Source organism: Sebastes umbrosus, chromosome 20, assembly GCF_015220745.1.
Source record: "Sebastes umbrosus isolate fSebUmb1 chromosome 20, fSebUmb1.pri, whole genome shotgun sequence".
Lineage (NCBI taxonomy): Eukaryota > Metazoa > Chordata > Actinopteri > Perciformes > Sebastidae > Sebastes > Sebastes umbrosus.
In genome coordinates, this window is record NC_051288.1 from 8,658,854 (window position 1) to 8,947,211 (window position 288,358).

Here is a 288,358-nt window from a genome sequence, read left to right on the forward strand (position 1 = left end):
CCACTGAGCAACTCTAGGAGGAATGAACGGGAGCACGCCTACAACGCTGTGTCCAGTTCTCTTTGAACTGAAACGTCTCCCGTGTGCCAAGCGTGTTGAAGAGGTATGGCGGCCGACACGAAAAACGCAAATGGCCCTCTATAGAGCCATTTGGAGCCAAGCCAGTGTGTAGAGTGTGTGTGTGTACGTAGGAAGTGAGTGGTGAAGCAAGAGAGAGAAAGCGGCGGCGACGGCAGCGAGTAACGTTATCGACTTTGGCCCAAGCAGGAAAAGTTAACAGAGTTTGGTTCGTCCGTTCTGGGCTACTGTAGAAACAATGGCAGTGCAACATGGCAGACTCCACCAGTTCCACACAATAAACAATAATCTTTTTACACATTTTAATGTTCCTAAACTTTTAAGACATTTCACATGTCGAGATTTATCGTATCAGTTCCACCATCAGTCTTTATCTCACAGAAGAATTCCATCTGTTCTTTTTATTTTTTGTCTAACATCTTGCATTATCAGCACCCTGTAGAGGCTCTTCCTTGCATCCTTGGTATGAGTCCCACTGTCCACACTGGCATCTCCTCAGTCCGTCCAACTGAGGTTGTTGGCTGCCTCCAGCTGACACAATTGTTTGACAATGAAAATGATCCTAACATGCTTTTTGTTTCGAGGTAAATCCTCAACTTCCATTGCATTGCTGATTCTGGCATAGATTAGCATAGCCTGTAAAGAATAGATGATATTACTAATACAGGCTGTACTAATTAAAGCCAGAACCATCATATCTCCTCCATAGAAAATGTCTTCAATCCGTGCCCTCAGCTCTGATGTATGATGTTGGAGAAGAAAAAGAGGCTATACATTCCTACACAAATAAATGAACACGTGATAAACAATATGGAACCCCAAAGTGTTCAATATTAAATAAATAGGGGACTTTATGAAATAAATAATCAAATTAATACATTGTGTAAAATATCTAAATGAACCAACAATTTGTGAATTGTTATTTAATCATTCATTTTGATAATAATATTTTAGCCTACTGGACAGGCTACCATTATTATTTCATAATGGCATTTTCCCAAAGACATCTAGACTTTTGAAAATGGGCATTTTGATTGACTATGATAAAAAATATATAATTGAATAATAATATATAATAATATATATACATTTCATAATAATAATTTGACTTAATGTCTTATTCAAATTAATATTGAACACTTCAGGGTTCCTTAACAATACGTATATAAAAATCTAAATATAAACAACAACAACAAAAAAGCAAATACACATTTAACAAATTAAATCAATCCCATGCAGTTTGTTATATTTCATTAACCCACCTTTCCGGTGGGTTAATGAAATATAACAAACTGCATGGGTTGTTCCGGGTGACTTTGAAAAACTGAACATTTCACTAATGGCAGTCATTAGCCTCCACACTAATGAAAAAACAAGTCATATTGATGTCCAACTCTTGACAGAAACCTTCTTACCAGAAACAATTGGTACATCATCTTAAAGGATAGGTCCATTTGTATCTTAAAACAATACTCACATTACATTCAAAGGGTTATTTATTGGTCGCTGCAATTGTTCCTCCTGTCCATACTGGCCGTGAAGAGATCCCTTCCTAAAGTGATGGGGGTCAAAATCCACAGCACCTCAGTGCCAAAATACCTTGTAAAGTTCAGCCCCAGCTAATACGTTGCTTCAGCAGTCTTTAACTGAACTTGAGAATGCATTTTTTGCACTGTAGATTTTTATCCCCCCCCATCTCCTACATCAAAATTGCTTTAAGAAGGCCTATAGGAAGGGAATCACTTCAGGGCCAATAAGGGCCGGAGAAATAATTCAACACAGTCTCACAGCAGTTTGTGAAATTGTCCCAAAATTGTATCTATTTGATTCGAATACATAGACATGAATTTCCCTTTTTTTTCTTGACACCAAGCACGACTTCCAACTACGTATTTTTTGTGTGATGCCAGCAGCATCTCACAACAAGAGTCAATACCAACAGGAGAATACACTGTTTACCATTGGCAGAGCATTTTGACAACTTTTTCCTGGGCGCTCCCCACATAATCAGCTGTGCTGCTCATCCCACAAATGCATGATCCTTACAAGTTGGATATCATTGTGAAGGTAAATAAACAGGCTTTCCAACGATGTAAAATACAATGCCATTTAGCATTGGAACAACAGAGAAATAATCCACCAAACACAAATTTCAAAACTTTTTTTTCCGAGTTTATATTTTGGAAGATTTCTATGTGGATCAAATCACAGACTTTTATTTTGAAGGATGCTAGGTAGCATTTAGGTTTTCCTAAGAATTGTTGATATTGCGTTAATATGTTATTATGAAATGCTATACATAAGTAAGTTGGGTCTCAGGTTAAGGTTAGACACCTTCCTATAAAGAGAAATATCGGGGGTTATCAGTGGAAGTATAGCGAGCATCTTATTTTACAAACAGCACTCTGCGCCTGGAAGGTAAGCATGTTCTCGGCTCTCTCTGTATTTTCACCGTTTATGTTGTAAATATGACGTTAAACTACTTAAAACACATTTTAAAGTCATTGTATTAGCATTGTTAAGCTTTAGAGTCGCCGTTTGTATGTCTTTTCATGCATTAACCCGCTAATTAGAGTTAATTAGAGCAGAAGTGTGTGGAGGCTCGTGTTGTGTGGCAGAGCTGCTGTGTAGCTCAGCTCACCAGAGGGCGCTGTTGAGTCTGTTTGCTGCATGCAGCTCTGAGTGACTTTACACCATGTTACACAGGTGCTGAGAGCATGGCTGCAAGAGAGACCCTGTTTTTGCACAACTACAGGTATGTGGTTTTATGCATGGCTATTTTTTGGTTATTTCTCTGATGGAAAATAATAATAATAATAATAATTTTATTTGTAGAGCACTTTTCAAGCCCAAAGCACAAAGTGCTTTCCAAGGAAATTCACATCATAGACAGCAGAATACAATGAAACATAAATAATTAAATAAAAAACAATAGAATGGGAAAATAAAGAAACAAGCATATACATATTCATACAACTACATATGCACATACATACACATCAGCACACAAGCATACAAAGGACTAAAAGTCAGCTGATTGGAAAAGACATTCTATAAAAGTGAGTTTTAAGACTGGATTTAAAAGTCGTGACAGATTCTGCTGATCTAATGCTCAGTGGAAGACTGTTCCAGAGTCGTGGAGCCAGTACTGCAAAAGCTCGATCACCTTTAGTTTTTAACCTGGTCTTTGGAACGTTTAAAAGACCCAGACTGGCAGACCTGAGGGGCCTGTTTGGAAAGATGCAGTATGTTAGATTAATTTAATTATAGAATTTGCAGTTTATTTAATCTTTTTTGACAATGTTGTTGGCTTTACTTCCTCTTTGCTCTGGGACTTTTACTGGGAAGTATGGGTGTAACGATTTTTACAACGATTCGATACGATACGATTTCCACGGTTCCGATACGATTCAAGGACGATATTTGGCTCGTCTAGACCAAGATACGATACGATTCAATGACTTCTTAAAGTCAGTGTGACTGTGAAATAAATAGCTGGATACTGGACAGTTGCAGGTCAGGATTCCTCAAAGTTTGTCAGTAACACTTCATTTTACAGGTCCGCAAATTTCATGGTAATTAGGTGATAATTAGCAAGTAACCTATTTAAAATTACTTTAGAATTACTGCCAAATTACCTCAGCCTCAGCCAGGACTCAATACTAAACAACTCAGTCCCTGTGTTTAATCTTACACCTTACTTTGAGTATCTAACCCACCCATATCACAAACCAGTTCACTGAAACGTCTTCATAGATAACATTTAGACTGCGTGTTCTCATCGTTGTTCTCATGTTGTTTTCAGATTTAGCTGATCTCTGAGATCTGGGAGCTGTCATGAAAGATTATGGGAATTATCAGCCAAAGGTATGTTACCGTGAAAACTTGATCCACACTATTCTTTCAAATACAAACCAAATATTGGCTCAAAATTGTGCCTGTCGACATCTTTAATATAAAAAAACCCTGAGAAATCCATTGGCACTAAAATCTTGCTAGTTTCGTATTTGTGTTGTATATAGTACTGCTGCAATTGACATCATATGAAACTAGAAAACCTGAGGAATCCATCGGTACCAACTGTGTCATACTAGCTTGTTGGGAAAGAGACTAAATAACGCTCCAAACGTACGCTTTAATTTTGGAGAGGAAAGACTATCATAGCCATTTTCAAAGGGGTTTCTTGACCTCTGACCTCAAGATATGTGAATGAAAATGGGTTCTATGGGTACCCATGAGTCTCCCGTTTACAGACATGCCCACTTTATGATAATCACATGCAGTTTGGGGCAAGTCATAGTCAAGTCAGCACACTGACACACTGACAGCTGTTGTTGCCTGTTGGGCTGCAGTTTGCCATGTTATGATTTGAGAATATTTTTTATGTTAAATGCAGTACCTGTGAGGGTTTCTGGACAATATCTGTCATTGTTTTGTGTTGTTAGTTGATATCCAATAATAAATATATACAAACATTTGCATAGAGCAGCATATTTACCCACTCCCATGTTGATAAGAGTATTAAATACTTGACAAATCTCCCTTTAAGGTACATTTTGAACGGATACAAAATGTGCGATTAATCGTGATTAACTATTTTAATCGATTGACAGCCCTAGTATATAGTAGTGCTACAATTGCAAAAAGGCTATACTGTAAAATAAATGATATTGAGATTTGTTTTTATCAACATAAGTATCTAAGACTACTCTTTAATTTTGAATGGTCTTTCATGCTTTTATATTGTAGAAAGTCTTCTTTACAAACGGATGTTATTTTTTTAGGATGGGTTTTGTACATGGAGAACAAAATGCTGTCCAAATGGTTCAACCGGACTGACAACTGAACAGGACAGAAAGAGACAAAGATCCCAACAGTTGAACAAGAGTAGAAGAAATCAGCTGTCATTGGTAAAAGAAATTGGAAGTTGAGCATCAAAATGTGTGCAGATTTAAACAGGAACTGCTTCCTGTTTCAGTGCCAAGGTCACAATAATGCAGCCTAGAACACGCTGGAAATAACAGCTGCAACTTGTTGCTTTAGCAAAGCTCTTCTAAAAATCTTCACAATAGAGATAGAAGGTTAGTCTATTAGTTAGCGCTACTGGAATGTCAGCTGAACATGATCACAGTTTAAACCTCTTCAATCTAACCACTGAGTAGACTGCAGAGGGACTAACTCCATATTTAGTGCCCAGTTGCACCGTTGTGGTTCAATAAGGACGCTTTTCTGGACAGGAAAACAGATTAAAAATTGATTTTCTGAACTATATGTGTATATATGTTCATTCTGATTATATATATTTAATATAATATAATATATTTGATTTGTTTTGCATGATACGTGTAAGCATAAAAAATGAGAAAATGTATATATTCCCATTTGTTGGAACAAGCGGATACACTTTACAATTATATATTTGATACTATCATAAAGTGTTTATTTTTTAATTTAGAGAATCTTAAATAGATAGATGAAAAAGATCAAAATAAAGAGTTTAAGAGGTTAATACATTTGATGTATTTTCCTAATTAGGTATGGATGTTTATTTTTAGTTAAAGCCCCTAACTGTCTGTCAGTCAGACTATGTGTGCCCCTGCAGCATTTATCATATTTAATAATTCAAGAAAGCAAAAAGCCAAATGGTGAGTTACTCTAATGAAATGCACTTACCAGTCCACTCGTGGTTCCCAGTATCCAATATGTTATCCTGCTGGGAAGCTCAGCTCTGCTCATGCAGCATGCTTCTGTCTGCTGATGCTCAGACTGTTCAGCTGGTGTGTGTGACTGGAACGTCCAGCTCCGCCTTTGACTACTGCTGTGCTACTGTCTGCAGTAGAACCTCTCACATCTGGGCTGGTACATGACATGAGTTGGACCATAGGGGATGTGACAAGCCTGAGTAGACTTTGACATGGCAGATCATTTGGTCAAAATACATATATACAAAAATTACAGTATATATACAGTATATATGTGTTTTATAGGAGCTGTGCTGCTTCAACGTAGGGCTGGTTTTGGTCTGAAGGCCCGCTAAGAGTTGCCGTAGTTCTTATTGTTCATATGTTTGGCAGTTAATAATACAAAAATAACAATATGGTGATTTTTGAAGCCATATTCATTTAAACCTGCAGTAGGCAGAATATTTTTGGTATCATTGGGCATAAATTCCATAATAACCTTTCAGCGTATTGTAATTCAAGTGTTTTGAGAGAAAACTAGACTTCTGCACCTCCTCATGGCTCTGTTTTCAGGCTTTAATAAATCTAGCCCGTGACGGGAGACTTTGACCAATCACAGGTCATTTCAGAGAGAGAGCGTTCCTATTGGCTGTTCATTCAACGGAGGCAGCTGTCAATCACTCGCAAACTCCGATCAAACGGTCAAACTAGGCAGCGCTGATCAAATATGAATCAATACTCTGTTATTGTAATGCCCATTTCGCACCTCAAATGTGTTCAGAGTCATCTTGTAGTACACTCTTTAGCTGTAAAATGAGAAAGGTTGCTCCGGCTGGTGGGAGGTGCTTGGTATTTCCTCAACTGGTCTCAACCAAGCCCCCAGTAAGAGCGCCGGTCGTTGATCCCAACTTTCGTAGTGGTCAAACGGCGGTACTACAACTTCACGTGATGCCATTGGGAACAAAAATACTTTTCCCCATAGACTTACATTGGGAAAGATAAGTCTGTAACTCAGCGGATATTTTTTTTTTGAGGTAAATAAACTTCCCAGTACGAACACTCTAATAGCCCTTATTTAAATCATTAGCTCCTAAAAGTTGTAAAATGCACTAATAGCCGAATCCAGAGGTATTTACATTCCTCCGTTCATTTGAATGAGACCCAGACCGAGGCTGGAGCACAAGTTGTGACGACAGCGTGACGTTGGGACCCCGTGACCGAGTCGTGTGACCGAGCGGACGATACTGCGCACGTTCAATGTGTCCAAGATCCGGGTACTTTTCCATGCGGAAGTCGAGCCATTTTGTCTTCATGCGCCACTGAGCAACTTTCATAGGAATGACCGGGACCCCGCCTCCAACACTGTATCCAGTTCTCTTAAGACATCCATGGTCTCAACATGGCTGCCGGGTCACAAACTTTCTCATTTTACAGCTAAACAGTACACTAGCAGATGTTTCTGAAAACATTTGAGGAGAGAAATAGGCATTACAGTAACAGAATATTGATTCATATTTGATCAGCGCTGCCTAGTTTGACCGTTTGATCGGAGTTCACGAGTGATTGACAGCTGCTCAGAGACGGCAAAGCTCCAGCTCGGCTCTGATTGGTTGTTTTCCTCCGGTCTGTGAAATCTTGCAGATGCCATTAGGAGCACCGGAGGACACAGAGGCACATGATTTTTTTCAGATTACCTGTCTCATGCTCTACTGTCACGATATAGTGACCGTTTTATAAAAATAGCTTTTTAAAATCACATTTGCTCCATTCTGCCTTCTGCTGCTTTAACACTTGCGATATCGGTGGTGTTGTAAAGGTTGAGGAGTAACTGGATGGTTAAGAGGTTAAGAGAGGGCAAACTAAGGCCAGCCATGTGTACTTTTGTCTCTTTCTGTTTCTTCCTCTCTGTCGTTCTCACACACGCACGCACGCACGCACGCACGCACGCACGCACGTACGCACACACACACACACCCGGTCCCTTCATTACCCTTCTTTTGGAGATTGACTCGTTGCTGGATGGATGGATGCTTGATGAATTCTTCAGGAGTTCTCCTGACCAAAGAAGGCCATATAATTGGCCACTCTCATACAGTGTGTGTGGAAACAAGCCAATGGCCAATCTCTCATGACCTCAAAACATACACGCATGCACGCACACCCACACACACCCACACACCCACACACACACACAGAACAGTGAGTGTCCAACAAGGAAGTTACGTCTCAGTTGTTGTCCTCTTCATAAGCACAGAGAATAGATTAAGGACTGAAGTGAAGGTCAAGTGCTTCGATGAAATCGCCAGATACATAATAGTAGTGCTGATTACACAAACAATAGAGAGGCGAAGTCTCTCCCTATTGCTTGATTATGCACCTTAGTTGCTCAAAATAAGTAAAGGGAAAACAGCAAAAGGCTAAGCTGCAGTGCTTGTGCTGCAAATATTTTTAAAATCCAATTTGTACACAGATTTTCATAGGGATTTTTCATCCACCTTTAAAAAATTGTGTTATTCAAAATAAACAGATCATTTCACACGTTTTTTTTATACTAGAGCTTAAAATAATGAGCCCCAAACGTAATGCAATCCAAGACAACAGCCCTGTATTAAAGCCTAGCAATAAAGCTATAATTATCTCCGCCAGATTATTATCTTCGTAGCCAGAGGAGATTATGTGTTCGGTTGTGTGTGTGTGCATGCGTGTGGGTGGGTGTGCCTGTCCACGGCGAATCTACTGCCCGACCCATCAGCCTAATGTTTTTGATGCTCATTATACCCCGCGACAACGTAGTCGGGCGTATATAGCGCTCCGCATGTCCGTCCGTCCATCCTTCCGTCCGTTCGCGTGTCACACTTCCGTTTCTGGAGTAGAACTCGAAAACTATTTAACTTAGGAACTTCAAATTTGGTATGATGGTTGACAATGTGGTCTAGCTGTGCCTTTTGGGAGTGCCCAAATGTGAGCCATGCTCACTTTTGCCTTGTTTATGACTGTATGGTCAAGGACCTCTCATGTTTGCGGTGATTCACCTTTTTTTAAAAAACTATTTTATTGACTGTTTTATACCGTGCTGACTCCTCACTATTCTTAACCAGCCAGTAAATGCAAATGTAAATGTAGAGGCTGTAAGTCATCAACAACTGCTTCAGTTTGGAATCTTGTTTTCGCTCAGGAGTAGGAATTGTTCCTCTCTTGATTTGCACGCAGAGGTAAGGTATAAAGGGAGGGTCTGAAATGAACTTTCTTCACTTCCTGCCACTGTGGCAGGCAAGTCGTTTTTTTTTTTCTCTCTACTTCAGCTTGTATTAAAGCTGAAGTAGGCGAGATTGGAGCAAATAAAACGGTCGCTATATCGTGACAGTAGTACATGAAACAAGTAACCTGAAAAAAATCATGTGCCTCTGTGTCCTCCAGTGTCCTCCGGTGCTCCTAACGGCATCTGCAAGATTTCACAGACTGGAGGAAAATAAGCAGTAAGAGCTGATCTGGGATCTGCTGTCCATCTGTTGTCTATGAGGGCCGGTTGTCAATCACTCGCGAACGCCGACCAAACGGTCAAACTAGGCAGTGCTGATCAAATATGAATCAATATTATGTTACTGTAATGCTTATTTCTCGCCTCAAATGTTTTCAGAATCATCTTGTAGTGTACTGTTTAGCTGTAAAATGAGAAAGTTTGTGACGCCTCCGCCATTAGATTTTTTAAAGCCAGCAAAACAGAGCCATGAGGAGGTGCAGAAGTCTAGTTTTCTCTCAGAATACTTGAATTACAATATGCTGAAATGATACCAAAAATATACTGCCTACTTCCACTTTAACCGCAGACCTTATTTCTGGCATCAAACTAAAAACCCATTCAAAAAACCCATTGACTTTGAGACGATGAAACCGGAAGTGCTAAAATGCTAACTCATTTCTGGGTTTTAGGACCATAGCCAGTGTGTTCTATATGGGAAGTAGTCACAAAGAATTGATAGACTTCAATTAAGAATATTCTACTCTTCACCAGTTAATAAATAAAGTTTTATTTTCAAAATCATGCAAATCCATTCATTACTCATAGACTCAGTCCCTCTTTATACATTTATCTCTCAGAAGTAGCAACAGCCTACTCAAAAAGTGCACTACTGTGTGGCAAACTAAACATGCCCCCTCTGTGGTAAATATGGAAAATGTTTATTTTTACATGAGCAACATACCACTAAGTAATGGCATTATTCAGTCTGATGTGGTATTACAATGAAAATAAAAATAAAATGTAAAAAATAGGCAGGACATCAGCATGGCATAATGAGCGCACTGCAATAGGCTATACAACTGGTTGCAACTGTAAAATTGTTTTATCATACTTGTATAGTCATGTGTGCTAAATGTAAATCGCACATGCATCCTCACTCAACATTAAAGGTGCAATCAGTAAAGATGGCTCTTTTGCGGCCTCTAGAGGCAGCATGTATTGGTAAGCAAATTCTATGATGGAATGATTTTTCTCAAATGTGTTGTTATTCAGTTTGTTCTCATACGCTGTTCATAGCTATACCCATGAAAAGTGATATACAACACTATAATTCGTATGCAATCCACATAATCATGAGTCAGGACAGGTGATGTAGCATAAAGAGCGACAAAGTCTGCGTATGGAAGAGGTCAGGGTGGACGGTTTGGTCTAAAAACACTGAACTTTCACTCGAGACGTTGTCAATGTTCGTGTCCTGTGTGAAACCAGAAGTCATCGTTGACTTATTTGTCACGTAATGTTTGTACTTAAGCAGACTTTGAACGCCTCATAATAACAACTGAATGGCACCTCCGTTAGTTTTGCTGCCTTGGGGCTTGCGCAGGCGCATTGATCGCCCGTATCGCTGGACATTCGTAGGAAAACGCAAGAAAAATAACAAAATAACTTTCCGTATATCATACGTACTGTTGTATGAGGATACGCTGAGTTATTAGCTGTGGTAAACTGACATTTGTCACGTAGCAAAAACAAACATTAGGTAGCTAGCATATATGGCTAACTGCGGCATACTGTAGGTCGCTTATTATGGACACCCAAAATGTAAAATATTTAATAAGACATGAAATAAATATACAGACAAAATGCTTGTTAAGTAACGTTATGTAAGAAAGTCGTTATTTATTTACGCTAGTTACGTTATTATTTAAACCAGGGCTGCCAAAGTTAACGTGATAATAACACATTAGCGCAAATTCATTTTAACACCACTAATTTCTTTAACGTAACTTACGATTTTTAGGTTGTAGCGGGCTTCGTTTTGAAGCTAGAGTGAAAATACTGGTATCACATGAAACCGGAAAAAACTTAGGAATTCATCGGTACCAACCATGTCATACTAGGTTGTCGCAAAGGAGGATCAATAACAAATCTATGCTAAGTTTTGGCGAGGAAAAACTCTCATTGCCATTTTCAAAGGGGTCCCTTGACCTCTGACCTCAAGATACGTGAATGAAAATGGGTTCTATGGGTACCCACGAGTCTCCCCTTTACAGACATGCCCACTTTATGATAATCACATGCAGTTTGGGGCAAGTCATAGTCAAGTCAGCACACTGACACACTGACAGCTGTTGTTGCCTGTTGGGCTGCAGTTTGCCATGTTATGATTTGAGCATATCTTTTATGCAAAATGTAGTACCTGTGAGGGTTTCTGGACAATATGTGTCATTGTTTGTGTTGTTAATTGATTTCCAAAAATAAATATATACATATAAAGCAGCATTTCTGTCCTCTCCCATGTTGATAAGAGTATTAAATACTTGACAAATCTCCCTTTAAGATACATTTTGAACAGATAAAATGGTTTTGTGCAAAGAGCCAACAAAATATCTGTATATTGCACATTTAAGATTAAGTGGTAAACTAATTTAACAGGACCTCAATTTTATTTCCTTACCATTATTTGTTAAGTAAATAAAATACATAGATAATAAATGAATAAATAATTTTATTTTAAATTGAGACAAAGTTAAGCAAGCATTTATTCGTTTTGCCTTTGTTTGCAATTTACAATGGTCAGTCACCTCCCATACACTCCCTGAAGGGCTATTGCTTGAGCTTAAAACCAAATGATACTTAAACAAACCTTTGACTCATAGTATATTAAAACAGAGATGGTTAAATGAGAGAAAAGCAGGAGCCACTTTTTTTTTCTGGGGGATGCACTTGTGGCAAATGACTGGAAGAGTTACAATGAAGCCCACAACACTTAAATACAATAATACAGAAATCTTAATTCATCTTAAATAATCCTATCAAACAATTTATGGGTGACACAGATTTAGTGTCTTTGTTATACTTGTTAATTAAACCCGCATAATAGACATGCAATGGCATTTTTTTTTCTGAGAGTGTCTATACAAAAAGAGTAATTCCCTTTGCTGTATTGCATAAGATCATCACCAAAAAAAAAAGAAACTTCAGATAAACAATCCCTATTTGAAAATGTTTCCAGGTTTGTTGAACATTTGTCAGCTCTGAGCATTCATTCAATCAACACACACTTCCTATCACTGAGGAATGAATCAGTAAAAACAAAATTAAACAAACGATACTGCAATAATAATTATGCTTTAAATAGATTATTTTGTTTGTGATATTATTATTTTCTGATATTATTCATTCGGCCCCTGTCTGTGCACCCAAATCCTACAAGCTCAAACTTTGTCATGAAATGTGTTTTATGGAAAGTTTAGACTTTTCTTCCGCTTTAAACACTGTCAGTTAATCTTCCTGATTTGCAGTGAGGGGTGTGACAATTAAAATACAGAGTAGAAAACAAAATCCTTGTACAATCCAACATATGCACCCGATTCGACTGTTATCAGGCCATTAAATAGGCGTCATCAGTCGCTATAGAGCATAGCACCATAGATGTGGGTCAGTAGGGGCCTACTACGCCTACTGCGTTGTAAAAGTTAAAGTGAAACTTAAATGCAACACGTTCTAACATGTTGTAAAACTGAATGAAACGTCACCTTTTGAATACAAACAAAAAGGCTTCTTTAAGTTTAGGCAAATAAAACTACAAATTCTTTAGGTTTAGGCAGCAAAACAGGTTCAGCCAATAAAACTACAACTTCTTTAGGTTTAGGCAGCAAAACAGGTTCAGCCAATAAAACTACAACTTCTTTAGGTTTAGGCAGCAAAACAGGTTTAGGCAATAAAACCACAACTGCTTTAGGTTTAGGCAATACACCTACAACTTCTTTAGATGTAGTCAACAAAACAGGTTTAGGCAATAAAATTACAACTTCTTTAGGTTTAGGCAAATAAATAGGTTTAGACAATAAAATTACAACTTCTTTAGGTTTAGGCAATAAAACTACAAATTCTTTAGGTTTAGCCAATAAAACTACAACTTCCTTAGGTTTAGGCAATAGAACTACAACTTATTTAGGTTTAGGCAATAAAACCATAACTTCTTTAGGTTTAGGCAATAAACCTACAACTTCTTTAGATGTAGGCAACAAAACAGGTTTAGGCAACAAAACTACAACTTCTTTAGGTTTAGGCAAAACAAATTATTAGTTAAGTATAAGGGAAAACATCATGTTTGGGGTTAAAATAACTACGAACACAAAGACAACTACACATTGTTGGTTTCACACGGGATGTAAACTCCGGTCTCCTGGGTGAAAACCCTGTGTTATACTATGGCGCCTGACTTCCATTTCTGCTCCTGTCATAATTATTACGGTTGCTAGAGGTCGCTGTTCTTTTATACCTTCTTTCGGTGATCTATCAAGTGAATAGATGATAAAAACCTACTAGTTGGTGTAGTAGGCCCCTACTGACCCACATCTATGGGGCTTATAGCGACTGATAACGCCTATTTAATAGCCTGACAACAGTCTAATCGGCTGACATATTGAAATGGATGATGGATTTCTGTCTCTCGGTGTTGACTCCTGTATTGCTTGAAACAGAATGTATGCAGTATGTGTGTCTGCAGCAGAGTGTGCTCTAAAACAAAGCTTCGCTAACATGATGAATCCATCATAAAAGTGGCAACAGACAACTCAACCCAACAAGGTTTCCAAGTGGTATTATTGTCAGATATAACAGAATATAGTAAGTTTTACCACTGCTATGAATCATAGCCAACATAGAAACAGACAGACAGAATTGCATAGTGAAAGCAAGGCTTATAGGGAACCAACCTAAACACAGATGGTGTCATTATTCTAAAGCCATTAGCCTACATTGTGCAATCAACATTTAATTCATAATTATTAGTTAAATAAATAATAAAAAACTTGTCTATTGCCACTTTAAAGTTGATGGTATGGCAGCATCATAACTGATGAAGTGTTATGGAAACGGTTCATGCTGTTGGAGCAGCCATCACACATGGAGCTTGTTCTGCAGTAGATTACACAAGTATTCAACATACTCAGTTGCCAGTTCATTTGGTTGACTTAGCTCAAACTAATGCAGTCTAATCTAACAACCCAGCTGTGAAAAAGTTTGGGAACCACTGCTATAGTCTATTGTTTGTCTGTTTATACTCATAAGTGTTTCTAATATTTTCACGAAATTTAATCTATTTGATTTGTGTGCATAGACATGAATTTCCCTTTTTTTTTTCGTGACGCTCAGCACGACTTTCAACAACGTATTTTTCGTGCATTTTCCTACAAATGTCCTGCAACATGGGACACGTGTCAATTGCCGCTCCAGTCTTTTCAAAATAAAACTACTTAGTTTGGTTTAGGAATAGATCGACTTGGTTAGGCTTAGGCAACAAAAGAACTTAGTTAGCTTTAGGAAAAGATCGTTGTTTGGGCTAAAATAACTTTGGAAGTGCCGTAACTTAAGTATGGAATTTACGTGACAAATAAATCAACTTTGACTTGTGGTTTCACACGGGACACAAACAGCGGTCTCCTGGGCGGAAGTCCTGTGTTTTTTGACTCAACCATCCACCCCGAACTCCTCCCTACGCGACGTTCTCCGCTCTCTGTAATTTTTGATTCACAATTACGTGGATTACATACGAATTGATTTCGTGCTGACCATCACTAAAAAAAGTTAAATTTGTGTCTGTGCACGCCAATCAATACATTAAATTTCGTGACTATTTCATGAACTGCTGTGCGACTGGGCTGCAATACTATACTCAGTTTAGGGGAGTTTCCTCTTATTGGAACACTACCAGTGCCACACTCCACACACTTGCTGTGGAAAGTCCCCACTCAATTTCCAGTCAAGATGAAGTGTGACCTCATTTGCTGCTGCTGTCACTTCAAACTGAAACCCCAGAACTTCAAAAGACAAAGTAAAGATCATCTGACAGTGCTGTATAATCAAACAGAATTGATTAAATCATATTAAATTGTACATTTTTTAATCTTTAACAACCCTTTTTGCGCTGCATAAAGCTATAAAGAAAGCGCAACTGAAATTTGAAATGTCAAATGTGATATTTCTACTCAAGTATGCACCAAAACTGTTCAAGGACCAGTGAGACATGACAGTCATTTTATATTTCCAATAAGTCCTGAGGGCTTTTCTCTCTCCGTCCATCTCCATACCTGTGGCATGTTTCTGACTTCACCCATCCTCGGTCTTTACATTGTATTTATGTGACATTCCTCTCTCCTCCTCCTCCAGCTTGCATAACTCCCCCCTGGCTTAGTAAGGCACTGTATCCTCCCGTCTCCCCTCCCTCTGCTTTCATCCATACATTGATCATCTGTCTTTGACTGATGGGTTGCTCCAGTCTGGCTGATTATTTATCTTTAGTTTTAAAAGCGCGCGCTAACTTTGTCCGCAGCTATAAAGTCTTACACAGACAAATCACTTTTTTTTGCTGCTTTTGGTATTGCTTTTCATGAAACTACATCATTTGATTAACAAATGTACGGAGCAAGCCCTAATTAAGTAACACTAATTGGAAAAAGACCCCCACTAGTGACACCTAGAGGCAGTGATGTTACTTACACACCACAATACTATTGGACAGAACAAACATGCCGACTATTTAGCAATTTTTTAGAGCCGTGACCATAGAAATATATATATACAAAGACGCAGCATTGACTTCTGGATCGTACGCCAACGCGGGCGCCATATTGGATAGGGCAAGACTGGCCTGTAACCCTATACGAGTGAACAGGGGAGCTGCCGTTTCTCTGGATAAAAAGCACTATAACGTCTACATTTCTCAACCGATTTCAAAGAGTCGTTTTATATTCAAATGTTTCTGATCTACAAGGAGTAACGTTAAGCTAACATTTTTTTCTTTTCCCACAGATTTTGGTGGAAAACGGCTCGATACGTTGACGTCACTGCTTCCGGTTCATGGATCACCGGTCTGTCCTTCGATACGGTGGGATTCAATCAAATAATAAGGTAATTATTAAAAACTAGTATTATTATTATAATTATGCTATAAGATTATTGCTTTTTATCCAGAGAAACGGCAGCTCCCCCGTTCACTTGTATAGGGTTACAGGCCAGTCTTGCCAGGTCCAATATGGCGCCCACGTTGACGTATCGCTGCAACGGGCTGAAGCGTCTAATGCGGCCTCTATGTATACATGTCTATGGCCGTGACCAGTAGTGAGACTAAAGGTTTGTCTGGATGGTGGCGTTAGGTTCATGTGCTCAGTAACATTCATGGCAATCTCTCTAGTAGTGGCCTACATATGTAGATCTGTACCAGAGTGTTGGACGAACAGACATGTCTATCCCAAGGCCATGCTGCTACTGGGGGCAAAAGATTGAATGAGAAAAAAAAAAAAAATCAGCTAACAAACATGTCAATAATGGATTCAACCCATTTTGCAAGCATAGTTTTGGGGACATTTATTTTTATATCTGTAGTCTTTCCAAAGAAAAAAAGAGATGTAGATAACTTGAAAGCTGATGGGAGGATTGTGATTTGTTGACGTCCGTACTTTGGCTGAGTTTCCAAGGTCACTCAGCTCCGCTGGAACAAAAATGGACCATGTTGCTAGCGATGTGAACACTTAGTTAAGGAGCCCTTCACACACAGTGTTGGCATGTACAGGGTGTGGACACAGTATTAACACCCGTAAACTATACTTTTAATTCGATCCAGTACTACGGCCCTATTTGTTCAGGATGTTCAGTTTTTGTCGACAGTGTCGCAGAGGTGTCGACTCGACTCTGTGGTAATTATGGACACTGTAGTTTGGTGGTGGTGTTAGATTATTATGTAGAGGCACCTTATATTTTCCCACTTGTGTCACAAACTACAAAAAAAGATACCTTAAGAGTTTAATCACCTCTTTGACAGTCTTAACAAAAGCTGACGCTTCTCTAAGGTCCGATTATTGCAGAGCTGTTGTGTTGGATTACAGCAGGGTTGTACAGGTGTTTCCTTTTTTGTGTCCACCCCCTGCACCTACATGCAACGTGCATTGTACACATGAAAAGTCGTAAACATCATCATACTAACATCTGCTCTTTGTGTATCGGATCATTGTCCTGAAAGTCCTTCAGGAAGCATTCGCTCTGAATTTTCCTTTCCACTCTCCATCTTGTCCTTCCTTTTGTTGCCTTGCTCCGTTATTCCTTTGTATATTTTTTGCTTGTTACTGTGAATGTAAAATAAGATGAAGCAAAGAAGTCATCATCTGAGCCAAAAACCTTTGACGTGCCACCAGTCACATATTGTACAGCATATACTCTGATATTTTTCTATGTACAAAGTCAGAGTTTCGAAGCATTCCAAACAAAGTGTGCTGGAAGTTGGGGCAGAGCCGGCGAGTCGAGTGCCTGGATGAGGAAGAGCTGGGAGAAAAGGCTTAGGGCGGGGCCTGCCGACGAGGCTGGAGATGTAGTTCCTCCCAGCCTGGGAGGTGGAGCCGAATGTTGAACCCGTTGTCTTCGGTAGAACGGGGACCCCCTTAGAGAGCAGTAAGAAAGGTTTGAGGGATAAGCAAAGGGAAGATGGCTGTAGAGGGCCTTGAACTGGTTACAGTATGAAAGAGTTCGCTGCTCCCAAGAATAGATCAGTTGAGCTGATCCTCGTACTGTTTCCGGAAACAGTCACCAGCAGGGAAAAACTCCCAGCAACGCTCCTGGTACATCTTCCATACGTAAGACTCCTTTAAGACACACAGAATGGGAGGAGGTAGGAAAGGGATTACATCACATATACAACATATTTTAGAGTCATCTACTGAGGTTAGCAACAGCAGTGTAAGCTTCAAACACGAGCCGTGTTTCCATTCAAATGTCAAGCGAATTTTTTAAGCAAACTTTGGAAATGTCGCAAAAAAGAAATGCGAATTATGCTTATTTCCATCAACTGGTTTGGAGCGAATAAACTAGGCTGCGTGAATGGAAACACGGCTACTGAGCCACTAAAGGCCTCGGTACGCTTCGAGCAAACTGTCGTAAGACCAGCGCAAAAGTGTTTTGAGTGGCCAAACTCAATGGCAAGGCAAAAAGCAGAGCTGTTATGATAACTGGTACCAGTATCGGAAATGCGTCTGATGCTGCCCAAAATTCAGGATCGGGTATCGGCGAGTACACCAGTCTATGCAGCGATTCGATACCGTAATTTATCAACTCAGAAAAAAAATCAACTTGTTTAACCAGAAATCAATTCTTCTTCGTCGCTCCCAAACTGTAGCCTTCACTGTGCTGTCGCCCTGGATGTATCATGGCTGCCACTGGCAACTACTGTTTTAGAGCAGTGAAGAAGAACTGATTGCAGTTTGTCGCAGCTATTAATAGAATTAATAATAATAATAACATAGATCACGCTGGTATCAAATTGGTACTCGGTATCAGCAGATACTGCAAGTTTAGGTATCTGAATCGGTATCGGGAAGGAAAAAATGGTATTGGAACATCCCTAGCGAAAAGCCTTCCATCATACAGATGGGCGAGATTCCACCATTTGAAAGGGGTTTCAGATGCTGTTAGAGGATCTGATAAAGCTCTTTGTTTGAAGCATACTGAGGCTTCAACAATGCAAGCAGCAAGGAAAGTTTGAAGCTGAGCTGTAGGCTACTAACCACATTACAATACCACAATACTACAATACTGTATGTACTAAGACCAAAGGAAGATGAGCTGGTTTACCTGGCCTGTGTGCTCTGTTTCATCTTTGTTGATGAGATACATCACAAAGAATCTGAAACACACACACACACACATTAGAAAAACATATCCACTGACAATAATATCACACATACACCCACATGCACAGCAACAGAGCCTGATGTTAAATAAAATCCAACCCTTACTACGTCTGAGTTGTACTTTCAACACAGAGCTCAACGCTGTGAAGCTGGTGGTAGCGCAGTATATTTCCATAAATTGGGCAAAACAAGAATTACACAAAATATAGATTTGGGGTGGATTATCACAATAAACCCAATCCTAGGCTGGGTATTGGTACTTGATACCTTTTAAGATATCGACTGAAATAATGGGTCAGCTCCCAGAATCTTGCATTCACTGAGTACAAGCAACCTCAAACAGCCACACTAGTGTTTACATGAAAAACCTCATTATAAATCACATAATTATAAAATATAGTTTGGTACTATGTTAGAGGTATAACTACAGACATACAAACACATAGAAACTCCAGATGTACTCACAAGTAGTTGGCTAGGTTGTGCTCCTGTAGCGTGTGCGTTTCAAAGCCATGTGGCACTGTGTCAAAGTAGTCATTACCTATTCCACAGATAAAACATTTGGTCTGGAAGACAAACATGGAAGGGTTAAATGATGTTGAAGTATCATTACACAAAACATGTACCTGCGACTGCAACCTGCATCTGGATGTAAAACAATCTGCCAGTTCATGTGTTGTATAATGAGTGGTAGAGAAGGTGTGAGTGTGTCTTTTCACCTCCATGTCTTCTTTCACTTGTTCCTGCTGGTCCCTCAGTTCTCCAAACGCATCAATGATCAACCCTACAAAGTTCAGACCACAGTTGGTGTAGAGATTAGCTAACTGGACCACAACCACATGAAAACTAGTCCTAGACCTGTTTGGACATTTCTGTGAAATTGACATATGAATTCTTGAGTTATGGCCAAAAACGTGTTTGGTGAGGTCGCAGTGACCTCTGACCACCAAAATCTAAATAGTTCATCCTCGAGTCCGAGTGAAGAAATTCCCTCCAGGCGTTCCTGAGGTATCGTGTTCACGAGAATGGGACGGACGGACGGACAACTTGAAAACATAACGCTGGGAGGCATGAAAATAATTATATTTTAGGTACGGTCAAGTGTCGAGGGAATAAAGCGCAACACTCTAATGCAGTTATGGAAAATAAGTTGCTCCACAGAGGCAAACCTCTTCATGGCTTGTTGATTTCCTAAAGTGTGTTACAAAATCTTTATTTACTGCTCATGTGCCATTTATTCATGGATATGAGGTGAGTGTTACTACAAAAAGATGGCAAATGTATAGGCAAAGGTGAACATTGTTAAAAAAGGAGCATCTTTTTATGTCTTTCAGCTTCAAACATCAAAGCTCACCGTTCAGCAGCCGACTCAACTCAAGCCCCAGATGTCAGACCCTCCTGATGAACTACTCCCATTCCATATGTTCTTCCCACCAACACCTGCGATAACAACTGCTAAGGCACGGCTGCAAGATGTGGATCTGACCCAGACTATGATGGAGGTGGGTCAGGACTAGTTTTTTATAATTATAACAAATCAGCAGAACAACAAACGGGAGTCATCTCCATGGGTTTGCACCCTTCTGTACAGTGTGTGTGTGTGTGTGTGTGTGTGTGTGAGTGAGTGTGTGAGTGAGTGTGTGATCTCTCACCCTGGATGATGGCCAGGAGGATAACGATGACAAAGAAGAAGAAGGTAATGTCAAAGATGATGCGATAGATCTCATACTCGTCACCCGCCGGGTCCTCAATCTGGTCACCGATCCCACCTCCTGCTCTCACACCGACGTACATGTGGAACATGTAGCACTGGGAGAGAGAGAGGGGCGAGAGACACACAGGAAGAGCAATTTAACATGCTGGATTCAAAATGGGAATTTATAGCAGCTTCACTGAAATATTGCAATAAAATGTGCAAACCCTTTTTTTGTTATTTTGCACTAAATAACAGTAATATTTAAAAAATTGCAGGTCAGGGGGACAAAGAAATGTGACCGTTTAAAGAGCTCATTGATAATTATGTATTTAGTTTCAGTAAAAGAAAAAAGAATCTCTTTGTCTGTGCAGTTAGCCGTTTAATAATCCAGTTTATTACTTCGGAGAAGCTCATGGTGTCAAAAGGCCAAAAATAATAAATCACTCAGAAATATACCTGAACCAAATTGGTCTGAATGGGATGTTTGAGTCATATGGTCTATGTCCTAGTACATTCAACATTAGAGCTGTCAATGGATTCAAATATCCAATCGCCATTAATCACATGATTGTCCATAGTTAAAGCAGCAGTGGGTAGAAATGGAGCAAATATGATTAAAAAAAGTTATTTTTATAAAACAGTCACTACATCAGACAGTAGAGCATGAGACAGGTAATCTGAAAAAAATTCTCGTGCCTTTGTGTCCTCCGGTGCGCCTAATGGCATCGGCAAGATTTCACAGACCGGAGGAAAACAACCAATCAGAGCCGAGCTCGAGCCGTGCTGTCTCTGAGCAGCTGTCAATAACTCGCAAACTCCGATCAAACGGTAGAAATAGGCATTACAGTAACAGAATATTGATTCGTATTTGATCAGCGCTGCCTAGTGTGACCATTTGATCGCAGTTCACGAGTGATTTGACAGCTGCCTCCATTGAATGAACAGCCAATAGGAACGCTCTCTCGCTCTGAAATGACCTGTGATTGGCCAATGTCTCCCGTCACGGGCTAGATTTTCTAAAGCCCGAAAACAAAGCCATGAGGAGTTGCAGAAATCTAGTTTTCTCTCAGAACACTTGAATTACAATATGCTGTGTACAATATGTTATTATGGAATTTTTGCCTAATGATGCAAATGTATATAATTATTTTTGTAATTCAATTAACAACACAAAACAATGACAAATATTGTCCAGAAACCCTCACAGGTACTGCATTTAGCATAAAAAATATGCTCAAATCATAACATGGCAAACTGCAGCCCAACAGGCAACAACAGCTGTCAGTGTGTCAGTGTGCTGACTTGACTATGACTTGCCCCAAACTGCATGTGATTATCATAAAGTGGGCATGTCTGTAAAGGGGAGACTCGTGGGTACCCATAGAACCCATTTTCATTCACATATCTGGAGGTCAAAGGTCTAATCTTGAGGTTATTCATGGACATGGTTGGTACCAACAGATTCCTTGTTTTCTAGTTTAATATGATTCCAGTATGTTCACTCTAACTGAGCCCGCTACAACCTAAAAATTACACAAGTTACATTAACCAAATTAGTGGCGTTAAAACTAATTTGTGTTAATGTGTTAATAATCGTGTTAACTTTGACAGCTCTTTCAACATTCAAATTTAAAAATGCTTCTGTTCTGTGTGCTTTTCCACAAAGAACATTCGTAGTATGACCAGTAACAAGAAGAAACCTAAGGTATAAGAAAGAGAATGATGAGTGAGTGTTAATGAGAAACCTCTGGAAAGAGAGAGAAAGACTTACAAGGTTAAACAGACTGTGTGTATATAAAGGGAACAAGATGCATAGAAGAACTGAGCAAAAGGAGAGAGAGAGAGGGACGAAGATGGGATCACCCAAGTGCAAAGAAAAATGAAGGCTAAGTGAGGAACGAGAAAAGAAGAGATCAGCTCAGATCATCTCACAGCGGTGTTATTGTAAGGGATTTATTCACATTAAGGGAGGAGAGGAAAGAGCAAAAAGCTGCCGGGGGCAGTGGCCCTTCATCAGTCCATCCCTCCATCCCACTAAGCCCCTGTCACCTTCCTGTACACCAGTTAGAGCTGCCACCCGAGGCCCCTTAATAGGAAACAGAAGAGCTTTATGGAATGCTATGGGTGACTGACTATAGGGGATTAGAGTGTGTGTGTACTGAAATTTCCGGGTGACAGAGGGCCCCCCCCTCCCACCCCCAGAAAACACACACCATAGAGTCCTTATATAGTATTTCTCTCAGATGGCTCGGTAGCAGGAAACAGCCTCATCACAGCAGTCAGTCACTCTGTCTCTACCTGAGACGCCACACATAACGACATGTTCTGTTAAATTTAACAGTTTTGTTCCTATAGTGTGTGGAGAGCAACGATTTGGCCAAAACAGCACACCACACACTAGCAGATTCATTCATGAACAACAAGAATCCAGACTTAAAATAATGGAAATCTCACAGAATCTCTCACAATCAAACGTGACTTTAGTGTGAACAAACAAGGTGAATGACGGGCAGGAAGAATTAGCGATGTTAGTTTTGGCACTTTGTTCTGAAAATTTACAAAGGATGGATGGATGAAGTCACGGAGACACGTGAAATAAACACTTGTGTTGTTGCCACTAATCAACAAGTTGGTCCTCCATTTCTGAGCTCCATCTTACTTTATGCTTCACGTTTAGCATTAGCTCATGCATTAGCCGCGGTTGTCCTTCCTTCTTCAGTCAGATGGTTCTTAATTGGCTATCGTTCTTTCCCCACACACAACATGATAACCGATCGTAAATATTGAACATATTTAATATTTACGATTTGAAATCGGTGCTGCCAGGATGGACTTCCGTGCCCGAACAGGGGACGTAAAAAAACTCTTTAGAACCATCAAAGAAATCGTCGGAAGGAGGGGAAACGGGCCGAAAATTGTCTTGATTCTCGTGTAGTGTGTACTTGGCATTAAAGACACACACCTTTGTGTAAATGTAGAGTTATACCACCAAAACTTGAAATGCATAATAAAACCTGCTATCACGTGAGATTAGTGGGTTTGAAAGATAACTAAATGTTTCTAGAGCTGCAACAGTAAATCACTATATAAACTCATCTAGAATGTCAATAAAATAAACAATATTCCTGAAGCTGATAAAGAATGAAGAACAGAGACATCAGTCAGTATCAGTCCTTCCTCCTGTCCTCCTGTCCTCCTGTCCTCTGCTGATGTGATTCACTGCTGCAGGTACCGCTGGTAGAGAGAGGAGGGGCTGCTTTGACTCAGCCAGAAGAATTCAAACATTTTAAGATACGTGGCAAACTAAGCTAAACAGTTCGACTACATATGGACTGCTTTTGTTTTAGCTTGTTTGTAACAATTCACTATTAGCCGAGCTAACGCGCTGTGCTGTCAGCCCGGACACAGATAGCAGAGGAGATGCATGCTGCAAATTACACCAAAACGTTCAAAAGTACCGATAAAAGAACCAATAACGTCAGCGCTTATTAATACTCTTAATACTGTAGCATCGATATCCGTTTAATACCAGGTTTCGGTACCCATCCCTACTGTTACTGTACACAAAGAGCCTTTAATTGAGCTTGCATCATGATAAACAGCCCAGGTTGGTAACCTAAAAATCCATCTTTCTGATCCTATTCCTAAAAAGCTAACAGATGCCTGGAAAAGAAACTGACAAAAAAAGAGAGCATGTAATCTTACAGCAGCTCAGCTGAACCGCATACAGAGCCCGAGGGTGAACACTGTCAGACTAAAAAGCTCGGACCCATGACTTTCTGTCCATAAATGGAGCTGGACCCTCTTTTACAGACAGACTCCTCAGGATACTTCCTACTTTCAATGAGACAGGCTTTACTGACATTAGCAGCCGGAACAGCAGTGAGTCACTGATGAGAGAGCGAGTCGAACCGTGCATACATAACATTTAACAACCATGCAGATGAGCAAAATGAGAGATTTTAACAAAAGTAATGTGCAGATTTTTACTTTCAGAATATTTGCTTGTAAAGTCACCGGGAATGACTGATGATGATGATCCACATCAGTGCTTTCTATCCAACACTACTGGTTGTCAGCCATTGCCCAGCGTCCATACATCTAAGTGCTACTTGCTGAAACGCAGCATACACCAACCCACTCTTCATCCATAAATTATCCATTTCAAGCTCATTTATTAAACATTAGTTAACCTCTTAGACTCCCATAGCACGCCGGCGTCCTTGGCTGACATTTCACTAGAGTAAAGATACTGGTATCACATGAAACTAGATGACCTAAGGTGTTCATTGGTACCAACCATGCCATCCAATGAGCCCAACTGTATTCATGTGTGATGATGTTAGTCCCCATAGTGGCCTTTTCATTGTATCGAGACCATTTTTTTTTTTTAAAACTTGACCTCACTGTATAAAATGACCCGTGGTGACCTCTAGGATAATCACAAGCTCATGAAACTTTACAGCCACAAACTACAGATCTAGAGCATTCAGAGAATGGATGTCTTTCCCAGCTAGATTGACAATAAGGGGGTTTCTGAGAACAGAAGTGGTCGCCATCCAATTGCCGCAAAATGCAGTTCTTGCAGTTCTTGCAAGTTTTTTGATCCCAAATCACAGCATGGCTTTTTCTATGGTGTTCCTCAAGGTCTTGGTGTCTTAATGTGATATTTTGGAGGGAGTTTTGATCATTTTTATCAATTCTCCAGTAGGAAAAAATTGTTAATTTTAGCACAAAATCTGTGTAACAAATGGTATCAACCCAAAAACTGCTGCAACAATTTATGAAATATATTAGAGCATAGTGATGGCCATCATATACTTCCATCATAATGTCCTAAGCCTTTATACACTCTAACCTCCCACATTTGAATAACAGCCTAACCAAAACACAATGTTTATTACAGATTTATGAGTGTTGAGCTGCATCTCAAATTAATCTTCAGCTTCACCAGTTTTCAGATGATGTACACCACTTCTATGTGACATCTACTGTTGACCTGCTATCTCCTCCTAAATACCCCCTGTACCCCCCCTAAAAAAGACTAAATGTGTCATGTCACATCAGGTATTTGTTCCAGTCAAATGTATTTTTCTCTTCTAGGAAAGCACAATACATTTAGAATGTGTCCGACTGCACTACACCTCTCGTACTCACTGTCAACATGTCGTCGCACTTCATGTCTGGCAGTTCTCCGTCTTCGCTCTTGTTGTAGAACTTCCTGAAGAAGTTGAAGGCCACTACTGTGTAGAGGTACACCACCACTGCTAACAGGCCGACGGTTAACACCAGCTGGAGGACAGGAGAGAAACACAAGGCTGCTGTGATGCACGACAACACTACATTGTTAACTCCAGTGGGGAAATATCAGTCAGCATTTTTTTGCATACTTTAAAGAAAATGTGAGATGGTCTGTAAAACACTGTATGAAATGTGTATAATGGTTGTATGTATTTAGTAGAATAGTGGCTTTAACAAGCACGCAGTTCATCACTTTTCTTTCCTTGGTGAAGTTTGGATTACAGAGAATGCTTCAGTTAAGCTAAATAAGACCCAACAGGGTGAGTAAATTGACCAGCTTCACATGTCGGCTGCAAATACTTTACATATTTGATTTGGTTCATTGTACAAAGAAATTGTAACACTGTATATTAAGATCCTTGTAATAAGCATTAGTTAATAGGTAATAAGGCCCTTATAAGATGCTTATTAACATTATTATGTGTTCATAAGACTATAAAAGTGTTAATAATAGCATCATAAACACGTTTATTGTTAGATTATAAGACATTTATAAGCACTTTTAAGAGTTATAGACTGCTTAAGAACGTTAATAAAAGCCTTATGAGTTTCCTATAATTGTTTATAATGGCATTACAAACATATTTACTGAGTTTAACTAACTTACCTTATGTCATTGTAAAACCATTTTTTGTTGCTTTATCAATATTAATACATACTTTATTATGCATTTATTAACAGTTAACTTTGCTTTTAGACGCTACCGGATCTAAAGCGAGAACAATGCCTTATTAAGGTTAATACATACTTTATCATGCACTTATTAACAGCTAACTCTGCTTTTGCAGCTAATGGACATTTTTTTATATGTAATCAAACAATAAACCTGTTTATGATATTATTATTAACACTTATATAGTCTTACTAACACATGCAGTAGTTGCTGGTAGGTATTTGAGTACAAGCGAGCAAATGCCTAGATATATGCACAGTTGTATTTCTGTTGACTATACTACAGCGGAGTATGTAGTCGTTTACCTGTTTGCCATTGTGTGTGACTGAGGACAGGATGGTACGGAGTGTCTTGAAGCCCATGGCGATGTCGAGCAGATGGGCGGCAAAGAAGAAGTTGTTGTAGTGACCCAGGATGGACATGGTCATATACCAGGCCAGATACAGGAAGGACTGCAGGGAGCGAGGGAGGGAGAGGTTAGTCAAGGTCGCGACTATTACAGATACATATGGAAAACTGTGGATATCACTGTTCAATTTGTGGCTTCATTTGCAGGTTAGTGTATCAGTTCGATGGAAATGTGATATGAAGTGACTGTTAATGATCCCAGAATTAGACATTAACTGGACCAAAACAGTGAAGACAGAAAAGCAGAAAGTAAGCCCTGCACTGAAGACATTTGGTAGGTTTTAACATATATTATTGATATGTTTCTTAAAATGTTTGTTCTTAAAGACATTATTTGTGTAAGTTTGAAAAAATTACATAATCGTTTATGTACACATCATTTTTAATCATAATTGTGCACATCGTCTTTATGTACTACAGAAGACGTTTCAAGATTTGGGGATTTTAGTTTCACTATTTGTTGCTGTCCGTACCCAGGTAATAAATACATTATTTACTAAATATTTCCACATCTGCTAGAAACCAAGTCACTGTGTGTGTGTGTGTGTATATATATATATATATATATATATATATATATATAGTGTAATGTAGTAATAGTGTAGTTTATTTGAATCAGAAAATGTCTGCAAAGATAGCAAATTAAGTCACAGTTTTACATTTCATTATCATCCATAAACAGTATTTTATTTATTTAATTTTTTATTTATGAACAACTTAAATTTCATTAATATATATATATCTATATATAGATATATATATAGATATATATATAGATATATCTATCGATCGATCGATCGATCGATCGATCGATAGATATCTATAGATATATATATATCTATAGATATATATATCTATATATCTATCTATCTATCTATATATATATATATAGATAGATAGATAGATATATATCTATATCTATATAGATATAGATATATATCTCTATCTATATATAGATAGAGATATATGTCTATATCTATATATATAGATATAGACATATATCTCTATCTATATAGATATAGATATATATATATATATCTATATATATATTACTGTGGACATCATTATAATATTCTAATAAATTCTTAAGTTTAGAAATCAGAAAATGTCTTCAAAGATAGCAAATTAAGCCACAGTTTTACATTTTTATCATCCATAAACAGTATGTTATTTATTTTATTTTTTATTAATGGACAACTTGAATTACTGTGGACATCATGATAATATCTAAATTCTTATGTTTAAAAATAAGAAAATGTTTTTGGAAAACCCTGTTATTTGCGAAACGGGTGACTCAGCAGTTCCACATGATGGAGCCAGACGTGCACGGCTGTGCCTCTACAGTACATACTCACATTGTCTGTGAATACAACCCCCAGCTTCCAGATCTGGTACTTGACATCAATGGAGTTCAGCCTGATGACAGAGGGAGAAGAGGCTCACAGAGGGGCGATCATGTGTGACACCATATGACCAGAAGCTGAGCCTCTGAAGGAGACCCTTCCTTTCAGGGTGAATAAACGCTGATACCATCAATTCCCATTTCAAGTGAGCACAGATCAGCCTGTTGGGGATTATTCATACCAAAGAAAAAACAGGCCTATCTGTTCTCAGACTAGAGCGTCCTCTTCATATTATATAACAGGTCGGTAACACTGCTTTTTATACCATAAAGCAGGGGATGCTTTAGGGCGTGGCTACCTTGTGATTGACAGGTGGTTACCACGGCGTTGTCTGGTCTTTGAGTTGTCCGTGTTTTTGTCTTAGAACTTTAATTCTTTCAGTGTGTTTTCAGTTCATGAAAGTTAATTACAACTTTTTTTGGTCACCTAAAAATGGCTTATTCAGCGTTGGCTTGTACTTAGCTCCGCCCTCTCGTGTCACTTCTGGTTGCAAAAAAAACAAGATGGTGACGGCCAAATACCAAACTCGAAGCTTCAAAACCACAGTCCACAAACCAGTAGGCGACTACGTCCACTTATATACAGTCTATGGCTTTGACTGGAGTCTGTCCTGGTAAGTATACGATGCTCATCATCAGCCCACCATGAAATGATCCAAAAGTTGTGCATTTCAATACTCACCTTCAATGTTTTTTATGCCTTCATAGGAGCACTCCCTAGATTAAACTGGTAGTTTAACGCATGCAGATGCAAAATACGGCAATACAGCTTTCATGTGTATAGAAAATAAAAAAATGATTAAAATGAATGAAATCACGGTGTTAATCGGGTTATTGGTTAATTGGCTAATTAATTAAAATCAAGCTCTTTAGTGTGCAGGAAATGTAATAATACATATTCATCTCCACATACACACTGAATACTCACACAGCAGCCAGTGAGCTGTCTCTCCTGGGCTTTCTCTTCTTGTGAGAGTCGCTGAAGTCCAGAGCAGCCTTGTCCATTCCCAGCAGCTCACTGATGCGGTCGTGGCCGTAGAACTCTCCGTATTTATCCATCACCTGAGGAAGAGGCAGGACTTCTTGGAGAAACACTTTTCGATAATTTTGTAATAGTGGTATGAATTCGTTTTTTTTTTTGTCCGGTGCTTTAAGAGCTGGTTTACAGGCTACAGCCTCGTCTAGCATCCTGCAAAATACATCGCTTTAACGGTTTCATACTACTGAGGAACGCAGTATACAGTACTGCGTTCGTCAGTAATATGTAGTAGGCGGTTTCGAATACAGCCATAGTCAAGTCAGGACACTGACACACTGACAGCTGTTGTTGCCTGTTGGGCTGCAGTTTGCCATGTTATGATTTGAGCATATTGTTTTATGCTAAATGCAGTACCTGTGAGGGTTTCTAGACAATATCTGTCATTGTTTTGTGTTGTTAATTGATTTCTAATAATAAGTATACACCATTTTGATAAGAGTATTAAATAATAGACAAATCTCCCTTTAAGGTACATTTTGAACAGATAAAAATGTGCAATTAATCGCGATTAACTATTTTATACGATTGACAGCCCTATATATAACATGTCTGACATAACTGTACAGACAGAGATAAGAGAGATGGAGCGAGAGAGACTGTGTGTGTGTGTGAGAGAGAGAGAGAGGGGAGTTAGAGTATGTCTGTCAGAGAGAAAGCTAAAAGTGGCACACAGCTCCCTTTGTCAAGATAAACTTATGTTCCATGTGATCATGTAGTGATGTAGTGTCTGATGTGCAATTATTTTGTAATCTTGTATGTTACTGATCGGAGAAGAAGAAAGTTTCTCCACATGGGTGTGATGCAACCTGCTGTTAATACTGGTCCAGATCTTATGACTTCTATTAGTCTAAACTCAACCTAAATGAATATAATATAAATCTAAAACACATCTTTCCCCGTAACCTGTCTTGAATCCGTAATAGCAAAGCCAAAAGTCGTCCCAGCCCCACAGCTAAAAGATGACTTGACGAATCTCCACTTTCAGAATTCACTTGGACCGGAGGAGATTGTCTGGGGCCGTATTCACAAAACATCCTAAGACTTAAAGTAGCTCAGAAATGGAGGAGAAACTGTCAGTCCTAACTTTAGGACTCCTAAGTTTTTGCCCTGCTAAAAGTAGCTCCTAAATCTGAGAAAGGTTGTCAAGAGGACTCCAAAGTCACTAAGGGGGCCAGTGTACTCCTTCAGAGCTGCTTGTCACACACAGCTTTCTGACTTCAGAGGGACGTTTCGACAGCTACACCGTGATTGGTCAGCTGTGTGGATGTGAGGACGCGCTCTCTTTTTTTCATTCTTGACTACTATTTCTGTCACTGGAGGAAGACTCCTGGTGGTACTGTAAGGTAAGATCATCTGTGAATATGGCCCCAGGTTTACAAAAAACAGTGACACCTACCTTCCTTTTCACAAACTTATCCCAGTAGTTGTTGGGGAAAGATCTGAAAATCACAGGACACACATAAAGGTGTATTATTATTATAAAAATGTAACTGTAAAGAAACTGCAACAAAAATCACAAGATAAAACCCCCATCTCATGTTCTTCCTCCTGCTTCTTCACATCATCTCAAAGTTCTTGCCGCTTGTCTTTTCAAGGGATTTTGTAGCATATACTGTATAGTGCAAACTACAAGCTCATGTATACACGCTGTCATTGTAGACTGTATATAAAGATGGACGACATGACAGCTCCCAAAAGTGAAGCCAAAACATCTGGACCGCCCCCTGGTGGCTGGCTGCAGTATAGGCCATAAACGCCACCTCCATGTTAGTGAATGGGACATGGGCCAAAATAAGATGAGTCAAATAATAATAGTATGAAGTATGTACTGTATACTGCGTTTGTCAGTAGTATGTAGTAGGCGGTTTCGAATACAGACTTTTACTCCAAATGATATTAAAAACTCAAGATCGCAGCTCCCGTATCCAGGATATTTTGGCTTCCCTTCTCTACAGAGACGTGTCATTCTTCTTTATATACAATACACACACACACACACACAGGGCCTACTCACTGTGTGTTGATTACCAGTCTGTCCCACTGTCCTTTGATGTCGTCCTCAGATGGCTGTTCTGTGATGTAAAGGCCATCAAATTCCAGCTTCCTGGCCACCTCCTTTTCACGCTTAAAGATCACCAGAGGCACCTACACACAAACAAACACACACACACACACACACACTAATTATTTGATTTCAGACAATTATAATCCTCAGAATTGAAATATTTGAAAATATCTCAGAAAAACATTAAACGGTGTACTGTAAGAACAAAATGATGTGTTAGGATCTAACTGTTATAGCTTTTAATGACAAATACCGGATACAGATTTCACTTTTTTTAGAATTGTTTCTGCTTATTAATAGTCAGTATCCTTGCCTTGAGACAGTAGTATCCAATGATGCAGAAGAAGGAGATGACAGTGTGCAGGACAGCCAGGATCCGTAACATGGGCTCCATGTATCCACTGCTCTCCTCCAGGACAAAACGCACAGTGACGGGCTTCAGGGGCTCCCCGGCCTCATCCACCACCTCCTCCTTCGTCGTCTCCATTGCTTCTCCTCCTCCCAGCGGATCCCAAATGACGCTGGTGTCCGGTTGGCTGCTGGCGAACACCACTTCCCTTTCCTCAACCACAGACGAGGATGTAGAGACCTGGTAGGGACGAGTTATTAGTCGTTTAAATGTGGAAATCAAGCTGTGAGAATCATGACAGTAAACACACGTCATTACCCTGATGATGTAGAACATAACAAAATCAGAGAAGGGTTCATTCCCTAAAGCCTTATAACATACAGGGAGTATATGTGAAGTAATGCAAAGTTACACAATGTGACCAACCCCTACTATTTTTGGAGGCAGCTGATCAAGCTGGAAGCGCAACATCTGACATATTATCATCGTATAAAATTGATATTTACTAGGGCTGTCAATCAATACAAATTTAAATAAATTATTATATTATTTGCCATAAATCGTGATTAATCAAGGACAATCATGCGATTAATTGCAAATTAATCACACATTTTTTATCTGTTCAAAATGTACCTTAAAGGGAGATTTATCAAGTATTTAATACTCTTATCAACATGGGAGTTTGCAAATATGCTGCTTTATGCAAATGTATGTATATATTTATTATTGGAAATCAATTAACAACACAAAACAAATATAAATATTGTCCAGAAACCCTCACAGGTACTGCATTTAGCATAAAAAGATATGATCAAATCATAACATGGCAAACTGCAGCCCAACAGACAACAACAGCTGTCAGTGTGTCAGTGTGCTGACTTGACTATGACTTGCCCCAAACTGCATGTGATTATCATAAAGTGGGCATGTCTGTAAAGGGGAGACTCGTGGGTACCCATAGAACCCATTTTCATTCACATATCTGGAGGTCAGAGGTCAAGGGACCCCTTTGAAAATGGCCATGCCAGTGTTTCCTCGCCAAAATTCTGCATAACGTTATTAAGCCTCATTCATAACAAGTTAGTAAGCTAGATTTAAAACTGAGCCCGCTACAACCTAAAAATTGCAAGTTGCATTAATGCATTATAAAAAATAGTGGCGTTAAAACAAATTTGCGATCACGTTAACTTTGACAGCCCTAATATTTACACAATAAAGACATACCAGGAACAGACATAGAGGAAAAGTATCATTCATTTAGAGTCGTGTTTCTGACCACACAAAGAAGTCCAATATCCACTCTCTCCTTTAGCTCTGGTTTGGTCTCTACTAGCTCCTGAGAGAAAAATCAGCAGTGGGTCTAAACCAGATCAGTAAAGTTTTGGCTGTAAAATGAAAACAATGAGCTGGAAGATACAAACACGCTCTGTAGAACTGAGGGGAACTGCAGAGTAGTCATTTGACTCACCAACACATTCTCACACCCAACTCGTCAAATACAATGGTCAATGGTCCTACGCTTGAAACTATGATACTCTAGGGACCCTTCTAGTGTCAGTTTTGGACATGTCAGGGACGGCGTGTCAGTTTCCGCTCATTACATGCATACAGTCTCAAAATAAACTTCCAACGTAGGTTTATTTACTGTAAAGGTTTACTTACGCAACAAAACTACTTAGTTAGGTTTAGGAAAGGATCATGGTTTGGGTTAAAATAAGTATGTTTGTTATGTAAAATAAGTATGTTTAAGTACGGAAGTTACAAAATCAATCAAATCAATCTTGACTTGGTTTCACACAGGACACGGACAGCGGCCTCCTGGGTGAAAGTCTGTGTTTGTCCATCTCTTACCTGATAACAACATCCCTATATACCATTATCCATTACCTGTATCTAATATATACCATTACCTTATAGAAGAGGAGGATGAAATTGATTGCAAAGGCAACAAACAGCGCCAGCATCCTCATGTTGTAGAAGTTCCTGGCAAAGTAGTTCTGCAGGGGGAGACAGTAAGAAGAGCTATTTACTGTACGTGTTGTCTGGATGTTCCAGACTGAGCACTTCATGTTGGGCTTCAGCCCAAACTCCTGAATCAATCAGCTGCTTCAACTGCATGTGAGTATTGTCTGTCAACAATAAGTGGTGGGCAACAAAATCCACAGTCCTCCTTCTGTGTAAAAATGACTTATTATGGGAGTTCAAAACCTACTAAGTAGAATCCCTACAATTATGTGGGTATCTTCCAAAGTTACAGACTTCTCTGTTTGACATTTCCCACTTAGCGTTCCTGTGCTGAGCTACAGTGGAGGGATGGTGAAACAAAGAGGCAATTTGGTCCTTAAGAAGCTGTAAAATCTGTCTAACTCAGACGGCTAATCCTCATATTAGTTTCAGCTGAACTCCAGAATGCATTTTTACACAGAACGGGGACAGTGGAATTTGTTCCCCACCAAATTGGAATTTCAGACCAAGTGCAAATAATTCATGCGAATAAATTGCGGCCGTGTCCAGATGGTAACCCACAAATTGCGAAAACTCTCGCCAGACTCGCTGCCCAACGACCCGTCCTAACCTTAACCATTCAAGGTCAAAGCTGAACCTTAACTATCTCACGCAATGGGCTACCTCCGGGTCTGAGAGGTCTGATTGTATAGAAGTCTATGAGAAAATGAGCCTACTACTCACGTGATTTATTACCTCAGTAAACATTGTAAACATGAGTTTATGGTCTCAATCGCTAGTTTCAAGTCTTATTCAATACAGCATGATGTTCATTTAGTAAATTATGGTCCCATTTAGAGTCAAATAGACCATAAAGTAGGGGATGCTTTATGGCGTGGCTTCCTTGTGATTGACAGGTCGCTACCCCAGTCTCCTCAAAATGTCTTATTCAGCGTTCAGTTGTACTTAGCTCCTCTAGTGTCACTTCTGGTTGCAAAAATCCAAGATGGCTACGTCAAAAACCAAGATGGCGATGGCCAAAATGCCGAACTCGAGGCTTCAAAACAGCAGTCCACAAACCAATGGATGATCTTGCGAGAGTTTCGCAAATTGTGGGGTACCATCTAGACACGACCATAAATCGCACTTCAATTTAAAACTCGAAACGATCTCTATGAGCCTATCCACACCGAATCCAAAACAATGACTTTTGCTCACGCGATCAATAGATTTTCTCTGACGTCATTATCATAATGATATAATAATAATAATCAACTGACCCATTTGGTCATGCAAACTGTCCACACTACTGTCCATAGCAACCAGCAGTTGCTGAAACTATGTGAATGTGTTTACAGTTGTAATGGAGAATACAGAGTTGACAGAGAGAGCGTTGAAACAAAAGGACAGAAAGGTTCCCTGTACCAGTAGTTTCCTCTGGTAGGCTATGATCTTCTTCAGGAAGGCAGACTCATGCAGATCCGGTTCATCAGACTTTGAGGTGTGATGCCTTCTCACTTTTGGCTTCATCTTCTCAGTCTTCTGTTGTTTCTCTTGTTTCTCTTGTTTCTCTATATGTCCACCCCTGAAATCACAAAACAAGTCACACTTGACACACACCTAACAATACAATACTGCTTCACTGTGGCTTCATTTGGAGGGCTAAGTGAATGGACAGGCCAAGTAATGATTTTAAAAATAATGGTCTATAAAACCATAATTTGAAAATATGTGTTCATTTTATATGTCACTACATTTTTAACTCAACGTATCCCATTGATTGCCATGTTTCCTTTGAATAGATAAGATCGTGGACAGATTAATGACCTGAGGCCTGTACTACGAAGTGAGTTCAACATACTCAGGGTATCTTCTCGTTATCTGGCTTCACTAACCCTAACAAATGTGATCCCGCTAAGACTAAATCCTACAGCGGTGGTTATCAACTCGGTAAATCAACCCAGGGTTTCTCAATCTGGATATGAGCGCGTTCACATGAAAGGGGCGGTGTTTGCTGCATATGACCAATCACAATCATGGACAAGTGTACTGACAGCAGAGCGGCACATTTTACAAAAGGAAGAGCAAACTATAATATTAGACAAATACGAAGAAGTTAAACACTTAATCCAGACTAAAAGTAACACGGTTGAAGCTGCCAAATGCAGGAAGAACAGCTGGAAAAAGAAACATTTGCAGATGTGTGAATGCGTAAATTAAAAGACTTATTCATTTAACGGAATACTCAAAAGTCAGATATAGTCGTCTAGATGGGGCAGTGATATATAAATAGCTTTCAAAATAGAATGGGTGAATAGATTATACATTATTATGCCCTTTGGTAATGATGTGGCATGTATGACTATTTCAGCCATCTTTCTGCTGCGTCCCCGTCTCCGGCGGTGTGGAACAGACTTGAGAGGAAGTAAAAAAAAAAATACATATAAAAACATAATTCAAAGCGGTAAGCACCGACAGCATACAGCCAGCTGTCCTTCCTGCATTTGTCAGTTTAAACTGTGTTGCTTTTAGCCTGGATTACGACTGTAACTTCTTCGTATTTGTGAAATATTATCATACGATCCACACACCGAGCTCCGATTGGTCGGTAGGCGGTGCTTTTATTGGAGTTGATCCGGAGCAGGTTAGGTGTTCAGCATCAGTTACCATGGCGATCTACCCCGGTAAGAAGTGGACCACCGTCGTAGGGACTGAAAACCCTGAAGAGTTAACCCTGAAGTTACCTCGCTAGCCCCAAATCCTGCTTCGTAGTACAGGCCTACAGGTTAGAGGCCACTGGGCCAGAGCCTGTGTTTGACATTACTTCTAACTGTTGGGAAGTCACAAACAAGACACAAAATGACAACAAAGAGATGCAAAATGACCAAAAAGAGACAAAAAACGACCACGAAGAGATTACATAACACAAATGTGTACATACTCTGATGTTTTCTCAGGTTCACATTCTGTCTCTGCTGTTGCTTCCTTCTCCTCTGAGGAAGAGCTCGTGGACTGAAACAGAAAATACAATCAGACAAACAAGCCAATTTGTGAATGAATATACGTATATTTTAGCCAAGCTAGCTGCTTGACTTAAAGGCCCTGAAAACCTATTTAGGTCTATTGTGGGTCTCAGCGGGTTAAGGGTTTAATGGGGATGGTTGGTGAGAATAACTTAAGACTCACCTGATGCCTCCGTCTGAGCTCAGGTGGGGGTGCTGTGGGTGGGGTCGGGGGGGTCGGGGATGGAACCGGGGAGTTGAGCAGTTCGGTCAGGCTGGCGTTGGGGTTGTGCGGGGTGATCTTGTACTGGCCCCCCTCTCGTCTCAAGTCTAGGCCAAAAATGTCTGACAGCAGCTCGGTCCCCTCGGTGTTGACCGCCAGGTCAGCCAGGTCCTCTTTAGCGCGGTCGGAGGGTCTCTTCTCTCTGTCCTCCCCTTCACCCCTCACCTCATCCTGGGTGGGGTCGGGCATGTTGGCCAGCAGCTCTGACACCTGGGGTGGAAGGCAGATTGTGTATTTAGGAACAGCTCTTAACTGTATTTACTTTTAATAACCTGTGAATACTTCTAATTCTTTTTAGTAACCTTTATGGTCTTGGCCCCCTCCACCAGATTGCCTCCCATGAAGGTGTTGTAGAAGATTCGGCAAAATCCTCGGGCCACACTGAACGCCACGTGGAGGAGGCCCAGCAACACCGACCAGTAGAAGGACACCAGGGTGGTCACCATGTCCTTCACTGTCATGTTCTTTATCTTCTTCACCTGCTTCTTCAAACTCTTCATGGACAGAACCTGGAAAGAGAGGGAAAAAGGAGAGGTGAACAGTCAGTTCAGTGGGACTTTACTGCTTACTGTTGAAGAATAACAAGGACCGTTCAATGCCCGACATTCACACATTGTCATGTGTCATTGGCAAACAACGTCAACAGTCATGTTTCCTTAAAGGTTCGACTCCATCTGCGTTCTTTTCCGAGTTTTTCAAATGGGAACGCAGACTCAGATGTTTGAAAAAAGCAGTGGCGTAGGTTACCAAAGTACGCTAATCAATAAGGCTAGGACTAACTGAGGCAACATTTTTGGAGTATTGGAAATAACTGAAAGGGTTAGTTTGGATTTTTTTAAGTGGGATTATTATGTATACTCCTGTGTTCTGTGAGGTAAAATTACTGCTTTTGTGAATGGAATGCACGTGATTGGTCCAAGTTTCGTGAGCCAGACGTCTCGCGCTTTTCAGGCTCATTTGCATAAAGGACTTTTCCCTGCCTTTTTATTTTGAAAGAGCAACATTCAACTATTCCTTTATATTTCTTTGTTATTTTGTAACATGGCTGTATGGAAATAAATAGTATTTTGAAGTAAAACTCACAGTAAACAGTCAATATGTAAACAATGAATATGACCAAAACATGGAGAGCGCCTGAGTATATCTTTATAAATTGTATCATAATCGTGTATTTCATCAAATTTACAGTCCCAGTTGTAGTAAAGAGTAGTACAATACATTCAGTTGCATCATTATCTATGAGATCTTTGTTATAATGTGATATAGTCTTTGAAATTCAGATTTGATACTAAATGAGGATTAAAAAAATCTTATTTTTTTATTGCTTCTCCATTGTAATATGTTAATGGTAATATAGTTTAGTTTACTTAACAATTATTCATATTCTTTAGCTTCTTACAATTCAAATCAGACCAGATATATTCATATAAACCTTATGGTTGAAGGGCTAGTCCTAATTCATTTTGGGTAGTCATTTTAGGCGTTTTTTCCGAGGGGTAGGCCTTGGGCTTAACAAGTTAAAATACTCCAAAACACACACTCACACACTTTGATTGTTATCTGTGTTTGGTTCCGTGCGTGCTCTCACCTTTATCAGCACCATGACGTTGTAGCGCAGAGCTAACAGAGCCATGCGGACAGTGGTTACAGAGAAGAAGCCCATCTCAGGGTTCTCCTCGTCGGGCTTCTCCCGCTCGCTCTCCTCTTTCATCGCCATGCGCTCGCCAGCGTCAGACATCTGAGCCGCCAGCTGCATTTCAAAGATGGTGTCCTCGCAGAAGTTCACAAACAGCTCCATCTTCTCCTTCTCCCCTCCTTCGTTCACCACATCAAAGATGAACTGACGCTTGGATTCTTTGACCTTTGACCAGAAAGTATATTAGTGAAAACAAGAACCTGGGAGCAAATTTGGGGGATTTGTTGTCACTACTCGACACTGTGACCAAATCAAGTGGTGTGACACGTGTTATATTAATTGACCCATATGCTGAAGCATCTTTACCTGAGGTTTCTCCCACTGTGTTCGACTGGACTCGCTGATCTCAAAGTAGACCCTTTCGATGCGCTTGGCACTGCCCATGATCTCGATGCGGCCCAGGTACGGTTGGAAGTAGTTGAGGACGCTGTCTGCCAGCTCCAGGAAGGTTTGCAGCCGCGTGTCGTGAGGCATGTGCTCCGACAGGTTGGTCAGCAGAACCGCCACATTGAAGCCAATGTCCTTTTGAATTACAGTATCAAAGTATTTATTTTTCTTTTGCAAAAAAGTTGCATAAAAGCCTTTTCCAGCATGTTCCCCACTATATAACTATGGCAGCGTATTAAGGCCATGGTAGGTAAAAAAAAATCAATAAACTACGGAGCCTGGGGAGGGGGGTAATATTCCTAGAAAAAACTCTGAATTTCCAAGATCAAAATCATAAATTTAGGCAAAAAAAACTTGGACATTCTCTGACGATAAAGTTTAAATAAATTTACGAGAAAAAAACTCACAAATTTACAAGAAAACCTTGAATATCCTCTAAGATTATAAAGTCATAAATTTGTGAGAAAAAATTCAGATATTCTCTGTAAATTTGTGAGTTTTTTCTCGTACATTTACCACGTTAATCTCAGAGAATATCCAAGTTATTTTCTTCTAAATTCATGACCCTATTCTCGGAAATGCTTTCATTCCCTCGGAATATGACCCCCCTACCCTGACTCCGTAATTATTATTATTTGTTTTTACCTACAGTGGCACTAATATGCCATAATATAACACTCAACCGCCAAAGTCCTGTAATAAATGAGGCCCGTAATGTAACAGAGTTGGTCCCTGTTCAGACCTGGTATTAACATGCGTCCTGAGTGATCCGATTACAAGTGGACAGCTTTAAGTACGTCTGTTCACACCTGGTATTAGAATGCGTCTCCACATGCGTCTCCAGTGGCCACTTGTGATCGGATGTCACTCTATATGCAAATAAACACGTAGTGAACACATGGCTGATATAGCAGACATTGTGACGTAATATGACATGAATGTCATCTGGCCAGTAACGGCTAATCTGCAGATGACGCATATACAGTACATCACACTTTCTCAAAAAAATTACTTGCTCCCGCACACACTTTTCTCTGTATGTACATCGCACTACCAACTAATCATAAAGCTTTTAATACTTTACATTCAGATGCATACTGTAGAGGCTGTTTCTAAGAACTTTTGATGTGAATCAAAGGAGTAAAAAGTATAAAAAACTTAACTCCTGCTATGTTGTTCATCTTTTCCTAATGAGTGCTGTCTCAGTTGAGCTTAGAAAGTAATTCAACACAAACTCCTTCTTATCCCACCTCACTCTAACTGAAGCAAGTGAGAGCCATTTTTATGCTCCAAAACCAACAAAACAAAGGGATTTATTAGTGTCTGACTGAACTGCCAATCAAGAAGCCCAAGAACAAATGTATGGAGGACGGAACCTGCCAAAAAAAAATAATAATAAATGACTCGATAAAAAATATATTATTAAATGTACAAAAATATTAAAAACAAATGTAGCCATTAATTAATTTATAAAATGTAAAATTGATATTTCTGTTTTAATTTGCTTCTTTATTTACTTATCTTTGTATTAATTCCCTTATTCGTTTACTGTTCTGTATAATTTGCCCTTTTATTTATTTATGTATTTATCTAATTTATTTTTACATTTATGTATTCATTTTTGCATTTATTTAGTATTTATTTATTTATTGCATATATTGGTTAATTATTTTATATTATTTTTAAATGCATGTATTTATTTATGTTTTTATGCATGTATTTATGTATTTATGCACATGTTCCCTTTGCATTTCACCCCTTATCTATTTACCCAAACATATTTATTTATGTATTATTTTTTTTATACATTTCTTTACACATATTTATTTATTTATCAAGTCATTTATATATTTATTCATATATTTTGGATTTTGGCAGGATCCGTCCTCCATACAAACGATGCCCCATGTTGGCTTCCACATATAGTGTGTGTGGCATATTAGTGAGAAATACAAAAAATACAATAAATTGTACCAAATTACCAATTATACTCTGATATTGCTAAAACATCTCCAACTCCTTTATCCAGTCCAACAAATGGAAAGTCAGAAGAAAAAAAGAAAACAAAGATGTGAATAGAAATAACAAGAGGGGTCTCTTACTAAACCCCCTTTGAGATGTTGAGACCATTCTCTAAGAATAGATTTTAATAACAGATTTTAAGGACTGAAGGGCTTACATTTGGACAATTTAAGGCCGTTTGAAGACTTTATAAAGATCTGTAAACATCGAGGCTGTTACCTTGGCTGGCTCATGAAAGCGCTCCACAAATTCTTCATAGTCCAGGAGTTCATTCTCATCAGTCTCAGCACAGGAGAGCAGGAACTCGGTCTCAGACTGGGTGTAGTGTTTGTGGCTCTCCATAGCCTTGTGGAAGTCCCTCTTGGAGATGACACCTGCGACAAAGAACGTATATCGATAAGAAGTGAAAGCCAATTGTTTGTTCCATTACAACATCAGCGCCCAGCAGCAAAGCTTTTATACTCTTTGCCTGCGAGTTCATTCATAAATCTAGAAATCACCAGCAGCTCAGGAAATCGTTGCACATTCTAATGATTCTGATTCTTCCCCTCTGATAAAATACGATGAAAGGAAATGTGTCTTTAGAGCCTTGCCTTTTCCGTCGGGGTCATACTCCTTGAAGGCGTCGGAGGAGGTCAGGTCTTTCAGTTTGAGGAACATGTCAAAAAACTTGAGGATCATCTCCACATTGTTGGAGGACTCCACCAACATGTCCACCATCTGCTTCCCAATGGTTCCATTCACCACGTTACCTGCCAAACAAGACACACGCATTTGAAATATAGGAAACCACAACAAAACATGACACATTTTCAGGCCTACCCAACGTACGAATTTCCAACTAGTCGAATATTCGGGTCCAGTCCTAGTAAACAGCGCAAATACCCTTGGGATAACCTTGTGGTTCTGTCAGCTTTTTCAGTAAGTAATATTGAATACAGGAGTACTCATGAAAGCAAACCTACCCTCCAGCATAGACAGCAGCATGACCACCATGTCTTTCTGAAGATCCATCAGTTCCTTCAGCAACTCAATCTGACTGGAGTCCTGAAGTGGAAAAAGAAACAGTTGTGTTAAGACTTTCCAAGCCATCTACACTTTGTTTAACCATCTCAGAGAGGAACTACCTCAGAAAGGTTTCTCACATTGATAATCGTCTATCTAAAATGAATAATATTTGATGTGAATGTGAGGGAATTAGGGGTCATAATGAAGGTCGGTTGCTTTAAATTCCAGGAAACATTGTTTATCATTCCCCGTCTTACATTCATCATTCACAACACTAAATTGTCATTTATAATTTAAGTAAAGTGGCTTCAAGGGTGGAAGTAACACAAAATTAATTGAAGAAAAGGGAAGTGATGAAAATGCTTACAAATACGCAATTTTTGATACTCAGCGAACCGCTCACTTCTCTTTCCTTCAAATACTTTTTGTTACTTCCACCCTTGAGGCCACTTTCCTTAAATAATAAATGGCAATTTTGTGTTGTGAATGATGAATGTAAGATGGAGAAAATGATGAAACATGACTCTGTTTTCATCATATCACAACTGTTTTAGTCAAATCTGCTTTAAATCAATAAAATCACTTTGTAATTTACCATTCACATCCATTTTTATGGCTTCATTTTTCAATTTACATGCATTTTCATCACCTATTCATTTTTGTTACTTCCACCCCTCATAGTGGTAAGGATGTGTGTTTGCTGCCTCTCTTTGGAGGCATCTACATTGACTTTAACTCACCTGAGACAATTTCATCTGCATATGTGCGAAGACATGCAGAAAGCCAACCACAGCGTCCCACAGTCGACTGTGGGCCAAACTTTGCTGGTTGCCGGTACACGGACCCTACAACATCATCAGTAACAATCACAATCAGGTTGACTACATTCAGATATGGGAGCATTTGCCACAGTTACAGCCAACAGATATCGTAGAATATCAATGTCATGTTGCTTTTCAAGCTTCTTTCAGATCACTGATTTCTTGTCATACCCCAAAACACACAATCCTTTTCTTATTATTATTACTGTGACTGTAATTATTTCCCCAAATGAATATGATCAGAAGTAAGGAATCTCTTTCTGTCTTACTTATTTTTAGCATCTGAATAAAGCGACAGCTCAGGACCTCTAATAATTCAACCAGGTCTCACGGGAAGGTGTACAAATAGTACGACATTACACGGACATTCCGCATGTCATGAGTACGCATTTTAGTGTTTTCGCGTGTCATTTGTACGCCACGCAAACGTCCGCAGTTAGGTTTAGGCAAGAAAACCACTAGCTTAGGTTCAGGCAAGAAAAAGACTTAGTTAGGTTAAGGGAAAACATCCCGGTTAGGCTTAAAATACGTAAAACACGTACGGAAACAACTACGTCACTAACGTCAACAAAAAACACCTGACAAACGTCACTGATGTAACTTAAAACACGGGAAACAGGTGTTTGTTGGGCCCATCCACCTCCCCACCCATCATTCTTGCTTTTTATACTATGTCAATAACTCTTACCGTATCATTTATACGCTGATGCATTTACATTGCAGTCAGTACAGGATACATGGCGTACAAAAGACACACAGAAATCAAGAAAGGTGTACTTATTGCACGCTAAACGCCTTGCACATTATCGTGACATTTATACGCCTTTTCGTGCAAACGGGCTGAATAATTACTACTGACTGATTATGACTGTTAAACGCCTTCAATTTCGATTATTTAAGACCTTTTCATCAACTTTTGAGAATACTCTGAGAACTGCAGGTGTCAGGTTCATCTTCAGGTTCATTCTATACAACAGTGACTTCAACAGTAATAATAGCAGTGTCTTCTCGTACCTGGATGTATTCTGTGAGTGTATTGAAAACCTGCTTGGCCACATTTATTGCCTTGGAGAAATTCCTCTGGCCCTGCTCGTCAATCACATCTTTCCCAGAATAATACCAATAGAAATCACTGATGGACTCCTGGGGGAGAGTCACAAGGGGAGAAGAAAAGAAGACATCGATGAGACAGATTAATTACAAGTAAATAAATTGAAGGTACAGTTTTAACAGTTTTGATTATTATTATTATCTCCGCCAGGCAATAATGTGTTCGGTCGTGTGTGTGTATCTGTCTGTCTGTCCACAGCTAACCTGGCATACTGCTGGACCCATCAGCCTAATATTTTTTTGTGCTCACTTATGACTATATGCTCAAGGACCTCTCAAGATTGCAGTGATTCACACTTCTTGAAAAAACACATTTTATTGACAGTTTCATATCGTCATTGACTGCTGACCCCTCACTCCTCTTAACCGGCCGGTAGGGGCTGCAAGTGATCAACAACTGCTTCAGTAGCAAAAGACATTTCCGACAGTCGGCTAGGTTAAAAACAAGCCTTAACTTCTCTGTTGCAGGCCACATTTTTATCTTTGTCGTGGCTCAAAAACTGACATCCATAAAAAAGTTTGGTCTCATTTTGATCCGGAGCATCTGCTGATTAATTCCATATCCGATATGTTATGATCCACTAAAGTTAGGCACGATACAAAATTAATCAATCCCCGTTTTTGTTATTTTCGCTGCCATCTTGACCGGGAGCCAGGAGGGACAACTGATGTGAACATACAGGCATGACTCATGTGCATGTGATTATCATGAAGTGTCTGTAAAGGGGAGACTCGTGGGTACCCATAGAACCCATTTTCATTCACATATCTTGGAAATCTAGCGTAAAATTGGAGCATTATTTAGCCTCCTTTGTGACAAGCTAGTATGACATGGTTGGTACGAATGGATTCCTAAGGCTTTCTACATTCATATCATGCCAGTATTTTCACTCTAGCTTTCTCTAGTGTTAAAGAAATTAGTGGTGTTAGTGGTGGCAAATTTGCGTTAACTTTGACGGCCCTAATGAAAGCAGATTTTAAAAGAGAAAATAAGAATTTCCTTTAAGACTAGACTTAAACTAGTAAAGGATAAAAGTGTTGGTTTTGTTGCTTAAGTTCACACTGAACTGTCCTTTAGAAACAACTAGTAAAATCCAAAATTCCACTTAACTGAATGGGTTTTATATGGTTTTTAGTCTCAGAGAACTGTATGATTCAGTGAAGACTCATTTCATTTCAGTTTCAACCTAGGAAAATACATCCATACGAAATATGTCTTTATGAACCAGCAGAAGTGAACGAAAGGAGCAAACCTGTACTCTGAGGAGGTAGTCAACAGTAGAGATAATGATGTTGACTGTTGTATTGTTCCCTGTTTGCGTCCTCAAGTAGTTCTGGAAGTCTGAAACAGGATATCGCAAAAGATTGCATTTTTTGCGCTTGTAAAATGTGTTCATATGAATAAATAAATGAGTGGTGACATTTCTGTAAAATATTGCATGACATGTTATGTAATGCCTTGGACATCAGAATGAAATCCACAGAGGAAAGCTTATAGAGTCAAAAATATAAGGAGTAAATCTGCATTAATCAGTGGGTTGATTAAAACATGGAAAAAAAGTTCTCTGACATTTGTTGAAGAAACAGACTTCTCATAAATTTTTCAAACGGCAATCACACACTGTGAGGAAATAGTAGTTAAATAAAATTGTCAGCTCAACAATTTAAATAAATGGAGTGCGGCTTGAGCTGGAAGCCAGTAGAATGTTTTCACAAAACAGCAGAGTCAGCATATTCTCACTCCCAACTCGTCAAATACCGCCGCTTTGAGACGCTCGTTACATGCATAGTGTCCTTTCAAAATAAACTAGGCCTAGGTTTAGGCAACACAACCACTTAGTTAGGGTTAGGAAATGGTCGCGGTTGACGTTAACTTCACCGACTAGTGACTCACATGACTCAAGGGACTGACGATACTAACGATTCATGTGATTAGAGACTCATGGGAATGGCGATACTAATGACTCACGGGACTGACGATACTAGCAACTCACGTGATTAGCGACTCACGAGACTGACGATACTAGTGACTCACCTGATTAGCGACTCACAGGACTGACGATACAAGCGACTCGTGATTAGCGACTCACAGGACTGACGATACTAGTGACTCGTGATTAGCGACTCACAGTACTGACGATACCAGCGACTCGTGATTAGCGACTCACAGGACTGACGATACTAGCGACTCACGTGATTAGCAACTCACGTGACTGATGAGACTAACAACTCACGTGAGTAGCGACGCACGGGACTGACGATACCGGTGAGTCACGTGACTAAAGACTGACGTGGCAAAACAAGTCAACGTTACTTTTAATTTCATACGCACTTGAAAGTCCGGTTCGTCACATACTGTTGCTAAAGGGTGCCCTCGGCATCGGGGCGCTGCTCAAGCGGGGGTATTTGACGAGTTGGGAGTGAGAACGGGTTGGCAGGGCCACTTTTCTATAATTTCATTGGCACAAAAATATTGTGCAATCAATATAATAAACACTATCTGACTGGTTAACACCTAAAAACACCCCCAGCAGTAATACATTTACTCCAAATTGAGATGCTCAGCCATATTCCTAGATCAAACCAGTAAGTACTAGAGAACACACACACCTGAGTTGTGTCCTTCACAGAGCAGCTGCAGGAAGCGGAAAAGGTCACAGGTGAACTCATCATCCTGCATGACCTTCTCACCTGGCCGGAGAGAAGAAACACACCCATACACATACATGCACACACACACGTACACAGACAGACACACATGCGGACGCACATATGCACGAGCACATATGCACAAACGTACACACGAGACCACGGCCATGTGCAAACACACACACATGAATGCGCACACACACATTCATAGGAACAGACACACGTACACATAAAGAAAGTCAGAGAACAGGGGAGACAAAAGCAGACAACATGTAGGAAAGGGATAGACAGACAAGAAGATGGAGAGTGAGGAAGTGTTAAAAAGAGATGGTGCTAATGTGAGGAAATCCCTCAGTGTTTTCTTTCAGTCAGTGAAAGGTGTTAAGGTCACAATACACCATTCTGACCTAACGCAAATGCACAAACACACACACACACACTCTTGGATGAGCAGTGGGCAGCCACAGCACTTGGTGGTAGACTGGTTGGTTTTTAAAGTGCAGCATTTTACAGTCAGCACTGGATTTAGGCTGTTTTCACGTTTTCTCAAAGCTGGTTTGTTTAAAGAAAAGGAGCTGGTTGCTGCTTGTCAATATAGATTCTGCATATATTACAAATACAATGAGGAAGTTGAGGACAGCTGACTCTGACTGTGCTAAAATGCTGCTTTGAACCAAGGAATGCAAAAGGAAAAGAAGGGTCAGAGAAAGGAAGATGAGACACTATACACTAACAGAAACATTGACAGAATACATCTATACAATATGACAACAAACTGGACTACTGGGCTGAGGGAGGAAAATCTGTACGTCTGAAACAAGACTGAAAGTGCAGTTTTCTTTTTCAATGGATGTGCAACATTTTCTATAGATCAGTCCCACCAGGATGTCAGAGGTTTAGTTTTACTACTGGCCCAAAACGACTTCATCTGTGCTGACTATTGCTGGTGTCCACTTAAATAGACGTGACTGCATCTGCTAACAAATATCAGAATTCAATTGTTATTATATGTTACTTTGTAGTTAAAATCAAACTGTGGTATTTGAGGTCAACCGAAAGTCCTTCTCTTTGGATCCGAATACAATTTTCTATAGAAATAGTGAGTAACCTCACATTGTATTTCTTATCAAAAAAGATAACTAATGTTTTTTTAATGACAATTAGTTTCTAAAATTGTAAGAATAAGCTGAAAAGACTATTTTTCGATTGTGTAAAGGCACTTTCAGGCTTATTCACAACACAGTGATAAACCAGATGAGGGGAATACAATTTTCACAGTTGAAAAAAATGATGAGACCATATAAACGTATTACTTTATTCCTAATATCTTAAAGAAAGATTATAAATAGGATTATAAAAAAATGACAAGCTATGGATTTGGTGTACAATAAATGTGCACAAAATTTCCTCTATCAAAAAATTATTGTAACACTACAGGCAGTATAACGCACAGCTACAACTATAACCAAATCATGAATTTAAATACAATACTGGGGTGAAAATAAGTCAAACATAAAATAATAACATAAGGACGGGTTAAATTAACTATTTTCACTGAAGCAAAAACAGTCATGAAGGACATGTACACTGACTACAGACCACAGCTCAGCCAGTAAACAGAGAGAAGAAGGGAGGAACGGAGGAAGGAGAAAAGGATCAGAGTTCACCCCCCCTCCACTCACAGAGTAGCGTGGCCTAAAAAAGCCACTTAAAATTCCAAAGTGCAACACTTACAGAGAAAAAGAGAGGTAGACCAAACAGAACAGATGAAAGGTGAGGGATGAGAAATAAACAGGGCTGCAACTACTGGCAAATTTCTGTTTTCTGAGTTCTCTTTTTTGCAGATGACTCCATACATTACACACTTAAGAATCTTTCATCGAGAATATACATTCTTTAACATTATACCAGCCTCGTATCACGCTTGCAGAAACATACAGTGCCACGCATTTAACGTAGTGAAACGATTGGTTAGGTTTAGGCAACAACACTACTTGGTTAAGGTTGGAAAAAACATCATAGTTTGGGTTTAAATAGTAACATAACTAGCGTCAATAAATACCAACCGCCTTTAGCAGACTTTCTTACATTATGTAACAAGCGTAAACTTACTCATACGTAAACTTATGTAACTTTCTGAACACTCGATATATTACAGCACTTGCTCTGCTCGTCACTCGTTGCACTACGTCATTTGCTTTGACCTTTTTTGAAGTTGCAGTCAGACCAGCTAATCTCTTAATGCGTCTGTCTGCTGTTTCCTGCTGAGCAGTTAGTGTACAGTGGGTTTATTCAACACAGTCTCAAGGCAGTTTGTGAAATAGTCACGAAATTTAATCTATTTGATTTGTGTATATATAGACACAAATTTGCTCAGCATGACTTTAAACGACGTATTTTTCGTGCGTTTTCCTACAATTGTCCAGCAACACATGGCACATGTGTCAATTTCTGCTCCTGTCTTTTCAAAATAAAACTACTTAAGTTTAGGAAAATGTTGACTTGGTTAGGCTTAGGCAACAAAACTATTAGTTAGGTTTAGGAAAAGATTGACTTGATTCGGCTTAGGTAACAAACTACTTTAGGAAATGATCGCGGTTTGGGTTAAAATAACTCCGGAAGTGCCGTAACTTAAGTAAGGAAGTTAGGTGACAAACAAATCAACTTTGACTTCTGGTTTCACACAGGACACAAACAGCGGTCTCCTGGGCAAAAGTCCTGTGTTTTTTGACCCAGCCATCCACTCCAACCTCCTTCCTAAGCGGCGTTCACCGCTCTTTAGACTTCCCTGTTCACAATTACGTGGATTACATACAAATTTGTGTATATGTACATGAATCAATACATGAAATTTCGTGACTATTTCACGAACAGCTGTGCGACTGGGCTGATTTATCCGAGCTTCTTCACTGAAAACAGCTGCCTGATGCAAACAGTGTTGATGAGAGCGCTGAGACTGAACCAAAACAGTTAAATTGTGGACTGCTAAAACCAAAACGATGAGCTGAAAGACGCTTAAATGCACATTACACATAGTCATTTGATTTTGATTAGAAGAATATTGATGAGTGTAGCTTTAATGGAGGCTTAATCTACCATGTCGGTTGGCTGATTGTGGTATTTTTGTATTCATTGCAGCCCTAAGAGAGTGAGTCAGAAAAGGACAGAGATAGAGGCTGAGATCACAGATGGGATTGTACACTTCACAACAGATAACAACCAGCACAATAACCATCTCCGTTACTGAGACAAAACAACCAGCTGACTTTAGGTTGACTACATGATGGATGGTAGGTATTAGTAATATTTAGAATGTGCCAGATACTGTACAAATCCTGAGAGGGAGGCATACATGGGTTGCGTTCTTCTGCCTGGACATGTCTGGATTTTTCAATCTTAACCTCTATACGGTACATTCCAAAAGAAATCATCGTAATCATCATCAGTTTGCTTATCGTGGAAGAGAAAGACGTGACACATTTGACGTCAAAATTCAGAAGTGGACTAAGACTTTAAACAGTATAAAAAAGACCAACTACAAAACCAACCAGAGAGCGAGTTATAATTGGCCTAGCAAAAAAAAAGAGATTAGAATGGTGAGGGTAAGGCAGAAAAGTAGCTACAAGCACAGAGCAGGTAAGGACGAGGTTTGAAGGTCTACACTCAGGACCTGGACAGAACTGACACAACAACTAACCAGAAAGAAAGAGAGAGAGAGAGAGAGAGAGGGAGAGAGAAAGAAAGACCAACCAACACACAAGGAAATGGCAGAAGGCATAATTACCACGCTCATGAGTGATGACTGAGGAAGGGAAGAAAGTGCAGTAAAACCAAAATGAGAAAAGGAAAACAGGGGGAAGAAAGAAAGAGAGAAAGAAAGTAAGAAACAAAGAAAGAAACAAAGAAAAAAGATTACATATAGGGAAAAGAGCTTTAAAAAATCCGAAAACACCAAACCAAGTGTTGACAGAAAACCTGTACAGCTCAGTAAAAAAAATAAGAGTCATCTAAAAGAAAATCCTATATATATATATATATATATATATATATATATATACATATACATATACATATACACATATACATATATATATATATATATATATATATATATATATATATATATATATATATAAATAACACCAAGACCTTTTCTTTTCATCTGATTGTGGACGTGCACTCACGGTGAACCTGTTTAGTTAATAGGGCCTTTTAAAAAGCTGGTTAGTGTGATTACTTTGTATTGTATTTTGAAGACAATGATGAGGAAATTATGAGTAGAAAGACATAATCAGCTGTGTCATGACTTTATGCTATAATAGGTGCAGCAATGATTAATACAGTCAGTTTTAGTAATTACTGGTATAGGAAGGGTTTTGTGTCATTCTGCACGTACAGCAGTGGTTCTCAAACTGTCATTCCCCCCTTTGGCACCAGATTGCTTTTTCAGTCTGTGTGCTTTTTCCAAAATAAAGAGAAAATAAATAACTGTAATATTTGCAATCTCTTTGCTGCAAAGATAACACAAAGTTGCTGACGGTATTCACCAAGTTTTCTCTGAAAGAACTCAACTTACTGACGTGACTGGAATGTAATGTTGTAAAGTGTCTTCTTCATTTTGTTGGGTCTCATACGAGTTTTCAGACCTAAAATCTACACTGGTCTCTCCTCATCTCCCACCGCATTCACTGTGAACCCAACAGCAAGATAGGCTTCGGCATTTTTTCTTCTCTACTGTTTGTTTTTGGTTGATTACCGTCAGCTGAGCACGCTGGCTTGTTCGTCTCGGAAGCGTCGCCTGTTTTTCTTTTCGTCCCTGTCAAATATCCATTTTCTGTCTGAACTTTCCAGACCCCTAGGTGCAAGCTAGTAAAAGTTAACCATGTACTTGTAAAGACCTCACAACCACATTTTCTGTGGACTGTGAGCAGGGCCACTGCTAGCCATTTGGGTGCCCTTGGCGTAATTGCTTTTGGTAACAAATGAAGGAATTCTGTCCACAGAAAAAAACGTTTGAGGGCTTTTATTTTGAAATAAAAGCAGGAGGTGTGGATAATCTTGCTGGTATGATGTCAATATACTGTCAAACTTTCACTGTCTGTTGTTGATGTGAACTGCGTGCGGCTCGCGTTAAAAATAGGCGTGACCTCGAATCTTTATAAGAAACGCAGCTGAGACGGGCTGTGTGGCTGCTCTAACCTGTTAACACGGACGCCGAAATAAAAAACAACAGGTGCAGCCGCCACGCGCTGCTCACACGGGCGGTCTGGACAAGCCAGGCTCAAGTTTGTTCGGCGCAATGGAACAAACCACAGGATGATAGAGGAGGGGGGCACCATAATTCCTTTTATTATTATGGGGTAAATATGTATATCTTTGTATTGCCTATAATGGTCTTATGATGCCAATTGTAGTTGTGCACTTGTGCTTCATCTTAAATTTAAATAATTCATCAATATGATGATGATCATAATTGTGGTGCCCCCTCCGGCAGTAATTAAAGAGTGGAAGGAGGTCATAAATGTCATCCTTTAACGGAATATCTACATTTACCTTTTCATAAAACCAGAAATTACTTAAAACAAACTCTGAAGTAATCGCTGCACCTACTGTAACATGATAATAGCTTATGCACCAAGTTATGCAATACCAATACCTCATAATAACCTAGTATTATCTGGTAGTTAGTACTCCAACATAGTAAAACAAACGAGAATTTTGATTTGAGAATGTGAGATTTGAATTCTTAAAAGTATCAGTATGCAATCTAAAGGAGAATTGTGACCATTCGTAACAAATGTATAGACACAGAAGATGTAACAGGCAAATCATAAGCACATACACATGTACACTAGTAATTCAAACTTGATAATGCATATGAAAAACAGGTAGTACTGCATTACCTCTTGATAAAAATAAACAAATCGCTCAACAAAAGTGATGACGGGATAAATGGGACAAAGCAAGATAAAGAATAATGATTTGACGAGGGTAAAAAAAACGCTTTTTAAAAATGGCAATGCTTTCAATCTCGTCTTGGGAAACATTGAGGTTTTCAACTGGAGGAAGAAAATGTTTTTCCTTCAGCTACCTTAGAATCTACCTTTTAGCATTCCTCTATGAAACCAGTGGTTTCAGCAAGCAGTGATTTTTTTATAGAGAGGTTTAAATGTACCATCCTTAGGTTAATAAAAATAATTTTACCTGTACCTGGTGAAGAAAAGCATTTTAATATCAACAAACTATGTTGTCAGAAAAAACACCAAACCCCAACTCCAGTAAACAGAATATTCAACGAACTTTTCTTTCTATTGTTACGACCATTCAAAAATATAAATCAATGAGGCGTAAACATACTGTAGGGAAGCTTACCTGATCCCTCCTCTGTCACCATTCCCAGTCCTTCTGCTTTGTTCTGCCTCTCAAATGCATTTAGATCCAGAACACTGAAACAAAGACGAAGGTGATGTGGATCTCTGTTATTTTGTGCTCTCTTCACTGACCTTCCTCCTCCCCCGGCAACCTTGGCCAGTGGCTGGCAGTGGAGTGGAGTACCACCTGAACATTGTAATCTTCTCAGACAAAATATTGAGGTAGTTCTGCAACAAATAGTCCAACGGTTCTCAAACTTTTTGGGGCCAAGGACCACCAAAAAGGAACCCATTAACCAACCCACCTGTGGTATCAATATCAGTATATTTGTTTCAGTCTGTAAAACAGGAAGCATTTGTGGATTTACCTGCACGACTGCATCAGACCAGCCAGGCCCTGAAAAAAGCCCACATCCTTTTTGTCTTTCAGATAATCCAACATTTTCTGTCAGAGAGACAGAGAAAGACCACAAAAGGACAACGGGACAGCGGTATTAATTTTAGAACCAAATTCTGCTTTAAAAAAAGAACAGGAGGTGGACACAATAATGTACAGTATGGTGTTAATGAAGGGTGAAATACCTGCTGTACAGTAGAGTTTCCTCCGTTGAGAATAGCTATGCCCAGCTTCAGAGTAGAGGCCACCATGGGACCCATCTCACCTGGTGGAAAGGAAGCGCACAGAGAAAACAACTGGATGTTAGTCCTTTATCTACCAAAACCCCCGTCTCACCTAAGAAAGAATAAATGCACTTTTAAATTGAATAACTAATACATAAGGATGTCACAAACATTTTAGACAACATGATGCAGGATAAAACAACAGGGCTTTCCCCTACCAATATAAGACTTGGGCATTGTGCAGACATTGCACATTTTAGTTAACAGAGTCCGAGAGTCCATTTTATTTATTGTTTTGGTTGTGTGATTTTATTTGTTTTATTTATGGGTATTTTATTATTTAATTTTATTTATTTATTTCTGAATATTCTTCAGAATTAAAAGTTAAATTCTCTCTGAAAGTGTGCACTTGGATTATTATGCTATTATATTTTCATTATATCAGTGGGCATAAAAAGGTCTTAAAATGACAATAATATTGTTTATCAAAATTATTTCTGGGACAATAATTCGTCCAACAAAAGTTGTTATCGTGAAAGGCGGGGTCTGAAATTAGCACCCCTCACCCTCCAAACGCGGGTAAATTGTCATCGGGCTATCCGCCACTTTGGCAGGCAGGGAAAACGCAGGGAAAACGCTAGGGATCTCAAAGGTTCCTGTTCCTAGTTGTCCAATTCCTTGGCATCTCATGCTTCCATGACTATTGATTCCTCTGATGCTTTCCGACAGTCATGCATGCACAATGACACAACGGCATACGCACACTGTGTCATGTTTCAGTTTTTTTGGGACCGGAGCGGACCGGAGCTATGGTGGAGAGCAAAAAAAAAGCGCTCAAAACCATGGTGCTACTACTACTAAACCCTGACACACCCTATTTTTCCCTGATAATGCGACACTGTGAACAACAAATCTGTGTTGAAATCAGCAGGAGGAGAGTTAGTAACGTTACTTGTTACTTGTAAGTCCTGCTTGACTAAATAACAGAGCTACTAACCTTAACATACTGTAGGTTCCACTGAGTTACATGATGTATTATGTGTAACTCATTATGGTGCGTTCAAGCTCTGTTCAGTTCAAAATGAGTATCGAGTGAAGGTACATCATGATGCGTTCAAATGTAATCTCGTAAAGTTAAGTTTTTGGCGAGAAACTTGAATAAATCCAGTTGTTTGAAGGAGATGTTTTCACAGCAATATAAAATAGATATTAGAGAGAGAATTATGACCTGTTTAACTTCCTACCACTAACTCTAAGCAGCTTATAATACATCATTAAAACTACTAATGCCAAAAACATTTTTTTAATCCAAGCAAATATTTAAATAAAGATACAATCATTAATTTCCTAATCATTTGAATTGTGTTTTTATGCAAAAAACCTCTATAGATGACAACAACAAAGTACAGTGCCCTCACTCCCCCGAAAAATACGGCTGCCCCGAAAGCTACGGTGTAATTCGAACGCTGAAATTTATCATGCATATGTTTTTTGTGTAAAATACATCGAACATCGAATGACATCAGATCTAAAATGTTATTCCTTCATTTAGCGCAAAGATTAGGGAGATCAAATTTCTGAGTGGCAGACAGTGAAAACAGTTCATTTCATACCCTGGTGACAGGCCTACCTCTAACTCCAGTTTTGAAAAACACGTGTTTGCTACCTTCAGCTTACACCTATAGCATAAACCTGGGCACTGAAGGTGATTATACAGCACATTCAATCAACTAGTGCTGCTACAGTCAGTATATTAGTTAGAGTGAGAGGCAGGACGTTCAGGAAGTGAAACCTACCTTTGCTAGCGCTGATGGTTTGCAGCACCATCTCAGCAGCTCCGCGGTCGTGCAGCCGAGCCTGCTGATACAACAGCTTCTGCTTCTCCATCTCTTTCTCCTGTTTATGTGAAACAAGAGCACACGTCAGCAGCATACCTGTTTTACAGCCAAGGCCATCATCAAGCACTGGAAGAGTGAGTGACTCATCACCTACTTCAAAACTCTTCACTTCCTCTCCATCCTCATCTTCTTCATCATGACAACTCTGAAGGAGTTAAGAGTGAAAAAAATGAGAATGGCGTGTGGAAAGCAGGGGGATAACATGATGAAAAAGGAGGAATTAACATCATCATCATCACTATCGTTATCCTGAGATAAGACAGCTTATTCACTTCTACGTAGGGCTGTCAAAGGTAACGCGATAATAACATGTTAACGCAAATTTGTTTTAACGCCACTAACTTAACACATTAATGCAACTTATAGCACTTTTAAAGCTAGAGTGAAGATACTGGTATCATATGAAACTAGAAAAAACCTCAGGGATCCATTGGTGCCAACCATGTCATACTAGCTTGTCAAGAAGGAGGTTGAATAATGCTCCAAACTTCTGCTAAATTTTGTCATGGCCATTTTCAAAGGGGTCCCTTGACCTCTGACCTCCAGATATGTGAATGAAAATGGGTTCTATGGGTACCCACGAGTCTCCCCTTTACAGACATGCCCACTTTATGATATTCACATACAGTTTGGGGCAAGTTATAGTCAAGTCAGCACACTGACAGCTGTTGTTTCCTGTTGGGCTGCAGTTTACCATGTTATGATTTGAGCATATTTTGTTATGCTAAATGCAGTACCTGTGAGGGTTTCTGGACAATATTTGTCATTGTTTTGTGTTGTTAATTGATTTCCAATAATAAATATATACATTCTTTTGCATAAAGCAGCATATTTGCCCACTCCCATGTTGATAAGAGTATTAAATACTTAACAAATCTCCCTTTAAGGTACATTTTGAACAGATAAAAAATGTGCGATTAATTTGTGATTAAATATTTTAATTGATTGACAGCCCTACTTCTAAGTAATGAAAACCTTTCTAGTACTGGTATTTAGTAGCTGGTACCTTAGCCATGATGTCAGCATAGGCCATGTAGAGAATATCCTCATCCAGTTTACTGAAACAGGAAACACACCCACACACACAAACACATTAGCACAAGTTGACTGACCACACAAATGACTGAAGCAGGAAAAATTAACACTAGGAGCAACATCGATTCATGGAGGGACCTTTGTCTGGTCAGCTAACATTACTGCCAAGCAGGTGAAATATAGAGTGATATTGTGGTTTTAGCTGACTAATGTTGCTAACGTTAATCAACATGATGCCTGTCAATCACGTTCAGTCTCGTGTGTGACGGCAGCACAAGCTCGAGCAACAGGACGCTGACTGTCGTTGACTTAACGGCCACAGGAGTCACTGTTAACAAGCAATTTATGATTTTTACATAGAGTCTCTCATAGAGTCTCTTTCAGCTTTTTTTTTTTTATTTTTATTCAAAACACTCTGGCTGGAAGCAAACCATGGGCAACCTCGCCCAAAAACTGTAGACTGTACCCGCAAAGAGCGGAGATAGATAACAGTCAGACAGATCAAGATTCTTATTTCAAGAGCTGATATATTGAGTTTGTCTGGCCAGATAGAAGACTGTCCTTTTTACTAGATGTGTTTGCTAACATATTACCTCTAACTTCTGTTGGAGCAGAAGCATTCGGTAGAGCCGTGTGTATCTTACAGTACATACAGTATACGTATGAGAACCCACCACTTCTCTGTGAGGGCTGTTCTGCTGAACAGCTGAATGAGCTGATGCAGCGGATCAATGTTTTTCATCCCCTCTTCTTCCTCAGCTGGCTCCTGGTCACCTGGTTTCTGAAATAAACACACATTCATAATTACAGGAGACCCGATGATACACACAACAACAGCCTTATAAAGCTAAACTATGCCTATTTTCAAAATTCATACATGTTATCCCTATGGTCTAAGACAGTCCAAAAATATTAGTAAATGTAAACAACTCTCTTCCAAATCCAAAAACTAGAGTGCTAAAACTCCTACTTGTGATGTTATAGGGTATAAATTGTGAGAGATGTTCTAAATGACACTGAGAGCACCCAGGGGAATGATCTGAGTAAATGGGAACATTTTCTGTTTCACAACTGACAACACTACAATAGAATAAAGATCATTTGGGTATAAACAAGAAAACAAACATTCTGTGAGTCTCCCATTCATCGTCTACGGAGCAGCTCCAGACTTTATACCCTATGACAAGTTTGAGACTTACTTCTCTGGTTTCTGGTTTTGAGAGAGAGGAGCTAATGTTCATTGATATTGATTGATATTTACTAGGCGTAAATAACATATTGGTTCATTTAAAAAAGTGAATTTAGTTGGTGTTCCCCTCAGAAGCCCAGAAACCGCTGGCAGGCTTTGAAAGGCGGGTTTTCTTTTTTTTTTGATCGCCAAATATACACCGTTTATCATATAAAGCTGAGAGTTCTCTGTTAGATAAAGAGAGACAGAGAAAAAGCTGAGATTTCTCTGTCCAACAGAGAAAATGTATATATAGATTCCATCTTTTTTTTTCCAATTTTTGTAAAATAAATTATTAAAGAAATTCAACTTACTTTTTAAATTTTTTTTAATGATTTATGGCATTATAACTGTGATATACAAAAGACATTTCTCCAAACTACTAGCCATGATTGTGCTGTTTCCATATAGGTGCAGGACTACAGGAGTAAAAAAAAAAAAACGCCCTTAAACTGTTTTTAAGGAGAAGAAAATAATTCCATTTGTTTTATATTCACATAGAAATGAACTTACAGCGAGGTCCTCGATGAGTTTATCTTCGAAGTAGTGTTCCTCTGCCTCAATCCAGGACTTCTCATAGCCCTGCAGGAACAGGTTGACAGCCCGGTGCCTGGTTCGGGGGAGATACGGTAGGAATAAAGGCTTTCTCACAAGACACACCAGATGTACAGTACACACACACATGCACACTCTGTATATATACTGTGTGTGGATGCATAACTTACCTGGGCAAGTTATAGAGCGGAGCCATCCTGAAGCAAGCAACCACTGCTCTCTTCCTCTGTTTGGACAGCAGTTTGTGCCACACGGCCTTCTTACTGCGCTGAGGGTGTTCAACCTAAACACACACACTGAACCAATCAGACTTTCTACCATCTGGAGGCCATATTGCCTACATCTCCAGGACAACTGGTTAGAGAAGTGAATTTGTAAACATCATTGTCTTTAAACAACAGACATGCTTGTGTCTATTTTTGCAGTTGCGGCAACTTTAACAACGGCCAATCAGCTCTTCTAAGAGGAGACTGCAGGCCAGCTTCTCTTCATACAGCTTCAGGAGCAGCAACCCAAATATGGTAATACATAACAGTGGCTATTATATGGTTAGTTCAACACACACCTGGTCTAGGTGGAAGAGGACATGAGCGATGTCCAGAACTCTCTCCACAGTCTTCTGTGGGTCCGAGGTGTCCTCATAGTGATTAGGGAGGTCTCTGTACAGAGCCATCTGCCAACGAATAGCTGGGTCCTCCAGCTGTACAAGACACACACACACAGTCACAAACACACTGAGGACATGCATTAAACTGCGTGTCGAGGCTGCGCACTGAGGTCAATTATTTGTGGTAGATTCGAGCTACATTTTGAACCAAATGTTGGAGCTGTTGCCATTCTACGACTGCGTATTAGGGCCATTTCAGGTTAAACAACATAATAATTATGGAGCCGGGGGAGGGGGGTAATATTCTAAGAAAAAACTCAGAATTTCCTAGATTAAAGTCGTAAATTTAGGAGAAAAGTGGTACATTTACAAGAAAAATACAGTTTTTTCCCCCCCAAGGAACCGCATCGCTTCACTTTGCAAGATTGGATCAACCTCATCACACTTCTGTAAAGTCAACCGTCACTCGCATCTCCGTGGTCAAATCAGCCAACGCTAAAATTGTAGTTTTATCTTTATCTTATACTGACATTTATGGTAAATGCATTCAAACGACCCATATTGAGCTGACGGGGAAAGCTAGCGACGGATGCACGTGTGACTACGTCCGGTTTTCAAAATAAGGTGTTAACAAAGGGAACTGTACATACAAAATACATAGATGGAAATAAGATTGATTGGATTATATTCACTGGAAGTATAAAACATTACATGTCCCTTATAAATTAAAAAGAAAATACCACTGATTTGTGAGGGAAATATCTTTATTCTGTGATTTTTGGGTTGCTGGAAAAAAATTATTAAATAATGCCTGACAATGACTGATATATTTAACTTCAGGACATCTCTGAAAACATACATGCTGAAAATCCAACATTTTTACGGTATTAATTTAGATATTTTCCAAAGTAAAAGTCCCTAGAAGTGTATGATTTAACTTTTTCCCATGGTCTAGTGTCGCAATAAATTGTAATATCAAATCGCACAATTTGTAGAATCGCAATACTTAAAAATCGCACCCAAGTATCGTGATAGTATCGAATGGGGAGATAGGTGTATCGTCCCAGCCGTACTAAATTTACGGCATAAATCTCGGAAAATGTACCTACAATGGCCCTGATACGCCTTTGTACCATTCAGACTATCCCCTCTAAAAAAAACGTTCTAATTTCTCTGTTGTGTAAATATAAAGCCTGACGTCATGTTCGGCATATCCCAAATATACTTGCAGTACACTGACTCAAAGTATTCTTACCTTTCCTTGTAAATGCAGATTGTTCTTGATGATCTCTCGAACCTCCTTCTCTGTATCTTTCTGTGAACAGAGTAAAAGCATGCTCCGCTGTGAGACAAAGGCAACCATGAAATGACCAATACAACAATTGCAATGATATCATAAGCAAAAAATATGTATGTAGCATTTTGGCTGCCATATTAAATCGTCACAATTCATGCACGAGGCGGTTTCAAAGCGCTTTACAGATGTTTCGATTTTAAAAGGAATTTGAAATAACTTGAAAAAAGATTGAATGAAAGAAAGTGAGAACATGTATATACCAACACACGAGCACGAGCACGAGCATGCCAGCATGCCAAATGTTGTTTTCCTACCTGGGTGAAGCGGTTCTTAGCCAGTGCAATGAGCTCTTGTTCTCCGGGGGCACAGATGTTGAGTCCAACAGGCAGCAGGCGCTTCAGAGTGGCAACGATGAGACTCGTCTGCATCGTGTATCGATCTCCCTTCCTCTTCAACTTCTTCCTCTCCTGGTCTGACATTATTCCCTGAGGCAAAGTCAAACATCAGAGGACAAGAACTGCACACACACACTACTGGGTCTAAGTGTCATGTTCTGTTCTTCCTTGTTTCTAAATGTGGACTGACACAAAAACACATGTATAACAAGCAATACACTTCTGATATGTAAACCTTGAGTCACTCCTTCCATCCATGAGTCCATACCTTTGCCATCTTACACTTGGTGTCAGTGATGAGGAAGGACATGTTGTTGATTTCATTCTGGACCACAAAGTTCTGCTCTTCTCTCTTGAAGTTCTGCAGAAAGATGACAACATGACACCGTCCATCACAGCACGGTCACACTTTTGTATGACCAACTGAGTACCCCTCCGATTAAGTGTGTTGGAAAGCTGTGAATGTCCCAAATACCAAATACTCACAAAACAAAGGACTTTCCCATCAGCCTCAGCTGTACTTTGTGTTTAGTGCTAATAAGGACATGTTAGCATGCAAACAAGCTAAACATGGAAAACATTGTACCTGCTAAACATCAGCATGTTGGCATTGTCAGAGCCGCTAGCACGGCTGTAGACTCGTAGTGGAAAAAATATGAACGGTAGTCAACGGCGAGAGACAAGTAGTTTTTTGGTCCCGTTTGAATTGCGCCATGAATCACACATATGATGTTTGTCAGTTGAAAAAATATTTGTTGTAAAACTGTTGAAGTATCAGACTCTTCCCGAGATGTAGTTCACTGAGCGGCTTCACACAAAACTAAATGATACTACGACAAACTGTGACTTTCTTGACTTGAAAAATGATCTTTTACTTTGACAAACATCATATGTGTGATTCATGGCGCAATTCAAACAGGATCCAAAAAATATTTGTCTCTCTCCGTTGACTACCGTACATATTTTTTCCGAAATAAGGTCCCGTGGGGTCCACCGGGAGGGGCGGGACTAATGTTTTTCTGGGCCCAGGTAGTAATCTGCAGGTCCACATCTGTCCAACGGGTCCATGGAGCGTGAAAGATTGGACTGGTGATTCTCAGTGGGATCAGCAGCACACCCAGTATCAGTATCTGATTCAGTATCAAAAATACCAATAAATTGAGTTTTAAGAAGCTGATAAAACTGACTTATCGCTCTGTTGCACTTACCATTACATCTTGTCTAGTGCTCTCTCGTCTACCTCTCATTGTGACATTTTAAATCAGCAGCATGTTATCCTCCTCAGTGATGTTTCTTACGTGAGACTTGGCCCAGAAGATGAAAACCTCGGCCACCATGCGGAACAGCTCCTCGGCCTCGTGGTTGGACTCTTTCAGCCATCTGGCCCTGTCGGCACATCAAGGACAGTTTAGTGATAGTGGCACTACTCAAAGATTCCCTGTGGAGTTTTAGACCTCTAGCAGAGTTATGAGGCTGTTTATCTATGAGTGGATCCCCGTTTGTTTATCTCGTGTACACGCACGAGGACGCACATGCAAACGCAGGTGACGCGATACACAGTAACATGCCGAGATATGCAGCAATGCACCGATAAAGGCAAGGAAGTAGAAGACTGCAAGCTAGTAAACATGGATGTAAACAAAGTTACTCAAAGGAACTTTCATTTTGTGTTGATTTTGGCGACCCCTGTGGACAAAAGCGGTAGTGTTTCCATGAGCATTACCGCCAGGCGTCGTAAAAATCTTTGTCCGGAGGCCCTGCTGGAGTCTGAGCTGAAGGAGTTTCTGGTGAACCTGCATGCTGTAAAAGTTCCTTGTAGTAACTATACTTCAATCACAAATGTTTAATGAGAAAGAACATACACTCGACATGTTTGTTGAGCTAAAGGATACACACATTGCGTTGTGGTGAGTAACACTGAATGTAACTTGTTTATTTATATATAAGAGTACTCCACAGGGCCCCTTTCAGCATAGAAAAACACTTATGTTGTAGACACTGACTATTGGTGTCCATGTGTATCATCCTTTCTCCAAAATACCGCAAATATGTTAGTTATACAGAGTGACAAGCACATACTGTAGGCAAGCATCACATTAATGTAATTCATTAGGATTCATTGGAACCATCCGATCAGCACAGCGTACCTGTTGTAGTCAACAAATCGTATGAGGAGAGGGTAGAAGGCGTACAGGTCTCTGACCAGTATGGTGAACTGGTCCATGATGAGGAGCTCTGTCTCTGACATCTCACCCCTCCCCTCTGCCTTGCTGTGCTCCTCATCCATCAGCACAACTGCTGCTTTCTGCAGGACACAGTAATACACCGCTTTCTCTTACTTTCAACACTAAATATATTGTGATCTTAGAAGTAGTACTATTATAATCCTACTTTGCAAAAACACTGCATTAAACTTACATACTTACTTATTTAACCCATTTGCACACCTCACGCATAGCTTAGGGCCGTATTACATGTATATATGTATGTACTGTATGTCCACCAATATTCTAATGAGCTACATGACAATCTACAATACATGATAAAATGACAAGACTCACTTTTTTGAGTTTATCCATCAAAGGCAGGAAGTGGGTCTTGAGCAGCTGGGCTTTGGCCTTGCTGATGATTGGCTGAGAGAAGACTGAAGCAGGGACAGAGGTAGGGTTCAATGATTATTTAGTTTTTATGCAGTGACAGTGTGAGAGAGAGAGAGTTGCCATGTTTACCAGCTAGTCTTTTCATCCAGGCCCCTTCATCTATTCCCAGATTGTTGTAGATGATCTTGAGGATGTTTCCCAGCAGAGTGTTCATGTGTTCTGAAGTCACAGAGGTGCAGCAGCTGTCGGCTTTGTCTTGGTTGCTCTCTGGTCCGTGTTCCCACCAGTGAGACATGTAGCTGCACAACATTGGCAACACCACCTACAGAAGAAAATTTAAAAAAAATGACATACTTCAGGTTAAACTATCATGAGATCACCCACTTCCCCATCCTGACATAATGCATTGTATCCAAGGATTTATTATTGCCATTATACGATACAGGATCGCACAATGAAATGTAGTTGTAGCCCACTCCACGTTACACAAACAGAAAATGTATAAACAGATATTCATGGCTAGTCAAGCGGTTACTTCTGTATCTCTTGCTAGCAGCAGGGTGAAGATGCTGTTGCTAGGGTGGGTGTTGTCTTTAATATCCTTTGTGCTCTGCGCAGGCACCTCACCTCGATTTAATCACCCGCTGCAGAGCCCTTCTGTCCTGGGCCGTGCTGATATACTGTGATGATACAGCCCAGTGGTCAGCTCGAAAAGAAACACAGGACGTTCGCCCTGGAGACCGGTGTTCGTGTCCCGTGTGACCACAAGTCAAAGTTGATTTATTTGTCACGTAACTTCCGTACTTAAGTTACGACACTTCCAGTGTTATTTTAACCCTAACCGCAATCTTTTCCTAAACCTAACTAAGTAGTTTTGTTGCCTTAACCTAACCAAGTCGATCTATTCCTAAACCTAACTAAGCAGTTTTATTTTGAAAAGACTGGAGCAGAAATTGACATGTGTCACGTGTTGCTGGACATTCGTAGGAAAACGCACGAAAAACATGTTGTTGAAAGTCGCGCTGAGCTTCACAAAAAAAAGGGAATTTGTGTCTATGTACACAAATCAAATAGATTACATTTTGTGACTATTTCAAGAACTGACATGAGACTGTGTTGGATGATGACCATGTCAGGTTCTCTGTGATGACCCCACACGGATACAAACTTTATATGAGCACTACTTGGGTTTAATCAATCAATAAAGGCTTAACATCTCTAATTTCAAATCAAAAATGTCTGGCTTTTTTAATCGGTCACCAGAGTAGTAGGAATGCAACGCCATAACATGATAACAGCATAGCTGTAGATACAGTGAATAAACTGTAACTTAAACCATAAATTGGTTTAAGTTGAGTTTTATTACTATAATCTCCATGGGGAAACCAATCCTCTGTGTTTAACCAATTTAACTATTTAGTAGTAGTGGGCAGCAAACAGCGCAGGGCTGGAGGACCATCTCCAGTGTGGATGCTTGGGTTAAGTGACAATGGAAAGAGTATTTCTAATACCTAACATGGATCATTTTGGGACGAGAAGAAAGCAGAGTACCCTGAAGAAAAGAAACCTGCATGGATACGGGTACAACACACCCAATGTTGATATGCATTTTTAAGTTAGTTAGTTATATATCCCACCTCCATGACATGGGGCATCTGAGTGTATCTCATGCCAGACTCTGCCAACTCCATGATCTCCTCCAGACACTTATCTAAGTTTGGGATGAGAGGACAAACCTCCCCCACCTGCCCTGGAAGACCTAGAGCTGAGAAAGAGAATGCACTTAAAAGATGGATAGAAACATGAATACATAGCTCAATAACATTTTTGTATACATATAAATGATATTAAGTTTGTATTACACACAGAAAGAAAAAGCTTGTTAGCCTGCCTGCTAACATTAACACCGACTTCCACTAGACATTATATATATACACAGTGAATATAACTCTCAGAGGAAACAATTACCTCAGGACCTGGTGTAATTCCACCCCCTCATGTTTGTATGATTCAAGTGCACAGAGTGGCTAAACATATACAATATAAACAAATATAAACCACATTCATTAGTACCCGCTCTGTCTTTAGTTCCTTTGCTGTTGTAGATGGAGAAGCTGTTGAACTTGTTGATGTGAGGCTCAAGGAACGCAACAGGAAAGGCTGCTGAGAAGGCAGCTAAACACTTTCCTAACGCTGGACGCTGTCTGGAGAGGAGAGGAGAGGAGAGGAGAGGAAAAGAGAGGAGAGGAGAGGAGAGGAGAGGAGAGGGAGAAGGAGAAGGAGAAGAGAGAATAAACAGGTAATTATTTCATTAATATTATTACATTCATTATCAATCATCTATTTCATTTTTCACACATCGATTCTTATTTTCAGGTGATTACACACTAAAGAAACAAATACTTATTAATATTATTTTCCATTTCTGCCAATAGTTCCCCCTAAATGTTACACAGTGGTTCTTTAAAGATAATTAAACGTGTTAATTGTGATGGTAGTCTTAAGAATAAAGAATAAGAAAATAAATGTGGAAATATAAAGGGGAATAAATAAATGACGGAAAAGCAAAAGCCTTAGGGAAAAGAATAGGGAAAAATAAAGGGATACAAATAAATAAAAAGTATATTTTTAAATATATGGAAAGAAAATTTGTGCTATATATGCAAAAATAAATAAGAATAGATAAATAAATACATACAAAAATAAACGAGCAAATACATATGAAAATGTTTACAATCATTATTTTATACTTTACCTATATATTTTTTTATATTACCACAGTTAATTTATTTATTCTTTTATATGTTCCTCTATATATTTCCACATTTATTTTCTCATTCTTTCACAGATTTATTTTTTATACCATGTGTACTGTGTGTAGAAAAAAATCTGATGATAATTTTGAGTTGTATTCAATGTTCTCTGTAAATTCAAATGATTTCACAGTAAATGTAAACCTACATACGGATGTGGAAGAAACCTAATTCTATAGCAGGTTTCTGTATCTTAAATGCATGTGTACTGTAGCCTATACTGTACCTCTCTACATAGATGCTTTTGTTGGTTCCCAGAAAGTAGAGACTGTTGAGGATTCTGTAGCAGGAAACCTGGACGTCATCCACTGGAAGAAGAGAGGCAACCAAAAAAAGAATGTTTTGCAGTTTACATTTCATGGAATTAAAGAAATTCATATTTTTTCCCCTGTAGATTACCAACTGGAAAACATTCAAAAACATGAATTGGCAAGATTTCACCGTTGATGTCTGAATCAAACAGCACCAAAAGTCAGTACGCACATATGAGGTCTTCCCCGAACATGTTCTGTCCGATGTGTTCGAACAGGGAGGAGAGGACGGGCAGCAGGGCGAAGGTGGTGTAGTTGATGATCTGAGTGACACCTCGCGGCTGCTCTCTGCTGTGGGTGAACTGGCCCAGCTTCAGGTTCTCCTGCGTCTTCTCCAGATCTTCTGCTGCGCTGTCGAAGTACAACCGCAGCGCTGCCTTCACTGACTCCAGACCAGTCTTCATCACTGTCCTGGATACATGGGGAGAGTTAGGTTTTACATTATCATCTTTAAAAGAGAGACTTCTTCCAACCACTTGTAGTTTGAGTTTGAGAGAGCAAGAACGTAACTATTAGTCAGACTAATTTAAACAAATGACATCCTCTAGAATAATAAAGGAGCAGAAAAGAAACAGAGAAACAGCTGAACTACATTACATCACAAGTGCATAGACTGTATATAAAGATGGACGACATGACAGTTCCCCAAAAGTGAAGCTAAAACATCTGGATCGCCCCCTGGTGGCTGGTTGCAGGTTGTTAGTGGATGGGACATGGACCAAACTAAAAAGTCAAAGTCAAATATTTTTTTCCAAAAGATGGTTTCTGCATTATAGGTAGTTCTTATCACGCTGATGTATGTTCAAGTGTTCTTTTTTCTGATAAGTTTGGTTTTAAGAAATGATTTGATGCTATAAAAAGGGGGTGAGACGTCATAATTGGCAGCTGTGAGTCTCTCTCGCTGACAAGCTGCGGCCGTGCTCGGCTCACGATTGGTTCGGGCGGGTGACCTTGATAATGCAGTTCCACCGCCCGATCACTACTGCACAGACTCTGGCTCCAGCTATATAGTCTAGAGAATAATTATAGATCCAAGATGAAACTGATGGACGGGCAGAAATCAAGAGAAAAAGTCGTAATTATAATCAGTCTGCTACTTCAGCACAATGGGCAGCGCTTGGAAATAGGACAGTGGCAGGTCTTGATGTGGCTACCACAATCGACCCAAGATATGCACCTTGACAGAGCCATTGTGTGGTGCTACAATGGGCATGGGTGTTTCGATGCCAAGTAGAGCATTGTCAGTATTTATCTTTAACACCATGGGACAACATGCATATTATGTGTCCTCCAACAACATATTTCCTTGTGTAATGACAAGCGGCACACACACACACACACACACACACACACACACACACACACACTCAGTCCATGTCTTTCCTTACCTTGCATCCAGGCTTTGTCCCAGTATCTGCAGACAGTTGACTATGGATATGGCATTGTTACCTGAAAAGCAGAGGATCACATAATAAACAGTAAATCCCGTGTACATACTGGGTAGGGCTGGAGGTTCCTATGTGTCAGGGATGTGAAGAGTCAAGCACTAGAGCACACTAAAACAACAGCCCTGTTCAAACCAATGGGAGCGGAAAACCCATCACAGAATCCCATCCATCATGTATGTGCTTTAGTAAATAACACAGCAGAGCATCAGATTCAAAGAAAAAAGATGTTCCTTTAAAATGAAAAGCTTCACGAGTCGGTACTGGAGAGCAAAACTAATAAATACCAATAATAAACATATTTTATGTGCCCAAATGTGTTTGTTTCCAGTTGTATCAGGTTTTAGTCAGCAAAGGTGGAACATCTTTTTACTTTGAAGCGATGACATGGTGGAACAAGTCGCAATACACACCACACAACACACAACACACACAGCTGCTGAGCAGAGGACGAGTATACACACACCTCATGCATGCATGCACACACACACCTGCACACACTATTTCAGGATGTTCTTGAGCTTTCTCGTGTTCATCCTCTATCTGTCTCAGTCCCATACAAACACGTTACAGTCAGTAACGTACAGTATGACCACACGGTTTTATATCAACAACTAGAAGTGCACTCGGAGAACGCAGACCTCCGCCAAGGCAGGTTTCATGCACGTCACTGCCCCGCCCTCCCCCCCTGGATCGCCGCCACCAAAATTTAATGGACTGTTCATTGTGCCACACCCCACCCCTCAAAAACATTTCATTTAGATCCATCGCAGACTTTTGGAGTAATCCTGCAAACGGACAAACCAACGCCAGTGAAAACATAACCTCCTTCCTGGGCCTTCGGCCTTGGCGGAGGTAATAACCGAAGCAAACCTCTATAGGATAACTTGTTCTATAATGTGTCTCAGATAGAAGACGTTGGTCCAGGAACAGCTAGAGGAAAGTTATTTATTGGTTTCATCACAAATTATAAAAATGATGGAGAGACTTCCCTATTTTGTCTCATGGGACACATCTGTGGTATAGACATTACTCCTGGGTCGACATAGCATGAAACCATTCATACTGCACTCATATTCACTCAGAACAACAGCAGAGAAGGAGCAGAAGTGGAAGCATTAGGCATGAACGTCCTTACCAAATAAGGATATCCTATGTCTGACAAGAACTCCCAGTTTGCAGAAAAGACTGAAAAGAGTCAATGAAAGGAGAGAGAGGAGGAGGTAGAAAGGGAAGCAGGGAAAGAGATAAAAGAGACAATCAACCCAGAGGAAGACAAAGAGAGAGCAGGAGAGATATAAAAGGCACACAGTCTGTCATACACATGTAGTCACATTACAAATAGTTGTCTCCAACAGAACTAAAGTCTTATTCATCAATAAAACATGAGCGCGAGTGGCATTGTTGGCTTTCTATCTGTCTATCTCACCTGGTCACCATCTCCTTCTCCTTGTTGGAGGCGTGGCCTCCGCTGCTGATTGGATGGATGGCTGTGGACAGGAAGTACATCCTGTGGTTTTTAAAGTATTGATCCACCAGTGGCAAGACGACCTGAGGGTTAAATGGCATAAACACACAGAGGAATTACTGTCCGGCTGTGTTTCGAAATCGCATACAAACGTACTGTGTACCACATACTCAATCTGTAGATGGACTGCATACTGCCTACTAAATGAACAATTAAAGAGTAACTTCTGTATTTTTCAACCTGGGGCCTCATTACAGAGAGATCACCTAACTGCTTGTCCTATCGTTTCAAAGATAGGATCTTTCCTATCATCCTATTACAGAAGCAACTCCAAAACTCATGGCTGTGTCCTATTCTATCTCAGGCCTCCTATCTTATCTCAACTTAAGAAATCCTAACTATAACTGTAAATTTGACTCGTCAATCTGCGCTCGACTTGTCATGCCTGTATCTATGTTTAGAATGTCCCAGTAGGCTTCTCGAGATGGACAGGCCATAATATCAACAGCTCTCACTTGTCACTAGCAAGCTAGCTATCACGGACAAAAACAAGACTGGTGTCGGTCGAAGAGAGGAAACCCCAACTTTTTAATTATATATATATATTAAATTATTTATATATCATTTTTAATGAATAGGCCTACATGGTCCGGGAAATACAAAGCATCATCATATGATTTGAGCAGCCTTTCAATCATTATATTTTGGTGTTCATGTCGTTCACCATCTTCATTGTCATCGCCATACAGTCCTAACGACAGTGCTGCTGCCATTTTTGGCAGATATTTTGATTTTAGGAGAGGGTCTACGCCATCCTAACTTAGGATTCCTAATGTGGGAAATCCCTAAGTTAGGTTAGGTTTCTGTAATAGCTGGATTTCTATCCTAAGATAAGATAGAAGTTTTTCCTAAATGCAGTTAGGAAACGTGTTTCTGTGATACCAAAAATCCTAAATGACCTCCTAAACTGAGATAAGAGAGGATTTCAGACTTAGGAAGTTTCTATAATGAGGCCCCTGGACCCCATCTTCCCAGGTTTTTGTGTCAAAGTGACTAATGGGGACAACATTTTTTGAAATTTGTTATGTCATTTATCCGTTTGTAAGATACAATAAGAATTAATGGCAGTTTTGGTAAACCCTGTGAAATGATTTGGATTACTAATGCAGACAGGCTTCATGATTACTGCTGAATAACATCATTTTTATATTGCACATTGTTAAAGGCAATGTTTTACTAAAAAAACAAACAAAAAAAGTTCAAAGTTAACACAACCAAATACCCAACTGATTGATGAATTAAATAAAATGATGAGTTCTGACCTTTCCAAAGAACTTAATCTGTTGTTCATGAGGAATCTTCTCCCCCTTCTGTCTCGTTCCCAGGTCTAAATGACGGCCAGAACACAATCAAAGACAACACATTTACATGGTGACATTCATCTGACACATTACCTCGGGTGGTTGATTTTTATCTCATTCCCTAAAATATATTTGCAGTTCATTTGTGGTGTAAAAGAGTCCATTGAAAATAGTATTCAGCATGGCAGCCAATAACTGACAGAATCCACTGTGTTCTTCAGTAGCCACCCACTCTGCACTTTATTATTTTGGTAACATGATTGCATCTTCCTCTCTGCACCAGCCGTATGAACCCAGACCAGAGTTCAGTTTCATACGGTATCATGAACATCGCATTACATTCATTTAAAAAAACTGTTTATTATTCACTGAGTAACAGAAAAGTCTCACCAAACTCCATCATGTGCTGGTGCGCCTGGTCGACGTATGTGATGAGCTGCTGGAGGAAGGTGTAGGCAAATCGTTTCTCTATAGCTGGAGTGTCCAGCTCCTGCGACTTCACACCTCTGGAAACAACAGACGCACTCTTAAAGGAATGAGCTGGCATTTTAGGAAATACACCAATTTTTCATATTACCCAGATTCACATCAGAGGATATGTATCCATTTCATATCTGTGCTGCTAAGCTAAGCTAAACCCTAGACCTATCGCTGTACTGGATGCACACAGACTGGAAGTAGGGGGAATACTGGATACTGCTTATCTCTGTCAAAAGGTGAAAATATACCTTCCAACAACTGTAAAGCTGTCTCATTAAACAGTTGTGTCTGGTTTATTTTACATGTTTAGATACTTGGAATTGTTCACACTTTATAATAACCATCATTTAATCGTTAATTAAACATAGTTAATAGTTATTTTACTGTTTACAAACAATGAAATGGTAATTAATATTGTTTACTAAATATTAGTAATGCAATCATTTGTTATTTTATCATTAGTTTGTGTACTATGAAATAATTAGTTAATAAATTCTATATTGTCTCATAGCTGATAAGAGATGAAAACAATTACATTCTGATTATATTAGTAAACTATTTATTAACAGTTTATTGTTGCACACATGATAACATTTTATATACTCTCTTAAGTATTTGTTAGTGATTACCAAATGATTTGTAAACCTTTAAGAAATCGTTTGTAAAACATCTATAAACATTACATAGATAGATGGACCAGAAACCAATTATTAAGCATTGACACAGTATTAACTATCTATCTAAATAATGTTTATAGATGCTTTGCAAAGTATTTAACCATTTAACAATGTCTTATAATCATCAGTTGGAACTTTATAACAGCCATCCAAATAATGTTTATATAGGGTTTACAAACCAATTATTAACCATTAATAATGTGTTACAAATATCTATCTATGTAATGTTTATGGATGTTTTACAAACCATTTCTTTAAGGTTTACAAATCATTTCATAATCAATAACAAATACTTATATAATACTTATTATCTATATAATGTATATATATATATATGTATAGTACATAAAATGTTATGTGTGCAACAGTAAACTGTTAAAATAACATACATTATAGCATTATTAATAACTAGCAAACATCATTAATCATGATCTAATTGTTTGTTAACAGTAAAATAACTATTAAGTTTAACTGACTATCAATTTACCCATCAATTTTATAAAAGATGGTTATTATAAAGTGTGACCCATTTTTATTTGATTAGTTAGGCTAGCAGTTTCCTTCTTCTCACACTCTCTGTGGTTTGTTAGTCTAAACACATCCCAAACCTTTCTACTGGACACATACAGAGGAAATCGATATGAGTCTGGGTGTTCCTTTAAGTGTGTGAAAACATACCCACTAGAGACACACACACACACACACTGGTAAGCAGCACACACTGTAGTGTGTCATCAGGCAAATCTCACAACTCCTACTTTAATTCAAACAATCAGACTCCTTCAAAATTCAGATGCTTTACAGTACCTCCACTCTGTGTGTAAAGTGTAGACCCTACTTCCTACCTGGACACAGTGTAGCCGTTGATCTGGAGGAACTTGAGGACGTCTTGTGCCTTTTCTCTGTCTCTGGATTTCTCTTTGGCGGTCAGCGTATCGTAGGGAACCAGCAGAGGATGGTTTCCTCCACCTGGAGACGACAGCAACACGGCAAGGATGGAAAACAAAGATTGTTATCGCCGGCGAGTATTTCGCATTTTCGCGTCATTTATTTGTCACGCAAATGCCTTGACACTCGCAAAATTCAGGCTATCATATCTCCACAAATTTAATGAAACCCTGATCCTTGCCTTTTTTTCCCCATCAAATAACAGAAACAAGATAAAGTTGGTGGTGATGGCAGAAAAGGAAACAAGTTTTGTGTGTATGTGTTGTGTTGTGTTGTATCCACCTTTGGCTTCCAGCTCCATTTTCTTTTTCCTGGCCCAGATATTATGATAATTCTCTGCAAGCAGCTCTGCCATTGACTGGAGAAACACAACGTTAAACATACAGTATGTGACTCTGTTACACTGCACATATCAATTCATCTATCAATACACAATATCTTCTAGTTTTTATACTGATATCAATATCCTTCCTTAGTGCCGAAGCTCAGGAATCAGGCAAGTTTCTCCTTTACATCTTTATATTGTTTTATCTTTGTGTGTCTACAGGAACCTACCTGCATGTCTCTAGACAGTGTAACATTGCTCATATCAATGGGCCTGGGGCTGAATGTTGGAGCTCCTTCAAAAGACTGCTGTGGAAGACAGGATATATATATTGATGTCACTTTCCTTTTTTTCTATATGAATACCCTCTATAACAATATGTGAAGCTAATTTGTATGTGCATGTATGTGTAATTGTGTGTGTGTGTGTGTACCTGGCTGGCCTGTGATATCCTCCTGGTCTTGTTGTGGATGCTGGCCGGGTCGCCCTCTCTGATCCTGTCGATGCTCCAGCCCCATGACAGCATGGTCTTCAGAGACTCTTTGACTGGCCAGCAATACGCCTCCTTATCCTGCAAGATTACAACCAAACATTAGACAAAACCAGACAGTGAGTCAGTACCTCTAGAAACACTTCACCTACAAAGCTGTAATAAACCACAAGATACTGTATCCTATCAAAATATAGGTGAGTGCAAAGTGTGCAAGATACAGTATTTCCTTCCCCATTATTCCAAAAAGATCATTCGCACTTTATACTAGGGGTGTAAATCACAAGTTTCATCAGGATATGATATTATATTGATCCTTTGGATGAGGATAATTGCTGATATCACAAAGTCTGCCATAATATATTTTACAATTCGATTCAATTCAGGGGCCTGCGATCGATATGAGACAATATCATGTGACCATTTAATACAATCAGTTTATTATCAACTCACAAAAGCAACTAAAATATGATTTGACAATTTGACTCTGTAGGAAGGAGGTACACTTGGACGGAAATGGTGACACAGACTTGCCATGGGAATTTCAAAATAAAGGCGTATTTTAAAGATGACGATATGTATCGATGTTTTCACTTTGCATCGATGATATTGGATCATTGAATCGATATATCGATTACTATTAGAGGTGATAAATGACTCAGGATTCCATGAACTGACACTGGCCCAAAGCTGGCACTCATAGAACCTATCCAGCCATATGTTGTTGGCCAGATCTTGCTCACATGTGGTGAAACTGTGCTGTGACACAGCTCAATGCACCAACGCTCACTACCTGGTTATGTTCAAAGTCAAAATATGGCATTTTTTTGCAAATTAATGACAACATGAAGGCAGACTCAGACAGCTGCGTGCAGACTACCTTCTCAGAGAGGCCTTTGTATTGTTTCAGTAAAGGGAGGCTCTTGGAGATTTCACACATCTGGTCCCCATATGACCAGCCATTGGAAAACTATAAAACAGACATGAGAGATATTTCAAAAATTCATTTAAATTTTTTTTGTATAATATAATTGAAATGTCGGTTTATTGCACCTTAAAACAAATCAGTAACCGGACTACCACAATTTCTATGTTTGACTTGAGAACATTATGTGACCTGTCGCCTCCTTACCTTTTCTATACACCACTTCTCATGGTTGTGCTCTGCATATCTGGTTATGAAATAGTCCAGTTTCTCTGGAACGGTCACACTGATGAAGACAGAAAAGAAGAAAAAACAAGACAACAATCCTTAGAATTTATTTTGATAACAGTAAATAATTGGATCCTTTTTTTTGGTGGGGGGGGACAAATTATCTACTGTATATTTAATACTTTATAAAAATCTGAATGAGGATCTGCACCAAAAATAACTTCAAAACATGAACTTTCTAATAAATATGTTGTATACTTGTTAGTGTCTGCAGGCTGTGGAGTGAAGTTTCCCTCTGAGTCCATGGACGACTGTTTCTCCATCATGGCCATGTAGTTGGACTCCATGTAGTCCGGAGGGAGAGCTCCAGCCACCGCGCTGAGACACGGTAACGCCAGCTTGAACAGCTCCTGGTCATACCGCTACATCACAAAAACACATACGCAGTACGCTGCTTTACACTGTACATCATAGGATACAGGACATCATAGCCTTTTATGGGTCACCTACATACCACCAGGCAGCACAACAAGCATGACTGTATACTTTAATAATTGAGTTAAATTAAGTTTGTCTGCCTGTGAAGACAGTATGTATAACATCATCAGTGTCTCTGGAGGAGTTTTGTCTGAGAAAATAACCCTGATGATGTCAGGGATGATGTAAATTTGAAATCAGACATATCAGCAATATTGTATTGATTTTTGCCGTTATGTTTCCGACTGAGGACTAACCTCTAACGTTAGCTGGCAACCAGCAACACGGTATTTATTAGAGAGCTGTCAGGGGTCTAATGTAGAGTTCACCTGCCTGAGCTCCTGTGTGACTGGTTGGACTAATAACAAGACTAAAATCCAAGTCTCCAGTTTTAAATTAATATTAAGTTATACCTGTTGAGGAATCGTTAAGGAAAAGTGTCTGGCGTCTGTCACGTAACTTGAACTCAAACCGGAGTGTCAACCAAACAGACCCTGGTCCCCAAAGTCAAATCACACTTGAGTCTGATCTAATGTCCATAACAAGTGATAATAATAAAACAAATCTCATACTAATACATCATATGATAATGGTATCTGGTGGTCGGACTCTGCAGGGGTCTAGTTTAGTCAAATAGAATGTACAAACAAGGAGAAATCTACCGTGATTTAAAACGGCTGCCAAAGCGGTTTTGCCCCCTGAATGCGCACGCACCCAGTAATGTTTGTATACAAGAATACCTTCTATTAAAAAAAAGTAATTTACAAACTGGAGGTTTGAAAGACGTGACCATTTACCAGGTAGGGAAGGTCTAACAAGAGATTCTACAGTATTGGTTGCGTGATGCAGTGGTCGTTGCAGGCACACCCGGCGGAGACCCGTACTCTACTGAGTGCACTTTCTAAATCGGTCCCTTGTGATGTATAGAAGTGCAACACAAAATTAGGTGTACCCCTTACAAATTCACTTATTTTACATACTGTTTCACCTATTTAATGTAATTTGCATTTAATGTTCTATTAAAAAAAATAGGCCTAAACTAGAGCCTTACCTTGCGTGACAGAGCATCGAATATTCCCCAGAACAGTTTCCTGGAGAGGTGAAGCTCTTCATCTGACGCAGCTCCAAAGCTGCCCCAGCCTCCAACCAGGCAGTAATACTTCCAACAGCGCTCATAGTGATTGGTCAACAGCTGGGTAAAGTCGAGAGGACATTCAACCATCAACTGTCTGCTGGCTTTAACAACCATTCTCAAATAAAACTAATTCACAGTGCAAGATCACTTCATCCGATATCAGAGATGCTGATGCAAAGGAAGTGCACTGACAACTGTATTAGAATAAATGTGTGTGTGTTGTCGAAGGTAACTTCTATTATAGACAATCAAATAAACTTCTCCTATATTACGATGACACATGATCACTATTTCATGTTGGAGTGGAGAGGAGGTTCTTTGTGAATGTTGTCTGAGCTGAGGTAATACAACACTGTTGAATTGGGCAGAGATATAAGCGGAATGTGCTTCTCACCTTCAGAGGCATCTTGGTGTGTTCATTAAGCAGAGGAACGTCAAACACCAGCCTCCTCAGCAGATGCTGCATCATGGAAGGCCTCAGCTTACTGCACATTATTAAGAAGACATACATTAGTTGGTTATTTCCACTGCCACACAGAAATAGTATAAAAACTGTGTAGACAGATCAGATCTTTAGACAAAACAAAACAAGAAAAACAGCCAAATGACAAACAGTGACATTATAATAAAACACAAAGAGGAAATGCTCCACAAAGATGCAGCAATGAAAATGAATAATGAATGAGTAGGGGAATCAAATAAATGAGAATATAGTGATTAGCAGTAATACCTAAATTGAAGCCAGAGCTTCATTAAAAGGTGCAATGTGTAAGATCTGGCTAGAGTTTTAGAATAAAACACTAAAAAAATGAACTAACATTATCAACAGAATGTGAAGAGGTTACAGTGTTGACATTATGTCAAAGAAGTCTATGTATTGTGTTGTGTTGTGCTGCTGAAATGAGCATGTTTAACCAGCTAGCTGTCTTGTAACCACTTTTACCTCGAGAGGCAATAGTGAGCCACTGTAGCGTCAGTCTGCCCTCATGAGAGGATGAAGAAGTAGAGCTGCAGCGAGGGCTTGCCAATAATAATACTCCGGGAGTTGCGTTTTGATAGTTTATTTATTGGATTAAATCCAAAGTGGCAAAGATGAGAAGACGACGAACACCTTATTCTCATCTTCCCTGCATCCAGGAGACCAACCTGCCGGGAGGAGAGCTGTCGGCACTAGGCAGCTCCCGGAGACAGACCCTCAGTCAGCTGCCGCAGCAACTTGAATTCAACTAGTACAAACCCCAGCACCGGGGGTCTGATCCCGGGGGACCGCCCACCCTTCAGACTGGATCAGCAAACTTTCTGTTGCTGCCGTTACACAGGTTAGACCTAGTGCTCCAACAGTCCGCTGTGACTCCCGGCATCGGGGGTTTGTGCTGGTTGAATTTGAGTTGCTACGTCCGCTGACTGGGGGTCTGTCTCTCGGAGCATGATCCTCACTCTCCTCCCGGCGGGGTGATCTCCTAGACACGCTACCTTTATAAAAAACTAAATATATTTTGGGGGGGTTCATCTCAACCCTTAAGAAAGCTATTTTATAATATTTAATAGTTTATTGATGTTGTGTGTATTTTTTGTTCTCAAGTATGGTTTATTATGAGATATTTGTATACTTGGCGACGGTTGTCTGGCACCTCAGGGATGCAATCCTAGTGTTTCTGTGTTCGGTTGATGTGTTTGCTTCCTAAAGAAGGGGATCAGCCCGTTTAAACAGCTAAATGTCAGCATTTAAAGAAAAAGAATTAGAGAGATATCATATATAAAGAACCTCAAAGAGGTTTAGTGATTTAACCGAGACGGAAGTGGGAGTCGTTTTTCTTGTTACTGCCACTTTGGATTTAATCCAATAATAAAACTATCAAAACGTACACGGACCGTACAGCCCCCCGGTTAGTGGCACAGTAAACACAAAGACGGCTAACTTAAACTATAGGCCGACGCCTCACACGAAGATTATAAGATAGCAGAGTTATTTTAACGGGCTCTCAGAGTTTCAGCAGTTTGGTCGGTTTGGTTCTTGCCCTGCTGTTTGTAAGTAGTTGGCTTTTAATAACTGATGACTGTTAATGTAGGTTGAGAGTGAACAAACTTGAAACGTTAAGAAATGGTGGTGATGCTCACAAAATATAGTTTAAATGACTGAAGTTCATGTGTGTGTAACTGAGTTCTAAACTGAATGTTAAATAATGATTATTTGGTCTTATTTTGTCAGTATTATTATTATTAGTTCACACCACTAGTCAGAATCTTACATTGCTTTCCAGACAACCCCTCCCACATGTTTTAAAATAATTTACACTGAGGGATTCCGCTGACTCTCACACATGCACGTCTGTTTTTCTTCTCTCCGTTTGAAGTGCAGTCTTACCCGCAAACAGCCAGCAGACACTCCTCTATGGCGTCCCTCTGGGCCTTGGTGAGGCAGCAGCCTTTGGACAGGCGGTAGACCGTGTGGAGGAGGGAGTCGATCAGCGAGGCGAACGGCTCCGTCCCCGCAAACAGTGGAGCGCATTTAGTCAGGAGAGGCAACACGGCCGTGCACAGATACCTGTTGAGGGCGAGTGCCATGTCTGTGGCACTGAGAGCGACCTGACACAAATACAGAGACAGAGGACAAGAGAAAAGATGATTATACTATAATGAAAACATAGTTATAAATATTATATTCCATTTCTGCTAATAGATCCCCCGAAATCCTACACACTGGCCCTATTGAAGGGCAACAAAGAAACAGCAGTTGCTCACTTACAGTGTCCAGAGAGGCAGCAGCTCTCAGGTCTGGTAAGAAGCCGACTTCCAGCAGGTGTAGCAGGAAATTTTGGTCTTCTATACCGTAGACCCTGTCCAGGAACAGGACCATGGCTGCTTTATGGTCCGGACAGAAACCAGCTGACATGTCTGGCTCCACCACCAACCCATCTATGCATCCAGAGGCAAACACATAACACACACAAAAACAAAATGTAACCATTAACCACGTCGCTGCTTTTAATTTCTGTTTACACATTTTCATCATTGGTCCCATACTGGGCCTGTTTCACATCAGGATTACTGTGTTATGCATGTCAGATAGGGTGGGTGCTAGAGGGGTTTGCTTACCTTTAGCCAGGCTGGGCATGAAGAATGGAATGCTGATGACTCCCACCAGGTCTTCAATGGGAATCAGAGACCTCAGGATGGCTCGGATACGGATCGCTTCACCTTTACCGGCATGGATTAACTGATATCAAATGGTTTAGGTTAGCGTGGGTAGCTACATGAGTCAGTCTGCAAGTGTGTGTATGTGTGTTGTGACTCACATGCATCTCTGGAGCACAGCGGCCCAGCAGGTCAATGAGAGCAGCATAGAAGGTCATGATGGCATTCCCCATGTGGATGGTATCATCTTCCTCTTCCTCCAGCATGTCACTGCTACACACACACACACACACACACAATAACATGTCACTGATGCTACTAAATAGTTCAGAACACTCAGTTTTGGACGTGTCAGGGACAGCATGTCAGATTCCACTCATTACATGCATAGTGTTTTTTCAAAATAAACTTCCATATTCACAGGAAACGTACAGTTTCCGCTCGTTACATTCATACAGTCTATTTTCAAAATAAATTTCCAATGTAAGTTTATTTAGTTAATTTGGTTTATTTATACAACAAAACTACTTGGTTAGGTTTAGGAAAAGATCGTAGTTGGGGTTAAAATAAGTACGTTTGTTTCGTAAAATAACTATACTCGTTATGTAACTGGCATCCAGAAGTTAGGTAACAAAAGCACGGTAAAACAAGTCAACGTTGACTTGGTTTCACACGGGACACAAACAGCGATCTCCTGGGTGAAAGTACTGTGTCTGACTCTTTATGCTACGTCAGTTGCTCTGACTGTCTAATATTGACGCAGATGGGCTAACATTGGAGTTAGCTGAAAGCCCGGTGCCTCCCATACAGACGCTAAAGGGTGCCTTGGTACCTTGGTCGAGGGGCACTCATTTTTTGATTTGACGAGTTAGGAGGGAGAACAGGTTGGAATTTGTCACTCAAGCAACACATGACGTACAGTCTGTGTACAACTGATTTCTCTCCAATCAGTGAATTTAAATACACAGACCTGGGATGGATAATATAAGTGTTTGGTTTGGAACAGACAGCATATGCGCCTTTTACAATAGCATTTCTACTGAATTGTAAATTACTTCTTAATATAGATTAATAACAAGACAGTGTAACTGTAAATACAGTTTTTCTAAAATCCCATTATCTAATACTATGAGAGCAAATGAATGAGAAGTGACGGTGTTGTCTTACAGTGTCTTGCTGCTCTCAGACGTAGGAGAGGGACCGTCTCTGGACAGATCCTGAGAGATCTTAATGGCTTCCTCAATCGCCGCCAACAACCCATCACCTCCTTCACCCCGGAGGGCCGGGCCAAAACACTCTGGTCGGCGAATCAGAAGCCTCACCACAACATTGGCGTTCTCCTCCACACTTTCACCTGGCCACAGAACAGTAGAGGTGTTCATGACAAACACAGTACATACACATACATACACTGACAAAGAGGGAAAGAACAGATTTGATTTGCCAATATAGTCGACTGTGAGAAAAGGGACTGTTCAAATTTTCACCGTTACAGAAGACGGCAAAGCGCAGGAAGTCGAGGTAGCGTTCACCCTCCACAGGGTTCCAGCCGATGTCGGGGTATCCGTTACGCACCAGCATCACACAGCTCTGCAGCCCACAGCCGGCCAGGTACTGAACCACCTGCACAGGCAGACAAGTGACAAGTTGGGTAGCACTTTCTATGACGCCCATGTCTATAATACATTACAAACATACTTATAACACGTTCTAATCTGCTTATAGCACTGTGTAATTATAATTATAAGCACTCATACATATTCATAAAGCTTTATAACAATACTCATAACACATAAAGCATTTTATAATGACTTAATACTCCATAATTGCAGGTCACTCACTGACATTTTTTGCAAGGATCATAGTGTATTATTATTCTCATGGTTTGTAAAACATTATAATATTTTTTAATGCATTATAAACACTGTAATAATGCATTATAATGTGATTATAAGTTACATTTTGTAATAACTTATATGCACTGTGGTTATATGTTATATTTTGCATGTCAAAATGCAAATATTTTTACATATTTCTTATATTCTTTTTTAATTTTCTGAATTACTTATATTTCTTTACAGATATTGTATTTATATTGTAGCATTATGTTCATAATTTACATGTTACATACTCCTTTATTTCTATTTTCTTACATTTCTTTATGTTTATTCGATGAAGCAACCCCTGAATTGCTGACATATTTTGACAACATGTTGACGTTCATGTTTTGTGAAGCTCACCTTCTCCAGGTCTGGCTCTCTTAGAGCCAGGGCCAATTCATTATTATCCATGACTGATGCTGCAGCCACATCCAGAGGAGTAGATCCTCGCATGGACGGAGACGCTGAGGAGAGGAGAGGAAGGGAGGGGAGCAGAGGAAAGGGAAAGGGAGAGGGAGAGGGGAGAGGACGGGAAGATATAATGAATATAAATACACCAATAAAACAACAGAGGTGTATCTGTTCCTGGATACAGCATTATTAGATACACAGCACTATTCCGAGAGCCAATGTTGTCTGTGAGTAATAAGGGATGAAGCTGTAAAAACAAATTAGGTTTCACAAAGTACCCAAAACCTCAGCACACAGCTTCTCCTTGTACACACATGAGCATGCTGGGAGAAAACAGCTCACAGCTTGTAAGCTGGTGGAAGCAGCAGGGAAGGAGTGAGCAGAGGATCTTCATTGTCAAACACTTCTTTCTTATTTCTTGTGCGTGTGTCGCATACTGTCGGCATTCATCTTCTTGTATCCAGTACCTGTAGCGGCTTCATGCCTCAGGATGGAAACACATCTGCTTTGGTCAAAGTGTCGTGATTTTCCTGCCAAATTGACTGCACGACTGACAACGTGTTCAGAATTACAAGAGCCCACTGTATCCGACTGGTCTTTACTCTTTTATTATGTTTCTTTACATTTTATATAGGAGACCACAAAGCTTTTCACTGTCGCCTCAAAGCAAGAGGGTCACAGGTTCAAACACGGCTTGTGGCCCTTCTGTGTGGAGTTTGCATGATCTCCCCGTGTTAGCGTGGGTTTTCTCCGGGTTCTCCGGTCTCCTCCCACAGTCCAAAGACATGCAGGTTAGGTTAATGGTTGACTCAAAATGTCCCGTAGGTGTGAATGTGAGTGTGAATGGTTGTCTGTGTCTATTTGTCAGCCCTGTGATAGTCTGGCGACCTGTCCAGGGTGTACCCCGCCTTCACCCAATGTCAGCTGGGATCGGCTGGGATCTGTTCAAAATGTATAAAGTGAGATTTGTTATCAACATGGGAGTAAAGCTGTCTCATTTAACAGTTGTGTCTTGTGTAGTTAACATGTTTAGATATTTGAAACTGTTTCTTGACCAACAGCACCAAAGTGCACACAAAATCTCAAAAGTCCTCGTTGTGGGTGGCTGGTTAGCTCAGTCGGTAGAGCGAGCGCCCATGTAAATGCCAAGGCTCAGTCCTAGCAGCGGTGGACCCGAGTTCGAATCCGGCCTGTGGTCCTTTCCGCATGTCATTTCTCTCTCTCTCCCCCTTTCCAACACTCTATCCACTGTCCTATCAATAAAATGCTTAAAAATCACCCCAAAAAATAACTTAAAAAAAAAAAAAAAAAAGTCCTCGTTGCTATCTGTCATGATTAGGGCTGTCAATCAATTAAAATATTTAATCGCGCTTAATCGAAAATTTATGACACATTTTTTATCTGTTCAAAATGTACGTTAAAGTGGATGAAGTCTGCTCAGTTGTCATGGAGATGGCTCTGTTTTGTAACTTTGTATGGAACTTTGGTACTTGGGCTCCATACTCCTGCTGCATGACAACAACTGAGCAAACTCCATCTGCTGATGAAGACCACGGCTGGGTCCGAAATCCCTCTCTGTTCACTTGATTTACTGTCTGCTGTTTTATTTCCAAATTCTGATTTACCACCATATAGTGCCCTCCAAAAATTCCACAATGTAATGAAAAAAGTATTTTCCCTGACATGTACTCTTCACTGCATATATTATAGATATGAATCACACATAGACACATACTCACCGAGGCCAACGCTGCTGTTCTCCAGCAGGTAGCTGAGATGGTCGAACATGGCTTTCTGGTTCTGACGGCTGATTCGACAGAAGTAGCAGAGGAAACGACAACAGTTGGCCACCATCTTAGGAAAGGTGATCTCCTGCAAAAACACACACACACACTTCATGTCAGACAAAATCCATGCAGCAAGATAATCTTCTCATTAGAAATGTTGTATAGTCCATAAAGTTTTATTATCACTTTATGCATTTATTTTAATATTTATTCAAATGTACAAGTATCAAAAAATGACCCTGATGAAGGCCACAAGCCGGAACACGTTGGTCTCACGATACAGTTGTTCATTATACTACAAGCATTGCTGGAGTTGGCTGTGACACTCGTTTATTAACAGTATGCAAATAGATGAAATCTCTTCCCATCCAGACATCTCTGTTTAGACAAGGCTGTTTCTAAATGACAATAACAAGAAATAAACCACATCTACATGCACACAAAACTTGATGTTGCAATTCAGTAAAGCTGTTCCTGACCCTGGTTTCTGTCGACATCCTGGTCCTGCTTCAGTACTTACAGGGTAACTTCAACCTGAACCCTATTTTTCCATGTTTCTGTATGACTAATGGGGACACAAATTTCTGAAATTGGTCCAGTATTGAGGAATGCAATGCAACGCTGCAGACGACATCCGCTAAACGGGCTGCAATGTAATCGTTCGGGGCATCTCTTCACCGTCAACGTAACGTTACGTCCACTAAAAGTGTTTGTTTTTGCCTCCGACAGGCTCTGATTGTTATTTTAAGTGTCTGACAACATTATGGAAAGAGATCCTACAGAGAAATAAAACCTATTTCTTACATTTCGCTTTGTTATTGTGTCATGTGACTTGTTGCAGGAAGACAACGGTGGAAACGTGAAGAGTGGAGTGAGGAATGACAGTGTTGTCAGAGTTCGTTGTGTTGTAGTACAGAAAGCGTAGCTTAGTGTTATCTAAGAGATGTTCAATGTTATAGCTGAATATTTCAATGATTTTTACAATGCGGATGAAACGTGAGATTTCAGAATGAGACTTCTCGGAGCGAACAGACAGACATTTGGCACTTTTAGTGACGGTGAGTTGCCCCGAGCGATTACTGTACATTGCAGCTTGTTTAGCAGCTGCTGTCTACAGCTCTCCCTCAATACTGGACACATTTCAAAAAGTGTTGTCCCCATTAGTCACTTAGACACAAAAACATGGGAGAATAAGGTCCAGGTTGAGAAATAGAGAAGTTACTCTTTTAAGCCTATTGTGTAGCTCTGCAGCTATACATTCTCCATACCTTGGAGTCTCCTCCACTGAGTACGTTGACCATGACCTCCATGACAGTCTCATGCATCCCCAGAGCTCTCATCAGGTTAGGATGTTGGTAGAACACCTTGTTGTTCATGATATCACTGCGGAGGAAGAGGGGTGAGTTAGAAGCTTAGTGGTTAGAGCCCTAATGATGAAAGCATCATTAGGGCTCTAACCAGGTTTATAGTTTAAGCATTGACTGAACATGTTATTCACTGTATAACAGTTGCCCAGTGCCCTAACAAATGGAAATTCACTGGAAAATGACTTTTAACAAGACAACAGAGGACCAAAGGATATCAGAATAAGATGAGTGTGTTCTCACCCCAGCCCTCTGATCATCAGTTTCTCCTCCTCTCTTCCCATACGGACACTCAGCAGAGATCTGATCTGACCCAGAGCGGCCAACAGGTTGATGGTGTCCTCGATCGATACAGAGTTTATAGTGTAGGTCTTAGGAAGGGCCCGCACCTGGACACGTGAGGACAGATTCATATCTTTGAAAACTTGCGGCCGAGGTCCACACACTTCCTTCACTGTCAGAGACTTTATATTGCTGTGAGAAGCTGTACAAACTGCAGACTGAGCGGGACAGTCTGTTACTAGTTATCATATGTTAAGAGAGACAATGTAATAGAGGGAATTATTCTCCTTTAATCATTTATACTGTTCCTTTAAAGTCTCATGTTAGTGTTACACTGTTGTTGAGGGCATTTCTTTAATGATGTCCTCGCATCTTTATTTTGTATATGTTATTACACATACTGTACATCAGCAGACGTTGAAGCATCTTTATTTATTTAACAACTGTTACACTTGTGTGTAATTGAATGAAACTGTGTTTCCACAACAAACAGTTGATTATTATATTCTAATGTAACGCTGTAAACAGGGTCTCAAGTGTCACGGCGTCTCTATTAAAAGGAACACACACAGGCACAGACCTACCTGTCCTCCAATGCCGTCATACTGGCGGTGGAGCAGGACAAACATGGCTCTGACCAGCTCTGGATCCTCAATAACTGACTCCTGAGCCCAGCGGACCATCGTATCTGAAATCAACTGCTGTAACGTACCTGCAGACACAGAGGGAGAGAGAGAGACACAGAGAGAGAGGGAGGGGGAGAGAGAGAGTTATGACGAACAATTGACTTATTATTTTTAGGGCTGTCAATCGATTAAAATATTTAATCGCGATTAATCGCAAATTAATTATACGTTTTTTATCCATTCAATATGTACCATAGGGACCCTTTTGAAAATAGCAATGCCAGTTTTTCCTCTCCAAAATTTAGTGTAAGTTTGGAGGGTTATTTAGCCTCCTTTGCGACAAGCTAGTATGACAAGGTCGGTGCCAATGGATTTTTTAGGCTTTATAGTTTTATACGATATCAGTATCTTCACTCTAGATTTAAAACTGAGCCTACTACAACTTCAAAATCACAAATTTGCGTTAACACGTTATTATCGCGTTAACTTTGACAGCCCTAACTATTTTACAAAAAGGACGTGGACATTGTATTGATAAATTACAGAACCCTCGTTCATGTGAAAGTCCTGTAGGTAATGCTAGAACAAAGGGCATGGGGTCGTTCAAATTAAAAGAATTCTTCCATCAGGGACCTGAATGTGCTCTACGCATTTCATAGAAATATGAAGATTCAATTATGAGACATTTTCTGTGTGATGAAAGTATTTTTCCAGAACCTAAATAATAAATATTTAGGGTGACGAATTGTCAAATGTCCACATGTACCCCACTGCTGTCTGTCTGTGTATCAGCTGGTGCGGAAGACTTACTGGGCTTCTTTTCTTTCTTCTCCTTCGGCAGGTTTCCCATCTTGTTCTTCAGGTAAGCCACTTTCTCCACCAATGACATGAGTCGACCTCGGATGGTGAAGTCACTGTCGCCATCAATCCCTTGCTCCTCCTCCAACTCTATACCTGACGGGATGGAGAAATCACTACACAGTACATACTGGATGTTTGCAGCCAATGAATATACAGATATTACTGATCCATGTTCTTATTATTATTGTCACATCACTATTGATCTGTGAACTGTAAACTGGATATTCTAGTTCATTTGAATGTTTGGTTGGTTGTGTAGGTGAAGCTGACCACAGTGCCTCATCAGATCCTCGTGGAAGTCGAGCAGCTGTTCTCGGATGTATTCGGGACACGGACACTCCTGCTTCTCATCCTTAAAGTTCAGCAGCGTGTTGATCTGAGCAGAGACACATTCATTAAATACTTCCACAACAATCACTGGGATGACATCACCGAAATCCGACATACATTTGTTCATAGGTTTGGATGTTGGGAGCGTGTTCCCACAAGTGTATTGGAAAGATGCTATGTGACTCCGGGGTCTGCAATGCATTCAAGTAATCAGGGTTTCCAGCAACGGTAACGGTGTGCAGCATTGAGAGGCTTCAGCTGACTAGGAGTATTTAGGTGATACACAATATGTTCCTGATCTCAATTCCTTTATTCAAAGTGACTCAGCTCTCATTTTGCTCCTGATATTGATGATGTATTTGTGACTTTGCCCTGACTGCGATAACGCTGCTACCCTCAACTCGGACTGAAACCAAAATGAAAAATGTTATACAGTTAAGCAGATTAGCTCATGTCTGTGTTCTTTCCTTCAACATCGTGGATGTAACCTTCAATCCAGTTGCTGTATCCCTGTGTTTGGATTCTTTTGGGGATCTTTACAGACATACCTGCCCACGTTGACATTGTTTCAACACTTAGTTGAGGTACACATGTCAAATATTTGTACCCCTTCAACCATAGCTACTGTATATAGCAGTCTGACTAGTTTCCGGGAGATTAATTCCCACCCTGAGCGTGACGTAAGAGCAAAACGGCCATGTGAATATGGTGAACTGTCTGCTGTTCTTCTCTTAATACACTTCCTGTTATTCTTCTTCACTGCACTATTCTTCTCCAGTCTGCTCTACTCTTGTATAACCTTTTTCCTTTGTACTGTTCTGTCCTCCAGCCCAGACCCCTCTCTTCTTCGGTGGTGTTCCTACCTGTTCCTGTGGAGGAGATCTAAACTCTTTGGTCTTCTTGGCAGTGAGGGCTGCAGACATGTTGAGCGCCAGCATCACCTCATTGTAGCGGAACCGCTGGTTGTCTTGGAGACAGGCCACAAAGTCGTCAGAGAAGGCCACCACCGCCTCGATACGGTGACGCACCTGGCAGTCACACAGGTACTGCAGCACGTGGCACATCTACACATACACACAGAGATCAGACACAGATGTTGGGTCAACTACATATTATGATGAAAAAGGTGTAACATGTTTGTAGAATACAGTGCGTATATATGTCATCAAGCTTTGGGGTCACTGTCATTGCAGATTTAAAAAGTACAGCTTTGAAATCGCTCAAACTTGAAGAGAAAATTGACATATTACTTGGCCTCAAAGCAGCGACTATCACAGGAAAAATGTGTACATTTTGCAAAGTTTTCATTATACAACTTCCAATTTGATAATTCTAAGAAGAAAAAAAGGAAATTTGTGTGCCCAACAGGCAAGAACAGCTGTCAGTGTGTCAGTATGATGACTTGACTATGACTTGCCCCAATCTGCATGTGATTATCATAAAGTGGGCATGTCTATAAAGGGGAGACTCGTGGGTACCCAGAGAACCCATTTTCATTCACATATCTGGAGGTCAGAGGTCAAGGGACCTCTTATTGCCTGTTGGGCTTGAGTTTGCCATGTTATGATTTGAGCATATTTTTTATGCTAAATGCAGTACCTGTGAGGGTTTCTGGACAATATTTGTCAATGTTTTGTGTTGTTAATTTCCAATAATAAATAATACATTTGCATAAAGCAGCATATTTGTCCACTCCCATGTTGATAAGGGTATTAAATACTTGACAAATCTCCCTTTAAGGTACATTTTGAACAGATAGAAATTGTGTGTTTTATTTGCGGTTAATCACGATTAACTATGGACAATCATGCAATTAATATTAAATATTTTAATCAATTGACAGCCCTCATTGCAATGTGATGAAAAACTCGCTGTTACATTGAAAATATTTTTTTTTAAAAGCACTATGGCTGTAAATATACCATTAATATGATATAGTAAACAAATGTAACTGCATTTTACAAAGTGAGAGGGTTTCACCTGGAGTTTTACAGGCTCCGGTAGCTTCATCTGTAACAGTCCTTCTTTAGGCATGTTCCTCCCTCCGTCCTCTCCATCCTTCACCACCTCCAGCTCCGTGTGTGCGTCCTCCTGCCCTTCCCCTCTTTCAGAGAACACAGACGGTTCAATCAGCCTGAGGATGTTCTTCAGATCTCCACTCTGAAACACTCCCATGATGAGCAGGGTGTAGAACAGCTTGATGAGGGGGACGAAGAGAAACTCAGTGCTGCCTCCTATTGGATCCCGTACGTGCATGCTTCCCTCCCGCACCGCCTCCGTTAGCATCTCGATGGTTTTCATTTTCAGTATATCTAAGGGGAACTCGGGGCTGTACTGGAAACAGTCTCCCGATCCGTTGTTGCCGTTGTTACGAGACGACGGTCCGGTCCCGCAGACAAAACTCGGGGACGAGAAGTGCATTCTGGGTCTCAGGGACGTGCTGAGGCCGATGCCCGGCAGGCCGTGTTTCTTCTTCTCATCTGGAAACAGGGTGATGCTCTTGGTTTCGTCCGTCATGGGAACAATGTACTCGTTGTTCATCATGAGGCGAGCCGTGGTGTAGCTGCTCAGGTGGATGTCGATGAGGAGGTCGTAGTAGCCCGCACGAAGCAAACCTGTGGGTGAGAGACACCCAGAAGAGTACTTTTACTTTAGATGCTTTATTTATATTTTTGCTAATAATGCTTCTGTACTTTCACTTAAAGACTTACTTTGATACGAAACTTTGAATCCGACTCAAGTTTTTTGAGGGGAATCAGTCAAATAGCTCCACTTGAGCCACTTTTTATGTGTTATGTGTGTGTATGACATAGATGTGGAATCAGCATTCCCACAACAATGGGAACCTTAACCTTTAAGCACCTTTTCATTTCATTCATTAAAACAGAGCTTGTAGTGTAGTATCTTTACATTGTAGTATTACCAATTCTACTAAAGGATCTGACTACTTCCAGCCCTTCCTACAGTTATGCCACACTGCATCATGCAATTATGATCAAGTGTCTCAAATCTAAATTGTCTTCTTACTATAGGAAGAAACTATCGAGAGCTTGTAGGGAATAGTGAATGAGGGAGAGAGGTTGGAAACAGTCGTGAGCTATTAGATGGCATCAACTTTAGCTTTAAGAGCAGGCTCTGACTATTACCTGACCTCTACTTATTTCTCAGGGACAGGCTGTAACCTTGCATGCAGTTATTCTTTCTACGTGCTGTGTGTGTTACCTGGCATGTACTTATTCTCTATAGCCTGCAGGAGCTGTGCCTCGTCGACGTGGGAGCAGAGGGCGTGTGCCACCCGGTTGTTTCCCAGAGCACAGATTGCCGAGTACAGTCTGAGGGTATGGTAGTGAAACTTTAATAAGTCCCTCTGCTCTGACAGCTCCAGGACATCCACCGACCTGGACAATACACAGAGAGATACTGCATGAGAAATGAGAGCACGGGAAAATGAAAAGGTGTGTGTGTGTGTGTGTGTGTGTGTGTGTGTGTGTGTGTTCTTGAGATTACTTATAAAACGGTGCTAAAACACTCGTGTGTACGGAGATCGTTAAACGTATTAGTGTGGATGTAGAGAAAGATAGAGGGGTGTGTGTGTGTGTGTGTGTGTGTGTGTGTGTGTGTTTGTGTGTGGGGGTACTTTACTTGTTCTCCTCAGGTATGTGCAGAGACATGAACTGCAGAGGTTCGTTACACTGGACCAGCCAGCCGTGTCTGTCATTCACTCTGGATGCTGACACCTGAAAAAAAACAGACGGCATACATTACATTTCATGTTGCTGTCCACCCGCTGTGCAGCACAGCATACTGCCCATACGCAGCACAGTATGGGGGAGTCATAAGACTAACCCAGCAGCTGATACAGCTGAAGCTCAGCATCATTTCAATACTCTCTTTATAGAGACAAGCATCAGTTGGGCTTTCACTGTAAATTAGAAAAATATCCACAAATCTATTTTCCTGTTCAAAAACAGTTGATTCACTAATATATATCCAGATTTATTATTTTTTTTACAATTTTGAAAATGATTTTTTATATTCACTAGAAGTATAAAACATTACATGTCCCTCATAAATTATAAAAGAAAATACCTCTAATTTGTGAGGGAAATGTCTTTATTCTTTGTTTTTTGGGTTGCTGGGAAAAATGTAATAAATAATGCCTGACAATGACATTATGATATATCTGACTTCAGGACATCTCTGACTACATACATGCTGAAAATCAAACATTTTCACTGGATTAATTTAGATATTTTCCAAAGTAAAAGTCCCTAGAAGTGTATGATTCAACTTTTTCCCATGGTCTAGTGTTAAAAATGGTTAACAAAAATCACAATAAATCATAACATCGAACCGCAATACTTAAAAATCGCAATACATATCGAATCGGTACCCAAGTATCGTGAAAGCATCGAATCGGGAGATGTTTCGTCCCAGCCTTACAAATTGTTAATACATTCTTTACATTTCTTTTCAGAACTGTCAGCCTTTACATCCCTTTGTTCTATACATTGCACAATTAGTGATTTGCACATTGTGCCAAAAAGCAGTGTCTACATTTCTCTCTTTTATATCAGCCAAAACAAAACCACAAAAAAGCAAGAAACCGCAGACCTGCTGTACTATAAATAGGTAGGAGTTGTTACTGTACCTTGAGGAAGTGGTTGGGAACACGACTCCATAATACAGGGGTGAGAAACTGGACATGAAGCCGTGGAGGACACTGAGGAACTGGGTTCTTCCTCTCACTCTTAAACAGACCAGCTGACAGAGGCATCACATTCTGACAGGAGACAGACATGTTGACAATGAAACATCACATAAGACAACGCTGGACAGAACAAAGAGGATGCTGTGGACATATACACACTCAAGTTGGTTTTCATATTAGTGCTCATTAATCTGGTTATGTATAAGACATCATTTCATCCCAAACTGACACGACATTAGAGACTTTAGGGTGTGGTCATAAGTAAAAGGATTGTTTAAGAAATGTTCTGTTTCAAATATAAATGATTAATATATGAATTAATAAATGTCATCAAATGTAGCAAAAATAAGACTAAAAATAAATGTAGCCAATAATCAATTGATAAAATGACACCCCAGGACACATGTTGAGTGACAGCCCCCTCGTTTGCTTAATGAGGCAGAAATGCATAAAGAAATGAAATAAGAAATGTGTAAAGAAAAGAATATAGAACTAAATAAGTATGAGGAAATAAATAAGGGGTGAATGCAAAGGGAAAATTGTGCAAAAATAAATATACAAAATAAAGTATAAATAAATAAATAAATATATACATTTAAAAATAAATAAAAAAAATAAGTAAATAAAAATAAATGCAAAAAGTAAATAAATAAATACATTTCAAATGTTATAAAAATAAATAAAAAAAATAAATAAAAGGGAAAATTAAACAGAAGAGTAAATATATAAGGGAATTAATACAAAGATAAATAAATAAAGAAGCAAAGTGTGTGTTTGTGTGTGTGGGGGGTCCTTCTCACCTTAATACGCCCCAGTTCGAACTGGAAGACATTGGGGCTGGTGGCCTTGGCAAAGACTGCTGGGAACAGCTTAGTACTGGGCTCCACCTGTAGGGATGAGAGAGTGCTTAGCTAGTCATTTAAGTCCAACTGAAACCACAATTAGTCATTCCTTATTTGCAGTCCAAAATCAGTTTAAAATATTGTTTTAATCTAATGTAATTGTTTTTGGTTATTGTAAGGAATAAAAACTGCAGCCCAACAGGCAACAACAGCTGTCAGTGTGTCAGTGTGCTGACTTGACTATGACTTGCCCCAAACTGCATGTGATCATCATAAAGTGGGCATGTCTGTAATGGGGAAACTCGTGGGTACCCATAGAACCCATTTTCATTCACATATGGATTCCTTATGTTTTCTAGTTTCATATGATGCCAGTATCTTCACTCTAGCTTTAAAAGTGAGCCCGGTAGAACCTAAAAATTGCAAGTTAAAGAAATGAGTGGCATTAAAACAAATTTGCATTAACGCGTTATTATCGTGTTAACTTTGACAGCCCTACTAGAAAGCTAATGTGGGTTGTTGTTCAAAGTCTGTGGCTCTTTGTGTTATGTCTCAGCCTGCAGCCAGACTGTTAATTAGTGTCACTGTCAGCCGATAACAGATCGGTGATGTTGGTGCTTTATACATGTTAAAATGAAATGATTTGATTGGCTACATGAACAGAAGTTCTGTGTATACGTATACAGAGAGCCAGCGGCATTCCGACTGGATAATGCAAATATAGGGAGTTACATCATGAAACCAAAGAAACAAAGATTTAGTTTTTAGTTTACAGAGCATACAATATGTACTGTATGCTGGAGCATAACAAACATGTAGTTTGGTTTCAGTTGGACTAACAAATATTGTCGAAAAGGAGAATGTGGATTAAATATAGCTGGTGCCAGACTGTTGTAGTGAGAGGGATGTTAGAAGAAGGCAAACAGAATACATGAGGATAAAGAGAAGAAACAAGGCAGGAAGGAAGGAGGCACATTATGATGTGTAAAGCAATATGACAGGAATTACAAAGAGAATCAGGAAGAAAGAAGAAGAAGGAAGCAAGAGGTGAATATCAAATATTCACCTGGTAGTATGTGCTGAGTTCTTTGCCATTGGCTGTGAATGTCAGCAATCCGTTTGTTGTGTCGACCAGACAGCCGATCTCTAAGCCGTTGTTGTTCCTCCCCTGACCGGGACTGCTGCTCTCTCCGGCCCACACCATGTAACAGTTACTGCGCTTTATACTGAAGCAACAGAATTACAGCCGACATTATTATAAATATTTGTAATTATTATACAAATTCAATAATTTCCACTAAGACATGGGTTAGCTGCAACTTGACTAACCTCTCATGAACTTTGCCCTTCTCGTCTCCCAGGGTAACAGTGACAGTTCGGACGTTGTGCAGCTCAAAGCCCGGGTCGTACTGGTGGAAGTCAGAGGTCACCCAGCCCACCCAAACGCTGCTGGGCTCCTGACCAGGGAAGATCCGCACAGAGTAGTAGTGCTGCACAGAAAGAGAGGAGCGATTAAGTCAAGTTTAACTGCATTGCCCCTTGAGCACAGTCACTTTCCTCAAGGGCTTCACAACACCCATATTATAAGACATTAAATTGATGCATTGAAAGAGCACCTCTTTAATAACATCATTTTCTAAAAGCCAGAGCAAATAAATTCTAATTTAATATTATGTAACAAATGTAATGAGTGAACTGTAACACTGTATGTAATATATTTATAATTTATTCATTTCAAAACCATCTTGTGCATCTTTATCCATACTTAATTAAGGTAATGATTTATCCCCTTCTGACAGGTATTTCCCGTAATTCCCAGATCTGGCCTGTTCTGGTCTAATAATAGAAACAAGATATCTCAGGATCAAAGTCTAATGTCACGATGGCTGTTCCTGCACTTTCTAGATGTCAGGTCACAAAGGCAGTGTCAGAATGGTTTGACATTACCCCTTCTATGCCAGCAAATTGTACTGCAGTTATATATGTATCTTAATGATTAAAATAGGCCTGCAGCATTTTTCCACCACACTTGCTCTCCTGGAGAGGGGAGTTACTCGTCATCCGTAACATGTAAAGTAGAGGTGGGCGATATATCGAATATACTCGATGTATTACGGCTCGTTCTACGTGGGATGTTGTAAATGACTATATTGCGAACATCGAGTACAAATATCAATTGTAATTTTTTTAAGCCGCTGGCATCTCGCTTTGGCGTTTCGCTTTTCCCGCGGCTCTCTCCCTCCCACAGACACACTCGAGTATGCGTGGCGTATGAGCATGGATGTGCGTATGGGGCGTGTGTGCTTGTATCTTGAGGAGAAGCAAGGAAAGAGCCTGGAGAGAGTGAAAGAGGTGAAGCGCCAAAGCGAGTTTATATGTGTTAAGGTTGGAAACGTTGATGGAAGATGCCAGCCTCCACTTCGAAAAAAGACCTGTCAAACCTTCCCCCACGTTGTTTTGCGGTACGTGTATATACTAGACATTACGGTATTGGTACATGTCCACGGGGACGTTTTTTATCGCAAGGGATCGCCTTGCTTCCCAGCATTGGATGCTTGATGGGCTCCGGCTAGACACGAGGCACCTGATTGGATGAACGCTTTCCCCCGTGGGCTGCTGCTCCCAGCTTTCAAACCGGAACCGACATGGCGGCTCGTTTGGAAACTTTCTTCTCTTATATCACGAAAATAGTTCACTGTATGTTTCTGAAAACATTTTATGCGAGAAATAAGTCATGCAGTTGCTGAATCTGTCTTCATCTTAAATCCTCGGGCGTTCTATGATACCAGTATCTTCACTCTAGCTTTAGAACTGTGCGAGTTATTATCGCATTAACTTTGACAGCCCTATTTATAAGCCTTATCGCCCAGCCCTAGTAACATGTATATTGCATGTGAGTGTTTTTGTGAATTGTATTTTGTGTATTGTCTTACAGTAGAGGCTTGCATGAGGAATTCATATTCATCTCTGTCATCAGCCATCACCTCCTCTGACAGACGAGCAGATGATGGACAGCTGTTGTCTGGCTTGTTTCTCTTCAACATGAACCTGGTAGATCAGACGGTTAGTTTAGGTTCGTAAAGTTTAAAAATAGTGACTGCAAAAGTTGGATGTAGATATCAGATTTCATTTTTAAAACTGTTGATTTACCGCTGCTTGAGTTTGGAGGGCTTCTCCTGGTTATAATCTTTGTGGTTGTTGAATTCGTCTCTGTCCGGTCCATTGGGACCGTTGTGACCATGAGAAGACTTCATCAGGACCTCAAAGTCTGACACAGTTTCAAAGTCCTCCAGCTCCTGCAGAAACAGACAGTGAACACAGCACACATATTCTCAATCATATACCCAACCCTATTGTTTAATCCGGCAGGTAAATGTGAGCAGTGAGTGGTGACGTGATGAGCTTTCCTTTAATAGTTCAACAACTATTGAACAATGAGATGTACAGTAAGCAGTTCACTAGAGAAATTCAAGATAATGTGCAGCAGCAGAATCTACAATAAATTCTACTTGGGCAGTGGTGGAAACTGCTACACAACAGATGGATTGCATTTGAGTGTGTGTTGTACATGCCAGTGTGTTTGTGGTACTGTTACCCTCTTTGGTGAGAAGAGGCTGTCGCTGGTTGAGGATCTGGAGAAGGACTCTGAACACTCTATGGGCATGCTCAATCTGTAGAAGGTAATGTCAGTGTAACTGTTCTGGGAACCAAATGACCTCTGGGTGACCTTTAGGCAAGGACACGACTCCACTGTCCCATCTATCCTTGTCACCTGAAAAAGGAAGCAAAATTAAAAACTTTAGTTCTGTCTGTACTGTCAATTTTTCAACTCGGCTTGATTTTTCAGTAGTTTATTGAACAGTTTTGGGGGAAAAACATATAAGATAAAAACATGTTTAGAAATGTCTTAAATGTGATTACGCTTCAGTCCAGATCTCAGGCTAATGCCATTGAAAGTTCTAACAAAAACCTACAGCAGATTCTACCAGGTGCTAGCTATGTGGATCTGTATTGCAGGTGGCTCCCCTCACCTCCATGTGTTGGTGGTTGGGGGGGACGGGAACGAACTGAGGCAGCCTCTTGCTGAGCCACATGGTGACGTCCCGGTTCATGTTGACAGCAAACGGTTCGTAGCCTTCCTGCAGGCCGCAGATGGTGAAGTACTTCAGAGTGCTGACGTCTTTACCGAAGTTCATTCTGCCCGCCTGACACACACCCAGACTGGACACTGGGATAAAACCTGGGGATAGACAGAAGAAAGTAGGGGTGGGAAGAAAAAAAAACCGATTCACCTATTGAGATTTTTTTTTTTTTTTTTTTTTACAATTTTGAAATAAAATGTTTTAATGCCAGAATTGATATAATATCTTCATTTGAGTCTATGCGGAGGTAGAAGGAAGTTACCGCTTTTATTGTTGTAGTCTGAGTAACATGACGTCATATCCGTTCCGTATCCGTCAACCAAAACAAACCGCAGCGAGCCGAAACGAGAAAGTAGAAAACGGCGAAGGGTCTGCATGGATACGACCTGCACCCTCACATGTTAAATCCAAGGTGGTAAACACTACACATCCAGTAAAGTATGGAAACACTTTGGGTTTCACACATTAACAGGAAAAGCAGAGCTAGACGTTACGGCTAAAGCTGCATGCTACCTCTGTCACGGACGGGAAACGTTATCGTATCGCGGTAACGTGCGGTCAAGCCAGCCGTCACTCGCATCTCCTTTGTCAAATGGGCTGACACTACAACTGTAGAGCACCCATATACTGACATTTATGTTAAATGCATTCATTTCAAAATAAGGTGTTAACAAAGTTTATATACAAATACATATATGGAAATAAGATTGATTGGATTATATTCACCAGAAGTATAAAACATTTAATGTCCCTTATAAATTAAAAAGAAAATATCACTAACTTGTGAGGGAAATGTCTTTATTCTTTGATTTTTGGGGTTGTTGGAAAAAATGTAATACATAATTCCTGACAATGATTGATATATTTGACTTCAGGACATCTCTGACTACATACATGCTGAAAATCAAACATGTTTACTGGATTCATTTAGATATTTTCCAAAGTAAAATTCCCTAGAAGTGTAGGATTTTGCTTTTTCCCATGTTCTAGTGTCAGCACTGACCTTCACCAACTTCAAAGTCCTTGAAGGCCAGCTCCGATCCAGAGTCATCCAGCAGCACTTCTCCATTAAGTGTGAACATCATGGTGTGTTCATTCAGATCCACCATGCAGCCCACCACGTCGCCTGTCTGCCACGCACGCCCAAAGTGCTCATTACCCTGGTTCCATCGCTGGACCTAAGAAAAGAAAAACCCATCTACCCATTTATGCCTAATTTGGACATTTAAAAAAAAGAAATTGTTCCACTTTAGTGCCAAAAAACTGAACAAATGGAATGTGTAGAGCGAAGAAAAATGCAGCCACCTTGAATCCATCAAAGACAAAGGCCTGGTCATCAGATCCCAGCTCCTGGTCTGGAAGGCATCCTGGCCTAGCCCAGCCCACCCTCATCTCTCCTGCTGTTAATACCTGGAGGACAAGCAGGAACCGGGTAATATTCACTTCAGGAAAAAACAATAAAAGCTCAGTGTGATAACTTGACAATAGCTGTTGGAGTTTAGGAGACATTGGGGGGAAGATATCAAGTATTTTCAAGTCAAAAGACTCAAGTCCAAGTGAAGTCATGAGTCACTGATGTTGAGTTGCAAGTCTTTTCTGACTTTGTCAAGTTGAGTTTACAGTCATCAAATTTGTGACTCAAGTCTAACTCAAGTCCAAGACATGTGACTCGATTCCACATCTCTGCTACCCAGTACACTTTAGTTCAGAATAGGGCATCGTGAAGGGTCTTAGATAAGCTAAAAAACGTTGTTACATCCTAATAGTAAATATCCTCAGAGCAATACTATCATATCCTGTGTCATCTTCTTACCTCCAGCTCAAAGTACCACTTCCCTGCATTAACACAGTAGGTTTTCTCTGCTCTGAAAATGCGGAACCTCTCAGCAGATACGTTGCTGGGGTCAGATTGAGCTGCTGGAAGAGAAGAAGGGAAAACAATAACATGTTATTATCATATGTTGTAATTTTGCATAATCAAGGTAGTCAATTTTCCTCCAAAAAAAATATTATACTAAACATACAAATATTCCTAAAAATGCCAAGGGATACAATGAAGGGTAGGTACTGTACCATGGTCCTGGTCAGGAGCTTCCAGGTTGTAGCCATATCCCAGCAGAGTCCTGACGGCCTCTCTCAGACTGTCTTTGTTGGACTTCTTGGTTCTCTCATCCAGCAGAACGTAGGGGACCAGTCGAGGGTTTCTACGATTCTTCACATCCTGAGGAGCATACAAGAATAGACCAGAAGAATGGAAAGTAAATACTTTATAGTTTTCTTTGTGCATGGAGGCAACCATTTAGTCAGCCAACTGGGTGAATTGTGAAAAGTGAAAGTGTTCTATCTTCAGTGTTATCCACGAGCTACTCACACCAAGTGGTGATATTGCCTCTGAAGGAAAAATGAGCAAACCTACGTGTATATTCTGGGTTTCTTGTTTAAAGATGCAGCTGTCATTGTCATCTTACAACTGATGTGCCATTCTTCTATTGGTACTGGTCTTATATCTTCAATTGAGGGAAATTAAAGATACCTTGAACTGGAATTCTGACTAGTCAGAATTAAATGGTGGATATCTGAAACTGGAATTACGACTAGTCATGATTCAGTTGCGGATATCTGCAATGTGAATTACTGATATCTGCAACTGAATTGTAGATATCTGTGCCTAGTCAGAATAGAATTAGGGATATCTTGAATTAGAGTTTTCATTAGGCAAAATGACATTGCAGATATCTCTAATGAATATCCTCTCTAGCTATTAAATGCTAAAACGGCTTGCCATAAGTGCACCTCAATTTGACTAGTAACATTCAGGATTGCTCCGCACTGAGATGGCATAAGCTGTGGTTGGCCCAGTACAGTAGCTGTATGTAGGTGTGCCCTCTGTGAATTACCATCAGAGATTGGCACTCAAGCTGCCAACTTGTACTAAACTCACATTTATACTATTGGATTGTTTTAAAAAATCAAAATGAGGAGAGAGAGGAGGAGGCTGGTGGTGGGGAGGGAGAGACAACGAGGGGTTCCGGCTCAGATGCCACGGATGATGAAAGTGCAGGCAGGGTATGCAAATTAGGGCAACTATTCATCATCTTTCATAAAACCCTGCTGTTACCAAAAGAAGGGTGCAGCCAAATCAAGTGCTGGTGCGACTAACTGAGACAGTTGGTAGCAGTGGAAAAGTTAGTCTGGAGCGCTGCAATCACACAGGTCATCCAACTGGAAAACTCAATAAGTGACATTCAGAGATACCTGAAACACAATTGTTCTCAGTCTCAACACATAACCAAACCCACACACGGCGCTTGCGTTTAACAATATGCGTTATAGTGTCCTACCTGTTGGATGCCATAGGTCCAGCCCTGGCGGATGCGATCTCTTGCCCAGACGTTGTGCGCGTTCTCAGCCAGTTTGTCCACCATGGCTTCCTGGGTGGAGGTCAGTTTGATGTGACTCAGGTCCAGAGGAGCAGGTTTATAACCACCGGACAACTCATAGCTGCACAGATAAGAGTTGAATCACTGAATCGTTAGCTAGCCAGCTGCTCAACAACCTTCATGTACTGAAGTCTAAGCCCCCAGACACACCAGGAATGTCAGGAGCGCGTGACGGCTGTGTGGCGTGGCGGCTGCGTGGCGTGGCGTGGCGGCTGCGTTTCTGCTGCTGCAGCTGCTGCTGTCAGCCCTTTCTTTCTACATAGAGTTTGCCTTTCATAATGGCCATTTAATTTCATTATAAATATAATTTATATTTATTTTAGACAGAAAGGTTCGGAAACGTGTGGTAATTTGTAAATAATAGTAATAATCCACAATTAAAACTCTGTACTATATTCATTCATGGAGCTCTCCAAGTCACTTCGTGTTCTACAGCATTGTCCGGCACATACAGTATTTCAGAATAAAAGCCTCATGTTAACAAATGAAGGAATTCTGTCTACAGATTGAGAGCTTTTATTTCAAAATGAAAGCAAGAAGTGTTGATTTAAACCCTATACTTTATCAATTCATGGAGCTCTCCAAGTCACTGCAAGTTCCACAGCACTGACTGCTCATAATTCAGAATAAAAGCCTTGTGTTAACAAATGAAGGAATTCTGTTCATAGAAAAAACGCTTGAGGGCTTTTATTTTTAAATGAAAGCAAGAAGTGTTGATTTAAAAATAAGTCTTTACTTTTTTTCATCTCCATAACAGATAGACCACAGAACTGTAGTAATCTTGCTGGTATGATGTCAATATACAGTCAATAGATCACTTTCACTGTCTGTTGTTATTGTGAGACGCGCGCGACATGTGTAAAAAATAGGCGAGACCTCTATTCTCTAGAAGAGACGCAGCTGAGGGACGCGCGTCTCACGCGGGCAGTGTGGCTTTCCTAACCTGTTAACAGAGACGCTGAAATAAAAAGCAACAGGTAATGCAGCCGCCACGCGCTCCTGACGTTCCCTGTGTGTCCGGGCTATAAGAGCCTCTGGCGCTCTCTTCATCTAAATACCGGTTTTGTTTTGCCCTATTAATCATCTCATGAAATGTCCCATCAGTGTGTCATTGAGGTGACTTACGTTGATGACAGTTTCATGCTCTTGACTTTCTCTACAGCGTGTTCATCTGCTAGGCCAACATGGCAACCCAAGGCCAGGAGAGTTCTGTAACACACATACACACACACACATATGATCAAACACGTAATTTGATATTGACCCAAACACGTTACCATCACCAATACTCCCACATACAGCATGGAGACTTTCTTAGGTAGAATCTTATGTATGAAACACGTTGTGTGTCATCGGGGCTTAATAGTGTCACAGTTAAATATTTGGTCTAAATGTCATATGTGATGTTGCTCACTGCACTGATGCATTACTTGAGAGTCTCCAGAGACATCTGTAAGTTGTAGCTCCGCTCTTGCTCGGGAAGCTTGGAGAACTCCACCAGACAGGGATGTTGCCGCTTGTTATCATCTCGCACCTGAAACACACAGAAGACACATAGAAAACTAGAATTACTAACTCGCGCTTGTATGTCTACGCCAAAGCAGTTTCAGCTTACATCCATGTCTGTGCAAACATGTCATCACCTCATCATTATACATTTTTGAGTTATTGCCAAGAATGTGTTTTGTGAGGTCACAGTGACCTTGAACTTTAACCACCAAATTCTAATTCAGTTCGTCCTTGAGTTCTAGCAGACGTAGCAGTCGCCGCTGCGGAGGCATGAGAAGCAAACATTAGGACAGTAACAACATCAGGACAGTTTACATCAGGAACGATACGGCGCAAAGCACATTTCTCCACGCCGGTCAACAAGAGATTCTGCTCCTCTGCTGTTTGTTATAGAGCTCTCTCTCTGTCTGTCTCCTTGTGTGTGTCTTTGTATGTGTGTGTGTGTGTGTGTGTGTGTGTGTGAGTTGTATGTGTAGTGCGTCTGCTCCTCTCTCGCTCTCTGTTTAGACACAACTGACAAAATATGTGGAATAAGTACATCATTTAAAACCCATTGTCTCAAACAGCAGTGACACGAGGCTGTCTCTAATAAATTTTGAAAAGTGATTGGGGGGAGGGACTGGGAGGACAGCAGGGAGAGAGGGGAGGGAAGTCAAAGCGTTCATGGGCATATTTTATCATCTTATCAGAATCAGATCATTTATATCATATATAATATATCATTTATATTGTTTATAGTAGATCATCAGTGTGTTTGCTTGCCAGATTCGTTCGCGGCACGCAAAGAAAATAGACCAGATGCCGAAACTATCTCTGAGGATTGCAAGCCGCCCGCGGTGCTCCGTGTGCTGTGTTAACAGCTCAATTGATTTACAGTACATGGGCGCCGAAAGGACACAGGCAGCGCTTTTCTGAAAATCGCGGCGCTTCCATTCCTGATGTGAACCCGGTGTTAAGGGAGCCTGTTGCTTGGCACCCTTTGACCTCAGGACACGGAGAACCATTGGACACCTGGGCACATAAAGTTATAGAACTGGAGTGACATCCACGTTGGCTTCAGCCTTGAATGTTTTCTCAAAAGACCCAAATCTTTTAGGTTTTTAAAATAGCTTCAAATTAGTGTCATTTCCCCCTCAGTCTCTCTGACTGGACCGCCAAATCAGCGGAGCAAAAGTTCTATTACTGGGAAACTACTGACATCTGTAGGTCCGCCCTGACATTGTCATGGGGGGGTTGCTGCCTTGTGTGTGTTGTGTTTCATTCCGTCGTGTCACCTTAGTGAGCGAGCTAGCTTTTAGACTAGTCTTTTCCAGGGATGAATGAGTGGAACTGTGAGAAGTTAACAAGAAAAGTGGAGGAATGGAGAACAGAGTGACCAGGAGTAGATCAATTAAGCACTGTAAAATAATAATATATGCCCACGTTGTTTATCCTACTACGCTATTCCCTTGAGAAATCTACTATAAATGAGTAAATGTTCTTTTGTCTTCTTCTGAACTCTGCTCCAGCTTAAAATAGCTTTCAAGCATAAAATAGCTTTCAAGTTTAGTAATGCTGTTAATGCAAAATTCCTACCCCACCTATGTTATGTAACTTAATAATAGTAACATCAGACAATTTTTTGCCTCTATTTAAGTGGCTGGAGTGAAAATGAGTCATCCTCAACATCTGCGGTTTCAGAATGATGAAGACAGCTGGAGAACAGTTAGATACGAAATAGGATGGAGGCTCTAAAGGGATGATTTTTTTTCCTTGGCAATGATCACGTTTTTCCCAAATGGTGCACAGATTTTTGGGCATTCTATCATCTCAAAAAAGTGAGTGCACATAGCTGTCTTAGATGGGAAAAAAAATCTCCTCACAACGTTTGGCTCCAAGTCTGGGTCTGACGGTGATCAAGCATTCAATGACAAGACTTTAAGTCGGACTTATTTAAGTTCTATTTGATAACATGCTGTATGTAAAGTGTTTTCCTTAAAGCTCCCATATTATGCTCATTTTCAGATTCATACTAGTATTTTGTGTTTCTACTAGAACATGCTGCAATGTTAAAAAAAAAGTTTATTTTTCTCATACTGTCTACCTGAATGTGCCTGTATTCACGCTATGTCTGAAACGCTCCGGTTTAGCACATTTCAATTGAATTGCGACTGAATTATAACAGAATTGTGTTGCTAGGCAACAGCTTGGGTCCATGTCTACTTCCTGTCAGCTGATATCATTCACATACACTGCAACCGGAAAAAAACTGGGACACATTTAGAATGTTTACCTTTAAAACTGTGATACTGGTCTATATATATTGTACAGTTGTGACATCACAAATGGACAGAAATCCTGACGGCTCGTTTAAAGACACATTTTCTGAATTCGGGCTGTGTGTATTTATCCGTGGATTGAGCTTTTCAATATTTTCACAGTATTTATACTGCACTTAAACCTGCTTTATAATAAAAGAAAAAATCGCCCTTTTTACAATACAGGACCTTTAATATTCATTTATTCATTCACGAAGTTGGCATAAAAGTCTATAATATAAGGAGGGAGACAGCTGCTCTGATTATTTCTGTGGTTGTACTCTTTTTTTTTTATACTGCGAACATGGTGAACGGGAAAAAAGGATTTACATAGGCTGATCTGACATGAAATGAATCTCACTAATTAGCACATTCATTTATTCATAGTTTGAACTTATCTTAATTTCTTTGATCGTAGGAGATGACACTTATATGTGACATTAATAATGGCTCTTAATCAGTGGAACAAGACCTCTCTCTGCATGTTTACCCTTGCGCAGCCTTTACATTAAACTGACAGTTCAGTTCAGGCTTGTGTCGTGTTGAAAGTGACCTGCTAAGCTGTAAGGACTCTTATTACTTATTCAAACATGAGTCCAACATGTTAAATTGCCATGAGATTCATGTAAAGAGGAACATGTCTGAAAGGGGCTTACTGTATAGTCAGCGTTTCACATACAATATTGAGCTGTTTGTCTGATACTCACTGCCCCGAAGGTCCAGCCCAGTTCTATCTTGTTCATCACCCACAGTTCATGGATGTTTTCTGCGAGTTTCTCCCTGATCCTCTCCAAGTGAGGTGGCAGCACAATCTACACACACACACACACACACACACACAAAGTGTGAAGTTATTCATATATGAATATATGACAGACTTACACAACACATTTTCTTACATGATGCACATAAACATTTACAATACTCCCACTAACAAAAACAACTAAATACTGTACCACATCAAAATGTCTAATGTCTGTTTCATGTGTTTTTGGTTAATATCTGTATATTTTGTTACACCTTTGTCTGTCTAATTTGTCACCTGTATGTAATATGTCACACTGACAAAATAAAAACATTGGCATGAAAGAAAACATTCACTGGGAACAGTGGCATTATAACATATTTTGGAACATTTTGAAATAAGAAGCGCTGGAATTAAATAAAAAAAAATACCATAAATGAGCTCATGAAGTAGGATAAAATAAAATGTCATAATAAAGAAATATTTAAAAATGGATTGATATATTTCACTACTTCATCGTTATATTAAAGTATATATTGTGTCTGTATCTATTCATAAGCTGATTTATTTCATAATGTCTTATCTATCTAATATAGCACACTTCTCTAAGCTGGTGACAACCCTGGCAGAGGTCTGTACCTGGCTGGTGTCCACAGGTGTGGGCGTGAATGCTGCCTGGCTCATGGTGACGGTGGGTCCCAGCAGGTCTTTGGCTTCGGTCTGGTCCTGACTGGTCTCCAGCTTCAGCTTCTCCCTGGGCAACACCGCCTCAAAGCAAGGAGCGTAACCTGGAGGAGGGAGGAACTTAAACTCCCCGTGACGACCCCCGAGGAGGAAACGCACCCTGCAGTGGGACAGGAGGAGGAGAGATTATGGTTTAGAGGGTATGATTTCAACATGGAGAAAATACATTTATTTACTTTCCCAAACGTCAAAGGTAACAGTATGCACAACCACCAGACAATGACTGCATTTTCACTGACTTGACTCCTGCAGAGAAGCTGGCCACGGGGAAGAAGAGGCCGTCAGAGTTGAAGTTCTCGAACATGCCTTGGACCGGCTGGCCGTTGATCCTGAAGGAGATACTGGGCACACTGAGGTCCAGGCAGCAACTCACCACATCCTCTGCTCTCAGAAGATGCTGATTGGGTGAGCTAACAGTCCGCTCGATGCAGCCTGCACAGGGAAGACAGAGTTTAACTTTTAGTCTGCAACATGGGAGCATATGAATTTTGAATCTGCCATATGCAACAATCTGACTCCATATTCATCATCAAGGTCATTTCATCTGAGTTCTTCTAGTTTGTTTGTGTAAATCAATAACATGAAAGCATATGCAGTGAATTATTTTCATGGTATGTTGTCTTACTATTTGAAAATGTGTAGAGTAGCTTGTCCTAACTTATTGCTATGCAGAAAGATATACACATATTATTTAGCTGATTATTTATATAGTATAGTACCAGTCATACCTAGTTATATTACCATCACCAAAAAATGTTGGCATTAGTAGTTCTAATTATATATTATTAACTGCTTAGAGCTAGTGTTAGGAAGGTAAACAAGTCATAATTTCCTTTCTAATATCTATTCTATATTGCTTTGGAAACATCTCCTTCTAACAACTGGATTTATTAAAGTTTCTTGACCAAAAACTTCATTTTACAAGATTACATTTGAATGCATCATGATAACGTTATGATTTACCTTCTGTCAATAGTCATTTTACTGAACGCACCATAATGTAATTCAATGGAACCTCCGTTATGCTGTTGGCAGACGAGCCGGTCACTATGATTACCCTGAGCAGCATCATGGGAATGAATTCTAATTATAAATTATATAATATAATTGTCTGATTAAGTTAGTTGTTCCAAATGTTTTTAAAGTTGTTCCTCAACGGCTTATTTCGGAGCTTTATGTCTTCTTCACTCACACTGAAGAACTTCCACACCGACGAAATGTTGTATGTGTGTGATGTAACTGACTGTGCCGCTGTGTGCCGACGTAAAACCATCATTTGGCGGCTGCACATTTGTGTGTCGCCGGCAAAAAACTCGGATATATGAGCCTGCTGAAAACCATCCGACTTCGTTGCTGATCGACGGTGCATCTCAAGCTGTTAGTTTAGGAAATGCTTGACTTAGGTAGCTTGATTTCTATGAGCGGAGCACGTGTTTTAAACGTCGATATCATAGTCGATCATGTTCATTTAATTGATGCAAGCCAAAATCGTGATCGTGATTAATATTTGGTTAATTGTGCAGCCCTACCTGAACCTTAAAACCAAGTCTTAACCCTAAGGCCTTTGCAGAAGTGAGGACCAGCCAAAATGTCCTCACTTTCCAAAAACATCCACACTCTGTTGGTTAAAAACTTGTTTCGGTCCTCACTATGTAGTACAAGAACACACACACACACACACACACCTCACCTGACCAGAGGTGGAGTCCATCAAAGCCGTAGGAGTAGAGGTCATCACCCACCCCATTGCCACCCCACCCCTCTCCCCCGCTGGGGTAGGGTGCGTAGCCACTGGTGTTGGCCCAGCCCACCCTGAGGTGAGAGGCCTCCGCTGTGACGAACGGCAGCGCCTGATCCACGATCAGCTCGTAGTACCACTTCCTGTACTGAGCAGAGCCGTCACTGACTCCCAGGAAGATGTTGGGACGCATGCTGTTGGGAAGATGAAGCAGAAGAGAGGCTGTCAATGACCCAAAATCTGAAAATGACCTTCCAACAATGGGTTAGAATGACAACTTCTGTGTATTCAATGTAATTTTTTCCATTTTTCAAACACCATAAATGAAATGAAATGAAATGCGTGTGTGTATACCTGCTTACGTGGTTGATCAGGCGGGTCTGCAGTAACAGATCTCTTCCTGGCAGCAGGTTGTCACAGATCAGGTGCTGGTTGGAGCGCACTGCCACGCCGTGACACACACACAGTGAACACAACACATCTAGAACCTAGACGGTAGCACACATTGCAGATAATATGTCAGTGTTTTAAATATATTATATTATTGTTACAGTGTGAACATACATAATACTGACACAAAGACTGAACTGCAGGATTCTTTATAGATTTGATTGGACAGGATACAGGCATAGATGGACTGTGGGAACGGGCCTACCGGGCACAGGCTCAAAATGAGCTCAAAAAAACATAAAACAACTAAAAAGAGACTCAAAGAGACCACAAAAAGACCAAAACAACTACAAAGAGATGCAAAATAGCTGCAGTGAGACACAGAGAGACTTACACTTGACTATGAAAAGGGGCAAAACAACCACAGAGACACAAATTGACTACAAAGAGACTCACAACAACCACCAAGAGATACAAAATGACTACACAGAGACTCAAAACAACCACAAAGAGACTCAAAACAACCACAAAGACATACAAAATGAGTACAAAGAGACAAAATGACTACAAAGAGACTCAAAACAACCAAAAAGAGACACAAAATGACTACAAAGAGACTCAAAACAACCAAAAAGAGACACAAAATGACTACAAAGAGACTCAAAACAACCACAAAGAGAGACAAAATTACTGCAGAGACTCAAATGACTACAAAGAGACTCAAAATGACTATAAAGAGACACAAAATTACTAAAGAGAATCAAAACGACCACAAAGAGACTCAAAATTATTACAAAGAGACTCAAAATGGCTACAAAGAGACTCAAAACAACCACAAAGAGACACAAAATTACAAAAAAGAGACTCAAAATGACTACAAAGAGACACAAAATGATTACAGAGACATAAAACAACTACAAAGAGACAGAAACAACTAAAAAGAGATGCAAAACAGCTGTAAAGAGACACAAAGAGACACAAAGCAACTACAAAGAGACTCAAAACAACCAAAAAGAGACACAAAATCACTACAAAGAGACTCAAAACAACCAAAAAGAGACACAAAATGACTACAAAGAGACTCAAAACAACCACAAAGAGACACAATATGACTACAAAGAGACTCAAAACAACCAAAAAGAGACACAAAATGACTACAAAGAGACTCAAAACAACCACAAAGAGAGACAAAATTACTGCAGAGATTCAAATGACTACAAAATGAGACTCAAAATTACTATAAAGAGACACAAAATTACTAAAGAGAATCAAAACGACCACAAAGAGACTCAAAATTATTACAAAGAGACTCAAAACAACCACAAAGAGACACAAAATTACAAAAAAGAGACTCAAAATGACTACAAAGAGACACAAAATGATTACAGAGACATAAAACAACTACAAAGAGACAGAAACAACTAAAAAGAGATGCAAAACAGCTGTAAAGAGACACAAAGAGACACAAAGCAACTACAAAGAGACTCAAAATGACCTCAAAAAGACGCAAAACGACAAAAAAAAGGGGAAAACAACCACAGACAAAAAATAACTACAAAAAGACAAAAACAACTACCAAGAAAGACAAAACCACAAAGAGATACGTATCGACAACAAAGAGACACAAAACAACGATAAAAAGAGGCTAAACTATGAAGTCTGTGTGTCTTTCGTATGTAGGAGAGGTGATGGGGCCTTTTGCATGTCTGTGCCCAGGAGCCCTTTGTCTCATAATCCTCCCATGGCTACAGCTCTGTTTCTTTGCCTTGAGAAATGTCTTGTGGTTATCTCACCCTGCTCAGTTGAGTGCCTCCAGGAATTTATTACAATGTATTCCATTCGAGGGATTTCATACAAAGATAAGTTGAGACATATGCCTACATTTTTGAATCACTGCTACTGGCTGGCTTGTTTCATCCAGCACTGTGCCCTCAGCTGCCTCAGGTTCTGCACACACATTCCTGGAAGCCTTTTCACTCCACATACAATTATCCATGTGGATTATTTGCACATTTAGCTGATTTTAAAGGTGTATAATGGAAGCTTGTGCACGTGTGTGAAACTCTTATTTTATTTGAAGATACACTGCACGTGTCTATGTTTATCTATAAGAATAAAAGTAAGTGCCTCTACCTTGTAGTTGCGTCCATGCTTGTCCAGCAGAGATATAATGGATTTGATGTGTCCCTCTTTGATTATGTTCAGTGCCTCAGGACTCTCCACCAGCACACAGTGAAGCACCTCTAGTATACCTAGAAATACAAAATAGGAATAGTAAGAATGACTGCATATACACAGAAAGCATTCAAGAGCAGGGGTCGTATTCACAAATCATCCTAAGGCTAAAAGACAAAATGACTCCTGAGTCACTGAGACCTGCTCACAATCAGTCAGGTGTACGCTTCATTGTGTTGGCATTTGGAAAAATACAATGATATTTACGGAAGCCCTGAGTGGCAAGGTGATTTTTTTTTTTGCGGGCATTGTTGGCACAAAGTTGATCTTGTCCGTACGAGATTTATGTACAAATATCATGTCATTATTATTATTATTATTATAATAATGGCATTCTTCCCTGGTTATATTCCAAATCAACCAGGGGAAAGAGGTTGTGAAACATTAGGAGGAAAGGCCGACTGATTACAGCTGATGAATCTTTCTAATTACAGGGATTGTGTGTATTTTCAGAGCAAGTTTGCCTTTGCCAAATAAACGCAAAGACTCTCATTGATTTAGTTCAGGCTAAAAAAAAGTTTATCTCATACGTATAACATAATAACTCGTATATATGAGATAATAACTCGTACGTATGAGATAATAATTCGTAAGTATGAGATAATAACTTGTACGTATGACATAACTTGTACGTAGATATAACTTGTACCTGAGATGATGACTCGTACGTATGACATAATAATGCGTACGCGTAACATAAGAACTCGTACATGAGATAACTCGTACGTATGAGATAACTCATACGTATGAAATAAAAACTTGTATGTATGAGATAATAACTCATATGTATGAGATAATAACATGTACGCATGAGATAATAACTCGTACGCATGAGATAATAACTCGTAGGCATGAGATAATAACTCGTACGTATGAGATAATAACTCATAAATATGAGATAATAACTCGTACGTATGAGATAATAACTCATAAATATGAGATAATAACTCGGACGTATGATATAATAATTCTTACATATGTTATAATAACTCGTAAGTATGACATAACTCGTACGTGTGAGATAAACAATGCCGCGCAAAAAAAACAAAAACACTTTGCCGCTCAGGGCTTCCGTAGATAATGGACTTATAAAGCAGGCATTTGAAGGAGAACAAGTAGATAAGGATCCAATCAGCTAACCAAAAAAAAAAAAAGAAAGAAAGAAATCCAATAACAGCAGAGATGAAGATTTGCCAACTCTGCACTTCTGTGACTGGAAAATTACAGTTTACACTACTGATGAACATGGATTATCTCAACTTTTCTTCATCAGAATTATAAAAACTAATCAAGAAAGATTTGGTTTGGATTTCTTTTGAAAATATTCAAACTAATGACCAGAGTTCTTTCACCTGCTGCTGCGTCTTGAGAAAACAGAAATTGGACCGTCGGACTTCAACATGATCACTTTCTGATGATCAACTGCATATTGTGACTATCCCGTTAAAGACGAGCTGACCTACCAGAAGAGGCCTCCAGTCTCTCCAGTCTGCTAATCAGCCAGTCCAATGAACCGGAAAACTGAGCACAGTTCTTCCTGTTCCCTCTGATCAGTGCAGCTGGGAGGAGACAGAAGAGGAGAGACGTGACTTCAGAGGTGCTACTTTTATGTAATAATGGTAACCCACAATACTGTAGACACAGCTTTTCTTACTATTTCTACATACGTGTTGATCTCTGTCCTCTGATTGCAACATTTGTGTTTTTGTAACATAATATTTCCACCGAGGCAATTTTCATCTCTTTAAACAATATCAATTTAATTTAATTTGATTACTTTCCGTAATGCCCTTTGTACAATCTGCTTTACGATAATAGAATTTGTTGTAATCATATATAGTAACTAGTATGTGTGCGTGTGTATACCCAGTAGTTGGTAGAGGGAGTTGAGGATGGAGCTCCAGGCCTCTCCTGCCTCCCTTCCTACTGCCTCAGCAAAATGAGCTGCACTGCTGTAGACGTGAAGACGATCAATACACTCCAACACCAGGCTGATCATTCCCTACAGACACAGAGGTGTTGGTTTCACTAGTTTATTCAGCTGGATTCAGATCATTATATTGAAATGAGGTGGACGAGAGAGACAGATGGTGCATAGCAGTAGGCTTTAACTGTTAACACTGCGAAGGCCAAATTGTTGCAGTCTTGAAGAAGTCCAAATTAAACAGTGAGACATTTTTATTATTTTTTATTTTAACAATAAATGGAGCAAATTATATTGCTTACTAGAGGCAGTGCTGGAATGTAACTAAGTACATTTACTCAAGCACTGTGCTTAAGTACTATTTCACAGTACTTTACTTGAGTATTTCCATTTTCTGCTACTTTATATTTATACTCCACTACATCACAGAGGCAAATAGTTTACTTTTTACTCCATTACATTTATCTGACAGCTTAAGTTATTAGTTACTTTGTAGATTCACATTAATAATCAATATGAATACATAAAAATCAACTAATACATCACTATATATTATTATAGATTAAGCTACCCAGCAGTATATAAAGTAATGAAAATTAGCCACACCTTTACCAGCTGCAACATTAAACTGATGAACACATTAATGCATCAATAATTATAATCTAGTAATATAATGTGTTATTCTGAAATGGACCATTCTGCAAAATTAGTACTTTCGATGCTAATATTTTTGTACTTTTATTTAAGTAGGACTTTTACTTGCAACCGAGTATTTTACACTGTGGTATTACTTTTACTTAAGTAAAAGATCTGAGTACTTCTTCCGCTGCTGCTTAGAGGTAGCATGTACACATACATGGATCCAAGAGTTAAATCTAACCAATGACTGTAATGACACAGGTGAATAGCCATCTTATGTGACTTTACCCTTAAATGTCCATAAGGGACTTATGTTGGCACAATCCTTTAATTTGAGATTTTACTTTGAGTGTATTACAGTGAAATGTTCATTTGTAACATTATGAAACAGATTTTGAAATCCCCCCTTCATACTAATTCATGGCTATTTAGGTAAACAATAACACACACACACACGCCCCTACCTCTTCCTGAAAGAGGTTCTGCCGGTTCTTCAGAGCTCTCAGGCGGTTCTGCTTGTCTTCATGTTCCAGGTGATCTCCGGGTGGTTGGAAGTAGCCGATCAGATCCTGCAGACTCAGACTGACTGAATCTATTGGGAGTTCGAGAGTGGAGCTCTTCCCCTTTTTCCTTAGAGTGTCCAGACCCCTGGAGCATATAGAGTAGAGGACGTCAATCACTGTCTTTATAACGTGATACGTTCTCACTGTTACTCTTCTGATCTATGCTGCTGTAGTGCTGTTGTTTACTGCATGATATAAGCTGCAAGTATTGAGTGCCAAGAGAGTTCAACACATCTTAATGCACAGACAAAGACAAAGACATGTATGCTCTGTGTCCTCTTCACATAGGTGAATTGATTATTTTTCCCACCCCTACTGACTGGGCTTGCAAATGCAAAAATGCTTGTTCCTAACAAGAGCTGATACTGTGCTGAGACTTCAAGCAGGAACACAGCTGCTTGCAGCTTTACATAAATAAGGCACACAGTGAAAAATTCTTCCCTTGTATCAAGCTACTCTGCAGGATCCTGCCACATTTTCACTGAAGGAGCCAGTTCCAGTTCTCTCTTCATATTAAAGAGGACATTAAATCAGAATGCAGCATGCTTGCTGCCTCACATATACTGGGTACATTAAGTGCAGGATATTTGCTTTCAATTAGATGGCTATCAGTATCTTGCCTCGTGTTCACTCCAGAGGAGACATCTTTTCCCCTGAGCTGCAATTTTGCTACCATTCGAGGGAAACAAAAAGCAAAAAGCTTGTTTCTTCACAGGTACAGTCACATTATGTTGCAACATGATCACTGAGTTAACATAGCATGCAAGGGGATTTGCAGCATGCTTGTTGCTTGCATATAATTCATGTGCACACAGGACAGTGGTGTAAACTGACCAGTTGTGTTAGTGGGTTTCATCAAGGTGATTTCAAGAATCATCGTGTTCCTGTTGAATTTCTCACAGCTGCTTGGATTCATTGTGGAGAACGCTCATGTGCAAATAAGCCCTTTTCAGAAGTGCATCACTACTTGCTGCGATAAATCCCTGGCAATCTCAAACTGTCACATTCATTTTTCAGATTATTATGCTGCTGCTGGTGTTTAATCCAACCTGATACACACTGCAGCCCCCTCCTCTGCAAGTGTCTTATTACCTTCCTTTGCTATGGTATCTCTTGCCTTCTTATGTGGTGTGTATTACATATCTAAGTGTGTGTGTGTGTGTGTGTGTGTGTGTGTGTGTGTGTCTGTGGTAATCCACCTGATGAAGAGGTTGAACAAAAACACAGTACTGCGGATGACTCTGGCAGTGCGACTCTCCTCATGTTGTGACCGAGACAGCGTCAGCCCGTCGTCCATGTGACCCTCATGGTGCATGATGGCCTGAAATAAGAAGTAAGGTTTTGAAAAACACTAATCCAATTACGCCAGAGATCACAGGGGGTGCGCAAGGATTTGTCTGCTCTAAGGTTGTCAAAATTAGATTTGCTCATGTATAACTAAAATCATGATAATAACCCATTTACTGGATAATTTATACAAAAGTCTGGATATAAAACTATTTAAAAAAATATGTTTTTTGCTACTTAGAAGCAAAATCTAACTAAATATTCTGCTTCAGTCCATATTTGTTGGCGTTTAGCCTTTCAAAAACAACATTTGCTCCTCTGCTTGATGCACACAAAGGGAGACGAGGACCTGTATTAACAACAATCTAATCTAATCTATATAGCAGAAATCTAACAACACCATAAATTACATTTATTTAACCACAATAACAAATTGACCATTATAGTAAATTAATTAAGTCATAACAAAAAGATCATATTATGTATCTGTATTCGCTCGGCAAATCCATCAAGATGTCACTTTAGTTATGTAAATGACGAGCTACAGTATATTAAAGAAAGTTGATTTAATATAAAAAGACTAACTCATTTGGTACACTCAATCACTTTATTCAAACTGAGGATTTTGTTCGAGATCCGCCTTTGACCTGCCGTCTGAGCTCTGGCGGGAGGTTGAGAGTTAACTGCTCCGGCGGTCCCCATTGGGAAACAACACCACGCTGCTGGAGGCCCAGGCCAGGCCCACTAGAGGGAAGGGAGGCACGGGGGAACCAGAACCAGGACAAAGCCGGACAGACTGTCAGACCCTGCTGCAGTAAAATGAGAGGTTTTCTAAAGGGAGCCTGGTGCTCGGAAACACTACTGCTTTTGTCCACAGGGACCGCCAAAATCAACACAAAAGTAATGTTCCTCGTAGTAGCTTCAATCAGTCCGTCTAAAATGCACAGTCATGCTTTATTTCACCTTTGGCATGACTGAAATTCTACATTTAACAGATGTGAGCTGCTTCATTGTTCGCTCAGGTGGGTCTTCCTCCTTTAACTTCCTGACATTAGCTCCATTCAGATGTTTGGGCCTTCTTCTTTGTTTCTTTACCATATAACAGGTGCACCTAAAGTTTACCCTAATGTTAACACTAGAGCTTATGACCCGTTATTAACTTCTTGTCAACTCCTTGGTAAACAGCAACCTCAACACGGACTTTAGTTACAAGAAAAGAGAGACAGGTGAGAAAACTTTTTAAAAAAGGTGTAGAATAGTTTAATGCAGCAAGCTACCTTTCTCTGTACTCCACCCATGCGTGCACACTTGGCATCAATAGTCTGGTACGTGAGCCACAGGTAGGTGTCAACATGTTGGATGTAACACACAGAGTCGCCATACTTAATGTCAGGAACACCCATCCCATCCACCTCCTTCCTCACGCCAGGGTCCAACTTTTCCTGAAGGAGAGAGATAGGAAGGGAAAAAAAAAACTGAATACTGTAATCAATACATGACAATGTTACATGACAGGCACAGGACTGCTTTAAAGGATCATTTCATGGTTTAAGATTCTAGTTATTTTAAACCAGGACCATGTTTTTCTAGGTCATGCCATCAAGTCAAACAACTGTGCAGAATTTGTAAAACATTCTCTCGTGCTAAATTTCTGGTCCCTTGACCTCTGACCTCAAGATATGTGAATGAAAATGGGTTCTATGGGTACCCATGAGTCTCCCCTTTACAGACATGCACACTTTATGATAATCACATGCAGTTTTGGGCAAGTCATAGTCAAGTCAGCACACTGACACACTGACAGCTGTTGTTGCCTGTTGGCCTGCAGTTTGCCATGTTATGATTTGACAATTTGAGCATATTTTGTTCTATATTTCTGGACAAAATTTGTCATTGTTTTGAGTTGTTAATTGATTTCCAATAATAAATATATACATATATTTGCATAAAGCAAGCATATTTGAGTATCAGATACTTGACAAATCTCCCTTTAAGGTACATTTTGGTACAAATGCGCGATTAATTTGAAATTAATCATGATTATGGACGATTATACGATTAATAAAGATTAAATATTTTATTGACAGCCCTAGTTGTTTTGTCTGTTTTGTTCTTTATGGTTTTACTGTAATTGTTCTGGTCTTGTCTCAACATTTCAGCATATCTTATTTTGTTATTTCACTTTGTTTTTTCACTCTGTATAGCACTTTGTAACTGTGTTAATAAAAGTGCTTTGTGATTATTGAAGGTATTCTCATTCTGATCATTACTGCGAGTGAGTGAACTCAATCTCAATCTATCAAGAGCAGACAGGCAGACAATGAGCAGTTATAAATACATCACAGCCAGACCACAATCTGCATTCATTATGGTTACAGAGAGAACCATGATGTTGATATTGTAACGCCTCATAACCTTCTATGCAAAATGGTGTTTGATTGTACTTGGAACTTGTGAGGCATTTCCTTCCATTATGAAGCTATTCACAGACAGTGAATGTTGTTGTCTCTGTACCTTGGAGGACCTGAAGCAGAAGGCTGTGGACTTGACATCAGCTTTCTCTTTGTCCATCAGCAGCAGAGATTTGTCTTCAATCAGACTCAGATACTTCCCTGTGGTCACGTGTCTCAGTCTGAACGGCTGACCCCAGCGGATATGACTCCCACTCCACCTGGACACAAACACAGTCAGACACATCAGTACTAAAAGTACACATAGACACGAAGAATCCTAAATAAAAACATATAAGGGTAAAAAAATCAGGCAGGACAGGGTTAAAAGATGTGTTGCAGAAGCTAAATTAGAAGCCTGAAGGCTAATGTTCCTTCATCCCAGCACACAGTCCTTCTGGGCAGTCAAGTCACTGATGTGTTCACAGCACAGATGCAGCAAAGCAGCCAGACTTCACCTTGTTGAAGTAAAAGTATAAAATATTTCTTCCACAACTAGAAGCAGGGGGCAACTACCTACACCTCTAAAGCTCTCCAATTACCACCTTGCATCCTGTTTCTTTATTCCATACACAATCAGAAATGTAAGAGCAATGTTAAAGACAACAGTTATAGCATGTTCAGGTATAGCATGTGTCGCCAGACACATTTGGTGAGCACAGGTTTTGGTTTCTGTACAGGTACAATGGTACCAAACCTGGCAACCTCACTGTGATGAGAAGACTCAAGGAAGCTTTGCACAGTCCGACTGATGTCCACCAAGAAATCGTACAGCATGTAACTCATCTTAAATGTGTTGGCAGGTGTATTTTGAGTTTTTGATAAAGCCAACATAGATGTTTGCCCCTGTGTCCGGGTAACCAACTCTGCAGGACGTGGCTAGTCTATGATTACCTTTTTATGATTTTGTTTTATTTTGGTGAACTGGCTTCTTTGTATGTTGTGACCCCCCCCCCCCCCTGTGCTGCAACTATTATTCAACTCTCACTGAACAATAGCTACAAGATTGGTTTTGCTAACTTTAAAAGGTCCCATATTATAGAAAGTGAGATTTCCATGTCTTTTTTTATTATAAAGCAGGTCTACTTGCTATATAAATTAGGGCTTCAATCGATTAAAATATTGAATTGTGTTTAATCACATGATTGTCCATAGTTAATCACAATTAATCACAAATTAATCACACATAATTTAACTGTTCAAAATGTACCTTAAAAGGGAGATTTGTCAAGTATTTAATACTCTTATCAACATGGGAGTGGGCAAATATGCTGCTTTATGCAAATGTATGTATATATTTATTATTGGAAATTAATTAACAACACAAAACAATGACAAATATTGTCCAGAAACCCTCACAGGTACTGCATTTAGCATACAAAATATGCTCAAATCATAACATGGCAAACTGCAGCCCAACAGGCAACAACAGCTGTCAGTGTGTCAGTGTGCTGACTTGACTATGACTTGTCTATCCTTGTTAGTTCTATCTTGACTAATCAGTGAAGCTGAGCCTATTGCTTTTAGTGAAATCCACTTTATGTTAACAATGTTTATATGTCAGACAGAAAACCAAATGTTGTTATGTCACACATGTTTTACCAATTTTCAATATCACTTTTCATCTGGAGTATAATTACAGGAGAGCATTATCACTCCAGATTTACCTGAAATGGTTCAAATATGGCAACCATTCGGTCAACTTGGGCAACCAGGGAGCTGCTGCCTGGTTACAGTACCAACCTGGTTACCATGTCGAAAACTTACTGTCAGCTCCTGATTCTGCTGTTACTTAGCAACTATTGAAGCCACTTAAAGGCTGTTGATGCACACGGTGTGAGTAAAAGTTGTAATATTTTTAACATGTTCCACTCAGCTGCCCACAGCAGGCCTACGGTAAGTGCTATCCCAACCCATGCTAGACTCTTTGAGGAATCCCCAGCAGTGACTGCAAGCAGCTTGACAGAAGACAAAAAACTGACCACACATGTGAGATCTATTCACAATCTTTATCAATCATTATGTGTGTGGTGGAGGTGCGTGTCAGTCTGCTGGTGTACTGTATACTGTATATATGAATCCACATGTTTCTTGTTTGTGTGGACAGTGTGTGTGTTTTACTTACACAACCCGCAATGTCTCAAGCCTCCACAGGGACCTGGCATGACTGGACACTGCTCCCCCCTCATAGTGCACTGTCCTGTGGGGTAAAAATGACACAATCACACCATCAAACTAATTATATATCCACTCCACATACTGTATAAACCCAGTATGCAACTCCAGTTGTATATGGCTCTGTATGCCTACTATAGATATGCTAAACTACCCCGATGACTCAGAAACAAATCTCAGCAGACAGTCGGGAAGAGAAGACAGTCCCTCTCATCGGCTCTGTTTAACAACATGGCTGTCCCCTTTGGGAACCTCTTAAAACTATAATTATTAATAGTCCTCCCTGTCTCAGTCACAGCAGAGAGCTCAATCTGTAATGAGAGTTGCTACTTACTCTCCCTGAAGGCCATGGTGATTTCCATAAAAAAAAAAAAAAACTGTATGGTCTAAACTCGAGGGTGAGGAAGAGTCAATCTTGAAGCAGAGGTGACTTTGACATTAAATTTAGAACTGTGCAGGTAAACTACTTCCAGTTACAGTTTTGTTAAATAAGTGACTTTCTTGGGCCCATATATCAGTCCCACATTACCTCCTCTGCTCGTCCCCATGCTCCCCAGACGGAACGGTCAGACACTCGTCCATGTGACCGTGAAGGAGGCGCAGGACGTCCCCTCCAATAAGGTAACCTGCAGAGAGAACGCAAAAAGGGAGAACAGGGAGGGATGACATTGGAGAAAGAGAAAATGAAGGACAGACAGAACGGACTGTGGGACTCAACACATTAGTCATACTACAGAGAAAGTTGCATAAAAGCAACAGAATAAGTACATAAGCTACTATTGCCTACGAATTTAGAAACTCTTTTGAGCATTCTGATGAACCTGACTTTGCTGATGTGGGAGGAGGGCAGCAGGGATAGATTATGGTAGCAATTATGACATGGATTAGCACTTCTGAAACCCACCTGTTCAGATATATAAAGACCAGCAGAGCGGACTGCCCACATGAAGACCAAATGTAGTGGTCGATACCAATACTAGTGCAATTCCACAATTCTCTATAATAATACGTGGTATTGAATAACAATTCAATACCACGGTAAAAAACAACAAAAGGAAAAAATGACCAATGTATTTCAACATCCACTCCTTTATTACTGTTTGCATACTGCTTTTTTTTGTTAGGAAGTTGCACAGGTCATAATTCCCTCTCTATTATCTATTTTATATTGCTGTGAAAACATCTGTATTTATTCAGGTTTCTCGCAAAAAAATTTTTTTTTTACAAGATTACATTTGAACACATAATGTTAGAATTAACCTTCACCCAACACTCATTTTACTGAATAGAGCCTGAATGCATCATAATGTAAATGAATGGCACCTCCCGTTAACTCACTCTCCTGCTGATTTCAACACAGATTTGTTGTTTACAATGTGGCATTAACTGGCAAAAATTTAGAGAGTTTACTGCATCCCAGTTTACCTACGGTACTGTCACGTATCCACATGTATAATAGTAGTTTAATGTAATATGTGTGTGTTGCCACTGTGTGGTCAAGTGACAGAGAGAGAGATGCGCTCAGAGCAGATCAGCTGTTTGGCGATCATCAGAGCAGAGAAGAAATTAGCGGTAAAGTTGCCTCGTGTTTTTAAATTTTTGCCCTTCCTGCTTCCCACCGATGATGTCGGACTGAGCTGGGCCTTTCAGGGCCCGGGGATAGGTGTAACGGGTACTGCAGCATGTTTCTTGATGTAAAAACAATCAACAGTTGTCTTCATTTTGAATTACCGGTAAGTTTTATGGTTGTGATGTCCCAGGAGGAGTACAGGATGCGGTTTCACACATACAAAGACAGACCTGCTAAATGTCAGACGCACCAGTGCACCTAAATGTTTAGTCGCACTGGACAGATTTTTGGTCGAACTCTCGAGCCATACGCAGGTATTGACTCTGTAGTGTGTTCACACTGGAAATGTGACTAAATTAAATATTCTAATATGCAGCACTCAACACTACTGTCCCACAATTCATTACACAAAAGGAAAACGAGGAGCTGCTCACATCTGCAAAACATTGGATTAAAACTGTGAATGGCGGTGAAAAAGCTCCAGAATGATTAGCATATAGTATATACTGTTTACAAGATGATTCACAGTACTACTGTTAGTTCTAACTTCACATGAAAACACTACTGGATCAACAGTTGTCTTTCAAAAACCATTACTTCCTGTGTAAACAGTCCAATGTGTCCAGAAATTTGAATACAACTTCACAAGTACTGTAAATGTGTGCAAAAACAAGAAGCTGCGATAAAAGAATGTACAAAAGCAAGAAGGTAAGATAGCAAAGAAAACACAATACAAGTAGCAAGCAAGAAAGAGAGAACGATGGAAAAAAAAGAAAAACGAGAGAAACAAAGTGACATATAGACAGACAGGTGTACCTTGTGCTACTTCACTGCCAGAACAGATGGGAGCCACACTCCATAGTGTCTGCTGGAAGGCTGCATCTACATGGAGACTGCCGTTACCGTAGGACAGATGCTGCAGGGAGAGAGACACGAGAGCCAAATACAAATAAATAAATTACTGACACACTAGACTGAAATACACACAAACACTAAAGATGGTCCTGTATTTAGCAATTCAGAAGGCAGGCCTGGTCTAGCCATGAAAAACACCAGAGCTCCCAGTGCATCAGACCACGCAATTGGTCTGACACTTTCAGTCAGTATGTGGTCAGCAGTGCTTACAGTCTTCTACTGTTTTGCATTCTACACAGCAAGTGATCGAAAGATGGACAGTCAGGAAAAAGAAATGGAGGAAGCCACATATACAGAAACTGTATGTAGCTAAACTGCGTGAGGTGTTTCCAGGTCTTAGAGAACTGATAAATTGCATAATTAAACGTAACATTTCAGTAAACTTCAGGAATTTTCATGGTGTTATCTATTAATTAAATGTTAACCCTATTCACCTAGAGTGTCTCCTCTTAAGAACATATTTCAATTAGATGAGTGTGTCCGAAACACCAGCAGCAGCCAGTAGTATGTTCACATATATGTGGCTATAGTTTAGTATATGACCATATGGTTTTAGACCAATCAAATCCCTGAACTGTTAGAGAGGAAAAGCATGTGTCTTATGATTGATTTCGTCCATAAATAGAAGGTCTGTGGAGAGGTACCCATATATGGAGGATGAAACCTGCCAAAATAATTAAAAAAAATGAATAACTAAATAAATGACTCGATAAATAAATAAATAAATGTCATTAAATGTAGCAAAAATAATATTAAAAATAAATGTATCCGTTAATTAATTGACAAAATGTGACATAAATTGATATTTCTGTTTTAATTTGCTTCTTTAAAATGTAAGAAGAAATGTGTAAAGAAATGTATAAAGAAAAGAATACAGATAAATGAGTTTGGGGAAATCAAAAAGGGGTGAAATGCAAAGGGAAAAGTGTGCATAAATAAATACATATTTAAATGCATAAATAAATACGCACTTTTAAAAACAAATATAAAATAAATTAAAAATAAAAGCAAAAATAAATTAATTAATTTAAACATTAATAAAAATAAATACATAAATAAATAAAAGGAAAAATGAAACAAAAGAGTAAATAAATAAGGGAATTAATACAAAGATAAGTATATAAAAAAGCAATTTAAACAGAATATCAATTTATGTGACATTTTATCAATTAATTGATGATTACATTTTTTATTTTTGCTATATTTAATGACAATTATTTATTTATTGAGTCATTTATTCATTTATTTTTGGCAAGTTCTGTCCTCCATACCCATATAGAGAAGGCTCTAATGTGTCTCTTGACTGTGGCATAGTCCATAGTTCATTCATATTCATGTGAAGAGCCCATGAGCTGCTGTGTACGTGTATGCATATGATTAGTTGTCTTTAACTTTCTTCTTTAGTAAGTTTTGTTCATTTTTGTTCATGGTGAGACGGTCTTACTAAGAAGGAATGAAGGTTAAGAAGCGAAGGAAAGAAACAGTAAAAAGGAAAGAAAAAAGAATGAAGGAAAGAGGGAGGAAATAAAGAAAGTGAAAGTGGTAGTAAGATTTGAGACCCCCTCTCCTCACACAGCTGCTACTGACCAAGTATCTCTCAGAGGAGACGCTGACCAGGATGAGATCATCTCCCACTCTGACCTTCTCACCCTCCGACCGCTGCTTTGATGCTGGATGGATGGTCCACCAGCATGCCTCGCCTACACACAAACACACACACAAAGTAAGAAAACACACACCAAAGCAAATAATAGGTCTGAAAAGATAGCAAAAATGTGTCCATGACTCACAGACTCTCGTAGCAACATAATGTCTTGTAACACTACCAATCACCTCAGCCTGTGTACCACTTCAGCAGCCTACATTTGTCTTGCAGCTGTTCTGCTTGTACTGTAATTTGCACAGAAGCAGGTCAAGAACAAAAACAGGGCAGACTGTGTACTTTGTGGGGGCTTATTGTTCTGACTTTGTTCCAAAGTGAATTTTTTTTCTTCCATTAGATAAAGTATAACATAGGGATGATCTCAAAAGGAGGACAAATGAGCTCAAGGCTGCGCCGGTAGATTGACACTGTGTTTCAAAGCGGGACTGTCTGACCTAACACCGCATGGATGGCCACTCTAAGAGCTACCCAGTGGGGCACAATCATGGATGTAGAAAGAGAACGGGCACAACAGAGAGACTCACATACACTAAGAGAAAGAGTGACTTCATTCTCTGCTAAGGTAGACATTACTCCAATATATCTTTACATAGTAAATAGTTGTTAGCTGCTATATTAATGCTCTGAATCCCGTATATAGAACATTTAAAATACAGTTCAGCAAATTTGGCTACACAGCAGTAGGGCTAGGACGATACATCTATCTCTCGATTCGATACTATCATGATACTTGGATGCCGATTCGATACGTATTGCAATTTGTATGTATTATGATTCTACAAGTATTGCGATTCAATATTACGATTTATTGCAATGTTTGTTAACTTTTTTAACACTGGACCATGGGAAAAAGTTGAATCATTAGCCATGATGTCTAGCTCTGTTTTTGCTGGTAATGTGTGAAACCCAAAGTGTTTCCATACTTTACTGTATGTGTAGTGTTTACCACGTAGGATTTAAAATGTGAGGGTGCAGGTCATATCAACATGGACCCTCCACCGTTTTCTACTTTCTTGTTTCGGCTCGCTGCGGCCGGCTGCAGTTTGTTTTGGTTGACAGATACAGAATGGATATAATGTCATGTTACTCAGACTACAACAATAAAAGCGGTAACTTCCTTCTACCTCCACATAGACTCAAATGAAACAAGTTTGATTGATTCCAATCGATTCTGGTATCAAAAAATCTATTTAAAAATCATAAAAACAAAGGGAACAGTGCGGAACTATGTGATAATAGAAAGCCACGCCAATGAAAAACATGTGTTTGACTCCTACCTGTGGTGTCTTCCTGCAGTCCAACATCAAAAGCCAGTTTGTCTGTGGATGAGCGGGAGGTGGACAGGCAGCACAGGTACTAAACAGAGAAACACAATTCATTCCATTAATCCATCTGATCAACTAGATCACCTGCCAACTCCAAAACAATAGTTCTATAATGCATAACTCGATGGGGTTGATTTCTCTTGGCTGGAGAGTGTATGTGTGTCATTCCCTACCCCTACCAGAGTAATAATTACATCCTCAGTTACATACTCTTTTTCAGCTCAGTCATTGGCTCAGTTTTGGAATGCATAACTATGGTAATCAAAAGGCATATCTGGCAGTTTTCGTTGTAGTGTCTGCAGTGTGTGTATGTGTGTTCACTGACCATTCCACTGTAGGAGTGTCGCAGCAGGACAGCGTGTCCGTACAGTAAGGTGCGATGGCCGCCACCCTGGGCCGTCTGACAGAAAGACATTGACAAGAGGGAGAGAGAGAAAAATGCAGAGTTACGGAAGTCAGAAAACCACTGAGAGAGAAAAATAGTGAGAAACAGCTGAACAGAGATATCAATAAACAGTACAGACAGAAAGATCAACAAACAGATGCAGACAGGAAGAGAGAGGGAGAGGCCAGCTGTATCAATCCATCCTACAAGAATGTTTTTCTGTCAAGTTGTAGGAAACATGTGACCTGAGAGTCTACACACTACAATTAAAAAAAAAACTATGTAAGCTTAACTGTGATGTCATCCATCCATCACGTCATCATCGTAGTTTTTAAAGGCACTCTCTATAGAAGTTCAAACGTCAATCTATCACTGTCATATTAACACCCCTAGCTGAGAGTATAATTACCATCATCTAATGAAATAACAATGAGGATTATGATTATATATATAGATATTTAAAAAATATATAAAATAAATAAAAATAAATGCAAAAATAAATAAATAAATGCAAAAAGTAATAAAAACAAATACATAAATAAACAAAAGGGAAAATTAAACAGAAGAGTAAATAAATAAGGGAATTAATGCAATAAAGAAAGAAAGAAAGAAGCAAATTAAAACAGAAATATCAATTGATGTCACATTTTATAAAATTAATGGCTACATTTATTTTTAATATTATTTTTGCTACATTTAATGACATATTTATTTATTTATTGAGTGAGTGATTGATTCGTTTATTTTTTTTATTTTGGCAGGCTCCGTCCTCCATAGCTCTGTTCAATGAACTACACAATGCCAGTAAGAAAGTGAACCAGCGTGCTAGTGTTCCTCAAAATAAGACCACATTGTCTATAAATCCTGTCTCTTTGTCCCTGCTCCTCTCTGCAGCATGTCTCAGGACTCTATGGTGCTGCAACGCTACACAGCGACACTACAGTGTTTGATTGCAGCAGGACTCTGCACCACTAGGACACTGTGCCATGGAACTGGAGTCTTGCTTTCTGACTGACATTTGTCTTCATAGCATAGAAAGTGTTCCGCTTCCTACACAACCAAAATATGCCTGTACCGTTCTCCTGCTGCACTGCAGTCATTCTGCCTTGCTCCTAGTCTCATACACACTGTGTATACAGGCCTCACAGAGCAGAGCTGCCTCAGGTCCACACACATATTAATGATTGTGTGTAAACAGCAGTTATGGGATGCAGACTAGCTTGCAGAGTTGAAGCCTGCGGGTTGCTTGTGTGTGAAGTTTTGACACCCCAGTGTCTGATATAGTAGTTCTGGTGGAAAACTCACCTTTTTCTAACAGTATTTATTTGTAAAACTGTTTTACATTTGTTCAAATTGGTTGGTATTCGTGGTATCACGCATTTGACACCAATATTGAGACTAATTCCTCTCCATAATCTTGCCCTAGGCGTAGTCGGACGACACGTCATGCAACTTAGTTTGTTTAAAGCGTACTGAGGCCTTTTATGTCTCTGTTGTGCTAAGACACAAGCAGTTCCTATGGTTGGCCTTTCAAGGATCATCCTACAAGTATGTAACCCCAAACTTTGGTCTGGCATTCAGAGCTGAGATACAGACGGGTTTCTTGTATACAAACATTACTGGGTGTGTGAGCATTCAGGGGGCAAAACCGCTTTGGCAGCCGGTCACAAGATTGTAGTCAACCGCATAGGCGCCAGAAGTAAATAACTGTATCAGCTGCATGTAACCGCAACCTGGACTGAAGCTTTTTTTTCGACTTGAAAACGCGAGGTTGATGCCCAACAAAAAAGCACTGAATAATATATTTATCCACATAGAGGCAGGCGTGTGTGCAGCAGAGTGTGCTGTGGATCTTTCTCCAATCATAATCAACCATTGTGTAGCCTAATTCAAATGAAATTTAAAGTGATGTGACATCCAGCCCTCTACAGTTTAATAATGAATTGAAAATATTTTGACACTTCTCAACTGGTGGGCTGGCATCTCGCTAGGCGCATCGTCCGGTGCACCGTGACAGATGTCTGCTTGGATAGGCCCAACAGTGAGTTTTACAGCACCCCTCGCCCGGACCTCGTCGCTGCCCGGGGAATTTGAGTTCTCGCTGCGCAGTGCATCCTCTCTCCCTGTGGGGAGGGACAAAATTCCCGGCGCGACTGTTGGACGGTCCTCAGTGCGAGGGGTCAGCGGCGATGCCGGCACCCTGTCTCGTTTACCATGCTTATGATGTGTGACTTTTTGCCATCAGCATTCATAACCAGACAACCTTTATGATTAAATCGTTTACAAGTTCTTCACAGATCTAGCCTCGTAATTTTGCTCTCAAGTGCTCCAGATTGATTAATTTAACTTTAAAATGTTCAAAATTCTCTTCAGGGGGGAGCACCACACCACAGTCTCCCTCAGTATAAAGCCAGCGCAATGACAATTTTACTGTTGCAAACCCACTAATCAGCAGCTCATAGTGTAGTTCAGCTGGAATGCTGCACACATCAAACACGTGAAGAGATTTGTTTTCATTTCATAGTTTGTCTTCAATTTCTGTTTGTCTTCCTATTCAATCATGCATGGTATTTATCCCTAATGACTACCCCCACCAGATGTCATTGAAGACACAGATGTTTATTTCTTCATCTTAAACTTGTTAGATTGATGGTGGGCCTGATGTTAGTGTAGCTTTGTTAACAGCGTCATGTCAACCATGCATTTGGAGTTTGTTGATGAGGGAAGAGATGGATCTGTTTGCCTCATGGCAGAATTCCGACTGGCTGCTGTGGTTCTGTCTGCCACTCCGAAAGCGAGCGTCCATGGGAGAGCAGCTCGGTTTTTGGCCATCCTCTACTGGAACCTTTCCTACAGAGGAATCGTCTGATGATATAATCCTCTGGCTCTCAGTGGGGACTGCCTTTGGTTCTGGCCTCATAGCAGAATGATGACACTGTGGGTAACTTTAAAGAAATAGCAAACTTTTTCGAACTCCTCCTAGAGGGCTTATCGGATTTGTTTCATATTTGGATAGTATAACCCTCCGGCTAACGTGACGCTAAACTGAGAAGGAATAGTTGATACCTCGAACGATGATGTCGTAGGTCATGTGAAAATATGGCATTTTAGGCACTTTACAGATATGGAGCTTTTTCGAAACCCCTCTTAGATGATTCAACAGATCCATCTCAAACTTGGTCAGCAGAATCTCAAGACCTTCACAATGCTAAATTGCGGAGCTTTTGGGTTTTTGTGGAACGGCGTTGCCATGGCGAATGGGCAATTTGCATGTTTCACCATGACAAAGGAAGCTGTTGTAATCTGCCCCAAATTTCACATGCCGGATAAGAGTCCAGGCCTGAAGACATCTACACGCCCATATTGAGTTATAGTCATAGCGCCACCTACTGACAACAGGAAGTCCGCCATATGTGACAAAGACCATCCAATTTACATGAAATTTACATGGTGTGGTCTACACATGATATACAGCAACATGTATAATCAGTGTGTGTGTTCTCTAGCAGCACATAGTGGACACAGGAAGTGGTACAAAATTTGCAATAAGTAATTTCCAGCACCACGCACAATCATAAGGAAACCAGCGTCCTGACAGGTACCCCCGACGCGCCGTTTGTTATGGCTGCCAACGTTTTCTTATGGCTGTGGAAATGCTGAAAGTGTTTGCAAAAGCAAAATAACAGAGACTTAATAAAGGTATCTGTGTGTGTGTGTGTATGTCTGTGTGTGTGTTTGTGTGGAAGAGACAGAGAGAGTAAATGTAGACTATAGAGTGCCTGCCTCTATATCAGCTTGCATATCTTTCAATAAAGAGGTCGGTAAGGTCATATCTAAACTCTCCATTACCTCCAACAGGCTGACACTAGAGATAGATAACAAAAACACAAATGTGTATGACAACTCTGCCAGTGCTCATAGTGTTGATGCTCATGACAGTGACTGTAATAACCAACATAAGGACGGTGACAACCATGACAAACACAGACATCGAGTGGAGGCACACCTACCCATATTTCCACCACTACATGCTGTGTGGAAATGAGAGAGAGGAGGGAAAAGTAAGTTGCCGTAGTCATTTTACAGACGACACATAGAAACACACATCGATCCAACAGATAAGACTGTTGGATGAGGAGGTGATGACAGCTTAGTGAATATAAGGTCTTGTACTTTAATTCCCCTCCATATTGAGATTTGGTAAGGTTGGCACTTGCTTTTTCAGAGTGAGATGAGAAGATTAATATCAATTTCATCTCTAGGTGTTAAGTATACAGCTGGAGTCACGACATAGTTAGCCCAGCTTAGCATGAAGACTTGAAGCAGCAACCCGTTCTCACTCCCAACTCGTCAAATACCGCCGATTGGGAAGCGCCTTTCGGCATTGGAAACCAAAGCACGGAGGCACCCTTTAGCAACAGTATGTGACGAACCGGGCTTTAAACTAATGTAAACCCACCTCTTGTAAATAGACACAAATTTAAAAATTTTTTCGTGATGGTCAGCACGAAATCAATTCGTATGTAATCCACGAAATTGTGAACTGGGAAGTAAAAAGAGCGGCATAATTCATAATGGCCATTCCATTTCATTATAAATGTCATTTATATTTATTTTAGACAGAAAAAAGTTAAGAACCGTGTGGTAATTTGTAAATAATAGTAATAATCCACAATTAAAACACAGTGCTTTATTCATTCATGGAGCCCTGCAAGTCACTGCATGTTCTACAACACTGTCCTGTACATATTTCAGAATAAAAGCTTTGTGTTAACAAATCAAGGAATTCTGTCCACAGAAAAAAAATCCATTTTTGAAATCTTTTGAAAGCAGGAAGTGTTGATTTAAAAATAAATCTTTGCTTTTTTTCATGTCCGTGACATATTCTACAGATACAGACATTGAAACTGTAGTAATGTTGCTGATATGATGTCAATATACTGTCAATAGATCACTTTCACCGTCTGTTGCTGCTGTGAACCGTGCGCTGTAAAAATATCCCGGTAATAAAAATAGGCGAGACCTCGAATCTCTAGAAGAGACGCAGCTGACACGCATGTGAGCCGCGCATGAGCGACACGCTGCTGTCGTTTTCTGTGTGGCCCGGGCTTAAGTAGTTTGTTGCCTTAGCCTAACCAAGTCGATCTATTCCTAAACCTAACTAAGTAGTTTTATTTTGAAAAGACTGGAGCAGAAATTGACACGTGCATCACCTGTTGCTGGACATTCGTAGGAAAACGCACAAAAAATACCTTGTTGAAAGTCGTGCTGAGCGTCACGAAAAAAAAGGAAATTTGTGTCTATGTACACGAATCAAATAGATTACATTTTGTGACTATTTCACGAACTGCTGTGAGACTATGTTGCAGCGTCATGACGGGGAGAGCTCTGCGATTAAAGGGGCTGAAAGTAGTGAATGAGATTGGCCATGATTGTGAATTTAATGCACAAAATGCCTTCTTTCTTATCCCAACTCATGCTCCAGTGTGCCACAGGTGCCCCGCCTGGCAACGAAATTACTAAAAGTGCATTTGGCACGCTCCCGACACACCTGGCAGGGCACACTTGACTGCGATCTGGCCACGCTGATGGGTTCACAAGCCCATTGTGTCGTCTTGTGACACAAAACAGCAACTAACCATCAACTTGTGGAGGTGAAGTATAAATAAAATTGACCTGACTTGACTGTAATGACGGGTTTAACCCTCTGAGACCTGCGGGATTTCTTGAGACCTAGGGTATTCAGAGGATGGAAGGCTTTCCTAGCTAGATTGACAATAAGGGGGTTTCTGAGCAGTTTACACAACAGAAGTGCTCGCCATCCAATCGCTGAAAAATGCAATTCTTGCAGAAATCTCTTAATGTCAAAAGCTTTTGATACCAAATCACAGCATGGCTTTTTCTATGGTGTCCATCTCAAATTAATCAGGTAAATTGGTGCTGCAAAGAGTCAGCACTGAAATAAATTATAAAGTAAAATCTGAATGCTGACTGAGCTGATTATGGATCCATCCACCACCCTGACCGCTTTACTTTTAATTCATATTGCGACCTGAACATCACATAATGTACTCCGATAGTACCAATAGTCTGGTCAGCATTATGTTTGCTCACATCTTAAATCACAACGCAGAATAGTGGCATTGATTGTCTGTCAGCTGAGAATCAAGCAGCCGCAGGTGGTAGAGATTCTGTGGTTCATCTTTTTTAGACTTTAACAGAGGCATTAGAGTACTTACTTAATTGGATTCAGCCACTAGAAGTCATGTGACAAAGGTGTTTATTAGTCCGTAACATTTACGATGCTGCTGGTTAATGTAGTATCTTGTTTACTTGCCGCACAGAGCGGTCAATTTCAAGCTGGCATAAGGTGACATTTTGTGTACCGAATGAAAATTTGGAGTGGAAACCACTCCCCAGCCGGCTCAAACCAGCACTGTGTCGGTCGGGCTTTGGATGTCTATGTGTATGATGAATGCAAGACACTTGGAGTATGCCCGGCTTACTAATGAACTACAAAACACACCACCACCTGAACTGTATGTGTGTGTGTGTCAATATGTCTCATGGCTCTGGTGTTGATGTCTGCTGACAGTGAGAAAGGACAAATTAATAACCATCCCCTCACTTCATTAAAAAAAAAAACTGCAAGTCATGATGAAATTTGACATGACTCCCATCTCTATTAGATCCTCCTCCTCCACAACACTACATCTGCACTGCGGCTCTGCGTAGGTTTTCTTAAACCTGCACATGATTGAAGCAGCTCATTTGAACAACACAGATACATGATTTCAATAAATGTTTTAGATCCCATTTTTTAAGTTGAAGTATAGATGTGAAATCAATTGAATTTTACCCTTTACAATTCTTCTATTTACACAAGAAACAAAAGGGAAACTACAGTATAAACCTTATTAGCCTCAGTATTAAATTAGCATTGCTCAGCTCATTATTATCTAATTTGATCACATAATCAGGGTTATTTTCACAGACTTGAAAGAGCCGCAGAAGACATTGTACAATTGTTTTCGCAGGCTGAGTAGTGCCATGACGAATAAACTAATCTTCATGTGTGAAATAGGCAGAGTGCTCCTTAGCAGGGAGGTTATGAAATTAGGAGGCAAACATGATTTTTCAATGCTTACAAAAAGGTGATCATCAGTGCAGTTATTGCGACAGTTGAGGAGTGTGTAAAGTTACGCAAAGCTGGGAAGCAAAGCATTTCATGTAGCGAATCGGTATATTGAAGGGTCGGTTTTGAAACGTGTTGAGTTTTTTCCATGAGCTGATTTCAGCTCTGCTCTCTGGTTTTGACAGTTTACATGGATTTAATGACGCTCTTCAAAAATCAAACCTCGGGCTTTGGCTTTGCTTTAATTTTTGGTAAGTTTGAGAGTTGTTGTTTTTAAATGTTTGGCTTATCCTTCCTCACAGAAGCACTGTCACTGCAAAAACTAATTTTGGCAAACTGGCATAAACTAGCATTTTCTATGTCCACTCACTGAGAGCCTTTTCGCAGTGTTTGTTGGTTCTTTTATTTTCTTTTTTAAGTAGAGCACAGTGTTGACAGTGATTCAGTTTCAAGCTCTTTACTATTTAGGCAGCAGTAGATGGCAGACATGTTGTTTCCCTAACAAACTGCCACACTAATAAAACATATTTGAATAGAATAATCAGAGTTTGCAATATGCTTCATATCGCACAAAAACAAACAGATAAAATACAATATATCAGGCCCTTTATGAATTGGCCAAGAAGGAGCTGTAGAACCTCCCCCTAGAATAGGGGAAACCGGGGTCCTCTCCATGAGCTAGACCTGGGAGGGAGGCTCGCCGGCGAGTGTCTGGTGGCCAGGCCCCATGGGCCAAGAACTACGGAAAGAACTACATGGACCACCATCCACAGGGATAGGCGTTAGGGTTGCAAGCACTGTCAGCCGGGTGGCAGGCAAAGACCGGGACCTGTCATCGCAGACTGGTTCTAGGGAAATGGAACAGCGGGGAAGGAACCAGAGCTAGTGCGGGAGGTGGAGCGGTACCAACTGTAGGTTCTAGTTATAATTGGGCTAACCTCTACACATGGCACTGGATTTGGAACCAAACTCATGGAGAGGGCTAAACTCTCTCCTTTTCTGGAGTTGCTCTGACTGTTGTAGGGACCTGCCATTTCTGGTGGCAGACACAGTGAGCTGCCCTACACTGTTGTTTGTGCCAATGCACTGAACAGCAGTAGTAGTGGACAACCTGTAGTGGGGTGATTGGAAGGGATGGCCTGCCCTATCTGAAACTGAGTGTTGTTTTCCTGGACCGCCCTGGTAAACCCAAACCTGTAGTGTGGGTGAACTAGGAACTGTCCGTGAGGCCTTTAACTTCTGCCTCCTGAAGAATTTCTCATGCATCCCAAGTGAGGTTGGGGGACATGGAATGCAAGTATGCAAATTCACACCTGATGGGAATCGTACCCGAGTACACATGAACCGTACTCCAGGCCACCTTTTCAAGCGGACTCGAGTACGGATTGATGAACCGTGCCCGAGTACAGTGCGGAGCGTTCACACTAATCAAACGAACTGGACTTTGGGGACAAGTGTACTCGGATCCGGGCCCGGGTCCCTGATGTGAAAGCACCCTTAGAGAGAGGGGAAGAAACTCAGACTCTCTTGAGATCTCGGAGTAGAGACGCTGCTCCCAGTTTAAGTGGTTGAGCATCTGATCGGGACGCCTCCAGGGCGCCTTCCTTTGGAGGTTTTTCGTGCACAACCATCTGGTAGGAGATTATATATCTCATCTGGCTTGAGAACGCTTCTGGACACCCCAGGAGGAGCCTGGAAAACATGGATATGGACGTCTGGACTACCTTGCTTTGCCTACTGCCACTGGGACCCGACCTCCGGATAAGCGGCAGAAAATGGGTCGATGGATTAAGAAAAATATAGTAAAACAAAAAGTAAAGAAAAAAACATGTAATAGTTGATGTGCAGTTACATGTACATTCAACTTACATGTAGGATAAAAACTAATATGACTGCTGCAAAGATCATTCCAGATATGGCTTTAATGTAAAAATGCTGAAATATAATCACTTGTATCACATGTATAACAGCACTGATAGAGTATGATGATGTGTTCTTCTTGTTTGGGAGGATAGATAACTGATTACAGTCAAACAGAATCACATTTGCATAATCAAAGGACAGCAGCTGCACAAAGCTGATCAGACCAGCAGATGGATATCACTGTTGAGGAACTGTTTGGAACCGCAACGTTGATACTGTGTAATGGAATCTTATGCTTGTTGGAAAGTGATCAGCAGCCTCCTTCTCGCTGCTTTGAACTGTTGCATTAGTGCCAGCAAGGAGCCACCTGACATAAGGAAGAGTGTAGATGACTTTAGCCAAGCATGAACAGATCAGTAAGCAGACTCGCTCTCTCTGTTTCCGTGTCAACCACCTCCTCCTCTGTGTTGTCACCAGGTTGGTGTCTCAGCCTGCCAGTCTCACCTGAGGAAAGCCCTGATCTTAGAACAACCTACTGTGCATTCATGTACATGTGACATGTGTGTCTTTTCACACTCACCCCCTCAGCCTTGTCCTCGGTGTTGGCCAGCATCTCCTGAAGGGCTCGTACTGACAGCGACTGCTCCAACACGAAAGTGCAGATTGACAGATCTGGAGGCACATTCTGAAACAGGAACACACCTTTTAGATGATTTATTAATTCAATTTTACACTTTTACACAGGGCAGTCAATTCCTTTTTTAGCAACACTCTGCAGGATATCTGACCATTAGGATTGGTAAATGTTTGGTTAGAAACTTGTCACTTTTCTTAACATAGTGGTTTCTACAGGCTTTTCTGAATGTTCCAACTCAATGACAGTTTCATGATTTTGACATAACCAAGACTGTCTTCCTGTGATAATGATATATCACATAAAGAAATCTCTTTTATATAGTTATATCACCGTTCACATCTGACATCAGCAGATAACAGTAATTATAACTACTTACTGCAGCAGTAACCCTGGGAAAAGCCCTTTAATATCCCTCTGCTCCTATGGGCACCAACCTGTAGCTGTCAAGGATGAATTCAGCCTATAGTGACCAAATGATATTACTGTAATATTCCTATAATAACACCGCAGGGACTAATAGTGCTTTCTGCTTCATGTCTGTCAGTCAGAGATGTCAAGCAGTGCTGACAATTAGTTGTGATGGCTAGACGACTGGGTCAGAGTATCTCCAAAACTGCAGCTCTTGTGGGATGTTCCCGGTCTGCAGTGGTCAGGATTTACCAAAAGTGGTCCAAAGAAGGAAAACCGGTGAACCGGCAACAGGGTAAGACCCGAGGCTCATTGATGCACGTGGGGAGAGAAGGCTGGCCCGTGTCGTCCGATCCAATAGAAGAGCTACTGGAGCTCAAATTGCTGAAAAAGTTAATTCTGGTTCCGATAGAAAGGTGTCAGAACACACAGTGCATCGCAGTTTGTTGCGTATGGGGCTGCGTAGCCGCAGACCGGTCAGGGTGCTCCATGCTGTCATAATGTTATGGCTGATCGGTGTATATGGACAGTGACCGATGATAGGGGGCGGCTGTGGCTCAGAGGTCGTCCGCCAATCGGAAAGTCTGCGACTTGATCCCTGGCTCCTCCAGCCCACATGTGGATGTGTCATTGGGCAACGTACTTAACCCCAAGTTGCCCCCAAAGGCATCGGTGTGTGAATGAGTATTTAGATTAAATCCTGATGGGCAGGTTGGCATCTTGCATGGCAGCCTCTGCCATCTGTGAATGGGTGAATGCTGACATGTCGTGTAAAGCGCTTTGAGTGGTCGGAAGAATAGAAAGGCGCCATATAAATGCAAAGTCTACAAGTCTATTTTTCTACATATTACAAAAATTGTGAATTAAAGGTATAATATGCAAGAATTTCGGTGGTGTCTGTATCTGCAGAGACCCTGCAGCCCTGCCTGGATTTTCTCTATTCTTATTTTGCTTTACTTGGGACGCTTCTGAGCGTCTGCAAACAGCCTTTGGTGTAACCCCTAGCCAATATCAGCACGCAGGGTGTGCAGCCCGTTCAGGTGGTCTAAAGGGCCCTTCGCCTTCTGATACGGACTCACAAGTACCCATTTACTCTGTTAGATACAAAGCGGCCATACAGTATTTCACAGATGGGAACGGGTTGTGTTATGTTCATGTGTTCCAGTGATCCCCCTGCTCCTCTCTGTGCAGTGAGTGCAGCTATGATTGGTGTGTGTTTAATGCGAGCAGCGCTGAGCCACAGCCAGCTGACAGGACGCTGCATTCATTCAAAATCCAGCAACTTGGCACCTTCCCGCAGAGCTGTGCGGAGTTAGTTGTGTTTTAGAACGTAACCGACAGGAAACAATCAGAACATTTTATTTCTCTGATCCACTGCTTTGCTCTCACTAACGCCGCTCCCTCTCTTCAGTCACTCCATAGCTTGCTCTCAGTTTATGTTGGGGATTGGAGGGTCTGCAGTGATGCTTCCTGCCTGTTTCCTAACTCTGGAGATGTATAAGTCCTGAATGGAATTTGTTTAATGAGTATGAAATGATACAGCCTCATCTTTCAACAACCTTAAGTCAGGGTTTTCCTTTCATTTGTCACCCAACTGGCATTCTCACACCATCATCCTGTATGCCGCAGTGTTCACAGGAGTGTATTAGAGCTTGTGTCAGTACCTTGGAGTTGGAGATGGATTCAAGGAAGCAGAGTCTGTTTCCGAAGCCTTCAGCAGCCAGACAGAGTTTCTGTTGTTCCTTATGGATTGTGGCTGAGCACTGTAGGACCACCTCATCATCCTAAACACACACAAACACAAACAAACAAAGGTATAATTACAAATCAAGACACATTTAAGCAGTTTCCAGGGGTGAAAGTAGGCCGGTACGGTCTGGTACTCTTTTAGTACCACTAAAAGATTCAGTGCCGGTACACAGTCCAAGGAAGAGGGGACAGCAGCTGCCTGCCAAAAAAACAACAAATAACCCGTCACTCACAATTGCATTTCCAACAAGAAAACACATCTGCTGACATTCTCGCTTTTCAAGCGATCTACCGATCCGATACCAGTGTCTCATTAAAAAGCTGTATGCTTTACTGTGTTGAAGTGACTGGGATCATTCTTTTATGTGTAAGGCAACATCGGGCTTGACTTAAATATTGCTTACCTAACAAATAAATACATAGATATACATTAACTGAATTGTTATTAATTAATCGTACATCAACAACTTGGTAAAAAATATACAAAATTAACAGGAATTACAATTTAAATGTAAACCTTTTTTAAAATTCCAGTAAAAACATTCCAGTATAAAATGTATATACAGCAGTATATATACATTGAATTGAATTGAATAGATCGGCCCCATTGTCACTGATACCCGATCCAGCTATTTGTGTCAATGTCAGCCCGATATCCGATCTGTAATCGGTATCGATGTATCCGTAGTATCAAATGTCCCTAACCACAGCTCCATTTGTTGACAGATGTGGCAATGCTGTTTCACTTTCATTGACATTGCCAGATAGGGCATTTGTGCTGCATTCATGTGGTGTCGGAATAATTGGAAATACAAGTTCCCGACTAATAAAATTCACGTGAATGTCCTCAGTCGGAACAACAACTCTTAAAAACTTAAATTGTTCTGCAGCACTTAAAATAAATAATTTGATATACATGATGTCAAGTGTTTCAAATTTCTTCCTACACCATACAGCCGTTGAATGGTGTGTTCAGGGATGCTGCATGAAACTAGGGTTGGGAGGGGAACAATATCAAACGATGACGGTTGGGGTAGCCTAGTAGTACCGGCAAGAACTTCAATCTACTTTCACCCCTGCCAATTTCCCATTTTCTACAAAGACGATGACAGTTGTCTTTCTGTGGTGTTGCACCTCTACTAGATAAAAACCAGATACAGTAACATCAAATAAACAGACAGCCTGTGCAGCCTAGATGAAGCAGATATCATCGCTTCAACTCATGCTTTTTAATCAGGAGTTAGATTGACAGAGACGAGCACACAGTGGCATTACAGCACAACGTATACGCTCTCTCTCTGTCACCGACTCACTCTTGCGGCTCTGATAAGCGTCCTATCAGACAGTCAGACAGTAACAGCACTACAACATGTCCTGCATCTGAATGTTACAAGCAATTAAAAATCTGTCTGCCCACATTTCACAGCAGCTAATCCTGCTGTAACTGAGATCTAATCAGCATACATCTGTTTTTTCTGCCTAACGTCTGTTTACCCATGCATGGCTGTGTGTACTAAAATCACACCACTGTTAACATTATTTGTCTGTGTGCCATCAGTCATGGTTGGACAAAGGAAGTGGTCTCATACTTGATATGTACCCCCATCTATCCCAGCCTCCTCCAGATCAGACCTGCTGCACCTCCCTCTCTGTATCCTCCTCCTCACTGATGACTATGTCTGCTCTGTGTAGGAGGGTTCTAGACATCTGTTAAAGGCTCCTAGACACCTGCTTTAATGTGAAGGTTAACAAGAGCAGAAAGCAACACTCGAAGTGGGCCGATACTCTTCATTTTACTCCTTGGCGTAACATGACTTTTTCTTGCGTACCGGCACTTCTCACAAGCTGCCGGTACTCTTTCCTGCCCTCTCCATATCAGGTTCTCTGGGAGATTCATAATGGCAATTCATACCGGTGCAGCGCCAGCGTATTTGCGCCGCGCCTCATAAGCCATAAACAACATAAACTGAACATAAAAACTATGTGGGGAGCGTCTGATCTGGACGACCTGACGCACGGCACTGGGGGATGAAAACGAGGGTGCAGTAATTTATCGATAAAATGTTCACATTCTTTTTGTAAAATAATTTGTGAACTGTTCGTTATAATGTTTTTATTTGTGAACAAATATTATTAATGTAACATTATTTAAAAGGTTTCTGAATCTGCTCTTTTGATTTGTGTAATAATACGATTTTACAGGGCAAACATTTCCTGAAGAATTAAATGTTCAGACGAAGGCTGTGATAGATTGTAAAATAACCATTTAATAATAATAATAATAATAATAATAATAATAATAATAATGGTCTAAAATGATATAAAATTACATAGTTTTGAGTCAAAAAGCTTCAAATTTTCTTGGGGGCCCAATATCTCCTAGTGTCTTCTATACATTAAATTCAGAATGTGTCTCTTTATCCTGCTGCATAATATGTAGGAGCATCCTGACTGGTACCTGAATGATCCCCTGCAACAGGCTACAAATAACATAGGAAAGCACTTAACACTAAACACACCACCTTAACCCTAGAATGTTCCAGTTGGAGTATTACAGACCTATTATAGAAGATGCATAGTCCAAGTATAATAATAGCATTACAATCACAGCTGATTAAGACTGACACAGTATACCATGCTTAAATAAATAATGAATACATAGGAATAAGATACAAGAGATTGCTGATAGCAATCACACGCCAACATGTGAATAAGAGAGTACGGGCACTTCTTTTTCTCCACTTCAAGCACTGACCACATCCAACAACAGTGATGTCATTTCTGCAGGTCTCGCTTGTCACCATTTTTCTGTTGCCATGTAGTAAGATGACTTTGCCATTCTTAATCCCACCTACTAATCTCTTATTAACAACTGTCAACTGTTTCTCCAGCTGGTGTAAACAGCAGTCGATTAGCACAAGATGTGGGCGCTCATTCAGAGGTCTGATGCCAGGCTAGCTCAAAACTCCATATCCATTCATAATGCCTCATACAGTCATTAAGTATAGGTGCAACCTGTGGGAAATTGCAAAGTTGCAAAGTCTAATAAATCTACATAAATTAGGATGAATTAGGGCTGTCAAAGTTAACGCGATAATAACGTGCGAGCACAAATTCATTTTAACGCCACTAATTTCTTTAATGCATTAACTCAAATCGCGACTGTTAGGTTGTATCGGGCTCAATTTTAAAGCTAGAGTGATACTGGTACCATATAAAAACTTGAGGAATCCATTGGTACCAACCATGTCATACTAGCTTGTTACTAAGGAGGGTAAATAACGCTCCAAATTTATGATAAATTTTGGCAGGGAAAGGGGTCCCTTGACCTCTGACCTCAAGATATGTGAATGAAAATGGGTTCTATGGGTACCCACGAGTCTCCCCTTTACAGGCATGCCAACTTTATGATAATCACGTGCAGTTTGGGGCAAGTCATAGTCAAGTCAGCACACTGACACACTGACAGCTGTTGTTGCCGGTTGGGCTGCAGTTTGCCATGTTATGATTTGACCATATTTTTTATGCTAAATGCAGTACCTGTGAGGGTTTCTGGACAATATTTGTCATTGTTTTGTGTTGTTAATTGATTTACAATTATAAATATATACGTACGTTTGCATAAAGCAGCATATTTGCCCACTCCCATGTTGATAAGAGTTTTAAATACTTGACAAAACTCTCTTTAAAAAGGTACATTTTGAACAGATAAAAAATGTGAGATTAATTTGCAATTAACTATTTCAATCGATTGACAGCCCTACTCCATATACATTCATCAAGTAGGTGGAACGCGCTGAAAAACCAGGTCATAATGCCTCATTCGGCCATCAAGTATAGGTGCAACCCATGGGAAATGGCAAGGTTGCAAAGTCTAATAAATCAACATACATTAGGATGAATTAGGGCTTCCTTTGTTGTTTCATCATTGATGAGAGCTCTCTACCTCTAGAAGTGCAAACAGACTCTGGAAAATTGCCACAGAGTGAAAGTCTCTCCCGGGGGGACAATTCTGGTGAATTGTCTACTGCAGTGTTTCTCTCAGGCTGCAGCTTGATGATGTTGGTGAATAGCAGGGGATGGGCAGGCTTCTGGCCACTACACCATACAAGCAGGGCGCATTTTTATAGATACAGCTGGAAATAAGTGAATCTAATAGAGCTCCGTTGGGAAACATTGTAGTTGTCATAAGCTGCCTCTGGAATTCATCAGTCACTGTGGTTCTGCTTAATTATCTAGACACGTGGGCTGAGGGAATACCATCATACACACACACACACACACACACACACACACACGGCCAAGTAAGGTTTGTTGGAAACTGGCATAATGTCTTAATGACTCTTAGAATGTCTGGCACATGCGATCCCTCCTGCCCACACCCACATACATGCACACGCAACGAACTGGGAGGCAGCTGAGATATCCATTATGGCTATCATTAACTTGAATAATGCCTTAGTAACATTTATAATGGCTGACACACACAAACACAGACACTGTTCCCTACATGAAGATGTCTGGTGTCTGTCAGCAGTAGTTAGCATTCTAGCCTTCTATGGAGAGAGAGAGAGAAAATGGAAAAGAGACAGACACAGAGGGACGGATAGAAGATCAACGGCAGTAGTTCTGAGCCACATGTAGTCACTGCAAATCGGTAGCGAGAGTGTGTGTTTAAGTGTGTAGTCCAGTCACTTTAACTCCAGGGAAAACCGTTAGAGAATTTGGTTTTGCCAGATTAGATACAGCACCACTTTATTTGGAGGTAAAGATTGAGTGAGCACACCTGTAAAGCTGCTAATAATCCCTCATACATCGGACCGGCACATACGGGTATACTTCACAAAAAGGGGGATAGAAAACTGAAGATCTCATAGACTTCAATGCTTATCTGATGCATGTTTGGATTATAATTTTGACAAGTTCGTATGCATTCATCTCTTGTTATACAAACGTTTGTTTTACATACATGTCTAATAATTATTTTGCAACCCTGTCTGAACCTGAGCGTTAGCGAAACCGTTATCAGCTGTAACCCCCCATATGAGTGCAGAGCAGCAGCCGTGAGCCAGTGGGGCACGCCCACATGCACTAACATACACTAAAAGCATGCACGTCCGGCGTGGCTATGTCAACAAAGCACTCGGAAACTCGGGTTACAACACACACAGAGGGAGAGTGACTTCATTCTCTGCTCAGGTAGACATTACTCCTCTATATCTTTAAATAGACAATAGCTGTTTGCTGCTATATTAATGCTCTGAATATCGTAAAGAGCACCTTTAAGATCAGGGAACAATTGTGGTCATTAAAGTGGCAGTAGGCAGAATATTTTTGGCATCATTGGGTAAAAATTCCATAATAACCTTTTAGCATATTGTAACTCAAGTGTTCTGAGAGAAAACTAGACTTCTGCACCTCCTCATGGCTCTGTTTTTCAAGCCCGTGACGGGAGACTTTAGCCAATCACAGGTCATTTCAGAGAGAGAACGTTCCTATTGGCTGTTCATTCAAAGGAGGCAGCCGTCAATCACTCGCAAACTCTGATCAAACGGTCAAACTAGGCAGCGCTGATCAAATATGAATCAATATTATGTTTCTGTAATGCCTATTTCTCTCCTCAAATGTTTTCAGAATCATCTTGTAGTGTACCGTTTAGATGTAAAATGAGAAAGTTTGCTCCAGCTGGTGGGCGGTGCTTGGTATTTCCTCAACTGATCTCAACATGGATGCTGGGTCACAAACTTTCTCTTTTTACAGTTAAACAGTACACCACAAGATGTTTCCTCACCCTTTATTTATAGCAGTAAAAAGCAGTATGAGTTAGACAAAAAATGATTGCATTTACCACATTTTTGTGGGAGTATAAATGATTTGGGACCTGTCAGCACACTTTGTTTGGTGGAACAGTACACTGGTTTCTGCATGTGTGTGTGCACATGCACAACAGCAGGTCATACATACATGTTATTAATTATGATGTTATTTCTACTGTGTTCCACTCTCGGCCAGCAGAGGGTGCTGCAGGAAACCTCAGCCTCCTCACGTCCCAAACCAAAAATTCGGATTAATGTCACGCAAACAGTGTTATATTGGATGCCTTTCTCTTTATCATTGCCAAGGAGGAATGGACTTCATTACAGAAACGTGAAAGGAGAGCAGGTCAGAAAGTTGTGCTCTGGAAAAAGCCTGAAAAGACATTCGGGAAGTGGATGAATGGACTGCTCATCCATTTACTGTGAAAAAAAGGGATGTGGACTTTTGAAAGATGCAGGGTTTTTTGTATGAAGTTTCAAAACACAAAGCACGGACTATCTCGGGTTACACTATAAAAGGATTTTAAAAAAAAGTTATAAGTGTGCAGTGTGTGTGTGTGTATGTGTGTGTGTAGCGACAGAATGGCTTCCCTTGCTCGAGAAAAACACTCTCTAAGGCTGCATCTGCCCTCCTCCCACACACACCGAAATAGACTGACATAAATTAGCATGTCTTCTATAGTCTACACAGTCATACACACTCACTCATACACAACTGTGTGCACAAGCATAAAAACAACCTGGAAAAAAATAGAATAAAAAATGTGCGCACACGCGCACAAAAGCCCATTAGAGTGCATGGTCAGTGCTCATCGGGGCTACACTCAAAAGCAGCACAGAGTTGGATACACACAGTCTTACACAACAGCTTATTCAACAGTGGCAGTCAGTGGAAACATTAAATACGACCTTCCTGAAACACGGTGCAGGATTGGAGAGAGAGAGAGAGAGAGAAAGAGAGAGAGTGCTGCCACAGATCCCGGTTTATAGTCTAAAGGTAGACGAGCAGGATCACCAAAAGACAACATAACATGATTAATCCTCTTTTGACACAAGAGAGAGAGACAAAGAGATTTAGAGTGAGAGAACTACATATTGGGAAAGTATAAACCACTGTTAACATCTTTAATCCCATCCGCTCCATCAGTCCCAAGGCCGATGATACCACATGAGTATATCAGGATGAACGTAGGGGGAACTCTATAAAATGACACTTGAGATTAAAGGCACAGTTCAACAGGCTGGTTTGCTTTCTGTCAAAGAGAGATCTCGTATATGTACATTAAAGGACAAAGTGTTATTCTTGATTTTTCTTACTGTCAATAAATCCCATGAAAAGACTAAAACCAACAAGACTCGGTCAAAACCGAGAATATGTCTGGACCGTGTACTGTCAGTCTGTGAATTTGTGGTTAAATTGTTACACAAATTGTCGTGGTGATGTCTATAATGTTGACTCCACTAATGGTACATGTCCACAGCCTCCGCCTTTTCCACGCTTCTCATCCATGGTCTATGTAAGGAGCCATGCAATGCATTCGTCACGTTGGCCGCTCCTCATTTGCATAAAGATGAGGTCTATTCTACTTAACCGGCGCGACTCGCTGAAACTCCCTAGAAACTTTTATACTAACCGTTGTCGATCCAAAAATAAAGAGAGATTTAGCAACTGCATGCCTTATTTCTCACATAACATGTTTTCAGAAACACAAATCTTGAAATTCGCTTCTGCGTTGCCATTTTCTTGTGCTGTTGTGGGCCCGTTTGTGTGCGGTCACATCACGTTAACACCAAGTCATTTTAACACCACTAATTTCTTTAACACATTGACGCAACTTGTGATTTTTTAGGTTGTAGTTGGCTCAGTTTTAAAGCTAGAGTGAAGATACTGGTATCATAAGAAACTAAAAAAACATGTCATACTAGCTTGTTACAAAGGAGGGTAAATAACGCTCCAAATTTATGTTAAATTTTGGCGAAGAAATGGGTCCCTTGACCTCTGACCTCCAGATATGTGAATGAAAATGGGTTCTATGGGTACCCACGAGTCTCCCCTTTACAGGTCAACAGTCCACTTTATGATAATCACATGCAGTTTGGGGCAAGACATAGTCAAGTCAGAACACTGACACACTGACAGCTGTTGTTGTCTGTTGGGCTGCAGTTTGCCATGTTATGATTTGAGAATATTTTTTATGCTAAATGCAGTACCTGTGAGGGTTTCGGGACAATAATTGTCATTGTTTTGAGTTGTTAATTGATTTCAAATAATAAATATATACATACATTTGAATAAAACAGCATATTTGTCCACTCCCATGTTGAAAAGAGTATTAAATACTTTACCAATCTCCCTTTAAGGTACATTTTTAACAGACAAAATGTGCGATTAATCGTGATTAAATATTCTAATCGATTGACAGCCCTAATATTTAGTCATGTATTAATGTGTTGATGAACTATGCATCCCTGTCTGTTTGCATGTCTCTGCAATTAACATTATTTAGGTGTCGCAGCCCCAAAAAAATCCTGTATTATAACAAAATCTAACAGAATGGTTTGAGCAGCTTCTGCTACATTGCTGCTCTACTGTATGTGCCAGATCAGCCTGCTGTGTCTCAGTATGTACTGTAGTATTGTGTATGTATGGTGTTTGTGTGAGTTGTATTCCAAGTATCCAGTGTTGCAGAGCATCAGGGATTTGGAGGAGACACACACACACACACACACACTGACAGTGGGCAGGTCAGCGGAGGAGGGTTTAAAAGCTTGGCACAGAGAGAGAGAGTGAATGTGGAGGAGGGGAAAGCGTCAATGATGTAATCTGAGAAAAGCAGAGGGAAGAGGAAAGCAGAGAGGGAGACACTTCACTCTGATCAGATACTGCTGTACACTGAATAAACACTGATAATCACACAGTTAGTTATTGTCATTTACATTTACATTTTACATTAAGTTATAGATGACTAGCTTACTGTTTAGTAACCATATGATGCATCTTATATTCATTTCTAATAGAACATGGGCTGATTGCTATATCACTTTTAATTACCACATTTACCTCTGTAACAATAATATCTTTTCAAAAACATCTGTGCACAAGATTATCCACCCTCACATTTATTAACTCATTGTACTGAATAATAAAATAGAACCAAACTAGAAACCATCTTGCGATGGGATCACACCAGCCGCGATGCCAAATCTGACCAGGGGCGTAAAGAGGAGGGGACCAATGGCCCCTCCCTACTTCCTACCGCCTACCAAAGAGTAGAAGCAAAGAGACAAAACTCCGCTGCTTTTTTGACAACAGTCGCTACCAATCAGCGACGGTCATCCCTGCAAACTCCATCTCGAAAAGTTCCAGTACTTTCAGAAAGTACTACCCCTAAACCAGGTCCTTTTTGGGGGTAAAAAGGCCCCATAAAATGTCCCCGGAACTTAATTTAGACCCTGGTCCCTTCATTCAAAAGGTTCTTAGTTCCGGGGGAAAGTTCCTGCGGTGGAAACTGGGCTTTAGTGGGTGACACCCTGTCGCCGGTTAGTCATGTATTGTGAAAACCGCAACAACTTCCAGACAAGACAGCAAGTTGTGTGTGAACAGAACAGCGATGTGACGACTTTGAAAGTGGTGTAGTGTGAACTTGGCTTCAGCTGCTGAGCCCGAAGGTTAATTTGGTCTGAAACGATGCAGTTGAGTGTATAAAGACCCCCTGAAGCTTTGTTTATACTCGCCCGAGACACCGTGGCGCTGGCCTCCGCAGATGGCTCGCGCGCTACAAGCATGCACATGACATGGATGTATTAAGAGAGCTGGATACAGCGTTGGAGGCGGGGCCCCGTTCATTCTTATGAAAGTTGCTCAGTGGCGCATTAAGCCCAGAGTACCCAGATCTTCCGCATCTATTGGGGCCCATGAAGCAGGCGCAGTAGCGTCTGATCGGTAACATGGCTCAGTCACAGGGTCACAGCCGCCACGCTGTCATCACGGCTTGCTAACTCCGCCTCCCAGCCCTCGCTTCAGCCTCGGTCTGGGTCTCATTCACATGAACGAAGGAAGGTAAATAACTCTGGATTCAGCTATTAGTACACTTTATAACTTTTAGGACCTTATGATTCAAGTGTTCGTGCTGGGAATTGATTTACCTAAAAGAAGATTATCCTCTGATTTACAGACGTCTCTTTCCCAATGTAAGTCTATGGGAAAAAGTCTTATGGCCCCGATGGCATCACGTGACGGACACAGAAGTTGTAGTACCGCCGTTTGGCCACCACGAAAATTGTCCGGCGCTCTTCCTCGGGGCTCGGTTTATGCTCAAGGCATTGTGTGCTGCAATATGCTTCGAAACGCCAGGAGGCGTACGAACAAAATATTCTGTGGATACCGCCAAACATTGCATTTGTGTACTGTAATTATTACTGTCGCTTACCTCCAAGTCTAAATCATTTTCCGTCTCTCGGTGCTTCCCCTCGGGTCGCCACTCTTTTCATGAGACCTTTTTTTTTTTTTTTAGCTTCTACAAAATGATCTCTCATATTCTTTCACACCTTCAGCAGAAAGCCTGTTCTTTCCCCAGTGTGTTGCCTGTTTCTTTTCAAGTATTAAATGTCATGCAACTGTTCCTGTGGTCTCTCAATGAACAGTCGTAGAGGTGTGGGTGCAGTGGGTGCATAGTTGCAAAAGTTCAGAGGTGCACAACCAAGCGCCGCGACAACTTGCAATGCCTTCGCGCACCACACGAAAGTCGCGATGACGTAATTTTCTGGCACACGCAACTCGCACCGGCTTCACTATGGCGACCATAAACCGAGCTTGACTTTGCAGCACCTGAGTTTGATCAACCTTTTACACAGTCTGTTGACCTTAATGAGTGGGTTCCCTTCTCATTCAGCCATGTGCTTTTTTAAAGAAATTGAACATGTGTTTTCTATTCGACTGAAAGGACAGCTTGTTCTTGTATCTGTCCCCCTGAATCATTTTGAACTCTTCTTACTCACCAACTACACTCCCCACTGACTGAAGCCCTCATGCTCATTAGCGTGGATTAGAGCGTTGGATGTTGTTCTTCTTGTTCTGTTCTGTCTCGAGGTCATGCGTATCACGGGCAAGGACAACATTGTTGCTGAGTTATATCTTTGTATGTGAAAAATGTTCCATTATGTTCTCATTATTCACCATTTGTCACTTTGTGGGCTTGTGGCTATAAAAGGCAGCATGTGGAGAGGCAGAGCACTGTGTTCCGTTTGGTGAGCTGATACCTTATTGTCCTTATTTATCAGTTTGGTTGAAGGCCTCTGGTAATAATGTTTTCCATTTCATATTCGGGCCTAGTGCAGCAGAACAGCTGTTCTGAAAGTCGGTTTTCCTGGTAATCTTTTGTTGTGGCATGTTAATATGTTATGCTCCCTGGGTATGCCATAACAGAAAAGCACTAAAACAATAACTGCAAATTGCTCCAGTACAAACTGCTGAGATTGTACACAACCCCCCTTTTAACTTCATTTGAAGCAAATTCTCCAATACTATAATATATTTGTATCAAATGCTCAGATGAGTGTCGTATTATAATTCTAGTCATTGTTATTTTCCTTGTCAGTGCATATGAAGGTAGGTCGGAGTGCATGCATGTGGTTGGGTAGATCATACATGAGTTCTCAGCCAGTGTGGTGTCATGATTATCTGTTCAGCATAGCTCACTACCTCCTTCACTTTGTGATAATAATGAGAAGAATAGCCTAATGTGCTGAGGGCAACAGATATGCAATGCATTAGAAGCCCTGTTCAGACCTGGCATTTGCATGCGTCTTGGGTGATCCAATCACTTGTGGACAGCTCTAAGTACGTCTTTTCACACCTTGCATTAGAATGCATCTCCACGTGCGTCTCCAGTGACCACTTATGATCGGATCTCACTTCCCCACTCTATAAACATGTAGTAAACACATGGCTAATACAGCAGACGTTGTGACGAACACACAGGCTGAAGTACAAGATATTCCTGTTTCAAAATTTGTGCATGTAAAGCCAGGTTTCCACCAACAGTTCCCAGGACTTTTAGTAGTTCCAGGGACTAAAATGTTCCTTCAGCCCACTGTTGTCTGTGTTTCCATCGCAGTCTAAAGACCTGCGAAGATTAGGTAAATTAGTCCACTGCAATCAGCAGTGGACTAATCGTTTTTTTGTCATTTGATGCGTAATAATGGCAAATGCAATACGAATTAAGAGCCCCTGCAGCTTCGCTAATCAGCTTTTAGCCTCCTTTAGCTCATTGTTTTGGTTCTCAGGTTGCACATAGACTGCATGGTAAGCTCATGGCTCTCTTGACCCCCAGATAAAACCGTAGGCCTTTTCTAGCAATTTAAATTCAGACAGGCCGAGTGTGTCCTAACTGCTCAACATAAGCAACACCTTCTAACTCCCAACTCGTCAAATACCGCCACTTGGTCAGTGCGTCGGCATTGGAGACCGACGCACAGGGATACCCCTCTTGCGTCGGACGGACCATGGACGGCGTGTCAATATACGCTTGTTACATGCACAGTGTCCTTTCAAAATAAACATCCGTTTTCACAGAAAGTTAGGTTTAGGCAACACAACCACTTAGTTAGGGTTAGGGAACGTGGTTGACGATAACTTCACTGACTAAAGACTGACGTGACAAAATAAGTCAACGTTACTTTTAGTTTCACACGAGACATGAACACCATATTTCACTGTTGCAGCAGTTTAGCAAGTAAAGACAAATCTAATATCCAAAAAGCTGTACCATGCTTATCAATACAACTTGGCAATATACAACTACCACAAAGAAGAGGAAATGCAGCCACATCAAAGACTGGGAAACTACTTATAACTGGGTGAAGCTGGTGGAAGGCGATACTCAGAGTTTTTTGAGAAATCTGCCAGAGTTATTTTTTTATTTCACACAGGACGGGGTGAAGCGACACAGTATAGATGTGACTCTTACAAGAAACGTGGCTCAAAAAGTGCCCATGATGGATAAATTCCTATACTCAAAGATATTAGCCGGACAGACGAGGTAACAGCAGCTAAAATAACGAGCATTTACCACACTGTGCACTCCCAATTTTTTAAGATTTCAGCAAAATTGTAGACTACCTCTCAGCATTCTCCCACACAAATATAGTCTTTATCCCACAATAGGTTTGTTGGGATCTGGTCACCCTACATCAGAGAGAAGTAGTTGTGTACAAATACAGAAATGTTTCAAGAAGAGAGTGTGAGTTTTTTCTTTGGTTTTGACAATAGTCAGATTCTTTTGTTAGAAGTCACATCCCACTCATTTGATTTCCTGAATCAGCACTCTACTACATTCTCCGACACAATCCCATCCAGCTGGCCCCAGAATGACCATGCTAACTCACAATTGCCAGCAGGATTTGTAGGGTTTTGACTTCATACAACAGCTGCCAACATTTCTCTGACAGCAATAATACGGGCATACACACACTGGACTGGTCAGAGACATTCCTGGCATAATCCCAAATGTCTCTGTAATTACAACAACAGAGCAGCAGCGCCTGCCTCACACTAAGCCTGGTCTACAAGGAGGATATTGATACTGGGAGAACAAGTGATGCTGGCAGAAAAAAGTAAGAGACAACAGATTAACTAGTGCACATTAAGATGTGGAGGGGTTAAAGCAGGGAGGTGCAGCCAGCTGTTATGTAAGTCATGTCTTTATGTGGGAGTGAAGGCATATGGCTGAGCTGAGAACTAACAGAGGAAACCATCGCACTGAAAACATCCTACACCCCCAACAAGAAGGCATCTACGAGGTTATTGGTTCCTGCAGGGATGACGTATTTTTTTAGGCTAACCAGGAAGTTAGCATCGCCCTGGTTCCCTCGACAAAAAGCCAATAGGATTTCTCCATTGGGTTTTTCGGATTAGTGCAAATAATCTCTAATACTTACATGTTTTGTTCAGGAAGATAATCTTCACAAATGAACACCATTTTGATGATTTTTTAAGTATGAATGCAATCGCCAAAAGTAAAAAGGTAACGTTAGGGTATAAACGAACTACACCACGATCGCATGAATGCGAGTATACACAACGAGGCTGTAAAGGCGGACGAGTCGGCGTGATGACGTTTAGTAGTCCCGTTTAGCCACTTGTTGGCAACCGCCTTTTTAAGATACGTAAAGGCTTCAAAATTCACGAGTGGGGTATTTACTGACGTATTTTATATCGTAGAAAAATCTCTTAAGCTTGTGTTAACCATAGACGTTATTTCAGGCCTCTAACTAAAAACTAGGGCTGTCAAAGTTAACGCGCTAACGCAAATTTGTTTTAACGGCACTAATTTCTTTAACACATTAACGCAACTTGCGATTTTTAGGTTGTAACAGGCTCAGTTCTAAAGCTAGAGCCAAGATAGTGGCGTCATATGAAACTAGAAAAACCTTGAGAATCCATAGGTACCAACTATGTCATACTAGCTTGTCAGGAAGGAGGTCAAGCGCTCCAAACTTGCAAACAATTTTGGTAAGGAAAAACTGGCATGGCCATTTTCAAAGGGGTCCCTTGACCTCTGACCTGAAGATATGAAAATGAAAATGGGTTCTATGGGTACCCACGAGTCTCCCCTTTACAGACATGCCCACTTTATGATAATCACATGCCGTTTGGGGCAAGTCATAGTCAAGTCAGCACACTGACACACTGACAGCTGTTGTTACCTGTTGGGCTGCAGTTTGCCATGTTATGATTTGAGCATATTTTTTATGCTAAATGCAGTACCTGTGAGGGTTTCTGGACAATATTTGTCATTGTTTTGTGTTGTTAATTGATTTCCGATAATAAATATAAACATACATTTGCATAAAGCAGCATATTTGCCCACTCCCATGTTGATAAGAGTATTAAATATTTGATAAATCTCCATTTAAGGTACATTTTCAACAGATAAAAAATGTGTATCAATCTGCATTAATCGTGATTAAATATTTGAATCGATTGACAACCCTTTCAATTTGTAACAGTTTGCATGGCCAATTATTTATACCTTTCCACCCCCAACACCCCTTCTACAGTAAGGTCCTTATCCCTTATAAAGGTGGGGGTGTCAGGCTGCATCATAGTTATATATCTGGTTTTATGAGCACTGGCTTAAAAAAGACTAACACTTGTAATGCTCTCATTTTAGTTTCACTTTCTGCCTCTCTAAACCAGCACTCACAGCTCATCCTGCCAAAGGCTGGTGGGAGTACACATGGTGCTCTCACACAGAGCCATGAGTGGCCCCTCAGTCCTGCGACCTCTGAAGCCATGTTACATTTTATCAGTTTGTTTTTTCTGTCAGGGAATTTAAACAGAAAATTCAACTTATTAGAATAAGAGAATTTACCGTTTGTCACTGCTTCTCACTTCCTCAACCACCACCAGTGTACTATGTGTGTATGTGTGTGTCTGTTGTGCGTTATGCAAATACAGTTGATAGATCAATAGACTACAATCACACACAGTCCAGACACCTCCTACTGCTGGAAACTTGACCCCTGGAGCTGAAGCAAGGGAGAGGACAATAGATTTCATAAAGACACTAATGTTTCAGCAGCTGTTAATCATTCTCTACGTTTTTCAGCTACTCTGCACACAAAAACACCACAAGCAGGATCACGTTTCATGTCTTGTATGCTGTATGTGTCTTTTTCTTTGTGAACATCTTTCATCACAACAAGCCTAACATGCACTGCTGAACTGCAGTAGAAATGCATTGAACTCAGTAGCATCGTGCATTTGACAGACTATGCCAACTTAGAGAGTGTGGAGGACGGAAACTGCCAAAATAAAAAAAAATGATAGAATGAATAAATAAATGTCTCAATAAATAAATATGTCATTAAATGTATAAAAAATAATATTAAAAATAAATGTAGCCATTAATTAATTGATCAAATGTGACATAAATTGATATTTCTGTTTTAATTTGCGTCTTTATTTATTTCTATTTGTATTAATTCCCTTATTTATTTAATTTTCGGTTTAATTTGACCTTTTGTTTATCTATGTATTTATTTGTATTATTTTTTAAATGTATTTATTTATTTTTGCATTAATCATTTATTTATTTTGCATTCATCATTTATTTATCTATTTTGCATTTTTTTTTTTTTAATTTATTTTATTTATATTTTAAATATATGTATTTATTTATTATATATACATAAATAAAGACACATTTAATTATGAATATAAAATAAAAACATAATGCAAAAATAAATAAATAGATTTACAAATTCATAAAAATAAATACATAAATAGATAAAAGGGTAAATTAAACAGAAGAGCAAATAAACAAGGGAATTGTTATAAAGATTAAATTCATATTATAAAGTAAATAAAGAAGCAAATTAAAACTGAAATATCAATTTCTATTATTATAATACATTTTTGCTTCATTTAATGGCATATTTATTTATTTATCGAGTCATTTATTTATTTATTTATTCATTTATTTTTTATTTTGGTAGGTTCCGTCCACCATAAGAGAGAGTATTGCAGTAAACATTAGTAGTGAAATACAAAGTCCTGACTATATATTTTTTCTATGCCACAGTGCAAGGAACTCCTTGATTCCCATTCATCCACATGTTGTTTGTCTAAACACTTTTCTTCTGGGATACTCCCAACATAACATACTGTAGTTGACCAATGATTGTGAAATTGGAAACGACCAATCACAGTAAGTTCATGAGTCACACATCAATCAATTTAACCACTTGCGGCTCCATTTATGTTGATTAGTGTTGGATGTTTTATGAGACTGCGGTATTTGTGATGCTCTATAAGGACAACACATCCCTCTGTCTTCTAATAGACATCAGGTCAGCAGCTATCGCTCTCTCTATACTCACCACATAAGCCTGTCTGTGTCTAAACCTCTCTATTCATCACACCATCCCATCTATCCACACACACACACTAACATTTGGCCAATTCTACTCTTCATTTTGCTGTTTGTGCAGTGTCAGCAGAAAGAGCCAATTAAGCTGTTGTCTGTGATGCAATAAAACATTAATAACTATGAGGAATGTCTGCAGAGAGATTCACTGAGCTCACACAGCTCACACAGGCTGCTATCTGTGTCTAGACTCAGAGCTAGTGTGCTGCTGCTGTACTGCTCATTGGCACTACAGAAGGGAGATGCAGGGGAGATTGCATGACTTAACACATTTGCTATTCTAGATAGAATTGATTATTATAGTACTGCACGGACCATCATTAGTTTAAGTTCAATCTCCTGCCATCATGTTGATTATTTAAAGGACCAATAGGTAATATTTGTACTGTAATAAATCATAAAATGACCATGATATGTCAACAGAGGGAAAGGAAACATGGTGGATTGAAATCCTGGCTTATTTGACGACAATACTACAGCCAGTATGTTCTCCTTTGAAATTTCCATTCCGGTCCGGAACGTCTGTTTTTGTTTTGGCCGGTGTGATCCCGTCCACTGACCATTTCAACACCCTGTTACCACATATGAAACAAACTGGCATACAAACACAGCCTTCTGCAGCCATGGAAGCAAGCAAACCAACTGGATCAACAGAGATAACACAACATTAGATTCTACTAGGGCTGGGATGATACACCTATATCCCGATTCAATACTATCACGATACTTACCGATTCGATATGTATTGCGATTTTTAAATATTGCGATTCTACAAGAATTGCAATTTGATTTATTATATTTGTTAACTTTTTAACATTAGACCATGGGAAAAAGTTAAATCATACACTTCTAGGGACTTTTATTTTGAAAAATATAAAAATGAATACGGTAAAAATGCTTGATTCTCAGCGTGTATGTAGTCAGAGATGTCCTGATGTCAAATATATCATACATTGTCAGGAATTATTTATTACATTGTTTTCGAAGAATAAAGACATTTCCCTCACAAATTAGTTGCATTTTTTAATCTATAAAGGGACATGTAATGTTTTATACTTCTGATGAATATAATACAATTAATCTTATTTCCATATATGTATTTTGGATATACAGTTCCCTTTGTTAACACCTTATTTTGAAATCAAGACGTAGTCACACGTGTATACTTCCTCTAACTTCGCCAAGTCCGTTGCTAGCTCTCCCGTCAGCTCCGTTCTCTTTATACATCCATGGTCAGCTCCATCGGGGCATTTAACATAAATGTCAGAATATGGGTGCTCTACAGTTGTCGCATCGGCCCATTTGACCACGGAGATGACGGTCGGCTTGACCGCACGTTACCGCAATACAATAACATTTCCTGTTCGTGACAGAATTAGCATACAGCTTTAGCTATGAAGTCTAGCTCTGCTTTTCCTGTCAATGTGTGAAACCCAAAGTGTTTCCATACTTTACTGTATGTGTAGTGTTTACCACTTTGGATTAAACATGTGAGGGTCCAGGTTGTATCCACGCCGACCCTCCGCCGTTTTCTACTTTCTCGTTTTGGCTCGCTGCGGTTTGTTTTAGTTGAAGGATACAGAACGGATATGACGTCACGTTACTCAGACTACAACAATAAAAGCGGTAACTTCCTTTTGCCTCCACATAGACTCAAATGAAGCAAATACATTGGTTCTGCCATTAAAAAATCAAAAAAAAAAAAAGAAAAATCACGATACATACGGTAGGTGAATCGATTTTTCTTCCCACCCCTAGATTCTACCCGACCTGAAAAGCCTCGGCACATCTCTCTGTGGGCGTGTGCAGCTGGGTTATCAAAGCAGCGAGTATTTGAGACACACAGCCCGTGAAGTGATTCAGACTACTGCTGCTGGCCAGAGGCTAACGCAGTCATAAGTGAATAAGTGAATACAGGTCAGTCACACTGGAGGAGCGGATGGGTCACGGCTCCAGTGTTTTGAATTTGAACTGTTGTTACCCATTTTAACTGCAAGCTGTCACTACTACATATTGCTCCTTTAACGCCAGTGAAAAACATACAACTGTCTCAACACTTAAGACTGAACTGTACTAATAGTACTACTACTAACAACAACAACCAATGCACTTCAATTTATTTACTTAAGTTTTTCTATTTTTCAATATCTAAAAAGGTTAATTCTATATCATTTCTCTCAGCTATAGACTGCAGTAAGAAGGAGAAAGTCGATCAGACCTTTGGAAAACACAAAACCCGCTCTACCATGTGAGCTACCAGGGCGTCCAAAGCTGTCGTATTATTAAGAAGTTGATTGAAAATCGATACAGCATACAAAACATAATGTCGTGATACTCATGTGTAAAACATAATGTCGGGATTCTCATGTATCGTTGTTTTCTTACACCTCTACTCGCTACATAACATACTGTAGCTGACATCATCAGCCAATGATTGTGAAACTGGAAACGACCAATCACATTAAGTTCATAAGACACAAAACCATCAATTTAACCACTTGTTGCTCCATTTATGTTGATTAGTGTTGAATGTTTCATGAGACTGCGGTATTTGTGATGCTCTTTCAGGACAACACATCCCTCTGTCTTCTAATGGACATCAGTAGATGGACATCTACTCATAACACAAGTCTGTCTGTGTTTAAAACCTCTCCACCCCTGTGTATTGGCAACCTGCCACAATTATCATCACAGGTCCATGGCCAACTGGGTAGACCTTGCAAATGAGCTGACATCAGCAAGAGTTGAGTGAGTGTGTGTGTGTGTGTGTGTGTGTGTGTGTGTGTGTGTGTGTGTGTGTGTGTGTGTGTGTGTGTGTGTGGAGTCTGCTATTCTCAGCTCTCATGTCATAGTTACAGTTCAGTCTACAGTGAATACATGTAAAGTGAATCAAATCAACTTCACTTAGGCAAAGACAAAATCAATCATATTTATGTATGTACGTATGTATGTGTGTGTGTGTGTGTGTGTGTGTATATATATATATATACACACACACACACACATATATATATACACATATATATATATATGTATGTATATATACACACATATATATATATACACACACACATATATATATATATATACATACATATATATATATACTGTATATATACAGTATATATATACATATATATACTGTTTATATACTGTATGTCACGGGTTAGCCCGTGCCCTATAAAGTAAGATGCAACGCACACACACTGTAACGCCATCTCCATCATATATTATATTGAGCCGGCTTGGAGGTGTCTCTGTTAAGTGTTACCTAGGCATCAGTACTTCTCAAATGTCGGGAGACCTGCCGACAAAGTAATACAGTTCTTAATGGGGGTCATAGTGTAACAAAGCATAAATGTATTTATGAATTACACACAGGCATAAGTATTGATATTGAACATTTCCATTTATTGTAAAATGTCTATTCAGTAAATTGTTTGTCACCCTTTCTTCTCTGCTGTAGATGCGCTCCTTGGTTTAGACCTGGACTGCCGAAACCGAACAGGAGCGTACCAATAGCTTATGTAAGGGGGGTTCCCAGAGAAGGTATCAAGTACGGTAGAGTTGGAGGGGTGTGTTGGGGGGTTGACAATAGGCAATGTAATTTTAATTAGTTTGAATAATTACTTGCCTCAAAATGTTATATTAAATGTTTTATAATTTAACTATGAATTATGTCCTATTTTTTGGACTAGATATTATTATGCTGTTGTTTGATTGATTATTAATTATTATCAATATTACTTAGTAGGATCCAGCTTCATAAAAGAGGAGGCTGGAATACCTGGAGGTGGTTCAGTGGAGAGCAAGCCTTTGATTAGAGACAAGCCAGATTGGAGAGCTGCAAGGGCATTGGCAGAGCATTTTGGCAAATTTTTCTTGGGCGCTACCCACATAATCAGCTGTGCTGCTCGTCCCACAAATGCATGATCCTTACAAGTTGGACATCATTGTGAGGGTGAATAAACAGGCTTTCCAACGATGTAAAATACAATCCCAATTAGCATTGTAACAACAGAAAAATAATCCACCAAACACAAGTTTCCGAACTTTTTTTTCTCCAGTTTATATATAGAGTTGAGGCTGATCCATAGAGGCAGAGGAGGTTGCTCCTCCTCTATTTTTTGAGAGGAAAGAGGGAGATCAAACTATAAAAGAGTAATTGGTTGAAATAAACCATTACCAAACCACAAGTGTTTGTGAGCATCGTGGGGGGTAGGGGAGGACAAGCACCCTCTGTCCTGGGCGGGACCTCTCCTATCAACTCAATGCATTTCATTTTTTTCATGCTTGTCTGGGATTGGCCAAAACACGTCAAATGACGCTTCAAGGGAGGTCATCCTCCCTTAGCTGGTTACAAATCAACAACCAGCAGAGTACATGATTGACAGCGGGTTGGTCCAATCATGATGTCCAAATGTCATCTTCAGTCTCTACCGCTGTATGTACGTGATGAACTGGCAGTAAACTATCAGACAGCAGCTCATCAGGAAATAAATTATAATGTGTAAATTGTGAACTACTTTTAAATACATAGCTAAAGTAGAAGTGCACTCGGAGAGCGCAGACCTCCGCCACGGCAGGTTTCATGTATGTCGCTGCCCCTCTGTGGTTAATGGTGTTAATGCTCAGGCTGAGCGGAGTTATTAAAAAACATTCCCGAAGCCGGATCCTGACCTGGATCACCACCAAAATCGAATAGATTGTTCATTGTGTCACACCTCACCCCTCCAAAAAACTTCATTCAAATCCATCGCTGACTTTTGGAGTAATCCTCCAAACGGATAAACGGACAAACCAACAAACTAACGCCGGTGAAAACATAACCTCCTTCCTAGGCCTTCAGCCTTGGCGGAGGTAACAAAATCCTTTTTATTTAGGCCTGTTTATTGAGCTGTAGCTAGCTAATAGAGTTAGCTAATTACTAACACTATACTAGTGTTAGTGCCAGGTTCAGGCAAGGTTGCAAAATAATGTTTAGACACGTCTCTAAAACAAAGGTTTGTTTAATAAGAAATAACTGCATACAAACTACAAATCACAATTGCATTAACATCTACAGGGTGGGTTAAAGGAGCGCGGCCTAGACGTTTCCTGTATGTGCCTCATCTTCAGCACTCAATCCGGTTGTTTAACCTGATCTCCAAGCTAACTGGTCAGACATCATATCATCCTATACTATTTCTATAAGAGAGTGCAGAAGTTACAAGTTACAGAGAGCAGTTTGCAAAAAACGAATTTCCTTGATATCTGATCAGACCAGCAGTCTTTGAATTAAACAACAAAATGCTTTGCCCTTGTCCTCGTGTGAGGACATTGAGAGGGTAAATACTTGGGAAAGTTTTTCTTTTAATTTTTTTATTGATGGGTAGCCTACATACAGTATGTGTATGCCCTATTGTTGCATTGAGAGGTTTGTTTCTGCTGTTCCATTGGACCTTTTCAGACTATAGTGAATGATGATGATCAGCTTATTTAATTAGCCCTCTTTATAAATGAATCATTCAGTTTTCGCTAACAATATAAGTGTAATTAATATTTAATTAACTAAGGAGAAAGTTAATTAAGAAGTCACAGACAGTGCCACCCACTAAATAAATGCATTGTGAAGGAGAGCTGAAAAGGTGCAGTTCAGTGATAGCAGTTTTGTCTGAGATCAGAGACTTTAAATTGAACTTATAATAGTGATGCTGCATCGATATGCTCATTAGTACGGCTGCAATTTATTACCACATGATTTTCTATTGCTAATAGCTATAACCTAAAACACTAATTTTCTAAAACTCGTGAAATAGGTTAGAGATAGATAGACACCATTACAATGACAAGTGACAGACAAACTGCCCTCAGGTTGATGTAAATGACACAAAAGCAGGTGTAGAATATGTCTGAAAAGAGTTTATTAAATCAAAAGCTGTATTCACAAAGCCTTCTAATGCTAATAGCTGACCCAGGTGGTAAAATGTTATTATCGTTATATTTCCCTCAAATATTAAAGCTATTCAAGAGGCCCTCCATGAAGCGCAGTGTCCCTGGTCCGACAGCAGCAGCAGTTACCACTGCAGAGCCCTGCTGCTGTTTCCTCTGAGCTCTATTATTTCATATATGGGACACTTCACATGAAGTTAGACTTTACAGAGTTTCCCGGTGTCTTTGAGAGGCTGCGGCCGGCCTCTGGGACCGGAGCAGAATACAGCACTGCAGCAGCAACCTGTCAGTGTGTGTTGGTCCCATGCCATAGGTAGGTCTCCTAGAAATAGGCTGCCCATTCAGCCCGCCATCCATCCACACCACACATCAGCCATGATGTATGAGACGCTACACAGAGCCCATTATTCAAACTCTCTGCGCGCTCTGCAGAGAGCATTACACACACACACACACACACGCTCACCTGCTCAACTCACAGTATGTAGGTTGCTGCGACAACTGCTAAGGGTCACAGCACAGACAAAAGAAAGTCTTTATCCTACTTTCCCCTGTTTTAAGAAGCAGGACAACAAGAAGCAGTGTGTAGAGCAGGCTACACTTTATACCGGCTTAGATTGATCCTATAGTTTCATTTTATCATGGTTAGCATCTTTATTCCATTAAAGTATTTCGGGGGATCTATTAGCAGAAATGGAATATACAATTCATAACTATGTTTTCATTAGCGCATAATCACCTGGAACTAAGAATTGTTGTGTTTTCGTTACCTTAGAATGAGCTGTTTATATCTACATAGGGAGCGGGTCTTCTTCACAGAGTCCGCCGTGTTGCACCGCCATGTTTATACAGTAGCCCAGAGCGGACCGTGGTACCATCGGTTGCTGTCTGATTTAGGTTGCTCCTCAAATAGTGTGGCAGGGTTTTTCCTGCATAGAGATTATGAGGCGCGATTTTTTTTCTTTAAATCTATTTTTTACTGCCAAAATCGATATATTTGCTTAATTTGAGTCTATGTGGAGGTAGAAGGAAGTTACCGCTTTTATTGTTGTAGTCTTGAGTAATGTGACATCATATATTCGTCATGGCCCGATGGAGCTGACCACCATGGATATATAGAGAGAACGAAGCTGACAGGAAAGCTAGCGATGGACTTGGCAAAGTTAGCGGAAGTATACACGTGTCCTTGGTACGTCAATAAATAACGCCTGACAATGACTGATATATGTGACTTCAGGACATCTCTGACTACATACATGCTGCAAATCAAACATTTTAAAGTATTAAGTTAGATATTTTCAAAATAAAAGTCCATAGAAGTGTATGAGTCAACTTTTTCCCATGGTCTAGTGTTAAAAAAAGTTAACAAAAATCGCAATAAATCGTAATATCGAATCACAATACTTGTAGAATCGCAATACATATTGAATTGGAACTCAAGTATTGTGATAGTATCTAATTGGGAGACAGGTGTATCGTCCCAGCCCTAGAGGCTGCCTGCGTCAAATTTCATCCTGTCTGCAGCTTTCGACAAATCTCTGACGGGTGTCTTAAAAGAAAACACAAAGCGTTGCACTTGGTGGATTTCTGTAATTTGTAACGGCAGCGGCATTATGCTGATGTGGTGGCGCCGTATCCTAATCAGCATAGTGTGTTATGTTCACTACCTTTAGTCTAGAAGTTCCTTTTGTTTCCTATGTTTCCCTGTCCTTTTGTCTCTTGTGTGTTTTCCCCTGGTTTGTCTAGTTTGTCAGTGTGTCGGGAGGTGTGGCCTTCCTTCTCCTCCTCCTCCTCCTCTGGGCGGGCTCGGCTGGAGCAGCTGCCACCAATCAGCACACCTGCAATATATATACCCCGGGTTTCATGCTACTCTTCGCCAGATCGTTCCGTCGCCTTCAGTGGTATTTAACTAAATCAGGCTCACTAATATTTTTTGCTCTCGTCTTTGCTCTTGCTGTCGTTTTGGATATTTTGGACTTATCTCGTGTTTTTGTTTGCTCTGTGCTCAGGTCTGTCACCTGCCAGCTGTGGCTGCTTCAACCTGCCTGCTCACTCCTGAACTCGGCTCCTTGATCTACCGGGAACCCTTTTTGTTAAAATAAATATTCTTTTTGTTCCACCTTTAAAACTCTCGTTTGGTGTGCTGCATTTGAGTCCACGTTTTTGGGAACTATACATAACAGAGTGAGCCGGGAAAGGCTCTGCCAATACTGTCAAAAAGGAAGAAAAGAGCCGTATAGTTTTGGCTGGACCGCTGTAAAGAGGGAGCCACCCTTATAAATGCGAAAGTCTGTCACTGACTGACTGAGGCAGTGATGAAATTACACCATCGGTTATTGCTTTTTCAAAATTCATAGGCGCCACAGTGTTTCCGCTGGCAACGTCTTTGACACCACAGCAAAAAAAAAAAAAAACACTCCACGATCAATCATAAACACGCCGACCTGGCGTTCCAAGTTTTAATTTAGTTTTATATCGCCAGCTGGCATTTCTGAACATGTGTGCCTGAACGCCGTCTTACAACGCCAGTGTGCGTCTGTTTTACTCAGGTGAAATGCAAGGAAAGAAAACAGTTTATCTTTTACATTTAATCAACTTAATTTAACATCTGTAAAACATGATAAAAGCAAATCATTTAAATTAGAAAGTAAATATATATACATGTATATAAAAAAAATTTATAGACTGTCTCATAAAAGTGTCTTGTAAAAGTATGTGAGGATTCACATTTTTAATAAAATACAGATACGTGAACTCCTAAAATACATTGCATGTAAAAGGTGTTTGCTAGAGACAGTTGAAGGCTTGGTACACATGCACCAAGATGGTACCACCTCCGCCTCATTTTGACACAGCTAGATAGCTCAGTCCGTGGGGATTTGGCTTGGGAACTGGAGGGTTGTCGGTTCAAGTCCGCGCGGACCAAGAACGGATTGTGGACTAGTTCCTGAAGAGGTGCCAGTGAGCAAGGCATCGACCCTCTAAAACTGCTCCCCGGGCACTGTATGGTAGCTGCCCACTGCTCATAATATATTAGGATGGGTTATATGCAGTAGCTAATTGGCCATGGCCATTTTCAAAGGGGTCCCTTGACCTCTGACCTCAAGATATGTGTTTTCAAGCCACTATGAATGATTGTGCGATCATAACATCTTCCAAATGATTCTGATGGCCTAAAAAAAAGAAAAATCCCATCGAAAATGCAGTCCATGTGGCCGTTCATTCTGTGTCCTCAGAGTGGATATCAGAGTCTACAAGTGGATATTCTGCCCTGAGGGTGGTGCTAGAGGGAGGAGTGTTTAATATGGAAATAATTCTGCTGAATAGTTGCATGTGAACGTGATTGTTAAGAGACAGGAATGGAGACTGGGTAGCTCTTCAGACAACAAGAAGAGTCATTAGAATTGTTAATGCTTTAGGGACTTGCATCATTTAGTAACTACAGTGAGAGGTGACGATTCCATGACATGGCTCCTGCAGTCACAGAGCCTCTAATCCTCTCATCTGCCCTGTGCGTTCATCTCATTTCATCTTCACCCCCCTCCTCTCCCCACTTCTCCACAGCCTCGTTCCTCTCCTCTCCTCTCCTCTCCTCTCCTCTCCTCTTCTCTCCTTTCTTCCCATCCACTCTGCACTGGAACATTCCGCTATGATCAATCAGATTACATAAGAGCACTGCAGTGAGAAGCAGCGAGGAAGAGAGAGAAACAGACTACAGAGAAGTGAGAGATGCCATGCCATCTCACTTTCCCTCTTTTACACTACTACTATCTCTCTTTCTCTCCCCCTCCCCCCAACCCTCACCCCATACTCTTACATCATCACCTGATCCTATCTGCTGCAAGTGTCCACACTGCAGTGAGGGTCACGCAGAGGTGGGTTCTTCAACTGTAAAAAAGTGAATTTGGCAGCTTGAAGAAAGAGAAAAGCGAGATTTCATTCTGCTCCAGAGCACGGAAAGGCTATCAAATATCCGGAGGGGTTGATGGAGCTGTTGCTGAATACCAATTACTCAACAGCAGTGTTGAGCTAGTTACTGGAAAATTACCGTTAGTAATTACTAGAGACGTTCCGATACCGATTCCAATACCTCAACTTGCGATGCCGAGTACCAAGACCTGTCCGCTATTTTCATGCATGTCCAAACATATCCACGTGTGAACTAACTAGCAGCGTTGAAAGATTAGATTTCAATTTCAGTAAAACAAACTAAAAGTCGCTGAGAGGCTGAGGTCAAGCCTGGTTTACTGTGTCTGCCGCGTCACCAAAAAGATTAACTGAGATCCAAAATACAACAGGATAAACTTATTATAACGTGCACAAAATTATGATTAGAATAATCACAGCGATGAAAAAGAAAGTGGCGGTCAACACAAAATACGTCCGCCCAATACGTCATGATCACGCGATAATACATGACGATATCACAAACACTAACGAATACCAATAGCAAAATATAAACCTCATTAACATTACTAAAAACATTCACTCCTTTCTGAATGCATTCACGGCTCCTACAACACACACACACCCACCCAGCCCGTTATGAGAGCCAGACCTGCTTGCAAACCACCAGCTTTATAGTAGCACCATTGTCGGGACTGGGGACTGAGATGAGGACAGAGACAAGGACTGAGCACCGCGGCGCTCTCCGAGGTGCTGATCCTGCTGCTGGGAGCAGCTGTCCACAGTGTGTGTGTGTGTGTGTGTGTGCTAGAGAGAGAGAGAGAGAGAGAGAGAGAGAGAGAGGGGAAGAGAAGGAGGACTATTTCACACAATTTTTCTGTAAGTTATTAATAGCTTACTCAGAACGCTGCTTTGTCACTTTTTGACCTTCCCACCCGAACCCGCCAGAACCCTGGGTCGATCACTACTGGCTACATAAAAAAATAACTAAGTAATGATCCTTTCACAAACGGTAGGTTAGTTAATTAATTTTGAAAATACTGCGTTAAGAGTACTAGTTACTGCCAGTTACTGTAACACATTAGTCCCAGTGGATGTGAAGCCAATGCAGTGTCTTAAACCTGCATTATATCTAAGGTCCAGCAGGGGGCGACTCCTCTGGTTGCTGAAAGAAGTCTGATTTTATAGAAGTCTATGAGAAAATGAGCCTACTTCTCACTTCATTTATTACCTCAGTAAACATTATAAACATGAGTTTATAGTCTCAATGGCTAGTTTCAAGTCTTCTTCAATACAGCATGATGTTCATTTAGTAAATGATGGTCCCATTTAGAGTCAAAGAGACCATAAAGCAGGGGATGCTTTAGGGCGTGGCTACCTTGTGATTAACAGGTCACTACCAAGGTGATGTCTGTGCTTTTGTCTTAGAACTTTAACCCTTTCACAGTGTGTGTTCACGAAATGCCTAGAAATGTCTTATTCAGCGTTCAGTTGTACTTAGCTCCACCCGCGTGTCACTTGTAGTTGCAAAGAAACCAAGATGGTGACGGCCAAAATGCCAAACTCAAGGCTTCAAAATGGCAGTCTAGCTTCTTGTATACAGTCTATAGTTAGTCCCAACACTGCTCAACAGTTACCATTCCAAGACATTTCTACACATGGCAATCGCACCGCCCTCAACGCTATAGAGGGTAGTGAAAACTGCAGAGCACTTCACCAGGACAGCGCTGCCATCCATCCGCTACACCCAGCGGTGCAGGAAGGGTCAACAGGATCACCAGAGACCCCAACCACCCCAACCACAAACTGTTCTGCCTGCTGCCGTCCGGCAGAAGGTCCAGCAGCATCTACTACTCCACCTGTTTACTGACCTGGTTACTTACTGTTTACATCTCAGTATATATATGCATATCATATTTGCAATAACGCGTTAACGCAAATTCGTTCAAACGCCACAAATTACTTTAACGCAACTTGTGACTCATTAATATATGACTAAATATTAGGGCTGTCAATCGATTAAAGTATTTAAATCGCGACTAATAGCACATTTTTTGTCTGCTCAAAATGTACCTTAAAGGGAGATTAATATTAGTACTTAATATACTTAATATTCTTATCAACATGGGAGTGGGCAAATATGCTGCTTTATGCAAATGTATGTATATATTTATTATTGGAAATCAATTAACAACACAAAACAATGACAAATATTGTCCAGAAACCCTCACAGGTACTGCATTTTGCATAAAAAATATGCTCAAATCATAACATGGCAAACTGCAGCCCAACAGGCAACAACAGCTGTCAGTGTGTCAGTGTGCTGACTTGACTAAACTGCATGTGATTATCATAAAGTGGGCATGTCTTGTAAAGAGGAGACTCATGGGTACCCATAGAACCCATTTCCATTCACATATCTGGAGGTCAGAGGTCAAGGGACCCCTTTAAAAATGGCCATGTTTCGTATGTTTTGTCTTTTGTACATTTGAAATGTGAGATATTATGTTATATTGTTAACTAAATTCTGGCAATAAAATTAACAAAAAAAAAAACAAGGAAAAGCAACACTGAACTTGAACCATTAGCCTAAAGTGTGCTTAAAAAACTCTTTGGCTTTGGTAAGAAAAGTGACTTCAGTCAGTAAGAGCATCTTATCAGAGCTCATGCAGTGTTACCACAGGCAAACGCTGCTCAGCCACTGAGGCTAATTAATTCCAGGTGTACAGAATCATTACGCGAATGCACACAGCACTTAAAAGCAGCGACACAGCAGATCTTCAGCGTCAACATGGCAGAGAAAAGAGTGACGTGTTTCGGAGCAATGGCTGTTGGTTCAGTCGTGTGAGGAATACAAACAAGAGGGCAATACAAGGGAAGCAGACGGATGACACTGAGGTGAACGTGTGAAGGGATGGAACTTGCTGGAACACAAGATTACTTTAAAGCCAAATATTTAGACTGTACACCTGATAAATGACTGGCAAGACGATTTAGAATAAGCAGATTTTTTTCAGATGACAAGCCTATGGGAGCAGTTCCTAGCAGCAGTAAAAGAGCATGGCAGCGAGACGGAACAGGAGCAAAAAGCAAGATAAAACATAAAACTAGAGCTGGGCTTATCTATCAGCCTATATTAGCTTATTACAGATACATCAGTATCGGTGTATATTATGTCCAATAAGTAACAAGAAACTGCGGCACAGAAATTCTAAATAGTTTTGAGGTCAACAGTGACACCGTTACATAAGGGATCCGTACACGCCAAAGTCTTGTGGAAAGCCTTCCCAGAAGAGCAGCAGCTGTTATAGCCGCAAAGGGGGTTCCAACTCCATATTAATGCCCATGGTTTTAGAAAGGGATGCCCAACTAGCTCATACAGGTGTCCACTGACTTTTGTATCTTCACCGTGTAAATATATATAAATGGATGCTATAATCACATTTGTACAAACCAGGTAGCATAATTCAACTGATGGAGAACTTCCAGCCCAATCGCCAGGAAACATTTTTGGCACTGTACTAAAAATTTGTTTTAAAGACCAATAATATCTTTAACGCATTAACGTAACTTGTGAGGTGTAGTGGGCTCAGTTTTATAGCATGAAGTGAGTGAAGATACTGGCATCATATGAAACTAGAAAACCTAAGGAATCCATCGGTACCAACCATGTCATACTAGCTTATCGTGAAGGAGGCTAAAGTTACGACCAAAGTAATGCTAGATTTAGCGAAGAAAAACTGGCATGGCCATTTTCAAAGGGGTCCCTTTACCTCGGACCTCAAGATATGAAAATGAAAAGGGGTTCTATGGGTACCCACGAGTCTCCCCTTTACAGACTTTATGATAATCACATGCAGTTTGGGGCAAGTCATAGTCAAGTCAGCACACTGACACACTGACAGCTGATGTTACCTGTTGGGCTGCAGTTTGCCATGTTATGATTTGAGCATATTTTTTAATGCTAAATGCAGTACCTGTGAGGGTTTCTGGACAATATTTGTCATTGTTTTGTGTTGTTAATTGATTTCCAATAATAAATATATACATACATTTGCATAAAGCAGCATATCTGTCCACACCCATGTTGATAAGAGTATTAAATACTTGACAAATCTCCCTTTAAGGTAAAATTTGAACATATACAAAAATGTGTGATTAATTTGCGATTACCTATGGACAATCATGTGATTAATCATGATTAAATATTTTAAACGATTGACAGCCTTACATTGTACATTTCTGCAAACCGCGGGATAAGTTGAATGCGGACGTGTTTGCATTCGGTCAGGGCAAGTGAGTATTAGCAGTATATCAAGCAACTGTTATGTGGTATAGTCAAAGGTGCTCTATAAATCATCTCTGGTTGAATAACTAAGTATAACAAGCTAGAAAGTCCTCTAAGGACGGAAGGGTAAAACAAACAGCTTGTTTCGCTATGTTACGTAAGAAAGCCCGCTAATGGCGGCTGTTATTTATTTACGCGAGCTACGGTTGTTATGATTGTTGCATTACATTGTTACGTTATTATTTTAACTCAAACCATGATCTTTTTTCGAACCTTAACCAAGTAGTCATTGTACGTTTCTGGAAGCGTGATACGAGGCTGCTATGAAATGTATTTTTGGTTCAGAAACGTCCACATCCAACGTACCCATTCATTTGCAGAAACATACAATGCCAACATTTTTTTCTGGCGACTGGGTCGAGAACTTCCTAGAAAAAGGAAATGATGTTTCTGTTATGTAGCCTACCCTCATTGATATAAATGGGATGGACAAAATAATAGAAATAGCTGTCATTATAAGAATGCAAAATTCAAAAAATACATCCTGCTAAATAATCAGTTGAATCAACACCTCTCTGTCAGCATCCTAATCTTCATTAAGGGAAGATGTATTACAGGCCTGGTGGATTAGACCGGGTTAGTTTTAGCTAGGTGGATCTAATAGACTGAGTCTGAGTCTCAGTGTATATTTCAGTCCATTTGGAAGCAAATATTGAGATTGACATACAGCAGGTGTGAGCTCCACGCATTATGTTGGCAATAACTGCAGGCTACAGTCTGTCAAATAGTGATAAAGTTGATATGAGCTGCGTTTAGACATATACTTCTGTTTGCTGTACATCAGTACTGAGAGACTCTGGGGAGGAGATGTGGAGAAAGCTCCTGTGTTTCAGTCTGGCAGATTGATTGGAACACTGGCCTTGAGGTATAGAGTTAGGTCTGATAACCAGCCTGGGACCAGGCTAGTCTGGAGGCATCAGTTTCCATGGTAACTGAGGTCAGACCCAAAGAGTATAGAAGCAAAGAGACGAAACTCTGGTGCTTTTTTTGACAACAGCCGCTAGATGGCGCTGCGGTAGCACTGCCGCCATTTTGGACTGAAAACACTAATGAGTCTTTGCCCGTGGATGTATAAAGAGACGTCTGTAAATCAGAAGATAATGTTGTTGTTTTTTTACGCAAATCAACTTCCCAGTACAAACACTTAAATAGCCCTCATTTAAACCATTATGTCCTAAAAGTTGTAAAAGGAACTAACAGCTGAATACAGAGTTATTTTCCTCGGCATAATGAACCTGCATCAGATCCACGGGACTGCTCCGCCCTGCACGCTCATATGACATAACCGGTTCTGCCAGCTTCCTGCTAGCTGTATGTGGCTGTAATAACGGTTATATTGGCTGTAATTCATCACTTTTATTATCTTATAATACACCCATGGGCTGTATTTTGTACGGTACATTGTAGGTGGACGTTTTACTGGTGTCCGGTAGTCGCTTTCAGTCCAAAATGGCGGAAGCATAGCTTTGCTGCTGGGCACTGACCAACCAATTGACTTCTTACCAAAATACGTTCTTTGTCAGCCCTATTTAAACCTACTTTATGTAACAGGGTTTCTTAACACTAAGCCTGGTTTACGGAAATAAGCCTGGCTTAACTGAAAGCTTTACTGCACACCTCTCTGTTCATGTATGTATATTCTAACAATCATGTCACTGCTGAGTAAAAAAGGGAAACCTTCATCCCCTGCTGAAATTCTGACTCATGTCTCATCTTCTTTCACTCTGTTCATCCTTTGAACCCGTTAAAGGTCACCTTCAAAGCATGTTTCACTTTTAAAGCACATGCCCCTCCGCACAAACACGGTCCTCTCTACCTGGGGCAGCACTGCTGTCTCTCACCGTCTGACCCTTTAATCACCCTGTTCTCCCCCCCGTCTTTCTCCCTTCCTTTCACCTTTACTTGCATGAAGATTCACAAACAACTTCACCAAAGCATCAGGATTAGGGCTGTCAATCGATTAAAATAGTTAATCGTGATTAATCGCAAATTATTCGCAGATTTTTTTATCTGTTCAAAATGTACCTTAAAGTGAGATTTGTCAAGTATTTAATACTCTTATCAACATGGGAGTGGACAAATATGTTTGTTTTATGCAGGTAAATCAATTACCAACACAAAACAATGACAAATATTGTCCAGAAACCCTCACAGGTACTGCATTTTTTATTTTTTTATTTTAATCACAAACAAAAAAAAGTTACATCTAACCATGAAACTATGTTTTCATTAATACAAAGTTATGCAAAAGGCACACTCAGCTGTTGACCTGCAAGCATGCACACACAGTAATAACCCACACACACACACACACACACAGGCTTTAAATCACAGCAGTGTATTGACCAATATGTTGTCTAACATTAATTATGAATCCACCAATCAGCCTCACCACTGCTTTTGAATTATTCAGCAGTGGTATACAATGTTTAAATGAGCCTGACCAGACCTGAAGAAGAGCAGTCAACCACTCTGGTGATTGATATAGGTGATATTGATGTAGGCCACTCAGGAAGTTAGCAACACCCTGGGTTCCTTTGACAAATAAGCAGATGGGATTTTTCCATTGGGTTTTGGATTATTGCAGAAAATAAGCTCTGTGGCAAACAAACGTTTATGATACCTACAGGTTTTGTTCAGAAACATAATCTTCACAAATGAACACCACTTGTTGCCTTTTTTAAGACACATAAAGGCTTCAAAATTCATGAGTGGGATATTTATTGATGTATTTTATGTTGTATAACAAAACGTTAAAATCTCTTCAGCTTGTGTTAACCACAGACCTTATTTCAGGCAACTAACTAAAAACCCATTCAGAAAACCCATTGACTCCCAGACGAGGGAACCGGAAGTGCTAAAATACTAACTCATTTCTGGGTTTTAGGACTCATTCCTGTAGCTTTCTATATGCTGATCTCTTATACCGTCTCTTTCTTAACAACACTTTGGCCTCTAGTTTGAGTGCAGTGCACCAGAGCATTCAGCAACACATCACTGTAGTGGTGGTACACACAACTAGCCTACAGCATCTACACCACAGGGAATCACAGGTAACTCACCATGCTATATATTTACAAGATGTTCCCCATTATAACAACACACAGGCGATGCTGTGATGCACAATATCATCTACAATACGTGATCTGTGTACCTGAGGAGGGAAACATGACCAGAAATAGCTAGAGAAGTTATTTTCTGCTCTTCAAAGGCATAAATTAATCAGAGCTTGTGTTTGTTCGCTGCCTTTTGAAGGGAACTTCACTTTCAGACAGCTGACAGTGCACAAGCCTGAGTTTCTCTCCTACACTACGCCACAGATAGACATAGACACACCCTTGTTCATCTTTTGCACATCAGTACATCTGACTGCCCTGCCAGCGTTTAGACCTGTCAATTGAAAGATGGGGGATGAGAGCAGTGGTCCTTCACCATTACACACAGCTGTGGCTTTATAGAGCTCCTGCATCATTAATTCATCACATGTACCTGTGCACCACCACTGGCAGTGACATCATCGGCATGAAAGGTAATCAATGATTTAGTTAATAGCACTCATATTGAAACAGACTTCACAAAGTGCACTAAAATAAAGATTAAACTGAAAATAATTTAAAAGAAATTACTCAAATAGCATCAACGTTGCATCAAATTATGCGTCCAATGTAAATAAAAAGGATAATAAAATAAAGTGCAGAAAAGTAATTAAGTTTATAAATGCGCCTTTTATTGGCAGATTATAGATTAATTTGAAAACAAAACATGACTTAACACTTAAACCATCTGTGTTTTATTGTTGTTTTACCCAATTTGTTCCACTTCACCATAGTACACTGGGCTCAACATGTAAACTAGGGCTGTCAATCGATTAAAATGTTTAATTGTGATTAATTGCATAATTAAACACACATTTTTTATCTGTTCAAAATGTACCTTAAAAGGGAGACTTGTCAAGTATTTAATACTCTTATCAACATGGGAGTGGACAAATATGCTGCTTTATGCAAACATATGTATATATTTATTATTGGAAATCAATTAACAACACAAAACAATGACAGATATTGTCCAGAAACCCTCACAAGTACTGCATATTTAGCATAAAAATATGCTCAAATCATAACATGGCAAACTGCAGCCCAACAGGCAACAACAGCTGTCAGTGTGTCAGTGTGCTGACTTGACTATGACTTGCCCCAAACTGCATGTGATTATCATAAAGTGGGCATGTCTGTAAAGGGGAGACTCGTGGGTACTCATAGAACCCATTTTCATTCACATATCTTGAGGTCAGAGGTCAAGGGACCCCTTTGAAAATGGCCATGACAGTTTTTCCTCGCCAAGATTTAGCTTCCTTCCCAACAAGCTAGAATGACATGGTTGGTACCAATGGATTCCTTAGCTTTAAAACTGAGCCAGCTACAACCTCCAAAAGATTGATTGCGTTAATGCGTTAAAGAAATTAGTGGTGCTAAAACAATTTTGTGATAATGCATTATCATTGCATTAACGCTGACAGCCCTAATGTAAACCTAATCTGAAATATGGTGATAACATTCTGTTATTATAAATACAGTTTATTGTGTGGCAAACGGCTTTGTGGTAGGTATCGTTTCATCAGTGTACGTCAAGAGTGTATGTTTTGTTTAACTTCTGATCATCAGTATATAAAATAATGAAGTGGTCAGCATTTTTGTACCATAATGCGTGCAGGCCAATTACAAAATACAATTAAGTGAAATGACCTCAAAAGCCACTGTTTTCTGCTGGAAGTTCTGCTTCAGAGTGCAGAAAAGTGCAGATTTTAGCTTTAGCAAAATGACTGATGTGTTTGACAAAAGGTCGTTGGTTTAATTAGGCTTTTTTTAACAAAGCAGTCTGTGTTTGTTGAAATTTTCCTTTAAATCCAAACAGAAGAATATACAGGGACTTGCGGTGGACTCGGTATAGAAGTGGTCCTGTGTGGTGCAGTGTGGGGCGAGGGGGTGTTGCATTAGTGGGAGGAATGGCAGCGGAAAAAGCAATAGTCCTCCATCAGCTGTCAGTGCAGCACGCACACAAAGAAACTGATGAGCCCCGTTTTCTCAATATGAAAGTTTAATGACTTCCTTCCTAGTTTCATAAATGTTATGACCTCTCTCTGAGCCACACAATTCCCTCACTATCTATCAACCAATCACTGCATTCCAGATCAGCTCAAACCCACCCACACAGTGTAGATCAAGGCTCAGTGCACCATCCTTTTGGCTTTAAGGTCGATCATACCATATCAGTAAAAGAAGCATCAATCAGTCAAATCGATGGCTGTATTCAAAACCGCCTATTACATACTACTGAGGAACGCAGTATACGGTACATACTGCGTTCCTCAGTAGTATTTAGTATGAAACAGTTAAAGCGATGTACCCATACCGATACTGTATGTAGCGATGTAAACTCGTACCACTATTGCAATATTATGGAAAAAGCAAGCTATGCCCGCGGGCGATTGTGGAGCTTTTCAACTCCAAAAAGACAGATAAACACAGGTTCCTGTTAATTTATAATGGACATTTATGTTGTAATATTTAAACAAACTATCCGTCAACAAGGAAATAAAAGCCCCTCTTGTCTACAGACCGGTCTCTAGAGGGCTCCAGCCAGCTCATAGTGGTCTGTGAGCGTGACCGCCCAGCTGGCGAGGTAGCTGTCACGGCAGTTTGAGGAGCTTCTAAACTCAAAAATTGTTGGAAGAAATGTTCGATTCGCCATCTAATATCGTAAAACTGTCAATATTCAAAATCTACACACTTGATTTCTCGCCTCAAAAATGTTCAGAAGTGAATTTAGTGATGAAATAGCTACAAAAAACGTAAATAACTGGTTTTGACTGCTGTTGTTGTTTTTTAACCTGCAGTTTATACCGTTCCCGCGCTTTGCATTGTGGGATAGTCGGCGAGGTAGACTGGTCTGATGCAGACTGGAGATTTTTTTCCAAATCAGTACGTCATACGGGTATTTTTGGCATACTGGAGATTTTGCTTTTGTTTGCATATTGAATACTACATGCTTCATTTTGGCCAAATCAGTATGTAATACTAGTATAGTATGAGGTTTCGAATACAGCCACGCTACAATGGCCCAAAACATTTCCTTTGGTACGAACCGTGCTGCAGCTTCAGAAACGATGTCAATTCAAAAGCACATGTGAACATTCAAAACAAATACAACGGTAACGTGCTACGAATAAAAAAGAAAACGTGCTGCAGAAAGACGAAACAAATAGATTAAAAACCAACACGCCGCATGTACGATGCAAAGTCAAAAACACACAAACCCCGAAAAATGCTGCGTATCCAGTCAACACAACGGAAGTTCTCCGGGTCTCTAGGGGGAGCGCTAAGTGGAACAGAGGGGGAGAGAGACCGGACTTGACTGGTATCAATATACTTGACTGGTATCAGCACGAATACTAACTAAAATACTAAATTAAAACATTAAGTGGATTGATCCCAGGATATCTGCTACATGTTTTCATGTTTCAAAGTCTCCTTTCCTCAACATGTCCTGTCTTTCTTTAGCTCCTCTTCTTTAAACAACAGTTGTTTTCATACTTTTCATTTACTGGGTCAGCAGTGTATGTTAATAAAAACTTGTTTTGCTCCACAGGCCGGTCAGCATGTCCTTACATGGGGAACTGAGCTCCCTTGATGAATTTAGGACAGTGCTGAACTGGCAGAATGGGTACAGTATCTTTTATACTAACACAAACAAGCTCTGCATGGCTGCTCCTAAACACAGCTCCTCACTCTCACAGATCTATGCACTGCTCCGACCTATTCCACATAATACCAGCGAATATAAGACTGGCGCTGGTTTCAGACACTTGCTTCCAACGGTAACTTTGGTTATTAGGTGAGTGCTTGTGGATGACAGACCCAGGACAGGATGAAAGCACCTGTAGTTATGAGACTGTCCTCCCAGCATGATAGCTGTTAGTTCAACGCCTCATACAACCTGTATCCCCCAACAAGGACCTCTCACAGCCATTTATATTATAGACAATGTTACAGATCTATCAGTATCGGTGTATAATGTCGGCTAATAAGCAACAAGACACTGCAGTAAAGAGATGTCAAACTTGGTTTGATGTCATTTAGAAACGGTGCCACTGTTACGTAGGTTCAACTGTAAAATGTCCCAATCAGTATGTAAAAATTAAAATTATCTCAGGGATCTGTCTCAAGATTATGTGTTTATGTTAGGGCTGTCAATCGATTAACATATTTAATCATGATTAATCACATGATTGTCAATAGTTAATCATGATTAATCGCAAATTAATCACACATTTTTTGTCTGTTAAAATGTACCTTAAAGGGAGATTTGTCAAGTGTTTAATACTCTTATCAACATGGGAGTGGGCAAATATGCTGCTTTATGCAAACGTATGTATATATTTATTATTGGAAATCAATTAACAACACAAAACAATGACAGATATTTTCCAGAAACCCTCACAGGTACTGCATTTAGCATAAAAAATAAGCTCATCAATCAAATCATAACATGGCAAACTGCAGCCCGACAGGCAACAACAGCTGTCAGTGTGTCAGTGTGCTGACTTGACTATGACTTGCCCCAAACTGCATGTGATTATCATAAAGTGGGCATGTCTGTAAAGGGGAGACTCGTGGGTACCCATAGAACTCATTTTCATTCACATATCTTGAGGTCAGAGGTCAAGGAACCCCTTTTGAAAATGGCCATCACAGTTTTTCGAGAAGGAGGTTAAATAATGCTCCAAACTTATGCTGAAGTTTGGCGAGAAAAAACTGTCATGGCCATTTTCAAATTTCTAATAATAAATATATACATTCATTTGCATAAAGCAGCATATTTGCCCACTCCCATGTTGATAAGAGTATTAAATACTTGACAAATCTCCCTTTAAGGTACATTTGGAACTGATGAAAAATGTGGGATTAAGAAGAAGCCCAAGAATAAATACTAAAAAATATATATAAAACACGAAATTGTGAAATAATCCAATAAACTGTTGAAAGTCATCTTATTTTATTTCAGGTCATTTGTATTTAAGGCCTACAGGAGCTGAATATTTGATCGTCAAAAGATAGATCACAGGCGGAATGTCCCTTTAATTGACCTGCAGTGGCTATCCATTGGAATTCTCTGCTCGGTCTGCAAACACAGACATTTCTCTGTAACAGAGATTAAATGAACACAAACACACGGCTGCTGCCATGCTGGTTGCTTTGTGCTGAGACATCAGCAGTCACCAGTAACCATGTATTGATCTGCATTCAAAGTGCACTTAGCAGGGAGTGCTGCAGGATTAGAGGGAGGGGAGGGGATGGAGGAGGAGGATGAAAGGTAGGAACAGGAGGAGAGGAGAGGACGAGGCAGACGGGAGGAAGAAGGGGGAAAACAAAAAGCCTGGATGAAAATGTACTATTGCTATTAGAAAACTCAGCGTATTTAATACAAAAAAAAACACATTTCACTCTAAAAGGGAGATAGAGGCAGTAGAGCTAAACATTATCGACAGGAGCAAACGGTTGTTACCAGACAGTTATTGGTAAAGCCAGCGGTGATGTAGTGAGAAGGTCGGGCTAATCAAAAATAATGAGCTGCATGGGTTGCTCACGTACCATATGATACTACTGATAATCAGGAACCTTTATCACAGTTTAACTTAGTATTGATTGTGATCAGTAAGGAGTCTGTTTTCATTTAGATCCACCTGGATAAAACATATTAAAAGGTGCAGTGTGTAGGATCTGGCGGTATCTAGCGGCGAGGTGAGGAGAATGCAACCAACTGAAGCCTCTCCCGTGTGCAAAGCGTGTTGGAGAGCTACAGTGATTCATATTTGATCAGCGCCAGCCTAGTTTGACCGTTTGATCGGAGTTCACGAGTGATTGACAGCTGCTCAGAGACGGCAAGGCTCCAGCTCGGCTCTGATTGGTTGTTTTCCTCCGGTCTGTGAAATCTTGAAGATGCCTTTAGCAGCACCCGAGGACACCGGAGGAGGACACTGGAGGAGGACACCGGAGGACACAGAGGCACATCATTTTTTTCAGGTAACCTGTCTCATGTACTACTGTCAGGATATCGTGACCGTTTTTTTAATCATATTTGCTGCCTACTCCAGCTTTAATGAGGGTTTTTCAGTTTTTCTGGAGAGGATCATCTTCATAGGATTTCAGTAGTTTTTCCTGTCTGTGCTGCCACTCTGTATTGTACTGTCTTGTTGAATGAGTGTTGCTACGCTACTGCCTTTTTGCTCCGGTCTCTGCCAAATACCATTTGACTCTGATGAAGATGCAGTGCACGTCCAGACGTTAGTCACTTTCGCCTAATGAAGTATTAAATGAGTGCTCCGGTGCCTTCCCTGGGTTCACTCCCTATGAAGTGGCCCTCTCATTCTCCCCGTCCTCTGAGCGCTGCTCCACTAGAGCGTCAAGATGTTCTGAGGTGGATAGATGCACCTCACTATCAGTGCCACTCTCACCAATATACCACACTGTGTATACTGACTGCTCTAATACTGTAACTAAGCACAGTAAATCATCTACAGCAACCACAATCACACTGACTGAACTGGAATGAATTCATTATGAATATTACAATCTCATCTGATGTGGATAAATGAGGTAGCAAGACGTTGGTGTTGTAGTGATAGTTTGAAAGTGGTTGAGACAGTCCTAAACCGGGCTGGTCTACTTAATTGTTTGGTGGTGTACTGTATATTGTTAACTAAGCCTGGACTGGGAAATACCCAACAAGGTCTCACGGGAAGGCGTACAAATATCGCAAGATTACATGGACATTCCACTTGTCATGAGTAAAGCAATATTTAAGTCTGATGTTGCCTTATACATAAAATAATGATCCCAGTCACATCCACACAATGAGGCATACAGCTTATTAATTACACGCTCGTATCGTATCAGTACTCTGTATCGGCCAATACCCAAAAGCCCAGGTATCGCTATCAGTATCGGGACTTAAAAAGTTGGATCGATGCATCCCTAAAAATAAGTAAGTGAACTAAATAAAACACGTACGTAAACTACGGGAAACACGTCATGAACGTCAACAAAAAACAATCATCACGTGACAAACGTCACAAACGTAACTTACGAAACAAAACACCGGTCAACAACGGTCTTGAACACGGGTCACCTGGTTAAAAGTCCGGTCAAATAGTATAGAAGCAAAGAGACGAAACTCCGGTGTTTTCTTGACCACACCCGCTCCCGCCATTTTGGACTGAAAACGTTTATTATATTTATAATATTTTACTGTTCAACACAGGCCCCCACACGCCCACAATAAGTGGTCTTTCTCGCTTTTTATACTACGTCATTAACGCTTACCGTAGCATTTATACACGGATGCGTTTACATTGCAGTCAGTGCAGAATACATGGCGTACTCTAGAAACATGGAAATCAAGAAAGGCGTACTTATTGCATGCTAAATGCCTTGCGCAATAGTGTGCCATATATACACCTTTTATAATATTAATAATAAACGGTCTCACAATACCCCGATACTCAGATCTCTCCATTTGCTCCAAGTGGCGTATAGAATCCATTTTAAAATTCTCCCTCTCACCTTCAGAGCGCTGCACGATCAGACTCCTGCATATGTTGCTGAACTACTTTGCACCCTACTCATCAGCTCGCTCTCTGAGGTCAAACAGCCAAAACCTGTTGTCGGTACCACGCACTCGCCTTAAGACTCGCGGTGGTCGTGCTTTCGCGGCCGTAGCACCTAAGCTATGGAACGCTCTGCCCGCGCCTTTACGGTCGGCTGACTCAATGGATTCATTTAAAAGTCAGTTAAAGACTCACCTGTTCAGACAGGCGTCCGAGTAGCCTGTATGTACCGGGCTTGCATTTATGTATTTACTGTGCATTGTGTTTTAATTAGTCATTTATTAATCACGTGGATCATGTGGTCACCACATTTTTATATAACATTATTCTTGTATGTTTTTTATAAAGCACTTTGTGATGTTATGTCTGTGAAAAGCACTATATAAATACATTTTACTTACATTTTGTGCGAACGGGCTGAAATACCACACACACTCACTTTATCACCTGAAGCATCACCATCCAATAAAGCACACAGAGTGCAAGCACACAACCTCACACACCAGAAATCTGACCCATCCCCCGGAACGAGCATCTATGCACTGAGAGAACCACCTCCACCCCCCCCCCCCCGCATCAAACCGTAACATTACCATCTGCTTCGTGGAAAATTAAGGATACAAGCTGTTGAACATAACTGGTCCTCAATGGGTGTTCCCATTCTCCTCATTTCGAGAATACATATCTAACTCTGTGAAATTGCTTCTTTTTATGTATGTATTTGAGGGGTGCAATCATTATTTTTTTCATTATCAATTAATCTACAGATTATTATCTTGATTTATTGTTTGGTCTATATAAAATAGTGAAAAATGCCAGTCACTGTTTTCCTTTGTCTGAAAAACAGCTCATGCTGCTGCTCCAAAAAATTGACTCCACTGATTGATTAACAAAATTGTTGCCAATTAATTTTCTGACAATCAACAAATCAACTAATCGGTTAATTGTTTCAGCTCTGATGTAATTACTATTGCCATGATAAGTAAGTTCATCCTGTTCTGCTCTAATTATTTTAGAAAACCAAACAAAATATTCTTAAATGGTGGCCTGTTGGCAGCCACTCTGTATAGTAATCACATATACCTCCACTGCAGTAGTCCTATCCTCACCACAAAGTCATGTCATTTGGATATCAATTCAATAAATGCGTTATTGAAAACACTGATCTATGTTATCTGGGTCTGGATCCTGAAGGCAGCAGACTAAACATGCTTTTCCACAGCCACATTACCGGCTCTTTCCTGGGGGAAAACCAAGAAGCTCCAAGGCTGGGCTACATATTTAAACCCTCCAGTATGTTCTGTTCCTCCCAGTCGGACATACCCAGGGGGGGGGGAGGCGTCTCAGAGGCATCCAGATGAAACCAAACTACATCAACTAATGCAAAATGTTCTACTCTGAGATTCCTCTGAATGTCTGAGCACAGACACCCTATGAAGGAAACTTTTGGGGCTGCTTGTATCAAAGATCTCTTTACTCCAGTCACTACCCAGAGCTACAAGTTCTGGAACGTAAATTGGGATCTTTGGTTTTAGGCTCAGCTGCACTACAACAATCATAGTCTTTATTTCCATATATTCAAACATGACATTTACCATTTCTATTGAGAAAATTGTATTTTGACATGACTGCCTTCTTTTCATAATGGATTCATCTGTCATATGTTGTTGTGAATCGCAAATTAATCACACTTTTTTTTTTATCTCTGGGAGATTTGTCAAGTATTTAATACTCTTATCAACATGGGAGTGGACAAATATGCTGCTTTATGCAAATGTATGTATATATTTATTATTGGAAATCAATTAACAACACAAAACAATGTCAAATATTGTCCAGAAACCCTCACAGGTACTGCATTTAGCATAAAAGAATATGCTCAAATCATAACATGGCAAACTGCAGCCCAACAGACAACAACAGCTGTCAGTGTGTCAGTGTGCTGACTTGACTATGACTTGCCCCAAACGGCATGTGATTATCATAAAGTGGGCATGTCTGTAAAGGGGAGACTCGTGGGTACCCATAGAACCCATTTTCATTCACATATCTGGAGGTCAGAGGTCAAGGGACCCCTTTGAAAATGGCCATGCAAGTATGACATGGTTGGTACCAATGGATTCCTTAGGTTTTTCTAGTTTCATATGATGCTAGTATCTTCACTCTAACTTTAAAACTGAGCCTGCTACGACCTAAAAATTGCAAGTTGCCTTAATGCATTAAATAAATTCAGTCAAGTCTGATGTTGCCTTACACATAAGAGAATGACACTGTCACTTCCATACAGTGAGGCATACAGCTGATTAATAAAACACTAGTGTTGGATCGGTACTCGGTATCGGCCGATACTCAAAGCCCAGGTATCGTGTCGGTGCATCCCTATTGAAGTGCAACTGCACATTTAAACATGTTTTAATCAATAAAGATATGACTGAACTGTGATGAACATCGATGCTGGTGTTAATATTGACATATTTTACCAAATTTATAAATATCGGCATTTCATGGTTGAAATGGCTCAACACTCCACCTACTGTTTTAAATCAGCCCTAATCTTGCAGGGTCAATTCTGAGATTCTGAGTCGACCGTTTGGGACTAATCTAAATCATAAAATTGTTTTTTTGGTCTTTTTCAGGGCACCACTTCACAAGATGCTGAAAATCACACATTTGACATATTTGCCTTTAAGACCCAGACACACCAAACCGACATCAAAGAACTAGCGGCAACTATGTCTTGGACAAAAAGTTGCACTCGGACACACCGCAAAGACTACAACCTACGGACAACTACCACATACGTTCTGCACCTGCGTGAGAGGAAATAACTCTCCACACCAGCAGGTGGCGGTAGTCTGTATTCGTCATTCACAAAGGGAAACAGGAAGACCGAGGACAGCGGATATACAAGCCGTTGTTATAATACGTACATGAAATAAAGCGCTGTTTGCCGACCATTTTCACACCACTCTCACTCAACACTTAGCTTCATTCCAGATGGCCATGTTATAAAATAATCCGTGTATTGAATGATCAGATGAGAGTCATAGACTGCACGGTATAGCTTGCACAGTATAGTGATCGGGCAGTGGAGGCTATGCCTATGAGGCTATGCGGAGGTAAAAGGAAGTTACTGCTTTTATTGTTGTAGTCTGAGTAACTTGACGTCAGATCCGTTCCGTATCCGTCAGCCAAAACAAACTGCAGCCGGTTGCACCGAGGGTAGAAAATGGCGGTTGCTGGAAAAAATGTAATAAATAATGACAATGACTGATATATTTGACTTTAGGACATTTCTGACTACATTAATGCTGAAAATCAAACATTTTTACTGTATTAATTTAGATATTTTCCAAAAGTAAAAGTCCCTAGAAGTGTATGATTCAACTTTTTCCCATGGTTTAGTGTTAAAAAAGTGAATAAAAAAATTCGTCATCGAATCGCAATACTTGTAGAATTGCAATACATATTGAATCGGCACCCAAGTATCGTGATAGTATCGAATCGGGAGATAGGTGTATCGTCCCAACCCTACTTTTTATGGTATCAAACAACTAATTAAAACCAAACTTATCAGAAAAATTAACACATCAGTGTGATAAGAACTACCTAAAATGACAGAAACTAAATATTGTTGTGTACTTTGACTTTTGACCTATGCTGCAACCAGCCACCAGGGGGTGATCAAGATCATTTGGCTTCACTTTTTTGGGGAGCTGTCATGTCGTCCATCTTTATACACAGTCTATGGTCAGGGCTTTTATAGGCTCATACAGCTCAATTATTCATGAGGAGTGGAGCTTGAGTGTTCACCTGATAAATGTGAGTCCAATATTCACTCTCTTTTAGCTCTATGTGGCTCTTTAACCTGCTAAATGCTCCACTGTGTTCAACAGCTATAGTCTAACTTTCGTTCCCATTTGGCAACTGTGGGTTTTATCTGAGCCTTTTCACTAAAAACACCAGCCTACTATTGCTAGTAGACAAAGGGTTGAGGTTGAGAGCAAGTGAGGCTGAACCAAAGCAGTTCAGCTGTGTCCATAAAACCAAAACAATGAACTGAAAGATACCAAAGCGCCCTGTATAGAGCTGAGAGGAACTGCAGGGTTAGTGATGAATTCTCTGTGGGGTTGTCACTACGAGCGACTCCTCTCACATTACACATCGATATATGACCCAATATACTCTGCATTTAAAAACAAGCCGTAATGGATTTCTGTCCATTCGTGATGTCACGAATATACAATATTTAGACCCTTGACACAACGTAAACATTCTAAATGTGTCCCAGTTTATTTCCTGTTTGCAAAAAAAACAGCTTTAAATGCATCCTGAATACCACCTAATTCCAACATCTCCTTCCAGTGGAATAGTTTCATCTTGTTTCTCGAAGGATTTTTTATAGCAGTGGCATCTTAATAGCATTGCAGCAACCTTCCTCTTGCAGTCATGATACTGATGCTGCTGCACAGTGGTAACAATGGAACCATCTCAGCTCTCTGGCAGAAAAAAATGCTACAATTATAGGCTTTGATTTATTTGAAATTATATGTACATACATATTTATATACATATTAAGACTTTTTTTTGTGTAGACCCACCCCCCCCCCATTCCCTTCCCTTTAAAAATGAATACTCAGGTGCAGTGAATTCACATTCCTCTCATGTCCAATAAGACTTCATTATAGAACACAAATGACCACACACACACACACACACAGACACAGGGGAAGTGTGACATTCAGCTTCAGCTTAAATTGAAGTGAAGTGAAGCAGATGCAGCAGACTTCATGCTGCCAGTCTGCACCGCACTGCGCACACACACACACACACACACACACACACACATACCACCAGTAGCACCAGCAGCAGCAGCAGCAGCAGCTACACACACAGTCTGCATGCTGCCTGCCTCTTCAACTCCTCTCCTCTCTACAGGACAACCATGACAGCAGCTCCACCGGCTAACAAACACCTTCCTCCATGTCTTACTGTGTCAGTCATTATGTTTTCACACCTCTCTTTTGAGTCCTCTGTCTGTCAGCATGATGCAGACTCACTGACCAATGACTAGTATCTGGAGGAGCTGTCATCCTTAATGCGGTAAACTCCCCACTGCCCACACACACACACACACACACACACAGAGAGAGAGAGAGAGAGCAGAAAGACGCAGTGACACCCAGTAGCAGCACGCAGCAGCCGGTACTGAAGGCTGCAGAGCAACATTAGATAAAAAAACTTACAGTCCGCAGGAACTGGATTTCGTCCTCGCCTTCTCCTCCCTCGGCCATGGTTAAGCTTTCACGCGGAGATGCTCGTGCTCTGTATGTGGACTACCAGGCTGTGTGTGTGTGCGTGTGTGGCGGCGTATGCGTGTTTGAGACGGAGGAAGCCAACAACGCACTGTGTGGATGGCGTCTCTCATTGGATGGCGCGCGCTCACCGAGGGAGGAGCTGCACAGGTGTGAGCGAGTGTGAGTGTGTGTGTGCGCGAGCAGTTTGCTTTCCTCCCTGCCCGCCCCCAATCTCTCTCTCTCTCTCTCTGTGTGTGTGCCGGTTAGGTATGGAAGCTCATTTCTGCCATGAAAATTCAACCACCAAGTAATGAGTCCTTAATGCCTTAATGAAATTGTATCTTTTTTTTCTATTTTATTTATTTAAAGGTCCCATATTATAAAAAAGGTATGGATATATTATAAAGGTATGGAAGCTCATTTCCGCCATGAACGTTTAAAATTCAATCACAAAGTAATGAGTCCTTAATGCCTTAATGAAATTGTATCTTTTTTTCTATTTTATTTATTTAAAGGTCCCATATTATAAAAAAGGTATGGATATATTATAAAGGTATGGAAGCTCATTTCCGCCATGAACGTTTAAAATTCAATCACAAAGTAATGAGTCCTTAATGCCTTAATGCAATTGTATCTTTTTTTCTATTTTATTTATTTAAAGGTCCCATATTATAAAAAAGGTATGGATATATTATAAAGGTATGGAAGCTCATTTCCGCCATGAACGTTTAAAATTCAATCACCAAGTAATGAGTCCTTAATGCCTTAATGAAATTGTATCTTTTTTTCTATTTTATTTATTTAAAGGTCCCATATTATAAAAAAGGTATGGATATATTATAAAGGTATGGAAGCTCATTTCTGCCATGAACGTTTAAAATTCAATCACCAAGTATTGAGTCCTTAATTCCTTAATGCAATTGTATATAATTGTAGATTTTGTTTTCTATTTTATTTATTTAAAGGTCCCATATTATAAAAAAGGGAGATTTTCATGTTTTTTATTATTATAAAGCAGGCTTAAGTCCTATATAAATACTGTGAAAGTATCGAAACGCTCAATCCACAGGGAAATACACACAGCCCGTATTCAGAAACTCTGCATTTGAAACAAGCTGTCAGGATTTCTGCCCATTCGTGATGTCACAAATATACAATATTTAGACCCTTGACACAATTTTAAACGTAAACATTCTAAATGTGTCCCAGTTTATTTCCTGGTTGCAGTCAAGGCTTATTGAAGGAGGCTGGGACACGCATCATATCTTTTGGGGTATGACACATGCGCAGTAAAATCTGGCCTGCACTCGCCGAAATTGAGCCAATCGCAACACACGACTGCAGCTTCAGTTACACTGCGCATGTGTTATACCCCACACCCTAAGACCGATGTCCGCCCGTGACCCAGCCTCCTTTCCATAGGCCTTGGTTGCAGTGTATGTGAATGACATCAGCTGACAGGAAGTACACATGGACCCAAGCTGTTGCCTAGCAACGCAATTCCGTCAAAATGCACTAAAACGGAGCGTTTCAGACAGAGGGTAAATACAGGCATATTCAGGCCGGCAGTGTGAGGAAAATAAAGTTTTTTTTTTAACATTACAGCATGTAAACATGTTCTTGTAGAAAGAAAAAATAAGTATGAACCTGAAAATGAGCATAATATGGGACCTTTAAAGGTGCTCAATAGAGAGGTGAAGTCCCGCCCCTTCCTGTGGACCACCATGGGGCCTTATTTTGGAGAAAATATGTACGTTATAGTCAATAAGTAGAGACAAATATTTTTTGTTCCCGTTTGAATTGCGCCATGAATCACACATAAGATGTTTGTCAATTTAAAAGATAATTTTTCAAGTCAAGAAAGTCGCAGTTTGTCGTAGTATCATTTAGCTCAGTGAACTACATCTCTCGTCTCGCACAACACTATCCAGCTACGTTACTACACGACTTTTGGGTGTGTCGTCTTTCTAATTACGTTTTTTCACAGTCAATTGTTTTACAACAAACTGTGACTTTCTTGACTTGCAAAATTATGTTTTAAATTGACAAACATCATACTAAAAAAAGCTTCATGGCGGAATTCAAACAGGATAAAAAAAATATTCTCGCCGTTGACTACCGTACTTATTTTTTTCCGGAACTTCACCTCTCGATGGGCGAAGCTCCAAAAACGCTGGCTATGTTCCAAATTCTCTCACTTTTTCTTTGAACTTTTTGTACATACTGCAGCTGCCCTTACAAAGTACTTACTGTTGCATGCAATATGCATACAATTGGGACATACTACTTCGTCATAACATCTCGCCTTGAACTTTGACCTTCTTGGTCATATATACGCTGCGCAGAGGATTGTGGGTCAGAACAGCCGGAAAAGCATGCTGGCTTCCAAACTGCAAAAAATGTGACCGGATGCAGTAGGACATCCTGGTATTTTTGGAATACTGCATTGCATATTGGGACATACTAAATATTTTTCTGGTATATTAAATAGTATGGTAGTATGGATATGTGTCCTACACTTCACATAATGCAACCACTAGCTTTGTTCGGCCCTTCCTGTCTGGTAAATGCCCACATATTTTAATCTCCATGGCCCCCATTTGAGAAATAGGATTTCTATTAAATTTGCAGTCTTAAAGCCCAAGCTGAGATAACCTCAGATGACATCACTATGACATCATTAGGGGGGATTTTTTTCTGACTTGACAAAGATCTTCCAGAGCCACAGAAGACATTAATTAGACAACAGTTTAGTGCCTCTAAATAACATCAAAATATGTTTTTCTTTAAGGTAGACCGGAGATGTAAACTCAAAGAAAGACAAACAGAAAAATGTGTTGAAATTATTTATTTTCAAAAACAAAAAAAAACAACAACACCGTTCTACATGTTTTACAGTGTTTGCAATGCCACCATCATTTATCCACAGCTTCTTTTTTTTCAATGTAAGAAAATAAAACTGATTAAGAAAAAGTTTCATACAAACTGAGAGCAGCCACTGCAGCACATGAGGGCTTTTAAGACACATGTGAAATGCACTCAGCCAGCATCTTAGAAGATTTTAAGAGATTTTTCAGGATCATGGAATGAGCAGATGTGTTGTATACTACACACACAATACAACACTGACAATACCTGGTAATGTGGATGTTGAGAGAGAACTGTAGTCGTACCTCAGTGCATGAAAAGCTGGCTTTTTTTATTGCTGGATAACAGGACACTGGGAGTTCATTAAAAATGCTGATAACCACAGATGTTGCGAAGGGTTAACCCAGTTTACCAATTTAATCATTTGAAGATGAGACTTTATAACACTGCTTGGTTCACTTTAGTCTTTACAACTGAGCTTAAAGCACCGTATTTCATTATAAATTATGCAATTACATTGAGTAGAATAACATAAAACATCTTTGCTTGTAAATGATTATTATTTCTGTTTTTATCACACACATGAACCTCAAACAAATAGCTGTTCGATTTCTTATTTACTCAGAAATGGGGTTTTTTGTAACATTTTGACTGTTTAGTTGTCCGGACAAGGTAGAAAAAGTATGTGATTGAATGCTTTTGAAACAGTTGAATATGCATACTGCTTAATCAAAAAATAATTAATATTTATAGATACATTTGTCCTACTTTACAGATCCTCTGCATTCTTAAGTCACTACAGTGATATTTGGAAGACAAGCATTTATCAACACGTTTGTCCAGGGTTTAATGTATAGTTATAGTGTAGTTAATTTGCTTTTATACATATTAGATTTGGTTTGAATTAAAGATTCTATCCTTTAACATACATCTAATATACTTTGGGATGTTTTCCTCAATACTTTTTGAGTGCAAGCAAATTGCTCCGTATGACCAAGTATAAAACTGTAACTGAAAACTGTCATGTATTGACAGTTGCCACTTAATGTAAGAATAAATTCTTATTTTTACTGATTTTCTGATCAGATATTTCCTGATGATAATCATAATCATTTGTTTTTTTCCCCTGAATCAAATTTCTTCTAAAACTGTTTGCATTAAAGGAATAGTTCAACATTTTGAGAAATACACTTATTCACTTTCTTTGCATGAGTGACATGGAAAGATTGATATCAATCATGTCGGTGTGTTAAAGTACAGAGCTGGAGTCAGGATGTGGTTAGCTTAGCTTAGCATAAAGACTGGAAGCAGGGGGAAACATCTAGCCTGGTTCTGTTCAAAGATCAAAACTACACCTACCAACACCTCTCAAGCTCACTAACAAATACAAAGTCACAGGCAGGTGCACTGTTGTCACAGTGAGGTTGCCAAGTTTGGTACCATTGTGCCTTTACAGAGACCAAAACCAAAACAGGTGTTCACCGATTGTGCTATAGGAAGATTGAAATGTTCATCAACATTTATGTACAAATAAAAAAAAGAAAAAAACGGATACAGCATGTTAATCAGTGAGATTTAGAGGTGTTGGTAAGTGTGTTTTTGGCTGGACCACAGCGGGCAAACCCTACAGTACAAACGCAAAAGGTCGGCCGAGTGTTGGAGTTTCCTCATTGGCTGTTGCTTTTTTAAAATGAAGAGGCGGGAACAGTCGTTTGTTTACGTTTTTCAGAGGGGCGTGTCAGCCGTTCCATTTCCACTAGATCCGGTGACGGAGGGCGCCTCAACGCTTTCCATTAATTTCCTATGCAGGATGACAAACGCTCAATCTGTCTTAATCTTTGCTAAGGTGCTGGAAAAATCAATGAGTCCAAATGATGATAGAAAAGATATCCGCACACTTAGATCTATGCAGTGTTCCACTTTACTCTAAGCTTTCGGTCTGTCAGACCTTCATCAGAGCGTACGTATGAGCGACCGAATAGCTTAGAATAAACTGGAATACTGCATAGGTCTAAGTGTGCGGATATCTTTTCTATCATCATTCATTTCCTATGGAAAGCAAGAGAGGCAGTCGCCCAGTGCATGATGGGAGTGTTGCGTCTGTATTTGCATTAAGTTGAAAAATCTAAAATTTATGCAAATGAGCCCGTCCAGCACGACGCATCTGGCTCACGAAACTTGGACCAAGCTGTGAAACTAGGCGATCTAGTTCTAAAATGAAACCAGATTCAGCAGTAGCATCGTCTGTTTCTCGCTTAAATGTTTTCAGAAGTCGATTTTTGGTGGACTGTTTAGACGGAATAACAGAAAGTTTACAAGCAGGCCGCCGTGTTGTTTCCTGTTTGAGGGACCAATCAGGTGCTTTCCACGATAGGGTACATCACATTAAATGAGGGTCCGTGACCTAATGTTTATCAATTTAGGGGTACTTGACACCAAAAAGGTTGAGAACTACTGCCCTAGTGTCCTCGCTGGACCTGGTGGACATGTACTGCTGGATTTAACACTATAGACACAACCACTGACTATTGGTGTAACAACTTAGCCACAAATTCACAAACTGACTGTACATGGTCCAGACATATACTCGGTTTGGACCGAGTCTTGTTTCACTACGGCTGAGCCAGGCTAACTGTTCCCCTTGCAGCCAGTCTTTATGCTAAGCTAGGCTAACCACGTCCAGACTCCAGCTCCGTACTTAAAAACACAGACTTGAGATTGATATTAATCTTCTTAATTTCACTCTCAGAAAGAAAGCAAATCAGCTCATTTTCACAAAACGCTGAACTATTCCTTTAAGATAACGTAACTATAAACGCTGATGTATCGCCCCTTTAAAAATCTTTTAAACATGTTTTTATAATCGGCAAATTAAAGTTTCAGTAACGGTCAGTAATCATGTTGGCACAAGTATTGACTGACTTTGACAGATCGCACAGCCCAGCCCAGTGGATGAGTGCTAAAATAATAATGATCTCAACATAGAGCAACATAACTGTACTTCTATTAAAGAAGTTCTTCTACTAAAGAAGACACGTGTGACTGTGATGTAACACTCCATTAATAAACATGGAATGCATTTTATCATTACATACAATGTATGTATGTGCTTAGTGTTTAACGGTAGTAGTTTGGTTGGCACAGAGGACTGAAATGTTCTGAATTGTACGGTAAAAATGTTGAGTAACAGTTGTGTGTTTTCACAGGTAAGTGAAATACTATGAGATGTCAGTGAATCCCTGTGTAAGTAGCCACAGGGAGAACCCGTGTGAGCTACAGTGGAATGGTTGGACCGTCAACCTGATTTCTGTGTTAGTTCCAGTTTCTCTGTGGTCCAGTTTCTCTGCTGGAGTGGTCCCACTCTACGCCTCGCTGTCATAACCCAGTATGGGAGCCAGCCATCTCTCCGCCTCCTCTACGCACGTCTCTTTCCTCCTGGCGTAGTCCTCCACCTGGAGACAAGAGCAGGAGACAACACAAGTTCAGCCTGATGTTGTGTCCCGAGTCCTCGCTGTTGCAAATCCGTCATCAAAATTTTTGTTAGAACTTCAACTGAAATTCCAGTTTGGATCACAGTTTTACTTTTAGTACTTTTTGTAGACGGAACCACTGGCATGTTCTTATTTATAAGGCTATTTTTCTCTGCTTTCGTCTTACCTACGGACCTACATACTTCAAAAAAGTACAGGAAGTTACGGTCTTCGCTCACAGGACTTAATCCTACTAACAGTCCCCAAAGTCCGTACTGAACTGGGAAAAAGAGCGTTCCAGTATGCTGCTCCCTCATCTTGGAATCAGCTACAAAATAACCTGAAACTTGGGAGAGCTGGTCTCACTGAATGTCTTTAAAATGCTTCTAAGAGATCTGTAAACAAGCACATCTGGCTGTAGATGTTTCGAATGCTGATGAATGTTTTTTCATACATTCTGTAATTTGCTCTTTTGTCCTCGTTTTCAATTGTTATGTTTGTTTTATGTCTGCAACCGTGTAACTGTGCTGCTGCCTGTCTATCTTGGCCAGGACACTCTTGGAAAAGAGATTTTTAATCTCAACGAGTTTTTACTCCTGATTAAATAAAAGGTTTAATAAATGTTACATTAATATTATAATATTGTCCGCCTGGCTTTAATGTGTTTTAAATCTGTAAAATTAGTAGTTAAAGAGGAAGAGATCTGTTATCTGTTAATCAAACTTGCTCAATGTCAGCAAAACAGCAACATCTAGAACACCCAATGTGATGGTATAGTATTAGTGAATATCTCGTTAACATTAATAACATGTCCTCTCGTTATTTATAGCAGTTAAAGATGTGGATGGTTAGCTGGACCTGCTCCTTGGTGATCTTTCCCACGGCGAAGTATGAGGCCTGAGGGTTGGAGAAGTAAAGTCCAGACACGGCGGCAGCAGGCAGCATGGCCAGGGACTCTGTCAGAGCAATACCTACACACACACACACACACACAAAACACACACATGCAGTTATTACACATGCATACAGCCATGAAAAAAAATACACATGTGATAACACACACACACACACACGATGTCAAAGTGCACACATGTACGCAGCAAAATGAGATAAAAGCAGAAGGTCAGTGTTTCATTTTCCCACTTGTAAAATCTGAATAATCTTGATTTTTATTAGCCTGAATAGAAAAAGTCTTTAAGTCTATCTGAGAACGTTTATGAGCCTTTTGTACTCTCATTTTTATTAAATCCGTTTTAAATGAATCGTCTCTTTTCGTAACGAGTTTCCACAAAATGATTGTTGGGGTCTTATTAACTTTGGTGTCTTATTATATTAGCCTAACCTTCTTAATGTAAAACATGACATGAACTAATTGTAACTTTATTTCCAATACATATGGATAACATCCGGATCCTGAGGACCTGATTTTGATCCTCCCACGGCTTAGGGGTTAAGATGCCAAACAGGACCCACAACGTCTCCGGTTCAAATCTGACTCGTGACTTCAGTTGGATCTCGCTCTCCATTGTTTGTTGTCATCTCTCCACTTTCGCTAATAAAATAAAATTAGGGCTGTTAAATTTAACTCGATCATAACGCGTTAACGCAAATTCATTTTAACGCCACTAATTTCTTTAACGCATTAACGCAATCAATCTTTCAGAGGTTGTAACGGGCTCATGGGAAGATACTGGCATCACATGAAACTAGAAAACCTGAGGAATCCATTGGTACCAACCATGTCCTACTAGTTTGCCGTGAAGGAGGCTAAATAACACTCCAAACTTAACGCTAAATTTTGGCGAGGAAAAATTGGCATGGCCATTTTCAAAGGGGTCCCTTGACCTCTGACCTCCAGATATGTGAATGAAAATGGGTTCTATGGGTACCCACAAGTCTCCCCTTTACAGAATGCCCACTTTATGATAATCACATGCAGTTTGGGGCAAGTCATAGTCAAGTCAGCACACTGACACACTGACAGCTGTTGTTGCCTGTTGGGCTGCAGTTTGCCATGTTATGATTTGAGCATATTCTTTTATGCTAAATGCAGTACCTGTGAGGGTTTCTGGACAATATTTGTCATTGTTTTGTGTTGCTAATTGATTTCTAATAATAAATATATACATGCATAAAAAGCTCCAGCTTTTAAGCTCCCCCCCACCCTCCTGTCTGCAAATGTTCAAATTGGAATTTCTCAATGTCGTGATGATCACTTGAGACAATATGATGAGTTTGGCAGCAGCTGGGCTGAGTCAGCATGAGACGTTCAAAGGATTCTGAGAAAACTTTCGACCTGCGTCTCGTGATAGAACAAGACAACTGCATTGGGAGCCATTCAGCTGCTGTTATGACTGAAATGAAATGGTTGGTGCTCTCACCAGTCTTCTCCTGGATCCCAGCCAGGCTCCACATGGTGGTCTTCTCCGTGTGGTCCGGCTGGCTGGGGTAGCCAGCTGCAGGTCTGATGCCCTGGTATCGAATCCTGTGGAGGTCTGCGGCCTGCAGAGCCTCGTCGGTACTGTAGCCCCACAGCTCCTTACGCACACGGGCATGGAGCTCCTCGGCGAAGGCCTGGAGGACGGACAGCAGGTTGGAGCAGAGACCAAAAAACACGCCGCGGCAGCAACAGTTAATACCAGCAGGGATGGTGTCCATACTGTACCTCGGCCAGCCGGTCAGCCAGGGCTTTGACCATGATGCTGCTGTAGTCGTCTCCCTGAGCCTGGAACTGCTGACTCAGCTCCTCAGCTCCAAACACAGCCACAGCAAACACACCGATGTAGTCCGCCACCCCGCTGTCTACGGGGGCAACGAAGTCAGACACACACAGGTAGGGCTCTGAACTGGAGCGGTCCTTCTCCGCCTGCAGCACACACACACACACACACACACACACACACACAGAAATGTGTTAATGTTACTTTGTATTAAACTCCTATTCTGGCTCCAACCTGCTTCAATAATTCAAAGTACTACTAAACACCACACATCAGCTGACTGATGCCTCCCTGTGGTAGAGCAGCAGAATGCTTTCTTTATGCTACATGTGTCCACGCCTCAATCTTTTTAGACTTAAACTACAAGATGAGCTCTCAGTAGGCCAAGGGTAGTGTACAATTATACAGGAAATGTCACATAATTGTTAAAACTGTTTTTGTTAGTTTCTGTTTATTATCCTTTGTGTCTGTGGTAACTGTCAGAAAAATACACCCACAGTAAGATACATTACTGTTAAAGACAGACATTTAAAGGTCGACTACATCTGCATTTTTCTACGGGTTTTACAAATGGAAACGGCAACTCAGCTGTTAGCAGAAAGCAGTGACGTATGAATAATGTGAATGCCAGCACTACCTCAGTCAACGTTAGCTGTGCTAAGTTTGGAAATAACTTAAAAGGGTTAGTTCGGATTTTTTTGTGGGGTTGTATGTATACTCCTGTGTTCTGTGAGGTCAAATATCTGTTTTTGTCAATGGAGTCTGGTGGCTTTGAATAGAGCGATATAACAACTTCAGTTCATCATGCAGGAACCTACGTCAGGTCACATGGAAAAAAGTTTTTAGAAGGGTTTGGGACAATATTATTATGACGCTACAACACACGTACTTTGACCAAAAAACAGCCCTAGTAAAAACCTAAAAAAAAATATGGACCCGCCCTTTAACAGCAGAGTGCTCCACAACATCATCAGCAACAATCAAAGCTGCTGCTATGAGGTGGATGAATGAAATGAAATATACTGCAACTGTTTGTGAAACTCACCTGTTGCCGTAAGCCACAGAATGCGGCAATGGGCTTGGTGTCTCTGCGTACAGTGACATCATCTTTGTACACATTGATGTCATCGCCGTCACTCTGGGCGGGCCAGAACCCCACCAGGCCCCGCCCCTCCAGACTGCCGTTGTCAATCATCCGGTGGAGCAGCCGCTGGGCGTCATCAAAGACTCGCCGAGCCTCCGAACCTGCAGGAAGACGGTATTACTAGAGATCAGACATGGTTTCACTTCTGTTACACGGCTGGAAGTCATTTCATGACAATGGTTTTGTGTTCTTGTAGTTGTTTACTTATTTTAGCTTTCAAGATGTTGTCACTGAAGATTTCACAGCACTAATCAACAGAAACTGTACAATAGTCACTTGCATCAAACCTGCATTCACAATACATACAATTTTTTTCATAACTTACACTGTATTGTACCAGCGTAGCTTAGTTAACATCCAGTAACATGTTACAGTAACATCTATTTTATAATGTTAATCCAATAGGTTAGTGTTTTATCTTTATATTTTTGTGAATAATGATATGAATATTTAAATATGAGCCAAATAAATAATCAACTTATCATGGTTAAAAATAAGATTATTTTGTTCCAATAAATTAGAAGAAAAGATGATAAACTACAGTATTGAATTATCTTGAAAAACAGAAGTTTTCTACTTGCTAATTTATTAGGGCTGTCAATCAATCAAAATATATAATCGAGATTAATGATTGTCCATAGTTAATCGCAATTAATCGCACATTTTTATCTGTTCAAAATGTACCTTAAAGGGAGATTTGTCAAGTATTTAATACTCTTATCAACATGGGAGTGGACAAATATGCTGCTTTATGTAAATGTATGTATATATTTATTATTGGAAATCAATTAACAACACAAAACAATGACAGATATTGTCCAGAAACCCCCACAGGTACTGCATTTAGCATAAACAATATGATCAAATCATAAAATGAAGAACTGCAGCCCAACAGGCAACAACAGCTGTCAGTGTGTCAGCGTGTTGACTTGACTATGACTTGCCCTAAACTGCATGTGATTATCATAAAGTGGGCATGTCTGTAAAGCAGAGACTTGTGGGTACCCATAGAACCCATTTACATTCACATATCTGGAGGTCAGAGGTCAAGGGATCCCTTTGAAAATGGCTATGACAGTTTTTCCTCGCCAAAATTTAGCGCAAGTTTTGAGCGTTATTTAGTATGACATGGTTGGTACCAATGGATTCCTTAGGTTTTCTAGTTCCATATGATGCCAGTATCTTCACTTTACGCTAAAATCATAAAATCGCAAGTTGAGTTAATGCATTAAAGAAATTAGTGGAATTAAAACAAACTTGCGTTAACGCGTTGACAGCCCTATAATTTATATTTATAAAACTGAATGTTGACATCGATTAACGAAAGTAAAATGCATGTGCGTCATTTGAGTAGCATATCACGTAGCAGGATAGATGTGAGTGGTATGACTTATGATTTATGTAGAACCCTGACAGAGGTGGAGCTCGTACCGACAGTCTTGTCCTTGAAGATCTTGGGGTAACCTCTGTTGGGGTATTTCCCTCTCAGCTGCCACACGTCAAAGAAAGGCTTCCAGTCGATGAAGTCCAGCAGACTGTTCAGGTCGTACCAGTCAAACACACGGGTGCCCAGGAACTGAGGACGCACTGCAGCACAAAGACAGAGAGAGAGAAACACTTGGGTTTTTAAGGTCCATGCAGAAAATTAACAACATTTTCCACAATGTACCAAAGTATCACATATTCTCTGCTTGTTCCAACACCTCATTGAAGCTATATGATAGTTGTTGTCATGACAGATACTGTATCGGTGTATCTCTGGTAGAGTTTTGCTGTAACTTACCCGGTGTGGGCAGAGAGAGCCAGTCTATATGTAAAGCCTTCTCTCTGGCCTGGGACAGAGACAGATACCGACGATCCTGAGGTAACACAGATGGAGACGGAGGATGAAGACGAAGGCAAGGTAATTTCATTCAGATTACACTTTTCATTTACAAGTAAACTCAATATGCTTAACATTAAAACGCATGCACAAACACACATCCACCCGACCGTGAAAAAAAATCATTAATAGCAGCTTGTTTCTAGGACTAGGACGGAAAGATTATCAGAGGAGAGGAAAAGGCACAGTGTGAATGTGTGATCCATAAAAGAATGATTGGATACACAGTTGTGGTCGCTGGTCTGGAACACTTACAGTAGGTCATGGCAGTTTGGAAATTTCTATTATTTCTGCAAACTGCTCTTTTTCTGTGACAGGATGATTGGTAAATGTTCTTTTTTTTGTTACAAAAACAAACTAACTTCTTCAAAAATGATGGGTCAAAAATAAACAGCAAGCTACAACAGACTTTAGACCAGCTTTTTGTTGGTCAAAGGAGCAATCACTTTCTGTGGACTCAAGATAGCAATGTGCCAACTAAGTGCCTGACCACCTCATTGTAAGAGCAACACGCCCACGGGCGCACGGATGGGCGCAAGTACATTTGCTACTTGCACAACGTGGGCGCTGGGCGTGAAAATGACTACTGCGTCGGTCAAAAACTAGACCGTTGCTCCGCTTTGCGCCGGGTGTAAGATAGGGCCCTGTGTACTGACTTTGATGAATACCGCCAACTTCAAATTTAACCACTTGACAAAAAGCTGGCAAATATATTATTTCAAGAATCTGAATGATTATATAAACATATGACTACCAATTTCACTCTAGACCAGGCTTTCTACTTGTTTATTACTCGTTATTATAATAATAAAGACATAATAAAAAGAAATAATTCTATTTTAAATGCTTAGTTATCTGGTGTCGGACTTTTATTTTGACACACATGCGTGAAAGACGTGCAGTAGGCTAGCTGTTGCCATGGTAACGACAACATTTGATTGAAAGGTGACAAAGCCTTACCTCATTGTTCGTAGGCAAAATGGCGCAAATATGATCCAGAGTAGGGGTGTGAATCTTTATCGGTATGTCACGATTCGATTTTGATTCTTTGGGTCACCATTTGATTCAAAAACGATTCCCGATTCAGCACATAGGGGTGCTAAATGTTCTGCAGTACGCTGTGCGCTAATAAAGGCGGTGTGGCAAATTATGGCATGAAAGCAGAGTAAAATGTGGACACAAATAATGCACTTGCACAGTATTTCTCAATTCTCAGTGACTTGAAGAATAACAAGTTCAAGTTATACAAAAAATAAAAAATGCTGCATGTTATATAAATAAAATTGGTTGCAGCATTTTTTTCTGAGTAACTTGACAATTTCCAAAAACTATTTTAGACAAAATAACCATGTAAAACTGGTATTTTGTGTGATTTTTATCACACGTATTATGTCCTAACTGGCCGTGAGTGATGCAACATTGGTGCGCCGTTTTGAGCTGAACTTTTTGCCGGACGCCCTGTTTCTGTTTATTCCCGTCGCTCCCTTTGAAAGCACCGCAACGGACGAGGAGCGGCTGTTTCATGAAGTTGAAATGAGGAGTTATCTATACGATACCTCCTCCTCCTGCTATATAAGCTGGCTGGAGGGAGATCACCCGAAAGTTTTGTACTTGTTGTTGTTTCTATATTCTAAGTCATTTCCAGTAAATAAGCCTGTCACAATATCAAACGTGTGTTTTCTGTTTAAAAAGTACAAATGTCAGAAGATAGTAAGTACTAATCACCCATCTTTTAAGTGGTCGCGTCTCCAGTCTGATCTCACAGCTGATAGGTACGTGGTTTGTTTACATGACGTAACGTAACGCCTGCTGCTAGGACACAATGTCGCTCGCTCTGCGTCAGAGTTCTCTGCCATCATTCCAGTTGTTGTTGAGTTATTCCTCGTTCAGCTTGACCTAATGTTACATTTCATTTTCAGTTACTGAAAGTGACGTTGTGTGACTCTCGTCATGTGTTGCATGAGTGCGTGAGGCAGACAACTGCAGTAGTGATGCTTTTTTTCCCTTTCACAATCGATTATTCATTTTCATATTTGAATATCTGTTTTATTTTTACAACTCAAATACATATCTGAATTTACAATATTCATTGACAGCCCTAGTGTGTAGGATTACTGTCCATCAGTAGCAAGATCTACGTTCTTCTGTGCAAAATAACATTTTTAAAAATCTATTTTTTTGGTGTTGCAAATCGATTCAGAAACTTAGAAAGTAAGAATCTTACATTTTTTTCCTGCACCCCTATTCCAGAGTATGGAAAATATGGATGTACGTGCATTGAAGATAAAGAAGCACTGAAACCCCAGTGTGTTATATGTAGCAAAGTGCTCGCTCAAGAGCGCATGAAACCATCAAATATTTAAACGTCATTTAGAATTGAAACATGCAAAGAGGAACCGGTGGATTTTTCCCTCCTGCAGCTGTGTGTAGGGGCTCAGGTGTGTTTTAATTTTTGTCTGGAGGCTGCTGAACTCTTACAGCCAGTATTTAGAGATAAAAGTTCAAGACACGTGGATGCAGTGCTGACCTCAAAGACGATTGCCTATGTGTGTCACTGGACCCAGAGGTGTAAAACCCCCTCTAGTGCCTGCCTTATTGGTTGTTCCTACCAGCCATTCTTACCTTCAGGGAGTCGTAGTGCTCCTGTCTGATCTCCTCATACTCCTCTTTCAGGTCCTCAAAGTACTCCTCCCTCATTGCCTCATCCAGGAGCTGCGAGCACTGACAGATAGAAAAAAAACACTCAGGTTTGGAATAATCCAACTGGAGCGACTCAAACATCTAGATTAATGACCCCCAAGGAGGGGGTGCAATGTGGTGCCTTGTTAATATTTTACTAAAACGCCACTAATTCCTTTAAAACATTAACGCAACTTGGAATTTTTAGGTTTTTATGTTCAGCTTTAAAGCTAGAGTGAAGATACTGGCATCATATGAAACTACATGGCAAACTGCAGCCCAACAGACAACAACAGCTGTCAGTGTGTCAGTTTGCTGACTTGACAATGACTTGCCCCAAACTTTACATATCTTGAGGTCAGAGGTCAAGGAACCCCTTTAAAAATGGCCGTGACAGTTTTTCCTCGCCAAAATTTAGCCCACCTTTGGAGCGTTATTTATCCTCCTTCGCAACAAGCTATTATAACATGGTTGGTACCAATGGATTCTTTAGGTTTTCTAGCTTCATATAATACCAGTATCTTCTCTCACTGTATTCACATAAAGCAGCATATTTGTCCACTCCACACACACCATGTTGGTAAGAGTATTAAATACTTGACAAATCTCCCTTTAAGGTGCATTTTGAACAGATACAAAATGTGTGATTAATTTGCGATAACTGTTTTTATAATTTATTTTAAAGGAAAATGATAATATAATTTTTTAGATTTACAGCCCTGGTTTTTGGACATTTTTGGACTGACACTGTCCCATGATTGTCTACCTATTTGTATTTAGATGCTGGTTGGAAATTAGCACCAGCTACCAGCCAAATGCTGGTAAAATATGCAAGTGCCTGATAGATTTTCTTCACTCACCAGCCAAAAAAAACAATGGCAATCTACTGAGTGGCTGGTACATTTTGGAATCATTTCCAACCCTGATCCCAACAAGCACAGACAGGCATAGAAAACTATCAGCACTTAAAAGCAGTCAGGGTATTTTAAGAGAGCCAAATCTGCTTTAAAAAAAACATGTTTTTACTTTGTTTCAATGGGATATTTGTGTAGCCCGTTTCTAAATATAAAATGAATGCTATGGGTGTTTCCTTTAGGCCAGAGGCCTTAGAAAAGCTCCAATGATGTCTTACCACCACCACACTCCTGGAGGCGTCCAGAACATGGATAGCAGGAGAACTGTAGCGAGGGGCGATCTTCACGGCTGTATGTGTCCTATCAAACACAAAACAAACAAATTACCCAACAGCACACTGCAAAATTCCAACATGTTCTGGTGAGCAGGGGATGTACTGCTGTACTTACAATAACTAATTACTTTTCAGGAGATGTATCCTTTATATGTATAGTATAGTACAGATGTGTAATGTTTTAGAAGATGAGCAGTCTTCTGATCCGAAGCATCATGAAAGCGCCACTTAGCGTCCTCTGTGGGCCTGTGGAGGGTGTACACAGCTACGTTTGCTGTGATGTGACATCATCACCAGCTGCTTCTTTCCAAATGAAAGTAAAGTGCTTCAATAGAAAGAATGGGTACCAAAATCCAGCATTAAACGTGCCCTGGGTTTAAATTATTAAAGACAGTAGTATTGATAAGCTCCGACGTTTTTTTATCGGCACTTTTTAACGTTTCGGTGTATATTATCATCATGCTGCAGCATCACCGCCGCTATGTTTAACACAAGCACAGCGTGCTAGCTCGGCTAATAGCAAACTGTTATAAAACAAGCTAAAACAAAAGCTGTCTGTATGTAGTCTGACTGTTTACTCCACACTGCCACTGGTGAATGATGAAATGTTCAGTTGCATGTTTTTGCTGCACCATATATATCCCATTTATTGGTCTCCAAACACAATGTGCTGCATTAAGTTTTTATGTCACATACTACAACGACATGTTTGATTAGGTGAGAGCACCTGTTCCCCTTCATATACTGATGTTTCTTGATCAGTGAGGTATATTTCTGCCTTATCTCAGATGTGTATTTGTGTTACTTTGATGTGGTGGCTCCTCCAATCAGCAGTGGCGTTGTCATTCCCAGTCTCTCCATCTCTTTGGACACATGGATCATCTCATCCAGAGAGGGGGTGATGAGACCCGACAAGCCGATGATATCTGCAGGAGCAAAGCAAACAAACACCCCACATTACTGTTCCTGCTATTATAACAATAATAACAATGACTACAGCCACAATCACTTCAATCATTTGGACTGACGTCGGGGGGAAAACTAGGATCAGCATCGGCCGGGCCTCTGATTCATGGAGGGACCTTCGTTTGGTAAGCTAACATTACTGCCAATCATGTGAAATATAGAGTGATATTGTGGTTTTAGCTGCTAATGTTGCTAACGTTAATCAACATGATGCCTGTCAATCACGTTCAGTCTCGTGTGTGTCGCCTCACTGTTTTGACCGTTCGCGTCTACGTAGTGCGAGCACAAAGCGCGAGCAACAGGACGCTGACCTTAGTTGACTTAGCGGCCACAGGAGTCACTGTTAAAAAGCAATTTCTGATTCTTACATAGAGCCCCTTTAAATTTATAATTCTTTTTTTTGTAATTAGTATTTTATTGATTTTTTACATGAGCATTGTCACATTTTGGTCCACAAATCAAACTCCTATATGCAAAATAATATTAATATAAAAATAAAATACATAAATGAATACATTTAAAAAATAATATCTACAAAATCCTAGTATACAAATAAAAAGCAAAAAATAAAAATAAATAGATAAAATAAGAGATAAATCAAATACATATTCCTACATTCATACATCTAATCTTACAAGCATCCAAACAATAGATTCTTAAAAAATATGTTCCCGTCAGCATCTCACAGACAATATGCAATCTGAAGCGTACACAGTACCTGCTTTCTGTTCGACGGCCTCTCTGAGGATCTTATCACAGGGAACCATCACGCCCAGGTCGATCACTCTGAAACACAACAAACATCCTAAATCTTTTTGTGTTTGTGTGTGTGTGTGTGTGTGTGTGTGTGTGTGTGTGTGGAGGAATAGTACACCAGGAAACTCTCCACTGCTAATGCTGTATGTATATATATACATACACACAGTATATAAAGTATACACTGGCCCTCATGGCCCCATGTCCCATAATATATAGGTAGTTGACACACGCAGGCACACACACGGTAAATTAGTGCCATTAAACACAGGTACAAAAATAGTGTTGGGATGGTTCCCAGGGCCTGTCAACAAACCAACACTACCACTTATCTCCCATAATGCAACACTGTGTCCTGCAGGGGATCAAAAGGTAATCTGAAGGTGTGGAAGAAAAAGCACCCAGTGCTCGGGGGAGAACTGAAGATGGAACTGTAAACTTTCAGCAGCAAACCAGTTTTACCTGAAGTTGTTGCAGCCCAGCACCACACCTACGATGTTCTTGCCAATATCATGGACGTCTCCCTTCACTGTAGCCAGAACGATGGTGCCCTGGTAGGGATCCTGCAGACCAAGGAGAAAAGGATCAGAGGAAAGGAAGGACCAGAGAACAGGATGAAATGTTTCCAGTTCATTTTCAATCTTTGCGAGGCGAAGCTCTGCTCCTGGCCAGAGGAGGTTCCGCTGTTGAACTAGTACTGTGACATCACATATACTGTAGGTCTCCAATGAAAAGAATTCTTGATCTTTGTGGCAATACATTGGTCAAAATGAGAGTTAAATGAGAGAGACTAAATGCATCCTTATTGACTGACCACATCCTCAGTTGACCCCGACAACAACTTCATCTCCTCCCTCTCCTTCTCCATGAAAGGAATCAGATAGCCCACCGCCTTCTTCATAACACGAGCTGACTTGATCACCTGCAGACACACAAGGACTTCAAGTTTTATCACCGTTTAAAAATGCTGAAATACATAGACATGTTTAATCCAATATAAACAGAGATACATAAGAGGAAATATAGACTAGTCTTGGAATTGATGGCATCTTGAAAGTTGCATTTTGTTACACACTACTGCTGATTGATATAAAACTGATTATATGTATAGGCTTAATGCTCAGCTTAATGCTACTCAATGTCTGGTAGGACTTCACTGGGAAAAAAAACATGAAATCTGAGGTAAAACCAGTAAGAGAGTTAAAGGTCTAGTGTGTAAGATCTGGCAGTATCTAGCGCTGAGGTGAGGAGATAACAACCAACTGAAGGGAACCTGCAAATTGGGGAAAATCTTGCAAGATGGTTAAGGTTAGGCATTAATCTTGAATAGTTAAGGTTATGATAGGTCGTCGGGCAGCGAGTCTCGCGAGAGGTTTTGCAAGTTTTTGCAGATCTCAGATACGATTTCGCAATTTGCGGGTTACCTTCCAGACACGACCCAACTGAGGCTTCTACCAGTGTGCCAAGAGCGTCGGAGAGCTACGGTGGCCGACAGGAAAACGCAAATGTCCCTCGCTAGAACCATCAGGAGCAGAGCCAGTGCGTAGTGTGTGTGTGTGTGTACGTGGGAAGTGAGTAGTAAAGCAACAGAGAGAGAGAGCGGTGGCGATGGAAGTGAGTAACGTCAATGACTCCGGCTCAAGGCGGACTCCGTGAAGAGGACCCGCTCCCTATGAAGATATGAAGGGCTCATTCTAAGCTAACGGAAACACAACGATTCTTTTTATCAGGTGATTATACACTAAAGAAAACATAGTTATTAATATTATATTCTATTTCTGCCAATAGATCTCCCTAAATGTTCCACACTGGTCCTTTAAAATGCTACACAAGAATTTGGCAGTTAGCTTTTAGGTGTGTCGTAATTCAAAAGTGAAGCACTGGAAGACAACCGGGACAAGCTGAGCCTCTGACCTTCTCAAACCATGTAAACAAACAACACTTAAAAAAAACAGAGTAATAAACAAAACAACACGATTGACATTTTCTTTTCTATAGCACAATATTGGAAACTTCATTAGGGAACATTTACTATGTCTGAAACTGACTGATACATTTCATCAGTCAGTCAAAACAACCATAGCAACCCATGCTGAGCACCACAGGTAGACAGAGAGCAAAAGAAATCCAGAATGAGTTGCCATCCTACCTGTGGAAGGAACATCTTGCCAGCTCCAAACAGATCTCCCACCACCTTCATGCCGTTCATCAGGGGCCCCTCGATGATGTGAAGGGGTCGAGTGTAGCGCTCCACCTGAAGCTGACACTCCTCCACATCCTCCACCACATACTTATCTATTCCCTGACAGCAGCAACACAGGATGGAGCATAACAGGAGAACAGAGAAGAATATGACAACAGGTGAATCGTTAATAGGGCAAATTGTGTTTGGATTTGATATAAATACATAAATAGAACTGGTCTCTGTCAGTGATTACTTTGAAAATTGAAGACGAGGTGAAAATAGGATTAAAAAATAAATTCTACAAAAATTACGGCATTCACTGTCATTCTTGCGACAGGAAACTTTTCCTGCAAAATTCCTTGAAAACCGACATGCTCTTTTAGAACAACAAACAAATTATCCTGAAACTATTCTTCATAGGGCTGGAAACAAGTCAAGGTGCACACAGACTAACACGTCTCAGCAGGTTTAGGTGTCCCAGACAAACCTTTGAAAATGTATTAAAACTTTTTATTACATTCATCTTATAAATACAGGTACATGCATGAAATTTGACCTCTGCATTTAACCTGTCCTAAGCATTAGGATGACTTAAATGATTTAAGTGATCATTTAGATGATCACAGTGCCAAGATAACCAAAGCTAAAATTATTTCTGATTGGGCCCCAATAGTAATAAACGAGCTGATTCAGACTTTAGAGAACAGCTACAAGCTCATCAAACCTCCCATTGACATACAGTGAAGAGAAAGTTGAAGTTGACAACGTGGTGACGGACAGTTGGCCTCTTATCTTTACTGTTACACAGTCCCTAACCGTATCTAAGCCGGCTTACAATATTGTTGAAAAATATGAGTTTGCAGTCTGACTTAGACTAGTTTCTCTGTTTCAGAGCATTCTGATCAGAGTAGCTGAAGGAAAGCTGTTTAAATGTCAAAGCTACCAGTATGTGGATGTGTTATCTAATCCACTCCTCAGATACGTTACCTTAATGAGAGCGTACTCCAGCCTCTCCTCCACATTTCCTTCTCTCCATTCGTCTGTCTGAACCACCTTCTTCGCTCCTTTCACGTTGTTCTGTGAACGAGAGTAGTAAAATCGACATCTGTTAGCCAAACTAAAGCAACAACAACCGGGTATATTATGTGTGTTGTGTGTGTGTGTGTACCTGTGCGTAGGCCAGTAGTTTCTCAGTAGCTTCAGCATCTCTGTTCCAGATGAGGTTTTCACACAGTAACAGCAGCTCTTTATCGATGTCATCATAGACCGGCAGGTTCCCAGCGTTCACTATGCCCATATCCATCCCATCCTGAGACAGACAGTTGGGGGGGGAGGGGTGAGGGGATGTTATAAGTAGGGATGTTTGGATACCAGAAATTTTGTAGTCGATACTAACACCAGTGAAATTCCGTGATTCTTGATACTAGTTCGATACCACGGTAATAAACTAGAGTAAAACAATAAATACAATTTACTTCAACCTCCACTTCTTTATTACCGTTTGCATACTGGTTTTGTTTCATATATATACCAGTATCTTCACTCTAGCTTTAAAACTGAGCCCGCTACAACCTAAAAATCACAAATTGCGTTAATGCCACAGAACTTACTGTGAACATTTTTTCTCTATTTTTTAACCTTGAACTCTATTGACAGTGAGGTCTGTGGATGGATAGATAGTAGTGGATGGATGTCAGTGTTTACCTTGATAGCGTGATAGAGGAATGCTCCATGCATCGCTTCTCTGATGACCTCCATCCCTCTGAAGGAGAAGGACAGGTTGGACAGACCTCCACTCACCCTGGCTCTTGGTAATGTCTCCTACACACACACACACACACACACACACACTCAAGGTTGAGTTCTGAATTGCTTGGACCTTGTACAGTGAACAGTATCAGTGGTTCTACATCACGTTATTTGATTCAGAAAAGGACTGTGGTTGCTAACACTGGACCGTTTTGAGTGACAATACTGTGAGAGGCTCCGGCAGATAACGTAGGGATTGGTTGAATTTGCGTTCATTCTTCCCCCCCGGACTGACAGGTGCATTACCTTGATAAGTTTGGTGGCTTTGATGTAGTAGATGGCGTAGTCGTTGTGCTCCTCCATGCCTGTACCGATGGTGAGGATGTTGGGGTCAAAGATGATGTCGTTGGGGTTGAACCCCACTTTGCTGACTAGCAGGTTGTAGGCCCGAGTGCAGATCTCCACTTTACGCTCGGTGTCTGCGGCCTTGAGAGGAACAGCACACCTGTTAGCACATATCAGTGTGTTTTTGTGTGAGAGTGTGTGTGTGTGTCTGTGTGTGTGTGTTTGTCTCCTCACCTGTCCCTCCTCATCGAAGGCCATGACCACCACAGCAGCTCCGTAGCGCTTCACAGTGGCAGCTCTGTGCAGGAACTCCTCCTCTCCTTCCTTCAGGCTGATACTGTTGACTATACACTTCCCCTGACAGCACTTCAACCCAGCCTCAATCACGGCGAAGTTAGAGGAGTCGATACACAGAGGTACCTGGGGAGGAGAGCACATTTAATCAGAGGTCAGATATTAACAGGTTCATATGATGAATTAGACATTTTCAGCAGAAAACAGGGAAAACTAGAATTATCACTTTGCGGTTGTATGCCTCCATCAACCAAAATGTCATCACTTCATCATTTTATCCTATTAGACATTTGTGTGACAATGTCTTTGTGAGGTCACAGTGACCTTGACCTTTGACTACCAAAATCTAATCAGTTCATTTTTGAGTCCAAGTGGACATTTGTGCCAAATTTGGAGAAATTTGCTCACGGCGTTCCTGAGATTTCACAAGAATGGAACTGACATACGGTCACAGTGACCCTGACCTTTGAAAAAAAAAAAAAAAAAAAAAATCAGTGTTCATCTCCACTGCCTTTAAACTTCCTACCCGTGAGATGTCTGGCTCAGAAGCAATTAATTTACAAAATCGAGCCATAGCCGTTGGCCCCTCCAGCATCCCCTCATCCATGTTGATATCCAGGACCTGGGCTCCCATCTCCACCTGGGCCTTAGCAATGCTTAGAGCCTCCTGGACAACAAACAGAGAGGCACATACCAAATAAACCGGTGGACGCAAGCCAGAACTTCATCTATGCTCATGATTTGACTGAAAATGACAAATGAAATAATAATAGTAGTACACCAAATCTGTCTCACCTCATAGTTTCCTGCCATGATCAGCTTGGCAAACTTGCGTGACCCGGCCACGTTGCAGCGCTCGCCGATGTTAACAAAGTTGGTGTAAGGGCCGACCCTGAACGGCTCTAAACCTGGAAATGAGACAGACGTTTAATCACGTTAACATCCTCCATTCTGGACGAACAGGGATTAGAAGAGGGAAGGGGGGTTTCAGCAGCAGTTTCATTTTTAAACATTTTAAAGCTAGGGTTGGTAGTGTAAATAAATCACATGCTCTGACAAAAATAAAGAGACAAAAATATGCAGTCCAATCATTTCATTCGGCCCAAATGAAACGATTGGACTGCAGATTTTTGTCTCTTTCTTTCTGTAGTTGAGGTAAATAATACACTTTTTTAGATCAACATCCTCTTTTCATTCGTTTATATTCCTTATCAACCAGAGCGATCAGGATTTCACTTGTTTAAACTTGTTCGAAAGTCTCACTGAAAATGAGATTCACACATATTAGAGACTGCTTTCATTTTATTAAGTTTGAAAGCAGTGGGTCTTCACAGGACTGTTTTTAATACCTGACAGCAGCATGTAGTCTTGATAAATATTAGCCTCAGGAACTCTTGGCTTACAGTGTTTGACTGCTTCAGATATGGCCCTGTATATGAGGAAGAAGGAGGGGAGGGGAAAATATTATAACATTTTCAAAACTGCATGAAATTTAAGAGACATTTTCTTGTCAGGAAAAAAAACGACAGTTACCTGATGTGTCCTGGAGTGGTCCCACAACAGCCTCCCACAAGATTCACCAGTCCATCCATAGCAAACTCCTGCACACAAAGATAGAAACAAAATCTTAGCTGCATCAATAAGGCGGCCAGGATCAGCTTGACTTAAGCACACATTTTTTATATTTTTCATTTGGAATTTTACTTTTATTTAACCAGGACTAATGTCTGTTTTTTTTCAAGTTTGAGTTCTGGATAAAACAATTAGAAACACAGAAGCAACACAAACCAGAAGGAACAAAGAAAAGAGATGATAAAAGCACATAATGATGTCCATGATCTTACGTTTACAATCATTCAAAGTAAAGATTCAACATTTGGGGAAATATGCTTATTAGCTTTCATTATGAGAGTAAGATGAGAAAATGGAAATCAATCTCATGTCTCTGTGTTAAAGTTACTACGAGAAACTGTCATTTTGCGTTGGTTTTGGCGGTCCCTGTGGATAAAAGTGGTAGTGTTGCTGAGCACCAGGGTCCCTTTAGAAAACCTGAGGAACCTTTTAGTTACTTTTAGTAAAATTACCAGGAACTTCTTGGTGGAAGCCCGGCTAAACAGGATCCTTGCATATGTCCCTGGGGAGTCGAGGTGTTGTAAGATGTAGTGCAGTTGATTGTGTGATGTCAGAGTCGGAGCCGGGGAGGAGTGTGAAAGTGGGCATACAACACATTCATGGTTCATGGTTTCCTGTAGCTGGAGATGCCCTGTAGGCCCCTCCACACTGAGGAAGGATCGCTGACTGACACCCTGTTTTTCAGGTTTTTCAAAGTAGCTGCTCTTTGCTACTCTGATCCCCTTCGTCAGTGTGTTTTATGGCCTGGTTGTACAGGATTCTGTCCCTACTTCTGTGGGCCTCCTCCTTGGCCTGGTGGAGCTGCTGAGATTAACTGTAAACCAGGATTTGTGGTTGCTGTATGTGCAGAAAGTTTTAGTCTGCACACACACGTCTTCACAAAAGTGGATATAAGATGTCAGAGTCAGTTCATCCAGATCTGTAGCTGCACAAACGTTCAAAGCAAGGCCTGTAGTTTAGGCTTTGTCTCTATGGTCCATCTCTTCACAGCCTTGACCTCAGGCTTAGCATATTTTGGTGTCTGCCTGTAGGTCAGGAGAAAATGAACCAAACAATGGTCAAGGAGTCCTAAAGCTGCACGGGGGATGGAGTGATAGGCGTCCTTTAGTATGGTCCGGTGTGTTTTTATCCCTGCTGGGACACTTGGGCTGTATTCACACCAGATCAGGCGCATCATTAACGCCGCAGCCCAAAACGCACTACCTGCATTCAAAATGAATGGGAGGATTTGAGTTTTCACTGCACCGCTGGACCTGTGAATGCAGCCTTAATGTGCTGTCTGTATTTTTGTATTTTGTGGCTGAGGTTTGCTGTGTTAAAGTTCCCATGAACAATGAGCAGGGTGTCTGCATGTTTATACTCCATTTAGTAATCTATTCATCCAGGTGTTTTAAAGCCTCACTAAACCACGCCTGAGGTTATATGCAAACACCGACCAGAATAAAGGAGGAAAACTCCCATGGTGAAAATGGTTTGGAGTCGGTAAAAATAGTCTCTAAGTGAGGACTGCATGATTTCTTTAACACTGTGACATCTGTACACCAACCGGCGTTTATGTAGAAGCAGATCCCGCCTCCCCTTGTCTTCCCTGATTACTCCAGAGTCAACACATTAGATAGGACATGGGAACTCGTGGGTATTGTTGTATTTTGGACAGAGAGCCAGGATAGCTGTTTCCCCTGATTTCTCTCATAAGAAGAACTAAAAGTACTTTCTTAGTTTTGACTACTTTTGTGACGTTTTGCCTTTATCAGGTAGTTTTGACTGTAGCTTGACATGGGGAGAGAAGGAGAGGAGGGGCCTGATATGCAAGAAGGCTCCCTGACAACTTGATTTTTGTAAGACTACAGTAGTCTCAGATTTCCTTACAATTCTGGTAGTGCTTAACACTTTACGTTATATTGGAAAATTGGTGAAATATTTGCTAAAGTGTAGGCGCAAGAAAGTCACAAGCAGCCAAAATCAACTAATGCCGGGTACACACCACACAAGAATCAAGCCGATTTTGGTCCCGATTCCCCTCCTCCCGAGGATCGTCAGCATGCCACGATTTTTTGTTGGTTCTAAAGATTATCTTTTCCAGATATTCCTGTGTTGTGAGGTATGTTGAGAGTGTTTTTTACATCCCCCGATCGACCCAGAAGTCCATCCTGGCCTCACCGATTTCAAATCGTAAATATTAAACATGTTCGATATTTACGATCGCGTATCCTGGACAGCCGATAACGCAGTCACGTGGGAAAGAACGATAGCCAATCGAGAACAAAGCTGACGGAGGAAGGAAGGACAACCACCGCTGTCACGGCGGCCGCAGCTAATGCACAAGCTAAAACACGAGCTAATGCAAAACGTGAAGCATAAAGTAGTAGTAAGATGGAGCTCCAACTTGTTGATTTGTGGCAACACAAGTGTTTATTTAACGTGTCTCCGTGACTTCATCCATCCATCCTTCGAGAATATTCAGAACAAAGTAAAAACTAACATCGCTAATTCTTCCTGCCTGTTTGTTTACACTTAAGTCACGTTTGATCGCGAGAGATTTATCAATATTTACCTTTCTTGTAGTTGTTTATGAATGAATCTGTTAGTGTGTGGTGTGCTGTTTTGGCCGACATAAACAGGAAATTATAAGAAAACACATTGTAGCGAGATCTTCCCTGTTGCTGCAATTTTGCAGGAGTCTAAGGGCCGTGATATTCCCTTCAAAATAAACTGTTTCTCCACATGGTCCTCTTGGCCACCATGATCATGTATATCTTAACATCAAACATCAGTCCTAAAAATAAATAAATAATAGAATAGAACCTTTAAATTGGAGGCGGTTACTGCTGGGGTTTCGTCGTACCCTCCAAATGTGTTGGGAAGACCTAACAGGAAAAAAAGATAAGACACAGAGCTCCTGACATCATTACATCATCCTGGGTGGTCTGACACATGATGCAACATAAATTGGGCCACAGGTCAGTGTGTGCTACGGCTGCTTGGAAAGAAGAGCAGAATCATTTACAGGGTGTTAACGTGCACTAATCCAAAACTAAACTTCCCTGCAATAAATCCAATAGATCTATTAAACTCTATCAAGCTCATTTATGTGGCTGGAGTTGGTAGGGTTAGTTCGTTTTGTTTTAGTTTAGGTTAGTTTCAGGTCTGTACTGTGCTGAAGATGTGTAGTTGTTTAGAGTGAGTGAGGGTTACCTGCATTGGGATAACAGATAATGAAAGCTGTGGTGCATTTCCCTATGGCCTCAATGAAAGGCCTCATCTCTGTCGCCCCCAAGGCACAGTTCAGACCAATGCTGCAACACAGAGAGGGACAAAACCAGTAAGGATCTGGAGTTCAGACCAATACTGCAACACAGAGAGGGAGTAGTAGAAGTAATGCAACAGAGTTATGTTATTGTCAGTACTCTAGTATTACGACACCGTATTGTACATGCTGTAGTAAGTTTGTTTATATGTGTGATGTGGAGTAACTCACCATAGAGGGTTCATGTGGGACATGCTCACTACAAAGGCTTCCCCCGTCTGACCGGACAGAGTGCGTCCACTCCGGTCAACGATGGTTCCTGAGATCTATACGATGTGTGGGACAAGGCGGCAAGAAGAGCAAGTCAACTAAACCCTGCAGAACACATTCATCCTTGGTTTAACCCTAAGACGGCTTTCCTATTTTGTTTATCTTTATCTGAATGTAGTTGAAATATAATACAACACATGCAAATTAACTGCGTATGCTCATGTGCAAACCCAAAGTCTGATTACACACACTCCACCCCATGCATAAACTGTTAACGGAAAAGTCTCACAGAGATTATGAATAAAATATCAGACATACAAATATAGGTTTCCTCTCGTAGCTCTTTTCAAACAGCAGGTCGATGGCAAACAAGGCAGCCTGTAGAGGGAAACACACATAGGTAGAGACATCAATCCCTGTACAACTTCAGGTTACATCCTCTTGTAACAGAAACTTTGAGTTAGATAAAATAAAATAAGACATGAGGATTATTCATCTGTTACATTATTCCCAGTCAGCCTGAAAACTTTAACTTTAACATGTTTAAACCGGATAAGGTGAGAGGTACCTTAGCGTTGGCAGTATCAAAGATGGTTTCAACCAGAAGGATGTCTGCTCCTCCATCTAATAAACCTCTGACCTGCTCTGAGTAGGCTTCTACAAGCTCATCAAATGCTGGGGAAAGCACATACACACAAACACATTTCAGTGAATATCATTACATACTGTACATTACATGACTCATTTGCATGTTGGTGTCAGCAGACATTTTGACTTGTCATAGTCGGAAAAACAGGTGTCACTAATAACATTAAAAACGGCTCAGTTCCATGAAAGTCTCTACCTAAACCATGGCAGTGTGATAGTGAGCCAGCATGAACAATACAAATTGAACTGTGGTCACTTGTATGGAGGACAGTACCTGCCAAATTAAAAAATCAATGAATAAATAAATAAATGACTCGATAAATAGATGAATATGTCATTAAATGTAGCCATTAATTAATTTATGTATTTATTTTTATTATTTTTCTAATTTATTTTTGCATTTAAGTTTTAGTGATTTTATATTGATTTTATATTGATTTTTAAATGCATGTATTTATTTAACAGCCCCCTCATTTGCATAATGAGGCAGAAATGTATAAAGAAATGTAAGAAGAAATGTGTAAAGAAATGTATAAAGAAAAGAATACAGAAATAAATACGTTTGGGGAGATAAATAAGGGTTGAAATGCAAAGGGAAAATCATTCATAAATAAATAAATTCATAAATACATCTAAAAATAAATATTAAATAATTAAAAAATAACTGCAAAAATAAATGAATAAAAAAATAAATGCAAAGGTAAATAAATAAATTTAAAAATTAACAAAAATAAATAAAAGAGAAAATTAAACAGGAGTAAATAAATAAGGGAATTAATACAAAGATAAATAAATAAAGAGGCCAATTGAAACAGAAATATCAATGTATGTCACATTTTATCAATTAATTAATGGCTACATGTATTCTTAATATTACTTTTTGCAACATTTAATGATATATTCATTTATGTATCGAGTCATTCATTTATTTTTGGCAGGTTAAGGTTAACTTTAACTCTCCATACACTTGGAGGGTTAAAGTTAAATGTTATCCCTTATAATAAATCTTGTCTATCGTGTGTCTGGACATATATCTATAAACCCATGCATGTTCCCGAGCTCTTGTCCAACTCTTTGCCACCTCATTCAGTCACTTTACAGTGTCCAAAAATGAAAAAAAGAAAAAACAAAACATTGAGTCATCTTACTGATGTTCCTGAAGTCAGGTCTCTCCACAGACGGGGATACAGACAGGGTCTTATTGGTGGGACCCACTGCCCCAGCCACATAGCGTTTACAACCTGATAACACAAACAGATTACGGTTGATGTTACACACATAGGAAATCCCTGAGAGGATTGTACGTTTATCTACCGATATTAATAAACTGCTGCAATGCTAAAAACTCGGCTGACCAGTTTGCTTGGTGACATCATCAGCTGCCCTCCTCGCCAGCTCCGCAGACACCTTGTTGAGGCGATAAGCCTGCAAAACAAACAAAAACACTTATACACTCTAAATCAAGAAAAAAGATTATGACTATATTATATTTTTATGATTATATGGTAGGGCTGTGTATTGGCAAGAATCTGACAATACGATACGTATCATGATACACCGGTTACGATTCAATATATTACGATACTGTAAGTAAGGTGATATAGATTTTTTAATCTAATTTTAGGAAAACTGTCATAATGTAAAGAACACACAACCATATGCATAAAATCTGAGTACAATTTTATTTTATATATATATATATAAAAAAATAATTTTATAAATATATATATATATATATATAAATATATATTCATTAATATTAACGCAACTTGCAATTTTTAGGTTGTAGTGGGTTCAGTTTTAAAGCTAGAGTGAAGGTACTGGCATCATATGAAACTAGAAAACCTAATGAATCCATTGGTACGTGTCATACTAGCTTGGAAGGAGGTTAAATGACGCTCCAAGGAAAAACTGGCATGTCCATTTTCAAAGGGGTCCCTTGACCTCTGACCTCAAGATATGTGAATAAAAATGGGTTCTATGGGTACCCACGAGTCTCCCCTTTACAGACATGCTCACTTTATGATAATCACATGCAGTTTGGGGCAAGTCACAGTCAAGTCAGCACACTGACACACTGACAGCTGTTGTTGTCTGTTGGGCTGCAGTTTGCCATGTTACGATTTGAGCATTTTTTAATGCTAAATGCTGTGAGGGTTTCTGGACAATATTTGTCATTGTTTTGTGTTGTTTATTGATTACCAATAATAAATATATATATGCATTTACATAAAGCAGCATATTTTTCCACTCCCATGTTGATAAGAGTATTAAATACTTGACAAATCTCTCTTTAAGGTACATTTTGAACAGATAAAAAATGTGCGATTCATTATGCATTTACTCGCAATTAAATATTTGAATCGATTGACAGCCCTAGTATCGATATTTTCTTACACCCCTATTACATGGAACTTGAAATAGCCGTATCTTGTCACTGGGAGAACTGTGTGTTAAAATCCCAAATCACATGAAAACTACACACACATAGTATATAGATGTAGTAATACTATGAAGACAACTTATAAAGGCCGATGCCATACCTGCCAATAATGTCAGAAAATAAGGGTCGAGAATATGATCATGTATTTAAATCTTCAAAAATTCAATTTTGTGTTATGGCTCTTTAGGCCAAAATGAGTACAGTGACTATATCATTTTGTATAAAGAGTTTTGCAAGTTGACATAAACAATTGTAAAATGGACAAATTCATGTATTTTGTGAAGGTATGAGGTTTATTAAAACAATATGATCTGTGTCTCAGCCTCAGCCATATCTGCTGAATGCAGGAGATAAGAGCAAGGTCACAGGGTCTGGGTGAAGAGTGTACAGCTGCATGTAGAGATGTGGGGTGTAAGTGCATGAGTTGAGCACTGTGGTCTAGCAGTGTCAGACACCATACCATGTGTTCCAGTCCATAGTCTGCCTGGGCGACAGAGGTGCTGCTGAATGTGTTGGTCTCTATGATGTCAGAACCAGCCAGCAGGTAGTCCTATAAACAGAGAGAGCACCAGTTAGACATAGAGACATAGTAGACAGTAGTTCACAGTGAGGTGTGTGGATTATCCACGGGGCTGGCGTCAGAAAACATATCTCAAAATCACAACACATGAAACTGAAATTGCCTGCAAGGCTGATATCACTAGGGGTGAGTGAGCCCGAGTAGTGTGGGTGAAGGGGCCCTGGATGAATTACCTTGTGTATTGTGTAAATGATGTCGGGCCGTGTGATACTGAGAAGGTCGTTGTTGCCCTTCAGTGAAAGAGGGTGCTCTTTAAACTCATCCCCCCTGAAATCTTCCTCTTCAAGGGTATACTGCTGGATCATGGTTCCCATGCCACCGTCTAGGACCATAATCCTTTTCTGCAGCACTGCTCGCAGCTCGGATTCTAATGGACATCTGCATTCTGGAAAGAAAAGAAAATGGGACTTCATATTCATTAGGGATTTTACAGCAAGACAATTGTTTCAAAGACAAAAAAAAAAAATCAGTTGGCAAACATACTTTAAGTGAAAAAACAACAACAACTAAGTGATAACGTATAATGGGAGAAAATAAAACCACCACTTCTCCTGAGGCCTGTACTACAAAGCGAGTTCAACATGCCCAGGGTATCTTCTCGTTATCTGGCTTAACTAACCCTAACAACCGGTCCTACGACGCTGGTTATCAACTCGGTAAATCAACCCAGGGTTTCTCATTCTGGCTACAAGCGTGTTCACATGCAAGGGGCGGTGTTTGCAGCATATGACCAATCACAAACATGGAAAAGTCTACAGACTTGCAGACAGACAGGCAGAGCATTTTCCAAAAGTGTAAGCACCACTGGTTCTCTCATTCATTTCACACAACTGACTTTTCAGCTGAGCGCCGTGAGGACAGAGGCAGCAAATGAGACGGAAGAAGTCATTGGAGCTGCCCGAGGCTACATGCTTTCCTATTGACTCTTCCCACACACACATGTATTGCTTTTACTGTTTATTTTCCTTTGTTTGCCCTTTCTTTTGTAAGTAAATGTACAAATAAACATTAGCATATTCCTGATTCACAGTGTTAGCTAGCTGCCAGCATTACCGTGCTAATAAAATAGACTACCTAGCTGTCTAGCTGATTCATCCCACAGTAACAACATTAACATGTATCATATACATACACCATCTTATTCATACATGGCCTTGGTTATGTGGGTCTAATTTCAAAGTATGTAAGTGCATAAAAAACACACAGGAAGGAATAAAGTTGAGCGTTGTGTGGACAGTCTGCAGCAAATGCACGGAAGAGGTCACTGGAGCCACCTGAGGCTAATGGTACTCATACTTTTCGATTATCCCTTTCATGTATGGTGTCCATTATGGGCATATATTACTATTTTTTAGTCTGTGTGTCATATATAAACATTTTCCAAAAACGTCACCATCACAGTGTATTTACTCCATTAGTGCAACAGGTTAACGGTAAGGATCAAAAAAATATAAACAAGTTAACGGTAAAGGTCATAAAAACATAAACGATACCGAAGTGTTTAATTAATACTCAGTCACTTCTCACTGTGTGGAAGTGACTGGGATCATTCTTTTATGTGTAAGGCAACATCAGGTTTGATTTCAATATTGCTTTCCTAACTTTATAAAAAAAAAAATGTAACAAATAATACAATGAACATACAACTTGGTAAAAAAAATCTTCAAAATTATCAGGAATTACAATTCAAGATTTAACCTTTTTAATGCAGCAACAAATTGGTCAAAACTTAAAGGTCCCATATTATGCTCATTTTCAGGTTCATACTTATATTTTGTGTTTCTACTAGAACATGTTTAAATGCCGTAATATAAAAAAAAAACATTATTTTCCTCATTCTGTCCGTCTGAATATACCTGTATTTACCCTCTGTCTGAAACGCTCCGTTTTAGTGTATTTCAACAGAATTGCAACGGAATTGCGTTGCTAAGCAACAGTTTGGGTCCATGTTTACTTCCTGTCAGCCGATGTCATTCACATACACTGCAACAGGATATAAACTGAGACACATTTAGAATGTTCACATTTAAAACTGTGTAATGGTCTAAATATTGTATATTTGTGACATCATAAATAGACAGAAATCCTGACGGCTTATTTCAAACGCTCAATTTCTGAAAACGAGTTGTGTGTATTCCTCTGTATATTGAGCATTTCGATACTTTCACAATATTTATAAAGCACATAAACCTGCTTTATAATATAAAAGATATGAAAATCTTACTTTTTACAATATGGGACCTTTAAACAGTAATTAAAATTGCAATACATAATGTATATAAACTTAGAACTGAATTGAATAGATCGGCCCAATTGTCACCGATACCCGGTCCTGCTATTTAAGTCAGTATCGGCTCGATATCAGGTATCGGTGCATCAATAAGTTATATGCCAATACATCATTCTGTAATAAGCAGCTAATATCACCTGCTATGGCTACAGGGATTTGATCACTGTTGTATAGACTTACACTGACTGACTGACTTAATCACTGATGTGAGTTTAAAGATGTCACACATTAAAAATATATATCAAGCAAAATAATGAAAGAAATGACAGCAGAATGCATGATGAAAATTGATAGTTGCATTATTTTTTTTTAACAAAATTCTTCCCTTTATAAATGAAATTATGAACAGAGAAATAAACTTTCATCATCATTTTCAGATGACATTTTTCGACATACAATATAGTATGACTTTTTTCCAAAAAAATTCAAAATACTATATACTATATATATTTTTTGACATACTATACTTTAACTTATTTTAATGAAATTCCATCTCTCTACCCAAACACACCCCTCCTCCATATTATGCAAATCAGTCTGTAGACCTGAACTGTGATTCTCACTTCAGCTGTGTGTGTTTAGTTAGTCATTATACCCGGAATAACTTGTGTTTACATGTTTAACTTAACTACAATGACCTGCTCTGTCGTGTTGTACAAGTTACTACTGTACTAGAAGAAATGTTCTATCTCAGCTAACTCTACACAACTGTCTGCATCCAGTTACATGTCACATAACTTGCCACACACACACACACACACACACACGTGGTGTCACAAGTGGACAGCAGTGAGTTCAATAGGAATGAGACACAGAGTTAGCATTGCATGCTTGCAGGCTAACTGTTAACCTTTAGTGTATTTACCCGCTTCTGAAGAGTGCTGAATGACATTAGTCGGTGCCATCTTGAGAAGAGCCAGCCTTGAACACAGCCCCACGGTCCGTCTGAAGACCAAGCGGTGAATGTTGCTACTGAACCTGAATCACAACCAACCGGCTCTCATGAACCCGGAGCTGCCGGCGGAGCCTCTGCGCTCTGCGGCTGGAGATCCGCCCGTCGCCAGCGGCAACAACTACACTTCCGGTCCTTCACAATAAGAGCTTCACTACAACTTGAATCATTTTCTTCACTTACACCAGCAATAACATTAATTAAAATTCATATTCAACGGTATTTAAAACATTTTGATAAAAGTTGTGTTTAAATTATTTTAACATAATAAATAATAATAAATAAATAATAAATAAATAATAAATAATAAATAATAAATAATAAATAATAAATAATAAATAAATAAATACAAATAACAATAACATTATATATATATAAAAAATAAATAACAATAACATTAAAAAATTACATTAAATAACAATAACATTCAAATTCATATTCTACGGTATTTGAACATTTTGATAAAAGTTGTGTTTATATTATTTTAACATAATAAATATTAATAAATCAATAAATAAATTAATAAATAATCAATTAATAAAAATAAATTAATAAATTAAACAAATAACTGACAATAACCTGATATTTTCAGGTGGAATAAAGTCAAAACTTTACGAGAAAAAAAGTCGTAATATAACGAGAATAAAGTCAAAACTTTACGAGAAAAAAAGTTGTAATATTAGGAGAATTAAGTCATAACTTTACGAGACATAAAGTCGTAATATGTCGAGAATAATAGTATTGTTATTGGTAAGAAGTTGTGTTTATATTATTTTAACATAATAAATAATAATAAATAAATAAAATCATAAATAAATAATAAATAAAATAATAAATTTAACAAATAACTGACAATAACCTGATATTTTCAGGTGGAATTGCATTAATTCATTATCACTGTGCAATATCATTTTCCACTTGTGCTATTTTGTTAATAGTCTGTTTATTGTCAATACTGTATATACTACTCCTATTTTTATACTTCCTTCTATTTAAATGGTTCATATTTTGTTACACTTTGTTTAGCTCTTTTTTACTGTGTTAGCTGATGCATCTTGTTTTTAGCACTATCGAGAATCGATCGAGTATTCAACAAAGCCGTGTAATAATTCCTGATAATGAATCCTTCGTCGGGCATTATAGGCAACCGAGAAAGTCGAGAAAGTCCCAGTTTTTAAGTTACCTTCCGTTCACACATTGGCAATATAAAGTGATTGATACATGTAAAATGTTACATATAGTACATTTAAACAGAATTTGTGGCTATGCAATTTCAAGATTAAAGCTTCAGTAGGCAGAATGTTTTTGGCATCATTGGGCAAAAATTCCATAATAACCTTTCAGCATATTGTAATTCAAGTGTTCTGAGAGGAAACTAGACTTCTGCACCTCCTCATGGCTCTGTTTTCACGCTTTAAAAAAATCTAGATCTAAATCTTTGTCATGTGTCTGAAAACATTTTATGGGAGAAATAGGCATTACAGTAACCGTTGGATCGGAGTTCGCGAATGATTGACAGCTCGGTTCTGATTGGTTGTTTTCCTCCGGTCTGTGAAATCTTGCAGATGCCGTTAGGAGCACCGGAGGACACAGAGGAACATGATTTTTTTTCAGATTACCTGTCTCATGCACTACTGTCAGGATATAGTGGCCGTTTCATAAAAATATTTTTTTTTAAAATCATATTTGCTCCAATCTCGCCTACTCCAGCTTTAAGAAAAACAAAAAACGTATGATTTACAAACTTTAACCTGATGCTACCATGGTTACCCAATCATTCATTCACTACTCATTTGTTTGGTATTACAATCTGTGAGATTCCGCTCTCTTAACACAGTAGATGGCACTCCTTAGTCTTTAGTACAGTATGCATACAGAAAGAAACAGTTGACTCAGAACCTGTACTGAGAGGAAAGGGGTTTGGTAGGAGAATAGTAGCGGTGTGCCGTCGGGCGCAGGTGCACACAGTATCCACACTGAAGAAATCATTGAACAAGCCTACATCTTCTGATGCTTTGACCCGTCTTAGTAAGTTACACTTTGCCTTTTTTTTTGTTTTGTTCATTATCACTACAGAGAGCATGTTTTTTTTTGTCATTTCTGTCAATTAACAACATATCTTTTTTATTACTGTAACACCCTGAGCATCATATTTTGAATACTCCGACTAGTGACATGACATAATATCTCCATGACAACCATCAGGAGGAGAACCGCCCTAATACAAAAGAGTATAAGAAGCAGGTTTTTTTTTTACAAGAGCCGCTGCCGCCATTTTTGACTGAAAACGCTTATTATATTTATATTTTATTGTTCAACACAGGCCATTTCAGTAGAATATGACAATAGAATAGAAATAATTTTGTTTTACTTTTGTAGGCAGATGTTTTACTGGCGTCCGGTAGTTGCTTTCAGTCCAAAATGGCGGAAGCGTAGCTTTGCTGCTGGGCACTGATGTTGTAAGAGAACGAACAATTGACTTTCACTTCTTATCAATATACGTTCTTTGCTAATACTCAAATATACAGTATATATCATTTCGTTGACAGGACAATAGTTTCCATAGACAGACACGTGTTTAATTAAAACAAGTTCCTTTACAGCTGATGTTCAATATCAATATATCTAGAAAAAATACAATAAAAATGATTCTGCCAAAGTTATGAAACACATGCCAACAGTCCAAAAGAGCAGACCAAGCACCTCGGTCTCAGTCTGCAGAGGTTTTCCCTCATGAGTCCAGATTCAGCGAGGTTAGTCGTCCTTGGACGCCCCCTTCAGACTGGACCTTTGCTTCTTCTGGTCCGTCTGGCCCATGACACGATACAGTTTTTTACGCGCCTCCTTCTGTCTCTTCAGCTTGGCCTCCTCCTGTTTCCCCTTCTCCTGCAGGAACTCCTTGTGTTTGGCGTGCTGCAACGTGTGGGCTTTCTTCTTCTTGTAGTTGTGGACTGTGCTCAGAGCTTGGATCAGGGCTGCTACCTGAAAGGTCAAGAAAAGCAGTGCTTAGAGATAAAGCCATGTTTTTACTGCAGGGAGCAGTCCAGGGTTTTGATTGGGACAGTTTGGGCCATCATTTTCTATCAGTTATGATATAATTTTGAATGGTGAGATCTGAACACACTACTGTTTCTGTTGTCAGATCAGTACAAATCAGTGCTCACTCCTAACTATGGATGGAGCTGCTGAGGTTTTGCTCACCTTCTTCTCATGGGGCTCTCTGATCACGCTGGGCCTCTGGAGGTCTCTGGGCGTCTTTCCTTTGGGCTGCTGATTTTTGAGTTTGCTCTTGAAGGGCAGGGCCTTCTGGAGCTCCTTGGGAATGTGGAGGCGGTTGAAATGCCTCGGGGCTCGGACCACCGGCTGGAAGGGAAAGGGAGGGATATACACACACATCAAATCAGGATTTAGGATTACTGTGTTGTGTTAAGTACAGGTCTACAGATGCTTTTACTGCAACAGCTCAGTAGGAGTTTTGCGGTCAAGTCAGCCAAACACTCAATACAAATGACCACATACCTACTCATCAACACAAATACACAATGATCTATTTTAGGGCTACAACTAATGGTTATTTATTATTAATATATACATATTTTGCACTCTATCATTGTTTATAAAATGCCAGAAAATTGCGACGTCTTCAAATGTCTTGTTTTGTCCGACGAACAGTCCAAAACCCAAAGATATTCAATTTACTGATATAAAACAGCAAATCCTCACGTTGAAGAAGAAGCCACATTTCTGTTTGTTAACTGACTAAAAATGATTAATCAATCAGAACATATTTTGGTGATTAACATTAATTAGGGCTGACTAAATTGATTAAAATAGTTAATCGCTATTAATTGCAAATTAATCTCACATTTTTTTATCTGTTCAAAATGTACCTGCTGTGGACGGGGGCAGCAGCAAAACGGATCAATTTCAGTTTAAGTGTACACTAACCTTTGAATATTTTCACTGCTTTACCTCGCCATCAGACAGCTCTTTCCAACGGGTAACTGAAGCCGTTATCTATGCTCTCCTCAAAGCTAACAGACTCCGTTGAAAAAAACAGTAATTTTACCTCGCAGAACATGGGAGTTGCTGGTCTACTGCTGCCTCGATCGGTTAGTTTGTGTTATTGCGAGACTTTTGCGAAGCCGAACTAACCACGCAATAACACAAACTAACTAATCAAGGCAGCGGTAGACCAGCAACCCCCGTGTTCTGTGAGGTAAAATTACTTAATTAATGTTTTTTCCCCAATGGACTTTGGTGGCTTTGGCGAGAGCATAAATAACGGCTTCAGTTCCCCGTCGGAAACATAGACTATATAGCTGCCTGATGGAAGGTACTGATATTGATATATTTAGGTGAGCCTTTCTTTTAGGTAGCCAAAATCCATTTTGCTGCTGCCTCCGTCCACACCAGTACATTGCTTTGCTCCCGTGCCGGTACTCCTGTCTGTTTCTCCAAACTGGGGGCGTGCCGAGCTCGATCTACTGTAGGTAATACACTGACTATGGATAAGTACCTCATCAACTCCACTTCAAAACACCCGACCTATCCCTTTAATAGCTTCCTTCTCAGCATTCATTCTTTCATCAGATCAGGTGTTTAGAGACCTGTCAGGCACAGCCTACTCTACCTTGTACAGAGAGTCTGCGATGGGTTTGTAGCGGATGCCCAGGTCAAATTTGAGCTGCCCCAGGGTCCTCATGCCCGCCCAGCCGTCCTTCTGACCGACGGGCAGCAGCATAGAGGTGACGGGGTTGTAGAGCTGAGGAACGGTCACCGGATACCAGGAGCGCAGGAACACAACGTCTGCACAACAACAAAAACACATCGTCATAAAGAAACAACTACAGAAGCGATATATCACTGTCTAATGTGTTGTTACACTTTTTTCATAATGTCTATGAAATAAAGACAATTATGGTGAAGATGAAAAGTAATTTTTACCTAATGTAAGCGTTACCGTAAAGTCTGAAAAATAATAACACTACAAGTAAAACCACATTTGTGTGTAAGCGGAGCAGAAATGCTCCCTCGCGAGGACATTTTGCCCCTCACGGATACTGTTCTGGGCGCACGTATCACGTGCACGTGCCTGGTTTTTATGTGTTTTGAGGCTAATTAATTGCCATAAAAAGCAGACACTCACCACTCATAAGCAGGCGGTCCTCAAACGTGGCTCTGTAAGCTCCTGGTGGTGTAGACAGCGCCTTCTTGATCTGACCTCTGACCCCTGATACGGTTCGTACAGAAGCACCTTCAAACTTAGCTACCTCCAGCACTGTGTTGAACATGCCCTGTGGAACACAGACGGAGAATTCAATTAAAACTCCACATCAGTAGGAATAATATTATACAGCTGCTAATATATGTATATATATAGACAGAAGTGAATAAAAGTCCTCCTACCTTAACGAAGGAGGTGTTCTTAAAGATCTTGTAGGGGTAACCGATGAGTTTGAGCTTCTTCACTACAGTCACAGACTTATCCAGGTCCAGGACGACTCCTGTGGCAGCAATACGGAAATTAGCCTGCAGAGAGAAAACAGGAATCTATAAATAAACTACATATTGCTCCAAAGCCTTTAATGCATAATTCCATGGAAATCATTTAGTCAACGCTTTTCAGAATTGGCCAGATGAGGGTTACATTTTAAAAACAACAAATAATATTTTGCCATTTTACAATTTGCTGTTGCCATTTGGGAAACTGACAATGTTCTCACTTCTACTGGATTTTTATCAATTTGACTCTTCATCACATGATGCGAAGAATTCAAACTGAACAAACTGATCTAAACTGCTGTTAACTAGAGTGAATAGGTGACTTACTTTAATTCCTGCTACTGTCTGTACAGCCAGGAAGCCGGTGCCCTGTGGTGTGACGGGACCTTCAGTGAGACAACAGGGGAGAGAGAATACCAGCTATTACTATCATCATCAGATAGAGCTGATAATTATAGACATGACTGCAAAATGGTTCTTTTTCTCACTGTAAAACCACAGCCATACACCTGGTGAAGGTGTAGCGGGGGGGGGCTTGTGAGATGCTGAAGGGGAGAACACAGAACTCAAAGGTTCTGCCCTTAAAAAGGCCAACCTGAGAGTCCCATCCCGCCTATGGATACGGAAATATCGTGAATAAAACTAATAAGATAGCAGCGGAAGGTAGGGGGGTGAGTACCACACCCTGCCCTACGGCCGTTTACCAAACAAATGCTAACGGGACTCCCTTTGTCTTGCTGGCATACAAAAACAACTCATGCATGAAGACGGGTTATCCCTATTCCATCCTTTACAAGTGTTCTGTAGACTGAAAACTAACTTCAACCATTCACAGAGTGGTATCTCTTTCTCTCAGAAAACATCTCTGTAGATGTTCTACTATGTCGAAACTACTGCAAAAGGAGAGCATCGAAGCGCAGACTCAGGGCTGGCTTAAGGCATAGGCCATATAGGCGGTCACCTAGGGCGCCACCTTCTGGAGGGGCGCTGCTCGCCCTCTTAAAGAAATAAAGAAATAAAGAAAGAAATAAGCTTTTCACCCCTGTAACCGACTAAACACTTTTAAGCCAACAAAATCAGGGATCAATTGTTTATTCATATATTATAATAAATACAGTTATTTATGAAAATAGAACATTTTTATTTTTGTCTTAAAACCATTGTGATGTCGGATGTGTGTAGGATTAGGGTTCTGGTGTGGTTGAACCCTAACCCTAGTGCGCACGAGAAGGGCTAGAGGCGGCCTTGCACAGACTTAGAGCCATATTAGCACAGAGATATCCAAAGCAGTAAGAACCATGACAGACTGATCAGGTTTGAGGCTTAATACTGGAGAGATTTGTGACCAAGTAACATAATTTATCACTTGTGTCTAAAGCATGGAAAAAGGAGTATAAATGGATTTTTTCTGTAAACAGTTGATGGAAACATCTTAATCAGAATGATGTTTTTACCCTGAATGACATTATTATGTGTATGTTATAGCAGCCATTCAGAAAGGAAAACTACAACACACAATCTAATTAAGGTCAATGTAAAAACTCTAATTCCTCCCTGCACACCAGCAGTAGTAGTGTTCTTTAACTGTGTCTTACCCCAGATGGAGGCGCCGCAGTGCATGTGCTGCGGCGTGTATTTGAGCAGGCGGTGGCGTCCGTTGTGATCCTCGATGTGGTAGAGGGGGATGGTCTGGAAGCGCCGCCAGCCTAGCGACAGGATGAGGGGGTCCCGTGTCTTCAGGATGCGGTTATACCAGCGGTGTTTCTTCAGTCGCATCTGACAAATCACACAAGATTTAGATTATGTGCTCACTATCTTAAAATGTTACCAAGAACATGTATTCATAAACAAGGAGGTACTCGGAAATCGATTTGGACCATTTTAGGACGAGGGGAGAGCATTTCTCTTTGTTAGAAAACATTGAATATCATAATCATATCAATGTTTATTTTTTTCTAAAGCATCCTGTACAGTTTGAACGACAATTACCACTAGACTTAACTAAGTGAGTTCATCTAAATCCTACCCAATAGCTTAGTTATGAAAAAAAGCCATCCACAGGTACTACGTAGTCATGAGAAAACAACCCCTACCTGCAGGTATCCTACGTTGCCCTCGCCGGAGGCCAGACCTCCGAGGATGATGGGATAATGGGGATCGAAGTTGGTGACGAACTCGCAGGGTAGAGAGGAGATTTCTAATCTGACGTACATTCCTGGTCGGAAGCCTTCGTACTGCACTCTGGTCTCGTCGTCCACGTCCTCGAACTCTGCCCTGTTCAGCTGAGGACAGAATGCAGAAACATATTACATAAGCCGGAAAATATACAAATCTAATCAATGTTTCATCCTTTCTGAAAGTTTGTGGAGCAGCTGTTGTGGATAAACAGAACCTGCCAGGTACCTCAGCCTGCTTCTGCATCTCCTCCTTCAGGTCATCAAAGTAAGTGGCATCTCCTCCATCATCGTAATCCGCATTGAACCGCTCCTTCAGCCTTTGTTTCTTCTCCAGACGCTTCTTCTTCTGGACCTCGTCATCATCCAACTTCACCGCACTTTCTTCATTATCGTCATCATCGTCATCGTTCTCACTGTTCTGCTGGTCACAAGATGTACAAGACAAGACAAGACATCATCCGACTGAGGAAACTAAAGGTATTAATGAGCTGTCGGGAGCTGTAAACTCTTTCAACAGACAAGTAAAATCCGGTCCAACAAGGTCTGTTTCAAATACCTTCAGAGTACCAAGTACCTTGTCATATGTACAAGCTTGAAAGCACACGATACGATACGTATCATGGTACGTGGGTTAGGATTCAATATATTGCAGTATATTGTGATACTGTAAGCAATCTGAGCCACTGTCTGCCACAAATCTTTGCATGTAAACTAATTAAAAGTCGATAGTGTTTTGAGAATCGGTACAGTATCACAAAACATAATATCGCGATACTCAAGTGTATCGATATTTTCCTACACCCCTATTTGTGCCATGACTATATTCTAGTGGGACAGATGTTATTTCAGCATTGTAGTGGATGCTGTGTTCAAATAAACAAACTATATCATAATCATATAGAAACATTACGTAATGTTTCAGTCCGTCAGTCTGTGAGAAATGATCTCGATTTCAACTATTCCACATGAATAAGACGTACCTCCGCCTGATCCGGCTGTCCAGTTTGACCCTTGTGGACTTCTCCTGTTTCCAAATCCTCAAAGTCGCCGTACAGCTCCTCTAGACGCAGCAAAAACAACAAAAGACTGTATGTTAATATGATACCACACTGTTTGTGTGCTTCAACAGTCAGAAACAAAAACTTTGGTTCCTTATGAAAAGACTCCGCTACACCAGTATCCCTCTGAACTGATCCAATCCAAATTGCTCCACCGTGTAGAGTAAGCCCCTCACATGTGTCCGGTACTGAGGGTTCCACACTGAACACAATAATTACAATTGTTTATAACTCTTTTTGACCATAAGTCTCCTCTCCTCTCTTACCGTCCTCCTTCAGCAGAGTGGCAGCATCTTGGCCCTCCTCCCACTTCCCTGTGACAAAGCAGTCCCTGATGGAGTTCAGCATCTGCAAAGCAAAAACACGACAACCTGTAAGTACCTAAGTTTCATTTCAACATCTTTTTGTATTTCTTTTCATATCGACAGCAGATTAGGAACTCAATACTCCTAACTGTCCCTGTAACACCAGTGTAGTAGTAACCACTACTGTACCTCCTCTAAGTCCCAGTCGTGGGAGGTGTCACGGTTGAAGCGGGAGCTGTCCACAGCATTTGCTTGGAACTTTTTGCTCGTCTGAGGGCGACTGACTCGAAACAGCCCCCCCAGCTCTGCATCCTCATCCTCAGAATCATCCGCCTCTACAACTGAAAACACAAATGATGACTGTCAAGAGACGCTGAACGACTTTAGAATATATATATATTCACAGCACCTCTGACATTCGCTTCAAAAATACCAAAATATGGCTTAATGCACAGCTTCCAAATCCTTAAAAATACATCATTTTCATAGAAATATATATCCATGTGCACGTGCAACCAGAGCCTCAGCCTACCTGAACCATAAACCAGTTTTCTCAGATTGGGGGCAGCTTGTTGTTGCCGTAGAAACGCTTCTGATGCTTTCTGCCGCAGGCCCTCCTTCCACTTCAGACCCCCTGTGGATGGAAAAGAGGAGAATGAACTCAGCCGAGGGATGATAAATATAAAATCACTGCACCTCGAGGTTGCTACCTTCACTATATCAACATCAACACACATGTTGAAATCTACAGATACAAATAGTACAAAGTAGTAAAATAAACACCTAAATGTGTATTTTGGATGGTTTTCTTTCCACTAGTCTGAAAGAAGACATGTTATGGAAGCTTAAACTAAGAAAGATCTCTGATGTGGTACTCATATAACCTGATTTGAGGTATTTGAACCAGTATCAGGAGAGGAAGAGTAGGATTAGAGCAACCTTTTATAAAACACTAAAATGAAAGACAATAAAACTAATTTTAGAATCAACAGTGTATTTACCCTGCTCTTCTTCCTCCTCCTCGCTCTCACTCGCTGTTTGTTTCTTCATTGTAATGTCATCTGCACCATCCTCTTCTCCCGATTCATCTTCAGACTCTTCTTCCTCCTCTTCATCGTCACTCTCTTCTTCGTCCTCTTCAGAACAGTGTCCAGAGTCTCCTGCTTTCACAGCCTCTCCCTCTTCTTCACTATCATCCTCCTCCTCCTCCTCTTTCTCGCTCATCTCCAGGTCGTCTTCGCTGTCGGCAAACACCGGCACCTCGGCGCCCTCGTCCTTCTTCTCCTCCAGTTTTGGTTTCTTCACTGGCGGAGCGTCTGCTGCGCTCTTTTCCGTCTTGTCTGATTTGGATCTTGCCTCTTTGAGAAATGTGGACACGTTGTCCTCGTCGTCCTCGTCGTCCTCGTCTTCCTGCTCCTCCTGGTCACTGTCTTCACTGTCACCGTCCTCATCATCATCACTGGAGCCGCTGACATCATCCTCGTCCTTCTCCTCCTCCTCCTCCTCCTCAGTGAAGACCACCTTCCTCCTCTCTCTCTGGGTGTTAGGGTCCCAGACACACTCCTCCCTGTGACCCTCCGTCTCTCTAACAACACACACAAAACAAGAACAGTTGACATTTTCTGTCAAATACAAGGCTGCAGTATATTCTTTATCACATCCCTAAGATGCTGTTCTTACAGAATAGTGGCCAAGAGAATTTTTTACAGTGTAAAATAAAATTACATATTATTATTATTAAAATAATATCAGTCTTGTATCAATGAGGCTCTAATGTCTATCCCTACTGATGATCAAAGTGAGCGTGTTTCATGTCTCCAATGTCCAATCGTCTGTCACATGTAAAGACAAAGAGACTGGATCTGTGAGGAGGCGTCTCACCCGCTCTGCTCCTCCTCGATGTCTGTGGACTCCAGGGTGGCAGAACCGCTGAACAGAGACACCTTACTGGCAGCCATCTTGGCATCCAGGGTGGCGTGTGTGTCGATGAGAGACTGGACCAGCTCCGTGGTCGGCCGCACCTCCTCCTGTACCGGGGAAATATAGAACACGCTTTCACACCAGCTACAAAACAATGCTTGAAGTTACAAAAAAACAGGCTGTCAGAAGCTTCTACAAAAACTCTGATCATCCAGATGTAGAACACACACACTCTCATGCCAAGCGCACACACACACCTGCTGTTGATTGACGTGGCTCGCGGGAAGGTCGATATACACGGCGTCTTTGTCGTACACGACCCCGCCGACGCCGGCCATGGGCGCGTAGAGCAGACGCTCCTTCTCGTTCAGCGCTCTCTTCTTCTGAGCGCCTGGCAGGGCGCACGGGTCGGGCAGGAAGTTCACGTCCGCCACCTGAAAGTCTCCGACACCTGCAGAGAGCAACCAGCACACCGTGTGTTACTGGAAACGTTTCATTATTCTGCAGCGTTTCTGCTTCTGACAGCATGACGTGCAGTACAGGAGGTTTTTGGTTAGGTAACTAGCACTGTGCTTATGTACCTGGGATATGGACCTGGCCTTTGTTTTTCAAATGTGACCCTCGCAGGTAGCCGTAGAGCGACACTGTGCGGTCACACTTGGGGTCTGTCCTCACCCTCTCAGGGTCACTTAAGTCCTCCATACTGTTTGAATGCAGAGAGGAGAATTGTGATTGAGTGAGTACAAAGTAAAAGCATGCAAGTACACTCCGATAAAAAATATATATACAGTATATTTGTGACACATTAGCTGGGTCTACACCAAAAGTTCCGGGGACTTGTGATTAAACTGAGCATCAGGTTCACTCACCGGTCAACCAGCACATAAGGATGGGAGGTCTGCCACACCAGAGGACGGAACTTCATGACTGAGATGAAGCGGCCGAGGTTCTTCACCTCCTGAGTCTGATATTCACCGTACACCATCCCAGACAGGTAGAAGAGCTTGGCCCCCTGACAGGTTCAAACAAGTCATACTGTCACAGCACATTACAGGTTTTTCAATGTAAAAACATTCTGCATATCCTGCAGGAAAAGATGTGATTACGTTGCGTTTACCTGATAGACCTCGGTCCAGAAGCGATGTTTGAGGTTCTTCTTGGTCTTCCTCAGCGTCTTGTTGTTCTTGAACGAGTCCAGGTGAGTCAGCACGCCCATGATGCGAGGGAAGCCGTGCACCTGACAGATGTTGAGGAACTCGAACGTCTCCATCTCGAAGCCGAAGCTGGCATCAATCAACATCAAAACCTGGAAGGAAGGAAACACACAATGCATTTAATTCAACTTCATTTAGTTTGACAGTACTTCATTCAGCCCTCTAGAGTCTATTTCAAATCAAGATATTAAGCTGAATTATAACTACGTGCCACTCTGTTTCCAAAAGATTTAAGGTACATTAGTCTGTCAACTAAGTAACATGTCTTTTACATTAACTGTTCACAAGCCTCGTTGTTTAAAAAAATAACTTTGAATACTGACAACAAAATGTGTACAGTTGACTAGATCAAAGTACACAAATATATTTAATTATATGATACTGCTTCACATCTCATTGATACGGAAGACTGTTACAGCCAGGCATGGGAAAAAATAAATCAGAGGAGGAAGACTTTTATTTTTGTTTTTGCATTTTGAGAGGTCAAAATGTTGAGAATAAAGTTGAAATACCATATCCAGATAAAGACAAAATGCCGAGAATAAACGTTGAACTTTTGAGAATAAATCTAATCTTATTGCTAGCGATAGCGCATACTGATATTTCAACTTTATTTTCCAAATGCATTAAAAAAAAAAATCTTCCTCCTCTCATTTCCCCTTAAGTCTGGCCCTTATGCTCGTTTTCTTCCCCATTGAAATCAACTTCTTCATCCATTTATTAAATGTACTTTTTGATTACTGTAAATTGAAAAACTCACCAGATCAGCTACTTTTGCGAGGTCGATCATCGTATTAATGTCATTGTTACACTCCATGAAAGTGAGGCGACGCTTCTTTCCTGAAGAATACAAAAAGTAGTGACTAACCAGACACAGAACAATTAAATGTTATGTGGCCGAATGGTCCACAGCAGTACATTGCTTTGCTCCCATGCTGGTACTCCTGTCTGCCTCTCCAAACTGGGGGCGTGTCGACCGCCGTCTACTGTAGGTAACACACCTACTTGGGATAAGTACCTCATACAACCCCACTTCAAAACACACCAACTATCCCTTTAACAGCAGTGCCTGATGGAAGTGGACCATATCTAACCCCGTCTCCTACAGAAGAAATCAGCGTCCAAACTCACCAGAGACGATGGTTACAGGTCCACATATGTCCCCCAGCTTCTGTCGGGTGAAGTTTTTGATCAGGCAGCGGATCAGGGTGCTTTTTCCCACCTTGGGTGGACCAACTACAACAATCACAATCGGAGGAGGTTCCAGGGAAGTCCGGTCTACATGGGGGATGTGATGTTTTTTGGTCTTTATGTCCTGGGACCTAAAAAATATACATGAAGAGTAATTTTACACTGTTTGTTTCTTACATTTTTTATTCAACTATACATGAATTAATGGAATTATGTCAAATTGGTGTCCCTTATTGGACAACAGAACCGACATGACATCTTGGATGCTACAGGAGAGTCTGACAGATGAGCAGCAGCACAGCTAACAGGAGAGCCAACAGCACTGACCTGTGGAACGTCTTGGCCATGCGTACGGCCGACTGAACGGCGAACGCTTTGGGATTGCGTTTCCGCGCATCTTCTTCTGTGGAGCCTCCCTGCTTCTTGAGCTTCTTCCTCTCCGCCTTCGGCCCGCTGTGCTTCTGCTGATGCCGCTTCTGTTCCTTCACTTTCCCGTCCATCCTGTCCAACTGAAGCACAAACAATTTACACTTTGAGTTTATCTTCTGCTGATTCCATCATGTAATATAGGATTACATCATATGCAAAAGTGAAATCTGTGACTTATCTACTGTGTCATCTGCAGTGGAGAGAGCTTATTGAAATGATTATTGAAATCTATTATTTATTTGAAGCTGGATTTGCACAATTTCCTGAAATCCAATCCAATCCAAATTTATTTATAAAGCACATTTAAAAACAACACAAGTTGACCAAAGTGCTGCAAAACCTACATGTGAATGTGATAGTTGTATGCTTTGCATCAACGCCTCAAGACAGCATAAAACTCAATACAATACTTCAGGTTTGATCAGCTGCTTTAAATTCATTTTTGACAGTTTCATCAGGGTAGGACTTTTAATAAAAAAAATCAACTAGGCCTACATAGGAAATAATTCCCACAATAGCAACATTTGGACTCAACCTGACAGCATGTATAGCCTACATTTCAAGTAAACTGATCTTAAAAGCTTGCAGAAAATGAGCAGTGAAGCAAGACTGTCCATAGTCCTGATAAATCCAGATGTTTAAATGTACCAGTCTAAAGATGACTTTCAGTAAGTGCTTACAAATAAAAATAATAATGAACTGCTGTGTGTCACAATCATATCAGAGTTCCTATTGGCCCACAGCTAATGTGTATGGGAGTAATGGACACAATGTGCTGGTTTTATTGGCACAAATGGTCCCCATTAGTATTTAAGGACACTTAATGACACAGTACAGTTTTATACTTTATAGAAAATTACATGCTAAACGTTCATGGAGAAAAATAAATGATTAGTCTTACTACCTGAATATAAAGCCCTGTTGTTTGTAGTCTGGTTCCAGTCCCAGTCGGTTTTTCTGCAGCTCTCTCACATGTGTGTTTTGTGATCTTTCCGACCCGGAAGTGTACGGAAGCGTCCCCTTATAGTAAACCGAGTGGAAACAAGATTGTAAAAAAAAAAGGTTCCGCACCGCGAGGAACAGAAGACAAACCCGCCACGATGGCGCCCTCTGCAGGCTGGCTAAAGATCAATTCTTTACAGTGCACATACACATAAAACACAAACAAACAAAGGAGTCTTTAATACAGACAAACAATGTCAGAGACAGGGGGAATATTTGAAATAAAAACACATTAAACAAAGAGCATTCATTTGGTGTATGTGTATATATACATATATATACATATATATATATGTATATATATATATATGTATATATATGTATATATACATATATATACATATATATATATGTATATATATATATATGTATATATATGTATATATATATATATATATATATATATGTATGTATATATATATATATATATGTATGTATATATATATATATATATATACATACATATATATATATATATATATATGTATATATATATATATATATACTGGAAAAATAAAGTTCAGAAATTTGTGTTTGTTGGATTATTTCTCTGTTGTTCCAATGCTAATGGTCATTGTATTTTACATTGTTGGAAAGCCTGTTTATTTACCTTCGCAATGATGTCCAACTTGTAAGGATCATGTATTTGTGGGATGAGCAGCACAGCTGATTATGTGGGTAGCGCCCTAGAAAAATTTGCCAAAATGCTCCGTCAAGCGGGCCTGAAGGTGAAGGGCAGTCATTGCAGGCTTCCTGGTAGCCTTATGAGAACACACTGTTTACCATTGGCAGAGCATTTTGGCAAATATTTCTCTGGCGCTACCCACATAATGAGCTGTGCTGCTCATCCCACAAATGCATGATCCTTACAAGTTGGATATCATTGTGAAGGTAAATAAACAGGCTTTCCAACGATGTAAAATACAATGCCAATTAGAATTGTAACAACAGAGAAATAATCCACCAAACACAATTTTCCGAATTTTTTTTCTCCAGTTTATATATATATATACACTGTAATACACTGTATATTACTATGTCATGTTTATAGATGTTTTACAAATATTTTTTTAAAAGTTTAAAAATCATTTGGCAATCATTAGCAAATACTTAATATGGTATATAAAATGTTATATTGTGCAACAATAGACTGTTAATAAATAGCGTACTAATGCAATCAGAATATAATCGTTATCGTCTCTTATCAGCTATGATACAATATAAATATACAATATACAATATCAAATGTATAAACTAATTATTTCATATTACACAAAGTAATGATAAAATAACATTATTACATTATAGGATTACTAATAATTAGTAAACATTATTAATTATCATTCCGTTGTTTGTTAACAGTAAAATAACTATTAGTTAAGTTTAAATCAATTTACCATTTATAAATGCTGGTTATTATAAAGCGTTACCCCAAATTCTTTTTAATTTAAAGAGTAGAAACATTTGTTTCACACACAGCAACAGCACAGAACTGGATTTTTTCCGTGTTCCCAGAGCTGCAGTAAAGATTTCACACCACTTGATGGTGCCAGCAGACAAATTACATTCTTGAGCATCTATATGGATTCAGCACCACTAAAATAATCACAATAGAGATGTAATAATGCAAATGTGACAAAGGACGCAGCTGTCCAGTGTTTGGTTGGTGGAAACAGGCCCTGACCTCCTTTATCTCAAATAGTACCATCATAATTACAATCAATGTCGTCATCATCATCCTCGTCTTCTTCGTTGTCATCATTAGCATCATGTTATGAAGAGTCCAATAAACCCTGAGCTGCCCTCAAAGCCTTTGAACTTCCTCTCTTTGACATCAAGTGCTTGTTGTCTTTTGGATGATCCATTTTCACCTTCCTCCTAATAATATTAGTACTGTTATAATCACCGGGTGGTTTGCTACATCTGGCGTTTAACCCCCACCCTATACCTGAAAAATGATCATGACACTGGACCAGAGCCAAACTACGGACAGGGCAGCATTAGGGACATTTATGTATTCATTTCCTTATTTCAGCTAATTTTAACTTTACCAACTTTATGCCAAAAAACACAAAGGCACCACGCAATACATCATTAGTTCATTACAATACAATCGAGTGCAATCTAATTAGAAAAGGCTACATTTTAAAATGTCTGCGTGCTCACAGCGGAAACGTTTGAAAGAGTTTAAGTCTTTTGAGCTTTTTGAATTATATTTGTGTTCATCAGTAACAGCTTGTGATTAATGTGTACCTGGTGGTGAAGCACTGAAAGAAGTTGAAGTGGCAATTTTACACAGAATTACTGGAAGGAGTTGAAACAGCAGGGACACCTGAAGTGAAGAAGAAGCAAATTTGCTTTAATGTCACCAATTTCTTTAACGCATTTACGCAAATTACAATTTATAAGGTTGTAGTGGGCTCAGTTTTAAAGCTAGAGTGAAAATCCTGGCATCATATGAAACTAGAAAACCCTAAGGAATCCATTGGTACCAACCATATCAAACTACTTACGCAAAATTTTGGTGAGAAAAAACTGGCATGGCCATTTTCAAAGGGGTCCCTTGACCTCTGACCTCCAGATATGTGAATGAAAATGGGTTCTATGGGTACCCACGAGTCTCCCCTTTACAGACATGCCAACTTTATGATAATCACATGCAGTTTGGGGCAAGTCATAGTCAAGTCAGCACACTGACACACTGACAGCTGTTGTTGCCTGTTGGGCTGCAGTTTGCCATGTTATGATTTGAGCATATTGTTTTATACTAAATGCAGTACCTGTGAGGGTTTCTGGACAATACTTGTCATTGTTTTGTGTTGTTAATTTATTTCCAATAATAAATATATGCATATATTTGCATAAAGCAGCATATTTGTCCACTCCCATGTTGATAAGAGTATTAAATACTTGACAAATCTCCCTTTAAGGTACATTTTGAACAGATTAAAAAATGTGAGATTAATTTAACTATTTTAATCGATTGACAGCCCTAATATGTAATTTTCATTGTTACGGCTTATATGCCTTAAATATTTTAGAAACTCAGCTAATTTATTTTAATTTATTCATAAACATCTACATCTGCGTATCTTTAGCAGGATATTGAACTTTTTTCTCCTGATTTCAGAAAGTCCAAAAGTTTTTGTTAGCCCAACCATAAATACTGACTGTTCTGCAACAGAGCAGTAGTATATACTGTATGTAACTCTGGTTTATTGTCTCTAGCAGCATGCGTTTTAGCTCGCGTTTTACCCACCACACCCACAAAGTGTCAGTTATTTACGGTCCAACATGGAAAGCAGCGACAGCGACTCAGAGACAAAGCCTCAAAGGCCTCAAAGGATTAAAAGATGTGGCCTAAATAATTTTGATATTCACATGGCTCGTAAGACTTGACTCCCCTTACTGGAATTGACCTTCTTGATTCTTGTCTTGACTCAAAGCTTAAAGGTTAATACTTGTGATGAAATACCCAGAGACAAACAACAAACCGTGATGCTGCTGTTCACGTTTTAAATAGTTCTTATGTTAGTGTTAAATATTCAAATGCTCCACTATAGAACATACCTCTGATTATTCTACAGCGTGTGTGTGTGTGTGTGTGTGTGTGTGATTCACATTTTTGTTAAAGGATGATTTATTTCTAGTTTACTTAGATGTCATCCCAACAGCACAGGACGCCTTAGGGAGCATTAAAACCCCATTACGCAACACACATGCAGAGAAAAACACCAACACAGTCTACCTTATTCCCTCCAAAATAAGCCATCCACAATAAAAAAAAAGTAACTCCATCTACAAAAAAACAATATATATTTGAGGAGGTTGATTTAAGGTAGCGATTCTATTTTAAGTATTTGAATGGAAAGCCCCGACCCTTTCCAAACAACGCCAGAGTATCTGAAGTAGCTCCATAAAACATGATTCATGCTCATCATTGTTTGTGTTTCAAACATCTGCTGAAGAGTCAGAGACTTCCCAGAGTGAGAAGCAAAGAAGATGAAGAAGATGGATGGAGGGATGTAAAGGAGGGTGGAGGACGAGAGAGGGAAGAAGGGTGGAATGATGGATAATGGGAGGTGGGAAGGAGGGAGTTACATGCAATTAGTAGGTATCTATGTGTCCATTCTTCTATCCATATATCAGTCCATTCAGACACATAGAACTGATTTATTATGAGTTTACTGTAAAAGCAGCTTGAGTTTGAGGTTCTTCTTTACAAAGCTGTAAAAAAAAAAACTTTATGTTGTTCATTTATACAATTTTAAAAGGAAGAAGTATTCAGATATTTTACTGTAGTAATAGTAAAAGCAATGCCATGGTGAAAATACTACATTACAAGTAAAAGTTCTGCAGTTCCCCTGCACTGCATTGACGCATATGATTCAGAGATAAGAACACTGTCGGTACTGTGCTGCTTGATTTTACAGACGCTTTTGATATTGCTAATTTTAATAGTTATAAATTCAGACAGTTGGCATTATCATGGATAAATTGTTATCAAGCAATAGAGCACAAACTGTTTTCTTTAAAGGTAGTAGGATTTGGTGATATCTAGTGGTGTGGTTGCAGATTGCAACCAATTGAGTACCGCTCCGGTCACTCCTTCCTTTCCAAGACTGCGGTAACGTGTGCCGCCGAGTGCAAAATTGCAGTAACGTCGTTCACCTCGCTCAGATGCCATCTTTACCATAATAACACTACTTTATAGGAGCAACAGAAGTCAGACGGCGGCTGGCGGTATCACGGTTTAGCACTCTGCTCACAAGCGTGTCGTAGAACATACATAGACGTACTGAGGAGAGATGCAGGAGTGGAGAGTGCTGACGGGCTAGCCAGATGTATGGAGGACCGAGATCGCTGGAAGCTCCACTGGAAAGCCCGTCTGAGGACGACCCAATGAATGACATCTTAAAACCTTTTTCCGTGATTTGACTACCAGATTTGTAACCGTTGCTCTAAGATGCAAACTGCTTGAGGAAAACCGGTCAATGTATTTTTTTTTTTCGAGAAATAACTTTAAACAAACAGCTAATATGCTTGTTTGTAACATCTGATGTACATTGTGTGACATTTATCTGAACTACAGCAGTCTGTCCTCAGGGAGATTCCGCCTGCCTGTGGGTGTATATGAGAGTGTGTGTTTAGTCATAATAAAACAGGCCCAGCTCTTCCTGCATATACCCTGTGGACTGATGGAGTTGATGTCTGCTCACTGCAGAAAGACAAGGAAGAATAAAAAAAAAGACATGGATTTGATCGTCATCAGTCAATCTGACCAGTTGTTGCAGCAGCAAAGCAAAACATTGTTGACTAAATAAGAAAAAAAGGACGTTTATTCAAATGTCATTTTTCAGAGGTTGCCGGAAATGTGTCAGGTCTGCAGAGTGAAAGTTGGCGAAAGCGGTTCATAGACACTTTGCGGCTTTGATATGGAAAGTTTTTTATCCTCAGTATAATTTGCTCAATATGAATTCTAACTGGTTCACAGCTGACATTGTGACTTCTACAGCAGACAGATGGCAGCGATCTACGTTCTCCAACACTACAGTTAAAAAAAATCATCTCTCCACTGTGTCATGACCCCAAAAGAGAGTCAAACTATGTGTTTCTGGTCATGTTCCAGCCTGTTCTCATTCCCAGGGCGTTGAATACTGAGGCCTTCCATTGACTACAATGTTCTATTACTACTACTAAACTGCTATAGTGATTTTGTTGTCTAAAGTGACGCCGAGGGGTGTGATAAAGCAGCAGTGGGTTACGAGTTGGGATGAGAACGTGTTTCATGTTCATAAATGTCCCCATATAATGTTTAGTAAACAGTTATTAACATTTATTTACTAGGGCTGTCAATCAATTGAAATAATAATCGCGATTAACCGCACATTTTTTATCTGTTCAAAATGTACCTTAAAATGAGATTTGTCAAGTATTTAATACTCTTATCAACATGGGAGTGGGCTAATATTCTGCTTTATGCAAATGTATGTATATATTTATTATTGGAAATCAATTAACAACACAAAACAATGACAAATATAGTCCAGAAACCCTCACAGGTACTGCATTTAGCATTAAAAATATGCTCAAATCATAACATGGCAAACTGCAGCCCAACAGGCAACAACAGCTGTCAGTGTGTCAGTGTGCTGACTTGACTATGACTTGCCCCAAACTGCATGTGATTATAATAAAGTGGGCATGTCTGTAAAGGGGAGACTCGTGGGTACCCATAGAACCCATTTTCATTCACATATCTGGAGGTCAGAGGTCAAGGGACCCCTTTGAAAATGGTCATGTCTAGAAGGGAACAAGCAAACTGAGGAAAGTTTTGCGAGATTGTTAAGGTTAGACATTGATCTTGAATAGTTAAGCTTAGGATAGGTCGTCAGGCAGCGAGTCTCGCGAGAGATTTTGCAGATCTCAGTTCAGATTTCTCAGGTTATCTTCTTCCAATTTTTGCTCACCAAAGTTTAGCCTACGTTTGGAGCGTTAATTTGCCTCCTTCGCGACAAGCTAGTATGACATGGTTGGTACCGATGGATTAATGGGATACCAGTTTCTTCACTCTATCTTTAAAACTGAGCCCGTTACAACCTCCTAAATATTTATTGCATTAAAGCTGAAGTAGGCGAGATTGGAGCCAATATGATTAAAACGGTTGCTATATCGTGACAGTAGAACATGAAACAGGTAACCTGAAAAAAATCATGTTTCTCTGTGTCCTCCGGTGCTCTTAACGGTATCTGCAAGATTTCTCTTACCGGAAGAAAACAAGCAGTCAGAGCTGATCTGAGGTCAGCTGTCCATCTGCTGTCTATGAGAGCCGGCTGTCAATCACTCGAGAACTCCGACCAAACGGTCAAACTAGACCGCGCTGATTAAATATGAATCAATATTATGTTATGTTAATGCCTATTTTTCGCCTCAAATGTTTTCAGAAACATCTTGTAGTGCACGGTTTAGCTGTAAAATCAAGAAAGTTTGTGATGCTGCTGCCATTGTAAAATCTGTTGAAGGAACGCCAAGTTCTGGTCACATGACCGGAGCACAGCCAATAAGAATGCTCTCTCTCTGAAATGACCTGTGATTGGTCGAAGTCTCCCGTCACGGGCTAGATTTTTCTAAAGCCTGCAAACAGAGCCATGAGGAGGTGCTGAAGTCTAGTTTTCTTGAATTTGACAACAATTGACACTTGAATTACAATATGCTGAAAGATTATTATGAAATTTTTGCCCAATGATGCCAAAAATATACTCCCTACTGCAGCTTTAAAATAGTGCAAACATCAAGATAAAAACAATACAGAATAAAACATAAAAACATAGGCCAAAATATAATGTTGAAAATAAGACTTAATAAAACAGTGTGTACAAAAAGTCAGAAATAATGAAATTATAACAAGGGATTGTTATAAAAAGGCCTTCTTAAGGCTTTAAAAGTTATTAGTAAAATTTTAAAACCAATTCGATACCTGACTGATAGCCAGTGAAGTGTTGCAAGGATGGGTGTGATATGGTCACGTTTGTCCTGGTGATGCCTTTTCAATGATGTACGTATATCTGAAACATTCTACTTGTAAAACTCGTGGAAAACAAGGCAGGAACCAAGAACCTAGACCTTACGGGTTCTTACATGTTGAAGTTATGGAAAGCTCCTGGTTACGGGTTCCCGTACAGGAAAAGAGAGAGTCAAATTCCACTTGTCTAACCTTACATGCATCGACTAAGAGTCTAATCTAACAACACACCCAGAGCATGTTCATATCTATGCAACTCTTCAGAGAAAGTAAGAAAAAGATTAATTTGTTTTTCATTGTTTTTCAGTTTCACCTCTACCGACCAGGAGCACACGCACACACACACACACACACCTGAACACACACACACACACGCACACACACACCAAGCAATAAAGTGAGCTGATAAATTGTTCCACTTTCAGCGCTGTAGTGTTTGTGGTGGAATGATCCGTCATTTAGTAGAGATGACCCGATGTTATCAGAGAGTGAGAGAAAACAGAGGAGAGAGAGATGAAGAGATGAATGAGACCATAACAAATCCATAGCCAATATTTCCACATCACTGAGTCTGGCTGTTGCCATTTGAACGATAAACACACATAGTGAACCATCTGTTACAAAACTGGGTGTTGCATTAAATGAGTTGGTCAAGGGAAACTCCCTGCAAAGACATAAAAAATGAACATGCATCATAAACAGTATATTGCTAAACTATTATGAATATGTTTCTTTCATGGTTTAGGGTCAGGGAATTCCTGCCGTCTGTAAGAAGATAAGGATTAAGTCTGCAAATTGATTACTGTACCTGGCTACTTGGTAATAGCCAGCTTCGCTGATTCTGATATATTTATTATTGGAATTCAATTACCAACACAAAACAGTGTTGTCCAGAAACCATCACAGGTACTGCATTTAGCATAAAAAATATGCTCAAATCATAACAACTCAAGCCCAACCGGCAACAACAGCTGTCAGTGTGTCAGAAGAACCCATTTTCATTGACATATCTTGAGGTCAGAGGTCAAGGGACCCCTTTGAAAATGGCCATGCCAGTTTTTCCTCGTCAAGATTTTGCATAAATTTGGAGCGTTACAGCATCAGAGACAATCACAGACATCGCTCAATTGATTTCATCTCATATTTAAAAAAAAAAAAATGGACTTTCTGAATACATTTCTATGCATTCCAAGATTTTATGATGTCACGTTTTAGTAGGATGACTAGATGGTGGCTCCATTGCCGATGAGAACATAATGGCTTATGACATAGGAACCAGAGAAGTGCCCCCACCATTTCAATTTACACTTTACTTTAGAGGTGCAAACAGTATTCATGGTTTTGCAGTTCATAAAATGAGTTGCAACTCAGTGAACCTGCTCCCTTTGGGCCTGTAAGGGTCTGGGGGCCCCTGGGGCAGTTGCATGCTCTGGTACTTTGGTAATTCAGTCAAATCAAAAAGTCAACTTTGCGCACATCTCAAAATCTAATGGACAGATTTCAACGAAATACATTCATGCTCCTAAGAGGATAACGTTTTGGGATTTTAGTGACCCCATGACCTTTTCTCTAGTGCTATCCTCAGGACACACAATCTTTGACTCCTCTACTGATAATAACCTTCCAAGAACTTCCAAATCTTTCTGTCTGATACTTTTGTCTTAGTAGTGTGCAATAAACATTGCAGCATGTAGAGCCTGCTTGCTTGGATTTACCAACCCGTTCTCATTCCCATGGCATTAAAATACAGAGGACTTGTCATGGCTGTTGGCGTTTGGTACCGCTGCACACGGCACTATTTAGCGCCGTTATGCACCAAGCGTTTCATTAACTATAATGTAAATCCATCCACGGTAACAGTAAACGCTCCCAGGAAGTGCACAGGGAGCGTGGTGACGTAGGGGAGGTGGATGGGTCAAACAAACCCAAGGCTTTCATCCAGGAGACCGCTGTTAGTGTCCCGTGCATCACGTTACAATCAACTGTTAGTTCATGTCCCGTGTTCACAATGTTCAGCGTCATTTTGGTGTGACAAAGTGGCGGTATGTGTGCAGATTTAAGATGGACTGCAACTAAATGTGACTGTGCTTCTCGCTCTCTACGTCACAGTCACTGTTTGGCCAAACATCCTCCTTGTCGGTACCCCACACTCTGCTCCCCCACACATTTGCTCAATGCACCTATGTCATGGAATGGTGGAATTTTACTATACTTAGCAGCATGACTTTCAAAATCAGCGCTCGCACACATTAATCCACATACACACGAATGGAGAGTAAGGCCTTGTCAATCAAGCATGACCTATGAGCTGGACTCGATCGGTCGCTTTCACTTCCTTCTTTTGGATCTGTGGATTCCCCTTATGACACACATTGCTTCTCCTTATGGCATCCACAACATTTGAAACGTCAAAACAGGAAACTTGCTTCACTCCATTTAAGGTAAAATAACATAGTATGACAATAACATAATAACAGATGCTCGCTGCATCTCATGTTTTGTAGCCCCACTGGCATACAGCCATTATTTATGTACTCCATAACCATTATGAATTGCTGAAATGCTGACTGGGTGGTACAGAAAGTAATGGTTCTGATCAGTTTGGAAATTTATAAAGAAATGATTGGCTGAATGTTCTGACAAGCACTTTATTTGAAACATACAGACGCACTTTAGACAGATGGAACGACACATAAACCTATTCCAGCTGCTTGTCTCTGAACAAGCATAATGGTACCAAACCTCACAGCCTCAAGGGAAACGTTTACATGCACAAAATATTCTGCTTTTTGCCCTTATTCCTAAAAAGACAATACTCCTACTAAGCTGTTTACACGGTCAATGAAAATGAATATTCCACTAATATTTCCGTTTACATGCAGCCGTTTGTTCACGTGTGAGGGAAAAATGGAGTGGGAGATGGACAGGTGGTTCGGTGCGGCGTCTGCAGTTATGCGGGCGCCGTAACGGACCGTCGTGGTGAAGAGGGAGCTGAGCCGTGAGGCGAAGCTCTCGATTTACCGGTTCATCTACGTCCCAACCCTCACCTATGGTCATGAGCTTTGGGTATAGTGACCGAAAGAATGAGATTGCGGATAGAAGTGGCTGAAATGAGCTCCCTTCGTAGGGTGGCTGAGCTCTGCCTTAGAGATAGGGTGAGGATCTCAGACATCCAGAGGGAGCTCGGAGTAGAGCCGCTGCTCCTTTGCGTCGAAATGGGCCCTGCTGAGGTGGTTCGGGCATCTGATCAGGATGCCTCCTGGACGCCTCCATTTGGAGGTTATCCGGGCAAGTCCAATTGGTAAGAAGCCCCGGGGTAGACCCAGAATACGCTAGAGAGATTATATATCTCGTCTGGCATGGGAATGCCTCGGGATGGATGGATGCAGCCGTGCAAACTCCGATGAACGCAACCGTTGGTGGACTTGTTGGACCGTGCGAACACAGCTTCCATCTTTCATTCCTTCAACCACCTTCTTGAAAAGGTCTGCGTTGCGATATTTGTGCATATCCAAAAACCTGATGATATCCAAGTCTTTCATAATGTTTTAAAGAAACTAGAAATGTAAATAACTGTAAACTTGCAAGAGGCCTGTGTGTGTGTCGCAAACTGCCGAATTGAGACGCATATTGTAAATGATCTGTATATATATGTCTAAAGAATGCTCTTAAAACCTGAATAATATCAGCATATCACACATGTCTTAATCTGAAAATGCTCCAATGCTCGGAATAAGGCCCAATTCAGACTATCCAAACGGAATATGCTGTTCACATGACCCGTATCACATTCAGAATTCTTCTTCTTTGTATGGATTTATGCTCTAATGACTGTATTATTGGGATCACAGGAAATGATTCACCACAGACATTTGCATGTGTGTCAAGTCTTTGTCTAGTAGGGGATGTTATTCAGATATTACACTGTATTATCCACTCAATAATTGGGCCTCCATCTCTAAAAAGATCATAATATCTGTTTCCTGTCTGAGTCATGATCCGTCCACATACTGTACACACACACACACACACACACACAGATGAGCTCAGAACAGCATCCAAACAACATCTCTTACAAACACACACCGAGTTCCTCTCCCTGTATCTCTACCTTTATCACTCGCTCACGTTTTACAGTCATTAAGTCATCTCTCTATCGCTTCCTTGTTTTCCTTCCTGTGCTCCTCTGTCCTCATTTTCATCATCTGTCCTTTTTCCTCATCATCTTCCCTCTAAAGCTTGGTCATTATAGTCATTTTGATGTTTTTTTTAATGATTTTCAAGACACAACATTTTTGTGATTGTTCCTCCAGGAAATTCAAACAATTACTAATAATGACTTTCACATTATTTGCCCAAAGTCTGCCTTGCTCTATCTGTTTTTTTCTTCTTCTTTGGTCCCTAATCAGAGCAAATCCAGTGGAATAACAAGGTCTAAAGCCCCGCTAGTTGCCCATAAAGACAGAAATGTTCATTACAGAATCAGACGCTGAGGGGTATACTGACCAAGCTGCGGTATTTAACCAGTTGGGAGTGAGTTTGTCAAAGCTGACCAATCACAGTTTTGGTCTCCATGTGGTATTTCCATAGCCATAACCCTGACGTGTGGTTACACTACGGTGTGGCTACAGCAACTATGTTTGTAGGTTCATTTATTATTCTTTATTACTGAATGTTTGCCTTCCTGTTTTTTAATATTCCTCCCTACTTTTGAGAGGCCTGAACATGAATTTATTATTCAGTTCATTTAATAGTGCTTTGCTGCTGTGTGACATCTTCATACAGAAACCAAACCACCCTCAGCTGATGGCATTCAGTGAGTTTGAATGCTCTGAGGAAAAAGATGGCTTTGCGAGCTCAGTCATCTCAGGAATGTCCAACAGGAACCAGAAAGCCAGGGATCCCCTTCGCCTCTCCTCCACTGTCACCCAGCCCACAAAGACCTGCGCAGGTCCCCGTCCATCCATCCGCCCTTCCATCCTCTCATACGTCATCCATCCGTCCATCCACCTGTCAGGCCGTGGCGGGACCCAGCGCGGCCGACAGACGTGAGCCGCCGTCAGGTTGAGTCTTCTCTTACGAGTGCCCCTCTCGGAGCTGTCCAAGGGCCCCGTAGGAGCCTGGAGTGCCGCGCCAGCTCAATCTTAGTAGTGGACAAAGTGAAGAGAGCGGGAGCTGTCCCATCAGTCTCCATTATGGGACGGCGTTGTTGCTCCGCTGTCGTGTTCCTGTGGTACTCCAAGGGAGATGCTGTCTCATACATCATCAGGGAACAAAGGGCCTGGCCGGGGGGGAGGCTGGGGAGAGGAGGTGGGAGGAGGTGGGTCCTTCCTGCCCCTGAGACACACACACACACACACACACACACACACACACACACATACACACACACACTCCAACCCCCTCCTTAAGTTTCTACAATCATCAGCCCTCCACTGGGGGAGACTTCTGCTCAACTTGAGCTTTGTTTCAAGATTATCTTCTAAAATAAGATATTTTACAACAGTAAGATAAAGGCCAACTGTGCAAGCATGAATATCAAAACACATCAGTATGTATGGGGTTAAAGCAGTGGCTTTCAACCTTTTTTGTGCTGTAGAACCTTAAATTGATACACATTAGGTCACAGACCCCCCCATTTGATAATATTTCGCTTCAGTGACCTCCGTCTAAAAAGATTTTGGTTGTTAGTTATGATTAAAACAAGAATTCTATCATTGTCAACTACAGGTGAGGAGATAAACGAGGAGGAACTCACTTCTGTAGTGAATTAAAAAGTGAAAATAAATTATTCAACATTTTTTCTGGGGACCCCCTGGAACTCCCTCAAGGACCCTTGGGGGTCCCCGGACCCCTGGTTGAGAACCACTGGGTTATTCTCAGCTGACAAAATAAGTTTCAGGTAACTCTTAGGTGGAACCCTCAGAGTCTGATTGAAGAGTTTTACTGAATATTTACAATCAAGTTTAAGGTAATATACAGCGCATGTTTTGTAAAAACTGTCTTTTTATTATTACCTCTTTAACCAGCTACATGTTTGATGTTCAGTAAAACACAGAGCACACACAGAGGACACAGAGTGTAAAGACAATATGCACTCCAGTGCATGGAGTTGCCATCGTGATGAGTTTTGACAAGAGCTGTCAATCGATTTTATCGCGATTAATCGCAAATTAATTGCACATTTTTTATCCTTTCAAAATGTACCTTAAAGGGAGATTTGTCAAGTATTTAATACTCTTATCAACATGGGAGTGGGCATGTGATTATCATAAAGTGGGCATGTCTGTAAAGGGGAGACTCGTGGGTACCCATAGAACCCATTTTCATTCACATATCTTGAGGTCAGAGGTCAAGGGACCTCTTTGAAAATGGCCATGACAGTTTTTCCTTGCATATATTATTTAGCCACCTTTGCGACAAGCTAGTATGACATGGTTGGTACCAATGGATTCACTCTAGCTTTAAAACTGAGCCCGCTACAACCTAAAAATCACAAGTTGCGTTAATGTGTTAAAGAAATGAATGCCGTTAAAACGAATTTGCGTTATTATTGCGTTAACTTTGACAGCCCTGGTTTTGACCAACAACACAATGATAACAGTTTACTGACAAATCAGCTGCAGACCCAGTTTTCAAAAGGCAACTAACAGAGTGGAACTCAGATCATCCTCCAGCGTGTTACACCGACAAACACCCGACCAGATGTGTTCATCAGCGGCAGCAGCAACACACCGGTTTTCATGTGCACCGGTGACGCTACCATTTAAACAGACTGGGTGTTTAACCAGGCTGTGAGTCATCAACTGTGCATGGCGCATGGAGGATCCAAAAACAGCAGAGCCTGTAGCAGGTGTTCCACGATCAACCAGTGTATTACTCAGCAATTATGTGCTTGCTCTACCATAACCATAATTATTCCACTGCAATCTGATAAAAATACAGAAAAACGTTTTGTAGTTCATGCAACAAAAATCCCATAAACTCCAACCAACCGATTCTGTTGCTCAAAATTATGCGAGAAGTCAAGGGGTCAAGGATGATCACTTTTTGTAGCCACTGCGTATTAAGCATTCCAGATGTGTTATTTCAAATGTACAGTATTTGTAGCTGGTGCTCTGTGTGTCATTTAGCAGGGAAGGACAGATGTAGCGGGTCTGTGATAGAGAAGAGCCTCTGGCTGCTGAATGTGACGAGCAGAACATTAGCATAGCAATGGGCAGCTCTGCTGTCACTACAGTAGCTCCAATCAGCCCTCCCCCATTCACCGCTGACAGTGAAATAGGCAGAGCATTTCCAAAATCAGCTGGCTAAATTTGGCTTTCCGTCCACACGGTGCCAGCGCTTTTGTCTCTTAGAAATTCAGCTTTTACAAAACAGTCTCAAGATCGACTTGAAATATATAGCGATTGAGGTCATAAACTCATGTTTACAATGTTTACTGAGGTAATAAATCAAGTGAGAAGTAGTGTCATTTTCCGTAGACTTCTATACAATCAGACTACTTTTAGCAACCAGAGAAGTCGCCCCCTGCTGGCTATTAGAAAGAATGCAGGTTTGGCTTCACTTCTCAGACCCGGAGGTTGCCACCTGCTCATAATACACAAAAAAGTCTGGCTGAATTGGGGGCGGTCAAGTGGCATTGTGGGTAATGTAGGTGCCAGGCTTTGACAATAAAGGGGAATGCGTAGAATAAAAAACACCGATATCTCTGCTGAATTTGATCCTTTTTTTTAACTGATGCATCATGAGTCCAACATATATGAATCACTGGAATACTCTTTTAATAAATGGATATGTATGTGTGTGTATATATGTCAAACAGAACAGCACTGAACAGCATTCAAATCAGACTTGTGCAAGAAACATATTTTGTTGCGGATTACGTTTGTTTTTGACATATCACAGATACATTGTAATGTCAGTCCAAGGAAGTCCGCATAGGGAGGACGTCGGGGTGGTGGATGGGTCAAACAAACACAAAACTTTCTCCCAGGAGACCGCTGTTTGTGTCTCATGTTTACAACGTTTTCATGTGTTTAAAACAGTTTAGAACTACAACTTTATGTTTCGAGGGAAATACATAATTGAGAATGCAGTTTAGTTGTATGGAAACGTAATTTTGTAGGAGACAGGGTTGGACCTGGAAGACTTATTCAAACATGAGGCTCAATTTGCCAGCAGGCAAAGAAGGGCATGTCTGAAAAGGGCTATAGCTAGATATGGCCCAGAAGTATTAAAAAGTGCAGTTCAGTACAACACAACACTGCAGGCAAACAGCACACACTGACATGAGACACACTGGAGTCAGACCGTTTACACAAAGGTAATAGTTTCTATCAAAGCAGCAACAGCAGTGACAAATGGGCTGGTTCCGCCCCATTGTTTTACACTTTACTCATGCTCCTCTGAGCCCTGATTGATAGAGATGCACTTGATTTGATCATCAGCTTTGGATGTGGAGATGGTTTTCCACAAGCCAGTGTTTCCCTCAGGAGCGTGTATCAGAAGAGCCAACAAAACCCCGACAACGCAGCATCATTATACAGGACATATAAGAGTAATAAACAAAGAACTATCAATCGAATCATTAGCACACGCTCTTTTTTAGCATCAGCCTGATGTGCACACACAGCCCTCTACTAAGTGTTAATATATAGAGTGCTGCAGGGATGATGTATTTTTGTAGGCCAACCAGGAAGTGAACATCGCCCTGATTCCCTCAACAAAAAGCCAATGGGATTATTCCATTGGGTTTTGGATTATTACAGAAAATAAACTCGGGGGCAAACAAATGTTTATGATACTTACATGTTTTGCTCAGCAAGATAATCTCCACAAATGAACACCAGTTTTATGATTTTTGAAGTGTAAATGCAGTCCCTAGAAGTAAAGAAAGTTCAACTTTGTAATGATATTTATCCCCTTTTATCAACGGATTCATTACAATCTCAAGATTCTTATGCCATATTTCCACTATCTTAAAAACTGAAACCTGCAACAGTCTTCAAAAGACCGTTGCAGGGTTTTTTTTCAATGTGCTACTGTTACTGGTATATTCTGGTCAGATTTAATTCTGTTTTTGTCTCACAATCAAGGTCAATATGGTAGCTATATTATAACCAGTTTAAGAGGCTATACGTCAATCCTGTGTGCACAAAAATAACACAGAGAACCTCCAGACGGGGCGCGTTTGGCGAGCGCACAACAAAAAAAGGGGTTGGATGGGCACCAGATAAAAATCTTGCCTATAGGGCACCAAATTGGTCAGTGGGTTACTCACTTTCTGAGTCTCCATGTTCCAAAAGTGACCCTGCAGGTCAGGCTGCATGTTTATCGTGTCTTGTCACGAGCAGCTAATGTTTCAAATTTTACATTCAGAGAAAATGGAATTGAACGGTAAGAATTATCTAGAACAAACTCAAATTTCAATGTTGAGATAATTTATTGATTTATTCAACAGTTGATTGATTTACTTATACTGTATGTTTGCCACTATTTATTCACATGATCATTTATTTCAGAATATCTGAGGTCCATGTGTGCGCTCAAATTATCACATAAATCAAAATGATAAAAAATAAATAAACAATTAGAAATATTTTAATAAATATACAAGTACGTTACTTATTAACAGAATTAATTAATTCAAAAGAAATGAAATGTAACTGAAAATAATAAAAATAAGGAAAATATTGAACTCCAATATAAAAGTAATACAAATCTCCAAAAATATAAATGAGACACTAATATACCACAGTGTGTTTACAAAGTGTGTGTGTGTGTGTGTGTGTGTATGTGTGTAGTATACCCTTGGCTGTCATCATTCCTAATCCAGAGATCTCAGCTGGGTGGTCACGGTCTGCAGCCCAACCATGAAAGACACAGTGTGTGTGTGTGTGTGTGTGTGTGAAAGAGAGAGTGATGAATGATATAGTAAAAGTCCAGCCAACTCGGTGCAGTAACACACAGCATGGTTGGATCAGTTCATCTGGATGTGATGAGACCAATTGAAACAGAGCATCAATTTCTCTCAAAGTTACGCTCACTCTTAAAAAAAGTCTATACACATTTTCCCTTGAGTATATATAAATTAGCATTTTGGATTGTGTTTAAAGGTTGACTTTGGTATTCTTCAACCTTGACCCTATTTTCCAATGTTTTTGCGTCTAAGTGACTAATGGGGAAACAATTTCTGAAACTGGTCTAGTACTGAGGGAGAGCGCTGTAGACGGCAGCCACAAAAATAAGCGAACAGTGTCAGTGTAACATTACGTTTACTAAAAGTGCTTGTTTCTGCCACTGACAGGCTCTGATTGTTATAATAAGTGTCTGACAACATTATGGAAAGGACCCTACAGAGAAATAAAACCCTTTTCTTACCTTTCTCTTAATCCGGTCTGCTTGTTATTGTGTCCAATAGGAGAAGTCTGGTTGTGTTATCTGAATATCCGTATACTCTGGCTCAAATAAATACGGACGGCCATCGAATTAAAATACACCATCCACATTGTGGAAATCATCAGCTACATAGGGAGGATGTCGGTGTGGATGGGAGGATCAAATAATACCAGACTTTCGCCCAGGGGAACGGCATATTGCAGCCTGTGAGCAGCTGCCGATTACAGCGCTCTCCCTCAATACTGGACCAGATGTTTTCAGAAATTGTTGTCCATATTTGTCAGTTAGACACCAAAACCTGGGAAAATAGGGTCCAGGTAAAAAAAAAAATACCAAAGTTACCGTTAAATGTCATACATATGTAAATGCAGTGAAAATTTGGTGCTATGGCTGTCTCAGCCTTTAAAAATATAATTATAATACATTTTATTTTTGATGTGTATATGAATATTGAGAGCAATGCTTTCAATAGTCCATTTACCACTGGACAAAAAACCCACTAACACCCACTAACATCCCACTAACATCTGGCTTTTGTCTTTAGTGGGGAAAGGTGTTAATCAGCATTCATTCCCGGGACAAATGACTCACGGTAATTTATCAGCTCCAGCTCCGATCGGCAGTGATGGAAACATGACATGGGTGGACACGCTAATTTTTGTCCCTTTTCCGGCTTGATGCTCTGTGTCACACAAGTGAATATATAATAAATAAAATTATTGTCATGGCCATGTCAGTGTGTCCTCGCTAAAAAGTAGCCCAACTTTGGAGCGTTATTTAGCCTCACTCACAAGTCCCGAATCACAAGTTTAAGAGGTTAAAATATCTGCTGTACAAAAGGTCTATTCAGCTTTAGTTTCAGTCCTCCTTCTTACTTTACTTTATCTTACTTTACAAGGCTTTTAGGTGGAGGAAGCCCTTAGTCCTCAAAGTAATTTGTGAATGAACACATTTTACATATCATGAGAAGGTATGTGGGAGCTTTAAGAGGCCTTTCTTATGAATAAATACTGATTGACATGGAAATATACAGTAAATTATATATTATGATGAATGCAAAATGTGTGTGCACCAAGAGCCCACCAAGAACACCTTTCTATAGAATGCATTATTACATGATTCTGATGAGGTTGGGACGTGTAGGCTCGCAGTCCGCTGACGGACCTACAAAAAATCCCCAGAAAACCTGAAGAAAGCAGCTTTTTGATGGAAAAGAACAAACATTAGCATTGCGTCGTCTCTTACCCGATTCCACTCAAGTTATGCAGACATTTTTTCCGGCAAGCTAATGAATTTTCATCTTTGGCCCGGGTTGTTAAGCGTTCTTTGACGGACAACAGAGTTGGCTTCATTCTCAATGATGGCCTGATTCAATGAGGCCACGGGGGGCAACAAATAAAAGACTCCTCATGTTCTCAACCGTGGAACACTTTGCGAAAATAATGACAACTCTGATGACAGAGAACAGGCGGCGTATTGACTGAACACAAAGGCCACGTTGACTGGTCGCACTAAGTGATCCATAAGCAGCTGTTATCATTGTCTCATTGTCTCAATATGCTGATTCCAGAGGACAGAGGAATGTGTGTGTGAATATATCTGTGTGTGTCTGTGTGTGTGTGTGTGTGAATATATCTGTGTGTGTGTGTGTGTGTGTGCGCAAAAGCTTGTTCAGTCACACTTGTATATTAATGCATACTTGAATGATAGTGCACATACAGTATGCACTTGTGCTGTGCTTCCACCTGTCTGTTTACATATAAACATTAAATGTGTGTCAAATGTGCATGTCTATGTGTGTGTGTGTGTGTGTGTATGTGTATGTGTGTGTTTATTGCTATGCAAATTGTGGACAGCCAGAGGATCACTTGTTCCATTCAGAGTTCCTTGGCTGCAGCTCTGAGGACAGCGTCGTCAAGCTTGTTTGACTTCTCTGCAATGTCAGTCATGCACATTTTAAACAGCCGGGGAATAATGTTGGCTTTATGTCCGAGGATCGGCAGCAAATGCAAATACGAGATCTCAGACAAACAGGGGTCTTTGCAACTTTGTCCTCAGTGAACGCATGATTCAAACAATATTGTTTTATGCAACTTAAACTCAGGATGGTGGGATGCCCTTTCAGCAGATAGCGCCAGCAAAGTTAGGACTGCATATCTTAGGACAATCACTCCCAATTCGACAAATTCCCCACGCTGGGTCAGTGCCCCTCGGCGTCTGATACCGAGGCCCTTTAGTGTCTGTATGAGACGCTCTGAGCTTTCAACTAACTCCAATATAAAGGCTGAGACACGCCAAACCGACATCAAAGAACTAGCAGCGATGAAGGCCGACTGTTCCTTCACCTCACGTCGCCTTTGTCTTGGGAAGTTGTACTTGAACACACCGCAAAGACTACAGCCGACGGCCAGTTAGTACATACGCACTGCGTGAGATGAAATAACTCTCCACACCAGCAGGCGGCGCTAGTCTGCATTCATCATTCAGCCGTTGTTATGATACGTACATGAAATAAAGCGGTGTCTGCCGACCATTTTCGCACCATTCTCACTCACCACTTAGCTTCATTCCAGATGTTCATGTTGCTTTGAAAATATTCATGTGTTGGAATGATCAGATGAGATGAAGATGAAAAATAAGAAGAGCCTTCTGTGTCTGTCCTTTTGACTTTACTCATTGGCTTGCTTTCCTCACTTCCGTTTCTCTTCTCGTGCACTGATTCGTTTAAGTTGAACAGCCAATAATAGTGATTCTGCTGAAAATCCTCCAACACGGGCAGACTAGAATTGACGGTGAGGGACACCCCACAAAAACTAGGCCGACAGACGCTCACCGACGGCCACAAACTGTGTCAGGACCTTTAGGCGGTCAGAGCAACTGATGTAGTATAAAGACCAAAAACAACATGGTTGGGACAAACAAACACAGGAGACTGCTGTTCGTGTCCAGTGTGAAACCAAGTAAACGCTGACTTATTTTACCTTACTTGTGTTACGTAACTTCCGTACTTTACAAATGCCATGTACGTAAGTTACGTAACAAGTGTAGCCTACTTAATTTACATAACAAAATTACTTCCATTAACCCGAACCATGATCTTTTCCTAAGCTTAACCGAGCAGGTTTGTTTGCTAAACCTTACCAAGTAAACCTAAAAACGAACTTATTTTGTTATTTAAAAGCTTTTATTGTGAAGCTGCAAAATCAGGAAAAGTTGTGTTTTCATCAGCAACAACCAAACACACCTCCTATACAGCCGAAAGGGAAACAGTAAAATAAAGCAGATATCTGAAAGTACAAACAGGAAGTCAGGGAGGAGAGAAACTCTCGCAACACACAGTTGTTTGACAGGGAGAAGGGGGGGTCGTCACCAAGCCACACAGGAAGTGCACCGGGCTTTGAAGTAAATTCTTGTAGTGGCCAAACGGCGGTACTACAACGTCTGTGTCCGTCACGTGATGCCATTGGGGCCAAAACGATTTTTTCCCATAGACTTACATCGGGAAGGATACGTCTGTAACTCGGCAACTTCCCACAGCCAACACTTATATAAATCATTAGGTCCTAAAAGTTGTAAAATACACTAATAGCTGAATCCAGAGTGCGCCTGCTCTATGGGCCAAATGGATGCGGAAAATCGCCGGATGATCCAGGAACTTTATCACTTGGCAATCGAGCCATTTTGGCTTCATAAACCACTGAGCAACTCTCATAGGAATGAACGGGAGCCCGCCTCAAACGCTGTATCCAGTTCTCTTTATACATCCATGGTCGTCACAGGTTGGACGCGGTTGGCGAGATGTCACCACGACCTACTTGGAGGCATGTCGGTCACATTTCGACCTGACTCCAGAGATGGTCCGTCTTGGGTGTGACTCGGTACAACTCAGCGCACTAAAACTGGTAATGGAATAGGTAAATCAGCGCCGCATGATTTGAGTTATTGTGGCCAAAAGTGCCAATGGAAAAGCCCCACAAGAAACATTTCCTTGTCTAAAGCTCCAATCTGTGGAGAGAGCGAATAAAGAATTGAACAAATGAGTTAGTTCATATACGACCTGTCTGTCTGACCCTCTGGGATTTCAAATGGATTAAATTAGTTTATCACATGCCTTATCTAATGACGACATGTCTCTAAGCAACATGGTGTTGTGTGTGTGTGTGTGTGTGTGTGAACTGGCCTAATTATTCTCAAGAAGATATAGCTTGCTTTGTGTCTCTCTCACTCGTCATACATAATGCAACAGGCACACAAATGCACTGAGTTACCCTCACAAAAAATACACACACGTAAAGAGGTACTCCAATGTAAACCCACCCACAGCTGTGTCAACTGTTCAATTGGACTGCATGTGAACAAACAAATACACACACGATCAGTAAAGTACATTTTGCTCAGAGGGTGTTTGTGTTGCTGGTGACTCAGCCCTGTGCTTTGTTGTTGGGTTAACCATACTCACTTCCTTCTGTTCCAGAAGGCAGAGACAGGCGGAGAACACTACTGTAGTCTGATAGGTCAACAGCTTTTTGGTTTCTCCATAAATGGCAATTGGACCTTGTTATTCTTCTCTCTACTGAAAGTCAGTGAGGCTTAGAACAACATCGTCAGGGTCCTGTGCAGTGCTCTGTGCCCCTAAGGCCCAGACACGCCAACCCGACAAGAACTAGCTGCAGCGAAGGCCAACCGTTGAGTCGCCTCATGTCGCCTTTATCTTTGCCAAAAAGTTGCACTCAAACACACCGCAAAGACTCGTACGTTCTGCGCCTGCGTGAGAGGAAATAACCCTCCACACCGGCAGGTTCGTCATTAAAAAAAGGGAAACAGGAAGACTGAGAACGGCAGATATACAAGCCGTTGTTGTCATTCGTACATGAAACAGGTGGCTTTGGAGGGAGGCCTGAAGGGACGGGCTGTCAGTGTTGTCAACTTGGCGACTTCCGCGTTAGATTTGGTGATTTTTGGAGTTAGTGCTGCTAGATGCAACAATGGGCTGGGGTTTTTTGGTTGGATAATTTTTTAAATCTAGCGTACTCTTGCTAGGTTCTTAAAATGACTAACCCTAGCCAAACACATATGGAAGGGAAACAGTACTCGACACAACACCGGCTCCGTGAAGAGGACGTATGTAGATATGAACGGCTCATTCTAAGGTAACGAAAACACAACGATTCTTATTTTCATGTGATAATACACTAAAAAATATTGTATTCCATTTCTGCCAATACATCCCATTAATTGTTACGCACTGGTCCTTTAATCACACAGAAAACATTCATATGAATTAATTTTTCTAGTGGTCATGGGTCACTTTGGAAGGCACTGACAACTGTTCTGTCATCCAGCTGATGGGGTGCCAGAACCAATGACTATGAGAACTATGAAAATAAAACCCAAGTTGTAATAGCTTTCTGTTAAGGAATAAACTGGTGCTAATCTTTCACATTACTCCTTGATTAAACATACCTCTGTGCTTTCTGCAGCTATGAAACCTTAATGTACTGTAACCGGTGGATGCACCAATTTATCGGCCGAACATTGGCATAATCGGCAAATAAGATGACATCCACTGATGGCAGGGGCCGACGTTTATGTGTTGTGTTGCATTCGTTTTGTGCCTGCTAAATGTTGTGTTGATAGCTGCTGATTTTATTACATTTAATTTATATTTCACAAAATGTTTTTGTTGGGCTTTGTAAGCACTGAAAAATAAATTGTTTCATATATTTGTACGATTTAATTTGTGCACATTCAAGATATGAATGAAGGGCTGTCTGACTTTACGAGTGAAGACTTTGGCACCAAAGGGGGGAATAAATAACAACAAAATAAACAACAGAACATCGGTAACAGTCCATAATTTTGCAATCGGTGCAGTAGCCATGTAACACTACAATGTTACAATAGAATGTACAGGATGTGACAGCTGAATCTGAAACTCATTGTAACATTGAACGCATTTTGTAAAGCACAGTGTGCTCTAATCTCTTATAATGATGCTCTGTGGAACAATAATGCCACTTGATCTCTCACTATTGCTGTGCGAAACATTTCAATTCATAGTGTTTGCATTCTGCAACTGCAATTGTTGTAACCACAGTCCACAAAAAATATGTATTATAACACATATAATTTTAAAATGGCTTTCATGATGGTGTTATTTATTTATTGTTATATTTTGTCTATTTATTTTATTTAATAATAGTCTTATTCATTTGATGTATTAAATTTAGGGATGTCAAAGTTAACGTGATAATAACGCGTAAACGTAAATACGTTTTAACACCACTAATTTCTTTAACGCATTAATGCAATCGATGTTTCGTAGGTTGTAGCGGGCTCAGTTTTAAAGCTAGTGAAAATACTGATATCATATGAAACTAGAAAAAAAACTAATGAATCCATTGGTACCAACTATGCCATACTAGCTTGTCGCAAAGGAGGCTAAATAACGCTCCAAAGTTATACTAAATTTTGGCTGGCTTGGCATGGCCATTTTCAAAGAGTTCCCTTGACCTTTGACCTCAAGATATGTGAATGAAAATGGGTTCTATGGGTACCCACGAGTCTCCCCTTTACAGACATGCCAACTTTATGATAATCACATGCAGTTTGGGGGCAAGTCATAGTCAAGTCAGCACACTGACACACTGACAGCTGTTGTTGCCTGTTGGGCTGCAGTTTGCCATGTTATGATTTGAGCATATTTTGTATGCTAAATGCAGTACCTGTGAGGGTTTCTGGACAATATTTGTCATTGTTTTGTGTTGTTAATTGATTTCCAATAATAGATATATACATACATTTGTATAAAGCAAGTGTAAGAGCCAATTATGCGCATATTTATATTTGGTAAAATTGTTTATATTACATATTACAGATGTTCTAGTTTATACAACAGTTTTTGTATAGTTTAAATAGCCACCAGGTAGGATTATGATGTTTACCATTTACTTGTCATAGTGCTAGAATAGACAATTTATTATTTACGAGAGGATATAGTGCTGTAAGGCAGTTTGTCAGTAAGAAGGAGGCCTTTGGAAGATGCTGTGAAGGCTGCGTAGGTGTGGATCGCAACAAGTTTTTGACCGTGTTATACACTGTGTTATACTCCGTGTCGTAGCATGTTATAGCGTACAGTGAAAGTGTGATAAGTTAACGTTTAACGTATGGAACATCAAGTCTGTAGTGGACCGGGCGAGATGTAACTTGGATGTTAATGTTGCTAATGTTGTTAATTGATTTCCAATAATAAATATAGACATACATTTGCATAAAGCATATTTGATTATTAAATATTGGACAAAATTTCCCTTTTTAAGCTACATTTTGAATAGATTGAAAAATGTGCAATTAATTTGCGAATAATCCCGATTAACTAAATAAATATTAATATAATATAATATAAATATTTGTGTTATTATTATATATTATTATTATTATGTATAGTGCAGGTTCACAACAGCTACAGTAGGGGCCTCTACAGGTGCCTTACGCTCCTAGCAGAACCAAACATGAATGAAAAAGCATCTGTGGTCTCAAATCCTGATTCTGATGGAAAAATCCCTGAGCAACAGGAAAGTGAGGAGGCTGCAGTAAGAGGCAGTGACTGAGGATGTGATGTTAAAAGGGAGGGCAGCGGAAAGTTCAATGGCCTGACTGGCCTTTCCCTCTGCAACTCTGTTCCATCCCTAGGATATATGGGAAATGTAGTCTCACTGGAATGCAAGCTATCTTAGTTCTTGACTGTTTTTGGTCTGTTATAGTAGGCCTTTGACTCAAATCTTACACAACCACACACGTGTTGCTGCTAAATACAATCTCACTATGCAGTGCTCGACTGTTTACATGTTTCCGAACGTTTACATGTAAATGTGCAATAACACGTTGGTCACTTTTGTGTCACTTTCGCAATGTAAATACTGTAAATCTACTGTCACGTATATGTGCAATAACATGCTGATCACTCTGTGCAATAATTATATGATGTCGTGCAATAATTATATAATTATCTGACGGACACTTTGTGCAATAATCTGGCAAAACTGTAATCTGGCAAAACTGTCATCTCATCAATATACATATTGTATTTTTATATTTTATTTTGTATTATCTTTTATATATTTATTATGTTATGAATAACTGTTTTTTATTTACATTTTAATTTTTATTTATCATTGTTAAGTGTTATTGATAGGTTTATGGTACGACGGTACGACAGAGTATTAGGGCCATATTGAGGGGAAAAAATGAATCTGAGATTTCGAGAATAAAGTCATAATATTATAAAGTAGTAATTTTACGTGTTATTTTCTTTTTTCTCGTGAAGTTATGACTTTATTCTCATATTACAACATTTTTTTCTTGCAAAGTTATGACTTTATTCTCGAAATGTTACGACTTTTTTCTCGTAATATTAGGACTTCATTCTTAAAATCTCCGATTTTTTTTCCCCTCAATGTGGCCCTAATATTCCGTAGTACATTTGCCTTTGGGCCCTCACTGCATTAGACTTATATACTATATACTTAGACAATAAACTGTGTTACTTTCATTACAATGCTCAAATGTTTTGCGGCTCCAGACAGATTCCTTTTTTTTATTTTTGCCTAAAATGGCTCTTTTGACAGTAAAGGTTGCTGACTCCTGTACTACACAATGACAATAAAGGGCTTGAATCTTGAATCTTACATTTTGTAAGAAAACTCCATATCCCATGATCCTTGGTACCAGTGAATTCCTTAGGTTTTTATAGTTTCAAATGATGCCAGTATCTTCACTCTACCTTTAAAACTGAGCCCACTACAACCTAAAAATCGCAAGTTGCGTTAATGAGTTAAAGAAATTAGTAGCGTTAAAACAAATTTGCGTTACCGTGTTATTATCGCGTTAACGTTGACAGCCCTGGTACTGAAACAAAGACGCCTTCTCCAGACCTCATGAACTACTCTTAATTGCCGTATATACAGTCTGGCCTTAAATTGCTTATAAATTAATATAACTAAATCAAAGTTTCACCTGCAGCGGTGATGTCCAGGAACACATGATTCTGTATGGTTGTCATGTTTCTCTTTTTTCTTGTATTATCTCTTTTAGTACCTAATAATAACACGTTGGTCACTTTTGCACTGTAAATACTGTAAATCTACTGTTACAGATATGTGCAATAACATGCTGATATAATTATATGATGCTGTGCAATAATTATATAATTATCTGACGGACACTTTGTGCAATAATCTGGCAAAACTGTAATCTGGCAAAAAGTATCATCTTGCATAATAATGCAAAAAGTGCATTTTAGACTAAGCTACTGGAGTTACCCTGCACTATACTATTTTTTAACAGTCTCTTCTGCACTTTTTTAACAGTCCTGTATCACAGCTGTTACCCTGCACTATATTCAGTTTTAACAGTTTTCTTCATCTCCTTGTATTTTTATATCTGGTATATTTTTTTATACTTTGTACTTTGCACTACTAACTTTTTTACTGCCTTTTTACTAACACATTTTGCACTATGGAACTGTGATGCTGGAAACTTGAATTTCCCTCGGGATCAATAAAGTTACTATCTATCTATCTATCTATCTATCTATCTATCTATCTATCTATCTATCTATCTCATCAATATACATATTGTATTTTTATATTTTATATTGTATTATCTTTTATATATATTTTTAATATTTATATTGCACTATCTCTTTTTTTATTGTATTATCTATTTTAGCACCTATAGGATCGTCCCAATCTAATTTCGTTGTACTACACAATGACAATAAAGGGCTTGAATCTTGAAGCTCACATCTTTGTAAAGAAAACTCCATATCCCATGATGCTTTGGGTTTAGTGCGCAGGCTACGTGAGCAGCGGCAGGCGAGTCGGTGGAAAATGACCGGAGGGAGGCTCTTATCTGGGGGGTGAAAATTTAACATTTACCAGCATGAATTACGTTTTGTTTTTTATTAAAAACACATTTTTCTCTTTTATGAACTTTTAACCTTCCAGCTCCGGAGGACATTTGGTGACATTGGAGTACTTTTGAGGCATTTTAACACTGTTTTTGTTTAGTGATAGCGATAATCACCGTTAGGTCAGGATGCCGCGAGACAACAAGACTCCTCTGATACAGAAAATAGCCAAGCAAGCTTTCACCACCTTTAAAGACTTAAAGGCGTCAAACAACGGGGATAATAAACTCGTCGAGGACCAACACAGTGAACTAATCTCACTGGTGACCGCGGTCAGAGCTGCTGACCTGAAGATAGCTTCCCGGAAACCCGCACCGGGCTCCGCAGCAGCAGCAGCAGCAGCTCCGGTCGCCTACATGCACATCTGCGAGACGGAGGTGTTCAGCATGGGAGTGTTCCTGCTGGGGACCGGAGCCTCCATCCCGCTGCACGACCACCCGGGCATGAACGGGATGCTCAAGGTCTTTCTATCACACCATCATCATGTTTGTTTGTGGCCTTTTGTAACCCTGAAGCGACCCCCTCTCTCTCTGTGGTCTGGCTCTGTAGCTACAGATAGGGGAATGCTGTATACTACTTCACCCAGCAGGGTTAAAGGTCATATGGGGGTTATAACACTCCCATGTGTCTTTTGAGCTGTGTGGACCTTTATTTGCTAAAAAAGTGAGACAGTTTATAGTCAATTTGATTTTTTGTAGTTATTTTTCTGTTTCAAATATTTCATATATTAGGAAGCATGTGCAAGTCAGTGATACAGACAGACTTCTGTGGGGTTTATGTATCATGCTTCATTTTTGTCAACAAAAACAGACAATACTAGGAACTAAGGGCAAACAAAAATGGAGACAAGCAAATACAAAGAACATATGTAGTTAAAGGGACTATTTGTAACTTTCAGAAATGCTTCTTAACAGCGACACCTCCATCCATCCATCCATCTGCAACCGCTTATCCTGTTAGGGCTGGAGCCGATCCCAGCCGACATTTGGGCGAAGGCAGGGTACACCCTGGACAGGTCGCCAGTCCATCGCAGGGCTGACACATATAGACAGACAACCATTCACGCTCACATTCACACCTACGGGCAATTTAGAGTCCACAATTAACCTAACCTGCATGTCTTTGGACTGTGGGAGGAAACCGGAGTACCCGGAGAAAACCCACGCTAACACGGGGAGAACATGCAAACTCCACACAGAAGGGTCCCAAGCCGGATTCGAACCTGCAACCCTGTAGCTGTGAGGCGCCAGTGCTAACCACTGCACCACCGTGCAGCTTAACAGCGACACCTGTGGCCGTGAAATCAACGAAAGTCAGCGTCGGGCTCGCGCTTGCTCGCTCTCAATATACCTGAACGAGCATCACTCAAAACAGTGAGGCGACACACGTCAGCTAAAACCACAATATCACTCTATATTTCAGCTGCTTGGCAGTAATGTTAGCTGACAAGACGAAGGTCTCTCCATGAACATGATTTAGATCTGATCCTAGTGTTGGCTTTTCCTGCCTCAGTGCAGGCTGAGGCAGCGGGGCTCTGCAGCGGGGCTCCCTGCTCTCTCCGCCCGCAGCCGGAGAGAGCAGAGGAGACACCGGCACCCGGTCGGTAACGAGAAGACAACGTAAATCTCTGTAGAGCTCCGTCACTTCACAAGACACGGAAAACCTCTGTTGGTCTGGAGGAGCTGCAGCAGTTATTTCTGCACAAACGTCCCCTGTGCATTCACTAGATATTCTCAGAGCTAAACTAACTCTTCTGCAGTGTGGAGTGAGCGCGCGTTCACGTCTAGAGGTGGAGCGAGCTGAGCTGTCTGAGTGAAGGCGAGCAGGCAGAGGAGGAGGGTACAGCGGCTACACGCGAACGCGCATATGCGAGCGCGCATGTGTGACGACCCGCTACATTTATGCGCGTACAAAGTTACAAATAGTCCCTTTAAAGGAAAAAACAACAAAACACAAAATAAAATGAATAAATAAAACACAGACAACACCCTAAGGCACACAAATCAGGGAGACATGTACAGTATATACATGGAGTTATTTTTCTGTTTCAAATATTTTTTATTAGGGAGCATGTGCAAGTCAGTGATACAGACTTCTGTTGGGTGTGTATCATGCCTCATTTTTTATATATATATTAACAAAAACAGACAATACTAGGAACTAAGGGCAAACAAAAATGGAGACAAGCAAATACATACATAGATATACAGTGGAGGAAATAAGTATTTGATCCCTTGCCGATTTTGTAAGTTTGCCCACTGACAAAGAAAAGAACGGTCTATAATTTTAATGGTATTTTTATTTTAACAGTGAGAGACAGAATATGAAAAAGAAAATCCAGAAAATCACATCATATACAAGTTATAAATTGATTTGCATTTGATTGTGGGAAATAAGTATTTGATCCCCTAGCAAAACATGACTCAGTACTTGGTGGAGAAACGTTGTTGGCAAGCACAGAGGTCAGACGTTTCTTGTAGTTGGTCACCAGGTTTACGCACATCTCAAGAGGGATTTTGGTCGACTCCTCTTTGCAGATCCTCTCCAAATCCTTAATGTTTCAAGGCTGTCGCTTGGCAACTCGAAGCTTCAGCTCCCTCCACCGATTCTCTATGGGATTAAGGTCCGGAGACTGGCTAGGTCACTCCATTACCTTAATGTGCTTCTTCTTGAGCCACTCCTTTGCTGCCTTGGCCGTATGTTTTACGTCATTGTCGTGCTGGAAGACCCATCCACGTCCCATTTTCAGTGTCCTGGCTGAGGGAAGGAGGTTGTCGCCCAAGATTTCACGGTACATGGCCCCGTCCATCCTCCCTTCGATGCGGTGAAGTCGTCCTGTCCCCTTAGCAGAGAAACACCCCCAAAGCATAATGTTTCCACCCCCATCCTTGACGGTGGGGATGGTGTTCTTGGGGTTATAGTCAGCATTTCTCTTTCTCCAAACGCGACGAGTCGAGTTGATGCCAAAGAACTCGATTTTGGTCTGATCTGACCACATCACCTTCTCTAAAGCCTTCTCTGAATCATTCAGGTGTTCATTGGCAAACAGACGGGCCTGTACATGTGCCTTCTTGAGCAGGGGGACCTTGCGGGCGCTGCAGACCATTACAGCGTAGTGTGTTACCAATGGTTTTCTTGGTGATTGTGGTCCCAGCTGTCTTGAGATCATTAAGAAGTTCCTCCTGTGTAGTTCTGGGCTGATCCCTCACCTTTCTCATTATCATCGATACCCCACGAGACGAGATCTTGCGTGGAGGCGCAGACCGAGGGCGATTGATGGTCATTTAGTGTTTCTTCCATTTCCGAATAATCGCACCAACAGTTGTCTCCTTCTCACCAAGCTGCTAGCCGATGGTCTTGTAGCCCATTCCAGTCTTGTACAGGTCTACAATCTTGTCCCTGGTGTCCTTAGACAGCTCTTTGGTCTTGCCCATTGTGGTGAGGTTGGAATCTGATTGACTCATTCTGTGGACAGGTGTCTTTTATACAGGTAATAAGTTGAGACCGGTGTCTTTTATACAGGTAACGAGTTGAGATTCTGAGTAGTTTCTTAAAGCGAGAGGACTAATCTAACCGGTCTGTGGGGGCCAGAATTCTTGCTTGTTGCTAGGGGATCAAATACTTATTTCACACAATCAAATGCAAATCAATTTATAACTTTTATATGGTGTAATTTTCTGAATTTTTTTTTTTCATATTCTGTCTCTCACTGTTAGAATAAACCTACCATTACAATTATAGACCGTTCTTTTCTTTGTCAGTGGGCAAACTTACAAAATCAGCAAGGGATCAAATACTTATTTCCTCCACTGTATATCATAATGGCTTTTTAAACTATACAAAAACTTTTGTATAAACTAGAACATCTGTAATATGTAATATAAACAATTTTACCAAATATAAATATGTGCATAATTGGCTCTTACACTTGCTTTATACAAATGTATGTATATATCTATTATTGGAAATCAATTAACAACACAAAACAATGACACATTGTCCAGAAAAGCTCACAGGTACTGCATTTAGCATGAACAAATATGCTCAAATCATAACATGGCAAACTGCAGCCCAACAGGCAACAACAGCTGTCAGTGTGTCAGTGTGCTGACTTGACTATGACTTGCCCCAAACTGCATGTGATTATCATAAAGTGGGCATGTCTGTAAAGGGGAGACTCGTGGGTACCCATAGAACCCATTTTCATTCACTTATCTTGAGGTCAGAGGTCTTAAGGGACCCCTTTGAAAATGGCCATGACAGTTTTTAGATTAAGTTTGGAGCGTTACTTAGCCTCCTTCACGACAAGCTAGTATGACATGGTTGGTACCAGTGGATTCCTTAGTTTTTCTAGTTTCATATGATGCCAGTATCTTCACTCTAGCTTTAAAACTGAGCCCACTACAACCTAAAAATCGCAAGTTGCGTTAATGAGTTAAAGAAATTAGTACCGTTAAAACGAATTTGCGTTACCGTGTTATTATCACGTTAACTTTGACAACCCTGGTACTGAAACAAAGACGCCTTCTCCAGAACTCATGAACTACTCTTAATTGCAGTAGATACAGTCTGGTCTTAAATTGCTTATAAATGAATACAACTAAATCAAAGTTTCACCTGCAGCGGTGATGTCCAGGAACACATGATTCTGTATGGTTGTCACCTCAAAGATAGTGAAATAAAAGGAATTCTTTAATAAAAATGTTGCCACATAATCAATATCATTTTGTGATTAATTATCTAGAGTTCTGTTTTTCAAAATCAAATCCCAGTAATTCCAAGAAAAGAGTGATGTATCATTTTATCAAATCAAATCAATCAATCAAAGCTGATCTAGGTATAGTGAGAGGAGCAGATGTATTACTAATGGTGACCTTACTTAACATAACAGTGTTTTATAACAGCCACATGTACAAGTCAGTACCTTTTGAAGTCATGCCATGGTAACCTATGAACAGGCGTTATCAGTTGGATTGTCTTCTGACTGGATCCTGTCTGTTGTTCAGGTTCTCTACGGGAAGGTGAGCGTCCGCTGTTTTGACAAGCAGGAGGACAACCTGACCGCCCCGCCTCAATTCGAGCCCCAGTTGGCTCCGTTCCAGACGGCCTCCCTGCGGCGCTCCGTGCTCCGCTCGGTCACCGAGTACTCGGAGGACGACGGGCTGTGCCTCCTCACTCCTCTGCGGGATAACCTCCACCAGATCGACGCGGTGGAGGGACCGGCCGCTTTCCTGGATATCCTGGCGCCCCCGTACAATCCAGACGACGAGCGGGACTGTCATTATTACAAAATCCTGCAAACTGTGGCGGAGGGGGAAACGGGTGAAAAGGGCAACGAGGAGCAGCAGGGAGAGGAGAAGGAGAAAGAGGAGGAGGAGGCATGGCTGCTAGAAATCCCTCAGCCGGAGGACTTCTGGTGCGGTGGGGAACCCTACCCGGGTCCTGCAGTCTCTTTCTGAAAACCTCTGATCAGAGGAACTATACTGCAGCATATGACAGTGAGAATACAGTGATATCCATCCATCTACAAGGGGAGACTTAGTGATACCCTGCTCCACAGGGAGGTCAAACACGAGGGTCATCATTACCTGGAACTCAAAAGGGATTGTGTGCCTTGCTCAGGGATGCTACAGCAAGGCAGAGAACCCTCCAACAGAATAAGGACCACTGAACTGCCTTCCACAAATCGACAAAAGAGTTGACACAAGGAATTCACATTCCTAATATGGTATTTTTTTCTTTGGACCATTATATTGCCTTGTACACACATGAATGTCATTAGCCAAACGTTCTGTGAATGCTGGGGTCTCATTAGGATCTCTAGTCTTCAGTGAGGCCTTGAAAACCTTTTTACACATCTATTCTTTCACTGTGCTGCAGAGAACTTCCACATTGTGACGTGTCTTAATGCCAAAGCCTGTAACTCAAGACGTACCTGCCTTATTTGTGAATATGGAACGTATACTTATTATTATTAAGAGTGCCACTTCTATTGTACACGCTCATTTCTTCTTCCAAAGTGCACACACTACATATATATATATATATATATACTTTATTTTATGTGCTTAACTTATTCCAGATAACATGGTTCCTAAACACACAGGTCTGACTGGTTAAAGCTACTGCGAGGAACTTAATTTAATATACTCAATTTAATACTTCTGCCTCTATGTGACCAACATAAGTTAACAAGACCATCAGTGAAAAGGTTGGACCCAATTCAATTCAATTTATTTTTATATAGCGTCAAATCATAACAGAAGTTATCTCGAGACGCTTTATATATAGAGCAGGTCTTAGACCGTACACCATAGTTTAGAGACCCAACAAGAGATCCCACCAAGCGCGCCGTTGGCCAGGAAAAACTCCCCGTTTAGCGGGAAGAAACCTGGAGCAGAACCCAGCTGCATTCGAACTGCAGTCGAACGCTCCACGGGAGGCTGGAGAGCCAACACCGTCACCACGCTGATGGAGGCCCAGGCTGTATTGCTGGGCCCGCTGGAGGGAAAGGAGGCAGAGGACTACTTCCACTTTAGTTTTTATTGGTGCTTTTCAAGGTTATACACATATCAACAACACGATGGGCATGTACACATTCAGACCCACAAACAAAGGAAACAACACAAACAGGACTCATGTTTGGGAGTTACACTTCGATCATTCCATACATTCTCATGTCATTTCCAACTCAATCAGTTGTCCTTTCTGCCTTCTTTGTCGCTGTTTTGGTTTTTAAATAATGTCCATTTCTCCCATTTGTCTTCCATCTGTGTTTCTCGCAGTCTTAACCGATGTGTCAGTTTCTCCATTATGTATATCTCCTCTACTACCCCTATCCACTGCTCGTGTGTAGGGGGATCCACACTGAATTGGTGGATGTTTGATGCATTTTCCACACGTTTCCCCAATCCTCATCTGAAATGTTTGTGTTAAACTCTGACTCCCATCTCTCTTTTTATTATATTTAGTTGAATGTTTGCTTGCCGTCAGTTTCTGATATAGTGTTGATGTGATTCTAATTTTTGTTCCTTTGTATGAACTGATTATAATCTGAATCACACCATTCACTTCCACGGAGGGATCCCTTTTTATCTCCTTCTTATAATAGTCCCTTAGTTGCATTTATCTATAAAACTCCCGCTTATCTAAATCATATTCATCTTTTATATTCTGGAAACTCTCCAGCTCCCCATCTTTCTCTAAAGTGCACCATGCTGTGACTCCCTTGTTTACCCACTGTTTGAATGCTTTATCATATCCAGCTGGATTAAAATTACTATCAAATGCCACCCATTTTAGTCTATTTCTTTCTTTCTGCATCTTGTAATATTGTATTATTCTGAACCATAATTCCAGAGTAAACCCTGTAATTTGAATCTATGCAAGTTTTAACTTTCTTGTACGCATCCTTATCTCCGATGATGGTCTGAATAGGATATCCTCCACACTCTTTTTCCATTTCCTTCCACTTTGCTGTGTATTCTGACTTGCACCAACATACAATATATCTTAGCTGGGCAGCATAAAAGTACTCTTTCAGTTTTGGGAGACCCATGCCGTCTTTATCCTTTGGTAGCTGGAGAGTTTCATATCTTACTCTAGGTTTTTTAACCTCCCCAGATAAACCTTGATATAGTCCTGTCCCAGGCCACAAATTGGGTTTGAGGTACCTCTGTAGGCAGGGATTGGAACAAATAGAGAAGCCTAGGTTGTATATTCATTTTGATTATCTCAATCCTTGAGTTAAGATCTTTGTTTGGGTATTCCTTTTGTAATAGTGATCCCCGAATACTTCATTTTCTTAAGATTCCAGTTGAAATGAAATGATTCCTGAACCTCTTTTGATGGGGTGTAGTTAAATGTTAGAATCTGAGTTTTTGAATCATTTATTTTGTATCCCGAAAGATGTCCATATGTTTTCTAAAAGTTTCATCAGTGCTGGAAGTGATTTATCCGGTTGTTCCAAGTAGACTATGACATCATCAGCAAAAAGCCTTATCCTATGTTCTATGCCATTAACCACCACTCCCCTCAGATCCTTGTGTTGACGCACTAGTTGATCTCTGTATTCTGAACTTGTCTGTCAGGCTGCCGTTTATTTTGATTCTAGCAGCGGGCTGTTGGCATAATGTCTTTATGCATTGTATTGACTTATTGTTAAATCCGAATCGTTCTAATGCTTTATACAGAAATTCCCAATTCACCCGATCATATGCTTTTTCTGCGTCAATGCTTACTACATATAACACTCTGCTTTTTCCTTTGCGTCTGTTCCACAATATGCAGGGTTCTTCTTACATTATCATGAGTTTGATGTCCTCTTATAAATCCTGTTTGGTCATCCTCTATCAGTTCCGCAATAAAAGTGTTTAATCTCTTAGAAATAATTGTTGTATACAATTTCTAATCTACATTTAGCAATGATATTGGTCTATAGTTCCCACAGTGTTCCCTTATCTCTTCCTTGTTTTGGGATGACTGTAATTATTGCTTCGGACCACGACGGTGGTATTTTAATTATTTTGAATTGTCCGATTAAAGGAGGCCAAGAGTAATGGTGCCAGCTCCTCTCTGAATACCCTATACCACTCTGCAGGGTATCCATGCCCTACAAATAATCATTCTGCTTCAGAAACCTATTTCTTTTTTCAGTTTCATCTAATAATATGTCATTCATCTTTGTCTTCACGTCCTTGATGTGTTGAAGCAACCCCTGGAATATTTGTATTCTGGTGTTCCTATTCCAATTCCCTTAATCTATCAGTATATGCTCTGTATGCTTCTAATCTGACTCTTTTTACATATGCATTTTCAGCTATCAGTTTCCTCCACTGCTCCATTATAATTTTCCTCAATATATCTCTTTTATTTCTGCTTTAATCTTCCCTTTTCTTTGTTCATTATTCAATATTCCCACATTGAGTCTCCATATTGTTTCTCGTTTTTCTATTATTTAGACCTATTTTTTGTAAATAGTGGGTTGTGATCAGACACATCTGCCCCCTTCAATCCTACATTCCTTCACTCTGTGGCCATCACCTGCTTTCATAAGTATATAATCAATCCTTGTATGTACTTGATGTACAGCTGAGTAATGTGTAAACTCTTTCTCCAGAGGATGTAGGTTCCTCCATATATCTATCATCCCCATCTCCTCTAACGACCTATTTAAGAATCTTGTAATCTGCATTTTGGTTCTTTTGAGACTCGTTGTATCCATCCTGTGATCCATAACCGCATTCAGGTCCCCCCCACAAATTAATATTCCCTCTGTTTCTACAGCTATATCATCAAATAGGGATCTGAAAAAAATGTTTATTACTTTCAGGGGCTTACTATTATATATCTTCCTTCTTTATTTTTTCAATTCCTTTTCATAATCAAATTGGGTTGTGTTTGATATCAAAATTAGAACTCCTCGTCTGCTTCCCTCTTTATATGAGCTATAATATAGATTCCTGTAGCCATATCTTTTTAGTTTTCCATGTTCTAACTGGGATAAATGGGTCTCTTGGATGAATTTGATTTGTGCTTTTTCCTTTTTTCCTTTTGTCATAACCCTGTCTCTTCTCTTTGGTGAGTTTAAACCATTCACATTCAGCGACATTATCTTTATGTTGTAAGTCATAACCGTGTTTTGCTACTTCTTTAAAAATGCACTCCCAAACAGTCCTGAGCAACACATTCATGAACAGTTATTAACAAAAATACAAACCAGAAATACTAGGAACTTCCAAATGTGGGGTGAACTCTTCATCCCCACATCCCCGTTGGTGGGTGGAGGGGAAATCCCCATCTCTACTGAGGGCCCCTCCCTAGACCCAGAACTACACCCAACTAGTGGGTTTTCACAGCGTCTAGATAAGTCCAACTTAAAGGGACTATTTGTAACTTTCAGAAATGCTTGTTAACAGCGACACCTGAGGCCGTGAAATCAACGAAAGTCAGCGTCGGGCTCGCGCTTGCTCGCTCTAAATAGACATGAGTGAGCATCGCTCAAAACAGTGAGGCGACACACGTCAGCTAAAACCACAATATCACTCTATATTTCAGCTGCTTGGCAGTAATGTTAGCAGACCAGACGGAGGTCTCTCCATGAATCACTGCTGATCCTAGTGTTGGCTTTTCCTGCTTCAGCCTCCTATATAAGGAGCCAAACTGCACATCAGGATCTAATCTAAGCACTCATTCACACACCGATGGCTCAGACTTCAGTGAAACATATTTTCATAGTCCTGGACTACAGTTAATGCAAGCTTGTCAACAGGCAAACATCTCCTACCACCTAAGCAACATCAACCAGTGATTGATGTTAGATAAGGTCCTGTGTTTGCCCCCGTCTGGTATTTGTTTAACACCAAACATACCATAAGAAACGCTATTTAGCTTTTGGGGTCAGTCCTGTGCTGTGACCTGACAAACAACATCACATTACTTAAAGTCCTGAGAAGAAAGGGATGATCCAATCTTGTTAAATAAGGTCTTAGTATTAAAAGCCCACTAAAGAAAGTGAGGTACCTCAGGCTAAGGGATCCACTGGCTTGTAGCGTAGGTTTAAACCCAAGATATCCAAAATATGAGTTGGGCGCCAGACAGGAGAATAATCACAATTTCTAGCGTGTCACTTTAACAAAAAATTCCGGAAATCACTTGCAGAGTTAGCCCGGATAGCCTGCTAACCTCGCTACAATTAAATTTTTATCCAAATTAAATCTTGCTGTATTTAACCCAAATAGTATGTAATCAAATCAAAAAAGGTACGGTTCACACTCAAAATAATTTTACACACAAAATGCCCATTAAATCAAGAAAAACAATACTCAAATCCTGAGTCCAAATAAGAAACATAAATGTCCTTCAAATCATTAATCATATCATAAATCATCATTCATTAAAGGAGGACTCCAGATAAAGGTCAGTCTTTTAGTAAAAAAGATGTGGGGCGAGCGTGAATGTGTGTGCGCTGGGTTACTGTAGGAGAGGGGGAGTTTGAAAAATGTTGCTTAACTTCATAGTGTTATTTTGAGTTCTTCCTGACAAGCTAGCATGACATGGTTGGTACCAATGGGTCTCCTAGTTTCATAAGATACTAGTATCTTCACTCCAGCTTGAAAACTCAGCCCACAAGAACATCTGAAAGACACAATAGCGGGCCGTCTGAGTGTTAAGGGGTTTTAATGTTGAATATTGCAACCTTAACAATTAAAGGATATGTTTATGTTATATTTAAGTTATAATTTTAAAATGATAAAGTTAGAGGCAAATGCTTAAATCTGTGCAAGAAAAGAGACTGAGAGAGGATTCACCTCCCAGCAGGACAATGACCCTCAAACAAAGTCCAATCCAGACAGAGAAAGCTGCGACCGAGAGAAGAGCAGAAAGGTCAACGTCCAGACAGACGGGCCAACTCTCCTCCCACACTTCAACACAATAGACGATTTGTGGCATGCAGGGCTCGAACATTATTGTTGATTTGTGGTCATATACAAAGAAATATGTGTAAAGTTGAATATTTAACAACTATTTCTATTTACTGTAAAAGCTCAAATTGAAATTGTTTTCTTTTTACGTGGATAGAAAACCCTCCAGTGACCGAAAGAGCAGGTTTCACACTAAAAAACTAAAATATAATTTAATACAGTGCTGATATTCATGTCTGCATGTTCACACATCCACATGTTTTAGAGGCTGACACTGACTGTCACTTGGCTTCACTATAAGGTCAGTCGGGTTAGTGGCTGGGGCTCATATTAAATGCAATTATCCTCAATTTCCAGTGTAAAGTCTATCAGGCCAGTATATCAGGATGGGGAATATTTGTGGCGCAGCTTGAACAAGAAAAGCCATTTATTGGCAGCCGCTACTACAGATTTCAGATATGTGTGTCTCTTTTCTCTTTTCCTGCCCTGACCATCATGAACAATAAAACAACTCAGCCTATAGTCCTCCTATTTAGCATTCATAACCAGCATACAATAAATGGTTTATAACACACTATAATGTAGTTGTAAGCAGATATAAGGGTTTATTAATGTGTTTGTTAACAATTTTTTAAAAACAAAATTCAGATATATTGTACATATGTTTTACAGTATTTTTACATATTTTTATTGTATTTTTTGTCTATTCTATATTTATGTTTCTTGTATTTTTAATATATATATATATATATTTATAGTATATTTTTCATATTTTTTTATAGATTTTTCTTCTAATGTATATTTATGTTTCTTGTACATATTTTATAGTATTTTTCAAATTTATATTGTTTTTTATTCTATTCCTATTTTTTTATAGTATTTTATCATATTTTAAAGTGTTTTTCTTCTAATGCATAATTATGTTTCTTGCAAATATATTTTTTTTAAAATATTTCTATAGTATGTTTTCATATTTTATTTTTTATTTTCTTCTAATGTATATTTATGTTTCTTGTACATATGTTAAATTATTTTTCATATTTTTATTGTTTTTCTTCTAATTTATATTTATGTTTCTTGTACATTTTTTAAATATATTTTTTATAGTATTTTCTATTTCTTGTGCATATTTTTCATATTTTCATGGTATTTTTTCATATTTGTATTGTTTCTTTCTCCTAATTTATATTTATGCTTCTTGTACATGTTTTTTTATAGTATTTTTCATATTTTTGTTTTTTCTTTTATTCAATATTTATGATTCTTGTACATTTTTTAGATATATTTTTATAGTATTTTCTATATTTTTAGTGTTTCATATATTTTCTAATATGTTTTTACAGTATTTTAGAAAATATTTTATTGTATTTTTCTTCTATTCTATATTTATGTTTCGTGATTTTTGGCAAAACCTGCATTTATTTTAATTTTCAAATTTAATTTCTCTTGCTATGTTTATGTTATATATGAATACACCAAAGGAAATCCCTTGTATGTGAAAAACCTAATTAAATAAATCTGATTCTGAATCTATAAATCCTCCTGTGGGCATCCAGAGGTGGAGGCTGCTGTATAAAGAGATAATGAATGACAACATAATAAAATGCAGTTGTAATAATATAAAATGTCTTCAGGAGAAGTTATAGTTGTTACCAAATACTGCATCCTTAAAATGTGCTTACAACTACAATATCTATAGTGCGTTATAAACCATTACCAACCATAAAGTAGAGTTACTAGTCAGCGAGGAGAGGAGGGGGTGCATAACAGTGGCCTTCTTTGTGCCGCTAACGATGACTCTCTGCAGTATTGGTCATTTGTTTTTGTGGTCAAGTTGGCTTCAGAAGAATAAAGATGTTACAGATTACTGCAGGCTTCATGCAGCTTCTTAAAAGCAGAAATTGGACACTGTGAGAAATGTGCTCCTCTGCCATCTTCCCCAGAATCAAACCAGGGGATGAATATCCCTTTAGAGCTACTTTAGTTATACTCTAGACAGTTTTTGTTATTGAATTCCCACACAGTGTCACTGCTATGTTTATTAAAAAGCTACATTTTGGTCATAGACCTTCAGCTGGCATCCAGCTCACAATACATCTTTATACTGGAGCCACAAGCTGTGACAGCCACCAATAATTGATAAAAACAAAAAAAAAAATAACCTTAAAATTTGACAAATAATATATCAACAAATCTGTTAAATATAGAAAAATTAAAATAGAAAAAAGCAAATAAGCAAGCAATGCAAATAAGTGATTTTTATCAGCAAAAGTCAAAGTCTTGGACTGAAAATCTTAGATATCCATTTTTCCATTGTATGCTATGGAACTTCATGTATTTCTTCTCATCTTTTTCATCCATTATTGCTGAAGTTCCTGTGGTTCTATGAAGATGTTGCTTGATATTGTTGAGGTTAATGGCTGACAATGATAAGGGCTTTGTTGGTAATAATCTGGCGATATGATACGTATCATGATACAGGGATTACGATTCAATATATTGTAATTAGGGCTGTCAAATTTAACGTAAATTCGTTTTAACGCCACTAATTTCTTTAACGCAATTGATCTTTCAGAGGTTGTAGCAGGCTCATATGAAACTCGAAAACCTAAGGAATCCATAGATACCAACCATGTCATATTAGCTTGTTGCAAAGGAGGTTAAATAACGCTCCAAACTTATGTTAAATTTTGACGAGGAAAAACGGTCATGGCCATCTTCAAAGGGGTCCCTTGACCTCTGACCTCAAGATATGTGAATGAAAATGTGTTCTCTGGGTACCCACGAGTCTCCCCTTAACAGAAATGCCCACTTTATGATAATCACATGCAATTTGGGGCAAATCATAGTCAAGTCAGCACACTGACACAATGACAGCTGTTGTTGCCTGTTGGGCTGCAGCCATGTTATGATTTGAGCATATTTTTTATGCTAAATGCAGTACCTGTGAGGGTTTCTGGACAATATTTATCATTGTTTTGTGTTGTTAGTTGATTTCCAATAATAAATATATACATATATTTGCATAAAGCAGCATATTTGCCCACTCCCATGTTGATAAGAGTATTAAATACTTGACAAATCTCCCTTTAAGGTACATAACTGATAAAAAATGTGTGATTAATCATGATTAAAAATTGACAGCCCTAATTGTGATATATTTTGATACTGTAAGCAAGACAATTTATTGCAATTTTTCTAAAAATCTTATTTTAGGAAAACTGTCATAGCATAAAGAACACCACCATATGCTTACAATCTGAGTAAAAAAAAAGTTTACTTTTTTTATGCCATCAGAACAGTGGGATCTGCATCTGCATTTATCACAGTACCTGTAACATCCAACATCATATCACTTCTTTGAGAGGGCATATACACTGAGAGGACGCATCTCTTTGCAAATTAAATAAAGTATTTACTGAGTTAATGTTTGCATGTAAAAAATGGATGTAGTGTTTTTGATAATCAATACAGTAACACAAAACCTAATGTCATGATACTTGATATTTTCGAAATTTTTTCGCACCCCTAACAATAATCAGATTTCTCTGGTTGTGGTTTTGCTCACATAAAATGAATCAGCATTGTTAAAGTTGACTTTACAGCATCAGTATTAACTTAACTAACTAAACCTGAAGGCACTGAGGTAAAACACTATAAATAACTCTGCTATATCACATCCTGTTGTTTATTATTAAACACACATTTAAATGGAGTGGAAACAGATGACCACAGCTGCCCACTCCGGAGAAGTGATATGAGTCACAATAAATGATAACAGACAAGAGGCAACGTCACAACATTAATAACACACACAAAAGACTATTTTATTTTCATTTTTTTAAATTTACGCTGGAAAAAGATTGGAACGATGAACAGCTTGTTTCTGTTGAGTATCAACAGTCGTGCCCTCTGTATTTTATTCTGGGAATTTGTGGGTTTTAACAACCTGAGAGGTTCTACAATTAAAAAACATTTATAGGCTGATTCCAGTATTTTAGACCCAATATATTATATGTTTAGACTAGCAGAAAAATAGATAAATAAATAGAAGTAAATTCATTAATAAATATGTGTATAGTATCTAGTATTTCTCCACCAATATTCTATTCCTTGCAGTTTGGGGGAGGCTTAGAAAAAGCATTTAGACCTTCAAACTGGAAAATAAATACATATATATATAAATATATAAATTAAGATTAAATAAATGAAATGTTAAAATGTGGTACTTTTGACTCTTCATGACCTCAGTATCTCTAAAAATCTTTCTGCCTGAATACTGTGGACATATGGTCCATCTGTATTCTATATCTTACAAGTTGATTTCGCTTTTCTTCTAAAAATTTAAAATTCATTTCACTGACTAGTTCAGCTTGAGAGTCAGTTAAATCTTTTTGTCACCTTTAATTTGACAAAGTATGCAAACCAGATCAATGCCTGTTTATAACCTGATGTGATACATAAATAAAAAGTGAGTGGGTGAAAAACTCTGAGTCAGAAATGCCATGAGTGACGCAGGATGGGGTTTACCCAATGAAATTTCCAACATCAACAGCTTTACAAGTCTTTTTTTTTTGTTGTTTTATAAATACAGATAAAAGAGTTCAGACCTATATGTTGGTCGCAACGCGTTAGTCATTTTAAACAATCATTGCCATGTAAAATAAAGGCATTTTTAATTTTGTTCAAACACTACAGTGTGCCTTGGATTATTTTTGAGGGAGATTTGCATTTTGTACTTTTTTGAGACCATATTCCACCCATGCAATGAGCCCTTCACAAGACTGAATGAGCCCCCAATGCACTTGAAGGATCCAAAAAAGCACCTGTATGTGATTACCACAAAGACCTTTTCCATTATCTTCACAGATAAAAAGGAATTGTTTGGGTTCCACGAATGCATCTCGGGCTGACACCGTTGGTCCGTGTGTGTGCTCCAGTTATGAGTAATAAAACCAAACTGTGATTTATCATCCACATATATTTAATAAGTCTCAAAAGACACATCACAACAAAAAAAAGGATGAGTTCAACACTCAAACATTGTTTTACACGTGAAACCACAACTTTCTTGACACTTGAAGTTACACGAGACGAAATGTGTACAAAAATAGAATAGTCTTCCAACTTTACATATTAAAAGGACAAATGTACATTGCATTAGAAGCGTCCTTGAAATCAGTCAGTGTACAAAAAAAGACACACAGCAAGGCACTAAAGGGGGGAATATAGTCTTCAACAAAGCATGTTAGAATGAACACTTTTTGTCAATTCAATAACTTAAAAAAAACAGTTGCTTCAAAGCATTATTGCAGTTATTTCACATTTTAAACGCGCAGCCTGTTGCGCGCTCAACATGGCAACATCAGGCTGAAGAATGCTTTTGTCCATCAGTCTATTTTGTTGCTAAATAATAATTAATGTGCTGCTAAAGACATGTAAATCCAGAGGACAGATGGTCATTTTGTAATGGGTTATGTATGAATAATGATGATGTGTTTTGTTTTTTTGTCTGATGGGTCTTACTTGTCTGTCTGTCTATGGTAACAGTATGTCTATTGTGTGTGTACTTTTTCTCAAACTGAGCTGCCTATGGATGCAAAATGAATTTCAGTGCAAACTGACAATAAAGTTGTATCGTATCATATCGTATGTGTTGGCGATATTAAAACAATCCCCTTTTATATTACAACCGCCCTTGTATACTCTTATGAATTAATGGCTATATTTACTCTTATTTTCAGTAGACTGTACAGGCAAAGTGCATTCGTGTCAGTTCTGGAGCAGGAATGGAGTGGATGTGCGTAATTGCGCACAGAAGTTCTTGTCCATTCCCATCCTGCATGGTGTTTTAGGCTGCTGTCGCACAAAAGTTTCACAATCATTATTTGATAGTTCTTTTTAAGAGGAATGGAGTGGATGTGCGTAATTACGCACAGAAGTTCTCGTTCATTCCCATCCATGGTGTTTTTGTCGCACAAAAGTTTCACAATCATTATTTGATAGTTCTTTTAAGAGGAATGGAGTGGATGTGCGTAATTGTGCACAGATGTCCATTCCCATCCTGCATGGTGTTTTAGGCTGCTGTCGCACAAAAGTTTCACAATCATTATTTGATAGTTCTTTTTAAGAGGTTAGGGTGCATCATGGTGACAACAACAACAACCAGGCAGGACTAGGAACACATCCCGCTGGTTACAGTGATGGTGCTGCTGGACGAGGAAGTGGAGGACGAAGAGGAGGAGGAGACGGTGGACGACTTCCTCTCCTTCTGCCTCAGGTGGATCTTAGTGTGCCTCTTCCTCTCGTCGCTGCGCGCGAACTTGCGCCCGCAGAAGTCGCACGCGAACGGCTTCTCGCCCGTGTGCGTGCGGATGTGCGTGGTGAGATGGTCGCTGCGGCTGAAGTTGCGCATGCAGATGCGGCACTGGAACGGCTTGTGTCCGGTGTGGATGCGGATGTGTCGCGTGAGCTCGTCGGAGCGCGAGAACCGCCGGTCGCAGCAGTCCGCCGGGCACGGGTACGGCCGCTCGTGGACGGGCGTCTTGCTGGGTCTGTTCGGGTACTTTCTGGGTCTCAGGATCGGCCTTAAGGGCAGGTTTTGTGGGCTGTAAGCGGACGGAAGCCTCGGAGGCACACCTTCGATTCCACCACCACCACCTGGACCAAGCGTAAAGTTCCTGATAGTGTTCAGAGGAGTCAGAGGTGGAGGGACTCGGAATGTGTCGAGAGGACATGCACCGAAAGGTTTCCGGTCTTGGATGCCCATGTCCCGCTGGCAGGCAGGCTGGAAGAAGCTCGAGTAGTCTGGGATGATGGGGAAAAGCGCGTCTGCTCCACCTCCACCTCCACCGTTCTGCTTGGGAGAAGAAGAGTAGGATGGCGGTGGGTAGGAGGCGATGGGACACGTAGGGGGGGACAAAAACGCCGAGGGGTCCTGGTACATGTCACCGCAGCCAGATGAGGAGTAAGGAGGCGGAGGAGGAGAGTACAGGTGGTGGTGGTGGTGCTGGTTGTGGTGGTCCATCATCTCCGCCTGGTGCTGATGAGGCGTTGCCATGGTGCAACTCAAGGAGGAGGAGAAGTGATTGGGAGATCCAGAGGATGCCGGAGAGGAGGATGCTGATGAGGATGGAGGAGGAGGAGGTGGAGGAGGTGGTGGTGGTGGTTGGGCCATGTTGAAGATGCCCGAGACGATGTTGATGACTCCCTCGGGGTTCCAGTTACTTGGATACTGGGAGTCGATGGAGAACTTGCCCATGTAGGTGAAGGTCTGGTTGCGGTGGTGATGATGGGATGCGATGGGCTGATGAGAGAAGCCGCTGCTGGAGTAGGAGGAGGAGGGTGAGGAGAGGTCCAGGGAGCGCTTCTCTAAGCTCATGTCTGCGCTCATCAGGCTGTCTGTGGAGCAAAAAAACACAAGGACAAGGTCAGTTATAGTGAGGCAACTGGATTCACTAAGATGTTCACATTAAACAGGGAAGTGCGCTTTAAGTGGAAGAAAGCTTTTTTTTTCCATTACGCACAGACAGATAATTCATACGACACCTTCTCACGCAAAAATATATCTTATACTGTATATATGAATGAATGAATGAAAGACTATTTCGAACATAAAATAAATAAAAACAGATAAAAAATAATAACAAACAAAACAAGTGTTTCCGAAAAGGAGTAGGTAGAAGTAAAACTTATATTTCCCTATACCCCTTTCTCACTTCTCCTTTATAACTCAGAATGAAATAATATAATATAATATATAAACTATCCCAGATTTATTTACATCCCGAATTAAATATATGAACAGCATCCCAAGTTTATTTGCAACCCACATAACCATCCGGAGTTAAAAAGTAGATATAAAACCAACCCTTAACGCAACCCTTATCACAACTCTTCCTCAACCATATACCTCCCAAAAATATCTTATTTTTGTATAGCTTTTTAAAGTGATTTATATAATAATATTTGTAATGTAAATGTAATATAACTTATTATTTTAATGGAGCTTCCCAGCAAAAAAGTATTTCACACGTTTGTATATACAACCGGCGAGACAATAAACATGTTGAATCTTGAAAAACTCTCATCATTTATATAATAACCATTTTAACGCACTTTTTTACTATGACAATCAAAGGCAAAATGTGATTGTAAAATGAGTACTGCAACACTCAGCATACAGGCAACTTTTTTTTTTTTATAGATTAATATTTCTTCATACACTCCAAAAAAAAAAAGGTGTCATCTTACCTGCCACATTCATCTGGTCGTAATGAGCTCCTAGATCGCTGTTTGGGAAGATAGCCACAGAGGTGGAGCCCACCATGTCATCCACCGAGTACACGCTGTCTGGATGCACGAATCCTCCGAGATTCACCGGCACCTTCTCCAGAGTTTTCGCCGTCATTGTGGATGAAAAGAAAAAAAACACACTACCGCGTCTTCTTGCTCTCTTTTTCGCTCTTGTCTTTGCTGCTCACCTTAAAACACTTTATAATAACAATGAACAATGTGTAACCACCGCATGTCTTTCTGTTTCTGTCACCGGGTGTGAGAGGATGAGCTCGTTGCGTCTCTGTTTGCGCTTCATGCGCTCCTGGATGAGAGAAAGTCAACACACTGCGTTAAAAGTAACTCTCTTTGGGAACTGGCGGCCCTGGCGCTAGTATGTTTATATGGGGGACCTTTTGGATACGTCATTACCCATATATGGAAGTGGGAGGAGTCGAGGGAGAGGCGCTGCCGACGCTGATTGGCTGAGAGGCTCCGTGACGATTTTCTAAAGGGAATCACTTGTGAATGGAGAACCCACTGCTGCTGCTGCAGGAGATAAAAAAAACGCACCTTTTTTTCCACTCGCTGCAAACCTAGAGATAAACTGCCACAAAACAAACACAACAATGATATATACCACAAAATGAGCAAACACAGCTATAATTTACTTTAAATATTATACATATTTTTTTGTCCATGTATACTCTGGTGTATATCCTCCTGGAAACCGAGTTAAAACAAAGTGTCTTCCAATTCCTTTTTTTGTTGTGATTTCCTTCCTATTTAGGGTTAAAAACGAAAATCTTAACAATTCAGGCTTGTTAAATTTTATTTTTATTGTCCACTGTAGTGGATTACAGGACTATTTCAGTGTGAAAAGAAAAAAAATGAACAGATTATGGCTGTAGAGTGATATTAAACCAAGAATACATTCAAATTGATTAAAAAAAAAAACACACATGCCATATCACTGGAAAGCCTAGGATGTCCTCTTAACAATACAAAAGGGGTTGATAGAGTAGGTCAAAAGAGTAAGAGGATATGCATGTGGACACAATTTCCACTACAGAGGACACATGTCAATGGGCTGGGTCTCAGGAGGAGAATTTGATGTAATCGAGTTGTGATATCAAAAGAGGAATTCCGGTTGAGCTTCTTGAACCCATAAAAGGTTGAATCCGGTTAAGCAGGGGAACATCCCCTTATACTCCATATTTGGGTTTCGATTCCGGAATATGATCATCGGAAAGTGACGAGTTTAGCCGAGCGGAGAGAGAAAGATAGAGAGAGAGACCCTGGTATAACCACAGTCAAATGAGACGGACAGAGGAGCGGAATTTACTCCTTTGGGTGCGATAGATAGATAGATAGAGAGAGAGAGACACAGAGAGAGAGAGAGAGAGAGAGAGAGAGAGAGAGAGAGAGAGAGAGAGGCTGCTGGGCTCGGAAACTCGTGTCAGTCTCATTTGACTATGCTCTAGGAAAGAATAGACTGACGAGTTAAATATAGTCACTTAGAGATATATTTGCAGTCAGTGAAAGGAAAACATTTGTACATTGTATGGAGGCGGTGGTGGTGGTGGGCCATGTGTGAAATAAACAAAAATGAATTGTGAAGGTGACAGGGGTCTACAGGAGGGGGTCTCAAACTTTTTGGTGTCAGGAAAAATAAAATTGTCCCTATTAATCGTAACACCGATTAAGCATTATGCTTACCACCATTTTTACTCTTAAGTGAACTATTTGTATCCTAAAACTTTTTCAACCTACTTCACCTTGTTTCATAGTGATAAACAGAAACACATTTCAGTTTGAATCATGTTAAGATAAAATAAAATGATCCTTTATTCGTCCCACAGTGAGGAAATTTGCAATGTTATTGAATGTTAATACCACTTATATACCTTTTAAACAGAGGGTGATTTTATTCAGGTTGCATTTGGACTCAACTTTGACAGCATTTATAGCCTTCAGTTCAAGTATTAGATCTTAAAAGCTGGACTGATACTGATGCCGGTATCGGAAATGCATCCGATACTGCCCAAAATTCGGGATTCGGTATCGGCAAGTATACACCAGTCTATGTACCGAACCGATAACGTGATTTATTAACCCAGAAAAAAATGAATACAATAATAATAATAATAATGTATTTTTTTATCACGCTGGTATCGGATCGGTAGTCAGTATTGGCAGAGTATCGGTAAGGAAAAAATGGTATCGGAACAGCTCTATTAAAAGCTTTCAGATAATTAGCAGTAAAGCAAGACATATAGTGCTAAATCCAGATCTTTATAATTACAAGTCTAAACCTCACTTTCAGTAAGTGCTTCAACTTCAAAATAATGAACTTATTGCTGTTTGTCACAATCATATCAGTTTCTATTGGCCCAAAGTAAAGAACATAATATGCTTGTTTTATTGGCGCAAATTGTCCCCATCTGCATTTTTTAATGATACATCACAATTTCATCATTTATAGCAAATTATTTCCCGGACCCCCTGACAGAGTGCCACGGACCCGGGGTGGTCCCCAAACCTCATTTTGAGAAACACTGGTCTACATAAACGAGGACAGATTGGGTTTCTTTCTGACTAAATTTATTATCCATCATCATGGTGTTGTTTGATCATAATATGTTATAACGGGTCAACAAATGGTGATTCCCTTTTTATATGCCGCTATTGCTTATAATCTAATGTTTTCCTCATAGATATTGTGATACACAATTAGTTGAGATGTGTTTATTAGTCCTGAGAGGATAGTGTGCCCTCCTGTGGCCTCATTGGGAATTGTGCCTCTCTCTCTCTCTCTCTCTTTCTCTTTCTCTCTCTACCTCTCTTCCTCGTCCTGCTCTGTTTGATCTGGTGAAAGTCCCTCCGTGGGTGGAGAAAGTTGACAGACAGAAAACAGATAATACTGGGCACCTTGGGTGGAATATAGTTTCCATGTTGTGTGTGTGTGTTTATGTCGTTGCACAGCCGCATCACACAATCACCCCTGTCTTGTTGTGATCTAAATATAGGTTTATTACCGAGGTTAGGGTGCGAGACTTTTGAAAAGTCAAATGTTCGTTGATAATGTCAGCAGAACCTCTAACTGACCCTGCTGCTATACTGACACTGGATATCACATGAGCAATGGAACTATAATACCGCACATTTTAACAGATTATTACACAATTTCCTGCTTGACATCAGAGGGCGAATGGCTAAAAAAACAACCTTACTATACCACTGGTCCAGATCATAACGCTGAAGCTGGTTGACAAACACTAAATTAGCCAAATATCAGACACCAGGAGACAGAGATATACGCTACTTCATTATCATAATCCTACTATCTGTATTGGAAAAATGACAGTATATTGTAACCAGCAGCATGCTATAGGCATACACACTATCGGTGATGTATATACCTGTAGAGATGTTGTGTTTTGTCTAGGGCTGTCAATTGATTAAAATATTTAATTGTGATTAATCACAAATTAATTGCAAATTTTTTATCTGTTCAAAATGTACCTCAAAGGGAGAATTGTCAAGTATTTAATACTCTTATCAACATGGGAGTGGACAAATGTGCTGCTTTATGCAAATGTATGTATACATTTATTATTGGAAATCAGTTAACAACACAAAACAATGACAGATATTGTCCAGAAACCCTCACAGGTACTGCATTTAGCATAACAAATATGCTCAAATCATAACATGGCAAACTGCAGCCCAACAGGCAACAACAGCTGTCAGTGTGTCAGTGTGCTGACTTGACTATGACTTGCCCCAAACTGCATGTGATTATCATAAAGTGAGCATGTCTGTAAAGGGGAGACTCGTGGGTACCCATAGAACCCATTTTCATTCACATATCTGGAGGTCAGAGGTCAAGGCACCCCTTTGAAAATGGCTATGACAGTTTTTCCTCGCCAAAATTTAGCACAAGTTTGGAGTGTTATTTAGCCTCATTCCTGACAAGCTAGTATGACATGGTTGGTACCAATGGATTCCTTAGATTTTCTAGTTTCATACAATACTAGTATCTTCACAGCTTTAAAACTGAGCCTGCTACAACCTAAGAAATTGCAAGTTGCATTAATGCGTTAAAGAAATTAGTGGCGTTAAAACAAATTTGCTTTAACGTGTTATTATAACTGATTTGTTATGCAATGGTAATGTTATTTCATTGACAAAATATGTAAGGCTATATACAGACAAGAGCTGACATACTGTGAGCAGGAGGCCGACATTTCAAAAGTATCAGTTGATGTATCATCTTGGTATATTTTTCACATCTGAGTTATTCCCTGAGTTATGGCCCCTACGAGTGGCTGTATCCACACAGAACTGTAACCTGCTCTATTGTTTTGGTCTGATATTGCTTTTATTCTTTCTTTTCTCTAATTCTATAACTTTTAGACTTTTTCTTTCTGTGTTTTACTAACACACTAACTTCACCGTTTGGAACTACGGTTTAACTATCACCGTCACTGCTACCACTGTTTGTGTTTCATACTTTGCGTTTGATCCGAATAATACTGAAAATGCTCAAAACGAAAGAAGGGCACTGATAACATCATCAATTCAGCCTGTAGTTCGTGTCTTTACATCTAACATAAGCTGTGACTAATGAGACAACTGTTTAAATAGCTTCAGAGTGTCTCATTCACACACACATCCTTCACATTAATCAGCGCACTAGTCAATAAACCCTGTCAATAGCAGCTCTGTTCATTTAACACATGCGCCGATGCTGTCTGTCTGTGTGTGTGTGCGTGTGTGTGTGTGTGTGTGTGGTGGATAAGAAGTAGAAAAGAAAAGAAAAAGACCAAGAGAGAAAGCTCAGTTGTGTTTCATCCTAGTACAGTGGAGGCTGTGTGAAATAGTTGGGCCCATATTGTGTAAACACAAGCATACCAGAGCATGTTAATACCTGGTGAGCAGGTGTTACAAATGATTGTCCCACACATTTAAAAAGAAAGTAAGGAAAGTCCCATTGTGGGAGAAAACATTACAAGATATTGTCTAATGAATCGCAGTGCCGTGTTTCCAAGTATCGCATTAGTAAAGCTGTATGGAAACGGCAAAATTTCATAAAACTTCCTCAGTTGCACCAAAAAGTTTTTATGCTCGCTTGAGGTGGTTTTTTGCCTTCGTCCAATAAAAAGAGTTGATGCGCTTTATGGGATATGGAAACACCTTTGCAGAATAAGTTCGGACGTCGAGAACATTTAACTCACATAACTGATCAGCTGTTACTGCTGTCGGCGGCATCTCGGATATTCCCATAATAAGATAAGATAAGATAAGATATTCCTTTTTCAGTCCCACAGTGGGGAAATTTGCAGTGTACAGCAGCAAATGGGATAGTGCAGAAACAAGAAGCAGCAGTAAAAACAAAAATCAAGATACAACACAGTGCAAAAAGCAAAACAAAAGCAGACAGACATATAAAATATGAACAATTTAAAGAGATGAAATATAAAAATAGGAACAATATAGACAGTGTTGACTATTAACACAATATGCAAATGCTTGTCTTTGTCTCCTGACAACATGAAACATGACCAATACTAGCTGACATGAAAGAAACAATTAAAACTTGCCCAATTGAAACAAATTTCTGAAGACCTCTCTCCATTTTTCTATCGTACATGGTTAGATAGCAAAGGTTACTTGTTTAGTTTCTGGTTGGCAACTTCTACTCTTGATATATTTCAGTCAGGACCAAAGGGGTGGCCTGTCCGAACAATATTAGCAATCCTCGAGCCACACGGCGAGCATGGCTAAAGATTATCGATCTCAACTAGGGCTGTCAATCAATTCAAATATTTAATCACGATTAATCCCAAATTAATTAATTAAGATGTCTAGCCCACATGTTGAAGTGATCGCAAATTAATTGCACATTTTTTATCTGTTCAAAATGTACCTTAAAAGGGAGATTTGTCAAGTGTTTAATACTATTATCAACATGGGAGTGGGCAAATATGCTGCTTTATGCAAATGTTTGTATATATTTATTATTGGAGATCAATTAACAACACAAAACAATGACAAATATTGTCCAGAAACCCTCAAAGGTACTGCATTTAGCATAAACAATATGATCAAATCATAACATGGCAAAATGCAGCCCAACAGGCAACAACAGCTGTCAGTGTGTCAGTGTGCTGACTTGACTATGACTTGCCCCAAACTGCATGTGATTATCATAAAGTGGGCATGTCTGTAAAGGGGAGACTCGTGGGTACCTATAGAACCCATTTTCATTCACATATCTTGAAGTCAGAGGTCAAGGGACCCCTTTGAAAAAGGCTGTGACAGTTATTCATTTGTTTTTAGCGTAAGTTTGGAGCGTTATTTAGCCTCCTTCGCAACAAGCTAGTATGACATGGTTGGTACCAATGGATTCCTTGGTTTTTTTTGTTTAATATGATACCACTATCTCAGCTCTAAAAAATGTAAAACTGAGCTCGCTGCAACCTAATGCGTTAAAGAAAGTAGTAGCATTAAAATGAATTTGCATTAATGCATTATTATCACGTTAACTTTGACCGTCCTAATATCAACATAAGCAAGACTTTCTTCTCCTGATAACTTCCTATCGTGGGAGTCTGATGTGACAGTCATCTGTAATTATCAGACGTCATCACTTACATTTGACATTAACCCATAACAGTTATTGTAACCTACTGCAGCAGCAACCCAGGGAAAATCCCTGTACTGTCCCTGAAATATATCTACAGTACTGTGACTGATAGTGTGCCTGTGGTTGATCAAGATAAACAGAAGGCACTTTTACTTAATAATGTTATAATATGAGGTCTACTAGAGAGACTGATGGTGTGCCTGTGTCAACAGTAAGTTTACAGTAGCAACCCTAAATTAGATACTGTCAAATTTCTTTAGTTGAGATGTTTGTACATCCTGATTAGAGTCCACCTGTGCTCAGTTCAACTGATTGGACATGATTTGGAAAGACACAAACTTGTCCACTGTATATAAGTTCTCACAGATAATATATCAGAGTTAAAACAAACAAACCGTGAGGTGGAAGGAACTCCCTTCAGAGCTCAGAGACAGGATTGTGTCGAGGCACAGATCTGGGGAAGGCTACAAAAACATTTCTGCTGCATTGAAGGTTCCCAAGAGCACAGTGGCCTCTGCAGTTCTTAAATGGTATAAAGTATAAAGCATGTATATGATGAATATGATGTACTGGATTTCTGACCTGAGGAAGATTGCCAATGGCACCAGCTAATAGGGATTTTTTTAAATAAATAAATAAATGGAAGAAGTTTGAAACAACCAGGACTCTTCCTAGAGCTGGCTGCCCGGCCAAACTGAGCAATCAGAGGAAAAGGGCCTTGTTAAGAGGTGACCAAGAACCCGATGGTCATTCTGGCTGAGCTCCAGAGATCCTGGGTGGAGAAGGACAACCATCACTGCAACACTCCAGCGATCTGGGCTTTATGGCCCTTTATGAGTGGCCAGACAGAAGCCTCTCCTCCGACTGATTTTAGACCACCAGATCAGAATCTATTCCATTTTATCTAATGATCACTAGAAGACAGTTTGAGTCACGTTTAATTCACAAAATCAATCATTTGTAATCAAGAAATCTCAAGAAAACAAAGCCTTTATCGACGCCACAGCATAATTATGTCATTATCAGGTCATAACATTAAATTATGACCTATCTGGCCTTCCGTACAAAACAGAATCTAGGCTGTATTCCAGTGATTTTTATAAAGTTGGAAATTCAACTTCCTGCAAGTTAAAATTCATCGACTAGGAAAAAGGCATTCGACAGTGTGGAAAGAGAGACCCTATGGAAGCTTCTCCGTCATTACGGAGTGCCGATCAAGCTCGTCAACATCATCAGGAACTCGAACAAGGGAATGACCTGTAAAGTAGTCCATGGAGGTCATCTCACATCTGCCTTTGAAGTGAGGACCGGAGTCAGACAGGGGTGTCTACTGTCCCCCTTCCTATTTCTACTGGTGATAGACTGGATCGTGGTGACATCCACAGCACGAAAGCGAAATGGAATCTAGTGGACACCTCGGACACAACTCGATGACTTAGACTTTGCAGATGAACCTGGCACTATACTATCGCACACTCAACAACAAATCAGGCTATTTAACACC

The 288,358-nt window shown here is 40.1% G+C and overlaps 5 protein-coding genes and 2 long non-coding RNA genes across 29 annotated transcripts in view; 3 read left to right on the plus strand and 4 right to left on the minus strand.

The window, feature by feature from the left end:
• Positions 1-2,659: 2,659 nt before the first annotated feature.
• Positions 2,660-28,506, plus strand: LOC119478971. 3 transcript variants are annotated; one of them, XR_005204578.1, is made up of 8 exons: positions 2,660-2,833; positions 3,884-3,945; positions 16,039-16,137; positions 20,240-20,407; positions 26,115-26,162; positions 26,600-26,638; positions 26,911-27,051; positions 28,363-28,506. It is a non-coding gene; the product is annotated as an uncharacterized LOC119478971 (long non-coding RNA). The 3 variants fall into 3 exon arrangements; XR_005204577.1 differs by lacking the exon at positions 26,600-26,638 and adding an exon at positions 27,404-27,460 and having other exon boundaries at positions 2,662-2,833; positions 28,363-28,478; XR_005204576.1 differs by lacking the exon at positions 26,600-26,638 and having other exon boundaries at positions 2,668-2,833; positions 28,363-28,503.
• ryr2a (ryanodine receptor 2a (cardiac)) lies at positions 16,447-183,691 on the minus strand. 16 transcript variants are annotated; one of them, XM_037754069.1, is made up of 116 exons: positions 183,452-183,690; positions 136,523-136,642; positions 134,394-134,498; positions 128,826-128,846; positions 124,756-124,830; positions 124,383-124,461; positions 123,030-123,142; positions 121,344-121,443; positions 119,487-119,583; positions 118,908-118,982; positions 116,847-117,003; positions 115,610-115,774; positions 114,245-114,366; positions 112,947-113,130; positions 111,786-111,921; positions 111,383-111,478; positions 109,818-109,936; positions 107,649-107,782; positions 107,247-107,488; positions 105,796-105,988; positions 105,452-105,656; positions 104,775-104,879; positions 101,692-101,795; positions 101,387-101,470; positions 100,163-100,322; positions 98,895-99,042; positions 98,635-98,738; positions 98,127-98,231; positions 97,825-97,999; positions 96,711-96,919; positions 96,275-96,451; positions 95,830-95,975; positions 95,613-95,727; positions 94,009-94,169; positions 93,746-93,905; positions 92,638-92,724; positions 91,778-91,909; positions 90,769-90,863; positions 90,349-90,524; positions 89,107-89,741; positions 87,990-88,190; positions 87,067-87,172; positions 86,746-86,889; positions 85,894-86,021; positions 85,271-85,416; positions 84,932-85,046; positions 83,616-83,748; positions 81,826-81,929; positions 81,073-81,208; positions 80,753-80,939; positions 79,747-79,858; positions 79,547-79,667; positions 79,197-79,366; positions 78,816-79,036; positions 76,845-76,935; positions 76,367-76,507; positions 75,097-75,260; positions 74,818-74,896; positions 74,566-74,655; positions 73,629-73,766; positions 73,426-73,503; positions 73,153-73,228; positions 72,768-72,891; positions 71,156-71,271; positions 70,727-70,791; positions 69,366-69,487; positions 69,075-69,124; positions 67,880-67,940; positions 66,664-66,902; positions 66,407-66,488; positions 65,441-65,571; positions 65,005-65,132; positions 63,497-63,689; positions 63,329-63,411; positions 62,915-63,072; positions 62,066-62,153; positions 61,036-61,128; positions 60,687-60,857; positions 60,331-60,390; positions 59,034-59,168; positions 58,639-58,751; positions 58,427-58,523; positions 57,360-57,466; positions 56,657-56,708; positions 55,745-55,795; positions 55,549-55,648; positions 53,714-53,793; positions 53,500-53,576; positions 53,133-53,206; positions 50,545-50,562; positions 46,722-46,802; positions 45,365-45,453; positions 44,016-44,144; positions 42,921-43,025; positions 42,138-42,219; positions 41,766-41,924; positions 41,392-41,546; positions 39,070-39,285; positions 38,656-38,928; positions 37,370-37,576; positions 36,969-37,277; positions 36,724-36,794; positions 35,208-35,367; positions 33,749-33,835; positions 31,803-32,078; positions 31,439-31,569; positions 30,821-30,863; positions 29,314-29,447; positions 28,339-28,399; positions 26,881-27,027; positions 25,759-25,893; positions 20,558-20,714; positions 19,625-19,689; positions 19,371-19,471; positions 18,847-18,898; positions 16,447-17,861 (listed from the first exon to the last, which is right to left on the minus strand). In XM_037754069.1, exons 1-116 carry the CDS (start codon positions 183,497-183,499, stop codon positions 17,766-17,768), a joined length of 14,934 nt encoding a protein of 4,977 aa, XP_037609997.1. In that variant the 5' UTR covers positions 183,500-183,690; the 3' UTR covers positions 16,447-17,765. The 16 variants fall into 16 exon arrangements, with proteins under 16 accessions (XP_037609997.1, XP_037610012.1, XP_037610014.1 ...); XM_037754072.1 differs by having other exon boundaries at positions 17,766-17,861; positions 98,635-98,735; positions 183,452-183,691; XM_037754074.1 differs by having other exon boundaries at positions 17,766-17,861; positions 86,746-86,883; positions 183,452-183,691.
• On the plus strand, positions 83,340-87,562 carry LOC119478972. Its single transcript, XR_005204579.1, has 4 exons — positions 83,340-83,533; positions 83,641-83,740; positions 86,777-86,797; positions 87,056-87,562. It is a non-coding gene; the product is annotated as an uncharacterized LOC119478972 (long non-coding RNA).
• Positions 183,692-188,613: 4,922 nt separating the features above from the next.
• Positions 188,614-218,037, minus strand: mtr (5-methyltetrahydrofolate-homocysteine methyltransferase). Of its 2 annotated transcripts, XM_037755317.1 has the most exons (33): positions 217,725-218,037; positions 214,743-214,954; positions 214,450-214,539; positions 212,902-212,971; positions 212,695-212,787; positions 211,467-211,573; positions 211,217-211,276; positions 210,860-210,954; positions 210,577-210,677; positions 210,187-210,248; positions 207,283-207,350; positions 207,099-207,178; positions 206,545-206,657; positions 206,276-206,416; positions 205,690-205,875; positions 205,417-205,596; positions 205,066-205,182; positions 204,530-204,670; positions 204,349-204,438; positions 203,326-203,478; positions 201,991-202,098; positions 201,639-201,739; positions 201,139-201,206; positions 200,260-200,380; positions 199,398-199,479; positions 198,209-198,307; positions 195,488-195,563; positions 195,136-195,291; positions 193,606-193,805; positions 192,506-192,706; positions 192,222-192,414; positions 190,699-190,811; positions 188,614-189,822 (listed from the first exon to the last, which is right to left on the minus strand). In XM_037755317.1, exons 1-33 carry the CDS (start codon positions 217,762-217,764, stop codon positions 189,733-189,735), a joined length of 3,807 nt encoding a protein of 1,268 aa, XP_037611245.1. In that variant the 5' UTR covers positions 217,765-218,037; the 3' UTR covers positions 188,614-189,732. The 2 variants fall into 2 exon arrangements, with proteins under 2 accessions (XP_037611245.1, XP_037611246.1); XM_037755318.1 differs by lacking the exons at positions 210,577-210,677; positions 211,217-211,276; positions 211,467-211,573; ... (3 more) ...; positions 214,743-214,954; positions 217,725-218,037 and having other exon boundaries at positions 210,860-210,922.
• Positions 218,038-220,368: 2,331 nt separating this feature from the next.
• bms1 (BMS1 ribosome biogenesis factor) lies at positions 220,369-232,657 on the minus strand. Of its 2 annotated transcripts, none has more exons than XM_037755502.1 (23): positions 232,515-232,657; positions 231,509-231,690; positions 231,122-231,312; positions 230,751-230,830; positions 229,894-230,082; positions 229,646-229,788; positions 229,358-229,479; positions 229,034-229,227; positions 228,738-228,883; positions 227,858-228,441; positions 227,389-227,490; positions 227,046-227,197; positions 226,818-226,899; positions 226,474-226,553; positions 225,720-225,911; positions 225,410-225,598; positions 224,912-225,092; positions 223,644-223,702; positions 223,221-223,343; positions 222,961-223,108; positions 222,445-222,620; positions 221,013-221,174; positions 220,369-220,793 (listed from the first exon to the last, which is right to left on the minus strand). In XM_037755502.1, exons 2-23 carry the CDS (start codon positions 231,679-231,681, stop codon positions 220,566-220,568), a joined length of 3,696 nt encoding a protein of 1,231 aa, XP_037611430.1. In that variant the 5' UTR covers positions 231,682-231,690; positions 232,515-232,657; the 3' UTR covers positions 220,369-220,565. The 2 variants fall into 2 exon arrangements, with proteins under 2 accessions (XP_037611430.1, XP_037611429.1); XM_037755501.1 differs by having other exon boundaries at positions 225,720-225,914.
• Positions 232,658-260,410: 27,753 nt separating this feature from the next.
• On the plus strand, positions 260,411-267,797 carry adoa (2-aminoethanethiol (cysteamine) dioxygenase a). Its single transcript, XM_037755863.1, has 2 exons — positions 260,411-260,966; positions 265,512-267,797. Exons 1-2 carry the CDS (start codon positions 260,634-260,636, stop codon positions 265,962-265,964), a joined length of 786 nt encoding a protein of 261 aa, XP_037611791.1. The 5' UTR covers positions 260,411-260,633; the 3' UTR covers positions 265,965-267,797.
• A 9,991-nt stretch (positions 267,798-277,788) lies between these two features.
• The window catches only part of egr2b (early growth response 2b), a 60,040-nt gene continuing 49,470 nt past the window's right edge, over positions 277,789-288,358 (minus strand). For 2 of the 4 annotated variants that reach the window (XM_037755051.1, XM_037755052.1), the window contains exons 2-3: positions 280,182-280,809; positions 277,789-279,329 (exon numbers count right to left, since the gene is read on the minus strand). In XM_037755051.1, the coding sequence (XP_037610979.1) occupies positions 278,104-279,329; positions 280,182-280,338 (1,383 nt within the window). In that variant the 5' untranslated portion in view covers positions 280,339-280,809 and the 3' untranslated portion in view covers positions 277,789-278,103. The remainder of the gene's footprint in view (positions 279,330-280,181; positions 280,810-288,358) is intronic. The other 2 variants (XM_037755056.1, XM_037755053.1) reach the window with 2 other exon arrangements.

Excerpts from the sequence above, each read along its gene's own strand:
- ryr2a (XM_037754069.1), bottom strand. The coding sequence starts at position 183,499 with ATGGCCGAGGGAGGAGAAGGCGAGGACGAAATCCAGTTCCTGCGGACT. Across the intron at positions 123,143-124,382 it reads ACTGCAGGAAGACACCACAG|GCGAGGCATGCTGGTGGACC; the intron begins GTAGGAGTCAAA and ends GTTTGTGTGTAG. Across the intron at positions 67,941-69,074 it reads ACATAGGATATCCTTATTTG|GTAACAATGCCATATCCATA; the intron begins GTAAGGACGTTC and ends TCTGCTTTTCAG.
- mtr (XM_037755317.1), bottom strand. The coding sequence starts at position 217,764 with ATGGCACCGACTAATGTCATTCAGCACTCTTCAGAAGCGG. Across the intron at positions 195,292-195,487 it reads GCTCTCTCTGCCCACACCGG|TGCGTCCTCAGTTCCTGGGC; the intron begins GTAAGTTACAGC and ends TTTGTGCTGCAG. Across the intron at positions 193,806-195,135 it reads CTTCAAGGACAAGACTGTCG|GTTCGGAGGCTCGGCGAGTC; the intron begins GTACGAGCTCCA and ends GTCTTCCTGCAG.
- bms1 (XM_037755501.1), bottom strand. The coding sequence starts at position 231,681 with ATGGACGGGAAAGTGAAGGAACAGAAGCGGCATCAGCAGAAGCACAGC. Across the intron at positions 229,228-229,357 it reads AGGCCAGGTCCATATCCCAG|GTGTCGGAGACTTTCAGGTG; the intron begins GTACATAAGCAC and ends TGCTCTCTGCAG. Across the intron at positions 223,344-223,643 it reads AGACAGTAGCAGGAATTAAA|GCTAATTTCCGTATTGCTGC; the intron begins GTAAGTCACCTA and ends TTCTCTCTGCAG.
- adoa (XM_037755863.1), top strand. The coding sequence starts at position 260,634 with ATGCCGCGAGACAACAAGACTCCTCTGATACAGAAAATAGCCAAGCAA. Across the intron at positions 260,967-265,511 it reads GCATGAACGGGATGCTCAAG|GTTCTCTACGGGAAGGTGAG; the intron begins GTCTTTCTATCA and ends TCTGTTGTTCAG.